This window comes from Mus caroli, unplaced genomic scaffold (genome assembly GCF_978045245.1).
Source record: "Mus caroli unplaced genomic scaffold, Mus_caroli_1 scaffold_1, whole genome shotgun sequence".
In the NCBI taxonomy this organism is placed as follows: Eukaryota; Metazoa; Chordata; class Mammalia; order Rodentia; family Muridae; genus Mus; species Mus caroli.
Genome location: NW_028227256.1, coordinates 55,765,290 through 56,036,040, shown reverse-complemented (window position 1 = coordinate 56,036,040; position 270,751 = coordinate 55,765,290). Strand labels below are relative to the sequence as shown.

The window sequence follows — 270,751 nt, the reverse complement described above, 5'->3', positions numbered from 1 at the left end:
TCTCCCTATTGGTGGGTGAATAACAGTAGTTTGCTGTGTCTGCGCTGGGACCCCAACCCAGAGCTTCCCGACTTTCCGCTACTCTTTCCCACTGCCTATGCCCTGCAGATGAGTTCTGCATTAGGCTTTGGAAAGCTGAAGTTAAAAAAAGTAAAAGCCTCTGGTGGGTGTAGTGGCACACCTTTGTAGTCTGAGCCCTTGCGGGTGGAGGAAGTTCAGTTATCCTTGGTTATACACACAGTTTGAGGCCACCGGGGCTACGTAAGACTCTGTTTCAAAAACAAAACAAAAAACTAAAAGTAGGAAAGAAGATTTGAAGGGGGGCGGTTGGTGTTTGTTATCTGGAAACAGTCAACAGAAATATTAAGGGCTTGTATGGGAGTGTAGTACTCATGTGAGAGAAAGCTCACTGTGGTGGAGGATAATGTAAATGAGATGTTCCCTTGCAGGGACAGCTAGGGCTGCTGGGAGGCTTAGAAGAGGTCCAGGGTTAGCCTGCAAGGGCAGGATTACGCCAAAGAGGATGCACAGAGCTTTTCTCTAGAGCATCAGGTAGCAGTCGGCTGGTGTTTCCTGCTTGCTTCTCTCTTGCCAGGAGCAACGCTGTGTTTTCATCCTTACAGGTAAGAGTCTGCTCGCAAATCCCGCATTTCCAGAAGGCACCTGCAGCAGCTTTACAGATAATCGTGGATAGTCTGTTTTAAAGTGGTTGACTGTCATACAGTACCATCTCTTAAGTGTGGCACAGTGCGTTGTCAAAGAGTTCAAGTGAAACTGTCCCATCTTCTCTGAGGGCCTTGGATGCAGAGGAAGCCAGCAGGCCATTTCTCAGGGAGGGTTGCATGTGGGCTTTTTCAAGATTTCCATATTGAAAAATACTTTAGAAAACAAACCTAGTGGGTAAGAGGTCAGGACTTTGAATAGCAATTGTTTTAAAGCAGAAGGAAATGCTTTAAATGTTTTAATTATAATGTTTAATTACAATTTAATTGTGTGTGTGTGTGTGTGTGTGTGTGTGTGTACACACGCTTGTGTGTGAGTGTGCGCGCATGCGTTTGTGGAAGCCCTGGTGCCACAGAGTACAGAGTGCTTGTGGAGGTCAGAGAACAACTAAAAACTGCTCCCTCCTACCATGTGGGTTCAAGGTCATCAGACTTGGCAGCGAATGCATTTCCTGCTGAGCTACTGCAAAGACCCAAAGCTGAATTCTAAGGTAATGCTGCGTACATTCCAGGTATTCACGGTGACCACTTGCTTTCTAACAGAGCTTTTAATTGCCTTTTCCTATTCCCTGCCTCAGTACCCTATAAATCACCTGTCTAGAATCCTTCATTCTGGGGCAGTTCAAACCAAAGCACTTAAACACATAAGGTTATTATTTAAATCCACATAATGCCCTACCAGTAATAAAAAGGATAAGGTAAAGAAAGATACACCTTAGCTGGTAGAATGCTTGTGTGGCATATGTGAAGTCCAGGGTTCAGTTCCCAGCACCACATAAACCATTTGTGGTCACACATGCCTGTAACCCCAGTCCTTGGGAGGTGGAGACCGGAGGATGAGAGCATCTGGTGATCCTTGACTAGAGAGCAGGTCTGAGGCCAGCATGGGCTACATGGGACTCTGTCACCAAACAAACAGGAAACCAACCAAAACCAAGATAGCTGATCGTAAGATACTGTGTATTTAAGTGTGGATAGCACAGAAGCACACATGTGAACCTACACAAAACCCTGAAAGGATGTAGCAACTTTGAATGCAGGAGTAGATAGAATCCAGGAGTGCTGTTGTAGTGGTTTCCTGAGTCACAAGCAGGATTAGCGCTGATAGAATGATTTTCTGATTTGGTAGACTACTTGGTAAGGTTTAATGTGCAATGCCTTAAATTAATTCTTTAATTATGGTGGTAACATTTCTTCAAATTTATTGGTTTCTTGCAAACTATTTTGTGTTTGTAAGAAGAAACTTTTTTTTGTTTTGTTTGTTTTTGTGTTTTTTAAGACAGGGTTTCTCTGTGTAGCCCCAGCTGTCCTGTAACTCGCTCTGTAGACTAGTCTGGTCTTAAACTCACAGAATCACCTGCCCCTGCTTCCTGAGTGCTGGAATTAAAGGCGTGTGCCACCACTGCTTGAAAAGTTGAGTTCTACGTTCAGGTCATTCTGGGGTTGGTTTATGTTTGTTTCTTCAGTGACGTGAAGTTAGACACTTGCACTTCTGCAGGGACAGTGATTATCTCTCACATAGAACAAGTTCCAAGCCTTTCCCTGAGACCCCTACCTTCCCTTTGCCCTTGCCTCCTTCACCCTGTCCTCATCCTGCTGGCTGAGGTGTAAACATGACCGCTGGAAATGCACCATCTTGGAGCAGATAGGTGAGTGCTATGTGCGCCCCAGGGCTGGGCCAGGGTGCTGGTGGGCCCTTCACATGAGGCTGACCCAAGTCTGGATTGTCTCTGCCTCAACACTGTCAAACAGGCAATGCAGAAACTTCTATTCCACCAGGCCACTCATTTTGGATTTCATTTTGTGAGAGTAAATAAATCTAGAGCATTTTATTTTTTTTTTAAATTAAATAGTTTAAATTGTTTGCTATAGATGAGTATTGAAATTGATAGGGTAAGATACAATGAGCTACCATATGTTTCAATCTATGCAAAATGTCCGAGGGACTGTCATCTAGGATTTAGACAGGTTGTAAGGTGGAGCAGAAAGGCTGTGTGGGGAAAAATAGCCAGATCACCGTTACATTGTCTCCAGGTTAGAAGACTATGCCAGGACAGTAAACTGTCACAGAGTTCATCCAGGACAGTAACCTGTGTCACAGAGTTCCATACAGTCGCCTAACAGGAATTGTGCAACTGATCAGCAAGCTCCATGAAGAACCACAAAGTGCGACATGCAGAATGGAGCATCAGTGTGTGTTCAGGCCAGGGAGGCCCTCTGAGCCCTCACCAGTGTGTAATTCACCCAGGCAAACAGATGGAAAGCGGGTAGATAAAACAGGACCTGCCCGTTACTATAAGAGATGGATGGCCTGCTGAGATGGCTCTGTGTAAAGGCACTTGCCCACAAGGCTGACAGCCTGAGACTGGTCCCTATGACCCACATGGTGGAGGGAGAGAACTGATTCCTGAAACCTATCCTCTGACCTCTAAGCTAAACTGAATTATACACATGTGAGTGTATGTATGACTGTGTATGTAAACAATTTAAAATAATGTATTAAAGACGAAAGGTGGGGTAGGGGAGTGTTTGTGGGAGAATAGTTTTCTCTTTTACACAGCTAGCAGCAGCTGATTTGGATAGGAATATCATAGGACAAGGCTGTTTTACCTGATGCACATCCTAGTGTTTGTGCCCTAGTGCTAGGCTTGCAGAATATTGTTGAAAATATGCTCCAGAGTGCTGAGCACCGGCTGCTGTGGCCAAGTGACAATACGCCATCTGTCGATTTGCGTCTTATTCCTGACTTCCTTTCCAAGCTCCAGCAGGGAGGATGAGACAGTCTGACAGAGATGCAGAGCTGACCGACGAGGACAGGGCTCTTTCCACGCCACCTAATCCTGAGAATGGTATGTGTCTCCAGAGTTCCTTCCTAGGCCAGAAGAGATGGTTGGTAATATCTGAGTACGTGATCAAGCACACAGGGTGACTTGCCTTCATCCGCACAGGAAGCTTCTTCTGTGCCTTTGTCCACTAGAGCCAGTGTTGATAGTTCTGCAAGCCATTGTCAGTGCAAGGAAGACGTTGCCACCAAAGGGTCTGAGCCCCACCAGGCCACACTGGTTTATAGAAAACTCAGAACTGCACAACTTGTTCGCATCCAAAGTAACAGTTAAAAAGAGATTTTTTTTTTTATAAAGAAAAAGTCAATGATTTACTCTACATGTAGTTCCTTTACTTGGTAGATGATTGATAGTTATATCAGGAAATTTAATGAAGGAACGGCAAAAGGTTCAGTGAGTGAGGATGCTAGTGACCTGAGTCAGAAGGCGAGAATCAACTCCCTCAAACTGTCCTCTGACCTCCACACGCTAGCTAAGTAAGTAAAATCTAATGGGAGGGCGGCCAGATGGCTCACTGGGCAAAGACTATTGCTGCCAAGACTTACAACATGAGCTTTCTCTCCCTGGGATCCACAGGGCCAAAGGTGAGATCTAACTCCTACAAGTTGTCCTCTGACCTTTACCCAATTGCTGTGGCATGTGTGCCCCTTGTCCCACACAAATAAATAATGCAATGTAACTCTAAATTTTTAAAGTCTAATGGGAGAGGTTTTCAGTAACACTTTCAATAAATGATTTTAGAAAGAATGAACAAAACCAACTGTGTTTGACTTGGAGAAGGAAGGCCCTGGAAACACCCGCATGGTTTAGGGACAAGTTCCTGCCTGGTAAGGTGGAAGTGGAGAACATTGTGTTAGTCTCAGTGTCTCATGTTAGGCACAGTTCCAAGAGGGTGCTAGCTTATGTGCAGTTTACAAAAGAAAAATTTTCACAGTTTGTTACATAAATGATAGGACAGGGCATGGAGCCTTAAGCCCTGCGTTGTCCCCTTGTACGGAGTACCTGGCAAACTCAGCAGTCACAGAAGCCCCGGTCACAACATCTTCCTTGCTGCCCTTACCCGCCAGCTGCCCTCTGACCTTTTCTAGGTCTCTCTGGAATCCTGAGGCTCCTACTGCAGGAACTGAGCCTTTTCTACAGCCGAGATGTGAATGGTCTGTGTCTCTTATATGACCTCCTCCATTCACCATGGCTGCAGGCTCTGCTCAAGGTGAGTGCTTAAAGCCTTTCTTTGCTCTGGATAGCAAAAGCCCGTGTATTAGACCATTCAGGTTGCTGTAAAGCTATGCTAAAAAGTGTTGGTTTATTTTATTTGCTTTTTAAAATAAAACTGCTTCTTTATTTTTGCATACTTTTAATTTGAGAAAAAACTTCCATAAAACCCCAATTCAACACATCTAACCTTACTGTCAGGTAGAGGAGGATTTCCTGTCTTACTATAAAAGAACAGGGAAGAAGAAAACAGAAGTAGAGAGCCAAGTGGATCAAGGCCAGTCATGGCTGCTTGAGGATCCATAGGAAAAACTGTGCATAGGTCACAGGGTTTCCAGGGGGAACTCTAAACTGCTTGCACGTGAGATGCATTCTCAGCATCATCAGGAACAGGAATGGCTGGACTCCTCCACTATCACCCATCATCATCAGTACCCAGGCCCACTGTGATCATGGGTGGGTGGATCTCAGGTTCCTCAGGAGATAGCCAGGAAGGAAGAGTGCAGCTTTAACACATTGCCTCCACGTCCTTGACAACCTTGCTTCTGCCAGTCCCAGCCATTTGCTGTAGGGTCTCCATAACTGGGTGGTCAGGGTTGATTTCCAAGTGCTGTTTGACCATGACATAGCCCCCGATAGAGTTGTCTCATAGTGCCTGGGCCTCTGTGAACTGCTCTGTGTTTGCTGTCTAGCTACTGTGCTCATCACAGGGTAGCAGGGTGAGGATACATGCCTATTGGAGATTGTCACCTTCTCCATCTTCTCCTTCATGATCTTTCAGAGATTCTCAAAACTTGAGTCACTGCCCTCCATTTTTCTTACTGGTGGCTCCAGAACACCTTTGGATGTTTAAGAGTCCAGGCTCTTCCCATCAACAACTTGAGCTGCCAAACTTGTCAAGAGGCTCAAAGACCTCTTCCCCACATCCTCAGTGAAGGTGGAGTTGGCCTCTCATTCTTTGCTCTCACCAGTGATGTAGTAGGCAGACTGCTGTGTTTCCTTGTAGCACACACACACACACACTGTCTCTTCTCCAGGCTAAGAGGGTATGGCAGCACAGTAGCTCAGAGAAGCATAGCTGGTGGGTGGAACTTTCATGGACTCCAAGCTTTAGATTCTTAGAGAATACCCATAAAACTTCTTGTAGTTTTCTTCCAGCTTCAAGACCTGGATGACTTTGAAGAGTTTGCTCTGCTGGAGCAGTTTTTGGAGATGTTAAAGGGTGGGGCTTCAGAATCAACCATGCCACGGGTGAACTGAGATACTTGGGTATCACCTCATCACGGCTGTCGCACCATGAACACACAAGGGCATAGTTTGATGTCATTCCTTTTGTTCTCAAAGAGGTCAAAGGGAGCAAGCCAATGGATAAATAACAATGCCCTGGATTCCAACTAGCCTTCTACACAAAAGCGCTTGGCTGCTAAGTGTCTTCTCAGTCAGTGTTGAGGCTCTTAAAGACTCTTCATATTCCTCCTGAGTGACATCATCACTGTTTCTGGTCTAAGCAGACTTGGCTTTGTTCAGTTCTTCTGATCAATGTATTTGTCCTTAGTCTTCTTTTTATCTTTGCCAGTGACACCCTCGTCACCTGATCCAGAATCTTCAAGCTTAGGTCTTTTCTCATCGTCCTTACCTTTCTCTCCTTTCTCTTTCTCAGCCTCATCATCACTGATCCCCTTCTCCAGAGAGTAATGGGGTGGCCCAACACTGCACATGCTCCTTCACCAGTGCTTGACTCTTCTCTGTTCTGTCTGGGATCACTTTTGGTGGTACAGCAAGTTCTGTAAAGTGCCTGCCTGACATGCACAGAGCCCTGGGATAGACCCCATCACTGTAAAACAGGGGTGCTAGTTATTGTTCTCTTGCTGTGAAGAGACACCGTGATAAAGGCAACTCTTCCAAAGCAGCAAACGGGGCGCTTGCTTATGGTTTTAGAGGGTGAGTCCAGGATTTTCACGATGGGACACAATAGCTATGCCACTGAGGCAGGAACTGAGAGTTTTATATCCTGATCTTAAGGCAGATGGCAGAGAGGGGCATACCATGGGATTTTGAAACCTCAAAGCCCACCCCTGTAACACATCTCCTCCAACAAGGCCACACCCACTCCAACAAAGTTATATTTTCTAACCCTTCCCAAACAATACCACTCCCTAGTGAGTAAATTTTAAACATATGAACCTATGAAAGTCATTCTCATTCAAACCGCTTACACCAGTGAGATGGTACATACCTTTAATCCCAGCAATTAGGAGAGAGAGGCAAGATAATCAGAAGTTCAAAGTCATTTATGACTACAAGGTCAATTTGAAGACAGCCTGGATGTCTTCAATGAGACCCTGTCTCCAAAAAGGGGGAAGAAAAGATACACAAACATACACACACAAGAGGGGGGAGACAGACACACATACACACAGAGACAGACAGGCACACATACATCCAGAGAGACAGACAGACATAGACATGCCCCTGTTTGCTTTGGAAGCATTTAGGAATGAAAAACTATGTCTGCTCTTTTCTTTACTGTCTCCAACTTCTTTTGGAAGTCCCTGTGATCACAAATCAGTTATCACAATGGCCACCATATCCACAATGGCCCCACAATCCTTTGTCCTTAAGGCCAACAACGCTGGACAAATAAGAACGCTTTTATAAAAAGCCACTCCTGGCTAGGGATGGTGAATATCCCTTTAATCCCAGCACGTGGGAGGCAGAGGCAGGTGCATCTCTGTAAGTCAGCCTTGTCTGCACAGTCAGTTTCAGGCAAGTCAGGGATAGTGAAACTGTGTCTCAAGAAAGACAAAACAAAAAATATTATAACAAAACATCATTCCTCTTTTGTTAAAATCAAGAAGTAAAACATCCACATTTTTGGAACTCATAACATTTTCTTACCTTGATAGAATCCTTTTAATTTGATTAAAAATCTGTGCACCGCCGGGCAGTGGTGGCGCACGCCTTTAGTCCCAGCACTTGGGAGGCAGAGGCAGGTGGATTTCTGAGTTCGAGGCCAGCCTGGTCTACAAAGTGAGTTCCAGAACAGTCAGGGCTATACAGAGAAACCCTGTCTCGAAAACCAAAACCAAACAAACATCTGTGCATCATATAAAGTAGATTTTCTGAACAAGTGTTCTTAAGAAAAATCCTTTTGGAGTTATTTTTGGAAATGTGAGCGTTTCTTCTAATTAAGCCTGAAATATGGTCAGCCTTATGATGTATGCTAATATTCTATAGAATTGAAGTGGTAACATCTTCTGCATGACCAAGGACACAATTGTTTTATAGCTTTTGATCCAGAGTCTCATGTTTAGCCCTGGCTGGCCTGGAACTCAGGGTGTAGATTGTGCCTAGCCTGACCTTGACACCTACACCCCACCCCCTTCTAGCACCTTCCAGGACCGGGGAGTTTTACTCTCATTATAAATGATCAACAGGTTCTTTTGCTTAGTGTTCCCTACAGCTGTCAATCAGCATAGATCACTTCCACATACCTGAGTACCAGCCCTACAGAAGAGCAGAAAGCTCACTCATCACAGATATAATAGGAAAGGGTAAACTGCCTCTTGGACCTCCTTTCTCCACCTGTAAGAGAAATCTGACTCCCCAGATAAGATGAGGGACAGCACTGTGAAGCCCAGCAAGCATTGCTTACTTAGCCTGACCTCATCCTATACAGAAATGCCATGGACCACCCCAGTGGTCCCTGGGGGTCCCTGGGATGAGGTTCCTCGAAAGTTAGGTGGGTAAAAAATTCGGCAGTGACAAACAGAAACAAACACAGAGGCAGTTTGAATTTGAGTATATTTTGCAACTCCCAAGCATGGGTTTTTATGCATTAAAAAAACCCAAATATTACAACTCTTAGAAGATGTGTTCAATGAAGCAATTACAACTACCATCATTATCATTTGGCACAGTAAAGCACAAAAATCAAGCAAACATTACAACTTTGAAAAGACGTATTCAGTGAATCACAAACAGAACAGGTACTATCATGATTAATAGAAATCCTCCAAGTGTTACAACTCTGAAAAGATATAATCAGTGGGGCAGTCATCCAAGGCTAGGGGCATATTTCCAAGAGCAGGTTAATAAATCTTTATGGTCAATTATTGTTTAACATTTAATGCCTGATTTTTTAAATAAATCTTCAACACATACATTTAAACTATTTTAATTCTTTTTTTTTTTTTAAGGCTTTCTTTACCACATACCAAAGCCCACCTCTGATGACACACGCGTAGCCATATGAAAGTGTGTTGCTGGGAAAGTTTTTATCTATCATATTACTATTATATAATTTGGTAAATGATTTATAAAGTAAAGCATTGGTTTTCCCAGAGATAAAGTCATGTTAGTGACCCCATCTCAAGGGATGGCTTCTTACCCATTATTCTCGCTTAAGATCTTGGCCTAGGCTTACCAGGAACGTGTAAATAAGAAAAGGAATAAGAGAAAATAGGACAGATAAATTGCCATGAGAACTACGGCTCAATAATTTGCTCTGGCCAAGAGTTCCATAACTGGTTCCAGGAGGCCTCCTTCTTTTGAAGTTTTTGCCTCAGTCTGTGAAACTTGTCACACAGATTCTACTGGGGTTGGTGTGGCACAGAAAAGATTCCCCAGGGATCAGGGGGGATGAAGCTGGAATTTGCACAAGTGAATTCCCTCTGGAGAATTGCCTGAGGAAGGAGAACTAAGCAACTTCAAAGAGCAGAGCACAGTGGATGAGTGCCTTTTGAATATCTGGCTTCTTATTCAGGATCCTTGGTGGGTCATGAGCCACACAGTTCATTCCCTGCACGGTTGTCCAGCACAGAGGTCCTAAGGGGTCTCGACTCCATAGACCCTCCCTTGAGAAGCCTCATATACACTGTGTATAGATCCCTGCTGAGGTCAGTCCCAGAAATCTTTCCTTTATTTCCCTCACTGTAAAAAGAGGAAAATTTGCATACTTTTCATTAATGAGATTGTTCTAGGACTGTCCATTTCCTGGTAGCAGCCAGAAGTGACACTTCTGAAGCCCTGGGCCCTCCAGTGGGGGGCATTTCACTCAGCCTAGAGTCACATAGTGTCACTTGTTTGGCTGTCAGCATGGCTGCCTTAGGCTGTTTCTTCCTTTGAGAGCTTTTACTTTAAAATGTTCCTGGCCACATCCTCCATATCATTTGCCCTTTTTACCCTCCTGCAGGTCTACGACTGCCTCCAGAGGTTTAAAGAGAAGAAGCTAGTTCCTGCTACAACTCATGCACAGATCTTAGCCTGTGAGGTAAGGAGGTTCTATCCAGAAGAGCCAGAGAGCCCTTGCTGATATCCTCTGACCTGTAAGGTTTGTGTAAATGAATGGAAGTTTCTGTTGGGGAAACTTGGTCACTGAGTATGCCTTCTAATAAAAGCTATCTCTTTTTAAAAACATTTGTTTACTTATTTTATGTATATGAGTACACTGTAGCTGTTTCAGACACACCAGAAGAGGGCATCAGATCTCATTACGGATGGTTATGAGCTACAATGTGGTTACTGGGATTTGAACTCAGGAAGAGTAGTCAAGTGTTCTGAACTGCTGAGCCATCTCTCCAGCCCTTAATAAGAGTTCTTCATTGAACTTAATGTAAAGAAACTTGTCTTCCAAAATTAACACACACACACACTTTCACCACATGGCCGTCTCTCCCTTTGCATTTAACTGACCTTAGGTAAACATGGTGAGTCTACGGTAATGATTCTCCAGTTCTAACGTAGATTCTGTTTGGATTCCAGTCTCTGCTAGCCAACTGCCTTCTCTTCCTCATCCTCCTCAAATTTGGATGGGCACCCCAAGCAAAACATGCCCTCAACATGCCCCCTTAACTCACTCCTCTCTTAGCCTTTCCTGTCTCAGTTAATGACAGGTCAGGGCCCTTGTTACAAAGACTGTTAAGGTCTACATCTACCTACCAGGCCCTGTGTCTGGAGACAGAAAAAGAAGCTACATCACGTTAGAACATCTACTCTTCAACCTGTGTGGCACTGACTATGGGAGGCCAGCTGGATTTACATAGCAGGCAGCTGTGAGCCACATAAGTGGGACTAGGAACAGGATGTGGGTCCTCTAAAAGAGCAGCAGGTACTCATAAGCCTGAGCCATCTCCCCAGCCCCAGAAGATGAAATTTTTACATATTTTATTTCACTTTGTTTTTTTTGGAAACAGGGTCTCCCCTGCAGGCCAGGGTGGTCTGTAACTCGCCTTGTAGCTAAGCTAGCCTCAAACTTGTTGATCCCCACAGGTCAGCCTCTCAAGAGCTAGCATTAGAGGCATGAGCCACATGGCTTAAAAATATTGTATGCTGTATATTTTTCCATCATGCATCAGGTCTTGGAGCTGTTACCCAAAGCTTCCAGTTCCCCTGAGATCCAAGAGCTAAGACAAGTCCTCCAGGCTCCTCACTGCAAGGTAAGCACTTGCTAAAATAGACAGAGTTTTATCAGAGACAGAGCTAGGAAGAATAAATAAAAGTGATAGAAAACATTGACTCTGGATATAAACTCTGTTTCTATACACGAACAGCCAGCAGATGTTACTTGCAGATGTGGGGCTCCCCTGTCATTGACTGATCACTGAGCAGATGCTACCATATGTACATGGAGGCACCCAGAACTTCCCAGGGAGTCTTATTCTCTTAAAAAGATACCATCCCGCTAGAATTCTGGGTAGCATCTGGTTTCAGATAAATAATCTCTATACTTTCTCTCACGTAGGGAAGGTTTTGAACTTTGAACACAGTGTATGAAATAACTTGGGATATCCATTCATTTGTATATCTGTGTATGTGCCCACTTGTGTACAGATGTCTGCAGAGGTCAGAGGAAGGCATTGGATCCCCTGGAACTGGACTCATAGGGAACTCTAAGCCGTTTGATGCGGGTGCTAGGAACAGAATTCAGGGCCGCTGGATGCTGAGTAGCCAGATTTTTTATAATCTCTTAAGCTCTGAGCCATCTCTCCAGCCCCTAAAAGAGATTGCTGTACACTTTTTAGTCTCTATATTCCACCTATATGTTAACCTCTATGTTTCTTTGTCTATAAAAAGAAGGGGGGGGGATGACAATCCCTATCTCTTAAAGTGACTGTTACTGAATTTGCTTAGAGCTGTGCCTGACCTGTGTTTGTGGTTATGTGTCTTATACAGTTTCGAGCCACCATCTTTGAGATGCACATGTGCCGCACACGACATTTGCTTACCTTCCCTCTTCTGTCCCTAGGCCTTGCTGAGTGCCCATGACACAGTGGCTCAGAAAGACTTTGAACCCCTTCTCCCCCCACTGCCAGACAATATCCCCGACAGTGAAGAAGCAATGAGGATCGTTTGTCTGGTGAAAAACCAACAGCCCCTGGTGAGGAAATCCTTCCATCTTTTGTTTACGGTTATGCCGGGGGTTCGTTGGGATGTAAGTTAGAGCTAATGGGTACTTGAATGGCAATTTCGTCTCAGTCACACAGAGAGTGGGATGGCGGCATGACAGCCGGTGTAACTTTGCCTATGGTTCAAATTCACTCAGCTCATCATGTTCTCACGATGCAAAGGCTTCTATTGAGTGTCTTTCTTTTCTGAGAAAACAAGATATAAACTCTTTTTTGGTGAAAATGCGACTATCTATCTATCTATCTATCTATCTATCTATCTATCTATCTATATTACATATGTTAGTTGTCCTTTATGTATTTTACTCAATTCTGATACACTGGCCTACATTCTTCTCTTCCACTAATAGAAGGCTGGTAAGAATTCATTGGTGCTCTATTGTATTCTCTCTCCAGGGAGCAACCATCAAGCGTCACGAGATAACAGGGGATATCCTGGTGGCCAGGGTCATCCATGGCGGGCTGGTGGAGAGGAGCGGTGAGCTGGGGTAGCAAGGTGTACGCGAGACAGGAAACACAGAGTCTACAGCTTTTCTTCCAGGAGCCTGTGGCGTCCCTCACTGCCAATCCCCCACGCCTTCTTTCCTCTTTGTGTCTTTGTCTCTTCCCTGATGGGTCATACTCCTCCTCGATTTTTCCCCACATGTTCATCCTGCTGTTGTCTCAGGTCTCTGAACCCTCCCATCTCTCCTGTATTTCTCAAGGCTTTTTAACACATCAACACACGGTAATCACGCACACTAACCAGCTTCAGTGTGAAGAGACAATTCATGTCTACAACATGTAGTGATAGATCAAGATATTTGCTCTCCTTTCTTTTTTAATATTACAATATTTTTCCCATGCACTGTATTCTCATCACAGTCCCTCCCCACCGTCTCCTCCCAGATCCTCCCCACCTCTGCACCCATCCAGCACCATGCCTTTTTTATCTCTTTCTTTAGGAAACAAACAGGCACATAAAGAAATTAAACCAGAATAAATTTAGAAAAAAGAAAGAAAAGGAAAAGCATGAGAAACATAAACAAAACTCATAAAACACAAGACTGGAGTGTAGTGGTGAGTTTGGCTCTTGATTTGTGCTCCTGGCGGATCCTGCTTCCAGCCACCCACCCAGGGAATCTTTGGATCTGCGAGTGAAAGACACACACACCTTCACTTATTTTAGAAATGCCTTGGCTACCTCAAAGGCTGGGCACTCCTAAACCTTCCCCTGCTACCCCAGGCCCAATCTGGGACATGGCCAGTAGCCACCCACCCTCATTCTTATGTGGCTTGTTGGCACTCTCTCCTGCAGCTCTAAATCTCTTCTGTCTCCCACCGCATCCTGATGATCCTCTGTCTCCTCCCCCTGCATCCTAGCCTTCATAACCTGAGTGTCCCGTCCTGTCTCCCTTTGCCCAGTCATTGGCCACTGGCATCTTTATTGATCAATCAAAAACCAATTGGGGACAAGGACCTTTAGAGTCTGGACACACAGGCTCCCAATTGAATCAAAGCTTTTGAACCAATCTCCAACATCTCACCTTTTCTATCCAAATTAAAACAAAACAAAACAAAACAACACAACCACAACAAAACCTTTTCTCACAGACATAAGTTGAGTACAACCACAACAATTATGTAAATCACAGAGTATAACATACATTTAACATCTAGTCTATCCTATTTGATAAAGGTTAGATAAAATACTCTACTATCATTCCTAACTTAGAGAGTTTATGATTCTATATCTGAATTATGTTTGATTTTAGCCTGTAATACCATCTGAAAACCATGCTTTCAACTCTATACAGTATCTTTCAATGCTAAACAGCTTAAGTTTGCTTATGAGACTACCCTTACTCTTCAATCCCGTCAAAAATCTGAGAATGAATTAAATATTACTTGACTATACATAAAACACCAAACAGCTCCTAAAATTTATAACAACTGTAGCGACAGCTGACTACCTGGCTAGCCTCTATTCCTTCTAACACTGGAGCATCTGTCCTCAGCCTTCTGTCCCAGACATCTTTAGAGTTCTTCTTGCCAGTATTTTGGTTCCATTTTACAACATCAGAGTAGCAAAACAAACAAACAAATCACTCTTGGTGTTGGCAAAGAGGTAGAAAATACAGTGCTCACAGACAGTTATGGTGGTATAAGTTGGGGCAAACAGGTGTTTTTTTTTTTTTTTTAATTTAAAATTTTCACACATGCTTGGGGTCATGAGCTAGTGGTCACTGGAACAGTGGCTTCTGTGTTCTTTCTTTGGACCCTTCCTCTGGCTGTGTTCTTGTTCCATAGGGTTGCTGTATGCTGGAGACAAACTGGTGGAAGTGAATGGAGTTTCAGTAGAGGGCCTGGACCCTGAGCAAGTGATCCATATTTTGGTAACTGTCTTACGCCTGCCTTTTGTTAGTGATTAGGTGGCATGCCGTGCCCCGTGGGATGTGTGCTGTCACGTGATGGTGTTCAAGGTCCCCCCCTCCCCACCTCCAGCAGCTTTTCATCTCCAGCCCCAGACTTTGTTTGCTGCCATGGAACCGAGGAGTTCTGGTCCAGGCAGGGAAACACTCCTTCCCACACATCTCCTTGAGGATCATCAATTCCCCCTGCACATACACACGCACTCGCACACATGCACACACACACACATGCACACACACACACACGCACACGTCCCTCATCACCTGTGCTCCATGGAAAACCGAGCTTGCCACCCTTCCTCTTTGTCGTCCTTTAGGCTATGTCTTGTGGTACGATCATGTTCAAGGTGATTCCGGTCTCAGCCCCGCCCGTGAGCAGCCAGAAGATGGTAAGAACACACAGCAATAGTATGGTGTATAACAATCCTAGCCGCTCTTCTGTTTTAGACAAGGGTTCAGTATTCGGGCTGTTTCTCAGTGCTGATGATCTGAAATGGAGAGTGGGTAAAGGAACACAACAGAGGGAGTGGGACCACCATGCAATTAAGATGCTGCGTCAAGAATAGTGAGCATCTGCACAAAAATATTTCTAAACTAAATGGTTCTGTTCTACAACACATTGTAAAATGCTGTGATATGGGGTTTCATTATGACATTTTCATACACACATATGTATAATGTACTTTGATCATATTCAATCCATCTCATTATTCTCTCATGTACCTTTAATCTTCTTTATCTTTCCAACTATCCCCATTTCTGCTTTCACACGTGTGTTTATGCATGCACACATGTGCATGACTGTGGGTGTGTATGTTCATGTGTGTGTGTGCATTAGAGTGCATGTGTGTGTGCGTGTGTGTGCATGTGAGTGTATGTGTGTATGTGTGTGCATGTAAGTGTATGTGTGTATGTTGTACGTGTGTGCATGTGTCTATACGAATGGGATTCATCAGTGTTATTAACAGGAACACTGAGGCAAATGCCTCAATCTTCCCATCAACCACTGACTGTTTTTAAATCCTGAGCGGGGAGGAATGAGGCCTCCATGAGCCCTCACAGGGTGCTGACCTGCACAGTCATGTAGGTGATCATGGTGGCTGTGAGTCAAGTGCAACTGTTACATCATGCCTATAAGTCAGGGTCTACACTACCCCTTCTTCTTCTGCTTGCTCCTACATTACCTGTGCCTCTTCCTCGGCAGTGTTCTCTGAGCGTTGCAGAGGCTAACACAGGTGTCCCATTTATGGCTAGCCATTCAGTAATCACCTCTTCTCGAACTCTGACTACATAAGAGTCTCTGCAGTAACTGCTGGCCAGCGCAAAAAGAAACTCCTAAGGCCAGAGCTGACAGCATCACTAGTCCATGGGGATTGGGAAAGCGATTTGACAGACACATCATATCCATTTAGCAAAACGTCCTCAGTAGCTTCCCACGAGGGCCTCTGACCTCTTCAGCCACAGGCCTTTCCACTGTGTCTGCAGTATTGAATGTGAACTCTCTCTTTATGGAGTGAGCATCACATCCGACTGGATGGTGGTTGGTTACGGCCATAACGGACTTGCCACTGTTGCTCCCACTTTGCTTGCTTGGTAGGTATTACTACACGTAAGTAAAGCTGTTAATGACAAGTCTTCCCCAGCAGCCTTCTTAGCACCTTCTAGTGCTAGCCAGTAGGGAGGAAGCTTCCAGACTAGCTCCAGCCTGATTTCTCTAAGCCCTGTGACAGAGATGCCAACAGCAACCATCCCCCTCCAGCATTTAGTTTAGAAGAACAACTCTTTTCTGGTAAGGGTAGAGAACAAAGATGAGAGCAACAGGCAGAGGAGTGAGGGCAATGGTTTTAAGTTGTGGTGGTTCTGGACAAGCGTTCTTCTGAGAGCGCCAATGTGAACTCGCTGTCAGGTTTATGTTCGCGCCATGATTGATTACTGGCCCCAAGAAGATCCTGACATCCCCTGCATGGATGCTGGACTGCCTTTCCTGAAAGGGGACATTCTACAGATTGTGGACCAGAATGATGCCCTCTGGTGGCAGGCCCGGAAAATCTCAGACCTCGCCATCTGTGCTGGGCTAATCCCTTCTAACCACCTTCTGAAGAGGTAAGGCAGGCCACTTTTGGCGACAGGGTGATCACTAGGCAATGCTTGGGACATCACATTTCTGAGTATGTGATAAAGACACAAGCAGATGGAAGAACATAAACACCCTGGTCTATAAACCAAAGTGTCAACTTACTGATAGACTTTCAGCTTCTTAAACACTAAGGGACCAGGATAGTTATATCAGCTAGGTAGAAAAGTGCTTATGAGGCTAAATTAAACTTAAATATTTCTATGGTCTGAATATGTTGACCCAGTCCCCCCAGTGAAATGTAACCCCCAGAGCAATAGTATTAAAAGGCCTTTAGGAGTTGATGAGGTCGTGATGGATTACAGCATCAGCAGATTATTGGTATTGTGAAGAGGGAGGTATTGGCAGAAAACGGAGAAGTAAGACATTGAAATCCTAGAAAGACTGCAGCAGTTGGCAGTGTGCATGGCCCTGGATGTGGCAGTGGGATGGGTGGCAGAGGAAGGATGAATCAAAGTCTGCTGGATAAGAGATAGAAGTGTTAGAAGGGACATTTGCCTGTGCTTAATAAAGCCATCCAGAATTACAGCCAGGGTTGCTTAGAGCATGGGAACTGCCATGAAAAATGGGAATCAACATCCCAAGTGTGTGTGGGGGGGCTCTTAAAGGAAAGGAAGGGTATCCTGGAAATACTGGGGTGGGGGACTCAGGACAGTCACTGCCCCAGGCTCAGTGGATAGAGCCACCCGTGGTGTGCTGGAGCCAAATGACAAAGTCCCATCTTTGAGTCTCTTATCAAATGCACTCCGTCAGTGCCACAACCCCGAGAGAGTCCACACTGTAAGCATCAGCCAATGTTTGCTTTCTTTCTGCCTAGGAAGCAGCGGGAATTCTGGTGGTCTCAACCGTACCAACCTCACACCTGCCTCAAATCCACCCGAGGTGAATGGTCGTATGTGAATGTGTGCAGAGACCACGAACTCAGCATGCACCTCCGAGAATGGTGCTTCCATCTCCCAGGCTAGCATCCTGCCCGAGAAAGGACTAGCATTTCTACTGCTGTGATAAACATGGTGACCAAAAGCAACTCTGCAAGGAGAGGGCTGGTTTTGCTTATACTTCCACATCACGGTCTGTCATGGATGGAAGTCAGACAGGAACCTGGGGGCAGGTGGGGAAGCATAGGAGGAAGGCTGTGTGCTGGTTGGCACCTTATGGCTTGTTCAGTGTGCTTTCTTATACACTCCAGGAGCACCAGTCTAGGGATGGTACTACCCCCAGTGAGCCGGGCCCTCCTACATCAGTCCTCAATCATGCCAATCTGATGGAGGCATTTTCTCAAGCAAACGCTCCTCTTTTCAGATATATTTAGGTTTGTGTCAAGTTGACAGGAACCAACCAGCACAAAAGTTAAACTTGTCCTTGGGTTTAAGACTGCTTAAGTCATTACCCTCCCAAATTCAAGTCCTCCAAGACATCCCCCACCCTCCCCAGAAGCTCTTGTGTGTCATACCTGGACAGATGTCTGTGGCTGTACAGTTGCATAATCTTCATTTGTGTCCTTTCTTTTTTAATGTTAAGATTTGTTTGTTTGTTTGTTTTTGATATTTTGTGTATTTTGGGGAGGCGGATTTTGCCTGCATGTCTGTGCACTATATGCTTGCAGTACCCCAGGAGGCCAGAAGAGGGCGTAAGAACCCCTGGGACAGTAGATAAAGTGCCAGAAGAGCAGCCAGTGCGGTAGTTACCAGAGCCATCTCTCCAGCCACTACTTGTTTTCTCTTTCTTTTTCTTTTTCTTTTTCTTTTTCTTTTTCTTTTTCTTTTTCTTTTTCTTTTTCTTTTTCTTTTTCTTTTTCTTTTTCTCTCCTCTCCTTCCCCCCCCCCCTCTCTCTCTCTCTGTCTCTCTCTCTCTCTTGGAGATTGAGCCAAGAGCTTGGTGCATGCTAAGAAAGCACTCTCCTACTGGGCTTTATCCTTAGATTCAGTCCTGGGCTTTTTTTGACTAAATATGAGACTGCTATCATTTAAAGAATCATTATACAGTGTTCTTCAAACAGTAGGAAAGGAGTGGTCGGGAAGGGATCCATGGCCTTTGGTGCTCGTGAGCTACTTAAGGCTTAATAAAGCTGCTGACACTGGCAGATAGCAGCCAAAGGAGAATGGCAGACAACAGAAGCAAGCTGGAGCCTGCTGAGTGGTCCCTTCAGAAATGACCCCCGTCAGGCCCTGTAGGGGCTAAGGCAGGGGAGAGGGGACATATGGAGACAGACAGGACACAGAGGAGACTCAGTGTAGACCACAGACAGCAACACCAGCATTACAGATCTGCAAATGGCACATGCTCCTGTTTCCATTTTTTCCAAGCCAAAGATTGCTTTCCTTAATGACCACAAATAGTTTTTGTTGCTGTTGTTTGTTTGTTCTTTGTTTTTGGCAGTGTCTCATATAGGGCAAGCTGGTCTGGCAGCTGAAGGTGACTTTACCTCCTGACCCCCTGCCTCCACCTCCCGAGTGTTGGGTTATACCACTACTCCCAGCTCACAGAGACATTGTCAAAAGAGAACATCCATACAGCACCCTCTCCCTGACACTGTGTTTCTCTCAGTACAGACACACGTCTGCCTGGTTCCAGCCATGGTTATAATACCACCTTTTTCTCTCTTAACTTTTCTTCAGAGGAATTTTTGCATCATAATCTTCCTAGTAATATTTAATTTGAAAAAAAAATTAACCAATACAGATGGAAAGAATCCTTTAGTTCACTTTGCTATTTCATTTATCAAAGGTTCTTGGAGATGCTATTGGTCTAAAGTGACCAGAGGATATGACATCTGCCCGTGTGCTTAAGTACGATTTATGTTAGGTGTTTTTGAGAGTCCACATGGAGAGTTGTTCGCCTGGCCCTGTTAGTATTGGCAGACAGCCCTGCAGCTGGGACCGGAGTCTGAGCTGTTGACTCAGAGGACCCCCTCTCTCAGGAAACGCTTCTGATGAGCAGCACCATGCCCCAACACTTAGATACTGTCTTTATCTGTCGTGCGCGATGCTGTGGTAATGCTATTTTGTTTCTTTGTGCTGCTTAAATCTTACTGTGTAGAAATACAGGATATGGCAGGCTACTAGGGCAGAGGATACGCCATTTAATTAATCAGAATCCCCGTGCTGAGTTGGATTATGTGTGCTTAGCAGAGTTGTTTACTGTGATGCATTTATTGTCATCCCTGTTTTGTACCCTCCTCCCCATCACCTCTCCTCCCCCTCCTCCCTTCCCTCCTAGATTTGAGTTCCTAAGACATACTGCCCTAACTCAGACTTGAGAAGAGCACGACTTCTACAGAGCGTGTTGATAAGGCAGGTGGTGCATTTGCCATAAGCCAGTAGTTCTGCATTTCCAGCCATTCTGGAACATACATTCATTTCTGAAGGGTGGTTACTAGGTGTCTCCATGAATTCCCAGGACACTAGTTGCAATTTGGTGCTTAGTTCTTCTTGTTCCAAGTTAATCTGAAAGACACAGAATGTGAACTTCTGTTCCTTTCTCTCCCTGTTGCCAGCACTGTCTATGGAGGAAGGTAAGGAATGGGATTCAGGAAGACACCCTTATCTCCAAATACTCCTAGGAATTTCCTCTAATTCTCACATTCATTTCTGCTCCACTCAGCTATGTGAAGCTATTTCTGTGTATCTGGTAGTGTGTAGCACAAGAAGGGCATTTATTCTGATCTAAGAGATCAAGGAGGGGGATGTAACGTTTATTCACAGCTCTGACAGAGCACAGGCTAAGACCTCAGTGGAGTTATGTTCATCAGGGCTTTGTATCAAGTGTTTATACTAATTTCATGACATTGTAAGGAGATTATTATTATTCTCATCTTGTGTATAAAAAATTGAGGTCCCAGAAAAGGAATGATTGCCTAAAATTAAAAACAGGTAGTCTAGAGATTCAAGCTTGCTCCTGGAGGGCCCTATGTTGGAAGTTAAGTGGGACCTTCAGGGATTGACTTTCTGTATGTTTATGTTTAGCCATGTGCACGTTAATGCTGTGTATCTGTCAGTCAGTCAGTCTGTCTATCTGTCTATCTCTCTCTCTCTCCTCAGCCACAATGAGGGAAGAGCTTTTGCCTTTGACCAAGGATGAGTCTCTGTATTAAGTGTTTTCCACTGCAAGAGGTTCCTCTAGCCCAGAAGGACAGCTGTACTAGCCTTAGGGTATAAACATAAATATTTAGAAGGCAGTTTGGCCATCTATCGATAGTAAATTATGTCCTAGGACCTATGACATCCAAGCCATCGGGTTTGGTCCAGGTTGTCAATATCAGTTTTGCATTTCTTTCCATGACTCTGAAAAGTAATTGGCTAACACCAAACAGTTGTGCTCCTGCTGCACCAGTGGGGCCCCCTTGCCATCTTGTCAGTGTGGTGGTGCCTGGATCCACTCTGGGCAACACTGCTGATGCACTTTCAGCAGGCTGCACACTTCATCAGGCGCTGTGGGCACTAGTCAGTGCTGCATACGCAGTAGCATTTTATGTTCCACTGTTCACAACACGCATGCTTCTCCGATGCAGTAGAATTTGTCTTCTCTCTCCAAGTGAGCAATAATTCTAAGAGAGATACTGAAAGGTAGTCTGAGTTTTGTCAACAGGGTTTTGCGTGGAATGTGGGCAGATTTTAAGCCCCCTGTCTATGTTCTTTTGTAGAAGACAGCATGAAGATTGATGAGAAGTGCGTGGAAGCAGGTAACAGTTCCTCCTGACTGATTCACCACTCGAAACATGAAGCATCTCACCCTGGATGATCGGAAGCAGAGGTGTCCTGCCGGAAGCCCTTCCTCTGCAGGGCGTGTAAAATAACCCCAGCCGGTGTGCCTTCACTGTGACTCCACACTGGGAAGGGAGAAGCAAAACTGGGGTGTCTCCAGCCTTCCCTCTCAGAGATTGTCTCAGGACAGAGATAAGCAGTGTCTCAGGCAGTGGAACAGCCGGAAATGCCCATGCTCTTTGTGGAATAACGAAGAGTGTGATACCAAATACTTAAAATGCAAAGTCTATTTTTGCTATTACATGTAATGATTCTAGTGTAGGCAGATGGTAATGGGTTCTGAACCTTGGAGAAATAAATAAGACAGTTTATATTTTTATATCTAATGGGTTTTGTGAATTCTAAAAAGATTTTTCTCAAATTTAGCAGTGGTACTAGGCCTGGCTCTCGAACCACTAGGTTTTATGAGGAAGCCAGTTGCAGAGCATTGGTCGGATAGGTGGATTTGTCTTTCTCCTGAGACAAGCTCTTCCTCTGTATCCCAGGCTGGCCCGGTACTCACTACATAGTCTAGGCTGGTTTCTTTTCTTTTCTTTTTTTTTTAAGATTTATTTATTAGTATGCATAAGTACACTGTAGCTGACTTCAGACGCACCAGAAGAGGGTGTCAGATCTCATTATGGGTGGTTTTTTTTGAGCCACCATGTGGTTGCTGGGAATTGAACTCAGGACCTCTGGAAGAGCAGCCAGTGCTCTTAACCGCTGAGCCATCTCTCCAGTCCCCTAGGCTGGTTTCTAATGCCCAGCAATCCTCACGACTCAGTCTCCTGAGTGCAGGGATTGTAAGAAGGAGCCACCATGCCCAACTCTGCCAAGTAACTTTGTCATGACCTTGTGGGCTAATGCAGTGTTTGGATATGAAAGATTCATCTATATATTTCTCAGACTAGTTGCAGAATCACGTGGACACTTGTTTAAAAACCAGGTTCCACGGTCTGTTCTTTAAAAATTAGTATGATTTATTTTCTTTCTACATTTTAAATTAAAGTTCCATTAATGCATACATTGGCAGAGTTCAAACCCCACAAAAGCGTATTCAGATAGAGGTTCCTCTTCCTGCGTTTCCCTCTCCAATTTCCCTTCTTAAAAATGATGCTTATGATGATGTAGTTTGTGTTTGTATGTATGTGTGCATGTGCACACACACACATGTGCTTACATGCATGCACACACATTATGTATAGGGGGTCACACATGCCACCGTGAGTGTGTGGAGCAGAGGACAACTTTTAGAGTTACTTTTCTCCTTTCAGTGTTAGCTGGGTTCCAGGGTTCAAACTGAGGTAGCTATGCTTGGGCAAGCAAGTTCTTCCACCTGCTGAGCCATCTCACGGTCTCAGTTACCAGTGTCTGTAGTATCCTCCAAACATACTCTTTGAAAATGGGAACAATGGTATGCGTTCTTCTCCCTGCCCCACCCTGTCCTTTCACCCAAACATAAATGCACATCCTTAGACGGTGCATCTGGTGCAGCTCTTCTGTGCGTGGCCTTCTGCCTCTGTGTATGTTGAAGATGATTCTGTCTTGTGTAAAGAACATCTCTGTGGTTTTGTTTTTGTTTTTGTTTTTTTTTTAACAGCTTATTGGGTTTCCATTATAAGCACTGTTACAATGACTAGCTTTATAAATATGTATCCCAGGTATGTGATTGCCCTTAGCAGGGCCTGTGCCTGATCTAAGGATGACTGATGGGTCACACAACTGTGTGTTACACATGTTCTTCCACACAGACAGACGATAGTTTCTTAATTCCATTTCCCAAAGATAACAAGAGGGGCAGACAAGGTGGCTCAACTGGTAGAGTTGCTTGCTGCATGTTCTCTGACCTCCACGTATGTCATGGCATGTGCGTGCCTGCATATTCTCTCTCTCCCTTCTCCCTCCTCCCTCCTCCCTCCTCCCTCCCTCCTCCTCCCTCTCCTTTGTCCTCTCACATATAGTACTAAATACATGTTCTAAGTTTTTTTGAATAACAAAAGTTGTTTTAACTACTGAGGGAGTTGATTTATCCTATCTCTCTCAGTCATTTGAACAAGCCAGCCATTCATGAATCCATCCTCCTTGCGGCTGGCTGGGAGACCCTGACTTGACAGGGAGCTTGCACCACTGGTGACCTTTGGAGCAGTCCCCTGTGCCACACCTGATGGTCTGGAGGAGTTTCTTGTGGTGTTCCACTTTTTATTTTTAAAAGATTTATTTATTTTATGTATATGCGTTTACTGTCACTGTCTTCAGACACACCAGAAGAGGGCATCGGATCCCATTACAGATGGTTGTGAACCACCATGTGGTTGCTGGGTATTGAACTCAGGACCTCTGAGTCATCTTGCCAGCCTATGTTCTACTTTTTTAATATATTCTCTCCTTTCCTGTTATCTATTTATTTAATACACTGCTGCATCCTTCTTAGAAATCACAGCCCATCTATCAAATGCTATTCATCTCATTTAAAACGTATGTATGCCATAGAGCTAACACTGACTCCATCTTGATCCAGTGTAAACGTTTTAAAGGCAGTGTACGGAGAGAAGCATGGACTAGGCTTGCACTGCTAAAATATAGACTTGGTGTAGACAGTCATGTAATGATAATTTTGCTTTTCACCTCCACTGAAAACCACAGATGAAGAAACTTTTGAATCTGGTAAGTTAAAAAAAATCATATCTAGTACCAATTTTTAAATGTATCTTCCTTGTTTTGGTATAATTTAAACATATTTAGAAATATAACAAATATCTTTAAACGAGACAGTAAAACAATAAGACTCTAAGCCATGTGGGATAACAGGTTCATTTGCTTCACTGCAGTAGATTTCACTCCCTATGCATATTCCCAAATACGCCGCATACTTCAGATATGGACCAACACTGATTTATTTTTGAGGTACTATAAATTTCATTTAACCAGTTACTTCTCTTAGGACCAGGGCTGTCCGGGGGTGGGGTGGACGTTTGGATTTCTGTGGGGGCATTATTTAAGAGTAGGAGTATTCTTTAACTGGCAGGTTTAGGAATGTCAGAGTCCTGAAGCGTATACAACCAGCTTGCCCTAGCAGTTTTCAATCTGTGGGCTGTGACCCCTTTGGAGGTTTTATATCAGATAACCTGCATATCAGATATTTGCATTATGAGTCATAAGAGTAGCAAAATTACAGCTATGAAGTAGCAATGAAATAGTTTTATGGTTGGGGTCAGCACAACATGAAGAACTGTATTGAAGGGTCCCAGGATTGGGAAGGCTGAGAACCACGACTCCAGAATCACATATGTTCCTCCTGGGTAATGATAATTGAAGATTAAATAGGTAGCTCTTTAATACATGATAGTGATGTACACTTTATAAACCACATGTGTAGAAGGCTGGGGAGATGGCTCTGTGGATAAAGTATGTGCCATATAAGTGTGAGGACCTAGGTTTGAATCCCTAGAGCCCGTGTCCAGCCAGGTGTGCACAGTGGTGTGCATCTGTAATAAAGTGTTCCTATGCTGAGGCACAGACAAGAGAACCACTGGAAGTTTGTGTGCCAGCTAGCCTGACACACAGCGGAGAACTGCCGCAGACCCTCTGGGCCCCTTTGTCTGCGTGGAACAGGTCTCTAGTCGCGGGTGGGCAAAGCGTAGGGTGAATTGACAGACATGCACACAGGAGAGGTTGTGTAGAATCTGAATGTAATGTAATGTGTCAAAATGAGCATCAAACTTTTTATACAGAAGACAATAAGGAAGTTGGGTGACATACCCGCAAGGTACAAATGAGGTTACCGGATGCTTAGTGACTCTTACACAAAACAGAGGAATGAAAACAGACTGGAAGGAGCTGGGCAATAAAAATAACTGAGACAAAGTCAGCCCTATCTAAGGTCAGCTATAGTCTTAGAAGCCAGGTGTGAGGTCTTTACTCTCCTAGGGCAAGGGCTTTCACATCCAAATCATGGTTCTAACTAGGGAGTTCCGTTCTAGCCAACCATCTCATGAATAATGTAATATTCTAAAACCACAGCTCAATCTACTTCCTAAACCATTGTAAATTCCTGTATAGGGCAGTGACTTAGCTTTTATTCAAAGTGATAGTGTAGTACCAGAGGCAATTCTGAATGTCACTGAATAGCAACATTCTTACTGAATTTCCAAGCCCATGGTCTTGCTCAAGGACTTTCTAGGACTGTTGAAACACTGGCAAAGGCTTTAGGTATGTCAGAATTCAATCTTAAAAGGCACTTATAATAGGATAATACTAAAAGAGAGCACATGGATCCATACACTAGATTAACGAGGGAATGGAAAATTAATGTATGGGTTAGAGAGAACGCCAGACTCCAGGAGTGAGTTTCCATGAAACTCTTCTGCCTCATGAGTAGCTTCCAAGCCTCAGCCTGTCAAGCTTACTCGACCGGAGTGTGTGGCAGAGAATTATGAAAAGTGAGTTGTACTCAGACATTCACACATGGCTGCAAGACACACGCGCGCGCGCGCACACACACACACACACACACACACACACACACACACACACACATACACACACACAGTCATTCTGCTGGAAGAACGGTTTTCTCATGCACCGGGCTGTAGAAAGTTTTAATCTTAATCTGGGGTTCTACCCTGCCTTGATCATTCAGTTTCCGGGTAAAAGACACTTTTATTATTTACAATAAGCCTTAATCAGCACAAGAGCTGGGCAGATATCTCTCCTCTATGCCATTAGAATCTACTTTCCTATCAACAATCCTGAGTTATTACTTACCATGTTTTATCTGGCGGCTTCTCCTCCATTTACCTCCTCTCTCGTGGTTCTCCTCTGACCCCTCCAAGCCTGGAAACTTTAAACCTCACTTATGTTTCCTCTGCCCAGCTATTAGCTGTCGGCATCTTTATTCACCAATCAGAAATAACTTGGGGGGCAAGATAGCATAGGTCTACATGCAGACTCTCTTGTCTCTGGGGCAACCAGGTCTTGAGGAACCAGTATTAGCATTAGAATACAAACAGCATCAGGCCGACCAACTACAACCGGCATGCGCATGGTGCACATGCATACATGCAGGCAAGCAATCATATGCATAAATAAGTAAATAATTTAAAATAGAGATGTCAGTATAAGTACTTATCATTAAATGATAGCATGGGAACTACTCAACTTATGTATTTACCACCTACTTCTTTTTCTATATGGCCATTTTCCCTGAGATTGTTACCCATTTGGGATAATTTAATTTTCTATACTTGGCTCAGAGCTTATGATCAACTTCTTCTTTAGCATCTTTAAATTATATTTATCTTTCTTTGTTCTGTTCATCTCATCATCTTATTTTTCTGGAAAATGCTCTGCACTCCAAAGTAATACCCGAGCCCCAGAGATACTCACAGTGTCTGTGAAAGGAGATGCAGTGAGTGTGTGAAGTGGGCACACAGGGTTCGAGTGTGACTGTGGGCTCCGTAGCCTTTCACCGACCATCAGGCCCCAGACCTCTAAGATAAGCAATGCCCTGCATACGTAAGGTGTCCAGATCAGAACATACAGTAGGCACTGTACATAATAAGGTGTTCAGAGCTGAGCTGAGCATTCAGTAAGCACCTTACATACAGAAGGTGTTCAGAACAGAGTTGAGCATACAGTAAGCTCCATATGAGTGTTGGCTGATGATATGGTTATGAAATCATTCATAGGGGGTGGCCAGCTGCTGGCTCTCTAGATCAGCTTTACTGGGGAAAGTATGCAGCCGACCCAAAGCTCTCAAGAACGCTTTCCATTTGACTCTCATAAGAGCTCCATTAAGGACCAGTTAGTGTCCAGCTGGCATGTTTTCTGAGTAGATAAGCCTTGGCAGTAGTTCATGACACTTAACTCCTGTTACTTGGACCACTTAGTGAATAGTTAGGGCTCTTCAGTTTCGGTCTCTGCCTCTGAGTGAAATATAATGTGACCTTCTTGAATTTCTCCAGAGTCAGTGATACAGTGTATTTAACTAAAACAACTGTTACAACATTAGCAGAAAACCCAGCCACTTGAATATGTCTAGATAACAACAAGCAAAAATACCCAACCAACCACCAACCCCTACCCCACTACCCCAGCCTTCACAGGACCAGTAGAGAAGAAATCATATATGTTAGGCCATCTGGGGGCAAGAAAGGAAGGTGTCAGACTGCTAGAGAGTGTGCCCCTTGCCTATCTTCCTTCCCAGGAATGTGGTGGTAGGGCTGTAGGAGACAAGAAGGAAGGCTTAGCCATTTTCTTCCTATATTTTCTTTCAAGTACAGTTTTGTGCCCATCAGTAGTCTTCATCGGTAAATGACAACTTCAGGGACAGTCTTGACACACAACTTGCAGGACAAATCACTGTCCCCCAGCAGTAGAGTCAGATCAAACAAGTTTCTGAGTCCCGACACTGTGCCTTCCATTGGCCATGTCAAGTTACCAGCCTTGCTAAAATGGCGGCATGACTTCCCTGCTATCTGTTTCACGTTCCTTAAATGGTTAACTTGATCTTTGCCAAGATTAATTCTTCACATCTCTTTCTTCACTTGCTCAAATATCCAGAGGAACTCGCAGAAGGTAAGCGTTCATTTTTATCCCCTGCATATACCACTTGATGCGATGCTCAGGGTCTCTCACTGCCACAAGGCAGCAGCACAGCTTCCTACAAGAGGTGACTTTTTAAAGCCCAGATCAGGAACTAGTCAGTTCCATAGAAAACAAAGGTAATTAAGCTTTATATCTATACGTTAGTGAATATTTCCTTGTGAATGTATTTACATAACATAGAAAAATGTGATTAACTAATAGATGATGCTGGCATTTTTTCAGAATTATTTTAATTTTTTTACTTATGTGTACATGCTTGAATGAATGTATGCCATTTATATACTGAGTACTTGCAGAGGCCAGAGAAGGGCATTCACTCTCTTGGAGCTGTAGTTACAGGTAGTTATTGGTCATGAACATGGATGCTGGAAACCAAACTCAGGTCCTTTGGAATAGCAGTAAGCTCCCCTAACCGCTGAGCCATCTCTCCAGACCCTGGTGTTTTCTTTGCATTTTCAAATGCATTAGTAAAGCCAGCTACAGTAGCCTATGTAGTCAGCACTTGAGAAGTGGCGGCGGGGGGAGCATGAGTTCAGGGTCACCCGCAGCTATATAGCAAATTTGATGCCAGCCAGGACTACATGAGACCATGTCATAACAGACAAAATAACTCTTAAAAATAAGGTTAGAGAAAGAAAATTAAATATGTGAGTTAATCCTGTAAACAGATGTTTGTGATTCATTATATCAACAATCAGAAAAGACCTGTTTAAATTACAAGGGATTTCATAATTGTGTTTCTGAGTTGCAGTAGAAGCAGAACCTAGCAACTGTGGGGCTGGGTGTCATCCCCTCCTTTGTCTCTGGTGTTCCTGGCCGCCACAGAGCAAGTTCTGATTTTTTTTTTAAACGGAAATAATCAAGCTGACTTTGGCTTTGACTTGAAGATAGTGGTCTTGCAGACCCTGTAGTAATGCTGTGATGGACAGTCTTAATTTCATTTATTTAGGAAATAGAAATCTAGTAAAGCCTTTGTCCTCATTTCATTACCCGTTTCTATGAGAAAATATCTTGTCAGAAGCAACTTACAGGAGAAAGGATCTGTTTAGCTTACAGTTCTAGGTCGCAGTCCACCATTGTGGGAAAGTTAAGGCAGAAACTGAAGGTAGCTACTCACATCCCCAGTCAGGACAGAGAGACTCCATGGATATGCGTTTGCAGTGTTCAGCTTACTTTCTCCATTCTTACATAGGCTGGGACCCAAACCCAAGGAGTAGTGTTGCCCCAAATGGGTGTGTTTCCTCACCTCAGTTAATGTAATGAAGATTGTTCCCCCAGATGTGCCCATAGGCCAGATGCTCCTCCCAGGTGACTAGATTGTCTCACACTGAAACTGTCCATGACAGCATTTACTGCAGAGTCTGCAAGACCAGTCTTCAAGTGAAAGCCAAAATTAGCTTGTTTCATATTTTTGTAACATCAGCGTTTAAAGGATGTATTTGAAAATGCATATTCAGTTTCTTTTACAGTGACTATACATACACACACATATATATGTATATATATATATGTGTATATAGACAAGTTCTCAATATATAGCTCAACCTGGGCATAAAATTGTGGTCTTCCTGTTTTAGCTTCCTGAGTGTTGGGATTCCGGGTTGTCCCATGCCCAGCTTCTTTCTTACAACTTTAATCAAGCATGAAATAGGTTTCTATTCTCAGTCTTTCTAGACAAATCCTGTGTATGATGTGATGCTAAAGAGATTGCATAGGAGCAACAGGATGGGAAGTGCAGAGAACAGGCCTAGTAGGCTGCCAAGGGTACCGTGGGCTGGCCTGCCACCATGGAGAACATCACTTGAAACAGAAGATGATGCTGTACATTTGCTTGTTGTGTTCCTGTCTTGGTCCTCACATAATCTCCCATTCTCTATGTTCCAGCTAAGGACGAATTTGTCGGCGATGGGCAGAAGTTCTTTATCGGTAGGTGGCAGTTGATAAGAGTTGTGCATTTTTTGCTTTTTAGTGCCATTCATACTACCTGGGTGCCTTGCTGAAAGCTGCCTTTGCTGACGAATCTCTCCAACTTGTTTCTTGTTCTGACTTTTCTCTGCCTGGGTTTTTTCCCATCAATAATCTGACCTATCGATTACTCATTGTTATTTATCTAATTTAACTTGGATATCTTTTAATTATTCGGTCAAACATAAATCTGTTCATTTCATCCCCAGACCATTCTATAACATATCTGCCTTACTCTAAAGACATGAGTTTCATGGCTGTTCAAAACCATCTTTTATGTCCACATTCTCTAATGTGTCACCCGAGGAGAGCTCTCTAAAGGAGCAGACCTCCCTGATAAAGTCACCCTGGACCCCTTTCACAAGACAGAAGAGTGGCACGGAGCTTCAGGCTAAAACCTAGAATGTCACCTCCAAGTCTAGCTGTACTTTGGGATCACTGGAGGAGAGCTAAGACACAAGGGGCTGCCTTTGTGCCTCACTTCCAGAATTATTGACCCCAAAGCCATTGAGTCAGACTGGGCAGGGTAAGCAGCTGCACACAGGTGAGGAGTAGGGAGTCCAGGCAGGGCCAGAGGGGAGGCTGTGCACAGTGGTAGCCTGGTGCTGTGGTCAAGGCCAGAGGAGACAAAACAGCAGCTGATGGTCAGCCTCTGATACCCAACAGCCTCCATCAAGGTGCGCCCTAGCCCTGGGACTGTTGCTGGTTACAAGTGAGCATTTGAGGACAGTAAGAGCTGAGGAGTGAGCTGCACATGAGGAGAAGGGAAGTTTACAGCGAATCCAGTACTCTAGCATTATATTGTAAGTGCTAGTCCATGGTTTCTCAATATAGATAGATTCGAATATAACTGCGTCTGTGTGCTTATAGATACACATAGAGTTTCTGACTCTACCTTCAGAGAGGACCTGCAAATGGCTGTACAGATACCAAAAAGGCTTTTGATGCTGTGGCAGGAAAAGGATTCTAAGAATTCAGCCAGGGATAATGACTGACTAAGGGGTCCTAACTTTACAGATGATGTGATCACCTAAGCTGTCTGTGACAGTATAGCCATCTGAACAATGAGAGCCATAAGACTACCCAGTGTTCCCACGCTAGCCACAGAACTCCTACAGAAGGCCCCAACTGCTCTCCCCGAGGCCCTGATTCCTCTCTACAGCTACCAAAGGAATCTTTCAGAAACAAGCCAGGCCATGGACTTGCTGTTCGAAGGCCTCTTCACACAGCGCTCACACCTGACTCAGCACTGCCCCGCTCCCGAGGTGATCTGGCTGTGGCTCCTTCCTCAGCACTGATTCTCACCACCTTCCCATTGTTCACCACCTTCAAACCAGTCGCTGTATCTTGGCATTCGTTCCACTCTGCAGACAGCTCCTTAGCTGGCCCCTTCTGCACTCTGGCAACTTCTCATTGCCAGCCTTTCTGATCCTGTTACTGAACTGCCCATCCTAATAAGCCACCGCCACTCTCTGACCTCTCACCTCCTCCATGAATTGTGCATTTCCTGAGATGACCTGGATTTTTTGATCACTGTATGTAGCATAATCCCTGGCATACAGCGGATGCTCAATACCACTTACATATACCTTATGGGACATCACTAGCTGCTGCTTGTTTTGTTTGCTATTTCAAGACCAGGTCTCACTATATGTGCGTCCTGGAACTCACTCTGTCTTCTGACCAGGCTGACTCTGAACTCACAGAGATCCTCCTGCCTCAGCATCTGATTAAAGATGTATGTGCCACCACATCCAGGTCCCTATCTGTTTCTGTCCTCCCTCTTCAGCTGGGTTCCGCCGCAGCATGCGCCTCTGTCGCAGGAAGTCTCACTTCAGCCAGCTGCATGCCAGCATGTGCTGCAGCTGCAGCTGCTACAGTGCCGTGGGCGCTCCTTACGAGGAGGTGGTGAGGTACCAGCGGCAGCCGACGGACAAACACCGCCTCATAGTGCTTGTGGGTATGTCATGCTCTGCTCAGCTCTTCGAGTCATCCTTGATTTAATGTTTTGTGTTGGTAGTAACAATAAAGTAGGGGTCTTTACACACCGTCATCTAGAAATGGTTTAAAGGCCTGCTTGCATGTGTTTCTAAGAAAGCTCTCAAAAGGCAAGCTTCCTTTGCCTTCTCTGCCTCTTCTCCTTTGACCTACACTTGAACATGGTGTGCTATGACGTGTAAGAACCTGGGTATTAACAATCTCTAATATGATGAGGTTATACCTGATCTATACTTTTATCTGTTTAGAATTTGGTCTAGAAACATGCATGGTCTACCCCAGTTTGCATCACTAGTCTGTATTAAGAAAACAGCTTAGAGAAATTCCATCTCTCTAAGAAACATTTAGCCATGTTCTTTGTAAAGTGTCTAAATCTTCTAGATCTACCTTGAACGATAAAGGACTTGGGTGATCTGGTTTTTGTGACTAAGATCTCTGCAAACTTGGCTCCCCGAGATAGTGACAGCTCGCATCCCACCTCCAGCAGGGCCTGACAGTGCTAACTCAGCCACCTGTTGGAAATGTTACAGCATCCGTGGGTGACAGAGTTGCATTCCGATTGAGACTTTTCAAAAAAAGGACCATGTCTCAGATTATCTGATGCAAGCCCAGAGAAGTCTCAGAGCACCAACAGTAGTGGAGGTGACAGATCCTGTGATTCCACACTTATTTGAGTGTTGGCGCAGTGTTTGTTATTTCATGAGTCCCTGGAAGAATGATGTTTTCTGCGTTTGTCCTAAGAAGGAGGGACCCTAAAAGCACATTTGCTGTCAAGTCCCTGCAGCAGCACGACTGCAGGGCCAGCTGTGGCATGTGATCCTGTGCATCCACATCTAACTGTTTCTGCTGTGACCTTCCGTCTTCAGGACCTTCTGGCGTTGGAGTCAATGAACTTAGAAGACAGCTCATTGGATGTAACCCCAGCTGTTTTCAAAGTGCTGTACCACGTACGTTCATTTGTCTTTCTTGGTGGCTCAGGTTTTGGTAAAACTTTGTCTCTGGGTGTGCTGGGGTCACATCATCTTTTATTGTCACATCTTTACTAAAAATGTAAGGACCAGTCCTTGAGTAGTTCTCCCTACATTTGCTTTGATAACTATAATAGCATAGTGTGCTAGGCTAGGCTTTTAAAAGATAATTCTCATATCTTTTCCTTTTGAAGTGGTAGGCAGCTGACAACGTGTGGGAGTCAGTTCTCTCCTCCTACCTTGTTGGCTTCTGAGAATCAAACCCAGGTCAGCAGACCTGGAGGCAAGCATCTATGCCCATTTAGCCACCCCCTGGATCTTTAACTTTTCTTAGTCATATATATTGTAGGGAGTGATTCTGAGGCTTGGATCTGCATGTGAACGCTGTAGGTCCTGTTCTCCAGTTGGTTCTTGATTGATCAATAAAGATGCTAGCGGCCAGGGGAGGAAGAGGTGGGATTTTCAGGTTCCCCCAGGAGAGAGAGAGAGAGAGAGAGAGAGAGAGAGAGAGACAGAGACAGAGACAGAGACAGAGACAGAGACAGAGGGGGGAGGGGAGTCACTAGCCATGTGAGGTCTCTGGTGGAGTGGCCATTGGCCACTTCCCCAGGCAGGAGATTAGAAATGTAAATGCAGGGTGTTGAGCAAGGAGAAGGTAAGGAGGCAACTAAGCTGAGGGCAGTGTTGAATAAAGAGTAAAGGAAAAGGCACACTAGCTGTAGGAGCCTTAGGAGAGCCCAGCTGCTTAGCCATAAGGTAGGTTAAAAGTGTGAGCTCTGTGTGTGTGTGTGTGTGTGTCCACAGATCCAAGGGAACCATGGAGGTGGCTAGTAGCCCCTGGCCCACCGGGAGCTTAAAGCAGGGTAGAAACTACACACTACAATATATGACTATTAAGGATATAAAGTATTTTTATAATAATGGCCAACATAGTATTTATCATCTTTCTCACACTATTTCTGGCACTTTCAAGTTATTTTTTTTAATCTAAAACTTTAAATATCTCCATATATAATTTTATTTAAATTTCTGAATGTTATTATTACATACCTTTGGCTTTTTAAAACCACATTTTCTTATTTCCTTTTACTTGTTTTTTCTACTAAGTTCCCAGTTTGCCATTACTCTAACTTCTAAGAAATAGTCTTCCAGATATTGCTCAATTGCCCATGGGAGCTATGTATATGTCTCTAAGCTTTAAGACCTTGGGAAACTTCAAGTTTAATATGTTACTATGTATTTTAAAATGATTTATTTGTTTTTATTTTATGTACATAAATGTTTTGATGGCATACATGTCTATCTGAGGGTGTTAGATCTCCTAGAACTGGAGTTACAGACAGTTGTGAGCTGCCATGTTGGTACTGGAAATTGAACCCAGGTCCTCTGGAAGAGCAACCAGTGCTCTTAACTGCTGAGCCATCTCTCCACTCCCATAATTGTATATTTCTACTAGGGTTTAACTTTCAATAAATAATTTTTAAAAACCACACAATAATACTTACTTTATTATAAAAGAGAAGATCTGGCTTAAGATCCCTAATTTTCAGCAAATGGAAGGTCTATAATGATGCGTAGTATGTGGGATGAAGGAGGTTAGCGTTTTGTCTGAGATACTAGGATGAAATTTTTTAAAAAGATTTATTTATTTTATGTATGAGAGTATACTATTGCTCTCCTCAGACACACCAGGAGAGGGCATCAGATCCCATTACAGATGGTTGTGAGCCATCACGTGGTTGCTGGGATTTGAACTGAGGACCTCTGGAAGAACAGTCAGTGCTCTTAACTGCTGAGCCATCTCTCCAGCCCCCTGAGATGAAAATTTTTAAAAGAGGAATGTGAAAAAACTGTCAAGTACCAAGACATATCAATATATGAAAGGCTTGGGGAAAGAACCTAAGAGGGGTATTTGTAGAGGCTTGTTTTTTAGTCAGAAAAAGTCACTTTGTAGGATGTTTTCCAATGAGTGTGAGTGCTTCAAGGAAGATGGGGACACTCAGGAGACTATAAAACGTCTTATGTGTTCTCTGCATACTGGGGAAGCAAAAGACTGCTGTCAGAATTATAACTGAAGTGGTGGTCCAACGGGGCATTGGTGGAGGCATCCCACGCACATTATATAATTCACTACCCCTTGGGAGCCTTAAGTTTTGCTGGCTTTTCTTGTCCTCAGTAGGAAACTGCAGGAGAAATTGCATAGTTACAGAAGTCTAAGGACAGACGTGAAGAGGGGTTTGAATAAAGAAAAAACAAAAGTGACCACAAGGTGATATCTTCCTCCTGAGCCTCTTGGAGATTGATCACTGAGGGCCTGTTGCAAGCTTCTTACATGTCATTTTCATTGATCTATTTTATCCTTAAACCTTGTCAAGCGGAAGAACAGATTATTTTTATTAATAGGGGGAATTTGTTGTAAAAGAGAATAAGAACAAGCATTGCAGCATGTAGGACATAGAGTTAGAGTGGAGTACTGTGGGAAAGCTCCACTAAGGAAGGTCAGAGTCCACCACTGACCAGCTAGCCTCTGGGCTCAGGGTGTAATGCAAGACTCCCTGATTACCAGGGCTTCTCCTTCTCTGACCTTGTCTGGGGAATTCAAAACCCCCACGTACACCTCTATCCGGAGAATGTTAGAGAACTCATTCAGCTAGTACCTGATTCCTCAAATGCTTCCCCATGCTAATGAGGCATTTTGGTACCCTAAGCCCTCAGCCCATGACTTTTGTCCATCCTGGATGTTTCTACCCACCATCTCCCGAAACTTTATAAGCCTTGAGTCACCAGCTGGTCCAGCTGTGTGTTATTCTCTGTAAGTTCTCACAGGGCCCCCGACCCCCAAGCCCCACCCTTTCCCCTCTCTGTTCCCTTTGCCCTGGTGGACCTTATTGGCTGACAATCCATGAGGGTGGGGAGAGCACCAGTGTATTATTAAGTTCTAGAACCCAAACTAATACCTGGGATATAGTAGATACACATATGTTCATTGTTATTGTTAATAGACAGTCAACAAATCACTTTTAGATATTTGGGGGAACTTGTGTTTTCTATACCAGATGCCTTTGAAGTATAACATTGAGGAGTCTATATCTAAACTAGTGGTTCTCAGCCTGTGGTTCCAACCCCTTTGAGGGCCGAACAATCCCTCCATAGGTCTCACCTAAGACCGTCAGAAAACACAGGTATTTAAATTGTGATTCATAACAGTAGCAAAATTATAGTTATGAAATAACAATGAAAATAAATTTATGGTAGGGGGGTCACCACAAAATGAGAAACTGTATTAAAGGGTCGCAGCATTAGGAAGGTTGAGAACATCTGGGCTAAATTAAAGAGGCCACATCAAAGAATCAAATTGAACACAGATTTGTCAAGTTTTCCCCTTTCTTTATCTCCAAAACTTCTACTTTGCCAACGCTGCAGAATGCCATGGGCTTCCTCTCTCTCAAATCTGAGGCAATCTCTTGTAATAAAAATCAGTTTAGGAGGAAGCATTCATCTTACAATGTGAGCAACTTTCTTACTCTCCAAAAGCTGCATCCACTTATTAGTAAAAGAACGACACATCTGGCGATCAGTGAGAGAGGTACAATGAGGTCATCAGAAGTACATCATCCAAACCAAAGCCATGGCTGCTGCTAGGAGGGGCAGACATGCACTTCGAGCTTCACATGTAGCTCAGTATTACCTAAATAACAGCAGGTGTTCTCCTGTCTGATACGATGATTCGTTCTTTCCCACACCATGAGCAATCCATAAAGGTTTGTGATGGGTGGAATGTGACATGGGAGTGCTCACTTTTTTACAGCAGTTCAAAGTTCCTCTCTTGGTTCCAGCATCTTATCTGTTTAGGTGTTCATTTGTTTGTTTTAGTTGGCAATCTCTATCCAAGTATGTATTTCTGAAAGTTTCCATTATCTTCCTTGGTAGATACCACCCGTTCCCCAAAGAGTTATGAACTGGATGGACGTGAGTATCACTACGTGTCAAGGGAAACATTTGAAAGCCTCATGTACGGACACAGGTAGGGTTCAGAAGTCAATTCTTACGTCTGGTTATTTGACAGTAGTCTGTTTTTATGCATTAGCCAAAGCTCTCAGCAATAAGTCCTCATTTCTGAAGAGCTGAGAAAGCCACATATGTTGATTTTCCTAGAGCCAGAGCTTCAAGCTTCAGAGAAATTAAGTCCTTAGTTTTCTAATTTTTTTTCTCATTCATTTTGTTTTGGCAAGATCTACATATCCCTCCCTATTGCAGTTCACAGCTGTATCCTAGTTTGCTATCTACTGCCATGAAAAACACCATGACCAAAAGCAGCTCGGGGAGGAAAGGGTTTATTTGGCATGCACTTCCATGTCACAGGTAACCACTGAGGAAAGTCTGGACAGGAACTCAAGGCCTGAACTTGGAGGCAGAAGCTAAAGGAGAAGCCATGGAGGAGTGTTGCTTACTGGTTTGCTCCTTCTGGCTTGTTCAGCCACCTTTCTTACCCAGGACAACCTGTTCAGAGGTGACACTGCCCACAGTGGGCTGGGCCCTCCAATATCAATCATTGATTTAGAAAACACCCTCACAGACTTGTCTCCAGGTAGTCTGATGGAGGCCATCTCTTAGCTGAAAGTCCCATTCTAGGTAACTCTAGCTTATGTCAAGTTGATAAAAAGCTAATCAGCACAATTCATATAACTGCTGCTGCTGTTTTACTTGTGAAGGTTGTTTCCTTTTCTAGGATGCTGGAGTATGGTGAGTACAAGGGCCACCTGTACGGAACCAGTGTGAACGCTGTACACGCCGTCCTTGATGAAGGCAAGATCTGCGTCATGGATCTAGAGCCTCAGGTGGGTCTGTGGTAACACATTTCCCATCATGCTAAGTCAGAAGTGCATGTAACATTAGCTGTGCTGTGCACATGCCTAAGGCTATAATCGAGACATCTTATTCAGCTATACCTTTAAGACTAAGACCACCTCTCATATCTCAGGACTGGGCCAGGCCATTCCTTGAAGTATAAATGGGCAACATTTTGTTTTAGTTGGAGAGAAAGTCTTACTTTTTATATTCAGAGCCAGAACTTGAGTGTATAGCCATAAAAGAAAGTGTCCCAGTCTTTCCTGCTTTGAATACAGAGTACAAACTTGTCCAGGTAACTTCTTGTGGCAGAAGGTACTGCTGAATGCTCTGTGCTGGCCGAATTGTACTACGTGCTTGAACAATGTGAGGAGAGCAGGGGTGATTCATCCTATTCATGTAGACCCAGTTTGTCCATCCTTGCACTTTCTTCTTTCACTTAAGAATATACTTTGTGTGCTAAAGAAAAGTAGGGGAAAAGCAATTTGCTCTTCCCTGGGTCAGAGCTAGTGGTAAGATGGAAGCAGTGTCCAGGGTGGCATGCTGGCCAGAGGAAAGGGAAGAGAGGGCAAGGTGGACCTTTGTCATATTTAAGACTTATTTCAATATATCAATAGCTACTGAAACCTAGAAAGAGGAAGGGCCAGGATTCTAACTTAATTTTGATTCTAGAACCATAATAATTATTAAAATGTTTGGATTTTACGATTTAGAACTTGGGGGCACATGAGACTATAATCACACTGACTATAGAAAGCTAGGACTAATATTTTTAATTTTTAAGGAATGTATAATGTGTATGTGAATTTGCTGGTGTTGAAGCCAGGGGACGACTTTCAGGAGTCAGTTCTCTTCTACGGTGGGCTTCAGGAGTCGGACTGCCTCATCAGGTCTGCCTGATAACTGCTTCTATAGCTGAGCCATCTTCCTGGCCCACTTCTGTCTTTTAATTGTGCATTTAATTTTTCTATGTAGGATATTCAATTGGCTCGAACCCGTGACCTGAAGCCCTACATTATATTCATTAAGCCACCGAACATGAGCACCATGAGACACTCTCGGAAAGATGCTAAGATCACCACTGACTACTATGTGGACATGAAGTTCAAGGTAAATCATGCCAGAATCATCCTGGTATTGCTTTCAGTTATGGGGAGGTGGAGAGCCATCGGGCAGCTGGGCCGAAGGCCTTTCCCTGTTTTACTCTTTATTTGACCCTCTTCTCAGGAGCACTTCAAGAAAATGGTTTTAAAAAGTAAAAACCACTGTTGTTTCCACAGAATCCTTTGGAAGTTTTAATGATTAGTCTTTATAATTTATCCGTTTTAGCTAGGCATTGGTGGTGCACACCTTCAATCCCAGCACTCTGTAGGCAGAGTCAGGCAGATCAAGACCAGCCTGGTCTACATAGTGAGTCTCAGGTCAGCCAGGGCTACACAGAGAAACTCTGACTTGGAAAACAAACAAAACAAATAAAAAACAAAAACAACCCCCTCCCAAATTATCTTTTTAATTAGATGTCATTTATAGTTATTAAGGTTTAATAAATGCTATTTTTTCTGAGCTTAGCAAATGATCCATAAGCCACAATCTGCAAAGCCAAACAAATATATGCATAAGCCTATTTCTATTTTTGAATTGTTTTTACTTAAATATTTTATAAAATGTTGTACTGAGTATACCTGATCTATAAAATATTTCACAAAAATGTTTATTAATAATGATACAAAAGGAGCAGTCAGCAGTCAGGTGAACTCATTCTAGATGAGGTTTTCCATTTATGAATGGACATGTGTATTTAAATACATTAAATCCACTTTAGAAATAAGCCATAGCATAGGACTCACTAAAGTGTAGAAATCCTAAGTGCATACAGCTTGGCGAATTTTATATGTATGCACCCAAATAATCATCCAGACATTACAGCTGTCTCATGTGTGTGTGTGTGTGTGTGTGTGCGTGCGTGTGTGTGTGTGTGTGTGTGTGCGTGCGTGCGTGTGTGTGAAAAACAAGATCTTCTGTCTGGGCCAGTGAGATGGCTCACTGGTTAAAGGTGTCTGTCACCAAGCCTGATGACATTTGATCCTTAGGACCCACCGAGCAGAGTCCTACAAGTTGTCCTTTGCTTTTTACACACACACACACACACACACACACACACACACACACACACACAGAGTAAACAGATATATACATTTTAAAAATGAGCTACTATAGTAAGTATATAGTTTATTAGTACTGTCAATACTATTATATTGCTGTGAAAAAAAAGTATGACAGCTTCACAAACCTGCATGTCCTTTTGTTTGTTTGTTTGGAGACAGGGTTTCTCTGTATAGCCCTGGCTGTCCTGGAACTCACTCTGTAGACCAGGCTGGTCTCAAACTTAGAAATCTGCCTGCCTCTGCCTCCCAAGTGCTGGGATTAAAGGCCTATGCCACTACTGCCTGGCTAAACTTGCAGTCCTAATCTCCATACTGTTCCAATTTTAGGATGTCCTGTCAAAGCAAGACAAAAATATTTTTATATTACCCCTAAGAGTTTTTCTCTATATATTTTTCAATTACTATGAAACTATGGTTTTCCCGTTTGACCTTTTGACAACTGTGGACATGGACAGTCTATTTCCTAAGTCTTTGGGGCTTTTAAATTTGTGTCCTTGCTAGGCATGGTGGTGCACAACTGAAACCTCAGCACTTGGGAGGGTGAGGCAGAAGGATCACAAATATAAAGCCAGCCTGGTTTATACAGGACTCTGCCTCAGAAATCCAGAATAAGGAGGGAGAACACAGAATATAGAGGATGTGTAATTGACATAATTGTTTTTATAAATACCCTCATGAGTTTGCCAGCAGAACACCTGGTCTTATTGCCTGTGCCATTCATACATATTTTTCAATCACTCCTGAAAGGATGAAGACCTACAAGAGATGGAGGAGTTAGCCCAGAAAATGGAGAGTCAGTTTGGCCAGTTTTTTGATCACGTGATTGTGAATGACAACTTGCAAGATGCATGTGGCCAGCTGTTGTCCGCCATACAGAAGGCTCAGGAAGAACTGCAGTGGGTGCCAGAGGCATGGGTTTCCCCTGACACTGAATCTTAATCTAGTGTCCTGCTTAAAGCTGGAAGCTTCATAGTGTGCCCTAAAGATCCAGAATAACGGCTGCCTCTGAAAACAGTAGTGTTTGACCCATTAGAACTGCGACTATGAAGTGCTTATTGTATGGCTATAAATAGCATCCTATACATATACAGAGCTAAACATATACATCCTATACATATACAATGTATATGTATATGAACATATACATTTGGCTCTCAGGCATTTTCCTGATGTTCCCCATATGAGCTAATGGCAGGGATGTGAACAATGTTGTCACTGAATGTGAGCATTTTATAGATCTCATATGGTGTTTTGTAAGATGTAACTTTCAAAAGCCTCTTCTAAATAAACCAGTCTACTTAATGACAAACTGTATTTTACTTTGTAAAATATTTTCTTATTTCTGTTTTTTACAAAAGTGCATAGTTGACCAACTAAGCTAAGAGCGATTAACAAGCACACATCTATCTAATAAGGAAACCTATGACACTGTTATTTCCAAATCAGCAAAGGGCAGTGGACTAGTCCTGGAGCCTGTATATGAGCTCCAAAACGAGGATGTTGATACACAGTCTTGGTCTGTCTCCCTAGATCCGAAGCTCTCCTGCACCCATGTCTGTTCATCTTCTTTATATCCACACTTCCCTCCATTCTACCTATTTTTAACTGTAACTGTTCCCACTGAAGGAACTATCAGAACTGAACATTCAGATTATACTCCTAGGCCTGCAGGGAATCTAGGAAACTGGGCAGGCCAGTGAAAGCGATCCTCCCTGTTTCAGTCACACAGATCTCCCTCCAGGCAGCACCCTGGCAGGCGGAAACCAGGCGGGGGGCGCCGGCTTCTCCAGGCTCCGCAAAGCCTCCTCCTCCCACAGGTCCCCGGAGGCCGGGCGTCGCGGGAAGCCGGCCTCGGGCTTCGGCGGTTGCGCCTAGGGAGGCCCGCGGGAAAGCATCATGAGGGACGACTCGGGGCCTCCGCTGGAGGAGGACCAAGCGGTGAGCGACGAGGGGCGCCTGGCCCGGAGTGTGGCGAAGTGGAGGTGTCCTAACTAGCAGTGACCACCGCCGAGCCGGGAATCGGAAGACAGCACTGCCCGAGGGGTGCGGCGGGGCCGGATCGGGGCTGTACATCAGGGCGGGCCCCGCAACAGGCGATCAGGCCCACCCAACATCCGGGCGCCCTAGTCAGCGTTGCCATGGCGACGCCTCCGGCCCGCTCTCGGTCAGAGAGGAGGATGTTCCGGTGGGGAGTTTGAATCCGGGCCTGGTCCCGCCGTGCCCACACCCACGCAAACCACGATGACCTCCCTGGAAACTGTGGGTGAACCCCCTCCGCTCCTGGGGATGCCGGCCGACGCTGAGGTTTTCCTAGTTCGAAGGGGTCAGACTGGGTTCGGCTCCGGTAGCCCCAATACCTCCCGCGGGACGGGTGGGGACGCTCCGGGCCCAGCAGCCATGAGGCGCAGCCCGATGACGCTCTGTGCCTGCGCGCCTGGGCAGGAGGGGCGGGGCGGGCCGGACCGGGGCGGGGCGGGCGGCTGCGGTGCCCTGTGCTCGCCGCGGTCCCTGGAGACGTGATGGGGAAGAAGCAGGTGGTTAGCGAGCCTCAGGTACTTTTGAGCTGTTGGGAATTTAGTCTCCTTCTGTTCAGCGGTTCTGCTTTTGAGGGGCTTAGAGTTGCGGTTTCTAGATGGGTGAGATGGTTCATTTTTGCGGGACTTTTGAAATATCAAGAGGACTGGGTCCCACTTTCATAGCATCTTGAGAATAGTAGTGCTTTTGTAGGGCCACCATTCTATTCCAGTTGTCATTTTGACTGCTGGATACCATTAGGACATCGTCAGTGTCCTAATTTTGTAGCATTTTCACGAATTTGTTTGAATGAATACAACCATGGATTGCGAAATGGGACAAGCAAGAGTATCTAAAATGTGAGCCTTTGGAATCAGTGCCTTCTATAAGCAGCATGAAATACCCGAGCTAATAAATTGACGTCTAGGCACTGCTCTTAGTGCTCAATTCTTTTAAAGATGTATTTGTAGCCGGACAGTGGTGGCCCACGCCTTTAATACCAGTACTTGGAAGGCAGAGGCAGGTGGATTATTCGAGGCCAGCCTGGCCTATAGAGTGAGTTCCAGGAAAGCCAGGGCTATACAGAGAAACCCTGTCTCGAAAAACCAAAAAAAATAAAGAAAAGAAAAAAAGAAAGAAAAAAGATGTATTTGTTTTACGAGTGTTTTGCCAATATATGAACCACTTTGTGTGCCTGTTGCTCACAGAAACCAGAAGAGGCTGTCCGTTTTCCTGGAGCTGGAATTACTGGTGCTTTGTGGGTGCTGGGAACTAAACCCAGGTCTGCTGCATGAGCAGTAACTGCTCTTAATGGCTATGCCATATATTTTGAAAAATTTCAGAATGCTTAACTAATGCTTCCTGAGCTCGCAAGCAGGACTTTTCTTACTCAAGTAAGAACAGGGCAAACTACACCAGCCCCAAACACTTCCTGTTCTAAAATATGTTACCTATTTCTATTTAAAGTAACTTTTAAAAAAGCATGCTACTCTGTGGCATAAAACCTTCGTTGGCTTCCTAGTTAATAGAACTAAATCGGTATTCCTTCTGCTAGTCTGCGAGGTCATAGTTAATCTGTCTTCTGTCCTGTGTCACTCACTGTGCTCCAGCCTGGCTTCTGCCTTCTGTCCTGTGTCACTGAGCTCCAGCCTGGCTTCTGCCTTCTGTCCTGTGTCATTGTGCTCCAGCCTGGCTTCTGCCTTCTGTCCTGTGTCACTGGCTTCTGCCTCTGTCCTGTGTCACTGTGCTCCAGCCTGGCTTCTGCCTTCTGTCCTGTGTCACTGTGCTCCAGCCTGGCTTCTGCCTTCTGTCCTGTGTCACTGGCTTCTGCCTGGCTGCTCTTTACCTGGAGCCCTTCATGCCCAGTCTTTCTTGAAAGCCTTAACATGTGCTCCTCATTGCCTGTAAATTTGGCTCCTTTGTCAGGAAGGGCTCAGCTCAGATAACATCAAAGAGGCTTTCCCTAAGTAAAGCGTCACTCTTCATTCCTTATATCTGGTTATTTATTGTATGCAAACACACATGCACATGCATGCATACACATGCATGCACAGACACACACACGAGCATGCATGCATACACATTTATATGGCATGGTCTAGTTTTATCTGAGCATGCAACATTATCTTCCAATACTTAACCACTAATGGAAGGTCTGTAAAGGGAGGTGAGCTCTGTTTGATCCTAATATGAATGCTCACAATAGGCCAGACTGGTTGAAATGGAAGAAGAAAAGAATTTTACATGGGGTGTAGGAATGGCAGAACAGATCCAAACCCAACAGTCCAGGTTACATCACTGCCTCCCAGGTTTCACTGATAATCTTCCAAAGATTTGAAGATAATTGTTGATCCATTTTGTTTGATAACATCTGGACAGTGGGCTTTTAAAGGCGAAGCTTTATGGTGCTTGAGATAAATGAAGATGAGGTTAATCCAGCTTTTATTGATGAGATGTTTGCCTCTCCCCTCCCCTATAGCATCCTCCACGAGCACTCCCACCTGTGCCAAGGTAAAAACAGTTTACAGTCATTTAATTATTGAACTTTAAAAATGTAAAGTAAGTAGAAAAAAATCGAATATAGTATGGTTGAAAACCTACAATACTTCATTAAAAAAAAAAATCCTTCCTGGAATTTTAAAAAGTTTTCCTAAGAAGTGAGTGGCAAAAGTTAAATTCAAATCACGAGACTAATTGTTATGAATAATTATATTATAGAAAGCCGTCAATCTAGCACGATGGAGGAATGGGTCTCTCCTGAGTGTGCTGCTGTCCCGTTTACCAGGATTCTCTGAGGCCCTCCTGTTTGTGGAATATTCCATCAGAGCTTAAGCCGATTATAGCCTGTGACAAAGAAGAGCTCTTAAGCTGCTTAGTCCCTCTAATTAATAGACAGCAGGGAATGTGTATTTGTGCTTTCAAAATATTTTTTAGCAGTGCTATTAAACAATATACTATTTACAAATAATAAGCTAGTTTATAAACTGGCTATCAGTATGTGAAAGCTAGTTTTATTTTTAAAGTTGTAATGATGTAAGTCAATTTTTAGCCAAACAATAAAATAGATATCCAATTAATAGTTTCTTTTCTCTTTTCTTTCTCTCTCTCTTTCCCCTCTTCCCCCCACCCCCTTTCTGATTAAATTTGGCCGGGGTCACGTGAAGTGCTATCCAAGGTGAGTTAGTTTACTGTGGTGTAAACAGTCCTAAATGCATTTGGTGTTCTGAAGTAAGAGTGAAGATGAGTACACTGGCTCTTACGAGCCTACCTGGACTGCCTAGGTCTCAAGGTAGGGACAGTGGCACACACCTGTAGTCCCAGGCCCTTGCAGGCTGAGGGAGGAGAGCTGCTTAAGCCCAGGAGTTGATGGCCAGTGTGGGTAACAGTCAGCCCTTGCCTCAAAATGATGATGATGATGATGATTTTCACAATCTCCCGTGACTGCCATTTGAAAGTTATGTGTGATATACAGTAATGGGTTGCTCTCTGCAGTTGCCTTGACTTGCTAGTAGCTCTGTGACAGACAGTACTTTTTCTCTTCTCCTTCAGTCAGGATAGGCAAGGTTGTGCTACACTAACAACTCCAAATGTTTTATTCACTTAGTATGTTCCTAGTCTGTTGAAAATAATTCAGGGATGGACCAGCAGGATGACTTAGTAGGTGAAGGTACCTGATGCCAAGTGGAAAACCAGAGTTAGAGTCTCAGAACCCACAAGGTAGAAGGAAAGAACTGACTTGGGCAAGTTGTCCTCTGACATCTACATACAAAATGCAGTGTGCACATATCCATGCACACACACCTATACCGACCTCTCTCCCTCCCTCTCCCTCTCTCTCCCTCTCCCTCACTCTCCCTCCCCACCCCCATGCACACTCAAATGTGAGAGCACACACACACACATGCGCTTATGTGCGCACATGCATACGTATATACATAACATAAATGCTAAGTTTTGTTTTCTGAAGAAAAAGCCCAAGTAGGTTAATTGTAAAGTCCCTGTCCCTTGGGCCTCAGTCCAGAGCAGTTGCCTTTTTAATGATGTAGTGAGATTCAGGCTGCTTTGTCATGTGGTTCTGTCATCCTAATAGGAAGTTTCTTCCCTTGACGTGCAGCTGGGGCGTGTGTGACACATATCACTTCTCCAGTCCAAGCACCGGCCGCACTTCACCCTGCTTATAGCTTCTTATGTCAACAAGATAGGGCCCTTCAGTGCTGCAGACAGACACATGCCACATCTATTCAGCCGCCTGGCCGAAACCAATCTAGACCGTAGTACCTCAGTGCCAGGGACTGGAGACTGTGTGGGACCAGGTGGGCATCTCTTGAGTCCACTTTCTAAGTGACAGTTGTAAACACCACTGGGCAGCAGTGTATACTGGCACCACACCGTGGCTGTCTTTGGCCTTGTCAGCCTCTTACCTTTCTTCCCCTCATATGTAAATGTTGGTTGACTCCAGAGAAGAGAGGGAAAAGTCTTCCTTACCAGAAGTTCTGCTCCAGCTGAGTCTCTGCCTTTCTTCTTGTTGCTCTTTGTTTTATAGACGATATTCCACTTAGCCATCCTAAGAAAAAGAAGTCCAGAACAAAAAGCACGCTAGGTAAGATGTCTGCATTATGGGAGATCACAAGTTTTCCCGGGACCTTAAGCATGATCAGCATTACAGATTACAGAGAGACAAGCTTCCAGGGCCACCAAAGCATCGATAAGTCGGGATCAGTGGGGCGAGACCGTGGGTAACCTGAGATTAGCTAGATGCGTCCGTAGAATAAAGTACTGTGCTACCTATGCTTAAATTTACAATATTGTTGGGTTCTTTAGGTCTTTGTCTCTAGATGGCACAAGTGGCTTGAAGCTCTACTTGGTTTTAGACCCTTGAATACAATAATAGCTTTAGAAACCTGAGATTCTTAACTCTCCCATTTTATGTAAGAGCAAGACCCTGAAGACAGAGTTACATCATCCATGTCTTCAAGCTTTAATGGCAAGCAAGCCTGTGAAGCCCTTCTGCCATCCTGATGGCATCCTGGATGGTCTAGTAATAACTCAGACTCAACACCTCTAGAATGCGTAGCCTTCAATAGTCAGGTTTTGTTTGGTTGGGTTTTTTTTTTTAATTTAATTTTTGTTTTTTTTTTATTTTCCTCTTGGGCTTGAGACCTCAGAGTAACCTTCAGTTGATTTCCTAACTTCATTCTACTTAACATCTCTCCCCAGCCTAAGCGGTCTGTGTAGTGGTGATGCTTTGATTTTTGTTGCTGATGTTGTTTTGGTTTTTCTTATACAAAGGAATCATGTTCTATAGGTACTGTCGTGGCTCTTTATAGAGCATTGTAGGTATCTCTAAGTGGCGATTACGTATTATTTAATCTTTAACTTAATATTATTTAATTTACGAAAAGATCTCATTCTAAAGGTGTGCTGCAGTTCTACATACAGTTGTGGGTGGTGTGGCAAAGGTAGAGAGTAGATTGCCAGCAGTGGGAGGGTTTGGACTGTTGGTAATACAGGGCCTGCTAACCTGCCTTCAAGGATGTTTCTCTTATCTTCTGCCTTCATGAAGCATGGGAGTGTCACCTTCTCTAAGTCCCTAACAAAATGGGACAATGTCAGTCACTAATTCAGTGAATGAAAAGAAGTTTATCTTCCGTTTGCATTTCTCAGCCATTTTTTTCCCAGTACTAGGATAACCCCGGCCCCGACATGCTGTGCCAATGATCTTCCACTAACCTCCATCTCCAGCCCAGAGTTGGCCTTCGGAATACCCCTTGTTTTTCAGCATAGTTTTCTTTTTCTTTTTCAAGGAATAGTAGTAGGCAAGAGAAGGTAGTCAAGAATGATTCAGATTTCCTGAAGAGTGTTGAAATTTGGTTAAAAGGTTTCATTAGGGGAGAAGTTGAAACTCCTAAATGACCTGTCACCTCCAGTTAATAATTCATGATGACTTAATCCTGTGCTAACCTACAAGGCTGGTATACTTCTTAGGGCCGGAGGCAAGAGCGCTGTCTGTGATGTCAGTTTTAATTTCTCTGCACCCTTTGAATGCTCTGAATCAATTTCTCCTCCTGTGCATTAAGAGGGTCTTCTTTTTAGCCCCCCCTTTCCTCGGCTTGCCTGTTGCCATGTTTATTTCATTTTCAGCATAGAGCCCGAAGTGAGAGGAGAGGAGCCATCAAGTCAATGTAGAGGCACAACGCAGAACAGAGGGTGCTGATGTACAGAAACCATCGTAGGGATCCTTGACCCATCTCTCTAACTCAGTGGTCGCTGCTCAAGCTGACACGGTTTTCTCCTGTCCTCCGGTAGCTACCACTTCTTCGGAAGGCCATGCTGAGCCCGTTGTTAACAGGAGGGCTGAAGGCAGTGAGCCACCAGCTGCAGAACTCAAGGAGCACCCAGAAGCTCCTGTTCCAAGGAGACAGAAGAAGACAAGACCACCTCCTGGTACGTGAGGAAACAGGGTTTGCCTGTGACAGAGGTACATTTTGAACCTTGTTCCCATAAGTGGGTTCTTGCTTTCATCCTTAAAATACCTACCATTTCAAAGAGACCCTTTTTCAGGTCTCTTTAGTCATGATTTTGTAGTCTGTGAGAGAAGTAAATGGGAGGGGGCGGGGCGCAGGGTTTTGATCATTTGGTCAGGATACGAATTTGAAAATTGAGATGATACCAATTCCTAGATTGTGAAGAATAGCTGTATAAAAATGGCCTAGCCATTTTCAGAACATTCTGGACCCAGCTGAGGGCCATGCATGCCTGGAGTCTCACCACTTTTGAAGCTGAGGTAGAAAGTCCATAAGTTCCATGTCAGTGTGGGCAAAGTACTGAGATGCTGTCTCAGAAAGGCAGAAGACAAAAGAAACGAAACACCAAACCAACAAAAAGCCCAAACCAAAAAAAAAAAAAAAAAAAAAAAACAAGCCTGAAAAGAATCAGACCAAAGGAAGTTTGGGCTCTGGGGAACCTGCTATAGCATTCTAAATGCATACAGCCCTGCCTGGCCCATTTCTCCCTTCTCTTCTGAAGCAGGGTCTTGTGTAACCCACACTCGCCTTGATGTGTCACTGAGGATTGAACGTCTGATCCTCTTCCTTCCCAGCTGCTGCGATTATGGTCACCACACCTTTTTCTTAGCAGTGCTGGGGACTGAACCTTGTGCATGCTAGGCCAGCGCTCTACTAGCTGAGCGACGTCTGTAGCTCTAACTTTCTGGGATTGTAAAGCTCTGGTTCCTGTTTTGTTTTACCCAGAGTGGCTGTTGTGCACTGTTCTGCCTATGTTGTCTTTCTAGGCTGGGCTGCATTTTAGTAATATAGTTTGAAGGGTTGAGGCTGTCTCGGGGAGCTAGTACTTTCAGGTGGGGAGAGTGGCTAATGGTTGGGGGCTCTGTGGACTTGTTTGAACTTAATGGCTACCCTGGGTACAGAAGGGTGAAGGTCATGAGCTGAGATTCCTGCACTCTCAGAAAGCCTGCCTGTCTGATTGCTCTGTGGCTTTGGACAGCGTGGATGACGAACAGTTCCTGTACTCACACAAACCTTTACTGACCTATAAGGGCAGCTCACTGTGCCTTTGCACAAGTGCTCTGACTGGTGACGAACGCCTTCTTCCCTTCTGGGACTCTGTAAGTCTGTGTGACGGATGATGGGTCTCCGACGAGCTTCCCTGTAAGGTCTGCATCTCCTGTGCTGTCATAACTTGCTGCTGGCATACGAGGCACCATTTGACTGTTCTGATGGAGGACTGTTGGGAACTTCGCCTGTTCCACCTGGGTCTGCTCTACTTTTCCTGATTTTGCTTTTGTTCTTTCCCTGTAATAAACTAACTGCACGTGTAATAACACCTGAGTCCCGTCGGTCCTGCCAACATATTGGCAAACCTGGAGGTATTCCAAACCTGGGGATTAGTGTTTGGTTTTGTTTGTTTGAGACAGGGTCTTACTGTGTGGCCCTTGCCGGCCTGGAGTTTATCTATGTAGTTCAGGCTTGTCTCAAATTTACAGAGGTCTGCCTGTCTCTGCCTTCTGAGTACTAATATTAAAAACATGCACCATTGCACCAGCCAACTTTTTCAGCTAAAAAAAATTTACATTTCTATATTTTAAATATATAATTTCAAGTTTTAATGTCAACCACTATAGAAAAAAAATTAAGAAATCTTATCGTAGTGGGCATGTTGGCCCACGCCTTTAGCAGTCAGTTCTCTGAGTTTAAGGTTAACCTGGTCTACATAGCAAGTTCCAGGGAGGCCAAGACTGCACAGTGAGACTCTGTCTCAAACAACAACACTGCCCTTGACAGAAAATAATTGGTCCAATCAAAAGTCTGAAAGTTCTCTCATCTCACAGAAGTTGTGTATTGTTTTTATTTCTGCCTTGTAATCATGTGACACATCTTATTTTCAGAGTTGGAGACTTCCCTCACTGAAAGGCCATCGAGTCCATCTCTACTACGGAACGAAAACGGCATTGATGCGGAGCCTCGTGAGGAGGCAGTGATTCCAAAACCGCGAAGGAAGGCAAAGTAACGGCCCCTTCATCCTCTGAGCTAAGTCCTTGGAGCCAGCGCTGGTGTCCAATCCCAAGTAGTTGCTCCTCACTGGGTCTCAGAGACCACCATGTCTGTGTGTGTCAGGATAGGCAGGGTTACAGAAATGAACCAATGCTAGGAGGGGTTTGAGAAGAATAGAACACTGAAAAGAGGAGAGAAAAGAAAAGAATAGTGTATGGAAATAGCCCAAGGACTCATCTCTAAGAAAGTGTTAGCAAGGAGAATATTTTCATATAAGTTGCAAAACCTGAGATGTTTAAAGATAAGCTACTGTGATTTGTTTCTTTATGTTAATGGATTTGAAATATTTTGAAATAACTTTAACCATTGTGTTTTAATATAGGAAAATAACTATATTATGTAGTTATATACATTATATATGTAATGTAAATAATAACATATATCATATAAATACAACAGCATACTTAAAAATATGCTGGAAGTTACATAGCAGTAATGTTTGTACCTAAAAATGACTACAAAGAATAACCAGTTACATTTAGTAGAATTTTATAACTGGAAGTCAGGAGAAATCCAGCCCAGTCAGTGTCCCTTCTCTCAGTGAGGAAACTGCGGTGCTGTAGTTGCTCCTCACTGGGTCTCAGAGACCACCATGTCTGTGTGTGTCAGGATAGGCAGGGTTACAGAAATGAACCAATGTTAGGAGGGGTTTCAGAAGAATAGAACACTGAAAAGAGAAGGAGAGAAAAGAAAAGAATAGTGTATGGAAATAGCCCAATGACTGCAGGCGCGTGTGCAGCTAATAACAAATCTAACTGAGTAAACAGCATATTTCTTTCACTCCAAGTTCAGGACTCTTTCCGTTATATTCATGGGTAATTTCTTATGTGGCTCTTTAGAAATTCAAGAATGATCTATTGTTTCAACAATTTCCCCTGATTTCAGGAAAACCCAGCCAGCTGAGCCACAGTATGCTAGCGAGCTAGGGGTGGAAGATGAAGACATACTCACAGATGAGCAGGGCACTCTAGAACATCACGCTAGGTACACGGCACCCACCGGAGTTAGCCAGCCTGTTGGCAAAGTGTTTGTGGAAAAAAGCCGTAAGTAATGCCTTGTTTTGGAATACAATTGCCCTAAATACTGTACAGGGATCTCTTTAGCCTGCCAATGATAGTTCTGGTGACCTGAGGGAAGGAAATAAGAAAGTAACATAGAGGGGAATTGACACAAAACTAGTCATTATGCTATTGGTTTTTTCCGAACTGGATTTTATTTGTTTTAAAATAAATTTTTAAATAAATAAGTCCCATTAGTGACTGTGTTCTCTGTGCTCTGTGCTCCCAGGGAGGTTTCAGGCGGCGGACCGTTCCGAGTTGATAAAGACCACAGAAAACATAGATGTGTCAATGGACATGAAGCCATCTTGGACTACCCGAGATGTGGCACTTTCTGTGCACCGAGCTTTCAGGTGGCTGCCTTTTGTTGGTGTTCATTAAGCAGATGTTAATTGTATATCATCATTTAAAACCAAAGAAAAAAGTCTTGGCTGTTCTGTACTTTGTAAACGGTTTGACAATTTAAAATGGTATGTAGATTTAGTTTTGTAGACATTCCACTTGTGCTTCTCATAATATGTTAAATTGTATTATATTTGAGGAGATTTTAAAAAATACCTTAGCCTTTTATTTTAGTGGCTAATATATAATTAAACTTTTTTTCCTTCTTATCTTTGAGTACTTTTCATAATTTATTTATTTACTTTACATACCAATCACAGCACCCCTTCCTCCTGCCTGCCTAGTCCCGCCCATCCGTCCCTCTCCTGACCACCTGCTCCCTCTCTCTCAGAGAAGAAGTTCCCACCCCCATTTCCCACCCCACCCTGGGACATGGAGTCCCAGAAAGACTAAGCACCTCCATTCCCCCAGTAATTAAACTCTTCTGTGCAGGATGGTCGGTCTGTTCTCTCATGGCTTCTTGGCTGGCTGTGCTGTGTGGAATACTGTTGTGATCTACGTTCTGGCAGGAGATCAGCTGTCTAACGTCTCCAACCTTCTGCAGCAGTACAAGCCCTTGGCTTATCCCTTCCAGAGCCTTCTTTACTTGCTTTTGGCTCTAAGTACAGTTTCAGCATTTGACAGGTAAGGCTGTTGTGAATGTGGGGCCTTCTAACCTTCCTTTAGGAAGAAATAGTGAGCAATATATGTCACTATGACTTTTCAAGGGAGAATGATTGTTTTTTAACCAGTCTTTGGATTAGCATGGCCTTATCTTCATTTCAATGTATCCATAGAGATCTCATTTCCAAATAAAGTCACCTTCATAAGGACTAAGGTTAGACCATCACCACTTATTTTGGGAAACACATAGGTCAACCCATTTTAAAAAATATCGGCAGGACTGGAGAGATGGGTAAAGATGCCTGCTCTCATGCCTGCTGTCCTCAGTTTGCTACTACCTAGGACCCATATTGTGGTAGGAGACAACCAACTCCTACCTCCACATGTGCACCAAAGCTCATAGCTCAAGGTGTGTGTGTGTGTGTGTGTGTGTGTGTGTGTGTGTGTGTGTGTGTGTGTGTGTTTGGTGGTAGGTAGACTAGAGAAGGGAACACCACCGAAGTACATTGTGTTACAGCTGCACAGTGACAAAGCTTTCATCTCATTCTAGGACTGACTTTGCTAAAATATCAGTAGCAATCCGGAACTTTTTGGCCCTGGAACCAACAGCTTTAGCTTCTTTTTGTGAGTAATAGTTATTGTGATAACTATGTTATAATTGAGGAGCAATTCTGTCACTTTGAATCAAGAAAAATATAGTATAGAAGGTTTATATTATTTCTTCATATAAACCATTAGATCAGTGAGTTTGTAATTTAAATTGTGGTAGGAGTAATTTTTTTAGAACTATTCTTTTGGTTTTGTTTTTGAGGTAGGACCTGTTACGTAGCTCAGGCTGGCCTTGAACTGCGTGTGGTTGAGAATAGCCTTGAACTTCTCATTCTGTTTGCTCGCCTTTAAATGCTGGGATTTGTAATCACCCACTGCCGTGCCTGGCTTGCAAGTGTTTCTTATTTGAAGATCATCCAAATGACTTCCAGAAGTTGAATGTGTGTGTGAGATCCTGGGTTTAATGTCCTGCACCAAAAGTAATGAGTAAAGTTAAATTTGCTGGCCTTCATTACTTATTTAGCTTCTGTGTTTTCCACTTGGTAGACACAGCTGGCGTGGCGTTTTAGTAATGAATACCATTTTATATATTTCTGGCATTCTACAGTACATTTTTTGTAGGTTACAAGATTCTATTGAAGCGAGTTTGAGGACCTTGAACAAGTAATTTAAATTCTTAAAATCCTTTAAGGCTCTTTCTTGCCAGTTCCAGTGATAAAATTGTGCACCATATCCACGCCTACATAACAAAAAGCTGTGCTAGTGGCGTTAAATGAATTTCTTTTGTATAATCACTCACCAAAGTGTGGCTTATTTTGGTCTTAAAATTCAATATAAACAGCAGTCAAATTTATTAGTAATTTCACTTCTTCCCCCTCAGTGTATTTTACTGCTCTAATACTCTCTCTGAGTCAGCAAATGACAAGTGACAGAATCCACCTTTACGAACCTTCTGTCAATGGAAGCCTCTGGTAAGAATCCACAGTAATATGCTAACAGCAGCAATGGGGCAGGAGGGCAATGATACCTTCCCACATTTTCATCTGTAGATCATAACAAGGCTATGTTTCTGTTTATAATAAACCACGAGAAGAAAACACCTGTTCTGTTGGTTAATGGATAATGACCTTTTTATATTTTTACTTTTGTTTTTCTTGACATGTAGTTTCAAGTAGCCAAACCTCCTTATGTAGGTGAGGCTGGCTTTGAACTCCTGATCATACTGCCTGTCCCACCTAAGTGCTGTGATTACAGGCATGAGCACTATACCCAACTTATACCTGGATTGTTAAACAACTATCTTCTTTTTAAAAATATGCCAGTGGATTGGAGGGGCTCTGTGCCTTTACCCCATGCAGAGAGCTTAATACCACAGAATGATGGTGGAGAGGGTGGCTGGAATGCAGCCCAAGAACTGAGCAAGTGGTGCTAGGAAGACAGTGTGGGAGAAGCAGCATTCACAGATGAGTAGCCAACTGATGGGTTGACCAGATGGCTGAAAGTCCAGTTTAACTGTATGACAGTCTCTTTGGAGAGAGTGAATAGGTGTGGGCTAAGAGAGAAAGGAGATTGTCAGTTGAACAGTGCCATGATATTGTAAGGGAAATTGTTGGGACTCTTGAGGGGAACATTTAACTTGCATTACACTGCTGTACAGAGATCTTTTTAGAGCTTACGTGGGCTTTGAACTCTGCAGATGTGTGCTTGGTTTCTTCTGTTGCTTGTTTTAGGAAGATCACACTTTATCACACTTGGTATTTCTCTAGGAGAGGACTACTTTTTAAAAGTAGATAAAATAGTTGCATTTGGACTTGGGGGCAAAAATGAAGGCATTTCTAGTGAGCATTTCTCATCTCCAGGGCAGCAGAAGCTGAGGAACCGATTCTCGTGCCATGGATCATAGTGAATCTGGTGGTGGCTCTCCTGGTTGGATTATCCTGGCTCTTTTTGTCTTACAGACCAGACATGGATCTTAGTGAAGGTATTAAACTAAAAAAGATAGAAGTATTGTGCAATTTCTCTCATGATCAGTCTTACAATAATACCTCAATAAATACATTTAAAATAAACTACTAGAAGTTCAATGAAAATAAGGTCTCAGAAGAAATAGGGAGGACTTAAGAGAGTCAGAGCCTGGAAACATTTCCTGAAGGTCCTTAGGCTTCCGGAAGGCATACCTTCCAGGAACGTTGAGGGTTTGCTAAAACCCTGCACTCATCATGCTAGGTCTTCACTATGTGTGTGTATGTATATATCATATATATAAGAGTAAACAATTTAATCAAACTATGTAAAGTTAATCTTGACAGATATACTACAAAACAAATAATTCACTGTAATAATAAATGTTCTCAACACATTACTTGGTGATAAGGAGCTAGGAATTTCCCTGCATCCCAAACCACTGAGGCTGTGGAGAATTGCCGCCTAATAATACTCACGTTCCTATTTTAAGCCTGAGGTATTATTGCTAATTTTCCACGGAACAACCTCGATGTCTAACTGCTTTACTGAATGTTCCCTCAAGTGCTGGGCTTAATTTGCTCCATTTACTTCACGCAACATTAAATAACTACTGTCAACTACATTTTAAGATGCAGGATGAGAGCACTTTGCATACTGGCCTTATTCATCTTATCTACATGCAAGTGGTGGAGAGACACCCAGGTATATGCTGTGTCCTCTGAATGTTCGTATTATAGCCGAGGAAAGTCAGAAGCAGGAAACATCAGTCTTCAAAGTGGCGCTGACTTCACATAAGGAAAAAAAGCCTTTGCTTCGGAGGCTGAAGTTTTATTAACGTGGACAGCAAAACAAAAGTGTAATCTGTGGCTAGTCAGAAGATACACTTTCAAGTCCACTCATATTCAGGACATCTCTGAAGCTCATTTTGACCAGATCTTTTACTTTATGTGCTAATAAGATACAAAGAGACCTGAAGATCTAGAGTGGCTTGCCTTCCAACAACAGAGGAGAGGTAGCTAGGTTTAGATGAACATCAGAAAGGCAATTGAATAGAAAACACTAGCATCCAATTATTTAAAACGTCATCAGCATAGCCTCTGTCACACTCAGAGAAGCAAGCGAGTCTCATCTAACACTGACACAGACTCTTACAGTGTTTTCTTATTTTACCTTTAATGTGCCCAGTGCCCAGTGAGTCTCTAGTCCCTAGACACAGGGTCCTTTTAGAACACTCCTGTTAGCAGACCAGCTAGCTCATCTGCAGATGCTCCAGGGACACTTGGTATTTTGCTGTACACTGTACTTCCGTGATAGGGCTTCCACGCTGTCACCTGTTCACTTGTGAGCGCTGTGGTTACACCATCTCCACCCTCCCTCTCTCCTTCTAACTCCTCCACATCCTGTCTTCCAAATTCATGGCCTTTTCTCCTATAATTTTTGTTCCATTTATAGATGTATATATGTGGGTATGTACATAAACATACAGCCTACTGAGCCCATTTGGTGCTCTCCATAGGTACATGTGTACCGTATTATACCAAACCAGAATGCCATTTCTTTGTGTATTTCGTTCAGGATTGTACTTTTTTCAGTGCAAGTCTCATGTTGTTCCACTCAGTATCCTGTGCTTTCGTCAGTTTGCTGTATTGTGGACTTTGGGCCTGGGTAGCTGGTCAGCTGGGAAAGTACTTGTTATGCAAACACTAGGAGCTGAGTTTAGATCCCCAATGGCTGTGTAAAAGCCAGGCACCATGTTGTACACCTGCAGTCTCAGCACAGGGAAGGAAGAGACTAGAATCCCCAAGCTCATGGCCAGCTAGCCTGGCCAAGTTGACGAGCTCCAGGCTCAGTGAGAGACCCCCCCATCTCAAAAATAATGTGGAAGGTGATAGATGGCTGACATCAATCTCTAGCATCTATGTGTGTGCACACATTCATATGAGCATGTATATTCGACATACCTACTCACACACAAAAATGTCACACATTGTGTGTTTTGCTGTTTTTTTCTCTTGAGGTATGGTTTTTGGACATTCAAAGAATTTTTTAATCTAATGGTTTATATCAGAGGACTTTTATTGTTTGTATTCTCAAGGTTTAATTTTTTATATTTATTAGCATTTTAATAATACATTGTATTTCTATGTGAAATAATAGTTTAATTATGAAAATGTCAACCTACAGCACTCTGTGTTGTTGCTGGGACTGACACTATTCCTGGCTGGCGTGTGGAGGGTTCTGGTTCAACTGCAATGCGCATGATACATAGTAAAAATTCCAGAAAACTGATGTCTTTTAAGGTTGGTCATTTTAAAAGTGAAGACAAAATGGGGATAAGCCCTAGCTTATTGGGCCTTTTGGGGATGAAATGGGGTAGCAGAGTGGAGGGCACTGGGAGGCACTGGTGTTGGTTCTGAATCCTTCCCTCTCCCCTGCGTCTTGAATCACCTGATCACCATAGAATTAAATCTCTTGGCTCTTTTAATGATCCTAGGTGACTTAATTTTCTTGGTAAGATATGTTAATGTTGTCTTTATTTTGTGTATTTTATTTTTAAGAGGTTTATAATAAATTTAATGCTTGAAATTTTAAAATTATGAAGCATGTCCACTTGCTACTAGCTTAGCTTTTAGGTTAAAAACTCCCTGAATAATTCATACTTGTATATGAGTTCTATGCCTAAATGCTTTCCAGCAGCTGCAAAGTTATTCTGAGGACCTGAGAATATTCTAAGTATGATATGTTTATTCTCTTCTCCAGAGTTAATGTTCTTTTCTGATGTGGACCAGTACCCTGAGAAAGGAACCAAGGCATCTCCATAGCACCTGCTCCTTCCCGGCAGTGACTGACGTCTGCGCTCCCCACTCCTGCTTTTAAGTGTATTTTTATAAGATACGTGTATTTACAATTGAGCTTTTGTTACATAATGCTGAAATGCTACTGGAGATTATGAAAAATGTTTAAATTATATCTGGTCTTTATACCAAACTAACATCTTTATTATTATCACCTTAGTGATACAGGAGATAATGAGCTAAAAAAATAAAAATAAAATAAGAAAAGCAGGTGATATGTTTGTTTCCTGTTCTCTCAAATTTGCTAAATTTATAATTATTATCTAAAAAGCACCAATGTAGAAAAGCCTTAACTTCAGTGTTATAAAATATACATCAAGTTTAAATGTAAATTTAGAAAATGGGGAAGATGGGAAAATGTTTTCATTTTATATTTTTGATGTCTTATTGAACATACTGAAGTATATAATTTGTGTTTTCTGTATCTTGCTAGTGTTGTGTATCATGTAATAATTATGTCGTCATTTGAATTGAAAGATGCTTTATAGCTAATAAAACAGAAATACATCTCTTTGACAAGCTTTATTAACTGAAGATTTTTTCCTTTTTAAAATCTGCGCCAGTTATTTTCCTCTCTGGTCCTATAGGAACCTCATCAGAGTCCTATAGGGAGCGTTAGGAGAATGTGTCACAGCTCCTATAATCTAGGATGTGGAAGGCGGAAGTAGGGGATCAGGAACTCAGTGCCACCCTCAGCAAGTTTGAGTCCAACCTGAGCGACTTGAGGGCCCATTTCAGAAACCAAAAGCAGCAGCCATAAACTCAGACATAGCCAAAGAAAGCCGGACCATGAGCCTGCTCAGACTTGATTTTGGACTCATCTCTGGAGAGTCTCTGTGCTGACTTTTACAGTTGATATGATAGATTTCAAACCTGGGGTTTTAGTCTAGAAGGCAAGGGCTCTTCCACTGAGCCACCTCCTTAGTCCTTCTGATTCTGCTAGTTTGCTGAGGAAGGGGGTTGGGCTGTAGTCCAGACTGGCTTTAAACTCCTGATCCTCCTTCCTCCGCCTCGTGAAGGCTGAGATTGAGGGGTTCTTCTCGTGAGTCACAGGAAACGTGAGTGGACGGTCACCTTTATTTGCACACTCTCTGTCAGATAACTCTAGGTTTCTGGGAAATTCCACTCTTGGGCTGGGTTCTGCATGGACAAAAGCTGTCTTAACACATTTCAAATGGTTCTTCAGCTGGTGTCTGTGAGCCCCAACAGCTTAAGTCAGTGAGAAGACCTGCTAGAAGAGAAGGTGACTCAAAGGCTGTTGGACACATCCCTGAAACTACTGGGCCTCCCCGATTAGCACACAACTGAATGATGTATAGAAAGATTGACCATTTGGTAATTGAGGTGGCTGTTCTTGAGGATTGGTCTATGCCAGCAGCATGCTAGACATATCCTTTACGATCTGTCAAGCCAGCGTCGCTGAATGGGTATTCACTTGTGTTGTAGAATTGTAACTACATGCACTTCTGGTGTTCCTGCCAGTGTGAGTCCTTACTGATTAGCAGTGATCCCCATGTCGGCAGCAGCTGGGAGTGTACTTCATCGTCTGCTTTGCAGCAACTGCAGAGATGTTGAGCTGAGGTCTGTCATATCTGAATATGTCATCAAGGAGAAGTAGGGAAAGGTGCTGTCAGGGTGGGGGTGTTGCTGGCTGAGTCATGGCCCCTCTCATTCCTGGAGTCCATGAGCATAGGACTTTTCACAGCAAAAGTGGCTTTGCAGATGTGAGTAGGGATACGAGCCTTGAAATGGGGAGAGTATCCTTCATTGCACGTGGCTCAGCATAGCCAGGTGATGTTTTCTAAAGGACTAAACCCTTTTCAGTTCTACCAAAGAGCTGTTGGTCAGTTGTGATATTTCTGCTTATAAAGGTGGAGGGACCTTTAGTGACCTGAAAGGCTGGGAACAGACTCTTACACAACAGACATAGAATTCAGGAATTCTATCAAGGATGAACAAGGAAGCAGTCTTCCAGAAAGCAGTACTGTCTCGGTGGTACTTTGATTTGGACTCAGTTATATCTGTACCAGACTTGAAATACAGATGAGTAAGGTAGCAGCGTTGTATTAGCTAAGTGTCTAGGTTTGCTCCTAACAGCCTAGAGAATGCAGCCTTACATTGCAGCTGGAGAAAGCTGTCTATGTTAATAATGTAATAACTGACACTGGAAGAATGGCCTTTGAATTCAGGTCTGAGAGTATGACTTAGATTTCACATTCCTTGATGTACTCCAGCAAGGACCCGATCCCTGAACCTGCAAATCCTTCACCTGCAACAACCCAACAGTGCATGTCAAAAATTCTTTTGACCATGATGTTTAGGAAAGTTCATTGCAAAAGCCTCATTGATTAATTCAAGGCAAATTGCTAAGACTGTAGATGACAATATCAGACCGGTCATATTGGAATCTTTGAGGATGAAGCGTGAGTTTATGGGAGCAGGGAAAAGGGAGGATGAGGCTCCTAATCTACTTAGATCTGGGAATGGAAGGATCTCGGAAAGGTTTGTAGGTAAAGTCAGATGTGAGCATTGTAAAATGGATGATTTCCTTCTAGAGATGAGTACCAAAAAAAGCAGAAAGGCAAGTAAGCTTAGCACTGTTAAAAAAAAAAATTCATCATAGTCTTCATCATCGTTGTCATTGTCATCGTCGTCATCATCATCATCAGTGTGTATAAATGATGAGGAAGGGGTTTTGTGCTGTACACTAAATGTGGAGGTCAAAGGACAACTTGGTGTAGTTGGCTCCCTCCTTCCTCATTTATATGGGTTCTGGGTAGGCGTGTGCAAGGACGTTTACCTGCTAAGCCAGCTCACCAGCTCAGCTCAGCATTTAAAAACTAAAAGAAGTTTTATTTTTATTGATATGAGTGTCCATGCCACATGTGGGTGCAGGCTAGAAGTGTCAGATTCAGCTACAAGCAGTTGTAAACTGTGCAGAGTGGGTACTAAGTATGGAGCTCAGGTCCTCTGTGTGCAGAGTGGGTACTAAGTACGGAGCTCAGGTCCTCTGTGTGCAGAGTGGGTACTAAGTACTGAGCTCAGGTCCTCTGTGTGCAGAGTAGGTACTAAGTACGGAGCTCAGGTCCTCTGTGTGCAGAGTGGGTACTAAGTACTGAGATCAGGTCCTCTGTGTGCAGAGTGGGTACTAAGTACTGAGCTCAGGTCCTCTGTGTGCAGAGTGGGTACTAAGTACTGAGCTCAGGTCCTCTGTGTGCAGAGTGGGTACTAAGTACTGAGCTCAGGTCCTCTGTGTGCAGAGTGGGTACTAAGTACGGAGCTCAGGTCCTCTGTGTGCAGAGTGGGTACTAAGTACTGAGCTCAGGTCCTCTGTGTGCAGAGTGGGTACTAAGTACGGAGCTCAGGTTGTCTGAGAGAGCTGCAGGTTCTCTTCACTGCTGAGCCGTTTTCCCCACGCTCATCACTGTAGCAGTTTTTTTTTTTTGAGATTTTAAAACAGCGCTGTGAGATATTAGGCTAGGTTTAATGTTAAACTTTGACCTCATTTGATTTTTCTTTGTATGCCCCCCTCTTTTTCTTTCAAAATCTTTTGAAGGGAAATTTATTCTAAAAATTGAGGGCATCTGTCTATGAGTGCACAGTATCATTAAAGCTATCAGAAAACATAATTCCATAATATTTAATATCCAGTTCATTTAGTTGTCCCTCATGAAATTGAGAGGCCAAACTTACTCCATCTTGGGACTGGCTTCCATCTTAAAAAAAAAAAAAAAAAAAGGCTGAGAACTTGGCCTGCAACAGAACCCAAGCTGCACCCATGTACTAGGAAGGGCCCCACAGCTTGTCCTTGGCCAGAGTTACTCCCTAGCTACTTCCTAGCAACAGCCAATCAAAGATTAGTCTGATTGTTGCAGATGTACTTTCAGACCCTTTGTGATTGTATACTGTCTTGCTTCAGAGCACCCACCTGTCGGCTTATAGCCATTCTATGAGATGCTTGCCAGACCAGACACCCCTCCCCCACCCCTCACTTGCTCCTATTTTCCTATAAAACCTTGTCCCACTGAGGGTTCGAGGCTGCTCTGCCTTCCCTTCCTGTCCTGCTATGTCAGGGTTGGGTTGGAGGAGAGCCCAAGCCCGAGCTTGTAATAAAGAGACCCTAATGCTATTACATCAGAACGGCTCCTCGGTGGTCTTCTGGGGTCCAGGAATGCTTCCTGGCACAACAAAATCATATTTCATTTGGTTCTTATCTTTCAGTGTAAAATTACATATTTATATTTTAAATTTAAGTTTCTTTAACATCTATTTCTTTTTCATGTCCATCTGTGGAAGATCAGAAGAAACTGTGGGGGTCAGTTTTTACACCATGTGGGTTTAGGGGGCACTCTGCCACATTCTGAACATCTCGTCCTGACAGAATCTCAGCCCCAGGCAGGTGAAATTCTTGTAGGACCCGCAGAAGGACTTGGCCAGTTCTGCACTTGTGCCCTCTGTCACATGAGCACAGTGTTCAGGAAGACTCTGCAGGGCACCACTGAGAAAGCACAGACTGGACCCTCAGCAGACAGCAGTCCTCCTGGCATTTGGATCTTGAACTTGCCAGCCTTCAGCTCTGTGAGAAACCCATTTCTGTTCTTTTCAAATTGTGTATCACTAATGGACTGAAATACTTAGAGATGTGAATCTGTTCACAAGACTATATTTCTGTCCCACCCAAAGACCATTTGCTAGTGCCACCATCAATTAAGTTCAAATGAATTTTCAGACTTGGTAACAATTCAGAAGAAGCAGGTTTTGGTGGACCCTGAAGTGCTATATCTTTCCTTTATACTTCATATATTTCACTGTAGAACAATAATGCCATTGTTTTCCAGCAGATGCCTCCAGAAACAAATGCACAGAGTACGATTTTGAATAGTGATAAACTTGCCACCCACTGCTCAGGCCCTGGCCAGAAAATGTTAAGTGTTCTGGAAAATGCCTGGAGCTAACTACTAAACTGTCCTGCAGACCTGGACTCTCCTTAGGGAGCCAGTAAATCGAGCATGGGAATAGTTTTTTTTGTTTTGTTTTGTTTTCTTGGTTTTTCAAGGAAGGGTTTCTCTGTGTAGACCAGGTTGGCCCCAAACTCACAGAGATCTGCCTGCCTCTGCCTCCCAAACACTGTGTTTAAAAGCACGCACCACCATGACCACTTAGTGGGAATAGTTTTACAGTACAAATAAAATCATCTCTCATTGTTTAACAAAACAAAACCCAAGATTATCTGTAATGAACCCGTGGAAGTCAGAATGATTGGTAAGATAAGTCTCCCTAGGTATGCACACGGATAACACAAGGGAATCAAGGGGATTGGGATTTTATGCCAAGTAGCCAGAAGTGCAAAGGCAAGGACCGTGTGCTTGTTTCTAAAGAATTCTGTCTAGAGCAGCTGCTACTGTGACCCAGTGTGAGGGGTACGCCAAGCAGTAGGGTGGAGACAGCAGTCAACTGTGTCTGGGGCATATGAGAGAGTACTTGGTGAACGGTCTGCTTTCCAGAGGCTCTTAATCCACTTAGAGAGGTGGGAGTGGAGAATCTAGGAAAGGTCTGCAGGTGAGGCTGGATGTGAGCAGGAACTGTGTGCAGTGGAAGTTCTCTAGTGCTAGAGGTCAACTAAAGACCAACTAAATTGACTTTTGAGCAGACTCTTGCCTAAAAGAAGACGACATTTCAAATATTATAGCAGTGAATAATAGCTCTGAGGTAAGAAAATAAATTTAAAATGTCTTATATTTTTAAAAGTCGAATGTGCTATCCACCTTGCCTTAGAGTCGCCTTTGAAAAAATATTTTTAAATGTTAAATGGTCAATTAAGTTTCTGGGTCTGCTTTGTGTATAATGGTAAAATTGTTCTAGTACTGAGAGAGCAGGAGTTGATGAGGCAAGCTGGAAGGGCATAGGTCAATCACGTTTTTCTACATGACAGATATCCCAGAACAGGGATGGTAAGGAGAATGGGTTCTTCATATCAAGGTATAATTTTTTTAAGTGTCATAATTTTGCCAATGTGAAATTACTGCATCAAATGAATTTGGAACATATTAGAGGCTCAGGAGGTAAGATAAATATATAAATGTGTCTTTTGTTTGTGGAACAGTCAAAGTTGTTCAAGTAGGTTGCTGGAAATATCCGTTTGGCACACAGGAAGTGATGTCTGATACTCTAAAACTAGAAAGATACGGTGTGCAGAGAAGACAGCTCCTGAGACTTGGGTAGTATTTCCCATCATGTGGAGGAGGGTGCCCACCAGCGAGCTCTGGCTTCCAGGGGAAACGGAAACTGCCTGACAAGGAACCACACCCGATGGTCCGGCTTGGGCGACTGAAGCGCAGCTCATGCGTTCTGCACGTGGCCCAGGAAAGCGCGGGAAAGGCAGCGGGTGCGTGCGCAGCAAGCAGCGGTTAGTGGCAGATAGGGCCCTGAAGAGAATGCAGCAATGGAGTTGCCTCCTCCGGGAAACCGGAGGGTTTCCATCAATAACCCTCAAGAGACATCTGGCAGGGTTCCTACCACCTCAGCCGGGTTTCCCACCCAGTCATCTAAGATCTCCTTGAAGCGCTCCACCTACGCCTACAGGCCTTCCATGTTGAGCAACCGCAGCTCCGGAGGCCAGTCCCTGCTGCCGAGCTCCATTCTCCAGAAGACCTCCCTCAACCCTCCAGGTTCTCTGCAGAGCAAACCATCCAATGTCTCTTCAGTCCACTATGCTGATGAAGAAGGCAAGCCACTCACGGACAAGAACAAGGACAAAGACAAGGGCAGGGGCAAGGGTAAAGGCACAGGAACTCGGCTGCTGACCGTGAGTGGCCATGGTGGAGGGTGGGCTGAGCATGGGAGGCCGGGAGTCGGGAGGGGCGGGGTGCCCTGGGGACTAAAAAGGTCAGCGCTGTCAATCCTGAGACCTCCCTCATCTGATAGGTGGTGACACTAGAGACCTTAGGCAGTTACTTTCACTTCCTGCAGCCTCATTTTATCAACTAGCATATGAAAGACTGGTGAAGAAGGAGATGATAGTGTAATTGCTGTTTTACCAAGGCAAAGAACAGTCCCTGCCTGCTCACAACAGTCAATACCATCGCTGAGATGTAGTTTATCAGGATAGGTGCTAAACCCCAGACACTGTATTTTTATTAGTTGATTATTTTCTTATGGAGGGGCTTTAGTTTGCTTTATTTTGCCTTAATACTTAATATTTTGCCCTGGCTGACCTGTGTAGCCCAGATTGGTCTCAAACTCTTGGCAATCCCCCTGCCTCTTCATCAGGTCTCCAGTGTTTAAGAGTACCGAGGGGATGGAGATAGAGATAGTAAGGTAGAACCAAATTGTAATTCCTTTTCATATACATGTTACAAGAAGATTACTAGGACATGTCACCTCTGCTGTTGGCCTTACATTACTAAGAAAATAGTGCAGTTAAATTATGCAGAAACAAAGGCAGTGGAGGCACCTGCCTTTACCCAGGAGGTGGAGTCAGGTGAATCTCTGAGTTCAAGGCCAGCCTGGACTGTAGAGCAAGTTTCAGAATAGGCAGGGCTGCTCTGAGAGACTGTGTCTCAAAAACAAAACAAAAAAAGCAAAAAGCCCTCAGAAACAAATGACACATACAAAACATTGAGCTCCATCTCTATAAAATGAATTACTTGATGTCCAAGATTTTCCTAATTCCAAAACCTTAGCACGCGTTTAAAGCATTGTAATGATAAAGTGAGAGCATATTAAAGCACACTAAAGGATAAGTTTTTAATAATATTAAATTAAAAGTCACAAAGATTTGTAATCCATGGGCTAAGTTTATTGTGCATGACCATAAGGAATTTGGGCTTTCTCAGAATTTGTATATGTCATGTTTTAATATGGTTTTGAACATGGTGATTCCTTGTCAATGCACAATTTTCCTTAGCATAAAAATAACTTCTTTATTATTCTCTCTAGGTTGGGTTTTCTGTTTGTTTGTTTGTTTTAGTTTTTGTTCGTCTACATCCAAAGTTTGGTCTTCTGAGGCGCTTCTTCAAATGTTAATTGGGAAATACTGGAGAGACGGCTGAGTCAGGAGCCTGTGCTGCTCTTGTAGAGGAGCCTGAGTTCACTTCCATACTCAGGCAGCTTGCAACCACCTGTAACTCCAACTCCAGGAGATCTGGCCTCTGAGCACACTTTCACTCATGTGCACACACACACATGCATACACATACCTACATACACACACACATATACACACACAGACACACACACATGCATATACACACATACAGACACACACACACATGCATACACCCACATACAGACACACACATATACACACACACATGCATATACACACACCCACATGCATACACCCACATACAGACACACACATATACACATACACAGACACACACATGCAAACATACACACACACATGCATATACACACACCCACATGCATACACCCCCCCACATACAAACACACACAGACTCATGCATACACCCACACCCTCCCACATGCATACATACACACCCACATACAGACACACACACACAGACACACACCCACATACAGATACATACACAGACACACACACACATGCATACAGATACACACACACACAGACAGACACACACATGCATATACACACACCAACATATATACACACACACACACACACACACAAATCTCTAAAATGTAGATTTTTGAGCCTCCTCCATAGTCCTCTTGAGTGAGAAGGGTAAATGCAGGAATGTGATCAAATTTAAAACTATTTTAACTAGTTCCTAGATGTGCGCTTGGGAATCACGTCAGAGGAAAAAGAAGCATTGAAATGGTGACTGTAGGTTGGAGGTGCAGCCAGAGGAATGCAGTTGGAACCACCTGTAACCTCGTGTATTTCCACCCACACTCCAGCTCCCGAAATGACAACTCTGAGACTTAATTACATTTACAGACACCTAGCCATATAGCTAGGCACGGTCTCTGGCTAGCTCATATCTTAATTATCACATTTATTCTATTCTATGAGTGCCACATGGTTGGTTACCCAGTCCTCAGTTTCATGTCTCCTCTGTCTGTCTCCAGGACAAATATCTCCATGCCTCTGTATTCCCCAAATCCTCTATCCCTTTTGGAACTCCAGCCTCCTCTTTCCTGCCTTTTGCTAATAGGCCATAGACTTTTTATTTGCAGGTGAAGCTTGCACACAGTGCACAAGAGATTCCCCCTAGAGAGTAGCTGGATAAACCGTGGGGATGTAGCTTAGTTTGTAGAGTATTTGTCTAACATGCACACACCCTGAGTTCAATCCTCAACACTTCAGAAACAGTGGCAGTGGCAGATTACAAGACTGTAATCTGAATATCAGGAGAAAAAAGCATCAGAAATTTAAGGCCATCTTTGCATACATAGTAACTTTAAAAATGGATAAATTGAGTAAAAGCAGATGGAGGAATAAGTGACTGGAAGGCTCAAATACTTTTTTAATTTATAATTTTATTTATTATAGTGGTTATTGTGGTTCTTTTCCCCTTTGTCAACTTGACATGAATTAGAGTCACCTTAGTTGAGTAATTCCTTCCACTGGATTGGCTTGTACCTATGATTCTTGGCTGGTGGTTGATGTGAAAGGGCTCATCCCACTGTGGGCCATGCCACTCCGAGGCTAGTGGTCCTTGACTGTACAAGCAAGCAGGTGGAGCAAGCTGTGCAGAGCAACTGGTAAGCAGCATTCTTCCATGGTCTCTGCTTCAGTTCTTGCCCTGTAATGTGAAACAGATCCTTTCCTTCCCAAGTTGCCTGGGGTCATATTGTCTTAACTACTTCTCCGTTTCTGTGAAGAGACACTACGATCAAGTCAATTATGAAAGAAAGCTCACAGTTTCAGGAGATTAGACCATGACCATCATGAGAGGAAACATAGCAACAGGCAGGCAAGAAAGCATGCCTCTAGAGCAGTAGCCTGAGAGCTTACATCTGATTCACGAGCATGGGAGGGAGAGGGGAGAGGGAGAGGGAGAAAAGGGAAAAGGAATGCACTAACTGGAAATGGTGTGGGCTTTTGAAAACCTTCAAGCTACCCCCAGTGACGCACCTCCTCTAACAAAGCCACACCTCCCAATTCTTCCTAAACAGTACCACTTACTGGGAACCAAGCAATCAAACATATGAGCATATGAAGGCCATTCTCTTTCAAACAACCACTATAGTAGTTTCTGACAGCAATAGAAAGCAAACTAGGATAGCTATTACAGGGGGTTGTCGCAATGTCCATGTGGCGATAAGAGGGTAATTTTTTTGAGTTATGTGTATTCTGGGGGATCAACTGAGCTCATCAGGCTTAGGCAGCAAACACTTTTACTTGTGTTTTGCCCACACTTAAAGAAATTTTTTTTTCCCAAAAAGTTTTATTAAGATATAGATTACTGAGAAAATTGGAAAGATTGGTTAGACAGAGTTCTTAGATTAAGATATATTGTAGCTTATGACTTCAATACAAATGTATATTGCTACCAGGGTTTGATGGCGCACACCTGTTGTTCCTGCATTCAGAGGCTATGATATCAGGAGTGGGACCTCAGGGTTAGTCTGGGCATCACAGTGAAAATCTGTCTCAAAGACTAAATGAAACCCAATGTGAAGAGCTACCCCATGTCTCACTGCTCTTTGGACCCCTTTGATTCCTTTCAGCAGATCACTGGAATTCTTTTTTTTTTTTTTTTTTTTTGGTTTTTCGAGACAGGGTTTCTCTGTATAGCCCTGGCTGTCCTGGAACTCACTTTGTAGACCAGGCTGGCCTCGAACTCAGAAATCCGCCTGCCTCTGCCTCCAGAGTGCTGGGATTAAAGGCGTGCGCCACCACGCCCGGCATTTTTTTTTTCTTTTTTTTTTTTTTTTTTGATCACTGGAATTCTTAATGCTGGACCTTGTCTTCCTTACGATAGCTTCACTGCTCACATGCTAGAGTCCAGTGCCCTATTTCCTAAACTGCCATTGATTTCCATTTATTATGTCTGCTATTTGAAATACATGCCAGATTCTGGCTTAGATGTGGATGGCACAGTGATGGGCAAGCCAGTCCCCTTTGGGGAGGGCCGTGAGAGGAGGCTAGAGCACATCTCTTTGTTTATTTAAGTCTCTGCTAAAATATTCTAAGAAAGAATTGAAGGATCAAATTATTTTTTTCCTATCAGATTTTTGTCTTTTTCTCTTCAGTTTTCCCCAAAGTTCCTTAATTATTTTCCAAACTTCTTTAATATATACTGTATATTGCTTCTCTAATATATACTCCTCTGATAAATATACATATTAAAATAGTTGAGCTGGAAAGGTGGCTCTGCAGGAAGGAGCACTGGCTGTGTTTCCAGGGGACCTGGATTCGATTCCTAGCTCCCATGTAGCAGCTCACAGCCATCTGTAACTCCAGTCTCCAGGGAATCTAACACCCTCTCTGGCCTCTTTGGGCACCAGGCATACATGCAATGCAAAGACATATATGCACACAAAACACCCATCTACATAGGACAAATAAATACAAATTTTGAATAAAAATAGTCTTCTGTCTGCTTGTGGTACGTTTTGGCTCTGTGACTCTTTGTTTTGTTATCAGTACAATTGCTTTCCTGAACTCTATCTACTATCTTTACCACTTGTTTCTTTCTTTCTGTTATTTGAGCTTTCCTTTTTACTTTTACTTCCTGAGTTGTAACATTAGCTTAAGTGAGAGCTTTCTTTTTGGGGGGGATAGGCCTCTGCTGTCATTGTCATTAACTTTCCCTGTAGAACTTCATTTGCAGCGTTTCATAAGTTTTGGATGTTGTAGAACCATTTTTTGTTTGTTAAAGAATTTTTAAATTTCTCCTTTCATTTCTTTTACCTGTTGGTTTCCCAGGATCCTGTTGTTTTTGTGTAATTTCCATATGCTTGTGAGTTCCCAGTTTCTTCTTTTTACTGATTCCTAATTTCTTACTGTTGTGGTCAGAAAAGCTAACACATTTGTGGAAATAGTCTATCCTGAAGAATGCACCATGTGCCCTAGAGAAGATCCTGTGCTCTGCTGCTGTTGGGTGAAATCGTCTCTGTGTTATGAGGGCTCTCTTGGTCTAAAGTGTAGTTTTGAATCTAACATTTCCTTATGGCTTTATGCCTGAAGATCTGTTCATTGTTAGCAGTTGAGTACTTGTGGGGATAGCTATGGCAGTGTACTTGTATGTTGTATTGTACTGACACAAGCTAGAGTCATCAGAGAGAAGAAAACTCATTTGGGAAAATGCCTCTAAGATTTGGCTGTAGGCAAGCCTTTAGGGCATTCTCTTAATTAGTGATTGATGGGGAAGGGTCCAGCCCATTGTGGGTGGTGCCATCCCTGGACTGGTAATCTTGGGTCCTATAACAAAGCAGGCTGAGCAAGCCATGGGGAGCAAGTCAGTAAGCAGCACCCATCCATGGCCTGTGCATCAGCTCCTGCCTTCAGGCTCCTGCCCTGTTTGAGTTTCTATTGTGACTTTCTTCAATGATGAACAGTGATGTGGAAGTATAAGCCAAAAAAGGCTTTTTCTCCCCAACTTGCTTTTGTTCACAGTGTTTCATTACAGCAATATTAACACTAGCGGCTACCATATACAAAGCTCCGCATTAAAAAAGAAATGAAAAAGAGTAGAGTATTGAATCCCAGTTGTACTGCTATGTGTCTTTTCAGGTATATTAATATTTTTATGTACTCTGACATTAGATGAATATAATATATATTAGATGAATTACTACAATTATCATAATATTCTTGATACCTTGACCCATTAACTATTAAACAATGACCTCATTTTTCTTTCTTACTGTGTTGCACAGGCCAGTATTCCTGTCTCAGCCTCCTAAGTGCTGAGATTACAGGGGTCTGCAATTGTGCCTACCTTGTTTTGTTTTAATCATTTTAGTATTCTCCATCTTTTGACTGGAGAATTAATCTACTTACCAATAAAGTAATTACTTATAAGTACCTATGTTGCCATATTGCTTGACATCCTGTCATACTTTAGATACGTTAGTTCTTTTTTTGTTTGTTTGGGTTTTTTTGTTTTGTTTTTTTGAGACAGGGTTTCTCTGTATAGCCCTGGCTGTCCTGGAACTCACTTTGTAGACCAGGCTGTTCTCGAACTCAGAAATCCACCTGCCTCTGCCTCCCAAGTGCTGGGATTAAAGGCGTGTGCCACCACGCCCAGCTTAATATGTTAGTTCTTTATCCATGTCTTCTGATTTGACAGTTTTCTATGAGGCCAATGTCTTCATTCCTTTCTCCTTCTTTTTTTTTTGTGTATTTACTGTATTTCTTGTGTTTGTGTTTCCTATAAAGCTTACATAAAACACCTATAGCTATAATCAAAGTTTATAACAATTTAACTTTGATCATATGTAAAAACCACTTTTTTACACCTTCCACTCATTTTGTCTTGATGTTGTATGTTCAATGACAAATTATCATAACAATATTTTGATAATTTTGTCTAATTTTATGTCATGTAAGTGATTTATATGCTACTGTTACAATATTAGGATCTTATGACTTTTCTGTAAATTTACCCTTACTAGTAAAGAAATTATGTAACTAACTAGATAGTTCATTTTCTGGGGACTCTTCTCCTTGATCAAGTCCACTGTCGATACTCTTTGTCTTAGAGTTTTACTGCTGTGATGAGACAACATGAACAAGGCAACTCTTATAAGGAAAAACATAATTGGGACTGGTTTACAGTTTCAGAAGTTTAGTCCATTATCATCATAGCAGGAAGCATGGCAGCATGCAGGCAGACATGATGCTGGAGGTGTAGAGAGTTCTACATCTTGATCAGATTTCTAGGCAGCAAGAGACTGTGACACACTTGGCATAGCTTGAGCATAGGAGACCTCAAACCCTACCCCCACAGTGACATACTTCTTCCAACAAGGCTATGCCTACTCCAACAAGGCACACCTCCTAATAGTATCACTCTGGGCCAAGCATTCAAACACACGAGTCTATGAGGGCTATACCTATTCAAACAATCACTCTTTCTATTACACTTTTTTATTGATCTTATCAATCAGCTATAGAATGTTTAGCTGTTTTAATCTGTGTTAAACTCCAAGCCTTTGTGTCTTGCTGTTCTGATTTTTGTTGAATTGCTTTCTTTGGTTCCCTGGGCATCCTTAAAACAGTCATTTAGAATGCCCTTCACAGAAATGTATAGTTTTCCATTTCTTTGGGGTTGCTTATTAGGAAATTGTTCTTTGGTGATGTCATCTTTCCTTGATTTGTGTGTGCTTGTTATAGACCCATGCTGATGGCTGTGCATGTGAGGGAACAGATCCTTTGTAGACTTGGAGACTAATTTTAGTAGACTGCATTGGTATGGGTGTGCTGGCTGGGTAGGCTGTGGTGATTCTTGCATAACCTCCATGTAGCTATATCAGCAGAGACCATTTGTGTGTTTTGAAGGATTCTTCTAGTTCATCAGAAGTGTTTCTGTTGGAAGAATGCTGTGCATAGCTGTAGAAATTACCTTATGCAGCATAATAACGTTTGCAGATGTGAAGGAGTTTAGGAGCTCGAGGTGGGGAGATTATCCTGATAATAAGAGTGGACCTAGAAACCATCACAAATGTCTTCACAGGAGAGACTTCGAGAGAGATCTGGGCATGCTCAGAAGAGTAAAAGATGGTGTTAATGCAATAATAGAGATAGGAGTGATTCAGCCAAGGATTCTAACGCGACCAGAACAGGTTTTCCCTTACAGCCGCTTGAGGGAGGATAGACCCAATAACGCCTAGCATAAAGTATTGATTCAGATTTATGGCACATGCATGGGATGTGCATTATGTCTCCAGAGAGGCCAATTTAGGAAAGCAAAATAATAATAGTAATAATTACAAGTATCTAATGTGTCACAATAGGGGTATTTCTAAATTTCTCTGATTGCACCTTTATCAGTAGAAAATACATTAGCACCTGCAACCAATGTTTGTTATGTATGTGTGTGGCAACGTCTAAATTCTAAAACCCCCAGTTTTTAAAATGATAAATAGACTTGGTGGCATAGGCCTATAATCCCAGCTACTCTGGAAACAGAGGGAGGAAGTTCACATATTCAAGGCATGTCTGGTTACAGAGTATATTCAAGGCCACTCTGGGCAACCTGGGGAACCTGGTCTCAAAATAAAAAGTGAAACTATAGCAGGGTTCAGTGACAGCCTCCTCTCCTAGTAGCTATTAGGCCATAGGTGAAGAAAGACAGGAATGAATGAATAAACAAAAGAACCAAGGGAGGGAAGAAGGAGGGTTTCTGATTGATTTTAGATATATTTCATTTATTAATACAAAACCAAACCATTAACATATTTGAAAAGCATGTTTTGAAAGTCCAGTTGTAATGTGTTTATTTCATTTAAATTTTTGTGTATATGTTTATCTGTGAATGATGTATGAATACATATATGTGCATACACATTCAGAGGTCAGAGAAGGACACTGAGTTTACTGCTTTGTCTGCTCGATTCCCTTCCTCCTTAAGAAAGAGCCTCTCACTGAACTTAGAGTTAGGCTGACAGCCAGCAAGAACCAGATATCTTCCTGTCTCTCTACCCTTCCATCTGCAAAACAAACGAACAAGCAAACAACCCCCCAAACAAGCAAACAAACAAAACAAAAAACAGAATTTATTATAGTTCTCCACATATACCCTCTTAAATTTTTTCCATGAAAAAAAATTTTAAATCTTTAAAAAAATTTTTTTTATTATGTATGCAATGGTCTGCCTGTATGTAAGCCTGCATGCCAGAAGAGGGTACCAGATCTTATTTTAGATTGTTATTAGCCACCATGTGGCTGTTGGGAATTGAACTCAGAACCTCTGGAAGAGCAGTCAGTGCTCTTAACTTTTGAGCCATCTCTCCAGCCTGAATTTTTTTTTTGATCATTCCTTACCCATCTGTAAAATTAGCCTAGATACTCTATTAGATAAGGCCATACAAGTGATTGACCGACTCTAGCTGGCAAATGCCATTCTCTGGAGTTAATTGCAAGCAGGAAGTATTGCTGTGCCTGCGGTTGCTTAGCACTTTCTAGGGATGTCCCTCTACTCCCCAGATTCAGTTATTCATTCTCACAGATGGTAAATCCTTACACTTTCTACTGCAACTCTAGGGGTAATACCTGTTTTGTTTTTTTTTGTTGTTTGTTTTGTTTTTTTTTTTTGTTGTTTTTTTTTTTTTGTGGTGGTCCTTGTTTCATAGTGACAAAGAACCCAAGAAGGTAAACTTGTTCTTAAACTTGGCAGGGAAAAATAATGCTAAAAAGAATACACTTTGAGTGACCAATTCTTTACACAATGAAGACTTGACTAATGAGATCAGTGAGTCTTCCTCTAATGTAGAAGAGTTGGGCTGGACAGATGACGACAAAGGCTTCCCTTTGTATAACTGTTTTGTATAATGATGAAACTGTAGTTGTTATTATTGTTATATTATTATTATTATTTTACTTATCTGTTTTCAACCACTTGAGGTCAAGAATACTTGAAGCTAGAATCAGGCTGGTGCCAGACATGCAGCTGTGTTACCATGTGGGTAATCGCTAACTAATTAAGGATAATGGGCTCAGTGAGGGCTAGGAAGTAAACAAATTCTCAGAAAAGGTAACTGTGTGGGCTCACAGGCTTTTGGAAAGATCCGTGGAATGGAAGAGAGTGGGTAAGAGGAGTCTCAGACTTGAGAATAGGGTGTAGATGGTGTGAGGGTGACATAGGCTTTCCAGTAAAAGTGTCACTGGGAGTTTCTCATAGTGGGACTGAATCCATGAGACGAAAACCTTGGTGGAATTATCTGAAATCAATCTCTTCCCAGGCTCAGCAGAAATTCTAGGTCGTATCAGAATCTTTATGAGATGTTGTTAGAACCTTTGCCAAGATTCTGATAAGAATTCAGCAAATATGTCTTTTGCTGGTGTTACTGCTGTTCAAGAGAGCTGTACTCAGCTGAGGAAGGAAAACCCAAAGGTAACAGAGTAAGGGAGGCAGCACCCTTGTCAGATGCATGAGTAACCTGTAACACAGGTTTCTTAAAGGAGCCACTTATATCTGTTGATGTACACATTCAAAATTGCCTTCCCAGTCAGGCATGGAGCTCCTGCCAGTACCTGCAGCATTTAGAAGACCCGGGCAGGAACATTCCTCTGGTTTTGACATCTGCTTAAGCTGTATACTGAACTCCACATTAGCCTGGCTACAAAGTGAGACCTTAACAAAGCAGACTTCCAAAATAAAGAATAAAAATGTTACAATAAACATGGTCCATGTAAATACATGTGGAATATATCATAGCTTGACATATTTTATGATATGGTCATTGGGAGTAGTTACTTTAAACTACAGCTGAGCCACAGATATGGTGTGTTTGTGTGTGTTGCAACAATAACAAAATGATTGCAGATATATTGAATAATTCAATTATTGAATAATTGAATCAATTGTTTATTGATAACTATTATTGATTTTTTATGAAAAATGGATTTCTGGGTCCCACGCATACCAGGCACTTTGAAATATGCAATACATTATTATTAACTATATTCACCATTCTGTCAATAGATCACTGAAACTTACTCAGCTCATCTAACTGAAACTATATATACACTTCAGCCACCGTCTCTCTACCTGTCTACCTGCCCTCCCTGCGGCTCTACACTCTAGGCTTTCCTTGCAAGAGTTTTCAGACACCAGATATAAATGAGATCATGGCAGTCTTGCCTTTCTGTGTCTATCTAGTTCACCTAGAGTAATATTCTCTAGATTAACCCATGTTAGGCAAAGGGTAGAATCAAAATCAATCTCTCTCTCTCTCTCTCTCTCTCTCTCCCTCTCCCTCTCCCTCTCCCTCTCCCTCTCTCTTTGTCTCTCTCTCTCCCCCCTCTCCCCCTCCCCCTCTCCTTCTCTCCCTCTCCCCCTTCGCCTCCCCCTCCCCTCCCTCTCCCTCTATCTCTCCCTCTCTCTCTCTTCCTCTTCCTCTCCCTCTATCTCTCCATCTCCCTCTCCCTCTCTCTCTCCATCTCCCTGTCCCTCTCTCTCTATCTCTCCCTCTCTCTCAAGGCTGAAGTATATTTCATTCTGAGTGTAGACGTGATTGTCTCCCATCAGCCATGCTCAGCCACTGAAGTTGCTTCTTTCTCAGTGACTAAGGACAGTCCCACCATGAACGTGAGAACACAGTAAGTCTTCAGCATGCCGTGCCGTGTGTGAAAGGCCACGGTGTACTTCACACTCAGATGTGCAGAGCAGGGAACTTTCTAAGCTGCATGCTCTTAGCATTTGTATTTAAGGCCGTGCTGGCAACCCTAGCTGCCGCAATTAAACCAGAAACCAGAAATAAAAACCCAAATATGAAGGAAAGGAGTGGAGTTTTCTGTCTGCTTTACACATTTAAAAAACTTAATTATGATACCAGAAACCTGTTAGAACCGATAATGTAGGATATAAAAATCAATGTGGAAAAATTACTGTAATTGTTAAATGCTTTCAGTGTATGACAGGGCATCATAGTCCATAGCCCAGGCTGGCTTTGAGCTTGCTCTGTAGCTAAGGCTAGCCTTACTTACACTCTTAGTCCTTTTGCATCTGCCTCCCAAATGCTCTGATTGCATGTGCGTGCCACCATGCCCAGTTTTTAAGCACTTTAATTTAAAAAACTGTCAACTAAGAATTTGTTGTATATTTTAAGGGCTGAACAAGTAATTCTTGAAAAATATTTAACACTAACTCGGGAAGTTAATGCTTAAAAGCCATGCTGATGACAGTTCAGCAGCAGAGGGTGCAAAGGCAGCGGTTTCTTTAGGTTAGGACTCCAGTAGGAGCTTTTTCCTGGTCTCCTTCGGCATTTCTTCTTCAGAGGCACCTTACCTTCTTCTGGCATGAGCTATTTAGAAATATGTTGTTTAGTTCCCACGTGTTTACAGATTTCTGTTACTAGTTCATCGCAGTAGGAAAACAGCCTGCATCAGAGGTTGCCTTGTACTGCTGGGCGCTGGGGAAAGTGCTTACATTTCAATAGGTCTCCTTGGATATCACCCCAGTAGGGAGATGAATAGTACCTTAGGATTACTGAGTGTGAATGGAAGTCCTGCTGTGGTTGGTTTACACTGATGCTTTGAAGGTACAGGAAGGTGGTTCTGTCTTGTTATATCAGTAGGGATGAAAGTTCTGGCTTCACACGTGGCTCTTTTACTGCCTCCTGAGAAAGAGTATGGGAGCATTGTGAGTTTTAATGTATTATATTATGTTATAATATAACATGTGAACACAGAAAGGCCATATATAACAAAACCACAGCAAATCCACTGAATGAGGACAAAATAGAAAGGTTTTCTTAGATATAGAATGAGGTAAAGATGTCCTTCTGTTCAACACAATATTGAAAGCCCTGGCCTAAGCGATTATGAGAGAAAAAAGGCATCCAAGCTGGAAAGGGAGAGGTCAAAGTGTCACTGTTTGTAGATAACATGATACTATTAAAGAGAAAACTTTGCCACAAAACTGTCAGAAGTAACTGAAAGAGTTCTGTAAATTTGGGAGTTACAAAAGGAACATGCAAAAATTGTTAGTGTTTCTGTACACTTACAGAAAATGACTTGAAAAAAATCAAGAAAACATTTGCATTTGTAATAGTTATAAAAAATATAGCACTTAGGAATAAATTTAACCAAAGAGGCAAACTGTTTCTACACTGAAAACTATGAAACATTGATGAATCGAAGAGAATACAAATAAAGGAAAAGAATTAATATTGTTAAAATGTCCACACTTCTAAAAGTGATCCACAGATATGCTATTTTACAGACACACTTTGGAAGTTAAATTCGCAAGGCACACTCTAGGATATTCACTCATTCCTTCACGCGGTTCTCTTAGCCCATCAAGTCCCCACCACCCCGCCACCCCACCCACCGTACTACTGATGCATTGGCCTTTATGGTACTCATTTATGATAAAATAGTGAGAATTAAGCTAGCAATTTAGTAACTTTAATCTGTATAGGGTGTCTTCATAGAGTCTAGGTTATCTTGGGAGTAGCTATATCATTGTGATTCAGTTATTTCTCTTCTTGCTTAAAAACATTTCTTGGAGATTTTTTTATTTAATATTGGCTATTTTCCTGGTGTTTTATGTTTGCTTTTCTCTTCAATTATGTCATTTTTACTTCTCTTCCAGTTCAGGCTCTAACCTCGGTACTGAGTCTCTGTCTCGTTTTCACTCTCATCATATGATTCCTGTCTCCTCCTTTGCCCTTATTAAATTTCACTGGAACTCATGCTATCTTGGGCACTTTGGAATTCTAACCCATTTCTGAGATTGTTATCTTTTCAAAAAATTACTTCTTGAATCGATAAACACTTCATTTTTTTTCACTGTGAATTACTGTGGAATTTACTGTTGTAAATTCATCCCGTTGAGTTCATTTTGTGTTGCTCCTGTGTCCATGTGTTCAGGCCTAACCATCTGGGATTGGGCAATCTTTGTTGGCCATCCCTTAAGAAAATGGACTCTGTCCTCAGTATTCATTGGCTTTCTGTGGCGCTTCAGCTAGAGGCGGACTTTGTGCAATCTCCCCATTCACACTGGCACGTCAGCTGGTGTTCTCATTCTGCAGGTCTTCTCAGGCCATCGTATTAAGATTTAATTGGTGCAACCCCCTGTCGTGTCTACATGATGGTAGACCCTATGTGGCTTGGGTCCTGGAACCCTGAAAATCTGACTGGGGGCAGTGAAGAAATGAAGAACAGACAGATACACATACAGAAAAGCTTGGGTGGTGTGGGCTAGTTGTGCTCTGATGGAGCTGTACCCACTACAGCAAGCCAGAACCCTAGTGCATTAGTTACATACAGCACAGGGACAAGAGTTAGCCTTGGTAAGAGGTCTCTGTAGGTGAGCAGTCTCAAGCTGTAACATCCAGGAGGAGGAAGCTGCAGTTGCTGGTTTTTACACACACTGCCCACATTCACACTCAGACATCTCTCTCAGCCTGACCTAGGCTGTAGCTTTGCCAAATTCCCATAGGTCTGAGGCGTTGGTCTTTGACATGGGCATGCCTATGTCAGCAATACAAATTCACCCAGGGATTCTTCTGTTCTTTACTCATTCACTCAAAGCTTCCTCAGCCACTCACGAGGCTTCCTGCTCCTCTGGCTCTTCTCAATTCCCTGCCCCTTGCATGATTTTCCCTTGGATGTGTGGGTAGCATTGCAGATGTATCAGTTAGGATTGGGCACCCTATTTTGTCCAGCTTTGAATCTCTATAATAGCCTCTGTCTATTGCAAAAAGAAACTTCTTTGATGGGGCAAGAGGTACATTTATCTGTAGGTATAAGGATAAGTATTTAGGCTATAGCTAGAAATTATATTAGTTTAGGAAAATAGTAGCTGTAAGTTCTCCTTTCGTTTCTGTAACTTCTGGAGTCACAGGTAGTTGGCCAGGTTTACAGTGCTGGCCATGAAGTCCCTCCCATTAAGCTAGTCTTGGGTTCAACTAGACAACTGTTGATGACCTGCAAGATAAAGATGTCACTGGTGTTCCACTGGGGCAGTCTTGCTGGGCTGGTGACTATTGTGGTTCACAGCTAGGTAGGACTTGGGATTGCTTTTCTCCCTTGGCAGCTTGCATAACACCTCCACATGTTCTGAGAGCCAGACCTCAGGGAGGACTTTCAATAGGAGAAAAATGGACATCAATAAAAGTCTCTTCCAATTCTCTTCCTATAATAAGTTTTAATGCAGTTGATTTGGTTTTTCTTACCCCTAGTCACCTTTTGCGCATGCAAGTGCATTATGCTTTTAAAAAGCACGTGGAAGTGCACTTTATATGGATAAGCTAAGTCGTGGGAGGTGAAAGGGTAACATAAATGCTGTTCTGATAGCCTTAATTTCCCCCACAACACCTTTGTTTTTCTGTCCTGTCATGCATTCAGGGAACCCAGGCTTTCTCCTCTTCCTGGAGAAGCGCTACTTTTCTAAGGAGCCGCAGCTGGGTCTGCCCCTTGTCTTCAGGGCTCCTGCTTGACCAGTGCGCTGCCACCTGGAGTCAGGATTTTTGCAGTGTTGGATCTTCTTGATTTCTTTCTTCTTTTGCCTCTCCTATTTTCCACATTCACGTATGGATTTTCGTGTCTCGATCTCTGTCCCCACAGATTTGTACTGGAATTTTTATCTTAAGTCTCTCCCTATAGGAATTCTGGAAGTTGTGACGCCCCTCCTGACAGCGCCCTGTGTCTCATCTGTTCCTCATTTTGATATAGTTATATTTGAATAGAAGTTCTGCTTCAGGTGATTGCCATGCTGGTGGCAACTGGATGGAGTGATCTCACAAATGTTTCAGGATACCTTGCTCTCTGTGCAATTCCTTAACAAGCCAAATGTCCATAGTTTATTCACATGTGTCATTTTCTTTTCTGGTTTCCTCGATAATTCCATATTTAATTATGTATATTTTTCCTTGTTCACCTATTTGTAAACTTATTGAAGATAGAAATGAGTCTCCATCTATTGCATCCATTCATAGTTACATCCATTGCCACTGCCTAGAGCACCAGATACTTAATAGATAGCTGGGGAACATTAATTTGGAGTAATGCTTTATCTAGTTATGTTCTGTCCTTTCTTCTAAATTGTTTTTTGTTTTTGTTTTTTTCCAGAGCTGAGGACTGATCCCAGGGCCTTGCACTTGTTAGGCAAGCGCTGTACCACTGAGCCAAATCCCCAACCCCTCTTCTAAATTGTTAAATTTGTTTATTTTCACTATAGATGCTAAGGAAAACTCTTCAAGGGTCTCAGAGTGATGAAATGGCAATAGCAAATCAGACACAGAGCTTGATACCATTTGGAGATGTGGTATGTATGAGCTTAAATAAGCATGAACAAATTATTTCTAATTTGTTGTGAAACAGTTGATATTTATTATGTTAGCTAAAAAGCATGTAAAAAATAGTCCTCTATGATATCATGACCAGGAATTTTTTGAGTCATAAACCATTAAGTACTCATCAAAATTATAGAAACCATTCTAATTCACAGAAATAATGTTCCGTATAATAAAGATTCCCGGTTGTCCCACCTGACAACTATAAGGTGCTGATTTAGGGCTCCACCTAAGATCTGCTAACATCCTGTGAACCAATGTTTTTGTTGAGCTCAGTAAGTGGGTATACTTATTTCCAGATTGACTTATGGTTTGACAATTGACCCTTCATCGCTCCTCCATACTCCAACCCCCACCAAGCCTCAGGAGTAATAGGTTTCCATGTGGCTTTTTTTCCTGCATGCTTAGAGGAGACATTGTTTAGGCTGGTGAGATGATCCAGTGGGTAAAGGCACTTGCCACTTCTAAGCCTGAGGACCTGTTTCCACCCCAGGACCTGCATGGTAGAATTAAGAAACCAACTTCTACAAGCTGTTCTCTGATGACCACATGCATGCCACACGTGCACACACACACACGTACACACACATACACACACACTTTTAAACAGTACTTTTTTTCAATTTTATTTGTGTGTTTCAGTACTTACAAGTATGTAAGTGCACTATGTGTGTGCCCGGTATCCATGAGACTAGAAGAAGGCATCGGCTCCCTGGGAACTGTCCATGTGATGTGGGGGCTGGGAATTGAACTTGAGTTCTCTATGGAGTAGAATGTGCTCTTAATCACTGAGCCATCTTTCCAGCCCCAAGAAATCATACTTCTAATAAGAACAAACAACAAAGTGTTTCTAGTGGGAAAAACCAACACAACTGTGTTTTAAATTTTTAAATACAGTCTCTGTGAGCCCCCACGGACACAGGTTTGAATGAGGGAGGGATGGACAGATGGTACTGGGGGGAGAAGACGGAAGGGGGGCTTTGATTATGTAAAGTAAATAAATAAATAATGAAAAAGAATTAAATACAGTAAAGTGTCAGAGAGTATAAGAGACGCGCTTGACTTTTGTGTTTTTGCTTTGGTTGTTGTAGGTGGGCTGTCTGGCGATTCACATAAAGAGCTGTAGACAGTTTTCTCAGAGGTGTATCCTTTTGGTTTGTAGATGCCAGCATGGCAGCCTCTTGCTGTTTTCGGTACTCATTGCTGACTTGCTGACCACTAGGAAACATAGCAGCTTGAAACACTAATCATTTTTATAGTCAAACCCTCTGTTTACCTAGTAGGTGGTCCTTGTGCTTCAGAGCCCTCTTGGCTGCAGTTTGGCAGTTGAAAAGAACTAGCGTGTCTGGTGCTTCAGGGTGAAGCCAGCCAGGGTGTGCTGGACTGGGGGCTGGGTGGCAAGAATGCCTGTTCCTATCACATGTTCACTTGTATCCTGCACTCAAGTCAGATCAAAAACCTTATACACGTTAAACAAGATCCTGATCACTGCAGTTTTTCATGTTCCTTTAAATGCTACACTTTGATGAAAGTCTGTCTCATTCATCCCATCCAAATGCCAGTTTTAGTCACATTCATTGAATTTATGTTAAAGTGATCATAAATGCCTGCTCGGGTTCCAGGACAGCAAAAGTAAGTAAATTTAGTGTAGAAGTGAAAAAAGAAAAAATAAACTTTTTGGCCACCCGTGATTTACCTCAATCTCCATGTAAATTAAAGGAAAAATATGTTTTGTCTTTAGATACAATGCTACTTTTTTTTGTAAGCAGTAAGTCTACTTCCTTTTATCAAAGGAAGAATTTACTTTAAACTGGGGCCTTGTTTTTTTTTTTGTTTGTTTGTTTTTTGTTTTTTGTTTGGTTCTGTGAGACTAAGTCTTGCTCTATAGCTCAGGCTGACCTCTCAGTCCTCTTGTCCCAGCCTCCCAGGTGTTGAGATTAGAGGATTGAACTACCACACTCCTCCATTCATATTTTTAAGGCACTCTCAAGATGGCCTCCCTCCCTCCCTCCCTCCCTCCCTCCCTCCCTCTATTCCTTCCTTTCTCTTTTTGTATAATGGGAGTTTTTTCAGAATTTCTCTGTAGAGATGTTTTAAGATACTTAAATCTTGAAAACAGTTTTAAACTCATGCAGTACTCGGAAAGCAATTCAGTACATTGAAAACGGAGACTGTAGTGCATTAGAGTAGAACACTTGCCTGTACATTCTATCTAAGAATCAATTATTCTCAATTATATGCTTGCTTAAAAACTTTTATACATAATTATATCTAGAAAATTATGCCAGCTATGTATCATATATGCTTATTCACCTTAAAATTAGTATATATAATATATAGAAAATATATTAATATATAGAACGTTTACAAAGGGATTATGGTGATAATGTGAGAAGACAGATGTGGTCGGTCTGGAGAAAAGAGAAAACATCACTGCTGACATTATGCCGAACAGTGAGAGGAAAATATTATTTTGAATTTTTTTCTGTTGCTTAATTTACTCTGATATTACCTTCTCTATCCACTTGATTGATTTATATATTTTGGCCTGCATTGTTTAATAGATATTACAGTGTGTTCTTTGATCAATCACAATACGACTTGTTTCCTAAATATTCTATTTTTAGTCCTTGGCCAACAGCATTTTAATCTGTTCATGCGTGTCTCCATAAACAACATTGTGAAATGTACAAAAATTCGTCACTTAAAAGCTGTTAATAATGAAAAGAACCTTGTACTTAGGTTTGGCGAGATGAAGTACTTTTCTGTACAGGTAATGTGAAAATTTCCTTCTCAATATAATGATGTGTCTTTAAGATTTTATTTATTTACTATATATAAGTATACTGTAGCTGTCTTCAGACACACCAGAAGAGGGTGTCAGATCTCATTACAGATGGTTGTGAGCCACCATGTGGTTGCTGGAATTTGAACTCAGGACCTCTGGAAGAGCAGCCAGTGCTCTTAACTGCCGGGCCATCTCTCCAGCCCATGATGTGTCTTTATAGTTTCAAATATTCCAACTACTTATATCTTTTGGGGAAAAAAGGCAGACAAGAAGCAGAGGCAGGGCTATCTCATTTTCGCAGTGCTTTGCTGTTCTGGCGAGGCCTGTGGTATGTGTGAAGTGCTGTGCGGTGCCTGTCCTCAGCACACTCCTCCCTGCCATGTGGCTGTGTGAGTGGTCGGTCTAATCATGTGTCATGATAAGGTTTGCTCTCCTTGCTCTTCCTGTTTCCCCTGCTGTCCATCCTTTCTTTGTCCACTCTCCCCTTACTTTCTCTCCGCTTATATATTCCCCTCATATACATGCCTCTAATTGTTTTCAACAATCCCAAAGCTCTCTCTTCTTTCAATCCTCTCTGTTCCACAGACAGAGAGGCAGGCAGGCAGGCAGGCAGGCAGGCAGACAGTCTCTCTCTCTCTCTCTCTCTCTCTCTCTCACTCACTCACTCAAAAAATTATCTTTACAATGAAGAAACTGAGGCACCATGGGACTTTGTTGGGATCATAGGGATGGGATGTAGGGCAGCTGGGCTATATACACTCTGGCTTGAAGCCATATGCCATTAAATTGCCACTCAACCAGAACTTGGTATGCTTCTGTTTACAGGTAAGCTTCTTGAAAGCTTAAATATATTTCAAAGCTTCTTTAAAATAGTGACTGATAGTCCAGTGGTCAAGGCTACTTGCTGTTCTTGAAAACAGCTTGGGTTTGGCTCCCAACACCCTTATCAGGGTATAACTCCAGTTTTAGGGGACCTGATGTCCCCTTCTGGCCTCCATGAGTATCTGTATGCATGCAGTGTGCATATATACACTCAAGCACACACACACATTTACACATCAAATAAATGAATAAATCTTTTAAAAATTAGTAGTATACTCTGATGAGTTACAAGATTCATTAATTAGTCCAGTCATTTCTTTAAAACTTTATTATATTACGTTTTACTGAAATTCTAGAGCATTTCACCTGCGCTCTGTATGTCTTTGTGAAGTTTATTTTAATTGTTGAGTAAGAAAGATAATTTTTGGTTCTGAATCTCAGGAGGAGGGCTGAGTGAGTAAAGGCACTCACACCAAGCCTAATGACTTGACTTTGACTTCTGGCTCTCCCATGGCAGAAGGAGAGAACTGACTCCTCTGCCCTCCCTCTGCCCTCTACATATGCACTGTGGCACTGTACTCTCCCCATAGCACCTTGATGTAAATGAATGAATAAATAAATAAGTGAAATCATAACAACAAGCAAGGCATAGTTTGAAATTAACTAATTTATTTTATTCGGATATGTTAATTGTATAAAGCAATAGCCTTCCCTGAAATTCTTATCCATGCACAGAACATACCTTGATCACATCAGCCTCTCCGTACCCTCAGCTTCCCACCTCCTCTATCTTTCCTCCTTCTAAATCACTAATAGCTTCCCCTTTACTTTTATCTCCCCTCTCTCTTTTCCTAAATTCCAGTTATGAGAGAGCACTGGGCTTTGTAAGTCTTGCTTATTGTGTTTAACACAATGATCTCTAATCGCATATTTTTTTTCTGGAAATGGCATAGTTTTATTCTTCTATGACTGAACAAAACGCCACTGTATACATATGCTACACTTTGGATACCCATACAGTCCATTTCTGGGCACCTCAGCTGTGTGCTACTATCTGCATGAGTATAGAGGCTGATTCTACTGTATGCTGACTTGAATTCTTTTATATTGAAAGTGATGTAACTCGATCAAATGGTAGCTTTGGTTTTTTTTTTAAGTTTTTTTTAAAAGAACTTTTTCAATAATTTTTTTTTATTTACTTTACAGCCTGATAACAGCCCCCTCCTTCCCCTCTTACAAATCCCTTCCCCCATTGCTCCTCTTAGATACCACTCCACCCTAGGTCGTCTGGTCCCACCAGGACCAGGCATATCCTCTTCACTGAGTCCCAACCAGACGGTCCAGGTAGGGGGAAGGGGACCCAATGGTAGGGAACAGAGACAGAGACAGCCCCTGCTTCACTTGTTAGGGGACCCACATGAAGACCAAGCTGCACCTTTGCTACAAATGTGGAGCGTGGGCTAGGTCCAGCTCTAGCATGCTCCCTGGTCGGTAGCCCAGGCTCTGTGAGCCCCCACAGTCCCCGATATTTGACTCTGTGGGTCTTCTTGTGGTGTCTTTGACCCCTCCAGCTTGCTCCCTTCTGTCTCCCATTCTTCCACCAGATTCTCTGAGCTCCACATGATGTTTACTTGTGGGTCTCTGCATCTGCCTCCATCCACTGATGGATGAAGCCTCTCAGGAGACAGTTATGCTAGGTTCTTGTCTGCAACTGTAGCAGAGTATCATATATAGCATCAAAGGTTGGTTCTCTCACATGGGTTGGGTCGCAAGTTAGGGCCGACATTGGTTAGTCATTCCCTCAATCTCTGTTCCATCTTTTTCCCTGCACATCTTGTAGGCAAGACAAAAATTGGGTTGAAGGTTTTGTGGGTGGATTGATGTTCCCCTCCTTCCGTTGGAAGGTCCTGTCTGGCGACAGGAGGTGGCCATTTCAGTCTCTGTATCCACCTCTGGTAGGAATCTATGCTAGGGTCACCCCATAAACTCCTTGTATCTTCCCATGCTCACACCCTCCTGGCTGGTTCACCTGCACCACCACTTTCACGTCATTTCTATTGTGCTGCCCAGGTGAGGTGCAGAGCCTTGTCTTCCGAGTGCTACAACTAGTGATAGACAGGGCCCCGGGGCCAGGTCTCCTGCCTGCCAAAGGTGGTGAGGGGCAAGAGGGGAGGAGGCTAACTTTTCCTTGTCTACACCACCACAGGGAGATGAATAGTAGGGCCAGCTCTCCCATGCTTGCTTGCATGTTTGTGGCTGGCTAACCTGCAATTCCTGCATTGTGTGGGATCAGCTCTCCTGCTTTCAAGCCTTAGCCAGCTCTCCCAGGACGCCCAGGTGAGGGGTAGAGCCAGCTCTGCACAGTTCTCAGTAATCAACATGTCCCCAGAGGCAGCCCAGACCAGGGACATCCATCTGCCCTTGGTGGTAACAGACCCCTGCTGCTGCAGGGCCATGGAACCAGACATGGCCCCCAGTGTCAGCACAGACCAGGATCCCACCATAGTCCCAGGTAGTATCACTAGCTACTCATATCAGACTGTTAATACTGTCAAGTTTCCAGTTCTGCCTCCCTTCATTGTGCCCACATCCTTCTGTTTCTCTTTCTCTTCCATTTCTCCACCACTTACTTGCTCCTCTTCGTGGTGCCTGGGGTCTCTGAGTGTCTGGGTCATCTCAGGAGTGTTCTCGGGAGTGCTGTGCCCTGCTTGTGCATTATGGCGCAGGCAGGAGTCACTTAAGGCATGGTCTGCCCCCACCTCCCAGACACAGAGGACGCCAGACTGGTGTTCATCTCAGACTAGCTCCCTACCTGCTCATCCCAATGGCCATCTATCTTTGACTCACTCCTGACTGGGGCCTCTGGTCCCAGGCAGAGTTCTTCTAGTCTCTAGTTTGCTCCCTGTCCTGGGAACCTGTCCAGGCCTGCCTGGCACCAGAGTGGTGGTCGTCTCAGGCTTGCTTTTTTTCAGGGAGTGTTAGCCTGCTAATCATTCAGAGTACATAGTCAGAACGCTGAGTGTAGACATAGCCTCTCTCCTCTCTGCCACCTACTGACACACATGTGACACAGCAGTCACACCTGCGAGGCCTCTAGGGGCAGGTTTTCAGGTTCTTCTCCATTCCCACCAGTAATGTAAAAGCCCTGCCCTGCACCCTCCAGAGCCCCTGCTGTCTGTTTTCTGGATAATCCTTCCTGATTAGGACGAGACTGAGTCTATGTTGTTTTGATTTGTATTTCGCCCACGCCTCAAACAGTTGAGCATTTCTTCATGCACATTTTGGCTAGTTGTACTTACTCATTTGAAATGCAGCTCATCTGCCATCTGTTGATTGGGTTATTGACTTGTTCAGTGTTTAGTCTTCTGAGTCCTCTACGTACTCTGGATTTTAATCTCCTGTTAGATGAACAGCTGGCACAGACATTCCCCCCTTGCCATGCAGGAGCTTTTGAACTGAGCCATTCCTATTTGTTGCTGTTCCGAGTTGTTAGAGCTCTGTTCAGAAAGTCATTGCCCATGATGTGTCTCAGAGTGTTTTCTCTAGGCCTTTGAAAGATTCAGGTCTTATTCGGACCTCTTCCATTCAGTCTGAATTTGTGTTTATACAAGGCGAGTGGTGGGGAATCTCGAGCACTCTTCTACATATGGGTATTGGGTTTTTTCCTAGCCCTGCTTGGTAAGCTGTCTTTTCTCCAATGTGTACTTTTTGTGCCTGTGGGAAATCAAGTGGGTGCAGCTGTGTGGGCTTATGTCTGATCTTTTGGTCCCGTTGATCTGTGCCTGCCTTGTTCCTGTGCCTTGCTGTTTTTATTTTTTATTTTTATTTATTTTTTTACTGTGGCTCTGTTAGGATAATTTGAAACCAAGTATAATGGTACCTCCAGCATTGTTCTTTCTGCTTAAGATTCCTGAATTACTTCTTTTTGACATGGAGTTTCAGTAGCGTGCTAAGAGCAACTCTTTATGTATAGTTAAAAAGACAGTGTATATAATAGATGATTCAAAAGATCATAATTAACATTAGACATAAGCAGGTGTTGATTTTGTTGATATTAGAATATGTGGAATGATGAGCTTGAAAAGTCACAAAGGTAATATAAAAGCTAATAATTAGTGATGCCCATGATATTGTATAGCTTACGGAGGTATTTATTTGGATATTATGTCTGAAATTCAGACTTAAAATTTAATACTACTTATATTCTGCTATTGAGGTTCCCAGACGTCAAGATGATGAACGGAATTTTATTTACTTGGAGCTAATGCAAGATGGAGGAGATCCAGAAAGCCCTCCTATTTCCTTAGGCGGTGCAGAATCACATCTTTATGAAGTAATACAGGTATATATAAAAATATCAGTTACATAAGGACCCATACCTTTAATCCCAGAACTTGGGGGTACAGACAAAACAAGGTTCAAGCTTACCCTTGGCCACATAGTGATTTCAGGGCTCCATGAGACAGTCTCAAAAAGAAAAAAGTAAAACAGAAACCATTTTTCTTAGTCCCACCTTGTTGGTATTTGTCATCATGACTCCTGATATCTGATGGGTTGGGTTTATCACATGCATGAGAAACAAAGTTCATCCTAACATATTTAAAAGTATTAGAATTGTCAGACGGCATGAGGCTTCAAAAAGAGAATTCTGCATCTCCAGTCAAGACCATGTAATTTGGAACAATCAGGGGTAATGTGGCTGAGTCCGCATTGCTTTCTGAACAAGGTTGGTGTGTTGGGCTCTGGAGAAGCCCCTTTGCCTCTGGGTTCCATAAGAGACACACTGCATGGTGGTGGTGAAACTGAAAAGAAAGCTCAGTGAAGCACTCAGCATGTAGCGTGAAGGTTCCTAAGGGAGTAGTAAAAATGCTCTCGGGGGGCTGGTGAGATGATGGCTCAGTGGGTAAGAGCACCCGACTGCTCTTCCGAAGGTCCAGAGTTCAAATCCCAGCAACCACATGGTGGCTCACAACCATCCGCAACGAGATCTGGTGCCCTCTTCTGGAGTGTCTGAAGACAGCTACAATACAGTGTACTTACATATAATAAATAAATAAATCTTTAAAAAAAAATGCTCTCGGAAAAGAGTTAACCACGGGTGTTGTCTGGGTGAGATAACTCATAGGACAGCAGAGATGACCGCAGATGCGGACAAAGGGTGAGGTTTCAGATCCTATCCATGCCCTTGTGATGTGAGAAGTCTTCCACCTACCCAGGAACTTGTCATTAGAGATTTACATATAATCCTCAAAACCAGAATGGGAGTTGATTTCCAGAAAGGGAAGTCAAGCCAGCATAAACATTTCTGCCTCTGTCAATGCTAACATCTACATTCATATCTGTCATTTGCAATGGAACTTTTCTTCTACTGAACATTGATTTCTAATTTACTTAAAATTATATTGCACTTGTATTTTAGCTATTGAATTCATGTATAGTTTGAAAATTACTGCCTGATTTTGTATTAAAGCATGCTTTAGATAAATTACAGATACATACATGAATAATTCTACATTTAAGTTTTTTTTTTTTCTAGAAAGGCTGCTTTACTGAAGTAATGCACTTGATGCATAAAAACTCCGTAAGAGCTTTACAAACCTTCCTAATATTTATGCATGTGTGATGTTTTAACACTATATAGAACGTATTCTGATAGTTTATAGCCTAAACTTTAAAATTTTTCATTACCCTAACCTTAGCTGTCTGAATTAGTAAAAGTATGTGTTTGCTCATAAATTCTTTACTTATTTTATAAAAAAAAATTGGTATCATTTTCCAGACTCAATTTAACTTTTTATATGTTTTGTTCTTTATAAAAAAATTTTAAATTACAATATAATATTATTCCCCCTCCTATGCTCCCCCCTTGTTCTCTCTCAAATTCATGGCCTCTTTTTCTTATTGTTACATATATACATATTTGTAACACTTTGACCTTCTTAGTAAATTGTGTAAGAGGATCAGAAATCACTGGATGAGAGAGACAGTGTAACATCTCCGCTGCTTTGGATGCTTTCACCAGCTTTGCTGGAGAGTGTCTGAATTCTGAATGTGCTTAAAGTTAGCAATTTGATTAATTGAGCAATCCAAGACACTCCTGCCCTCTCCTGGCCAGCCAGGAGGGATGGAGGAATCATCAGGTCCCTGCGTGTGGGGCTCTCTTTCCCTTCACACGTGGCCAGCCTGGGGTTGAGAGGTGAGATTGCTTATCTCAAAATTTGATTAATGTTAAGATGAGAGGCTTTTAACTTTCTGGGAACTGAACAAAATCTTCTTTTGGGGTTCTTTGTGTAATCAAAGCTTTGGTTTATTTTTTAGTTTTTTTTTTTAACTAGAAGATTAATTCTGTGCTTTTCTAAACATATGGATTTATGACATTATTAGTTTCTGTCACTTCTCTAACAACATCATTCTAAACAAATTGTACAATGATTTCCTCACGTTTAGAGTGTCTGCAGGGTGGAAGTGGAATTTATGTTCTCCTATGGAAACTTTGGTTATGGATTTTCACATCAGGTTAGTTCCTTTCTTTAAAAAAAATTGTTTTCTGTTTTAACTCATCAATAAAAATCATCCTCTTTTGAGCCTCTATTTTTTTTTCCAGCTGGGCAACATTTGTAAAAACGTTTAGGGCTGGCGCATGGCTCTGTGGGTAAAGGCTCTTTCTACTGAGCCTGATGGCATGGTTCAGACCCAGGAACCCACACAGTGGAAAGATTTTCCAAAAGTTGTCTGCTGACCTCTGCTTGTATGCTATGGCTCATGCATCCCCCTTAAAAAAATAAATAAGTGCTTAAAAAGTGATCACTTAAAAAATAAATGCTGCTTTGTATTCTGATCTTGAGATATAAGGACTTTTCTTCAGAAAAAATAAAATAATACTTTATCATCTTTTGCTTATACATTCTAAATGATAATATTTTGTTCAAAATGTCTTTATTTTAAGACTTCTTTCTTAATTGTTTCTCTACATTTGTATTATTAAAGCAGTGTTCGGTGTTTCATTGAGTGTGGAATTTTACATCTAGAAATATTAATAAAAAGGAGTCATTGATCACAGATACATGCCTGTGATCTCAGCATTCAGACTGAAAAAAGAATTATTCTAGAAAAATCATACCAATATATCGAAACACTGTCACCCAGTGTTTGAAAGAACTCTTGCTATCCCTGGATCGTTAGAGCCAAGCGTTAGCCTGATTCCATTGTGCTGCTGCTGCTGTATAAGGAAATGACCTCCCATTTCAGGGTTTTCCTTAGTAGTCTTTGGGTGAGTTTTGATTACTAATTGAGAATAAGAGTGATCTTACTAAACAAGTCTACTGCTATGTTAATTAAAACCCCTGAAATATATTTACATTTTCCACACTATATCATGATTGTTAATATATTTTTAAATGGAAGCTTATGAGTATTTTTAGAGGTAGGTCTGTGTTCAGATATAAGCATAACCTGTAAGAGTAACTATTCTTAAAGGGAGGGGTCATTTTCAGATTGGTAATCCCAGCACTGGAGAGGTAGAAACAGGAAGCTCCCTGGCGCTTGCTGGCCAGCCAGTGTAGCCTACTTGATGAGCTCCGTGCCAGTGAGAAAGCTTGAGTACTGGCACCTGAACGACACATGTGAACACACACACATGTGAACACACATGCGCATAACATCTTCAGATAAAAATGAGCACATTCATGTGCACGCGTGGAGAACGTGATAGCTTATTTTCAGATAAAACAAGGCAAGTATTGTTTCATGTAGGTAGACCTTACTGAAAACACAGAACAAAGGGATTGTATGGGAAAGAACTGGCTGTCCAACAAAAGCGCAATGCAACCCCGGAGGCTTTCAGTGATATGCCTCCTGCTCACCTGCTGTGATGATGTGAAAAGATCTCCATCCAAGAACCAGAAAAGCTACACTCATGTTCTATGTCCTACACTCAGGCACACCATTTTGTAACTTTGAGTGAATCACTGATCTTCAGTGTAATCTATAAAATATACACACTTAGTTCATAGTTTTGTCAAAAGCATTTGAGAAAGTTAAAGATATACAATGCTTGGCAGATATTTAGTACCCAACAAATTAAGTTGTTGTCTTCACTCCTCTTCTCCTTAGATTTGTCACTTAAGGACCCTATAGGCCTTTGGGAGCTGGGGTGGGGATGGGGGTGTTAGTTCTATTACTGTTATTATTATATAACAGTTATATTATTATAACTAACTGTACTTACATTTTTGTTCAGTTAAAACCTCTTCAGAAAGCCATTGAGCCATCTATGTTTATGAATATTGCACCTCCTCCAGAGAGAACAGACCCTGTCACGTAAGTTTCATTACTGTACTAAGATCAAGTGGCACTTTAAAGGTATGACGGAGCATATTCGTTATTTTAAGAAACTCTGAGAACATGGCCAAGATGGGCTAGGCCTTAAGATAAAGGGAACACTGAATTCCTTTGCTTAATACCTGACAGAAAGAGCCAGAGCTCATGTCTGTAACCTCAACGCTTGCGAGAAAGAGGCAGGAAGATGGGGAGTTTGGGGGAGGGGCAGTTATATGAGACCCTGTGAAAAACAAGCAAACAAACAAAAAGATGGGAGTGATACTGAGTTTCTAGGTGTCACCCTGGGAAAAAGAGCTGAGGTCTAGAGAGGAGGGGGGTACCTTCTTTGTGAATGAAGAGGTGGCTTAATGAGGACATTAGCCAGCAGGATCCTTCTTATTGAATAAAAAGGAGGGTTTCTAAGATCCATGTGTTTAGTGGTTGCCAGTTTCTGCTCTGTAGTACAGCAGTGTTAGCCTACCCACTACCACCCATCCAATTCTTATTCCCAAATTGACTGTAAAAACAAAGCAAAACTATGTTTACAGATACTACTAGTGGGGCTGGGGGATGCTCTGCAAGCTGCATTCAGATCTCCAGCATCCATACACAAAGCCAGTCATGGCTGCAGGTGTATATATCCCCAGCTTTGGGGACAGAGGTAGGCAGATTCCAGGAGTTTGCTGGCCAGGCCAGCTGAAATGGTGAATTTCAGGCTCTGTGAAAGCCCCTGTTCCAAGGGACTAAGGCAGAGAGTTATAGAATAAGACACCCCAGTCTTTTGATTTCCTCATGCATGTACATGCATGTACATGCACCGTTACATTTATGTGCACGCGTCCCCCACACACTCCATACCACCCAACACAAAAAAATATTTTAAGTTATTAACAAATGAGCTGTAGTTTAAAATATAATATTCCAAGTTCCCTGCATCCTGAAGCAACTGGCTCAACCAAGCAGTTCAGTGGCCTTTTCTGTACGTCAGTCACTCACCATCAACACCTGCAGGCTTGGCACATGGATCTCTGGGTGGTTTTATGTGTTCTGAATCACCAATATCTGTTACCAGTACCTGGTGCATCTTCTCCTGTAGCCAGCATTCAGTAGTCCATGAATCAAGGTACAGAAGTGAACACTGTGCTGCTTACCATTGCTCCTGACAATTCCTGAACAAAACATTCTCTCCTGGTCTTATAACCTTATCTTGTGCTGGCCTAGAGCTATTTCCAAAAAGGTAAATGCTTCCATTGAAAAACTGCATTATAGAACTAGAAGTCAAGGCTGCTGTACAGCTTCTGGGCTCCTTATGACCCAGAATCAACAGGTAAAGGAGGGAGTCACTGTACTGGTAAATACTGGATCCCAACTGCAGAAGAAAACACAAAGGACTGTCTCACAGTGGGCAAAAGGAAGGGTGTGCTGAAATACACGAGACTCTGTAGTTTAAATCACACTCTGTGATTTAGGGTTTTTTTGCATTAAAAAATTATTTGTGGGCCTAGAAAAATACCTCAGTGGTTAAGAGCACTGACTGCTTTTCAAGTGAACCAGTGTTTAGTTCTCAGCACCCACATGGTGGCTCACAAGCATCTGTAACTCCAGTTCCAGTGGCTCTGACACTGTCTTTTGGCTTTGATGGACACTGCATGCACACGGTACACAGATACCTATGCATGCAAAAGACAAAATACAAACGAAACTTTTAAAAAATGAAAGAAAAAAATTATTTGGGGTAGAAGCATACAGTGGCATCCTGTGGAAACTGATGACAGCTTGTGGAAACTGGTCCTGTCCTTCCTCCACTTGATGCTGGGATGGATCTTGAGTTCAGTTTTGGCAGCAAGTACCTTTACCTGCTGAGCCATCTCACTAGGCCAGAATACAAATTTAATAGAAAAGTGCACCTTAATCGGCACAGAACTATTAGTGGCCTAGAAAGATGGAAGTTTTAATCACACCACTAGGTAAGGCATCAGCTACTCAGCTTGCTAATGCAGAGGAAGGGCAGAATGGACAGTGGAAGAATAAAGAGGTAGAGGCTGTGACATATGGCGAGTTACAGAAGCAAGGGGATGCTTGTTATGAATATTTCCTCCCAGGTTGGTTATGAATGTGTTTGCATGAATCTATCTATACATGGATGTAAGCAGCTTTGTTTCCACCCGTATCCCTATATCATACAATATCACACTAGTGAGGTGCTGAGGTGCTGAGGAGAGGGGTAGACATCACCCGACCTTTCCTTCCTCTCCTGCTCTGTCAGGAGAGCAGAGGGCAGCTGTGTCAGGTCAGGTGGGACGGTGATCACGTGACCCTCTTCATTTGGAGGCTCAGGATGACTGAAGTGATGAATACAGATGCTAGCTTGACAGCAAGTGGATTATTAGTAATTCATGCGTCAACTTGACTGACCACAAAGTGACAGGATTTTGCTCATCATTCAGGGAGAAGTTTTGATGAGATTAGTATTTAAATAGGTATTACAAGTAAAGCAGATCTCAGTGTGGGTAGCCTCAGCTCACCTGCTGAACACAGCAAGAAGACGACTAGCCTCTCCCTGAGAAGGAAAGTGTCCCTTCAATCTGAAATACCAGCTTATAGCGATCCACCCCTTGTTCTTGAGCCTGTTTGAACAGGAACTGTGCTGTTGCCTCAGTTATACCATTGCCAGCCTGGGTCACCAGCCAGCAGACTCACCCTGCAGAGCTCAAGCTTCTACAAGTTCATGGGGCCAACATAATGTGACAACCTATTAATATGTACTTGCACCCCACTGAATCACTAGCCGTCCGTGACTGATTCAGTGGGACAGATGACTGCATTCATTTGTGAAATGTTTAGGATGTTTAATCATAGTTCTTGAGGTTTTGGGAATGATAGGTCAGAGATGGACGGTGACAGAGAAAAGAGAAGTGGCAGTGGTAGTTGACATGTATGACCACTGGGTGCCTATGTGGTGCTTCTACCTCCCGAGCCAGGGGACATGGCGAAGAACATATTCAGGGAATGGGGAAGTCATGCATTCTATTTTGGAAATATTTTAAACTTAAGGTGTTCATTACTGTATATAGCGAAGACTAGCCAAAAAGGCACTTGCTAGCTGTTAGGTGTGTAAGGGACCTCTTTACTAATGGCTCTCTTGTATGTCAGGTGGATTTAATAAATCACCCCCCTTCTAAAATGATTATTCTTTCTGAGCATAGTTTCCCTCTCTCCTCCTCTCCCAAGCCCTCATCTACTTCTTCTCTGGTTCCCTTCAGAAAAGGATTCCATAATTCTTCTGTGGGTTTGCTGTGAAGATGGAATGAAACAATCTATATGGACAGACATATTAATATGGTGTGACACAGGATTCAATCTATAGAACTAGTTGTTTGAAAGAATGAGGGACTCTGAAGGCAGATTTGGCTATAAATGGTTTCTAAAAGGCCTGGGCTCCAATTCTTTTTCTCCTTGCTTTGGGTCACCCACCACCTCTTCTGTCCCTACCACCCACAGTCTTGACAGGATGAGTAACCAAGAAAGCGCTTCTCTCAGGATTCTGATTCTTCTTCCTTAGCCTGTCTTGGTGGCCCGTGGTGGTGGGTGAGCTGACGCGAGTGGAGGAAAGATCCGGACAATGGCTACCACACTGATTACAGGGGTGCACTTTTACATCATGTCGGCATTTAACTCTATTACCATTTTTCAGAAATGTTATTACTCCGCAACGAATAGAATACCCGGCATTCTTATCCCCAGAATTTAATGTTAGCATCGGGGTTCCTGAAGCCAGCCACGCCACTGTGGTGCAACTTGAGAAACTCCGTGAGAAGCCCCGGGAAAGGTAAAGAGCACACATTTCATTTATTTATATGTGGTCTATAGTGTTCCACATTCCCTCTGTTGAACCACGGGCCTAGAATACGCATTGTGACTCTGCTTTATGTTCATACTTCTCAGCAAATTGGGTACTTTATTTTGGCAAGAAAAGAGGTAAAGACCCATTCCTAAGACAGCTGCTCCTCCACCTGTCTGTTCTGTGGTCTCTTGTGCTATCTTTCCTTGTCGTGTCTTCTCTGTTAGTCTGCGTATTTCCTTCTCCACCTCACTGACTCTTTCTTTCTTTTAAATCTGCTATGAACTAATTCAAATTTGAATTTTAGTTATTTTCTTTCTCGGTTATGGAATTCTCATTTATTTGTATAGCTCCTTCCGTTCTGCAACAGATACTCAGCTGAGGTTTCCAATGCCTTTATCACACCAATCTTAGTGTTAAGTGGTCCAGACCTCTGTAAAACAACATAGGCAATGGGGCTTAATCCAGAGACACTTAGGTCTCCTAATTCTGGAGGCTATGATGTCCAGCATTATGATACTGGCTGAAGGCATTACATGATTTATAGTTTGGTATATATTTCTTTACACCTTTTAGTCTTTAACTATAAGATTCTTAAGTTCTTTGAGACAACTTTCTGTATTTGGTACTTAGTGCCCGACTTATGGTAGATATTCAAAGAGTCTTTGATAAATAGACAGAGTGTCAGGTTAGAGGGCAGAGTCGTGTTCTTTGGTCATCCACTCATGTTCATGAACTTAGCATGGTGGAAAACTAACATGTGCACACATTCGCATGTGCACACATTCACTTCTACATACGTTCTTCTAAGTTATTTCAGACCATCTCATTGTACAACAGCAACAAAGTCTGAATGAAGTCTGAAGTATGTTTTGAAATTTTGTTTGAAAGGACTATTATAAAAGCAGTGAATATTTGCTGATCCTAGATCCCATGAAATACAGAGAGACCCAGGGCTGTTGAGTCCATTGTTCTGTGCCATATTTTCAAGGGACTTGGTGGTAGCCAAGATAGTAAGAAGTTGAGCAGAGCTAAGATAGCTACGCAGTCCTGAAGAAACAAAAGCCAGAGTTCAATGGTGTATCCCAAGGATGATGGGCTTCATAAACACCCAGACTTCTACCTGGGTCAACAATGAACTATGACAGACTAACTCTGTCTTTAAATGCCCATGCCCTAGCTGCCTGCTGCCTACCACTGGTCCTCATTCTGGCATTAGAAGTAAGAGCTGCTGCCAGAGGTAAACACATGCCTTTTCTAGAGGATAATATACACAAGAGCCTCAAATTATTTCTGCAAGACTTTAAATACAGTGTCTTGCACCAAGTAAAACAACTATAAGCAAGAGGATGTAGTCTCTCTCTCTCTGTCTCTCTCTCTGTCACACACACACACACACACACACACACACACACAAGCGAAAAGTGAAAAAAAAATAGAGCAGACACAGACTTCCAGGGTCCCGGCTTGCCCAGTTATCAGACCTAGGCTCTGAGTAGCGCTGGGGCTGCAGATGAGATGGGTAAGCTCCTCACACTCACATCGTATGTTGAAGCCATCACCCTTACATGATGATGTTTGGGGGCAGGACCTTGCATTTTGTTGCCTATAACTTTAGAGGACTGGCAGGTGGATGAGCAAACTCTTAGAGTTAGTATATTCTGCCATATGCATGTATCCAGAGTGGACACACAATGCATGAATTGGTTCAAATAGACAAGGTGTCTTTGGCAAGACTGATACTGAGTTCTGGGGCATAAGATATTTGCCTTGGCAGTTTTTTTAAGTTATTTTTTTTAAAGCATCCATACTATATTTCTGGGAATACATTATCAAATTGTTATTCTAATTCTTCCATTTGTTTTTTATTAAGTGGAAGAATGATTTTTATAAATCTCCTTCCTGGTTGCCCAGTGTTACACTCCTTGTAGGAGGAGAGCAGTGAAAGATTGTCTCTCCCTCGTTACCTGGTTTTCAAGGTTAGGTTCTGAGTATCCTTCACATGCAGTGCTACTAGTTGTCTATTGCCATATTAAAAACCACACTAAGTGTAGGTATATCGCATATTTCTATCAGCTACCTTCTTTCTTTTTGCTTATTGGCTGGGCTCAGCTGTACAGTCAGATGAACCACGAGATGTCTTTGCTCATCTGTCTGCCACTTGATGGCATCTATGAGCTGGGACCTGAGTTTTCCACATGCCCTCTGGTAGGCTGCCCTGGCTTCATTAACAGAATGGCATTCTGAAGGCAGCATTGAAGGAGGGCACACACCACTGTGCAGAGTGCTCCTCATACTTATCCTAATGTCACAGTAATGGTGGCCCATTGGCCAAGGCAAGCCTCATGGCCATCATTGGGAACAAATATATGAGGAATTCTAGACTCAGATTTTTGAGGAGAAAATTAGCTAAGAAATTTGTGAGCAATAAGGGTCTGTTGTTTAATCTACCCAATATATAGTATTCCGTTATTGCAGCCCAGACTAATCAAAATAAGCACTTTAAAACACCAAGAATAATGCATAATTGAATAATTTCTGAAATGTGTTCATAAAGTGTAAATAATGATAATAAAGTGACTAGCTGATAAGAAATGCATCATCATCATAACTAATGTCGGAGTATATTTGTGTCTTTATAAGGTGTATCTCTGTCCCTGATCGCTTCCCATAACCATGACCCTTACTTTTGTTGAAATCCTTGTTTTAACTGCATCCTTAGATAATATGTTGTTGGTGAGTTGCTTTTGGACCTTTGTGTAAAATGGATCGTACTGTGTTATTTTTCTGTGACTTTTATCACACTCTCCTGTCACTGGCTTTGTTTCATCTCTTGCTGATTTCTTTGTTTAGGTTGGAAAGAATGAAAGAGGAGTATAAAAATATGAGTACATGGATAGAAAAAGCTGATTATTTAAGAAACCTTATTAATCCAAAAATGATAAAAAGGGATCATAAGGTAATTAACAAAATGTATTCTTTTATATGTAGTATGCAAATACATGTTTAGTAGAAATATGAATTGATAATTAACAATGTTTGATCAGATAATTGCTTATTAACTTTATATAAAATGCTACTCATACTTCATAATCTTTTCTATATTAACAATGTGTCATTCCATAAGTGTTTATTCATGATATCTAAGGTTCAGTTAACGGGCCAGTTTAAAGCCTGCGCTTCAGTGGCATCTAGTCTGTCCACCAAGCTGTGTAACCGTCACCACAGTCAATTGTAGACATTCTTCGTTATTTAAACAGAGGTGGCCTCACACCATGAGTGAGAATTTCCTCAGTTCCCTCACTGCCGCCCAGCCCTCTGCAAACAGCCCGTCTGTGTTACTCTTCTGTATATGCTTGCCTATCCCAGACAGTTCCTAAAGGTGGCACTGCATATAGCACATGGTCCTTTGCAGCTTACTTTTTCCCTTACCATGTTTTCCATTTGTAGTATATAGCAACACTGCATTTGTTTCTAGATTCATCTCTGTTGTATGGATAAACTACATTTGTCTCTGTGTTCATCTGCTGATGAACTTTGAGGCTCTTTATACTAATGAGCTACGGTGAAGGGCCCGCAGTGAGCATTCATGAGCAGACTTCTGTTGTTTTTCTTGAGATGGGGGTCTCACTATGTAGGCTAGTCTTAAACTTGCTGACAATCTCAAAATCCTCCTGCCTCAGCCTCGCCAGTGCTGAGATGACTGATGTGGATCAGTGTGCTTGGCTTTCTTGTGTCCTTTTTTGCGTGAACAAATGTTTTTAGATTTCCCGCATGAATGTCCAGGAACAGCTGCTAGGCCACATGGTAATTCCCAGTTTAAAGTTTTGAAAAAAAATTCCAAACTATTTGTATGAGCAACCTTGTCATCTTAAATTGCAATAAGAAAGTATGGTGGTTTAGAATCTTGACCTCTTGTTGGTTTCCGTGTTGTGATAGCTGGTCCCAATGTTCCCGACAATCTTGGGAATTCAAAGTGCTGGCTCATTGCATTTTTTATTTTCATTTCTCTAACGATGGATGGTGTGAACATTTTTTCATACATTCACTATTCATGTATCTTCTTTGGATAAATATTTATTTAAACCTTTGGACAGTTTTTAAATGGTACTTTTTGTCTTGTTGAGCTGCAGTGGTTTTTAAATGCATTTTGATATTAATACTTCATTTGAAATTTAGATATATAATCTAATGTATACATTTTGATCAAGAAATAAAGGATTTCTATCTCAGATAAAACATTTACTAAGATCACAACCCTGAAATGCTAGTCAAACTGCGTTGATATTTTTATGTTTTACAATTTCTCTGTAATAGTTGGGCAGTAGTTTACTGCTACAAGTTAAATTAATTATTATTTACTAGTAGAAGAGTTAATATTTTAGGAGAAACTTAGACTAGTCATTAGAGAGCTTGTAGATTTGTGCTCTTATTAGTAAAGGTACTTTATAAAAAGGTTCAATGTCATTGTACATTGCAAATTTCCTTGGAGTTTTGTAAAGATATACATAATTTTAAAGACATAGGCCATCACATATTCCAATACAGATACGTTTCTTGCTCTCCTCGTTGCTTGCAGTTGTATAGCTAACACCACGCTTCGCATCCCTGGGCTCCCTTCTGTCATCTCTGTGATGCTAGTCCTCGAGCTTGGGCTGCTGCTTCCTGGAGTAGCAACTTCTGTTGAAATCATGCTCCTTGGATTAATTTTCTCACCAACTCCGCGTCCTCTGTAAAATAAATATGAAAGCAGAAAAAATATTTTAGTTCTTTAAGTATTCTACCCAACACGTTTTCTTTTTTTTTTTCTTTTTTTCTTTCTTTGTGTGTCTAGGGAAGTAGTGTACCCAGTGAATCAAACTCTAGTGCATTAGAAGAGCTTGAAAGGACAACATACGGTAAAGTCAAGTCAATTTTATGTTTATTATTAAGATAACTAAAGCAAGGTGGGATAGCATAAAAGTTACTTACTCTAAATGAGTTTCACTTTTGTCATAGATCATACATACATCTTATTATTGTACCAATTATATTTGTATTTTGTAGTAATCTCTAAGAAAAGTCTTGGCCCCTATCAAGAGGTTTTCTTTTAACTTTTAAAATTGCTACGTATTTTCTGTGTATGGGTGTTTTATTTGTGTATCATCTGTGTTCCTGATACTCCCAGAGGCCCTCAGAGATTGTCACTTTCTCTAGGAAGAGAGTGACAGGTGGCTGAGAGCCACCATGTATATGCTGGGCCTCTGCAAGAGTAGCCAGTGCTCTTACTGCTGAGTCATCTCTCTCACCTCAAGAGTTTAAAAAACATTTTTTTAATGGTTCTTTGCTTCATAAAAGATAGAGAAATTTAAATCCTAGCTGTGACATTTATAAAGATATTTTTATTAAGCATTTGATCTATAGAACTATTGAGGTAGGGGTGTGTGTGTGTGTGTGTGTGCAAGAGTGAATCAGACAGAACAAGACAGGCAGAAAGAGAAATTATTAAGCAGAGGAAATTCAATTAGTATCTAATTTGAGAACTTACCCTAAGTTATCAGTAAGAGATTTAATTAATGAAAAATAGTGTTCACATGGTCTCCTAAACATCTCTTTCAAATTTATTTAGAAAGCAAGTTAAAGCATATATACTACTGTACTTTAAATACATGGATTTATATCTTTAATATCTCTAAGTATGTGATATAATTTATTATTGCAAGGTTTTGATGTAACTTAATCATCTTTCCATGCTATTTCCATTGCCCCAGCTGTATCAGCCATTTGCATATACGCGTGTGAGCTCATAGTTCTGTCTTCTGTACTAACTTAGTACAGTGGAGCTATTGTTTCTTCAGTCTCTACTCTACATGAAATATACCAGCTGCTTTTGGTGCTATTTGTACTGTTTGGTTGCTAAAGATCAAACCTAGCACCTCACACATGCTAGGCAAGTGCTCCACTGAGGACCTCTAGAGCCCAACACTCAGACTCCCTCTTCAGTCTCACGCACTGGGAAGAAGTAACAGCTAGCTCATGCTCTTTCTCGTTCTCTCTCTCTCTCTTATTCTCTCTCTCTCATACACACACACACCTTTTTGTACTATGATTTTTGTTTCTCTAGAGGTTTTATTTTTAATTCTTTTTTTTTTTTTTAACATTTCCAGTGAGCCATCTAATGACTTGCTTCTTTTTGGTATTTCTGAGGCCTCTAGCATTCCAGTACATACAAGTGTTCTGGGCACTTTCCTATCCACGTTTTTATAAACAAGTAAACTGAGAATTAAGCAGATTAAATAACCAGCAGATTAGAATCCACATAGTCACTGGCTGGTAAGAGCTGACTTTGACCCTGGAGCTTAAGTATTAACCACACTGCTGTTTCCATCTTACATTGGCTTTGTTTTTCTTCCGAGCTGAGACAGAACCCAGGGCCTTATGCTTGCTAGGCAAGCGCTCTACCGCTGAGCCAAAGCCCCACCTCGCTATTTACTTCTTATGCACCACATCCATAAGATAATCTATTATTATTTATTTTATAAGTAATACACACCACAGCTGTAAAAAGTGAGTTGAGGGAAGAATGTCACCAAAACATGAGCCCTGAGACCTTTCTGGCCCTCTGCAGACACTCCAACTCCAACAGTGTATATATATATATATATATATATATATATATATATATATATATATAAAACAATTCCTTTTTATAAGAAAGCCAGAAACCAACTGACAGGCTCCCAAATTCTGAGTGAGCACAAAACAACCTGCTCTTTTTTAGCTGCTAGGAATACTTTAGGCACCTACTGTGGAGGTCAGAAAATAAGATCATAAGCTAATATTTTGATTTTTCTGAGGACATCCTAAGACATGGGCTCTGTCTTGCCTGTATCGGAACACCATTAAGACCTAGCATACTCTAGATGCTTGAGACACATTAAGAATCAAAAAATATACCATGCATGGTTGTGTATGCCTGTAATATAGTCACTTGAGTGGATAGAGGAATCAGGAGTTTGAAGCCAACATTCTGATTCTTACCGCAGACAGGCTGAGGCACTGGCTCTTGTCTTGCTTGTCTAGGTGCATTGGTGATCTAATACCTAGGGTCTTTGAGAACAAAGATAATTTGAACTTGAAAGAAAGTTTTAAGAGGCAGCAGAATCTCTAGCAGGCAGTTTGGTGAAGGTTTACTGTACAATGCTAGCACTTAACAACAGAAAGAAATGACTGTTTTCTCTTATATGGAAATATCAACACAAAGTAACAAGGAAATCGGGCCCATCAAGATGGGTCTCCAAGTAAAGGTGCTTGCCTTTTTGCCTGAGAATATGAGTCCAAATCCATGCAAGTGGTAGCCAAAAGAGACTCGGGGGGGGGGGCGTTGCTTGTATCATAAAAATACTAGTCAGAACTTTAAAGGAGACTGATAAGTTCATAATATGATGACAAAGGGGTCAGTGCATTAAGAAGAAATAATTGTAAATATATGTAACCAGTGTCAGAGAACTTAATGATATGCAAAAGAGGATAAAGGAGAAACAGGTAACAACACAAAAATAACAGGAAACTGGACTTTCTATCATAATAGTACAGCAAGACAAAATTAACAAAAGAGAATTTCGTAGCACTGCAGAACAAACTGACTTAACTATAGCCCAAATGGATGTGTGTAGAAGATTCTAGAAAACAGCGTAGACTATCCTCAGGAGTTCATAGAATATTCTTCAAAGGAGAGGTCACTAAACAAGCCACAGTGGTTTACGTTACACCTTTGGTTTATATCATACCAAATACCTTTCCAATTACAGTGGACTGAAGTTAGAACTGTCAGCAGAAGAAAACGAAAATTCTCACTATGTAGGCATTTAAAATTTTACTTTTAATAGTTAACCAGTAAAACACAGAATCAATGTAAAGAAAAATTAGAGACACCCCTAAATACATTCACTGAAGCAAAAGCAATGCCAAAAAGGGTGTTTATAGTAAGAGGTCAGTTTTGTTTTATTTTTATGGCAATAAAGGCTTCCACAGAAAGAAGTTTTGTGGCTTGCTCTATGGCTCAGAGTGCCTGATACTCTTGCAGAGTTTGGTGTCAGGCAGCTCAGCGCTGCCTATAACTCCAGCTCTGGGAGGTCTAGCACCCCTGGTCTCCATAGGCACCAGAATACATGTGTGTACACACACACACACACATATGCAGAATTAAAAGTAAAAAATGTAGTTTTTGAAAAGACCTAAAATTAAACAACTTCACTTCAAACCACTAAGAACTAGAGCAGGAGCTAATTTCAAAGTTAGAGGAAATAAAGATCATAGCAGTTTTTTTTTAATTAGAGAATTGAAAAAAATCAATAAAACTAAGTTTTAAAAAATGTAAATAAAATTGACAACTTAAGCTAGACTAGGAAAACATAAAGTGTGGCTGGAGAGACTGTGTAGAGGTTTAAGAGTTTTTGTTGCTCGTGCAGAGGGCCCAGGTACAGTTCCCAGCACCCACATGGTGGCTCACAACCATCTGAGACTCCAGCTCTAGGGAATCCAACACCCTCTTCTGACCTCCCCATGCACCAGGCACACACACCATGGACAGACATGCATGCAGGAAGGCACTTATCCACATAAAATAAAAATCAATCTAAAGGAGAGAGAAACCCCACTCTGTTGACCAGGCTAGATGGCCTTATACTCAAAGCAATCCACCAGCCTCTGCCTCCCATGTGCCACTATGCCTGACCTCTCTCCCAATTTTTTAATGTATAGTTTTTCCTCTGAACTTGGAACAAGGCGAGGGTTTTCTTCCCTGATTCTTGTATTGAGTATAATACTAGAAGTCCTAATAGAGCAACTAGTCAAGAGAAAGAGATAACTGCCATCCAGCTCAGAAAGGGAGATGACACCATTTTATTTTTACACGACATGACCTGGCATTTTTGGATCTCTTTATCTTTTGATTATTTCATTCTCCATGTATATGTTCATCATATACATTATAATCTTGTTATTTGTGTTGATATTTTCACATGTATATGGTGTATCTTGGTTTTATATCCAACCTAAGTGCCCCCTTTCTCTCTCTGGATGCCCAACACTTTCCTTCCCAACTTCATGTCATTGTTTCTTTCTTAATAACCCATGAGCCCCATGGTTGCTGCCTGTGTGCATGTGTGCACAGCACTGCCCCTTCTCGAGCAGCTGTCAATCGCAGCAGCTCCCCAGCTAGGAGTACAACCTCATGAGACTCCCTTACTCATGCTAGTGAGTTGACTGGCTTGATTCTGTACAGGTCGTGTGTAGATAGCCACTGTGATTTCATGGGTGCAATGGACACACCCTATCCAGAATATGCATCCTCCTCCTCCTCTTCTGAAAGTCTTTCTACTCGGTGCCCCACACTCTTCCCTGAGGGTGTGATGTGCATGTCCTGCTGCTTAGGGCTGAGCACGCAGCAGTCACTTATTCTGAGTGCTGTCAGTGAGTGACCAGTTGTGAGTTTCTGCCCTGCCTGCTGCCTGCAGCCACAAAGAAGCGTCTCCTTCCAAGGCTGAGAGTAGCAGTAATCGTGGGGACAGATGCAGCCATGCAGAAGGCAGGGTGACAGCACAGGGGTATGCTCTTATATGTACAGCACCCTAAAGACTCTACAAGAAAAACACGTTAGAACAGATAAATAAATCGGACAAAGCTGCACAATGCAAAATCATGTGAAAACCCGCCTCATTCTCCTCATGAACTAGCTTTAAAAAAGAAAGTGAATTAAAGAGAATTAAAAATGTAAACCCTGAGGCTTGAAACTGTAAGTTTTGCGGGTGATATATGGGAAAAGTTCAATGATGTTGGCGTAGGTGATAGTTCCTTTAATGTGACAGTGAAAGCACAAGTCCACACAAAAACAGCTGGCTTATATCGAGCAGGAGAGCCCCTGACAGCAGACCGTGAGAAAAGGCAAGTACCGAATGGGCCAGAAGGTCTGCAAAGCACACATCTGGTTAGTGGCTCATACCCGAACGACATAAAGAGTCGTTCAACTCACTAACAACAACAACAAGTCAGTATAAATAACCTGATTAAAAATGGCTCAGGAACTTGCATGACAGTCTCTACAGAGAGAAAGACAAGTGGTCAACACCACTGATCTCTAGTCCAGTGTAAATCAAAACCACAATAAAATCGCATCTTATATATCTGGCTAGATGGCTGTTACCAAAAAGTCAAAAGATAGCAAGTGTTGGCCAGGCTGTGGAGAAACCTTGTACATTGTTGGTGGGATGTAAGATGGCCCAGGGACTTAGGGAACAATACAAAGGCTACACAGCAATTCATATGTGATCCATTCTTATTTCTATACTCCTTCTTATTTTTCATCGGCCCCCCCCCCATCTTCCCGGAGGCTTGTCACCATGTTTTCACTAAGGTAGTGTTCATGTTTGAATAGCTGCTTTAAGTTATCATTTATTTGAAGGGAGAAAAATTATAGTTCAGCAGTGTACATACATGTAAGTAATGAATGTTGTTTAAGTAAAACAGAGACCTCATTTTTTTTAAAGCAGATATTCATCACAGAAAATCTGAAGCTATTTCAAACGAGGTAAGAGAATTTCTTCTTCTTTTATGTTCTCTTGTGTTTTGCCTGCATAGGTCAGGCATGCATATTCATGACTGGTTCCCACAGAGGTAAAATAAGACACTAGATCTTTCTGAGAACTAGTTGTAGATGGTTATGGCTACCATGTGGGTGCTGGGAATCGAACCTGGGTTCTCTACAAAGGCAGCCAGTGCTGCCTTTAGCTACTCTGAGCTATCTTTCCAGCCATAAGAGAATTTCTAATAGTCACTATTCTATGAAGAGATGGAATATAAGCGGAAGAACAGTTACAGGTAAAGCTTTAAAAGCATCCCTAAAGTTATTCAACAACAATATCTATACTATTAAATAGTTTCAAATTAAATTGCTCCATGGAAATAGACTTGAGCACAAAATAGTAATAGTTTAGAGTGTACAGCAAGGAGAAGGACTTAATGATGTTGAGGAAGAAAAGGGGAAAGCCCGTGAAATTTTACTTAAGGTCTGAGGAGTAGATGACCTACGCACCAGAACTGCTCATCACAATGTGAACCTAACAATATATATTTAATAATGGAAATCAGAAAAAGTGGAATTATCTCAATATCATTTTTCATTCTACTAAGGAATAAATCCCCATGTAGATCAGTAAAGACTAAAAGCTTTGTTTCTGTCTCGAATGCTACTCAGTTGTTTTCACACTGGTTCTGTGACTGCCAGATGTCAGCTGAAGAATCAGCTTGTACTGTTTTCCCAAGGGAAAGAAATGAGTCCCGGAAGCAATGGAGACTTTTGTATAAGATTGTACAACATTGAGTTAGCATTTAGTTCAAGAAGCTAGTCTTCCTTTTCCTTTTCTTTGTATTATTTTACTATTACATTTCCTTTATTTTATGATGTGATTGTGATATTTTGGTTCTAAAGTTTCCCTTGTTTCATGATGATAACGTAACAGTAAGACATCAGCCTCCAGATGTCCTTAACACGTTGCCAATTTATGCAATCCAGACATATGCAAGCCATTGCTTCATGAACAACTGCTTTATCACATTTCAGATAATGATCTATGCTCAGGTCAACTGTAAGATTTCTCAGTGTCTTCTTGAGGGATGTGATGACTTACAAATATCAATGGCAGTATGTAAAGGACAGACATAATTGGTTTATTGATTTTTAAAAACTCACTAGTGAATAATGATTAAATTTATTAAGTTTATTCTTTTTTTTTTTTTTGGTGCAGTATGGTGATAAGGAAGGCCGGGTCATACCAGTTTTAAAGCTGTTGGACCAAAATTATTCAGAGTTATCTTTACCTAAAAGCAGTGACTCCACCCCGCTGGAGGACGTGCTGCTGCCCCCCATTCACAGCCTACAGATAGTAGAAGAGAATGAAATGCCACACTTACCGAAGACCTCGGAGCCAGAAGACCGGCCACACGAAGAGAGGAAGAGTGTAGTATTTTCATCGGATGAAGAACTAATGCCCAAACATCCAAGCATTTTAAAAATAAGCTCATCTCAACAAGAGGTAAAGTTGAGACATTTACCCATAAATCCTGAGAGAATAAGGAGGAGGAATTTAGGTTTCTCTCCAACAGAATGAGGTACCAACTGAAAGCAAGAGGGCTAGTTTGGGCTCCTGAGAGTTGAAATGAAAAGGTGGCTTTCAAAGGGAAGATCCAACAGAAGTTCAACTAAGTGAGTCTCCCCCAGCAAAGCTTCAGACAGGAAAACCCAAAAGAATTATTTTTAAAGTCTACAAAATACCAATAAATTCAAAGTTATTCAAATGCCTCTAAGTAGAAACGTGTCTAAATATATTAATTGTTCTTACTCCGTGTGTACTGATCAGTTAAGGGGGAACTCCTTTGAAAGAAAAGCAAACGGTCAGTATACAAACTAATACCTTGCATTAGTGTGTGATTCTGCTGAAAATGTACTAACAATTACAAATATAAACTCCAAAGACGTGTAAAAGCCTGAGAAATTATTTTAGTAGAATTTTAAAAAAATATTGTCTTACAAAACATAGCACATATGTCCCCTTGTTTCAGACTCTGAGTGTAAATGGAAGGTACATTAGAAAGCCTTTGTCAGCATCCTCCTTCCTTTACTGCAGCCAGTGCATCCCTTTCCCCCTACCTGCACTGCCTGGTTGGGCCTCAGTGGGAAAGGATGTGCCTAGACACGATGGGACAAAGATGCCCCAGGCTAGGTGGTACCCAAGGAGGGTGGATTCCCTTTCTCTGAGGAGAAGAGGTATGAGAAATAGGGGGAGGGATTTGTAACAGTGGGACTGGACAGAGAGGAGGGGTAATCTGGATGTAAAGTGAATAAAGAAACAACAACAAAAAAAGAGGCAGCTGGGAGGAGTTAGAGGCCTCAGCAAAGTTCTCTCTCTTCATCCTTTTATGGATTCAAAACCATAGCCAAATTCCCTCTGAAATTTCAAAAGGTATCATTACATTAAATAACTGTAGCTGGGGACGTCTTCTTTTTAAAAAAGATTTATTTATTTTATGTGTATGAGTACACTGTTGCTGTCTTCAGATACACCAGAAGAGGGCATCAGATCCCATTACAGATGCTTGTGAGCCACCATGTGGTTGGGGGAATTGAACTCAGGACCTCTGGAAGAGCAGTCAGTGCTCTTAACTACTGAACCATCTCTCCATCCCTGGGAACTTATTCTTAATTAATCAATAGCTTAAAGCAATATAATTTGAATAATGTTATTTACTTGCTGTAAAGGTAATACATGCTCATAAAAAGGTTTGGAAAATGCAAAACATAAAAGACAAGCTGAACTCGGCAATGATGGCACACACCTTTAGACTCAGCACTCAGGACGTAGAGGCAGCTTCATCTCTGTATGTTCAAGATCAGCTTGGTCTTTTTGAGTGAGTTCCAGGACAGCCAGAGCTATACAGAGAAACCCTGTCTTAAAGAACAACAACAACAACAACAACAAACCCAAACAAAAGACAAGCTAAATACAAGTAGTTATAAATCCTTTACCACTCTAACAATTTTAGTTCTCTCAATCTTTGTTATGCATATATATTTATGTATATGTATATATATTCCTTATTTTTCATACTTGAATCAAATTCATTTTTTATTTGAATTAGTTCTTTGAAATGTTTCTATAATGAATTTGATCATATTTACCCCTCCCCAATTCCTCCCATGTCTACACCCTTCCCCTACTCACCGAATGCTATGTACTCTTTTTTTTATTTTGTTAAATTCATCAAGTATCATTTGCACTGCTAGTGTACTCTTCAATGTGAGGGTTCCTACTGGAACATGGTCAACCTACAAGGGCCTTAAGGAAAACTGACTCTCCCTCTCTCCGCTGCTATCCATTTCCAATTGTTCCTTAGCTAGGGTAGGAGTTCATGCTTATCTGTCTTCTAGGATGGAATTGTGGTCTGATTTGAACTGGCATAAGTTTTTTGTATGATGTTGTAACCTCTTGTGTGTTCATATGTGCTGAGAGGCCAAACCTACTTTATCTTGGGACCTGCCTCCATTTTAAAAGAAAAAGAGTCTGAGAACTTGACTAGCAGTCGGACCCAAGCTGCATCCAAGTACCAGGAAGGACCCCATGGCTTGTCCTAGAGTTACTCCCTAGCTGCTCCCTAGCAACAGCCAATCAAGATTAGTCTGATAGTTCCAGACATACTTTCAGACCATTTGTGATTGCTCATGGTTTTGTTTCAGAGCACCCACATTTAGGCTCACAACAGTCATTCAATTAGATGCTGCCATGCTGGAAACCCCCTCACTTAACTCTGCATTTCCTATACAACCTTGTTCTGCTGAGGGCTCTGGGCTGCGCTCTCTGTCCTGCTGTGTCACAGTTGGTGGGGGCCGCCCTAGTGTGACTGCATAGGAATTGGTTCCTTGGTGGTCTTTTGGGGTTTGCAATTCTAAACGCGGACCACAGTAAAACTTCTCTGTTGTGTCCTAAAAACAGCATTTCTTTGTATGCATCCACACAGACTCTTAATCTTTCCATCTTCTCTTGCATAATGATCCTTGAGCCTTGGGAGGAGGGGGAAGTGATAGTGATATCCCATTTAGGACTGAACATTCTAGTTTCCTTTTCTATGTACATTGACCAGTTTTAAGTCTCTGTGTTAATCACCATACACTACAAAAAGAACCTTCTTCAATGAAGGCTGAAATATGTAGTAATTTGTAAGTATAACAATAAGTCACTAGGCGTTGGTTTAATACCATATCCACATAGAGTAGGATAGGATCTCTCTAGGTGTTCTTGGTACCAATATCTGCATCAGGTGTGAGTTTCAATTTATAGATCAAAATTTTTTAAATCATAAAGTGGGTGATTCCTCTTATACCATGCCATTGTTTTTCCAGTGGGCATGTCTGTGTAGGGTGGCTGTTACTGTGGCTTACAGAGTTCACCGCTGGGCCATACATTGGTGACAACTTTACTCCTCCAGTCACGTTCTTAGTACCTTCCTTCCTTCTAACACCAAAGAAGAGCACACACATATACACAAGCACACACTCACAATGTCTTTTATGACTTAATACTTTAAACATTATACTTGAATTTAATCTCAGAAATTTTTATGATGTAGAATATTCTTTGATGATATTTTATATTTTCATTAAAAGCATTTAAATATTAACGGTCCTTTAATGAAAAATTTAGTGCTTAGTAGTCAGTTTTGTTTTCCTCCTGTAAATACATTTCTCTTTTGAAGAGTTAGAGGTTTTTCTTAAATTTCAAAATGAGTCCATTTTAACTTAGGAATATTAATCATTTAGAAATCTGAAGTTTTGCTGGGTGGCATTGGTGATGTATGCCTTTAGTCCTAGCCCTGGGAGGCAGAGGTGGAGGTGGAGGCAGAGGCGGAGGCGGGGAGAGAGAGGGAAGGGGAAGGGGGAGGGGAGAGAGGGGGAGAGGGGGGAGGGGGAGGGGGGAAGGGGAGAGGGGGAGAGGGAGAGAGAGACACACACACAGACAGAGAGACAGAGAGAGACAGAGAGAGGCAGAGAGGCAGAGAGGCAGAGAGGCAGAGAGGCAGAGAGGCAGAGAGGCAGAGAGGCAGAGAGGCAGAGAGGCAGAGAGGCAGAGGCAGGCAGATCTCTATAAATTTGAAGCCAGCCTGGTCTACAGAGCAGTTCCAAGACAGCTAAGACTACATAGAGAGACCTTGTCTAAAGGGGGGGGGGGAAGCCTGTAGTTTGCCATGGACAAACACACATAGTTTGCTCTTTATGTAGCATATTCAGTCTTACTGCTAAAGTATTCAGTTTGTGTGTGGTAAGTCATTTATTGCTGTATAACCAGTCACTCCAAACATCAGGGGCTGAAAACAACCCGTTCCTCATCTCTCAGTATTCAGTGGAGTTAATTTGCTTAGTTGGACAGTTCTGCTTCCTGAGATCTTGGACTTAAAATCACTTCCACACTTGACTGGGCTGGAACTCATGACAACTCACTTACGTGACTGACAGTCATGGGACATGCTTAGGCTACATAGTCCTTGACTATGATAGTTTTACCCTTCCTCACTTGCTCTGCTCGTCTGTGCCTCCTTCTGTAATGTCAGGCAGTATCTATCCCTCACACTCTGCCTGGCTGTCTTTATAAGGCCTCTTCACGTACTCTTTCAACAAGGCATCTGAACTTATGCGGCGGCAACCCAGGCATTCTAACACACAAGAGCAGAAGCCATAGGAGTTTATAAGACTTAGGTTTAAACTTAGTCTAGATTCACTTCCACTGCATCCCAGACTGATTGAACTTTGGGAAGCATTGTCGTTGGGGGACCGTGTTAGAATATAAGGTACCATAGATTAACTTCCCAGCATCCCCTTTACATGTATAATATCCCCCCTTCCTTCCCAGATCCTCGGTCTCACACTGATACTTTTAAGAGACTCAGGCTTGAAATTTAACATTTAAGTCGGGGACAAGTGACAGGCCCCTTAAGTATGACTGCTCTCAATTATCTGTCCACCACACAGTAGTGACTCAGGAACAGAATTTGTATGTTCTGCAAGCTGGAAAACCCCCAGTGTCTCAAAAGCAGAGTGAAATGTGATTATCTCACATTGGTGATGGTGTCCTCGGGACTTGGCTGTATGCTTTTTATTTTTTTTAAATAAGAAATGACTTTATATATTTCAGTATCTGTGTTCTGTGTCTTTTTGTGGAGGAAATTGTGGATTTGAGTTGCTCTACTCACTTTAAGATATTTCAATGTGAGATACTATTGTTCATTTAAAGTGTGGATTTCTTATGTAACTTTTTTTTCCCCTCCGAGACAGTGTTTCTCTGTATAGCCCTGGCTGTCCTGGAACTCACTTTGTAGACCAGGCTGGCCTTGAACTCAGAAATCCACCTGCCTCTGCCTCCTGAGTGCTGGGATTAAAGGCATGCGCTACCAAGCCCGGCTATATAACTATATTTAACAGTTAACTATCACACTCCCATATGTTTTAAGACAGGCCTGCATTTCCTTGGGCATTTCCTTTAGTACTTGTGGCAAAATAGCCTGAAGTGTTGAAGAGTTTGTCTATAAGACAGAGCATAAATTGCCACCTAAGATTCAAATAATATATGTAGGCATCTAATGACATTCTTTTTTTTTTTTTTTTGGTTTTAAATAATGTTAAAGCCTTTGTTATCTTTGTTTCTGCCTTGAGAACATTTCTTACTTTGAGACTCATTGATTAGAAGTACACCAGCAAAGTGTGGTTCAGGGTTTATTTTGTGGATGTTGTTTCTAGAAAAACAGCCCCTCTTCTAGTTCACTTTATATACTTTCAGCATGAAACCTAGAATTCTTAGCCAGATACTCCAGTTCTGTCTACCATGAGACTAGTAAGAAGGCTGCCAGGCTTTGTCACCATGATCATGTTTAGTTTCCAGTAAAAATCACCTTCCCATCTTTCTCGTATCATCTGTTTTCTTGCGGATCTTCCTTTTTTTTTTTTTTTTTTTAACCCAAGAGGTAGCTCCCAAACAAATTCCACATTTTAGGGGTTTTGTTATATCAGCAATTTATCTCTTGGTACCCATTTCTAAATAGTTACATAGCAACTATCCCGAAACTTAATATATCTGGAAACATTTTTATTTCACAGTCTATACTTCTCTGGGAAGTTCTGTTTCACACAATATCAACTGAAGAAATGCCATCCTGGAGTTTGTCATCCCAATATGGCTACACTAATTGTCTGGTGCCTTTTTTGGAAATGGCTGAAGACTGGTACCACTTAAGATCCTGGAATGGCTGAGCCCTGAACTCTCTGTTGTCTCAGAGTGTCTCCCTCTCCACAAGTTTATAATAGGAAAGGAAACAGTTCTCTTATAATAGCTTAGAATCTTTATTAGGATAGCACATATCTAGTATGCAAATATTAATCATCTTTCCATATGTGTATGTCACAGTGCGTATCCAGCCAACTGCACGTTAAAATTGTTTTACAAAATGTGTCTTATGCAGTGTATGTTTCCCCTATGCAAATGAATATAACAATATTTTTATAGCTTACTATTTTGAGTGTTATATGTATGTAGCAAGATATGCATGGGTTATATGCAAACACCATCCTATTCTGTGTAAGGAACTTGGCTATTTGAGGATTCTAGTATCCTGTGAAGGTCCTGGAACCAATCTCCAATAGATACTAAGGGGCAACTATTTGAATTTAAATATGCTGTAGTAAACTGACTAGTGGTCCCTAAAGATAACAAGTCCTGATCTCTGTAAATGTTAATCTTATCTGGCAAAGGCTTTGCAGATGTGATTAAGGATGCTAAGGTGGGAAATAATGGTGGGCTACCAAGGTGGACCTAAATGCCATCATAATATCCTTGTAAGAGAGACTCAGGTGGGCACAGACACTCAAAGAGCAGGTGATGTGAAGATGGAGCACTGGGATTTGGAGTCAAGGAGCACCTCTTTCACCAGAAGCTGGTTGATGCAAGAGTGGATGTCCCCTGCCCGTCCTCCACAGCTTCCAGAGGAAGCATGACCCTCCTTATCTTGATTTCAACCTAGTAAAACTGATTTTGGACTTCTGACATTCAGAAGTGTGAGAAAATAAATTTGATCGTTTCAAGTCACCAAATATGTGGTAATTTGTTATAGCAAGCACACGAAGCAAGTACAGTGTGTGTTAGTCATGTTTTTCATTGCTGTGACAAAGTACCTGAAAAAAATAAAAGAGAAAGTATGTACTGGGCTTATAGTCCTAGAGGTCCAGAGTTGCCTGTTGCTTTAGGTCTGAATCTCACGTCGTTTATGACACTGCTTACCTCCTGTCAGCCAGGAGGCCAAGACAAGTGAGTTCGGAGATGAGCTCCACCCTTGAAAAGCATGCCCCAGCAAATGTCCTCACTCAGGCCCCATTCCCACGGTTTCCATCACCTCAAAATACTCCATTCGGGTGTGAATGGATACAGGGATCAATTCACTGATGAGTTTTCATGACATAAGTACCTCTCAGTGATTGGAGCTGCTAGCTGAAGACTGATCATGCCTTGAACATGCAAACATTTTGGGAAACAGTTCATATCCAACATGTAACAGTGTTATAGAAAAATATTTTTTAGCAATATGTGCTAGAATTGATCCTTTCCTCCCTCTCTTTTCTTCATTTCCTTCTTACACATAGAGTGTTTAGTCTGTGTGTATTCTTTAGGCTCATAGGCCACATCTTGGTTGCGTGGCAGATTGCAACAACAATGGGTCTACCGGGTACCAATTTCTTTCAGTGTAAAACAATCTGATTTTAAAAGAGTGCTCCAAAAAAAAAAAAAAAAAAAAGAAAGAAAAAAAAAGAAAAAGCCGGGCGTGGTGGCGCACGCCTTTAATCCCAGCACTCGGGAGGCAGAGGCAGGCGGATTTCTGAGTTCGAGGCCAGCCTGGTCTACAAAGTGAGTTCCAGGACAGCCAGGGCTATACAGAGAAACCCTGTCTCGAAAAATAAAATAAAATAAAAATAAAAATAAAGAGCACTCTTTTATTTTTTTTATTTTTTTATTTTTTTTTTGGTTTTTTGAGACAGGGTTTCTCTGTATAGCCCTGGCTGTCCTGGAACTCACTTTGTAGACCAGGCTGGCCTCGAACTCAGAAATCCGCCTGCCTCTGCCTCCCGAGTGCTGGGATTAAAGGCGTGCGCCACCACGCCCGGCGAGAGTGCTCTTTCTTGATACTAAAGATTTTTTTAAAAAATATACTTGATGACCCCACAGGATGTTAGAATTTGCTGAACTTGAAGACTGGGCTACCCAGATAATTAACCAGGATAAATGCTGCTCTTTATCTTGTCAATTGTACCTTTGGTGCTGATGAACTCTAAATTTATACATATTCATAATGTCCTCTCTTGAGCTTCCCCATGGTGAAGCTAACAGCGAAGAAACACTTGAGTGTCTATTCAATACTCTTCTAGACATTGCTGCTTGGAGTTTCTGTAAGCTAGAACATTCTATCTGCTGTTTATTGGTTGTGTCTTATCTTATTTTTTAGAAAAAATTTTTCCTGTAAAATTTTTTTTACTTTTTGAGATTATAATTGCATCATTTCCCCTTTCTCTCTCTCTCATAGGACACCCCTTCTTTCTCTCTTTAAAATTGCTGGTCTATTTTCATCAATTGTCAGTATATACAGATATGCATATTGATATATTTATTTTTAATTTTTTATTAGGTATTTTCCTTGTTTACATTTCCAATGCTATCCCAAAAGTCCCCCATACCCACTCCCCTACTCCCCTACCCACCCACTCCCCCCTCTTGGCCCTGGTGTTCCCCTGTACTGGGGCATATAAAGTTTGCAAGTCCAATGGGCCTCTCTTTCCAGTGATGGCCGACTAGGCCATCTTTTGATACATATGCAGCTAGAGACAAGAGCTCCGGGGTACTGGTTAGTTCATAATGTTGTTCCCCCTATAGGGTTGCAGACCCCTTTAGCTCCTTGTGTACTTTCTCTAGCTCCTCCATTGGGGGCCCTGTGATCCATCCAATAGCTGACTGTGAGCATCCACTTCTGTGTTTGCTAGGCCCCGGCATCGTCTCGATATATATTCCTAAATATAAACTCAGTCAGTATGGTGTCACTTAGATATATGTTTTCAGGGTTGACTCGTTGGTATTCAACTACTAATCTGTATGCTCTTCCCTGGGTATGTCTGCTCTTCCACTCAACATTCCTTAGTCAGCCTTGGTAGAAAAACTTGTTAAGCCACCTAAGCTACCCTTGGGGTCATGGTCGCTTCACTTGTGGAATGCTTGAGTAGGTATTTATGTGAGGTTAGCGTTCATTATGGAGCCTTCAGATCCATTCCCATTTCCTGTTTATACATCTTTTACTATGTGGTCTTCAGTTTTAGTATGACTTTGCTCATAAGCCTAAATTTCTTTTCTGTCTTGATTTTGAGCAAACAAGAATGAGAAAGCCCCATTTTGGCTTTTTTTTTTAATCTCATTATTACAAAACTCTATAATGTCTTTGTTACCATAATTCCTCCCTTTTAAACTGTGCTTTCAAATGATTCAGAAAATCAGATCCACTTCTGACTTATGAACTCAAAGTCCTGTGAATGTTTTTGGGTTTGGCTGGTTGGCATGGTCGATACAACGTCCCAGGCCACCTTTAGACTTCACTGAATGTTAGTTTCTCTAGAGCCTTCAGATAAAGTTTCTCTGTAACAGTCATGGGGAGAGTGTCTCAAATTCCGGTTTTGTACCCATGTAATTTTTTTTATTACTACCTGTGTGCTTCAACTCTAGTCAGCCGAAAGCTCCAGTAAACCCAAGAGATGCCATTTCTTAAACTGTGTTTTATCTACAGTGCTGGATGCACTGAAATGCAGCTGGCCTTCACATTTAGGGAAGAAATGTGAACCTGATTTGGGGGTGGGATTTTGTTGCCATTGTTTTAAATCTAAGACTATGGATTTCTCACAATGTTTTTTGTTTGTTTATTTGTTTGTTTATGTATATGAGTACCCTGTTGCTCTCTTCAGACACACCAGAAGAGGGCATTGGATCCCATTACAGATGGTGTGAGCCACCATGTGATTGCTGGGATTTGAACTTAGGGCCTCTGGAAAAGCAGTCAGTGCTCTTACCCGCTGAGCCATCTCTTCAGTTTTGCTAGATACTTCATTTTTGGTTGGCAGTGTTGTTTCTGGAGCTGTTCCACCCCCTAGCCCTTTGGCTGCCCTCTATTGTAGTGAGCCATCAGTGTTAAGTGTGCTTGATTCCTCAGACACTGAGTGATTTTTTTTTTCTCACCAAAAGTCTCTCCTTTCTGTCATTTGATTGTTTTCCAGCCTCATTAAGGTTTGGGTGACAAAAATGTTTATGTGCTTATAGCATATAAGGTTTTTTAATATGTATAATAATTAAACTAAGCTAATTAACATGGGTGCCATTACTTTACATGTAGTTTTTCATCATACATGTTTACAGTATATAACATAATGTTATGGGACACATATAGAAAGTAAAAAGGTTACTATGTGAAGCACTTAAATACACTTATATAATTACCTTTTTGTGGTAAGAGTAGCTAAAATCTACTCAGCATGGATCTCATATGCAGTATCATTTTATTTTTAAAGGCATCCAGGTTTTTTCTATTTTTTCTTTATGTATATAAATGTTTTGCTTGTGTGTGTGTGTTTCATGCCTTGTGCCTGTTGAGTTCAGAAGAGGGTGTCACATCCCCTGGAACAGGGGTTAGGACAGTTGTAAACCATCTTGTGGATTCTGGGTGTGGTGGTTTGAATATGCTTGGCCCATAGGAAATGGTACTCTTAGGAGGTGTGGCCTTGTTTGAGGAAGTATGTCACTGTAGGTTTTGGAGGTCTCCTCCTATGCTCAGAAGGAGCTACCCATAGTGGAAGAGAGCTTCCTCCTACTTGCCTGAGAATGCCAGTCTTCCTTCCTTTCCATTGCCTTTGAATCAAAAAGCAAAACTCTGAACTCCTCCAGCATCATGTCTGCCTGCATGCTGCCATGCTTCCTTCTATGATGATAATGTACTAAACCTCTGAAACTGTAAGTGAGCTCCAATTAAATGTTTGCCTTTATAAAAGTTGTCTTGATCATGGTGCTTTTTCACGGCAATGGAAATCCTAAGACAGAAGTTGGTACCAGGGACCAATGTATTGCTATGATAGGCCTGATCATGTTTTTGTTTGGAGGAAGGTGGATTTAGGGACTTTGGATTTGGAAAGCCATGGAATGCTTTAAGTGGAATTTAAAGAGCCATCCGAGTAGGAGTATGGAAGACATTGGTGCTTTAATTGACTTGAACTCTGGAAATTGTTCTTATAATGTTTTGGTGAAGAATGTTGTTTTTTATCCTTTTCCAAAGAGTTTGCCTGAGCTAATAAGGTAAAGAGATTTATATTAATTGCATTAACAAAGGAAATCTTGAAGCCTAGAAGACTTTGTCTTCTGGTTTACTTTCATGAAGAGTGATTTGATCAAGCACAGCAAGCTTAGAAAGGAAAAATACAAAAATGTATGGCACCAAGAATAAAGGGGCACCAGGAAGTAGAATGAAGCTAAATCCTATGTTTAAGGATATAAATGGAATTAAGTGAGTGGTGACCTCAGGGCAAGATCCCACCCAGCTAAATGTAAGCATATGCAGTTGTATGAGGGAGAGTTTTATCACGTTAGGCATTATTATGACCGGTTATTGTTTTTATTTGGTCATAAGGAGATAGGACCCTGTGTCCAATTGACAAGGGATTGATTGTGATGTCTATTCTCAGTTTTCAACTTAAGATCTATAATGAAAAGCTTAGGTCCAGGCATGATGGCACATGTCTTTAATCCCAGGAGACAGAGGCAAGCAGATCTCTGAGTTCAAGGTCAGCCCATAACAGAGCAGTATTCAGGTAAAGAAAAACTTAAGTCCAGGCATGGTGGTACATGCCTTTGATCCCAGCATTCAGGAGACAGAGCCATGCAGATCTCTTGAGTTCAAGGTCAATCTACAGAGCAAGTTCCAGAACAGACAAACTTAAGCAGTGAAGGAGTTAGAAAACAGAAAGCTGATGATAATGTCATAGAACAAGGGGCCAAGTTCCAGCTCCAGCAAGAAGCAGAATTCAGCAGCTTAAGGCATTGGCTCTGGCTTTAGAGACAACAATAAAAGGGACTACTGGAACAATTGGTGCTGGTTAGATGGAGCTAAGAAATTAGTGGTGATTAGGAAGAGACCAGTATCACTGAGGTGAAATCTTCTGGGAATTATTTTCTGAGAGCACAAAGCAGCTGTGTTCCAGAGATAGCCAAGGTTGTACCTTGTGCTGCACCTGGACTTGGAAATGTGTAAGAGTCACCCAGGCGGTACTGGTTTCGAAGGCATGAAGGGGTCAAGGAGAGCAGCTGAGAATTGGCACTGCGAGAGGCCAGGGAAGGCCTTTGGCGAAGGTGCAGCTTCATTTACAGTTCATGGCCCAGGAATGAAGGGGTCATGCAAAGGGATTGAGGTTTGGCACCATGAAGAGAGCCTATGAGAGGCTATTGGTGACACCTAGTTGCAGCAGAAGACTGTCAGATAATTGGAGATTCCAATACCATGGGATGATCACCAAGAACAGTAGCAGCATTGGAGTTGAGTCAACCAGATCCTAGAGTACTACAGAGGGCAGAGTTGGAGAAATGACCCCAAACCGTTTGGAGGAGCCCAAAAGATCATATGTGGATCCCCAGACATTGGAACAAGAAGCTGTAACATTGAAGTTGCTTTGGATACGCCAAGATGTCAGAGCCATTCGATGCCTGCAGAGGAAAGCTACTAACAGGGAGTGGAACCAGCCCAAGAGAACGAAGTCTGTTGCTGCTGAATGCTAGATCTGCCAACAAGAGTTAACCAGTATGAAAAGAGTTGGAGATCTGAAGAGCACTTTGAAATTGGACATGGAGACACAGAGTTTGGAGTTTGACCTGCTAGTTTTAGGTCTTGATTTGGTCCATTATTTCCTTACTATGATGTTTTGGAACTGTAATATGTATCTTGTGCCTTGATATGTTGGAAGTATGTGATCTGCATTTTGATTTTTATATGGAATTACAGTTAAGAGATTTTATGAATCTCAGAAGACTTTGAACTTTGGACTTTAAGCATTGGTGAGACTGTAATAGACTAAGGGGACTTTTTGAAGTTGAACTAAATGTATTTTGCATTATGCTATAGTTAGGTATGGCCCTCCATTGACTCATGTGTTTGAATAAGTCTATGGGAACCCGGGGGTGGAATGTGGTGGTTTGAATATGCTCGGCCCATAGGGAGTAGTGCTGTTAGGAGGTGTGTTCTTGTTGGCGGAAATGTGTCACTTTGGGGGTGAGCGTTGGAGGTCTCCTCCTATGCTCAGGAGGACCATGCCTTCCTTCCTTCACTCAGGAGGAGCTACATGCTCTAACCCACTGAGTCATCTGTATTTGTATTTATTTCGTATGTTGTACTTTAGATTTCTACCATGTCAATTGTTCATATCTACTACTTTAAATCCTCTCCCTGCATGTGCATGTTCCATCCCCATAAACTCTGTTTTATTCTCTATTTATGTATAATTAGAATTTTTAATTTTTAGATTTCACATCAAGTGAAATCATATGAAACCTTTCTTTGTGTCTAGATTAGACACATTTAAAACAATGTATTTTAGGCTATTTCATGTTGTGGCAAATGGAAAAAAATCTCATTCTTTTCACAGGGATAGAAAGAAAGAGAAAAAAAATTGTTTGTTTGACAGAGCCTTGGAAATTGTATTTTCTAGGCAAAATATGTCATACTTGACTGCCCAAAAATTTATGAAAGTTTACATATTTGGCACAACATTATGCCTCTTTAAATTTTTGTGTATAAATACTCGTGCACATGTGTGTGGAGGATTGTGTACAAAAGCTTATGTATGCTTGTGTGCATGCATGTGTAGGAGTCAGATGATAGCTTCGGATGTCACTTAGGAACAACATCCACCTCCTTTGAGACAAAGCCTCTCATTTTCCTAGAACTCATCAAGTAGGCTGGGCTGGCTGGTGAACAGGCCCAAAGGACCCATCTGTTGCTGCCTTCCCAATGCTAGGGTTACAAGTGCACACCATTATGTCCAGAATTTTTATTGGGGTCTGAGGACTGAATTAAGACTCTCGTGCTTGTGAGGCAAGCATTTTACTACCGAGTTGCCATCCCAGCGCCACAAAGAACTCTTCAGTCTTCTATATGGGCACTTTTCCCACTATGCCTGGGTGTGCTGATGGCAGTAATCATGGGGCTGTGGGGTTCTTGAGTCTTTCTATATGATAAAGTCCTAAAAGAACATAATATATTATTTCAATTTCTCTATTCTTGTGAGCCTTTTAAAAATAAAAATAAATAAAATTACATAACATTCAAGTTTCCTTTATCTCCAGTGTCTTGATTTCATTTACTATTCTTGACTCAGTGGCAAATACTATTATGAATTTAGTGAGGTTCCACTATATAGAAACCTGTGAGTAGTGACAAATATCCTGGCCAGCCAATTAGGAAGTCTTGGAGAAAAAAATATTAGAAGTCAAAAGTCAAGAGTCTGGAAGTAGAGACATACAGATGGGACACAGTGGAATGGGCATAAAGTCTGAGGGTAATGGATTTAGCAACTGTCTACCATGGGAGAGCTATTGAGTAGCCAGCTACACAAAAGATAGCCAGCCAATGCCACCTACCTTCTGTCACCAGATTCTGCAAGAATGGCACGATAGATGAAGTAATGAAGTAGCAAGTGTGTCTGCAACAGAGATTTGCAGGTGCTCAGCAGTCCCAATTCTTATTTACCAATGTTGATTTAGCTGCTAACACTGTCTGATGTCTGATCTGCCAGCAGCAATGAGCAATGCTGAACCCCTCAAGACCATATTGTCTCTTGAAGGATACAGCTGGTCACCGGACATGGGTTGATTATTTGAGAACCTTTCCCCCCTTGAAAGTATTGATAATTTATTTTTAACACATACAAATAATATTTTAAGAATGGATTTTTCCCTTAATTCCTATTGGACTCATCATCATTGATATCACTTGCAGGGGGTGATCTAGTATCTCATGATATCCTATAACATTTAATCAGACCCAATTGATGGTAAAGAAGGTACCGTAGAGGGCACCATGTCTGTAACCTCGGCACTCACTGAAGCCTGAAGCAGGAAGATAAAAAGTTCAAGGTCATACTCAACTACAAAGCACTTTAGAGGTGACCGTGAGCTACATGAGATCCTATCTTTAAAAACATAGTGAGTGATGAGTTGTGAAATGACCTGTCCAGACTGTACAGCGACAATTCAGAGACTCTACCTTGCCAGGTACACTGTTCTGTATATACATGTGTAATTCCCATCAGTAGAGTACATGAGTCTCAGAAAGAAAACAAAAGTAGCCACTTAGGATCATATTAGAATATAGAAATAAGAAATCTGGCTGTGCTTCAGATGAACAATTTGTCTCCTCCAATATTTGGGACATACTTTTAATATATTGTTTATCTGAAAGTCAGTTTAATTGAACTTCCTGTATTTCATCTGGTAACCCATCATCTGGATAATTTTTACTATCCCAGGACTCTAGATTCTATAGGTTTGAAGTTCTTAGTCCCCAAATGGAGGACACTCTCATCAGGAGATGAAAAAAGAGATCCATTAAACTATAAATTATGACCACTGCTTAGGCAATTCTACTATGACAAATACCAGCAGGCATGGGAATTAGTAGCCATTTTAGATGTCAGCGCAAAGAGATTGAGCATTCTGGGCAGTTGTGCTTGAAGGGAAATGTGAGACATAGAAGAGATATACTTTGGTGCCCAGGAATCCATGCTCAAATTTTGATAACAGACCAGCTACTTACCTTGTCCCAGAAGGAATTAGGCATGAAGATGAGATGGTGTGAGATGAAGGCTAGTGAAATTAAAACAGCTAGCAACGGAGAGTGTTGACTGCTGACTTGAAAGCAGCTGCACTTGTGGGAGCTCTAGTTACTTCACTAATGTTCTAGATCTCACCTAGGAAGAGAGACCCCTGGGAATCCCGGAGGATCTGTTTTCAGTACACACACAGGAAATGGGTTTCCAAAGCACAAGAGATAGACTTTTGTGGGTGTCTACCTTTAGGAATGAAGGACTTCATCCCGATCTGGTGGCATGCTTCTAGAAGAAAGCCCCCATCCCTCAGCCCTCTGTGGGAATTATTTCAGTTAAGAAAACAGCTTTATCTATGTATTTGCTCATCTCCAAGGCCCTGAAAATTACCAATCTGTGTTGTTTCTACGGATCTATCCTTTCTGAATACTTAATATAAACAAAGCTATTTGGATATATAGTATTTTGTTTCTGGCTTTTACTTAGCATTTTTTATACGCAGATGATTTTTAATCTAGGTTCTGTGTATGAGAGAAAACATGTCTTCCTGAGTCTGTCTTATTGGATCCAGCAGAAACAATTTCCAGTTCCAACCATTTTCCTGCAAATGCCATGGGTTCATTTTAGCTTGTGAGTGAACAAGGTTCCATTGTATATGTACCACACTTTCTTTACGTACTTGGGCATCTTGACCAGTTCCATTTCCTAACTACTGTAATAGGATAGCTGCAATGGTATGCACAGTGATGCAAGTTTTTGTGGAATGCTGATAGAGCCCTGAGGTGAGCACCCAAGAGGTACTGCTGAGTGTTACCCTTGCCAACATGAGCTGTCATTTGTTTTATTAATCTTGGTCAAAATGACTGGTGCAAGATAAAACTCATAGTGATTTTGATTTGCATTTCCCTGATAATTAAGAACATTGAACGACTCTTTACGTATTACTTAGATATTTGTATTTCATCTTTTGAGAATTCTCATATCTGTACCACATTTTTAATTGTGTTGATTTCTTGATGTCCAGGGTTTTAAAAAAATTCTTGATATATTTTAGATATCACCTTTCTATCAGATGTGTAATTGGCAAAACTTCTTTCTAATCCAATAGCCTGCTGCTTTGCCTGAGTGGCCCCTTTGCCATAAGGAAGCATTTCCGTTTCAGAAGGTCCCACTGTATGATTGCTGTGCCTGTGCTACAGTGTCTTGTTCCAAAACTCCTTTCCTGTGCCAATGAGTTCAAAACTACTCCCCACTTTTTAAAAAATCAGATTTAGCTTTTCTGGTTTTATGCTGAGGAAATGAAAAGTTTTTTAATTTCCTTAATTTCTGTCTTGACCCATTTTGCATTCAGTCCTGAGTTGTTCAGTTTCCATAAATGTATAAAGTTACTTTTGCTGATATTTGACTTTAATATATGGTGGCTGCAGGTGTTATTTCAGTATTATTCTATCTGTTGAGGCTTGCTTTGTGTCCAAATATGTCGTCACTTTTGAAGGAAGTTCCATGAGCCGCCGAGAGGGTAGGTCCATTTGATTGGTGACAATACTTAACTCCGGAATTTCTGTTTAGTTTTTGTCTGGATGGCCTACCTACCTGTCTTATGGTAGTATAGAGCATTCACTATCATTGTGAGAAGGTCAAGATGTGGTTTTAGATGAAGCAATGCTTCTTTTATAAACATAGATGCCCTTGTGTTTGGTCATGGATGTTTAGATGTGCAATATCTTCTTGGCAGGCTTTTCCCTTGATGAGAATGTAGTGCCCATCCCTATCCCTCCTGATAGTTTTGGTTTGAAGTCTATTTCTTTTTTTTTTTTATCCTTTTTTTTTTTGCATTTTATTTTATTTTATTTTTTTATTACATATTTTCCTCAATTACATTTCCAATGCTATCCCAAAAGTCCCCCATACCGCCCCCCACTTCCCTACCCTCCCATTCCCATTCTTTTGGCCCTGGCATTCCCCTATATTGGGGCATATAAAGTTTGCAAGTCCAATGGGCCTCTCTTTCCAGTGATGGCCGACTAGGCCATCTTTCGATACATATGCAGCTAGAGACAAGAGCTCCGGGGTACTGGTTAGTTCATCATGTTGTTCCAACTATAGGGTTGCAGATCCCTTTAGCTCCTTGGGTACTTTCTCTAGCTTCTCCATTGGGAGCCCTGTGATATATCCAATAGCTGACTGTGAGCATCCACTCCTGTGTTTGCTAGGCCCCTGCATAGTCTCACAAGAGACAGCTATCTTTGGGTCCTTTCAGCAAAATCTTGCTAGTGTATGCAATGGTGTCAGCGTTTAGAAGCTGATTATGGGATGGATCCCTGGATACTGCAGTCTCTAGATGGTCCATCCTTTCATCACAGCTCCAAACTTTGTCTCTGTAACTCCTTCCATGGGTGTTTTGTTCCCAATTCTAAGAAGGGGCACAGTGTCCACACTTTGGTCTTCATTCTTCTTGAGTTTCATGCGTTTAGCAAATTGTATCTTATATCTTGGGTATCCTAAGTTTTGGGCTAATATCCACTTATCAGTGAATACATATTGTGTGAGTTCCTTTGTGATTGTGTTACCTCACTCAAGATGATGCCCTCCAGGTCCATCCATTTGGCTAGGAATTTCATCAATTCATTCTTTTTAATAGCTGAGTAGTACTCCATTGTGTAAATGTACCATAATTTCTGTATCCATTCCTCTGTTGAGGGACATCTGGGTTCTTTCACTCAGACCTGATAGCTATTCTTAATGTTAACATGTGGCTCTTGGGTGTGGCAGAAGGATGCATCTTGTTTTTGTTTGTTTGTTTGTTTTTAATCCAATCTGTTAGTCTGTGTCTTTTTTCATTAGGGAATTGAGGCTGTTAATGTTAAGAGTTATCAATGAATCCTTTATATTGATCCCTTTTATTTCATTATTGTGGTGTGGATTTCCCCTCTTTCTTGAATGAAATTATTTATTCCTGTGTTTTCATGGGTGAGGTTACCTCTGCAGATTAAAGTTTTCCTTCTCCTGCCTTTTATAGAGCTGGATTTGTAGACAGATACTACTTAAATTGTTTTGTCATGTTTTTTTTCCATCTATTGTGATAGTTTTGGTGAGCATAGTGGCCTGAGCTGGCATCTGTGACCTCGTGGAGTTTATAGAACATATCCATACTGGCCCTTCTAGCTTTTAGAGTCTCCACTGAGAAGCCAAGTGTTATTCTAGTAGATCTGCCTTTATATGTTACTTGGACTTTTTCCTTTGCAGCTTTTAATATTCTTTGCTGTGTGCAGTCAGTGGTTTGATTATTGTATGCTGTGGGGAGCCGCTTTTCTGGTCCAGTCTATGTGGTGTGCTGCATGCTTCCTGGGCCTTGATCAGCACCTCCTTCTGTAGGTTAGGAAAGTTTTCTTCTGGTCTTGTTGAAAATATTTTCAGTGCCTTTGACCTGGGTTTCTCCTCCTCTCTCTAGTCTTATTCTTCATAAATTTGGCCTTTTCATAGTCTCTCCCATATTTCTGAGATGTTTTGTACCTGAATTTTGTTTTAACATTTTCTTTGACTGAGGTATCTACCTGGTCTTCAATGCCTGAGGTTCTCTCTTCACATCTGTATGTGAAGATTTACCTCTGAGTTTGTTTTTTTGTTGTTGTTGTTGTTTTTGTTGTTGTTGTTGTTTTTCTTGGTTTTACGAGACAGGGGTTCTCCGTATAGCCCTGGCTGTCCTGGAACTCACTTTGTAGACCAGGCTAGCTCAAACTCAGAAATTTGCCTGCCTCTGCCTCCCAAGTGCTAGGATTAAAGGCGTGCACCACCACGCCTGGCTCTACCTCTGAGGTTTTATTTGACTTCCCCACCTTTTCATCCAGTTTTTAATCTCAGTTTGGGCTTTTAGCAATTCTATTTCTGTTTTCATTTCTGGAACTCTTTTCATCATTCCATCCCATGGTTTGTGTTTTTACAGACTTAATCATGGGATTTATTCATATACTTTTAAAGTTCTTGAACATATTCATATTAGTTATCAGAGAGTCTGTGTCTTGTGTGTCAGCCGTGTTGAATGTCTCAAGGCCTGCTGTAGTGAGGTTGCTGTGTTCTGGTAAAGACATTGTTTTGACTGTTAATGGTTGTATTTTTGTGCTGGTGTCTAGGCATCTGGGTTTGGGATCATTGTGACTCTAGAGTCTTGAAATAGCTGATCATTGTCATTGAATGACAATGATCTTGTTCATTCTTTGGTGTCTGCTGCCCTCTCTAGATTTTAGGGAAGTGTAGAGGCTGTGGGTTGCCTGGTAGGGAGTGCTTCTGCAGGCCAATGGTGACAGGGTGGAATAAAGCTGGCTAGGGGAAAGGCTGAGAGAGGCTTCAGGAAAGACTTAAGGGGCTCTTGTTCATATCCAGAGGCAGGAGCCACAGGAAGTTGGAGGCACGGTGGTAAGAGGGGAAGTAAGTCATCATAAGGCAAACAATAATCTGGAGAGATGGGGATGAAAGGGCAACGGGGACCCTGGGTCTGAAACAAGAGTTGGAGTCTTCAGTGAATGAAGCTGAGGTGGGAGGAAGGGCACATGTAAGCAGGTTGTTTACTATGCTCAAAGTGAGAATGGAGAGACTGAAATGGAGGACAGGAAAAATAGTGCGATTCTCTTATTTGGATCTTTCCTGCATTGTGGCCAGTGGAAGTCTCTGGTAGAAAGTGTCTTTAGGTATGGGGTGGGGACTTATGCAAAGTAAAGGCGATGGACTAGAAGTGGATGCTGAGAGGGTCCACAGCAATGAGGAAAGGCGAGACTACCACAAGGTTAGGCAGAATCTCCAGGGAATGGAGGCAGAGAGAGAGAACAGACCCATGCAGGAGTGTGCTTGCTATAGGGCTGGGGACGAGAATTCAGGAATTGCAATGTTGGGCAGGAAGAAGAGTAAAGATGGCCTACCTGCTTCCCAGGCTGGTGTGGCAGCTGGGTTCCCAGGTGGGAAGTGTTAGCAGCTGACACAAAGGGATGGGAAAGAGGGAAGCTGGGTCCACAGCAAGGTTTGACTGAGTTCCCAGGGAATGGAGGTAGAGTGGGAAGACAGAGGCCCCTTGAAAGTTTTCTGCTGCAGGGCTGGGGATGGGACAAGGGAATGACACTGGAGGACAGGAGGGAGCCACTTCTATTACCTGGTTCCCAATCTCTGTCTTTACTGATGAGGTGTGTCCCTTGGAAACAGCTGATAGTTGAATCTAACTTTTTTACCTCAATCACCTAGCCCGAGACTCTGTATTGGTGACTTCAAGTTGTTCACACATATGGTCATAATTGAAGGCTGTTTCTTAGTGTCTCCTCTTGTTGGTGGTTGTTCTGCTTTGTCTTCTGGTTTGGATGGTTTGGTCTTTGCTTTCTCCTCAGTTTCCCAGGTTACTATGTTGAACATGATTCTTTGCTATTTCTACTTTATTTCTCTGATGAGTTTATTCTTTAGGCATTGATGGTTTCCCCTTCAGCTTGTAATATTATTTTCATGCTTCATGTAGTTTACATTTTCACTGTGTTGTAGGGAAGGTTCTTCTCAGTCATATCTAGTGACTCTAAATGGCTCCTGTGTTTGGATGCATATTTCTCCCTTAGATTTTTGAAATTTTCTGTTATGATGTCATTGAGCAGCTTCTCTGTCCTTGTTGTGGCTTTTTGTTTTTATCCTTATTTATTCTGTAGATTCTTGAGTTTGCTCTCTTAGTTGGATCCCAGGGTTGTTGGACATTTAGGTTGTGCTCACAGATTCCCCCCTTTTGATATCTGAATGTAGTATTTCACCAGTCTTGTCCTCTGTCCCCGACATTCTTCGGTTTGGTCTAGTGGGGATGCTTTCCACTGTATTTTAAATTTAAGTGAGTTTTTCATCTCCATCATTTTGTCCCCCACAGTTTCAGTTTCCTGGTCAAATTTTTCTTTCATGTTTTTGATTCTTTTCACACATAATCTGACTTTCTCACCCACTTTCTCTACTTTGCTCCTTTGCTCTCCAAGTGCTGTGTTGTATCATCTGTTTGCATGTGTCTGCTTTCAGAAAGATTGTTGATCGAATTTTACCAGCAAACTTTGAAATCTTAACTTGAAATTTGCATATTTAAGTATTTCTTTTAGTTCATTAGTTGCTGAGTTCTGACCTTTTGGAAGCATATATTGTCTTACTTTTTCATATTTTAATGTCTGTTTCTGTGTTACAATTTGTGTACCTGTTGGTTTAGATATCTTTTCTGGTTTTACTTAGGCATCTTTTTATTAAGCAGCCTTCTCATGAGTAGAGTTCTGAAGTTCAGCTGTACCCCAGGCAACCAGCACCTGTGTAACTGGCAATCAGCACTGCTGTAAGTTACTGTGGAGAAAATGGATGGATGTAACAGCAACAGTGTGAAACCATTCAAGATACAGAAATGCACTTAGCCTGAGATCAATCAAAGCTGCTCATACAGCACTTGTGACCACAGGACTGAAAATGGCAAACTACTATAGATGTCGATATCAGGTTCAAAACTATTTACAATAAGTATAGAAATAGTAAATAAATGAGATAAAAGGAGGAGATAGGGTAAGAGAGAAGAAGAGAAGGAAGATGAAAGAAAATGAGAAAGGTGGAGGATAATAATATGGAGGGGGACAGCAAAGGATTCAAAAAGAATTTAGAAAGAAAATGTTTTCCAATAAGTTCAAAAGCAAAATTAGGTAAATATAAGACAGGAATAAAATAATAAGATAAAATAAAAATACTATTAAATGTAGAGTGAGAGAGGAAACACTAGGCAAGAAACAAAAACTGAAAAAAAAAAAGAGCTACAAGTGAAATATGGCCAGAAATGCAGTAAAAGAAGAAAAGTGGGAGGGATCAAAGGAGTCAGAGAAAGGCCAGGAATGGTGGTGCAACCTTTAATGCTAGCACCTGGAGCAAAGGCAGACAGATCTCTCCCAAGTTCAAGGACAGCCTGAGCCTCACAGTGACTACCAGGCCAGCCAAAGCTACACAGTTAGACAAGTTTCAAAAAACAAATAAGCAACAACAATAACAACAAGAAGTCAGAGGAAAAAGGATGTGTATTAGAATAGTTTTCTGTGTTCTCAAAACTTGGAGATTGCCAATTCTACAGATGCTGGTTGGCTGGGTCTCAGCTGAACTTCTGGGCTCTATTCACGTCTTTTCTATAGTTTATGTTATTGTTGAATTTATACTGGACAAGTAGCTGCTGTCACCAGACACCAGATACTGTCTTCCCTTTGATAGATTTCCGTTGTATACCAGGGGCCTCTGCTCACACATTTAGTTCTGCTGTCTATGGGTTAGACAGGCTCTCTGATCCTCCCAAGACTCCCCAGATAATAATTCCTGAGATAACTAATGTTTTAAGTGGCAAGTGTCTCCCAAATGCACTGGGAATATGGGAAGCAACCACAGCAGGGTGATCAGTAAAGACAGAGGCTGTCTTCTTATATTCAAGACTCTCTAAATATCAATAACCGTGACTTACGATGCAACTGTGGGTATCAAGTACAACTGAAGTGGAACTTCAGATCTTGGGCTCATCCTCAGTGAATAACAGGTAAGTCGTTTCAGGGGCTATTCTACCACTGGTCTTGGGCTCCAAGCTGTCAAAACCAGGGCCATCTTCATCCTTGGGTGATAATATTTCATTCATCCGTTTAAATCTCTTTTGAAGTAATTGGTCATTTTTAAAAATTGATTTTTAAAAAAATTGCTTGTTCAGTGTTTCAACAGTGATCATTGGTTGCAGCTACTGGGATGCTATGCGCCTTCTTTTTGTGTGTTTTTCTACACTATAACTCATACATCTGCTGCAATGGATATGTCTGTCTGTTTTGTCCTATGCCTTTGTTGTTGTTGCTTTGTGTTGTATTTTCTTAGTGGAGGTCCTCTGTTGGACTGGTGCTTCCTGTTGCGTGTAGAAGAGAGAAGGCAGTCAGCAATAGTGAAACAATTAGTGAAAAAATAGTGAAACTGCAGTAAAAAAGCAACTGGGTACTCACACTCTCCCAAAGGGGTGGCTGTGAATGAATGCTAATAGGATAAACCAGGACTGTAAAGAGTATTAAAGTTAATGGTTTTTATAACTAAGAAATAAAAGAGAATGAAGAGCGGGAGAGATGGCCCAGTAGGTAAGAATACTTGATGTACCTCTAGAAGACCCAGGTTTAATTCCCAGCATCTAAACTAGCAGCTCAGAACCTTCTGTAACTCAAGTTTCAGGGATGCCTTCTTCTGGCCTCTGTGGGAAATGCCTGAACACGGGGCACAGATAAACATGTGGGCAAAACATGCATAAACTTAAAAATGTATATATATTTTTATTTTAAAGAGAATGAGGTGGGGTAAAGGAAAAGGCAAAGCCAGCTGCGAATGAGAGGAAAAGCCTATGTAATGAAGGCATAAGAAGTAGCAAGAGAGGACTCAATAAAACCAGAGTCAAGCTGGCACACAGACTAAAAATAGGAAAATAAGAATAAAGGTGGCATAATACTGTTCAGTCTTTGCTTCTTCTGAGATGACTATGGGTTCTTAGCCACCAGGTTTTCCTGGGAGGTGGTAGGTATCTCTACTCTGTCTTCTCGGAGTCTCCGGTTCTTTTTAGATTTCTGGGCATCTTTAGAAAAGTTTCTCTAAAACGCATGCCTACTAAGTTAAAAACCTGGCCTTCCTTGGAGGAGGAGGTTTCTGTTTTTTCTTGTAGGATATATTTTACATTTTTTGTAATTTATTATTTTATCTGTTTACTCGTTTTCTTTCTTGAGTGGGCCATTTTCCATACATACCTTGTAACTTTTTGTTAAAAATTGGATCATTTAAATATAACGTGTTAAACTATAGGAATCACTTCTCCCTCAAGGGTTGCTGCTGTTGTTAACTGTTGAAAGATGTTTACTGACTGATTGAAAGTAGTTTTGCAAAGGCTGTTCCTATTTTGAATTAGTTTTGTAGTCAATATGTTGTGAAATATCAAACTTGCCTTTAAAAACATTCCTCCCTCTCTCAGCAGTCCTTTGCTGCAAGGTTTGGGTTATAGTCTAGCATTCTAAAATACTTACTACATCAGGGTTTGACTGTTTCATTCTAGTGGAGGGACCAATTCTTTAAGCATCTTTCTGATATACACTTTTATTTTCTATTTAGTTTGTCTCTATTTATTCTTTAAATTTTTTTTGTTTCCTGAGACTTGGAAAAATAAAACTATGTAATAATATATGTAATATCATTTATTTTCTTTTAATACTAAGCTTTTGCTTCTTAGTAGCCTAATTACACAATGCTTTGGCCCTGCATGTGTGGTACAACCCTTAATTGCACTGGCTAAATTATGTTAATATAATATACAGCCAAATGTTAACAATTTCATGTATTACCATCAGTAATGCTGTTTTAAATATTTTATTGATATTTAATTGTTTTTCTATCCACTTTCTCCATTCATTTTTATTTTAGAATAGGCGTAAAATGGAAAAATCACCACATTTTTCAGGTAAGCTATTATTTATAAATTATTATATTTTTCAAATATTGAGCCATTGAAGTTCGGAACACTAATTCTCATAAAATAATGATTATCACAATTTCCTTCAAGATATAAATTATACTATTTTCCTCTTATTATAAAAACACAGCCTCCCAGTAGCAGATCAAAACAAAATATGAACGAGCTTAAAAGTGGGAGCGCAGATATTTTTCATTCAACATATGTTTGGATATAACTAGGGAATAGCATATTACATCTATTTGTTTCCAATGTGCTTGTCTGCTGGATCCATCGTCCCATGAACACAGTTCCCAACTTCAGGGAGCTTCTTTCCTCAGTGGTATCATAATAACAATATTATTTATCATAATAACAATATTTGTCAAGTAATCCAGCATAAACACAGAAAACTAAGAGCATAGGATACTGGCGAGTCAGAGTGACAGAGGCTCCCCGAGGAATTGTGTACCCAAGGAATCAAGATAGTCAACACAGTGTATGTCAGAGTGGTACCTGGACAGTCAGAGTTTGTGCAGTGACTATGTATTCCTTCAGAAGAGACAACAGGAATTAATAAAAATGAAGTTACAAATAACAAGATAACTGTAGAGTATGCTGCAGAGAGAAGATGAGCAAGTAACTATTTCTTTTATATGTTTGTAAGGGGCAAAGAATAGCCTTCATTGAAGGGCTTATGAAGAACAGAATCAAATCAAAAATGTGATCAACAAATTGTCAAGTTAGGGTTTCTATCGCTGTGATAAAACATCATGAACTATAAGAAACCTGGGAAGGAAAGGGTTTAATTCATTTTCTGGTTTGTACTTCATCATCCAAGGAAGTCAGGGCAGGAACTGTAGCAGATGCCACAGTGGAGTGCTGGTCACTGGCATGCTCCACATGGCTTGCTCACGCTGCTCCACATGGCTTGCTCACGCTGCCTTCTTATAGCACCTGGGACCACCAGCCCAGCTACAGCACAATTATAGTGTTGTTTAATTTAATAAGACTTCTTATTTTAGAAGCAGGTAACTTGTTTCCAGGCTTACAGCTGGAGGGAAATCTGCCACAGAATGAATTATATCTTAAGTCTCACCCAAGTCTGAATTAGACAAGACCTTGGACTTTAGACTTTTGGATTGCTGGCCAAAAGAAGTTAACACTCTGGGGGCACTGGATAGAATGTTTTCTTCTTCATGTGAAATGCCTCACACTTGAGGGCCAGAAGCAGGGCATTATGGGTTTAATGTGTTTCACAGAAAGCATGTGTTGGAAACATTATTAACAAGACAGAAGTGCCGGGAGATGGGCCCTAATGAGAGAGTATTCTGCCACGAGAATAGGGTGAATGATTTAATACTAGGCTTTATCCAGGAGTGGCTTGTTCTTGCAGGCGTGGCTGTGTTGTAATAGAGGGAGCTTGGCACCTTTTGAATCTCCAGTTCCTGTCTTGTCCTTCTGCTTTCTGCTGTGAAGTAATAAAAGAAGACCCTCGCCAGACCCTGGCTCTCTGATTTTGGAATTCTCAGCGTCTAAAACTGAGAAATACATTTCTGCTCCCTATAATTTTTCCCAGCCTTGGGCATTCTGTTTTAGTAGCACAAAACCGATGGATACCTCGAAACCCTCTATTTTGGATTCTCCTAATCATAGAAGAACTTTTGAGGCAAACTGGAGAAAACAGACTTCATATTCCATTATCTTTAACTATGTCAGAATGGGAAGTTATTCTTTTGTATAAAGCGAGGTTATAAACGAGGTTCTATCTCAGCTTTGCCACTGTGCCTGTGATCTTAAGTCACCATTTTGTAAAGTCTTCAAATTTCCCCGGATCTGGAGAGCAGACCCAGGGCTAAGCCAGTGCCCTATCACTGAGCTACATCCCTATCCCCTCAATTTTCCCATTTTTAAAGTGAAAGAGTGGGTTAAAGACAGAGACATAAGCCTATAATCCCAGTTTGGTGGCAGTTAAGAGAATTATGAGTCCAAGTTTAGTTACATAGTGAGTTTCAGGCTAGCTAGTGAAATTCTGCCTCAAATAAACAAAGCATGGAGCTATATGCTACAACTACTATTTTTTCTGTTGCTTTAAACTGACTTAGTCTGTCTCCAGAACTCTGTAAACACTTCACATATCTGTCTTATCCAATAAACCCTGTGAAGCTAACACTTGTATGTTACAGGTGAGGTCACTGAGGCTGGGGATGTAGTCAGTTAGTAGAAGGCTGACTGCACATGCAGGAAACCCTGAGTTCAGGCCTCCCCACAGCATAAAACAGGTGTAGTGTGAGCACACTTGTACTCACAGCACTTGGGAGGTAGAGAATCAAAAGGTCAGTTTTATTACATGGCAAGTTCGAGGCCCACCTGGACTACATTAAAAACTCATCTCCAAACAACAACAACAACAACAACACCCTACTTAAATAGGATTTCTAATTATGTACTAAAAGTGGTTTTAATAGCTGGGTGTGGTAAGGCAGGAAAATCAGTTTAAGATTGTCACTAGCTATGAAACCAATTGGAGGACAGTCTTGGCCTACATAAGAGCTTGTCTCAAAAAAAAATTAAAAATAAAAATAAAGTGGCTATTCCGGGCATAGTGGTACAGAGCTTTAATTCCAGTACTCAGGAGGCAGAGGCATGAAGATCTCTTTAATTTCTAGACCACTCTGGTCTACGTAGTGAGTTCCAAGCCAGCATGGTCTACATTGCAAGTTCCAGGACAGCCAAGGCTTCAGAGATAGAAAACCCTGTCTCAAAAACAACAAAAAAGTGGTTTTGCTATACCTTGCAATATAGGTATAGCAAATTATATTTCAATTCAATTTTTATACATACCATTCTTCTATAATTAGCATAATAAATTATATACTATACATGGCATATTTATAGTGTATTAAAGAGTTTATTTAGTAACATTCACAGGGTACCCCTGTCAATTTCCTTCAGTTATTATAATCAGTATATAAATTAGCATGGAGCTACACCAATTTTTTTTTTTTTTTTTTTGAGACAGGGTCTCTCAACATAGCCCTGGCAGTCCTGGTACTCATTATGCAAACAAGCTGACCTTGAACTCACAGAGTTCCGCCTGCCTCTGCCTCTTGTGCTGGGATTAAAGGAGTGCTCCACTATGCCAGGCTAGTTCGATTACTTTTGAGTACCTTTCACTGACAACGTCTGAGTCCTGGTATTTGTGCATAAACAGTCAGACAGCAGAATAATTCATTGAAATGCATGGTCATTATGCTCTCCACCTTATAATTTTCTTGGTTTCTGAAGAAGATGCTTCTCTAGTGTCACAAATTGAATTATTAAGAAAATATGTATTATTCATGATAGGTATCTAGAACATAAATTGTCTCCCTAGAATTGGGTATGGATTGCAAAGTAGCAATGGAAAATTACCCAAATGTTAGAGAAAGTGACACAGCTCCAAAGGTGTGTAAACGCTACCTATTGAGCAAGCCATGAAGCACAACTTTGAAATACACAGTATTTAGCAGCCCCTTCCCAACAGAAGGTAGGAGCATAACAATGATATGTTTAATTAAGTTTTAATTAATATTTTTGAACTGCCATCAAGAGCCAGAGTTAGAAGCAGAAATACTTAACATAAACATCTACGCTAACCTAAATTAATGTTTTATGTGCATGGAATGTACAGAGCGCACACACATTCCAACAGCAGTACTGAAAATCATAGAGTTACACAGTGTATCCAGGGATCAGGGTAAAGAGGGCACTAATGATGGTAAGGTATCAATAACAGTCACATTACTTTCATGCTTCTTATGCACCAGGCACAGTGTTCGATGTTTTAGACATTACATCACAAAACCTTCCTCCAGATAAGGTCTCAGTCCCTTGCCAGATCAGGAAAACAAGGCCAGAAGAGGCAAGTTACTTGCCCAGTTAAATGGACTTGTAAAGTCCAGGTCCTGAACTTTTAGCCACTCTGCTTTTACTCCTGGCCAAGAGATGTACTTATAAAGCCCACTTCCCTTCTCAAGTGTTACAAGTGCCAAACAATTGATATGACTTTTGGGTTTTTTTTTTTCATTCTTTTTCAGATGTGTTAATAATGCCTGATAAACCCTTTGAAGATTTAAACACAAATAAGAAAGGGAGACCCGTAAGTAGATGGATATATCCTTTAAAAACTATTGTCACTTCTATTATTTAGTTATTATTTATCACCATTCTACAATATGCATGAATGCATTTATTGTCAATTTTAGGGTTATACTTATACATTTATAGAGCAATATAAATGTCTCATTGACTTTTGCAAGCCCTACAGTTCAATTCATTTTTAATGCTATTTTAAAAAGTGAGCCACATAGCTAGTAAAACAAAGACTAGGAAGCTGAAGTATAGGCCAATCTCTTGTGATATGAGCATCTTTTTAAAAGGCCATTTCCAGAGCTTGAGAAATGGCTCAGAAATTAAAAACACTACCTGCTCTTGCAGAGGATCAGAGTTAGATTCCCAGCACCCACTTGGTGTCTTACAGCTATCTCTTATATCTCTAGTTTCAGGGGATAACATCTGATCTCTCTGAACATCAAGTAGGAATGTGGGGCATGTACATAATGTAGGCATAAATTAAATAAATAAATCTAAAAAAAATGTTAAAAGGCAATTTTCTGTAATAGTATGTTTTATTCTCCTGAATGATTGTCATCTTCAATGTCTTCCTGCCTCTGGCTACTAACCTAGGCAACATGTCCTGGAAGCATCTAGCCTTCATACAGTCCTATCTAGGCCTAGAATGTTTTCAGCCTCTGAGACTTACTGCTGAACAAGAACCTTTCTTGTTCTTCCTGAACTCTGGCTGGCTGGTCAACTCAGCTGTTCTGGCTCAAACTCCTCTTCAAGTTGACTGATTCAATCTGACTTCTCTTTCAGACTCTGAATTTTTGCTCTGCTTGACCTCAAACTAACTCTGACAATCTGTTCTAATCTTCTGGTCCTTCTCATTCTCTGGCTCCTTCTGTCTTCACCTGTGTCTGGCTTGTTTTCTCTCTTTGTACAACTGTCCAGGTAAGACTGCCCCACCCCACTGCTCTCTTGAGTAGCTTCCCTTTCCTTTCTCTTCTCGTGAGAGTTGGGCAGATCCTATTCTGTCAAGTCTTTCTCTGATTTGTCTCTTTGTCTGCCACTCAATTAGTCATCACTTTCAAATATGGCTGCTTCCTTTTCCAAACTAACTTTACCTTCATTGTTTGGGATTAAAAGTATGTACTAAGGGCTGAGCCATACCCAACTATAAACTTTTTTTTTAAGTAAACAATAGCACAATCTTAGGGTCTTCAATATGATCAAATATCCTGCAATAATTTTCTTATCCTAATTGCCCATTTATATTTCAAGTGCACTTTTTGTATTTCTCTTGTTTATACATATGTCAAGCTAACAGCAACAAGTATTTCAGAAATAGAATAGGAATTGTGTGGCTTGGAATAAGGATCAAGCAAGAAGTAACTATCTAGATGAAAGGCAATGAGAAAGAAAAGTTTTGCCTACCTCAGATTTTACATTCAGAAGGGAAGAACCATGCTCACAGAGGAAAACGTCCAAGCCCTAAGGAAATATCAGCACTTTTTCTTATAGCATTTAATGATTAACTAATACTGGATCCAGGGCACAGGCATTTCTCACTATTGTCTTTCATAGAGAGTAGGTTTGATGTGAGAATTTATTGGATCCCATGCAACAGAATGTAGCAATCACTGTAAAGTCTGCAGTCTTCAGTTCTCTAGGACATTGCTGACTCTAATGTTCCAACCAGTTGTTCCTGTAAGCCATTAAAAGATGTCCTAGAAATTTTAATGTTTGGTGTTTACATCTTCATACTAACTCTTGCATCTAAAATAGCACAGAAATTCCACCTGACTCTATAATCTGCCTGGAAGGGCATGGTTTCTATATAGCATCATGTTGTTACAGGAGCCCAAGATTCCAATGTGAAGATGTGGATTCAGGCACCAGTCTTCTCACTATTAGCTGTGATTAAGTTGATTCAGTTCATGATACACATATGGGAATACTTACTGTTCAGCAGGCCCCAGAAACTAGCACTTAATGAGATTATGCTATAATGGGCACCATTTTTAAGCTGTTAATGAGAACTATTTTATTTTGATGCTCACAAAGTCAGAATTTCTACTCTTTTTAATTGCAGGTGAGGATACTGAAGCTGACTTTAAATAAACTGCATAGGGATTTGGGGATTTGATCCTAGAGAGTATATGGTTACATCTGCCTGCTCACCTTGAGGAGTTAGATATTCAGTTACATCCCATTTAATGATGGATATACATTCTGGAAAATGCAGTTTTATTGTTAAAAAGACCCACAGAGTATACTTATAAAAACTATGGCATCATTAGGAAATATAATCTTAAGCCCACTGCCATGTACGTGGTTAGTTAGTGACCAAAAAGGTATGGTTAATAACTGTAGCAGTCAATGTCATAGCACAGAATGGGCACAAGCTCCCTCTCAGCCACATAAAGTAGACCACTGAATAGTCTTATGAGTACTAAAAAAACGTGTATCAACCGATTATAGGAATGAACTAATGCAGAAGGATGAATGGAGCAAAAAGCTTCTCAGAAATTTTAACACCTAGCCATTATATAAAACTCTGAACAAAGTTGTAATAAAAATTAACTTTCTAAAAAAGCTCATAAACTATATTATACCAAATAGTGAAAGACTGTTTAAAGATCAGAAATAAGGACACAAAAGTCACTCAGAACAGAAAGGAGGAAATAAATTGCATTTTCAGATGACACACTGTGTGTGTGTGTGTATAGTTTTTCAGTTGTGAAAAAATTAGTAGTAGTTCTATATGTTAACAATAAAAATCCCAAGAAATAACAATGTAACAATAACATAGAATAGTTATAAATGTAACAAAACATGTACAACATATAGTAAAAATGACGATTGATGGTGAAGAACACTGACACCTAAATAAATAGAGACCCACTGGACTCTTGGCTAGAAAGGTCAACACAGTCAAGTTGTTAGTTCTCTCCTAGCTGCTCCAAAGATTCAATGTAGATTCTGTCTAAACTGCAGATTTGTAAAGAAAATATCACTCCAAAAATATGTCGGTAGAAAGACACAGATTATTTAAAATAATCTTTACAAGAAACAACACAGGAGTCATTATTTTGAATAGAGGACTGAGTGTGATTTTGGAGGAACAACAGGTACATGGAGCAGTGGGAGGTAATAAACATACTCATGGGGCTGGCGAGATACCTTAGAGGTTAAGAGAACCTGTCAATCTTACAGAGGTCCTGAGTTCAATTCCCAGTACCCACATTGCAGTCTACTCCAGAAGGTTAGCAGAAGAAATCCCACACCTTCTTCTGACCTCTGTAAGCACCAATCACACACATGGTACACATAAAGCCTGAGAGCAAACTCTCAAAAAGTAAAATGAATATATAGAATAAATAAAATCTTCAGGACAAAACAAGCCAACAACAGCCCCACAGGTACGATGAAATGACTAATAATGATGCCTTTCCAACAACTGTGTTTGCAGCAACTGGACATTCACAGACAGAAATTAAAATGAATCATGGACCAAGTCTCATCTAAAGTTTAAAATAGAATGAAGTCACTCCTAAAACAGATTAATAGTTTCTTTTAAAAAAAAAAAAGTCGGAAACTCGATCTTTCCTGCCAGTAGTTGAATTCCTAGAGAAATTAAGATTTATATGTTATGAAGAAAAGCCTGAAAACTGTTCTCGGCAGCCTTATTTACCACTGGAAGTTGGAAACAATCAGATGTCACCAATTCATAAACAAACCATGGAACAATAATCAGGAAAAGGAATAAATTATTGACACATAAAGTTAAAATTTTTGATTATTTTTGAGAATTACACTAAGTAAAATAGACTACTATCAACTATTATAAGGTCTATGATTCCATTTTCATAACACTCTTCAGCATTTTTTAAGTAAAAGAAAACTTACCTTAAATGTCTTTCTTAAGGATGATAAATCTATACACACACATAAAACCAAGAGAAATGTAAAGAATAGCTTATAAGGCAGACTAGCTATGTCAGATTTAGAAGTTTGAAAGAATCTATCACCAGGGCAACAGCTTTATAACTTGAAGACATTTCAGAATTCTAGAACAAATTCCTAAACAGCTAAACTTCATAAGCAAGTTACAAAATCCTCAGAATTCTATGGGAAAATAAGCTTTGGAGTAATTTGAAGTTGAAAAAGGAGTTTTTTTATGAACCAAGGTGGACGGTGTGTTAAAAGAAATGTTCTATTTTGAGACCATCGCCTGGAGTACAAATCTGAACTGGGAAGGACTGACTGCACCCCTTTGCACGCCCAGCTCATCCAGGTGGCCATCTTTCAGTAGCACCTTCATGGTTTTTGAGCCCTTCATAAATTAAAATGTTGACAATATGGCTAACTAACTTCCATTTTAACACTGGCATTGACTGGTCCTAAAGCCTTCTCCAATAGTCAGGATGCATGAAAGGTTCGGAGAAATGGGAATTAATTTTGCTCAACAGAGTATTTGCTAATGACAAGAGAAATTGGTATTGTGTGGTGTAGTATAGTATATTATAAACAAAGCAACTTAGAATAAAAAATATTTATTAGCATATATTAAGTATACACAGAGATGGGATCCATTCTATTCCTAGTCATCTGTAAGGTGTTCTGATCATATCCACTGTCACCCCTTGTTCTCCTCCTGCTGACCCCTTGCTCTTCCTACTAGTCCCCCTTATATGCTCATGTCTGCAAATACTTTTTGGTGGCCTAGGAGTTTCATTGCAGTTCCTGTTACCTTTTTTTTTTTTTTTTTGTCTTTTTGTTATTTTGTCTTTTTTTTTTTTTTTCCAGAGCTGAGGACCTAACCCAGGGCCTTGTGCTTGCTAGGCAAGCGCTCTACCACAGAGCTAAATCCCCAACCCCTCATTGCAATTCCTTACAGGAACCTGTGAGAGGCTATTACAGGAGTATAGGTACCTTACCAGTCACTACACTGTTGAAGAAAATGTCTCTTCCCAGACAATTACCTGCCTGTCTCCTCTGGAGTGGGGCCTCATGGGTGTCTCCCCACATCCATAACAGATGTTGATAGGTCCAATATTTTTAAAGAGAGTTTTATATTCAGCATCTTCAAAATGAAGACATAGTGTATTTTACTTTCAAAGTAAAGAATGAATATTTAGGCATATGTTTAAATCCATAAAGTCTTAGACTGTCAAATGATTCATGCTGATTGTGTAATTCTCATATAATTCATATAAAGCAATATGAGGGGCTGGCATATACAATCATTACATAAAGTGTGTTCAGTATGAAAAGAAGAACTCTACAATTTTAAAAGTGAAGTCCTGGGAGTTCAAGTTACAAAATCCCGGGAGTTTCTCATCACTGAATATCTGTAACATACTCAAAAACAAACAAGTAACAACAAGAAGAAAGGCAGGAAAGTCACCAAGAAAATGATGGTCATGTGTCAGTCTTATTATTAGCCCTTTGGTCTTTCATCGTCTAGCTTAAATGGTCTTTAAATGGTGGTAGACTTACATTTTGATCACAAATGCAATCTAAGTATGAATAAATATGCACATATTGTCCTCTCCATTTCCCTTTTAAGTAGAAAAAAGTGCTAAATGTCTCTTCATGGCCTGCAGAGCCACAGTTGTCCCATGTATGGTTTAAATAGACTGTAACTTGATCTTCTGAAACCTTTCTTGAATGCAGCCCATCGAGTTAAGGAAATCTTGGGAAAGACATCCTACTGACGTTGCCTGTAGTCTCCGAAAGGTAAGGCTGGAAAGCAACTGGGAAGGGTCTTTAGGAAACCAAGGGTCGTGGGAAACTATGCAGGTACAACTCTTGTCAACAAGATAACAGCTCCTTCAAGTAAAGCTAGAGAATGCATTGCAGCTGACCCAGCCATGGCCCCAGTCCACTTCTGCGAGAAGTGTCTTATGCCTCCTGCTAAGGCACCACTAGAGATGGAATCCCACTGATTCTTTTTTCTCCGTGGAAAACAATTCTTTTCAGACTCTAAAACTACTCCATTAACTGTGGATCTCTGAGTTTTAGCTGTTTAACTCCTCTTAGTATACTATTTACATTTAAGAATTTTGAAAACCTCTGATAGCTTGAAAGAGATACAACTGCTCATGGCACCCATGGTAAAGGCCACACTACAGTCACTGACATGTCATCTGGGCAAGGTTCTCTTATGCATTCCTCTATCTTAGCTCTAGCCAGGAATGTCAATAGATCGAATCTTGTGAGGTCGAATCTTGTGCAGGTTTTGGTGCAAGTAACCACCAGGAGCTTGGCAGAAATACCTAGACTCATATCCATATTCTTCCATTTTCATGGTCATAAAACTTGGAGTAATTTATGCTGTGTGCCATCACTTATTTCAAGAAACGTCAACAGACTTGAAACATTACAGGCATTTTTTAATGTAAACACCCTTTTATTCCCTGTATGAGCAAGCTTTTCACACAAAAGAAAGAGTAGGAATAGTACATCAGAGACTATGAGTATATTTAATGTCAGTGGACACTGCAAGGTTACCATTTAAGCCAGATGTACTAACATGCATAGATAGTCAAATATCCATCCACCCATCGTCCACATTTTAGTTTTTCTTCATTTGATGAATAACAATGATATTGCACCAATACTTGCATTTCACTTTTGGTTATTAATGAGAGTGAACAGTTTTCACATGTGTGCTGCCCTTGTGTTGCTATTTATCTGACTGTTTACAACTGTCCATGTTTACAAATAAGGTTAAATACCTATTCACTTACATGGGAAAATATTTTTATATTCTAAAATATAATGCTTTGTTATTTATGCTGTTTGATTTTTAATTTAAATGTCAATGTGGTCAAATTTAGTAGCTTTTCTTCTGTGGTTATTAGATTATATCTAGCTTTAATATCTTGTTTAGAAGGTTTTTCTTCTCCCCAAGATGACATCAGTATTCCAGATTTTCTATTTTATTATTTTTTATCTTTACCTCTTTTTTCGTGTGTGTGTGTGTGGTGTTTGGGTTTGAACCTAGGTCTTCACACATGCTAAGAAAGTGCTCTACCAACATAGCTGTATAACCAGCTCATGTATATCTTTCAAACAATCTGTATTTTTCTATATAACAAAAGATTATCATTGTCCCAGTGTTATTTAATAAAACCATCCATGTAGTTAGCATACTACCACAACCCCAGTGGGTTGTGCATTCTAGTGATTAAGCAATCTGTGAGCCTTTCTTTATGTTGTCACCAGAAAAAACTGGTAGCATGTAATCTATATAAGCCTGTTTAAAGAACTGGAGAGATGGCTCAGCCATTAAAGGCTTGGCTCCCAACCAAAAAAAAAAAGAATGTTTAAAAGCCTTCTCCTTTCATATCAGTAGTTAGTGGTAGTTGTTTTCCTACCCAGTGAAGAGAGAATGCCTTTACATGAGAGCCAACATGGAGTCATGATTGCATGGAGTCCCTACAATGAGCTATGCCTAAACTTTAGAATTCATAGTTAATGGAAAATTTCTAATTTTTAATAAAGTATATCCTTTGAAAGCCAGCACCATAAAATCCACTGATGTCCTCAAAGCCAAATGAACATACTGCATGTTAAAGTTGGTTACTGCTTAAATGTTATCCCACGCTAGAACTTAGGGGAGGGGGCCTTGTTTACAGTAGTTGCTTAATGTTTGGAAATAACTAAGCTAATGAATGACAAAATAATAGGTTCTCAAAAATTTAATAAGAACTATTCTGAGGGAGCTAGGAAAATGGCTCAGTGGTCAGAGCACAGTGCAGTCCTGAGCACCAGTCTGACCTATTTAACAAGTCAGGCAAATGCCCACCACCTGAGCTTAAGAGTTAGCACAGACAGCTTACTAACAAATCTAAAGGTGTAAACTGTCTTAACTCTAATTAAAAGATGCAGAGTGGTTGACTGAAGGAGAAACAAGATCTCAGTGCTGCTGCTGTCTGCCAGAAAACTCACCACAGCTGCAAAGACATATGCAGATTGAGAGAGCAAAGGCTGAGATGGAAAGTGCCATTCCAAGCAAATGGAATGTAAAAGCAAATAGGAGTAGCTATATCTGACAAACAAACTTAAGCCACATAAAGAAGGTCACTGGATATTTGATAATCTCAAAAGCAATTTAAGTATGAGACAGAATTCTTACTTAGCTTTAAACAACTTCTATATCTTTACTACTGAGAGTAAAATGATCTTGGAAAACATTTTTGTATTACAAGTTATCTAAAATTAAAACTTCCTCTTTTACAAGGTGGCTTTTGCACAAAAAGACTACACCATACCAGTTTGCAAAGCAGAAACTACAGAATTCAAACCCAAACATCAGGTGAGTCCTGTTATCCTAGTCTGGTACCAAAATTATAATCAATTACTAGGTTTCTCCAGATAGATAGATAGATAGATAGATAGATAGATAGATAGATAGATAGATAGCATGAATTTCCCAGACCAGAACTATTCATTAGAAATATCTGGCTACCTTTAGATATATTTATTTCTAAACTCACTTGACCTAATAAATTTCAATGTGAAAATTAAATCTTGGAATATGTGTTTCTGAAAAATAAAAACAAAACAAACAAATGAAAACCCCAGGAGATTCTTAATATTTCACCTGAGTATCTATTAGCATTTGAAAAGCAATTGTAATAAATTATAACCACTAACTTGCATTTTGAAGTGAGTTGAAGTGAAATATTAGACTGATTATTTCAGATTTTGCATTTTTTCCAATCTGACAATGTAGAAGTTGCACAAAGATATGAAACAAGAGGCATCTAGAAAAAGATTTTAGGAGATGAAGCCTTTAACAGCTGAGCTATCGCTCCAGCTCAGTGGTGAAGAGTCCTTGCTGTTCTCTCAGAGGACCTGAGTGTGGTTCTGGGGACTCACATTTGCTGCTTCCCAACTACCTGGTTTGATCTAAGCCCTCTTCTGCCCTCTGCAGGCAACCACATACAAATAAAAAAGAAAACTAAATATTTTTTTTTAATATTTTTATTACATATTTTCCTCAATTACATTTCCAATACTATCCCAAAAGTCCCCCATAGCGCCCCCCACTTCCCTACCCACCCATTCCCATTCTTTTGGCCCTGGCATTCCCCTATATTGGGGCATATAAAGTTTGCAAGTCCAATGGGCCTCTCTTTCCATTGATGGCCGACTAGGCCATCTTTCGATACATATGCAGCTAGAGACAAGAGCTCCAGGGTTCTGTTTAGTACATCATGTTGTTCCAACAATAGGGTTGCAGATCCCTTTAGCTCCTTGGGTACTTTCTCTAGCTTCTCCATTGGGAGCCCTGTGATACATCCAATAGCTGACTGTGAACATCCACTCCTGTGTTTGCTAGGCCCCGGCATCGTCTCACAAGAGACAGCTATATTTGGGTCCTTTCAGCAAGATCTTGCTAGTGTATGCAATGGTGTCAGCGTTTAGAAGCTGATTATGGGACGGATCCCTGGATACAGCAGTCTCTAAATGGTCCATCCTTTCATCACAGCTACGAACTTTGTCTCTGTAACTCCTTCCCTGGGTGTTTTGTTCCCAATTCTAAGAAGGTGCACAGTGTCCACACTTTGGTCTTCATTCTTCTTGAGTTTCATGCGTTTATCAAATTGTATCTTATATCTTGGGTATCCTAAGTTTTGGGCTAATATCCACTTATCAATGAATACATATTGTGTGAGTTCTTTTGTGATTGTGTTACTTCACTCAAGATGATGCCCTCCAGGTCCATCCATTTGGTTAGGAATTTCATAAATTCATTCTTTTTAATAGCTGAGTAGTACTCCATTGTGTAAATGTACCATAATTTCTGTATCCATTCCTCTGTTGAGGGACATCTGGGTTCTTTCCAGCTTCTGGCTATTATAAATAGGGCTGCTATGAACATAGTGGAGCATGTGTCCTTTTTACCGGTTGGGACATCTTCTGGATATATGCCCAGGAGAGGTATTGCTGGATCCTCCGGTAGTACTATGTCCAATTTTCTGAGGAACCGCCAGACTGATTTCCAGAGTGGTTGTACAAGCTTGCAATCCCACCAACAATGGAGGAGTGTTCCTCTTTCTCCACATCCTCGCCAGCATCTGCTGTCACCTGAATTTTTGATCTTAGCCATTCTGACTGGTGTGAGGTGGAATCTCAGGGTTGTTTTGATTTGCATTTCCCTGATGATTAAGGATGTTGAACATTTTTTCAGGTGCTTCTCTGCCATTCGGTATTCCTCAGGTGAGAATTCTTTGTTCAGTTCTGAGCCCCATTTTTTAATGGGGTTATTTGACTTTCTGGAGTCCACCTTCTTGAGTTCTTTATATATATTGGATATTAGTCCCTTATCTGATTTAGGATAGGTGAAGATCCTTTCCCAATCTGTTGGTGGTTTTTTTGTCTTATTGATGGTGTCTTTAGCCTTGCAGAAGCTTTGTAGTTTCATGAGGTCCCACTTGTCAATTCTCGATCTTACAGCACAAGCCATTACTGTTCTATTCAGGAATTTTTCCCCTGTGCCCATATCTTCAAGGCTTTTCCCCACTTTCTCCTCTATAAGTTTCAGTGTCTCTGGTTTTATGTGAAGTTCCTTGATCCACTTAGACTTGACCTTAGTACAAGGAGATAGGAATGGATCGATTCGCATTCTTCTACATGTTAACAACCAGTTGTGCCAGCACCATTTGTTGAAAATGCTGTCTTTCTTCCACTGGATGTTTTTAGCTCCCTTGTCGAAGATCAAGTGACCATAGGTGTGTGGGTTCATTTCTGGGTCTTCAATTCTATTCCATTGGTCTATTTGTCTGTCACTATACCAGTACCATGCAGTTTTTATCACAATTGCTCTGTAGTAGAGCTTTAGGTCCGGCATGGTGATTCCACCAGAGGTTCTTTTATCCTTGAGAAGAGTTTTTGCTATCCTAGGTTTTTTGTTATTCCAGATGAATTTGCAGATTGCACTTTCTAATTCGTTGAAGAATTGATTTGGAATTTTGATGGGGATTGCATTGAATCTGTAGATTGCTTTTGGCAAGATAGCCATTTTTACAATGTTGATCCTGCCAATCCATGAGCATGGGAGATCTTTCCATCTTCTGAGATCTTCTATAATTTCTTTCTTCAGAGACTTGAAGTTTTTATTATACAGATCTTTCACTTCCTTAGTTAGAGTCACGCCAAGATATTTTATATTATTTGTGACTATTGAGAAGGGTGTTGTTTCCCTAATTTCTTTCTCAGCCTGTTTATTCTTTGTGTAGAGAAAGGCCATTGATTTGTTTGAGTTAATTTTATATCCAGCTACTTCACCGAAGCTGTTTATCAGGCTTAGGAGTTCTCTGGTGGAATTTTTAGGGTCACTTATATATACTATCATATCATCTGCAAAAAGTGATATTTTGACTTCATCTTTTCCAATTTGTATCCCTTTGATCTCCTTTTGTTGTCGAATTGCTCTGGCTAGGACTTCAAGTACAATGTTGAATAGGTATGGAGAAAGTGGACAGCCTTGTCTAGTCCCTGATTTTAGAGGGATTGCTTCAAGCTTCTGACCATTTACTTTGATGTTGGCTACTGGTTTGCTGTAGATTGCTTTTATCATGTTTAGGTATGGGCCTTGAATTCCTGATCTTTCCAAGACTTTTATCATGAATGGGTGTTGGATCTTGTCAAATGCTTTTTCCGCATCTAACGAGATGACCATGTGGTTTTTGTCTTTGAGTTTGTTTATATACTGGATTACGTTGATGGATTTCCGTAAAACATAGACAAAGATTTTAAAGATTGCTTCAATGACCGAATACGTAAGTCTCAGTTTAGTATGGCTATTTTACTGAAATTTCACTGTAAGCCAGAAATTTGTTAATTATTCTCTTAACCATATCTGAAGTCATAATACTGTATACTCACAAAGCAAGATTCTCCTGTGACATATTAAAGATTGCGTGGAGGCCTTCACTGTTGACACTTAGATGTCTCTGCGGTGGCCTTTACAGAATAACATCATGGACATTTACCACTTGCATGCACTTTTTTAAAATTCAGAAATTACTACTAAATGGTAAATATTTATGGTAGATGAGATTTTGACCTTGGCATTTACCACATACTATCTACACAGACACAACTAAATCTAGCAATTAAAGAAAAAAGTATTTATGAGTGGCTTTTAAGTATTTAAAGATGTCACTGTAGACAGAGTGACTAAGATAATAGGATCACTAGGACCTGGACATTCCAAGCCTACCTGGCAACACAAGGTTCCACCTTGAAAGTAAGTAGATAAATAAGTAAGCAAAAGAAATTTAATTTTAAAAGCTAGGAATGGCAGTGTCTCACCAGAAAAACTCCAACTAGAAAAACATAAACACAAAAAACCATATAGATATAAATAGTGTTAGAATTAAGAATTTAATTTTTTCACTAAAAATTCATTTTGATTCAAACTTTAAAAGTATTTTAAAATAAAGTTGGCTTTTCCCCTTTATAAACAAAGATGAGTCAATTGACAACTTGCTCTATGAAAACTAACTAGAAAAGTCACTATAATTTTAAACACTAAGGAATTTCTTTTCTTCTTTTATATTGTAGTTTCAGAAACTCAGCAAGAGTGGTCTTGATCCTTTTCTAAGAAACATAAACAGCAAAATGTCATTCAGAAAGAAGAAAGATCACGATGATGGATACAGAAATCTAAGCACGTCAAGTGTAGAGATTTTAGAGCATGAAGATCAAGATCCTCCTTACCCAGGACATTCAGGGTCTGCAGGATCTGATGCAACATGGGCTGAAAACCCTAGCCCTGTCACAGTCCAGATGGTAAACAGGGACAGCTTGCCTCCTGACCTGATAACAGCCACAATAGTGATTTCAGACAGGAAGAATAAGCTGTCGCTTGATAGTGTTTTCAACTCAGCAAACAGTTTAAATACAAAGAGTATCTTTGCAAGTGATAATCCTGTTGTCAGCCTAACAAAGCTCTCAGATTCTGATAATAAACTGATAACTGATTCTAGTTTTAATACAACAAAGCCTTCAAATAGGAGGCTGTCTAAGGACTCGAATTCCAGTACAACAAAGCCTTCAGATAGGAAGCTGTCTAGTGACCCTAGTTCCAGTACAACAAAGCCTTCAGATACTAAACTGTTTAGTGATCCTAGTAGCAATAAATTGTCCCAAGGTCCTAGTAGCAATGCAACACAGCTTTCAGGTTCTAATAGATTATCCCATAATCCTAGTATCAATGGAAATAAATCTTCATATACTTCAGATCTTAATAAGTTATCCCGTGATCCTAGTATCATTTCAACAAAGTCTTCAGATCCTAACAAGTTATCCCGTGATCCTAGTATCATTTCAGCAAGGTCTTCAGATCCTAACAAGTTATCCCGTGATCCTAGTATCATTTCAACAAGGTCTTCAGATCCTAACAAGTTATCCCGTGATCCTAGTATCATTTCAGCAAGGTCTTCAGATCCTAACAAGTTATCCCGTGATCCTAGTATCATTTCAACAAAGTCTTCAGATCCTAACAAGTTATCCCGTGATCCTAGCTTTGTTTTAGCAAAATCTTCAGATCCTAACAAGTTATCCCGTGATCCTAGTATCATCTCAACAAGGTCTTCAGATCCTAACAAGCTGTCCTATAATCCTAGTATCATCTCAACAAGGTCTTCAGATCCTAGCACGCTGACCTATGATTCTAGTATCATCTCAACAAGGTCTTCAGATCCTAACAAGTTATCCCATGATCCTAGTATCATTTCAGGAATGTCTTCAGATCCCAACAAGTTATCCCGTGATCCTAGCTTTGTTTTAGCAAAGTCTTCAGATCCTAACAAGCCTTCCTATGATCCCAGTACTATCTCAATAAGATCTTCAGATCCTAACAAGCCTTCCTATGATCCTAGTACTATCTCAATAAGGTCTTCAGATCCTAACAAGTTGTCCCATTATCCTAGTATCATTTCAGCAAGGTCTTCAGATCCTAACAAGTTATCCCGTGATCCTAGTATCATTTCAGCAAGGTCTTCAGATCCTAACAAGTTATCCCGTGATCCTAGTATCATTTCAACAAAGTCTTCAGATCCTAACAAGTTATCCCGTGATCCTAGCTTTGTTTTAGCAAAATCTTCAGATCCTAACAAGTTATCCCGTGATCCTAGTATCATCTCAACAAGGTCTTCAGATCCTAACAAGCTGTCCTATAATCCTAGTATCATCTCAACAAGGTCTTCAGATCCTAGCACGCTGACCTATGATTCTAGTATCATCTCAACAAGGTCTTCAGATCCTAACAAGTTATCCCATGATCCTAGTATCATTTCAGGAATGTCTTCAGATCCTAACAAGTTATCCCGTGATCCTAGCTTTGTTTTAGCAAAGTCTTCAGATCCTAACAAGCCTTCCTATGATCCCAGTACTATCTCAATAAGATCTTCAGATCCTAACAAGCCTTCCTATGATCCTAGTACTATCTCAATAAGGTCTTCAGATCCTAACAAGTTGTCCCATTATCCTAGTATCATTTCAGCAAGGTCTTCAGATCCTAACAAGTTATCCCGTGATCCTAGTATCATTTCAGCAAGGTCTTCAGATCCTAACAAGTTATCCCGTGATCCTAGTATCATTTCAACAAAGTCTTCAGATCCTAACAAGTTATCCCGTGATCCTAGCTTTGTTTTAGCAAAATCTTCAGATCCTAACAAGTTATCCCATGATCCTAGTATCATTTCAGCAAGGTCTTCAGATCCTAACAAGTTATCCCATGATCCTAGTATCATTTCAGCAAGGTCTTCAGATCCTAACAAGTTATCCCATGATCCTAGTATCATTTCAGCAAGGTCTTCAGATCCTAACAATTTATCCCATCATCCTAGTATCATTTCAGCAAGGTCTTCAGATCCTAACAAATTATCCCGTGGTCCTAGCTTCATTTCAGGAATGTCTTCAGATCCTGTCAAATTATCCCATGATCCTACTATCATTTCAGCAAAGTCTTCAGATCCTAACAAGTTATCCCGTGATCCTAGCATCATTTCAGGAATGTCTTCGGATCCTAAGTTATGCCGTGATCCTAGCTTCATTTCAGCAAAGTCTTCAGATCCTAACAAGTTATCCCGTGATCCTAGTATCATTTCAGCAAGGTCTTCAGATCCTAACAAGCTGTCCCATGATCCTACTATCATTTCAGCAAAGTCTTCAGATCCTAACAAGTTATCCCATGATCCTAGCATCATTTCAGGAATGTCTTCAAATCCTAATAAGTTATCCCATGATCCTAGCATCATTTCAATGAAGCTTTCAGATCTGAGTAAGTTGAGCCGTGAGTCTAGTATCAATGCAAGTAAGTCTTCAGATACTAATCAGTTGTCATATGATCCCAATATCATTTCAGCAAAGTCTTTAGATAGTAACAATAGTTCGGCAAGTAGCAGTCCTACTGTCAATTCAGATACTACCAGCAGCGCAGCGGAACCTCCAGATACTAAGAACATGATGGATCCTGCTGTCTCCACAACAGACTCCTCAGATAAACAGAGTAAGTTACACTGGCTCCCAAATGTCCAAGGAGCATCACCAGTGACTGAAAATGTAAACACACATCGCTCCTCAAACTCGGTAAATTTTACGTCTGATATTGAAATTTTAAAACAGTCAATAGTACTCAAATCAATTTTAAGTAAAAATCTGCAAGACCTTTCAGATGAGTTATTTTCTAAATCAGAATTCTACACAAATGATGAAGGCTATTCTCCACCTCCAAGTGTGCAGAGCAGGCCATCTGATAGCACAGATGACAGAGTATTTGGAAAAGTCCAAGATCTAAACAGCTGGCGTTCATCAAAAGACCTTCTAAATTCCCAGGTTCTTTTAAGTCCTGTAGTTAAAAATAGCCCTCAAGATTTACTCCCAGAAGGTGAACCAGGAAAATCTTCAGACATAGAAGATTATGTCTCTGAAAAATTCTTAGAGGCTGCTGGAAGAAATTTTCCAATGAACAGAAAGAGTAGTTTCAAGAAAAAACATTTAGTAAGTGAAGAATCTAGCTCTGAACATGTTTTAAGTGGTAGCATATATGAGTACGTTATCAAGCAAATATTCACTGCACCCATATTCTCACAACTGGGAATAGGAATAAAGAGCTCAAGTGAGGCCCAGATGGACTCACAAGATCAGTTGCTGACACCTTGGGAGAGAAGTGTATCTTCACACATTATCAACTATGAAGAAAAGGACAGTGACGTTAACTTGTTACAGTCCAAATCGATCATAAGCCAAATAATACAGTCCTTTCCTGTAAATACTCTGTTAGAATCTGGAATAATCAAAGTGATAGAACTTGATAAAGAACATCAGAGCTCTTTGTTGGACTCACAGACAACCTCTTCCACAGAGCAGTATTCTGATAGCAGAAGCCAGATAAAACTTCTTTCCAGGCAGAATACATCTAGCATCAACCCCCTAGACTCTCCTGTGAGTGGAGCTGAATATACAGAAGACTGTCAAAGTATATCCACACAAGAGTCAAAATATCCAGTACGAGATACAAAGTCAGACTCACCAACGGATACAGAGGAGATGGAGCTAGGTTCTAATTTAGAAAGTTCAAGTAGCTCACTAGATAAAGTTAAAGACACCGACACAGCAAAGTTAAAAAACATCCTAAAAAATATCTTCAGTATTTTCTTCAAATACAATCAGTCTGAAAGAAGACAACAACCAGAAAAAGACTCAGAAAGTCTAATTAAACATTCTTCATCAAGTGGTACAGAACACTTAGAAAAAATTCAAGAGACTTTTAACAAAGCAGACAAAAAAGTAGACAGGAAACCCATTTTGAATCCAAAGCTGCGTATGTTTCTAGAGAAACTCTCAGAGACAGAAGTAAAAAATTTGAAGTCTGAGTTAAGTAAACACATTCAGCATTACCTTGTTGAAAGACTTACAGAGTCAGGCCACATCACCAAGGAGGACTTACCGACAATCTATCACAAGCTCTATCTGATGAATGAGAAAGTCGAGTTAAAAGAGCAAAGTCCCTTTCAGGAGAAATACTCAGAAACTGTAAAAGAAATCATGTCTTTTGTAAACAATTTTAACCATCATTTCATAGATAAACATCTAGAAACAAAGCTTAGAGGTTTTCTAAGTGAAATTCTCCAAAATTATTTCCTGAAGAATCTTTCAGTGAGCAACTTATTCAATGAGACAGACGCTATGGCTCTCCATGCTGGCATGTCCCCTGTAAGAAGTAAGAGTGAGCTAGGACAAGACATTGCAGATGGGAATTTTGGTTCAAGCCTTAAAATAAACATGCAATACCCTGTAACCAAATCTCTACAAAATTATCTTCAGGATTTATCAGAAAATGAATTATTAAGTCTAAAAACTGATTTGAGCAAATACCTCCAGGTCCTCTTTATAGAAAAACTTTATAAGTCAGGACTGGTGTCAGAAAGGCAGCTAAAGGGGATCAGCCAGGAAATTATCTCACTCCATTCACCTTCCATACCATTAAAACACATAAAAACAAATTTACCTTTTAGAAATGAAAGTTACTTTATGAGGGAGGATTCAGAAGAGCAAATGAAATATTTAAAAAATGGTCAAAATGTGGCTTTACACATGCTGCTTAACGATAAATGCGGAGAAACAGAACTGTCCAGGAAGAAAGAAAGGGAATGCTCTTTCTCACAAATGTTAAAAGAAAACCTACCAGCAATATGGGAACAGAAAAATATTTATACCAGGGAAGAAGAAACACTGAATATAATACAAATGCAATCTTTCCTCAACAAAAATAACCAAGCAAACGCACTAACTAGGTCACCAGAAAGACCTTCAGACATGTCACTCAAGAAACAGAAGAAAGATCATGGTTTCATGCAGTTTACTCAAGTTGAAGGTTCTGTCTACAAAACAGAGATTCAAGATCCATATAGTTGGGATAGTAGATCAAAAACAATTCAATCCAAACCTTGCTTAGAAAAGACACTGAAAATGAAGCTACTTGACAAGAGGGAAAACCTTAACTTTTATAAATTGACTGCACAGGAAAAACCTGATGCAGAATTTTCACCTTATCTAAAGCTCCCTAACTGCAAAATACCAAAAGAAAACGAATCCATAAGCAGGCTCTCCTTCCCTACATGGAAGACTAACACCTTCATTCATGTCAAACCAGAGATCGGGGAGCAATCAAAATTAGACCACTATTATCAGAGACTGAAAGGAAATAATAATAACAATAAAAAACACTTGGTTACATTTGCACAATTCAAAAATGAAATGGAAACTCTTTATAGAAACCCATATGAAGCTTGCAATGAAAAACGTGCCAAGATCTCTGAATCACAGTCATTTAAATGTAAAGAAAGCGAGAAAAGCTCAAGGTCATTCTTCTTCCCAGAAGTATTGAAGAGAGAAAACATGAAATCCAAAAGAAAAGAAAGAGACCACGCCACCAAACCAAAGAAGTCATTTCACAAGATAGTCAGGTTACTACCAGCCACACTGCCCACGACAAGACCTCATCTCCGGAAGTCTGCACCACGGAATTTACTTCACTGGACTGCAAGGAGAACTATACATGTAATCATGCTTTTTCTAAGTATTCGCTTCTGTAGTTGTCAACAGTTTGTAAATAATGTGCCTTAGAATATTTATGCCTTCTGAATGCAGGTATGTGTGTGTGTGTGTAACTTTAGTAGTCCCATGGAATGCAGACCTCCACATTTAAAAAATCTTCTGAAATCCAAATATCTCAACTGATTCAAAATACAATTATAAAACCAGAGTGCTTTTTATGAGGTACGAAGAGGGCACCTTGACTTAGAAAAGGATGCTCTTTTCTCTAGGAAAGCCCTCTATGCTGACAGATCTGAAGCCCAGGCACCCAGCCCTGTATGTATTTGAAAGCCTGGCTGACTAACCACCCTGGCTGAAATTAGCCTAGGGTTCTATGCAGTCTAGCCTGCACAGCATGAGTAGTAGCTAGATACCACTGAAACATGAGATTTTCTTCTTCCAGAGAGAGAACTGTACACAGGGCTTTTTCAAATAGCTGGGTTTTTTTCTTTAAATAAATAAATATGAAGATTTTACTGATTCTGTTAGGAGTTAAGAATATATATAGCTTATACCTACCCTGTTGGATTATAAATTCAACATTTTAAATTTAAATATCTACTTTTTGGTCTTTTACCCTTTTTGGTATATCACATTCTGAGATCTTGAAAATTAAATTCTAGGTTGTTTTTAACTAGTACTTAGAAATTTTTATAGTGTTTTGATCTCTTCCCTCCCTTCCCTAACTTTTTCCAGATCCACCCTCCTTCCCTGCCTACCCACACTGTGTCTCCCCGCCCCCCAATCAAGTCCTATTTGTGCTGCCCATATACCTCTTAGATGTGTGCAGTGTGGACAACTTCCTAGGGGCTATATTCTTAAAGAAAAACGACTCTTCCCTCCTCTAGCAGCTATCAATTGCCAGTATCCTTGGGTAGGGGATCTTCCTTCTTCTGAGATTTTTGTCTGGTGTGACCTTACACACGCTAGCGATCACAACTACTGTGCTTTAAGTGGTGCCCCCTTAATGTCATGAGGACATTGTCTCCTTGTATTCATCTGTTGCCTCTGGCTCTTACAGCCTTGAGAAGAGAGAATGGGATACACAGGTCCCATTTAGAGTTGAGCATTCCACAGTTTCTTCTTCTCTGAACTGTGTCCATTACACACACACACACTTCTAAGGTAGCAGATAGGTTTTCATATGGATTTTTTTTTAATTTTTTTAAATTTTTAAATTTTTTTTTGAGTGTTAGATATCCCATGTTCCTCCTCTACCCCACCCCCAATCCCTCTCCAGTTTAACCCTTCCTGCTCCATGACTGCGATACTGAGCCTTATGTGCTCCCCCTCCTCCTCCTCCTTCTTCTTCTTTTTACCCATATTTTACTTTTTCTTATTAATTTCTTTTTAAAATGATTATTCTTTATCTTTTTTATTAGATATTTTTATTAGGTATTTTCCTCATTTACAATTCAAATGCTATCCCGAAAGTTCCCTATACCCTCCCCCCGCCCTGCTCCCCTACCCACCCCACTCCCACTTCTTGGCCCTGGCGTTCCCCTGTACTGGGGCATATAAAGTTTGAAAGAGCAATGGGCCTCTCTTCCCAATGATGGCCAACTAGGCCATCTTCTGCTACATATGCAGCTAGAGACACGAGCTCCGGGGTACTGATTAGTTCATATTGTTGTTCCACCTATAGGGTTGCAGACCCCTTCAGCTCTTGGGTACTTTCTCTAGCTCCTCTATTGGGAGCCCTGTGTTCCATCCAATAGATGACTGTGAGCATCCACTTCTGTATTTGCCAGGCACTGGCATAGCCTCACTCTAGATAGCTATATCAGGGTTCTTTCAGCAAAATCTTGCTGGCATATGCAATAGTGTCTGGGTTTGATGGCTGTTTATGGGATGGATCCCTGGGTGGGTCAGTCTCTGGGTGGTCCTTCCTTCTGTTTCAGCTCCAAATTTTGTCTCTGTAACTCCCTCCATGGGTATTTTGTTCCCCATTCTAAGGAGGAACCAAGTATCCACACTTTGGTCTTCCTTCTTCTTGAGTTTTATGTGTTTTGCAAATTCTATCCTAGATATTCTAAGTTTCTGGGCTAATATCCACTCATCAGTGAGTGCATATCCAATGACTTCTTTTGTGATTGGGTTACCTCACTCAGGATGATATCCTCCAGATACATCCATTTGCCTAAGAATTTCATAAATTTATTGTTTTAATAGCTGAGTAGTACTCTATTGTGTAAATGTACCACATTTTCTGTATCCATTCCTCTGTTGAGGGACATCTGGGTTCTTTCCAGCTTCTGGCTATTATAAATATGGCTGCTATGAACATAGTGGAGCATGTGTCCTTATTACAAGTTGGAACATCTTCTGGGTATATACCCAGGAGAGGTATTGCTGGATCCTTCGGTAGTACCATGTCCAATTTTCTGAGGAACCGCCAGACTGATTTCCAGAGTGGTTGTACCAACTTGCAATCCCACCAGCAATGGAGGAGTGTTCCTCTTTCTCCACATCCTCACCAGCATCTGCTGTCACCTGAATTTTGATCTTCGTCATTCTGACTGGTGTGAGGTGGAATCTCAGGGTTGTTTTGATTTGCATTTCCTTGATGATTAAGGATGCTGAACATTTTTTCAGGTGCTTCTCAGCCATTTGGTATTCCTCAGTTGAGAATTCTTTGTTTAGCTCTGTACCCCATTTTTTAATGGGTTATTTGATTTTCTGGAGTATGTGCACCTTCTAAAGCTAGGAAATGCAGAAACAAAAGGCTGTGTCTTTTGATACTTTGGATCATGGCTTTTCCCTGTTAATTTATATAATAGCCATGACTCATAATTTGGAAAACTATTCAGATCTAATATTTTGTGTAAATCTGCCTTTGAAAGGGAAAATAAATCTAATCTCTGAATAGTTACTTTAAGGTTGTTTCACACAGCAAACTAGTAACTTTATAGTGGTAGGGCAAACAGCTATATACCACATGTAAGTATTCTAACAGTTGTATAGTGGTAGAATAAGAATTTATATCGTTAATTTTAGATTTTTCTATCTAAATACAGTAATTTAGTATTGAGCTACTGTGCGTGTACGAGTGTATGTGTGTATGTGTATAGGTGCACATGCACATATTGTGGAGGTTAGAGGTCAACCCTGGCTGTTGCTCCTCCCTGCTATCCACATTTTTTATTTGTTTTGTTTTGCTTTGAGACAGGGTATCTCATTGGTCTGGAACTTGACAATTAGAGTTGCTGGCTGGTTAACAAGCTCCAGGAATCTTATATCCACATCCTGGACCTGGGAATCCAAATGCTTAGTTTTTGCTTCTTATTTGCCAAAAAATGCCCAGGTTTTTTGTTTGTTTGTTTTTGTCTTTTAATGTGGATCCTGGAGATTCAGTTCAGGTCCTACTGCTTGCATTTCCCAGCTGAAATTCTCCCCAGCATTCACAACCCTGTCCATGAGAGCAGGGAAGGGCAGTTTCATTATCTCCCTAATGAGGACTTCATGGCTTAAATCTTTATAGCCAGTGCACAACAGAATTGCATGACAGTAGAGTGTTTGCCAGATGATCGCAAAGATGGCCTTTTATTTTCTGAAATCGAAGAATTTCTAAAATGAATCAGTCAGAAGACAGGAAAGGCTGTGTTGTTGGACCTGACCCCAGAGACAGCCCCTTACGTTTGTTTGGCTTTCAACTTCATATTTCCCACTCCTTTTGAAGGAGCAAGTCCTTCTTTAAAATCTAGGAATAGAAGGCACTTCTTTTGAACCAGTGGTGAGGCTCTCCTGTCCTTCTACTGATGCCCCAGCTATCAGCTATGGAGCTAAATTTGTTAATAATTATTAACCCAGCAGAAACTCTCTTTAAAAATGAGATTGGGTTCGTTCCACCCACACTAGAGGGAAAAGAATCACTAGGCATGTACGTAAACCATGCACTCCAATGGCCAGATGATCTCAAGTTTTAGGCCAACCTACACTACACAGTGAGCTCCAAACCAGTGGGTTCCAGGATAGTGTGAACTAGAGTGTAAGATCCTGTCCACCCCTGCCTCCCAAAATGATAGAAGAGGATGGGTGTCCATCTCTCTGGTTGTTCAAATACTTACTAGTCCTATCCAACCTTTCTGACCTACAATTCAACTGGTCCACTCCTACCTTCTCTCTCATCAAAGTAGCCATTCTTGTGGGTGGCTGCCATATTCCAACCTCGCAGAGAGGATGAACCACTATGTGAATAAACTAGCTCACACCACTGTATAGCTAACAGCACCATAGCCTTTTAGGGGGTGCATGTAGGTCTTCATATTTTTATTTCAAAATGAGGCCATAAAATGTGTAAAGAGGAGAGCTGTTCCTTTTACCCGAACTCATGGCAATCCTCCTTCCTCTCCCCTCTGAGTGATGGGACTACACTTGGAAATAATAATAATGATATTGTTAAAAATTATAAAACCAAAATAATATATAAAACTATTATACACTACTTATATATTTATTTATATTTAATGTTACATATGGTCTAATATATATAAATTTTAATATATTTTGATATTATTTTGTTTTTTTGAGACAGGCTTTCTCTGTGTAGTCCTGGCCATCCTGGAACTCACTCTGTAGACCTACCCGCCTCTGCCTCCTGAGTGCTGGGATTATAGGCATATGCCACCACAGCCCAGGCTGCAAATTATTTTTAATGTAAACATAATAATCAAGATGTGTATGGTGAGATACACTTAGAAAACTAGCAATCAGGCAACTGAGACAGGAAGATTGAGTAAGAGGCCAGCTCGGACTATATACTGAGATTAAGTCCCATAGAAACAAATATTACAATCATATTCTTGACTGTTATGCTGTACCTATGCATATATATATATATATATATATATATATATATATATATGCTAACAAAGATGGTTATTAACTTGTATAGACTGATCAGTACAAGTTTAGATGTTATTACAGTAAAATATCAAAATTGATTATTTATATTTGAGGTCATGGGAAAGATATTTTGGACTAGAAGAACTATAGACTGGGCTGACCAGCTTTGCCTGAGTCTGACCCCAGAGGACAGGTCCTTAAGTATGTCTGAGTTTAAGTTTCCTATCTTTTACCCTTTTGAAGCATCAAGTCCTCTAAAAAGGTGAGGGTTTTTTTTTGTTTGTTTGTTTGGTTTATTTGTTTTTTAAACACGACTTGTAAGGGAGTATTTAGTGGCAAGGGCTGGGTACAGAGCATGCACTGGGACTGCCTATAAGACATCAGGGCATTCATTTCTTAACTGTTGCTATTACAAAGAGTTCTTATAATGAAACAATGTGTCTTTAAGAAGCCTAATTTACCAATTTGATATTTTGTTTCAATATTTAGGATTGTTTGGATAGATTCGACGATTTACACGCACCCTCAGTTAAATGTCCTAAAAAATCAAAATCAGGAGCAAGACTTTTAGGCAAGAGTCCAGATGATTCCCATAATCAGGCAAAACACTGTGCACGACCATACACTGCTCCAGAGCCTAACAAACGACGAGAAAGTGCCGCCTGGAAATTTGCAAGTCCTCGGATGGTTTCAGCGGGCTTAGTTCACTTATATGCCACCCCAGCGTATGAAATCCGTAAAGTGCGGTCCAAAAGAAAATTAAAAGAGGATATTGAAAAGCGTCCACTCATTAGTGAGATTATCCAGATGCTAGACAATGCAGAATGATATGAGAGGCCACCAGTCAGAATATAATTTCTCCATTAACAAAATGGTTTGGAGATCTATCCTTGTGTGATAGAAGTCAGCAACTAAATTTCATCTTGTTAGACCATTTTGTTATAATTAAAGTGAAAAATAAACAGTCTACGGAAACGTGTTTTTGTTTATAAGCCTTCCAGAACAAACTAAAAAATGTATATTCAGTTGGTGTTCATTAGCAAAGTTTTGTACCCCAGTGCTCCTCTTTTGGGGTGAAGTAGTCTTTAAGTTCCTTAGCATTTGTGGCACTTGGTTATTGCTACCCACCTAGTTTGCCAGTTCTCCATTTGCATCTGTCTGTGCTTAGCAATGGAACTTAACTTAGCGCTAGTTACATTTCTAGATTCAACAGTCTGTAGTTCTCTGAGCTGGTAGAACTTTTGTTCACTTTAATATCATGTACTGCTCTTCCAGGTAGAAAAAATGCAGGGACTAATTTTATTGAGTGATGGGTCCAGGCTAAGAAGCCAAAAGGAACAGTGAGAAAGGCCCAAAGCTAGTAAAAAAAAGAAGTGCTCCCAGCGCTCCAAAAGACTTCAGAAAAGGAAGAGGCAGCTGCCGCCAGGAAGAGCAGAGGTGAGGTCACTGTGAGGCCCAGCTCCCTAGCACCACTCAAAATAACAAAAGAGATTCTAGCTGTGCCAGAGGAACAAGGTAGGCACAAGAAATACAGTTGTAGTGAAGCAGAGGAGAGTGAAGAAAAGCACTGGGAGGTAGCAGGCCACTGGTCAATCGAAAGGAAGAAAACCACTGGTCAGGCTTTAGCAAAGGCATATTTCCCAGAAGGACATCTCAAATTCCTGTACCCCACTAAGATTTTATGACAACATTGTCACTTGCAAGCAGTATCTAAAACATTTCACCATTGATATCTCTGAAGTTTTCCCTGATCAATTACTATTATTATCCCTAATAACATTCCCCAAATAATACCCTCCTGCCTGCCTCTGAACATGGATTTAGCTTTTTATAGCCACTGTGCTCAACCTCAACACTACCCTGGCCTTGATAAAGCCTGATAGCGCTTGGGCTAGAACTTTACCACCAGCACTTGTTTATTAGCCCATCTGGCAGACCTTGAGGCTTGTCAGCCTCCATAATTTCACGAACCAAGTTGTAACATATCAACAGTAGGAGCTCTGACAGGCAACGTCCATGACACCCCTCCTACCTTTGGCATCTGGCACATGCAGGACTTTCTCAGATTGGGAGATGCTAAGGCATTGAGTGGGATGAAGTACAACTCCCTCTATGGCAGCCGCTCAGTGCTCCAGTGGACCTGTCGTCTCCTTCCTCTATGGTCCACTCTAATTTCTCTCACCTCCACTTCCCACCTCCGCGGGTCTTGGCGGCTGTGTCGATAGAGAAACTCTAATGTTCATACTTGAGGCAGAGGCATAGCCAACAAACATGAACAGAATTGCTTCTAACTGCCTATTTAGACTCAAGACCATCATTTTACAGTAACTTTCAACGTCATATAGTCACATAGATTAACTTCCAATCTATATAGTCATATAGATGAAGAAAACCAACTGACATAGACCCCAGTTTATTACAAGTTCAATTACAAACCACTTTTAAAACACTATGCTAGTCTGGATGACAAATGTGCGCTATGGTCTCATGCAGCTGAACACCTAGTTGGTGTTGGTGATCAGCTCTTCGGTGATGCTCTTCGCCCTACAGGAAGAAGTATGCTGCAGAGGGTGCTCTGAGAGCTTGTAGGCTTGGCCCAGTTCCAGTTCCCCGTCTCTGCTTCCTGTGATGTAGCTGAGATAGGACCTCTTAGCTCTCTGCTCCTGCTGCTTTGCCTTCTCTGTCAGTAAGGACAACTAGCCCTCTGCAACTCTTTTGATTGTGGGATTTTATCATAGCAACAAAAATGTAACTAAAACACAACATCTCCTGCTAGGGAGGCAGGGCCATTAACAACAGCATGGGCTTCAAGGTTTACCCCACTACAGAAACAAGCATATAAAAGGCCAACATGCCATTTGTCTCTAAGAGATTGCCTGAAGTTTATACCATGTTATGTAAATTATGTGTAAAAAAGAGATTCTCTCAGCAAACCAAATTAGAATCTGTGTTCTAGCTTTGTTAAGCCACACAAAATATATATAAAAGAGATGTTTAATTTAATACATTTTTATTGAGCTCCCACAGGGTGCATGAATTAATGATCTATAATTTACACAGGTAGAAAAGTGTTATGTTAGCCCCCTCCCCTTTAAAATGCAAATTGCATCTTCTCTTTATAGTTCAAGTGAATTATTTAATGTGAGCAAGGCTCAGTTTGATGTTGCCATATGTAAAAGGAATAGTACAAACATTTTCCCTTCTCCAAAAAAGGGCTTTGTACCAAAATAAACCAGCTTGTTCATCTAACAATAGCTGATCAAAAAGGCTAGTGAATCTGGAAGAAAAGATGCTCTGGAGGCACTGTCCTCTGAGGAAGGGTTCATTCCTCAGAGAACAATAAAATGTAGAAGAAAATTAACTAGCTCAAAAGTTACACTGAGATCCAGAAAGTACCAGTCACAGCTTAAAAAGTGGAAAAGCAGGGGGGGTGTGTGGAAGGGCGGGCAAGTGGACACTAGCTGAGCTGGGCAGAAACTGACGAGGAAGTCGTGCGGGTGCTCTGATCTGGGCAGAGAGGGTAAATCCACGCCCCAGGAACAGAGTGGTTTAACTGATCAATTCTCCAGTGCACCAACTGTATTTTCAAGTATAGATTTGTCATTTGTACCTAACAAGACAGAGGACAAGCAGCAAGGAGAGGCTGTCAAGTATAGAGGACATGAAATGATTTGGCAACCCTAGAATTCCCACACTGGGTCTTTATCATCAGGAAACTGGAATTCCAGCTCGCTCCATGGCGACACTGGTGGCAGTGACGCTGATGGCCTGTTATAAGCAGGTGGCAACAGGGGAAGTATGGAATCCTGGCTTTCTTCTTTCATCTGTTAAAGAAACTTAAAATAGTGACGTGGGCACAGAGACTCAACACAAATTTTATAAGCAATAAATAACTTTTAAAGACATTTTAAAACTTTAAAATTATTTTTAGGTCTTTTCCTTTTAAATGCTTCTAATTCTGACAATCAGAGAAAACCAAAGACTTAAAAGCTAAATAAACTAATTTTAAGCAGAATTATTCTGCCCTGTCATTATTTCTAGGTAAGACAGATACCAGTTTTAAGTTAATAAAAATATAGTGTGTGTAACATGTTATCTTTACTGCTTTGTTTTTGAAGAATAAAAATCTTTTAAATATTCTATATATAATTAAGGGCACTAGATGGCTCAGCAGGCAAAGGTGCCAAGGGTGTTTCACACCTATACTTGAAAAATCTAAGCTCTATCCTGGGGTCCACACAATGGAGTGAGAGAGTGACTTCCACAAGTGTCCTTATGACACATTCATGAACATACACCATGTACACACACACACACACACACACTAAAATGAGCCTAAAATTAACTACTAAAAATGTTCTTATTTTAATTCTATTTTATAGGGAAGTTATTATTAAATTTTTTGTAACCCAGGTGTCCTATGAAGCCAACTAATAAAGGCTTTTAAAAATAATATTTTAAAATATTTAAAACAATGGATAATAGGCCAGCTCACCTGCTTGAAGAATACATGGGACAACAAACTGCTTGCTGATGGCCTGAAATTTTTGAAAAAGTTATTAGAAAATAAAACCTAACATCAGAAAATGTGTGTATGTGTACATTATTGTGTTTGTGTGTGTGTGTGTGTGTGTGTGTATGTACACACACAAAACTGTTTTAACTTCTTAGGAGTTTCCAAAGGTGCCTTAGCAGACACACTAAGAACTGATTTGTACATGGCAGCTCAGCTGGGCGTGGCATGGCCAAGAAAGGAGCCCAACTGCTCTCCATACCTGCTCATCACCTGGACTTGTTCTTTGCACTGACCCTCTTCAGATTAAGTTTTCTGATCGAGATACATTAATTTTATGGGAAGAGTAATATCGTAAAACTACTATAAGATGTAAAGCACATATGTTTTATGCTACTTGGAGGTGACCAGGATTACCTTTTCTCAGGATCTTGCTGCAAACACAGCTGCACCAAGCTAAAAAAGGCAGGAGAGAACGTCTTTGTGGATGGCGTATGGAGCCGGTCACTATTGACTGTGTGAGTTCCAGTGGAGACAAGCACACTCTCTCCAATTCCAGAGTCTACTCCTGACTGGGAATTTCTCATTCTAGAGTCTGACTGAGGAAAAATACTGACATCCAGTGGGCTATACGGAGGACCTTTCAGTTTCTGTAATAGCATCTAGGAGAAAGGAAAACATCTATAGGTAAAACATGTACACAAAAGTGCTAATAAAGCTCTAGAGTCTACAACAAACATGGTGAATACAAGTTATCTGGACCTAAGAAAGCTGTCACAGCTAAGTTCCGGGGCATTACCTGAGTCCTGTGCATGTCCTGGAAAGGTACCTGCCCGCTGGCCAATTCACAGGCTGTGATGCCAACACTGTAAATATCTGACTTCACATTATAGCCATGTAAATCCTGTAAGCACAACAGGGAGCCTTAGTACAAACAGCAGAGTGGTATCCAGGCGTTCTCTTGATTAAGGATGGTGAGCCACGAAAAAGAGCCCCCAAAGCACAAAATCAAGATCCACCTGGTAAATGCTTTCACAATTTTAAATTCCTAACACACGTGTGAGAAGAGAAAAGGTCTTGTGGCAGCCATTCACCAAATAACCAAGGACACAGCTGTCCTTTAGTCAAACTCAAAGACATTTGAGACGCACAGACACAACAGCAATAGCCACAGCTGACCTGTCTCAGTAGTTCTGGACTCAGCCACGGCTGCACTGATGTGCTGAACTGTGGGAAATCAAACACAGCCCTATGCCTTTGTCCGTGCTTAAGCAAACTATGCAGGTGGGACAGGCCAGAGAGGGTCACCAGGCCATCACCAGAAATGAGGATATGGCTGGCTTTAAAACTCCTAGAACAAAAAGAAACAATCCTAAGAACTAGGGATCTGGCCCATGAGGAATGAATAAAAGTGTGCTGAGAACATACCCTCATCCTCCCTTGGAAAGTAAACACCCTTTATAACACAGCAGTGTACCATAGGAACTGAAAATACATGACACCTGCAAGGAGTCAAAGAACTCGTTAGGTACTTAACATAGCACCAGAACAGGGGGGCTATCAAAGAAATGAAATGAAAGGGTCAATTTTGCTACTTGAGGATGCACTCAAGTTTACAGTAGTTATTCAAGGTTCAATGAAATAACAATAAAGTCTCTGTGGGATACCATCACTTATAAAGATATGTCATGTTAAAGTTCTTCTAACTGTCCTATAGATGATGCAAGAGCCTTGTTTTCCCATCTAAAACACTACATTTGGACATTATCAGAGTGGGACAGCCAATAATCTGGTAAGGTGAAAAGAACCTCCATTTGAATACATCCAACTTGGAATCTTCAGTCAGAACGCTGCTGACAAACAAGGAACCCAGCAGCAAGCGTTAAGGAGACAAAACCAACAAGCAAATCTACTCAAAATTAATCTACAGTGAAACACAAGATTCTTGAGGAGCACAGGGAGAACTGGTATGTAGTATGGTGCTCTGCAGGTCTAAAGACCACTCAGAGGAAAGAACTGTATAACTCACACAAGATAGAAACACGACATAAGCTGGAAAGTAGCTAAAGATGCTCTTTATTTTCAAAAACAAAACAAAACAAAAAACCAAAACCCCACCACTAACAACAACAAAATCCCAGCTGATAATCTGGGCATGAGTTGCTCCCTACCCCCCCCCCAACCCCCAACTTCACTAAGCATGCTCTCTACTCTCCCGCCACACCAGTGTGCACACACCAGTGCCAACCCAGCATGCACACTGTGGCATGAACATTTCTGCTGAACAGACATGAATGGTAGGCACCACTGTTATCTACTGGTCAGATATCTATTGGTTATCTTCAATTTTCATTTATTAGTTTCTTATCCCTTCTTTTCTAACACTTATCTTTACAAAAGTTTCTCTGGATGACTTCTTTAAAATTCTTTCTCTTGTGTAGACTGTAAGTAAGCAAATACCTATGGATACAGCCATTTTGGTGCAGATAGTTCAACCCTTGTACTGCTCCAAAGAGAATGTTTCTTATTAAAGTCTCACTCATTCCATCAGGAAAGTAGGTCCTTAGGAGCTGACTTGCTGAACCTGAAAGAAAGCCCAGATGTATTCAGATGAACATTTAAAGTGATTTTACTTTCAACTATGCTTTAAGTACTCTTTTCAATCATAAGGAGACAAACATGTGCCTCTTACTTTTTGAGTATAGCCAATTTCCCACGCAGACACAACTTCCCTTCAAGAATCATTGCCATCATCATCACCATCATCACCATCATCATTATCATCATGACCATCATCACCAAAACAAACAGAACTGAGGCTTGAATCTAAGACCTCATACATGGTATTACTGTGCTTTGTCCCCAGATCTCTATCCATCTTTTTATTTTAACGTAGAATCTCATTTAAGTTGCTGAGGTTGGCCTTGACTTGTGATCCTCCTGTCTCAGCTTCCTAAGTAGCTTATAGTTTTGTGCCACCTGTGTCACCAGACCTGGCTAGAAATATTTAATCCTAATCCCTAATTCCTAGCCCCTTCTTTCTCCCTCCTTGCTATTTTCTTTTTTGGAGGAGGGGCTGGGAATATAACATATAATATATAGCATTTGCCTACCCTGCTCAAGGCCCTGTATTCAACCCCAGTCACACCACACACACACACACACACACACACACACACACTCCTTTTAGTGACTTTTAAAAATAGAATTTTTCAGTATTGAATAAAAATGTGTATATGTGATATTTTAAATTTAGAAGTAATTCACAAGAGCTGCTCTAAACCCCAAAGCTCTAGAATCCATTGCTATGAGTTCAGTACATTTACTGGAAAATGAGCTGTGCTAAGCACCAGGGCTGATAGAAACTGTGAGTGATTTCCTCCTGTAAGCAGCACAGGTAAGGAAGCCGGGCACTCCCCTGGGTCTACAGTTCACTGAGATCAGTTCATAGGACAGCAAAGCAGAGGCAGACACTGTGCTTACACCGGGAAACTATTTCTGCTTGCAAGACAGCCACTACTCTCTACCAAGAGAGGGAAGGAAGCTGAGGGAGGGCACTGTGTCCCAGGGCACAGCACTTTCAGAGAATCAGTGGTGGTTGGTGGATTACCATTCCCATTCTGCTCTAAAAAAGCAGCAGCAGAAATACAGTATGAAATCTAGAATTGGCCACTAAATCTATAAATTAAAAGTAGTGAATGATAGATACAAGACCCCACTCTATTTTTACAATGATACCATTCATGTTAAACAATTAGTTGTTTTACTTAAAACCATTTTCTTACCGTAGGCCATAAATGGAGAAATAACCCAAAGCCAGCTGCCAACAGTGAACACTGTCCAATAAGTTGTAATATTGGGATGTTGGAAAAAGTGAGACAGAATCACTGCTCTCTAGGATAAATATAAAAGAGAAAAGACGTTTAAAAGTCACCTTTTTCTTTTTAAATAGCAGTGATTGTGCCTAATACTCAAGGGAGCATGTTAGCTTTTGCTTCTAAATTTCATAGTTGTTCCAGAAAATACATGACACTGACTTGTGTTTTATAAGGCACTTTTAAAATGTCAGAAAACTTGTCCAGAAGCACACAGTGAAAAAGAAATGTGACTTAGTTTACCTCCAAAGGGAATACATTTAAATACTGTATAAGTTTTTGCTGTAGAAAATGAGGACAGGGGAAATCACTAACACATTATGGAGAGAACCACTGTAAATATTTTAGCAGAGTTTCTCCCAATCTTTTCCACCCCAAGCTACCTACCTACCTACTTACCTGCCGACCTGTTTTTAAAATGTTTTTACATTTATTTACTTATTTGCTGGGGAGGGACATGCACATGCCACAGTACCCACGTGGACACCAAAGACATAATGCAGGACTTGCTCGTCTTTTTCCATCACGTGGGCTCCTGAGGTCAAGCTCAGGCCATGAGGTTAGAAATAAGCACCTTTACTTGCTGAGACATCTCCTCACCCTCTTAGAAAGAGTTTAGAATTTGAGACAATACTAAAATAAATTTCCCCCTTTGCACAAAAAAAAATGATTAGAAACAACAAAGTAATTATATATACCTGAAATATAATCCCATTAAAATTTATCAATTCTGAGGTTAATTTTGCTTAAATGATAGAAAAACTTCTTTCCTGTTTGTCATTAGACTGACTGAGGGTGTTGTCAGTCAGTCTCCAGTGTAACACTGAAATATGCCACTCACTTGAAGAATTCGTAGTGTTTACCAACGTTTGAATATATTTGATCTATCAGCTAATACATCTGCTTTCATGTGTTCTTCCCAGTCTGGTAACTGCATGACTTAGTTAAATTTACTTTCTTTAACAGAACTATCAGTTGGGGACAGAAAATTTCACAATCCTCTCAAACAGACATCCCAGCTAACACTTCCTTCCTTTGTATCATTACCTGTAAAGCTTTCAGACGTTCTTCAGTGCAGCTTTCCAGGTTTGTAATTTTTACAGTTACCAGTGTTCCTGTAGGAGTGTGCCGTGCAAGATGAACAGAGGTCAAGTTGTCAAACCCTCTTCCTGCAGTCACACAGAAAACCCATGGTAACAGTCAAAGCAGGAGAAAAGTGGACACTATCCACTTCAGCAAAATTTGAAACTCCCTGCCGTTCCAAAACTACTAAGAAAATGAAAAGGTTCAGGTATCCTCAGCATCACAGTGATATCCATAACTCAAACTCCTCACTCCCCACACTTCAACCCAGGCCATTCCCAGCTACTCAAGAGAGAGGCCATTACTACCCAGTTAGGGTAGTCAACACTGCTGCTCAGGGAGGTGGGAGCTCCCTCATGTAGGAGATGTAGCCTGCCTACCAGCAGTTCTCAATGGTACCAAGCTCAGGTCTCCACTCACACGACTCAAATTGCCTGCTGGTATGTGATTCAGACATGACCCTTACTTCAACAGTGTGTCCCTCCTGGACTTCTTTTTATTAAAAGATACATCTTATTTTACATGTGTGTGGGGTTTGCGCACATGCATGTGTATGTATACCTCCTGCATGGTGCCATAGATCCCCTGGATCTGGAGTTATAGACAGTTGTGAAATGCCACGTGGGTGCTGGGAATTCAAACTCTATAGGAACAGCCAGTACTCATAACTGCTGAGCCATCTCTACAGCCCTTGATCTTTTTAAAATTTTCTTAATTTTTTGAAGTTTTCCTTAGTGCATCTTTGTCATATTTAGCCTTCCAACTCCTCCTCCACCCTCAAAAAGACATTAAGCGTTCTTTTCTTCATACCACCCTTACTTTCTTGTCCACTCAACTTTGAGTTTTCTCCATGACTTTCTAGCCATCCATTTTAAGGAAACATCTTTGGAAGAACCAAAAGACTTCTATATAACTTAATGGGCAGGTTTTGCACAAAGGGTCACATGCCATACATTTTCAGGTCTCACACTTTCCTTCTAGTGGCCTGGAGCTGCCCAGACTCACTGTTTCAAAGGTCATGTAACAGGCAATGGGAAAGGAAGGCAATCTCTGACTTTAGTGAAGACACCTGCACCGCAGCACAGACTAGAGTACAGGTCAGTACAGTGCGATGCCTCACACATCTGGATGGACGGTGTCTGTCAGACTGACAACTGTGTTTAGACTCTATTCACTTGTTCTGTGTACACTTTTATTTATCAGTGCACTTTCTTTTGTCATTAAGATTTTACTTAGGTACTAAAATGTTTTTTATCAGGAGTGTATATTTTATTTACCAATATACAAAAAAATAAAGGATAAGCCATTGACTGAAAACATTAAGAGTGTTTATATCTGATAAGATTTTCATTAAAAACTTATAAAGAACTCTTGGAATTTTATAAGACAGAAAGCAATTCAATAATAATAATAATAATAATAATAATAATAATAATAATAGACATATGAAAAGATGCTCAATCTAGAGAAAGGCATATTAAAACAACATCACACCACTGCATATTTACAGTAACTGCTAAAATTATGGCTTGATGAACAAACTGTCATATAGGCAAACAATGAAATGCTATTCAGCAATCCCAAGTCTCTCCTTACAAGCCCTGGCGACTACTGATCTGCCTGATGTATATCACAGAGGGTACCAAAAGAAAAAAGTTTGAGTCTTTTGTGCTTGGCTTCTTTCACTTAGCACAATGCTTCTGAGATTTACCTGTGCTCCAAGTATCTGACTTCCCGTGTTGCTGGAAAAATGCATTAAGTGGCTCCATCATAGGAGCCATTTATGTATTCCTAGGTGGTGGGCATTTGAGTTGAAGTTTCCCTGACTACCCCTACACAGGTCCGTAAGAAGACACATCTTCCTTTCTTTATGGTAAGTACCTGCACTTGAGATTTCCAAGGCATGTGGTCAATACAGGTTTGAATTTAAGAGCTGCCAAGCTCTTTCCTAATGTGGCTGAACTATTTTTGCATTCTTACAAACAATGCATGAGAGCTGAACGTGCTTGGCCCACTCACTCCCCAAAGCCTATAAGATACCATCCCACAAATCAGTCAATCCTTTCACAATGTATAAGCCACCATGTTCGAAAGCTCCACCTCTGTCTGATCACTGGACTCATTCCTGACTCGGCAAAGCCTAATGCCTGTGGCAGAGTACCCACGCGCGCAGCAATGCGCTGCCAAGGCTCTGACTCTGGTTGCCCAGCTTCATTTGGTTTCTTGCAAGTCTTTTCTTCTGGCCAACAATTCTGTGAGTTAGCAATATTATTCAAAACCTCCTCAGACAGCCAAGATTGCTCTCTGTAGTTTGTATTTAAACAACAACAAGCAGCCACAACTCCCCTTAAGAGGCATGCCGTTTTTGCCATTATTCTCCACTCCCAGAACTGCTGACTTGCTACTCAGTTTTCTCTGTTCTGCTACTGAGTGATGAACTAAAATTAGTTAACTGGTTCCCATCCACTACATTAGGTAATCTTTATACTCAAAGGCATACATACATTATAAATCAGTCTTCAAAGCTAGGGATAGACATCTTTAAGAGGTTCCTTTAACACATCTCTCCTCTAATGCCCTCTAATGTCTCACACGTACTCTTCTCCATGTTCGCATCCCAGAGAAGAGAAACCTCAAGTCAGAGCTTTTTTTTTATAGCCTCAAGCCAACAGTGTCACTGGTTTTTAGTGATTAATTAGTGTTCCTGAATGTTCAGAGCAAATGTTTCACAACATAAAGCTATAAACAGGAACTGATTTTGTTTTATACTTAAATGAGAATTTTTTTACAATAAAATTTGGATAAAATATAAATTAACGAGTAATTTGGATTAAGTGTCATGACTGAAAAAAAAATTGTATGACTTGATTTAAATTCCTACCCTGTAAAAATTAAACCCATAAAACTAAAAACCTCCTACAAAGATTCAAGTATTACTTAGGTTATCTAAACTTCTCTTTCTCTCTTTTCTTTTTTTCCTAAATGTACTTCAGTGGAAAAGTCATACTAGACAGAAATCTTAAAATATGAGTGATTATTTTTAAACAGACATAAAATGCTTTAGAGTCAGCTAACAGACCCAGCTAAAATCCAATTTTATGCTGTAGGTAACAAGGAAGAAAGGCATGCCTATAAAATAATCTGTGTGCCACAGTTTCCTCTGTAGCATGGAAGAGGCAAGGGAGACAAGCCCAGCATCATTACCTATTTCCACTTGCAGTTCATAGTGAGACACGTTAGTGGAGCATATAACTTCATTGGCTCTAGCAGACGGAGGGGGCCGGGAAATGGCTGACTCATCAACCTGCATTGTTTTTACATAATAAAAATAAAACAGAATAAACATATTAGTCCCCCAATTTGATCTCCCTATCCCGACAGAAAATATTGACAGCACTAGAAGGTGACTGAAAAGGATATTTTAAGATCTAGAAGGAATTTAGCACTTGCTAACCGATGTCAGGTTTCAGCCTGAAGAGAGAAGGGCAGAAAAAACAGATGGGCAAGAGCGAGACATACTTCCCATCTCGTTTTCAGTAAAACTTCTAGAAGGTTCTAAGAATAGATGATAATTGTTAAGTGTTTAAGGGAGGAACTGCAAGGACCTGTGAGGATATTCTAGGCTGTGTTCTTGCTTTGAGTCTGAGGTATATGCTTTGTTAACAGTAAAGACGTCTTTCATATGATAAAATGAAGAGAAGGTCAGATAGAAATATAACCCTAAGGAGACGGGAGGTCAGTGCTACAGGCCTGCCAGCTGAAGGTGCCCGTAGCAGTGTGAGGTCTCGTGGGGTGCTCTGGAGTCAGCGGCAGGTCTGTATCTAACTATAGCAGCAGTGAAATAGCACACAGGAAGGAGAAAGAGGAGGCCTGACCTACTAGCATAATATGATATCCATGAGGATGTCCTAAAGGACAGCAGGGCCCCAAAGGACACTAAGAAGCCTTTGCGGGAACCAGCAGGTGGCAAGGCTCTTGTTACTGCCTCTAAGGAGGTGAGAAGGAAGCGGGGGAACCAACAGTATGATGTGTGAGGAACTGTGCTAACTCCATTTATATCTAACTCTTTAATCAGGAGAAACAGGTTAAAGCCAGTAGATGGAGTTATATAGATGGTGACAAGTATGTTTCCAAAACTTGAGAACAGACTGGTAACCCTTTACTTATGGTGAAGCACAAATAAAAGGGCATAGAAGAGAATTCTATCATACAGTTGAAAGTAAGCCCAATTTGGGGTGGGATGATACCATAAGCTAATTTGGCTGTTTTAGAATAGGGAGCATTCAGCTAAACAGATGTAAAGAAAACATAAAATAAAAAGAAGAGTGTATAACAATGTCTTAAAATTTTAAAGTGTTATCAATCTGTAAGACTGTTAGAAATGCTAGACACATAAAGCACCAAGGTTTATTTTTATAACTTATAAAATGGCAGTTATAAAACTTATAACTTATAAGATGGCTCAGTGGTTCAGAGCACTGGCTGCTCTTCTAGAGGACACAGGTTCAATTCCCAACACCCACATGGCAGCTAACTATAACTGGGGTTATAAGTGTAACTCCAGTTCCAGGGAATCGAATGGTCTCTTCTAGACTCTGCAGGCACTTCATGTATGTGCTACACAGACATACGTGCAGGCTAAACACACATAAAATATGTGCATGATGATGGGCTGAAATCAGCTAACCACCCCACCTCTAATTCCCTCCATCTATTGCAGGAGGGAAATAGTCTTCTTAAAACTAGATGTTACAAGCAAATATTCAAAGGCTATGGGTCTTTTTTATTTGCTGAGGTTTTTAAATTTTGTCTGTTGTTTTTGAGACAGGGTCTAGCTCTTCAACCCAAAGTCTCCTCCTGTCCTAGTCTGTCTTGTTATGAACCCATAGTGAACTCCTAACTCACTCAAGAGCAACTGAATGTCTAACTCTTTTAGTGTTCTTCTTTCTCTAGTTTTCCTTTTCCTTCCTTCCTTCCTCCCTCCCTTCCTTCCTTCCTTCCTTCCTTCCTTCCTTCCTTCCTTCCTTCCTTCCTTCCTTAGGAAAGGTTTCCTAGCCCAGATACTGGCCTTGAATTTGTGGCAATCCTCCTGTCGCAATCTCTTAAGAGTTAGTAGTACAGACACAAGCCATTATACCTGGCAACAGACCAATTTTCAAAAAGTAGAATAAATAAAGCAGCAAGTCTGATGTTTCTTCCCAGAGAGGCTGAGATCAAACTGACAGTGAAAATATGAACCATGAAGAAAATGTCACCGTAATCACAGTAAGTCAGCATGGGCTGACAGAAACTCATCTCAAACTAACCTCACTTCTCTTATTAATTTTACTACTAGAGAACTACAAAGCGAAGTTATGGCTTGCTCCCTGTCCTAGTTTCATGTCTGCTTCTGTGATTAGATATCCAGACAAAAGCTAACTTAGGAAGAAAGGGTGTGCTTTAGCTTACAGTTCCAAAGGAATACAGTCTACCACAGCAAGAAAAGCAGCATTGGAGAAGCAAGAGGCCAGCTCATCACACAGCCTCAGAGGTGAGGGGCAGAGGCAGAGCAGGAAGGCAGATGAGGCTAAAGTGGAAACTTAGGGGTTTTGGGGAAAGTCTGTATCTGAAGGTGTTTTGCTGGGGCAGGCCTGTGAAGGAGTGTTTTCCTGAAGCAGACACAGATGAAAGAATGTCTAGTTAAAGCAAATACATGAAAGGACACACGGTGCCAAGAAGGATCCAACAGATGGTGGACGACGCTGGGTGGTATTGGTACATTTTGCTATACCTTAATCTTAATGGTCATTGTTGTTGTGACTTCATAAGAAAGAAATGTACCAAAAAACTTCTGGTGGTGTTCTGGCAGCTTCTTGCTGCTTCTGTGGACTCAGGCTGATTGGCAGAGTGATACAGACTCACGTAGAGTTTTGCTAAGACATACTCATGTGGTGAGGCAAGACCCTTGGGAGAACACATGATGTCTGGAGGGAATATAAATAGGAGTCAAAGGACAGTGATGAGGGCTTGCATAGCTAGCTTTGCAACACTTCGTTGGTCTCATGTCTTAATCTTCACTGATCTTCATTTTGTGGAGAGGCACAGAAGAGAACTTCTCCTGTTGTCCGTGCTGGTCATGGTCCCTGTGCTGACTTGTGCTGATTCGGTGGAGGCCTGGCTTTCTGCTGGGTCATGCCACTGCTGCTGATTTGTGTTTGCTACCCCGACATTATTGAACTGGGCTGCTGCTATACATTCTGACAAAGCAGATTGGATTTGCTCCAAAGAACTAGTTCTAAACACGTCCACTTCCCCCATATCCTAATACCCTTTCTTCTACTACCTTTGGCGGGCTAGGAAGGGTAAAGCATTTAAAAACCCATATTAAAAGTAGGATTTAAAAAAATTTTAAGCCAACACCAGGCCATAAAACCTCAAGGCTCCCTCCTAGGGCTCCCTTCTATCAAGGCTCCCTACTTCCTGTCGGTTCCATATCCTTCTCAAACAGCACCAACAGCTAAGGACCAAGTGCTCAAACACATAAGCTATGGGGATATTTTATATTCAAAATACAACTATCTTTATCCCAGTAGAATGTTTAATGACTTCCTGAAGATGCAAAAGGCCCAATTTAAGCAGAAAAATCTGGTAGATATCTCTAAAAACACTTCACGGAAGATGGTTTCACTGGTTTGGTTTTTAAACCATGCTTTGAAGTCTGTTCCTTAGTTATCTCAGAGTCAGAAACTGGATTTAGCCAGCAAACCTAGGGTATATTCTTGTTAACTGTTTTGTTTAGGCTAATATATCTTTAGCATCATCAGGCTTAAGTGAAGTCTCATGGGAAACAAAATCATAATTAGAAGTTTTATAGTTTATAATGGGAAACTAGTGTAAGATGTCAAAGTACTTAAATTGGTATCATTGTAACCTAACATTTAATCCAGTGTACAGTAAGTATCCCTCCTGACGAAAAGCTACAAGTTGTCAGTAGGAGACAACTGATACTGCTCTTATGCATCAGCCCAGGGAGCACTCAGGAGGCCTTGCTAAGCTCTAGGCACCAGTTTCCATCCCAGAACTTCTCCAGTTTGCTTTTCCTCATGGAACTTCAAGTCAGGCCTCTCTTTCCCTCACTGAAGATTTTTTTGGGTCCAACTTAAAATACAAAAGGGCTCCAAACCCAGAGGTTAAGAAGAATACTAGCATGGGAATTTCTAGAGTTTTGGGGCTCAATAACAGCACAGAGACAAGTCATGTGCCTGACTTACCTCAGTCTGAAGAAAGGGTTAGAGACCACCTCCTATTACACACAACGGAAGACGGAATTCTTGTGAATAAACATGACACTGGTTAAAGGAAGGCCTGTGTGAGGTTTTATCTTTTGCTGTCCATTGCAATGCTACATGCTGGCCACCAATATAGAAGCTCTGTGTGTGTGTGTTTCAAGAACTTAAATGGTTAGTGGCAGGAGGGAACACCACCAGTACTTATTAAAATATTCATACTATAGGCCTCAGATAAACTATAAGTAAAAATAACTGGAATTACTTTATGCTGTAACAAAATTTTCTAAGCAGGTTTCACTGCATAGCAAAATTTGTAGTATAAATTAAGAATTAAGAGGAGTAAAGACACTCGCAAGATTTTGCTGAAAGGACCCAGATATAGCTATCTCTTGTGAGGCTATACTGGGGCCTAGCAAGCACAGAAGTGGATGCTCACAGTCAGCTATTGGATGGATCACAGGGCCCCCAATGGAGGAGCTAGAGAAAGTACCCAAGGAGCTAAAGGGGTCTGCAACCCTATAGGTGGAACAACATGATGTACTAACCAGAACCCCCCCCCCCCCGGAGCTCGTGTTTCTAGCTGCATATGTATCAGAAGATGGCCTAGTCGGCCATCATTGGAAAGAGAGGCTCATTGGACTTGCAAACTATATGCCCCAGTACAGGGGAACGCCAGGGCCAAGAAGTGGGAGTGGGGGGAGGAGTGGGGGGGAGGGTATGGGGGGACTTTTGGGATAGAATTGGAAATGTAAATGAAGAAAATATCTAATTAAAAACAAAACAAAACAAAAAAAAAAAAAGAGGAGTAAAGATTTCAGAGACATATTACCAAACACAACCCTTTATATTGCTTAGTATGTCAGACAAAGATGAATAAGACTAGGGTGCCCCTTATATGGGGATCACATTATGCTGGAAGAGACACAGACCCCACTCACTGTAAGACAGTATGGTGACAAGTATCCCATGAGAATGTCCTGACAGTGACAGCACAATGAAATGAAAAGACCTGGGGAAGAGTTTACAGATACAAAATGGAATCAATTCTTTACAGATGAGGAGAAATTTCAGGGGAGGGCAGAAACAAGGGTATTTCAAGCAGAGAGAAGATATTCCCAATAAGAAAGGAAACTCAAATACTGGTCATACACAATACCATTGAGAGTCTTGCTCAGAGATTTGGACTTTACCCGTTGGCTTCAAAGTGGCATGAGTGGGCGTCTTGGAATAGAACTGAAGGCTGCAAGTGTGCACAGACTACAGGCCAGGTGGAGCCTGAGTGCCCCTGCTCCTCAAGGGAGTGGGGAGAAGGCCAGAGGCAGCGTAGGGAGAACGCCAGCATCCTAGCATGTAGAAGAAATAGTCGTGCTTTCATTAGCCAAAGGGAAAGGTACAGGGGATGGAAAGATTTGGATGAAGATTAAAGTTTCACTCACATCAGTAGAAATGCCCTGGGAAAACAATCTAATCAGACGTATTCTATAGATATCCCAGGACCCTGGGAAGAGTAAGTCTGGATATCAACCATGCTCCTCTCAGAACACCCGAGAAAGCTCCAGGACAACGTGAAAGAAACCTCAGCAACGGAAACCACAGGAATCTGTGACACTGCTCAGAAAGAGCAGGTTACGAAGAGGTCAGTTACAAACTCATGGAGAGCAGCAGGGAAAAGAAGAGTCAGTCAAGAGCATCACAGAAGGCAAAGGAGAAGCACTGTCTGGGGTCAACCATTTTCTTACCAAGTATTGATGGATACTGGTTTCAGACTGTTTTTCAGGTCTGAGTGATTCGACTCGTGTTCGTGAAGCACAGAAACAATCCTGGAAGTCAGAAATACTTGAGATAAGTGAAAAGCATGGCACACATACAGGCCTGGCTTGTGTATGCAAAAGATCCAGGATCAGGGCTGGAAGCAGAATCAAAAGCCAACCCGGTAGAGGTACTGATGGGGATGGGGCAGGGAAGCAGTCAGGCGCACAGATGGCAACGTCACTCCGTTAAGGTTGTGCTCAGTGCCATCTCTGTGCCTTGCCTTCACTTTTCTTGAGGTTATGAATCTATTTTAACTGTTGGTCTTCATTTATAAGTCTTTTAGCACCTCATACATCTGCCAAATTCCTAAATATTTGGCTAAAAATGATCATTTTCTGACTATTAAGCTAAAATCTATTTTGCTGTACCAACAGTTTTTATCTTTTTTTCAGATAGTTTTGAATATAAAGAAGCATGCTTTTCTACATTAAACCATTTGTTTAATTATGAACTTAATGAATATATTTGTAACCAATTTTTATTCTTAAGGTGACAAACATGTTCAACTCAAAGCAAATTAAGAGACTTGCTTCTATTAGCAAAATTTATATTTTCCTGAATATCAATTCATGGTTCTACTATCAGGAATTGCCCATAATGAAATGTAATATCTACATTATCTCTCCCATCATCAATTAGTGGAATGATACTGCTCTATTTAGGAAGGAAAAAGTTTAGGAGTATGTGAGAGGCGTTTACAGTAAACGATTCTCTAGTGCCTCATCCCCATCCCTGCCCCCAGCCTGTGTGAGCAGCAAACACTGCATCAGGTGATTCTCAGAGTGCACTCATGTCTATTCACACTACTGTCAGTTACAGGAGTAACCACGGCCTTTCTTTTACAATGCACCAAAACTGCTCAACAACTAGTGTTTTCCAGCCAGGCCAAAATATAATTATTTTAAAGTGAATTCAGAACTGGGAGTCTCGGAATTGTCACTCAGACTAGGGGACTAATGAAGGGTACTACACGTCTTTTCTCATTTGCGACATGATGTAAAACTAAGTCTTCACATTCCTTTAGGACAGGGATCAACAAACTCTGCTCTACCTCACATTCAGGTTTTAGCTGTTTTATTTTTCGTTTCCACACTGCTGACTGACGGCTGCTCTTGAGCTACTGGGGCAGAAGAGCAGCATGCTTTATCATCTTCTGGCTTTTACACAAAGTATTTGCTGACTCTGCTTTAAAGAATGAAGCATTTTAACACATTTTCCAGATACACACATTTAAAGCGCTGTGTTATATATTTCCCATAAAGAGCATCTGCAGTCTCCTGATGTCACAGTTCTATCTCTCAGCCTGCGTGGCTGTGAGAACACAATGTCAGGTGTGAGTTTCCACACTGCTTCTGACCATGAGCAAATTTAAATGAGGATGCTGTTTGTCCTGCCAAGGTCCCACAATTTAAAGAATAAGATCGATGACTTAATATTAACCCATCCCTTCCAAACACTATACTGTATACAACAGAAAGTCCCAAGCTACTTAATCTAAAGCAGATGCCATGTATCTAACAGACAAATATATTCCATCTGTAGCTCATATAATGTAATAATTCAATTTTTTTTTGTCTGATTAAGCCAAAGGTTAAATGCTATACGTTATCTTACCTGCCTTAGGACACATGAACATTTATAAAAGTATTTTTGAAGTTTTAAAAAAAATGCAGAGCTAACTAGATATGACTGGCATCTAAGCAAAATATATGAAAACAAATAGATTTGGGACAAAGAATTGGAATAGTGGGTATATTTAAAGACAGTGTAGGAGAAACTTATTTTGAAAAAGACAAAACTCACTGAGAGTTTAACATCATTCTTAAGACCACAGGTTATTCAGGTCAAAGCATCTCAGAGCTTAAATCTGAATGTCTTTTGTTCCAGATCAAACTACTCTGATGGTATAACATTTTAACAAAACTTACCAAAAGAGACATTGAATCGCTTTAGTTCACAGAAAGTGAAAAAAAATCCCATCTATTCCAAAGAAGATGTTTCCTTTATCTTCCCTTCAAGTTGCAGATATAGCCCACTATAAAAACAAAAGCAAAATTATTTAGATTTACATAAACTCCTTGAAGAACTAGATGTCATAATTTATCAGATACTTAGACAGCTGCTCATTGGCACAAAGGCCAGTGCCATTTCTGAGCATCAGGGGAGTATCCTTTCAGAGACAGTGGGGAGGATGAAATGGCTGGATTACAAATAAATAAAACAACAATAATAAAAAAAGACAGGAAAAAAGCATTGTTCTGACCCGGCTCCTGAAAGGAAGAACGCTAAAGAGAGTTTCTATTTCCAAAGTCGCAAGATACTGCCTCTCTCCTATCTTTTTCTGCCCTGAACAAACATGAAGGCAATACAGAGAAGCAGTTTTGGATCGTCTTTATATAAGTAGTGCCACTTGAAAATAAATCCTAAGAATTTCCAATGATTCCATTTACAAGTAGACTTTGAGAATCTCTGCAGATTTCTGACTAACCACCTACTAACTCATTTGAGGTCCAGGATCCACAAATTTGAAACAGGGTTTGTAATGGGCTAAGAAAAACACTTTGTAGTTTTAATGTAAAGATGACGTTCTCAACTGTTGACAGACTCAAAATTAAGCATTTTATTATGCAAGCAACTCTTGTCCATTTTCACTGATAGATTCAGAACTTCAGCACGGTAACTTCTTCAGCTTCACAGAGCTACAAACCGACCACCCAAATCTTCTGGGTCTTTTCCAGTAGAGAGGGGCAGTATTTGCTAGAGTTGGTTGGTCCTTTCTAAACATCACCTCTTGAAACTGGTTCCAGTACTTCATCTTAGTCAAAGCCCATATTTGATCAAGGCATCCACAAATAGCTAAACAAAATGAGGAAAGGAAGCGTTTACAGGCCATAGATATTATAAAGTATTATCCAATGTTATTGCTTAGGGAAGAAGTAGATTTTCTCAGGAGAACCTCTGTAAGCCAAAGGTAGAGGAAGGAAAAGAAGGACTGGAAAACACACTCTTGCCACCTGCCAAGAATTAATGCCAACTTAAGGCATGGGGGTCGGAGGCTGGGTATGAGATGAGGAGAGCGATGCCTGGGTTGCCTGTCCTCCAGGATGACTGAGAGCAAACGGATGTATGACATTTTGTATACACTCTAAGATATAAAAAAGACAGGCATGGCAGGGCAGTGCTGGCATGCACCTTTAAGCCCAGAACTCAAGGCTACCCTGGTCTACAGAGCTAATTCCAGGACAGCCAGGGAAACACAAGGGAACTGTCTCAACAAACAAACAAACAAACAAAGCAACAAAGACAAGTGCAACACTTTAAGACAAAATATTGAGGATCATAGGAAAAGCAAGCTGGGGACTTGTGAATAACAATGAAAATATTCACAGCGTGTGACCCAGTAAAAGCTCACTTTTATTAATCTATTCTAAGGTAACACCCAAATAAGGAAGGAAATCGCACAGAGAACGTCTGTATTAACACACTTAATGAACAGCCAGTGTGGGATGGGAGCTGGTGAGTCCGGAAGACACCCCCCCCACACACACACGCACACACACACACACACTCGCACGCACACACACACACGCACGCACGCACGCACACACACACGCGCACACACACACACACACACACACACACACGCACACACACACAATTAACACCAGGCCCTGACCTGCTGCTGACTTCACCTGAGGCGGAAAGGTCTGGTGATTAATTCTGTGGTTACCATGACTCTGTATCTGCTTTACAGCGCGCTGTGTTGTTATTGGGTTTGTTGTTTTAAACAACAAAACAATTTGAAAAGAGTCAGGCCACAGTCTTCTAGAACTGTTACTACCAGTGGGGTGGTTTAATCTCAGAAGTTTTACTTTCGGTATGCCACACTATTAACAGATCATTTTTCAAGACATTTTGAGGTCAGGGCAGCAGCTGCACCTGGCAAAGGAGTTGCACGAAAGATCTGCTGTTAGTGTTTGCTATTATGCTAAGATTATAAATTCTTCAAAGTAAATTAAAAAAAAATAAAGAAGCTTGCTGAGGCTTGGTGGAACATGCCTTTAATTCCAGCATTCAGGAGGCAGAGGCAGACGCAGGCTGATCTTTGTGAGTTCTAAGCCGTCTTGGGATACCAACATAGTGAGACCCCATCTTTAAAATATGTGTGTATGTATTTATTCATAAATGTGTGCATATATATATATATATATATATACTTAAGAAACCTGTATTCCTAAACATAATGAGTACTTCAGTGTAGTCCCTTGCAATTGTACCTAAAAAGCAAACCACAATAAAGCTTTATAAATAATCTAATTTGTTGCATAATATAGAAGTCATACCCAGGCCTTTCATTTGAAAGGTTAACACTTTAAATGGACACCAGAAGGGCTATGTATTTACAAGACTTGGGTTTTGCGTTAATCGAGGTCTTCAATGGTCTACTGTTACAGGAAATGCCGACAAAAACAAAAACAAAAAACCTACCAATACTCTTTGTTAGGCTTCAAAATTACAGTAATTCTCAAGGTGATCTTGAAATCTCATAAAACCTTAACAAAGATCATAGCGAAGCACACAGCTTAATCCAATTTTCCAAACTTAGTATCATGACTCATGGTTACAACAAATATTTACGGAGTGCCAAGCACTGTGCTATGTAGGTGCTGTCACAAATCATGATCAAGTTTGGAGAAAAGGTATTTGACATAACAAACCCACGAGGGGAAAACAAGACATCAAATGTAAACACTGAAGACAAAACGAAGCCTGGACATTTAATTTGGGAAAAGGTCCCTTCGACGTCTCTGAGCAGACAGGTCTGGGGCCAGAGTGTCTTCAACTTGGGAAGTCGCCAGGCCTGTGTGCGCCACCAAAGGTGAGAGCTGGGGGAGCGGGGCGGCGGTGGCTGGGTTCCTGCACCTGGCACCGCCGCTGGGCACCCGGGAGCCCCGGCCCCCGGTGCGCTGGCACAGAGAGCGGGAGCGGGCGTCCCGCAGACTCCAGCGGCTGCTCGGCCGGCCGTGTCAACTCCGGTAAGGAGCGGAGGCGAGGACTGGCCTTGTAGCCTTCCGCGGTGCACCTACCGAGCTGCGTTCCCTGTCGCTCCGCGGGTCCCCACACCATCCCCTGCCGGCCTGCCTCCCCTCATTACCTAGGCGGTGACCAAGGCCAGCGACTCTCCAGACAGCGGGCGCTGAGGGGAGGCGACACGCGCGAGCCCCGGGACCTGCCTCGCGGAGGGGCGAGGCGAAAACACTAGGCCGGCTTCCAGGGTGAGCCTCAAGGCACAGAAGTGCAGCACGGCCTCGAGAAGGCCGGTCGGCCTGGACCTCTGCCCTAGCCCGGGGCAACCGGCCGGGACGGGATTCGCCCCACCCCAGCGGGGTCGGGGCCCGCCGCTCCGCCCCACCGCGCCTCCAGCTTCTAGCTCAGGAGTGAGGAGGCGGGGCCCTCGAGCTGTAGGCGGGACGGAAAGCAAACTACAGTTCCCAGAAGGCTTTGCGCTAGGGCCGCAAAGGCTGTTGGGAGAGTGGGTCTCCTTTTAGTTTCCCTAGCTGGGTGGGGGCTGCCATTGAACCGGCGTCACTGCAGCTCCAAGGTCGCCCGGTGATGATGTGAGGGCGCCTGCCAGTTCCTGCCACGCCCGGGGGGGTTAGCTCGGTGGCGGCGGCGGCAGCTTCAGCTGCTGCTCTCAGGCTGCCGCGCGTTAGGGGCTTCTTCCTGAGCGAGTGTGGGCGGAAGAGCGAGGACGCCGGGCCATTCCCGTGAGTAAGCTCCCGCGTGCTATTCGAACTTGCCCTTGTCAACTTCTCTCGAAGGCAGAGAAGCCTTTCTGTCCCGTGTTCCTCTGGTCCCCAGAGGTCACTCACGGAAGGATCCCGCCCCGAGATGGGAAAGGGATGTTTCCCAAGTGTGGGTGCAAACTGATGGGAACTGGGCGCTAGCCTCCGGGATTCACCCTATCTGCACCTCTGAAGATTGGCAGCTTCCCATCCTTTGCCAGACAGCGTCCATCTGGAGCTCTGTCGTTTTAGGATGAGTGGCTTTAGTGTCTGAACATTAAACCTTAAGCTCTCGGTGGCCATCTGTGATGCAAATGGGAGGAAAGGACACTAGAAAGAGCTCTTTCTTTATTGGGCTTTTCTTTGTAATTGATTTGGAACCAGACGCCACATGTCTTAAAAGAAAAAAGGAAGACAGACAGACAGACAGATTTAGGTTGAAGCGAAAAGAATGAATATTGGCAGGTGTGTTTTCCAGTGCCAGCACTTTTGAGTCCCAAACACTTTTTTTTTTTTTAAATCACAATTATGGCAGTGAAGTCAATTGCCTGCTTATGCATCTTTCTCTGCATCAGGAAAGATGGTAATATTTCGCTGGAAATTCACCTAGCTTATATGGATCACTTAACAAAATGAGCTAGACTCAGAGTTCTTGTTCTACCTTAGTAAAAATGTTTGTGACCTTTCAAATCTTTGCTGTCCTATTAAAAGTCTGAGCTACAGTGAGCTCCAAATAGCATATTAATGGTGGTGACATGACACTTGAAAACGAATTGTGAAGGACATTTGGTGGTGGGAAAGGGCAAAATTAAAGGCACTTTATCATCTCAGCCACTATCCAGCTTTCTATTTTTAAAATTAGGTAGTATCTGGCAAGCCTCAGACGTTTAACCAGCACATACAGACCTATGTGAAAGACAGTGCTCTTAACCATACCCATTTTTACTGATGTGATGTACACGGCTCGCTTCACCACGTACATTGCTCACTAGTTGCTCTGGAGACTTTCTGTAACAAGTCGAGATTTACACCCATACCTGCTTTGCCTCAAAGTTATGAATCAGGTTAAAAGACGGTTAAGAAGAATGTTCATAATTTGCTAGTACTCGCTCCATAATTCCTTGACTATGAATGCATCTGAAACTCCCACTTTAGCCCTCTGAACAAATTGTACACTCTTGTCTGCTAGTCTCATCCCTCATAGAACTGCTCATTAAGACACTAAGAGCTCATTCCAAATCCACCTGGATGCCTTTATGTGTTTTAAAAAAAATAAATGATAGGATTGGACCTGTATCACAAAGGTGCTTTCCAGTTCACGGTTTTATGGTTCTATGGTTATTATTCTTCACTGCAGATGCTTAACATCCACAGTCACAAAGCATTGTTATTCTTCCCTATGAATGTTTAACATTCATAGACATAAAGACTATGGAAATTGGCTTTTTAATGTTTTTACATCACTGCTCAGACTATCTTAGAGCAGTGGAGCATCCCCAACATTGAGGGATGGTGGATGGTAGCACTGTAGTTCTTGCTCATTCTCGTCTACAGCTCATTTACATCATCTGTGTGGTTCCTTTTTTTGTTTTGGATTTGTTGTTTTTTCTTGTTTTACTCTTTTGAGACAATTTCACTATGTAGCTCTGGCTGACCTGGAGTTCGCAGAAATCCGCCTGCCTCTGCCTCTTGCGTGCTGAGATTAAAGTTGTGTGCTTCCATGACTGTATCGTTTTTAAAATTACATTTGTTTGTTTGTTTGTTGCTGTGTGTGTGTGCCTGGGAGCATGAATGCATGTGGAAACCAGAGGACCACTTGTAGGATTGGGTTTTCTCTTCCTACTATGTGTGTCCTGGGGATCAGACTCAGGGTGTCAGTCTTGGTGGCATGCACCTTTGTCTCTCAGCCACATTGCTGGCCCTGGACCAGCTTTTGAACCTCATTAAGTTATCCTACTTACTTGGAAAGAAACCTGAGTCATTGACGTGACAGTCACATGGAACAGCTAGTCACGTCTGTTCAGACCTGCAATGTTCTTATAATATCAATAATAGGAAGCATAGGAATAATACGGTGTGTTGCACACCCAGCTGAACATTTTACCTAGTTATCATGGCCATAATAGCACCCGAGGTGGTTGTTGTTGGTTTGTTTGTTTGGTTTCAACAGGTTGGCAACTAAAGCAGCAGATGAAATGTACTCAAAATGATTTAATTACTGAGTGATAGCAGTGGCTGTCAAACCAACCAGGATCCAACCTTTACTTCAACATCTAAGCACTTAACTTGGTAACAAAACCTGAGTAGTTTTATTCTAATTCAATTGTGCACTATTGCAACTCTTTATTTAGATGGAAACTCAACATTAAGTGACTTCCCTACCTCTTTGGGGAACAATAGAGCTGGGATTTAGATCTTTACTTTAAGGTCCATGTTCTTCCCTCTGCTTCTCATCAAATGTTTGTTAAGTATTTTCTGTAGGTTGCTGTCCTAGATGATAAGGATAATCTTCACTGTTAAGAAATGTGTCCTAGAGAAGAGAAGCCAGAGTTCCGTTAGTGTATTGAGCACTATGATAGCACTGTTCAGAGGCTAGGAACAGAGAAGGGGCTGGAGGGGAAGGCAGAGGCGTAAGAGCTGTAAAGGGCTGAATTATGTTTTCCAAATTCTTAGGTGGTAGCCCAACCTAACCCTCATTGCCTGAAAACGTATCTGTATTTGTGTCGGGCTTCTGAACACACACTACACCTGCATAGGAAGAGTCAAAATTATCACCAAGGCCAAGAAGACAGGCCTCAGGAGAAAACAGACCTTCCAGTACCTTCATTTTGGACTTCCAACTCCCTCAACTAGGAGAGAATGTTATTTAACCTGCCCAGGCTGTGGTACTTTGTCCTTGTAGCCCCAGTAAATAATAAACAGGTGTCACAGGCGAAGGGCACGATGTACAAAAAGCCTTTGAGATGTGACTTGGTGATTCAGGTTTCACTATGAGCTTTGAGGGCTGAAGCTGGAGCCGGAGCTGGAAAGATAAGGGCGGCTTTGTATGAGATCCAAGGAGCTTTAAACTGAAGGGATAAAATGGAGGATTTGGTGGCAGTGGGGAAACATTACATGTGCGTTTTAGAAAGGCTGCGGCAATGGGAGAAATACTGAAGAGGCAACACCAGTTCAGGTGGCTGCTCATTATAAGGAACTTAAATCTCAAAATACAAGGCCCAGCTACATGTGGGGGTAAAGGCACCTGCTGCTTTCATGGTCCCTGGATGTCTGTCCTCTGGCATCACCTGTGTGCCTTGTCATGGACAAGCACATACACACAGCAAATAAACAAATATAGCAGAAATTTGTTTTAAAAGTCATAGACCACCTTAGGCCAGCTGACTTAGAATTTGCATGTATCTATTTTGACTTAAACTTTGGCTTTATGATTAGTTTTTTTTTACCTTTGCCTGCATAGATTGTAAAGCTTTACACAACTATCACAACATATTCAGTAGTTTGCTACCCTATGAAGTGATTTTTGAAGGTATCTTTTATCTTTAGGACTCTTTTATGGTATTTATACTCTTATAATCCCTTCCTCTGGCTGCCTATGAAATATGTACTGTTAACCTCCATTCTGAACTCATAAATATATAGGAAGATAGGTTAAGTAGTTTTTCCAAGGGCATACAACTAATGAAGAGCCAAGTTGAAATTCAAAATCAACTATTTCTATCTTCGTTATCTGTCTTCTTAACTGTACACTCTGCTACTGCCATATACAAAAAAATTAAGATCTTCTACCAAGTGTGAGGGAAAGCAGGGAGAGATTGAAAAGAGTGTGCGTGCTGTAAGGAATGGACAGCTCATCTGAGGGGATGAGTAGTAACTGTCAAGGGGCCTTTAAAGGGTTTATTTTAAAAGCAGACAAACAGAATGACAGGAGGGAATGCTGACTTTGAGGCTCCTGGGAAGACTTAATGGAAAGGGGGCTTTTGACCTGGTTAGGGTTTGGATTTGAAGACTTGAGAGAGGACATGGGAATTTCAAAGAAACTGCATGACCTATTATAGGATTGAGGATTTCCTGGTGTTTTTAGAAAGCTAATAAATGCTGTCCTTTGTTTTGGCTGAATATGTTGTCTGGTTGGTGAAGGAAGGAGGAGGAGGAGTCAGCTTGTGGGGAGGGGATGACTTTCTTTCTTTTTTAATGTGTCTCTGCATTTTGCTCACACGCACATCTGTGCACCGTTCGCATGCCTAGTGTCCTTGGAAGTGTGATGAGGGCATTGGATCCCTTGTGGCTAGAATGATAGACAGTGTGAGCTGTCATGTGGATGCTGGGAATCAAACCTGGGTCCTCCACAAATACAAAAAGTTCTTGAGAGTCCATCTCTCCAGTCCCATTTTAAGCCTGAATGAATGAAGCATATGCGGGATGTCATTATCTTTTTTTATAAGAGGAAGAAAAATGCATCTAGTCTCAGTTCCCCAGTTAACTGATTCTGTTTATACTGTCACACGGGTCCCCACTGTGGCCATTCACCATCCTAGGCCTTTCTTACAATAATCTGTGTGAAATGTGCTAAAAATTCCCCAATTATCTTTCTGTCTCTGGTCTTCTCTTCCTGAAATTTATCCTGTATTCTGCCTCCAGATTGATTGCTCTTGAAAGCCACTCTGCTATGGGATCAAGTTGAGACTTCTTAACTTGAACTAGTTAGGTTTAAATCTCCAAACACATTATTTGCTGATAATTCCCCTCACACACATACACATTAATAGCTAAATGCTTTGGGACCTCTTCTCTAACCAACACCTTTCCTTTTTGTGGGGTTCTGATTTTGTTGTTTGCTTGTTTGATTGATTATTTTGTTCTATAGATGCCCTTGTTCTCAGCCAAATCTTTCATACTTAAGAAACTCACTAAAATCCTAAATCTAGTATGAACACAAACTTTTTTTTTCAAGCCTGAAGACAAACATTTTAGCTAGAAATGACCTCCCCTCCCCTACTATCTATCTATAGGATAGAAATGTTGTAATACCCATTCAGGACAGCCAAGGCTACACAGAGAAACCCTGTCTCGAAAAACCAAAAAAAAAAAAAAAAAAAATTTATTATCTTGTTTTCTTAGATTTCTGAGACCATTACATCTTAGCTCTAACCATCTAGATCACAAGATCATAGCCCTTTCCCTGTTAGAGTTCAGATTTCTTAGCTCTTTAATGTCCTTTTTGGTAGAGACTATTGTATACAATATTGTATCTATTTTTTAATACCTTTAGTTTAATTCAAGAAGCATTTATTGGAAGTTGTTAGGTATATCGCCTGTTGACTAATTCTTAATAGAGTTATTTTTGAAGTGATTTTAAAATTAACTTAATATGTAACTTGCATACTTCATTCCTAGCCATACTGCTGACACACAGAACCTTGAGGACATCCAGAATTGTAGCTTATTTGTGCTAGGAAACAAGCATACAGATCTGCCAGTGTTAAAGTGGAATTAATTTAAATAATTAAAAGTAAAGTAAAGGTCACTGAGGTCTTTGGAGCTTATCTGTGTTTGTCTGCTAGTATTTGCCAGATGTCGAGTTCTGTTTTTTTTACAAAGCTTTTTTTTTTTAAATCAGATAAAAAAGGAAAAAAAACTGTTTAATAATATTTTTAAAAGGACATAATTTAAGAATTGATAAATTAGCTGGGTGGTGATGGTGCACACCTTTCATCCCATCACTTGGGAAGGAGAGGCAGGTGGATCTCTGTGAGTTCCAAGACAGCCAGGGTTACACAGTAAAACCCTGTCTCAAAAGCCAAACCAAACCAAACAACAACAACAACAAAGCTGACATATTATGGAAGTCAGTGGGGAAAGAATTTACCAACAATTTATTTGCTTCTTCACCTCAGGCCTGGAGAAGAAGCTAGTGTAGGGTACTTGCAGGAATACCAGATTAGTCTCCCCCACACTGAAAAAAAAAAAACACTCTAATTTAAATATATATGTATAAATAATTGTTTGAGCTCCTAGCATTGAATTCCCATTCTGGTCATCAAACAAAGGACAGGACAAACAAAGGGTGAGGACTTGGAAGTGAATATAATATCCATGTGAATGTAACAGACCAGACACTGAGGCATCGGATGGGCTGAGGCCTGAGTGATAGTCAGCTATAGAGAGCAGGAAGGAAGAGTGTTCATTTAGCCAACCAGTGACTGAGGCTAAGAGAGGAGTGTGAGAGGGAGGTGCTAGGAAGCTGAAGATGAGTTTCTGTGGACGAGTGAAGCATGGAAGAGAGTGAGAGATGTGAAGGCAAGGGCCTGTTTTGGAGTTTTTGTTAATGAAATTTTTAAGTTGGTATACAAAGTAATGGACTCCCTTATGTCGTTTTCATGCTACATACCTGTGTATATACGTGTGTATATGCATGCACACCCTGTTCCATTGCTCTCCTCCTTGCTAGTTCCTTTCCCCAGTTAGTGGTTCTCCTGCCTTCATGTCACATGTACTCCACTACCTCCTTAAGATTTCTTCCTCACCTCTACCCTCCCTGGCACTCAACCAGTAACATACACTTAATCTAGATTCTGCATGTGAGAGAAAACACACAATACTTACCTTTTTTGAGTCAGGCTTATTTTTCTTAATATATCCTAATACTATATATTAAGTAAATAATATAATATATTAACACTATGTTAAGTAAATAACAATTTATTTAATAATGATCTCTATCTTTGAGATGTTGTAATTTCATTCTTGATGGCTGAGTAAATTTCTTTGTATATGTGTTCCATCTTTTGTTTATCCACCTATCTGTTGATGGATATTTAATTTGGTTCTGTTTCTTAGCTATTGTGAACAGTGTAGCAATGAACATAGATGTACAGGTATCTCTGTGATGTGTTGTTAGTCCTTTGAGTGTTTACTCGAGAGCTGTATAAACCCTAACAGCACGAGGAAATAACCCCAAGCATTAGCATTGGGCTTCCATGGAATGAAAAGGCTTCTGCATACCACGGGAAACCATCAGCAAAGAAAAGAGATAGACTTTAGGATGGAAGAAAATATTTGCCCTATAGATCTGACAGGGGATTAATAATAGAATACATAAAGAACTCCAAAATTAAATTTAAATTTTAGGATCAATAAATGTGTTAGTGAGCCAAATAGTTCTCAAAAGAAGAACTAAAAGTGGCTAAAAGTATCTTAAAAGTTATTCAATGTCCTTAGCCAGCAGGAAATACAAACTAAAACTGCTTTAAGAGTCCATTTAACTCTGATCAGAATGATTGTCATCAAGAAGGAAAAAAAAAGCCTATTTTTTAAAAGTAGTTTGGTTTTGCAAACATGAATCTTGCTGACTTTCAGAGGAGGAAGGGTGCAGAGATCATGCCTGGAGTCCTGCCCGGACCCCTGAAGGCTAACAGGTGATGGGATGGCTTGAAATAGGAAGGTATGGGGGCGGTGGGTCTGAGACACCCCGTGGCAAGAGACTTTCTAGGATTGCTCATGGATCAAATTTGGTGTGCTGAGGAAGGAAGAGTCCATGGATTCCCTTTAAGATGGAGGAAATAAGAATAGAACTCAGGAAGGGGCTGAGAGCCAGACATCTTCTGCAGTTAATGCTGAAGAGGTTGCTAATTGTGGTAATGGTGTGCTAATATACCAGGCAAATGAAGTCAAAAAAAAAAAAAGAAAAAGAAAAAGAAATAGCAACAAGAACAAAAACTGTTGCAGTCAAACTCCACAGGTATCAGATGTGCAGCTTCACAGGAGCTGGGGTCATCTCCACAGGTGCCAGATGTGCGGATCCACAGGAGCTGGGGTCATTGCATTAGTTTTTGTTGTTGTGGTTGTTGCTATGACCAAACAACTTAAAGAATTTATTTTGGCTTACAGTTCCAGAGACATAGAGGCTTCTGTGGCAGGGGAGGAGCCAGCAACACAGGAAGCTGAGATTGGGGTGGGGGAGGAGGAAGAGAAAAAGAAGGGACAGGAAGAGAGGGAAAGAAACAGGAAGTAGAATGGAGCTATAAAACCTCTTCCTAGTGACATATTCTCTCCAGTAAGGCCCTACAACGCCCCTCCCCAGAGGTTCCATAGCTTCCCAAACAGCAACTACCATCTGGGGGACAAGGGTTCAAGTGAGCCTGGGGGGACACTTTCCATTCAAAGTATCCAGGTAATTTATCGAGAAGTCTGAGAACAGCATGGGAAGAAGGTGGCTGAGGAAGGGTGTCATTGCTGAACTAGAAATGATGTAGTGCCTGAGTGTGATTTGGTTGGCTGGGGTAGGGGGTAGAAAAACAAGAGCTGTTTCTGGAGAGTTCAGGTGTGCCAGTACGGAGTTATGAATGAGGGATGAGGGACTAAAAAAATGAGAATAAATGCTTTCTAAGACTCTTGAATGCGCCTCTCCTGAGAGGGCAGTGGTTGTGAGCAGTCCCCAAGCCCCAGGGAAGGGCGTGTTTAATAATAGATTTTGACTGAGCATGAGAATCACACATTTGGGCTGGAGAGATGGCTCAGCCGTTAAAGGCTAGGCTCACAACCAAAAATATAAGAGAATCACACATTGGAGGCTAGCCTGAGCTACCTATGAAGTTCCAAGCAAAAGTGAGACCCTGACTACAAAAATCGTAAAGATGATTTTGAGCATGTTGGTAAGCTATAGAAGGTAGTGAAGTTAGTAGGCAGGGGTATCCAGTGGACCACAGTTCAGAGAAGGTAGGAGTGGGTGGTTAAGTGACTTGCTTACATGTAATAATTTGTAATAGTACATAGCAGAAAAGCTGAAATACACACACACACACACACACACACACACACACACACACATACATTATTTGTTGTTTAAGTCAGTTTGCCATATAGCCCAGGCTGGCATCAAACCTGGGGTCATCCTGCATTAGCTTCCCATGTTGGATTTTAGGGGTCCATGACTACTCCCTGCTCTAGCTCCTCTTTTCTGAGATTATGAGTTTTTACCCCAGTCAGGTGAAAGCTGTAGACCCTAGGCATGCATTGCTGTGAAGAGTGAGAGATGCTAAGAATTGGGGTGGGGTGGAGTGGGGAGTCAGAGATGGGTGGGAAAGAGCTGATGTAGAAGAGTCTCCAAAGAGAAGGGACAGTTAAGCAGGCCATGGAGGGCTTGCCCATGGCGTGATGTTCATACTTGCTGACTACGTTTGCAGTAACCCCATACCACAGTGTGGTTTTGTGATACTTTGGGGGAATTTAACTGTTTTGTATTTAAAATGTAGTCAATTTCAAAAAGTCATCTGTTCGAAGATTGATAACTTATTTAGAGTGAGTGGTGTTTGGGGTACAGCACCTAAGCCCTGCTCTCATGCCACGTAGAGGGCCAGTGCTATAAATCACAACAAAGGGAAGCTTGTTGGCTAAGAAAGAGCACTCTGTCTGGGAGAGGAGAGGAGGAGCCTAGAAGCCAGCAGCCATGTGTCTGAGATGGACTGCTGTTCCCAAAGCATAGAGTTAACAACTGGAAAACGACTAAAACCCTAACCAAGCAACCACAGCTTTTTGTCTTACTGAATTCGTTCTCTTTTAGTCACAAAACTGAAAGACTACAAGTGAGGCTTGTACTAGCAGCTGTGAAGTTTTTAAGCTATCTGATTCTTTTCTCCTGTGGGGCTTGTTTGAAATGCTTTGTCAGTCAGCTGCACGTCTTAGTGGAGAGCATACTAAGTCTAAGCGATGAGCCAACCCAGTCCTTCCCCCTTACTACAGGAAAAGTAGGTACTTAGGTAGTGTTATTGCTACACAACGATAGGCCATTCAACACTAAACCCTTTCATGTGAAGTTGGAGCTATTAATAAGTCTCACTGTGTAGCCCAGGTTAGTCTCCAACTTAGAGTCTTGTGGTCTCGCCTTCCCAGATCAGATCAACAGGCTTGAACCACTATGCCCATTGTAATTTTCCTAAGGCCAGTACAGCATTTCTTTAGAATTTCTTCAGAATTGTTACTAGACTGAAATTGTAATCAACTTTATTTGTTAAATTGCTTCTAATAGCTTACTTAGTTGTTTTGTTTTCTGAGACAGGGTCTCTCTGTGTAGTCCTGGCTGTCCTAGAACTCACTGTGTAGACTAGCTTGACCTCAAATTCACAGAGAGCTGCCTGCCTCTGCCTTCAGAGTGCTGGGAGCTCTGTGCCACCACATAGGGCTAGCCTGCTTACTTTTAATCAATGATCCAGTAGGCTTGCGATGCTATCTCTACGTGTTATTTGCTGTTAGGTTTGGGTTGTGCATAATAAGACATGTCAAAGAGCTCTGAGCACAGGGAGGAAAGACAACAGATGAGATCATTGTCTTCTGGGATAATTTAGTCTACAGAAGAGGGTTCTATAAACACTAGCAAAATCACAATTAGAAAATGCAAGGTTTCTCTGTTTATAATCCATTCCTGGTCTCTCTATGGATTAACACAAAACTGCTTAGAAAGGAAGAAAGGAGGACCTCCACTCTCCTTGGGAGGCAGTAGAGAAAGAGCAGAGTGTTCATAACCAGCCTAGGAAAGAGGACGCCAGATGAGAGAAGCGCTTGGCAGCAGTGCCAAAGGAAGAGAAGCTGCCAGCTAAATCCCTTGTGCTCAGAGGATAAGGAACAGGCACCTGAGAAAGTGCTTGGGGCAGGAAAACAAGTCCTGGGGTCAGTCTCAAACAGATACCTTGTGCTTTCTCTGATAGCCTGGCTATCTGGCTTCTCACCCCAACATCGAGCTAGAAAAGGGAGAGGCGTGCTGGCACCAGCATGTATGATGGTTGATAGCCTCACGAGGAACGAAGGAACAAGATTAAAAGTGAATTTCAACATCTAAAATAACTATCTAACTAACTAAAGAAAGCAATTTGTACACTGACTATAGAGAGAAAGAAGTCTTTGGGAGCCGACACTAGAGGCCTTCACATTACACCATTAGGTGTGTGCACATTGCTGCTCACAGTAGTCACCCAAGTCAGCAACAGGCCATTTCCCTCTCCTTTAGCCAGTTTTCGCCTTTCCTTACTATTATGTCTTAACTTTAAGTAAAAATTATCTTCTTATCTGTGCTTGTATTTATTATTATTATTGTTGAAATGTATGAGTAGGGGGAGGGCCTGTGTGGAGGTCAGAGGACAACTTTCAGGGGTTGTTCCCTCCTTCCGCCATGGGGGTTTCCAGGTATCAAACTCAAGTTGTCATGCTTGGCAACAAGCACTTTTACTCACTGAGCCGTCTCTGTGACCTCAGATAACGTGTGTGTGTGTGTGTGTGTGTGTGTGTGTGTGTATGTGTATATACAAATTGAGGATTTGTTTGCTTTTCTCTTCTTTAACCCAGAATCAATGTGTGTGTGTTTTTAAAGTGAGGAAATTGTTTTACAGTTATCTCTAAAGCCTTTCAAATGACATGCACTTCTTGTCCGTCCCAGTCATTTGTCAGACCTCGAAGGTTAGAGGTATCAACTGTAGAATAGGCTTGGGTTTCATCCCTGGCTCTCACTAGCTTCAGTATGATAATCAACTACTAAGCCTCAGTGGCCTTGTCTATAAAATGGTGACAATGATGTCCACATCCTGGGGCTGCTGTGAGGATTAAAGAGGATTATGGGTGGAAAGCTTTGAAGTCAGTGCCAAGGCGTAGAGTGTGTACAGCCTACGCTAGACGCTGTAGTAGGAAAGCCAGTTTGGAACAGAGATGTGAATATAGTTTTTCATTGAAACTCAGGAAGCTCTTACGACGATATTATGAATTGTTTACATTAGAAATGGATCTTAGAAACTTCTGAGTCTAGTTTCATTTGGCATACTCTTTAGGAAAGTCTGGAATTTCACTGGAATGTTTGGGGTCATGCCTTCAGGGTCAAAGAGCTAGTGTTGCTCTGAAGTCTCTTCCTCTCTCTAGCTGTGCAGAACTGTCTATTAAAGTCACCTCCTCTGTGTGCTCCGTTTCCAGGTCTGGAGGAAGTGTCACAACAAACAGAATGATGAACAAACTTGGGAAGTGAATTACAGATCTGTCTCCATACTTAGCACATTTCCCTTTATCGGAATATCTGCCTAAGAACCCAGAGTGCTTCAAGTGTAGAGATTGAGGGCGTTGACTACATAGGAGTAGGAAGCAAAGAGAACGAGTGGGCACAGAGCAGGCAAGTAGCCACCTATTGCAGCAGTTAGTGTGACTGAAGGCAGTGGCAGTGTCTTAGAGAGTAAATTCATAGGAACTAGAGACCAGATAGAGAGCAGAATAGAAGGGACGGTGACTGAGTTTTGGACTCTGAAGTGTGGGTGATCTTGAGGGATGCAGATAATTCTAGAGCCACATGTGCTTATAAGGAGATGCAGGTAAAAACGAGTAATAGAGGTGGCACATCCTTTAATCCCAGCACTCTGGAGGCAAAGGCTGATGAATCTTTGTGAGTTTGAGGCCAGCCTGGTCTACACAGTGAGTTTCAGGGCAGCCAGAGTTACACAGAGAAACCCTGTCTCAGGAAAAAAAAAAAAAAATTCCAATAGTGGCTGGAGAAATGGCTCGTCAGTTAAGAGCACTGGCTGTTCTTCCAGAGGACCCAGGTTCAATTCCTAGCAGCCACATGGCAGCTCACAGCTTTCTGTAGCTCTAATTCCAGAGGACGTGGTACCTTCACATACATACAGGCAAAATATATAAAATAAAAATAAGTCTTTTAAAAAGCTAATAATAGTCATAATAGAGCAAGTATGGTGGGAGATTGGGGAAAGTTGAGTTTAGGATGTGGAGGCTTTATGGTACCCATATAAATTGATACTGACATTTTTTTAATTTCATTTTTTAAATAGATATTTTCTTCATTTACATTTCAAATGCTATCCTGAAAGTCCCCTATACCCTCCCCCCCCCCCCTCCTGCTCCCCAACCCACCCACTCCCGCTTCCTGGCCCTGGCATTCCCCTGGGACATATGATCTTTGCAATACCAAGGCCTCTCCTCCCACTAATGACCGACTAGGCCATCCTCTGCTACATATGCAACTAGAGGCACAGTTCTGGGGAGTACTGGTTAGTTCATATTGTTGAATGCTACGGACATTTCTAATTTAAAGTTATGAAATGCCAGTTTGAGCTAAAGATTGAAACATGAGCTATGACTGCCATGGAGTGGGAAATGAAGGTCTTCAAAGTAATGTGACTCCTAGGGTGAGAAAGAGGAGGGCTCGTGAGAAAATCTTGAAATGTGGGATAGTGACTGTTAAAGGCAGGTAGAGAAAGACTCAGACACCCCAGTTAATTGCGTCCCTCAAGCTTGGAACCCAGTTGTTTCCCGAGTTAACAGCCACAGCTCAAACAGTTATCTATTCTTTGTTCTCTGAATTTTATTGTTAAACAAAAATTATCCATTACATATAAAATTTCACTCAAAAAGTAACATTAGGGACTAGAAAGATGACTCAGCAGTTAAGAGTTCCATTCCCAGCCCAGATGGTGGCTCAAGACAGTCTGTAACTCAAGCTCTAGGGCATCCGGTATCCTCTTCTGAGCTCCATGGGCACCAGGCATGCATGGGATGCACAAACCAGGCAAAACACTTACACACATAAAAATAAAATAAATCTAAAAAAAATCTTGTCTTAAAATTCTAAAGATCTTTGACAACTGGCTTTGCAAAACAAGGCTTAGGTTTATGACAAATATAATTGAAAATTCTTTTGTGTGGTAGAATTACATTAAAATACTTACGTGTCTTAGATATGCAGAGCTGCATGTGTTTATAAAGATGTTTATAGTAAACATGCCTGCATCCTGAGCGTCACCCAGCTCTCTTTAAATTGTACAGGCAGCAATGAACTCAGCCTGCTGTGTTTGAAGAGCATGGCACCTGACCCTGTGCTCTGGGCACCTGATGCAGGGGAGCTTCCGCTTCTAAAACCACCGAGTTCTGCAGTTTTTAAGTAACTGAAGGATTTGTGATGATTTTAATACCAAAACCAAATTATTTTTATTCTTAAAGGATATAGAGAATAGACAAGCATACATTTTCTTCTCACTCTTGTATTTAGCATTTTGATATTCCTTACTGCTGCACTGAAATTGCTGTTCTCAAGGGGTCTTAGCTGTTTGATTTCACAGGACAGTCTTAAGTCTGACAGCTGATTGCATCTGTTTAGTTAGTTGTTAGTATTCTGTGGCATTAGAAGCTCAGCTGCCAACCCCTTTTGTAATCTAGTATCTTAGTTTTGCCACTCAACATTGATAGTGCTTTCTGGCTTGCTGGGATGGGTTTGTTTTTTCCTAGAAGTACAGACCTTTTACAATACCTACAGAACCTGTCACATAAAATGCCTCCACTCGAGATGTTTTCTGGTTTTGGTTAAGGGACTCCACCAACATTTTATACTACTTACTCTGTGTTACCCATGTTTTAAAGACCTCTATCCATTTTTTACCATTTTATCCATTTTATCTGTTGCTGTAGTAAAAGATATACATTTTCCTTGTTTAAAAAGATTTTGAGGTAACTGATGATTTTATTAATATCCTGTGATGTAGATTTTGACAAAAGTACCCTATGAGCTAATATTTTAACGTGTCTGTGACTCACATGTCAGCAGACTGTCAAGAGCAGTGATTCTCAACCTTCTTAATGCTGCAACCCTTTAACACAGCTCCCCATCTTGTGGTGACCCCCATCCCAACCATGAGATTATTTTTGTTGCTACTTCATAACTAATTTTGCTACTGTTGGGAATTATAATGTAACTATCTGACATGCAGGATATCTGATATGCAGCCCCTAAAAAGAGTAATTTAACAGCCTCCACAAAGTGTCACGACCCACAGATTGAGGACTGCTGCTCTAGACCCGCCAAGACTAAATAGACAGCCAAAACCCTCCCTAAGCTCTCTGCAGTCTTGGTATTCCTGTGGCCTCTAAGCTGCTACCTGTGCTGATTTCTGTTCCCTCTGCTTAGGAAAAAGAAAGGCCAGTTGCTCTCCTAGTCTCATGCAGAGCAGCTTAGCCTCCTTTGACCTTCAACCCTGAATGACCTTTCCACATATTCCCTGGTGGTTGGGCTGGGCTGCAAGGCAGTCTTGGCCCAGGCACTTACTAAACATTTCCCAACTTCTTTCTCCTGAGCGAGGCTTTACTGTTTAGCAGTGGACAGTGTGGACTTAGTAAAATTTAATGATAAAAGTTGCTTTTAGTAACAACTTTTTCAGTTAAATAGTCTTACAGCTATTTAAATATTGCATACTAAACTTGTAAGAAATCTATCTTGAAAAACTTTGATTAAAATGTAACTTTTATACTATATGCCATATGTAACTCTTTTGCCAAGTGGCACAGAGAAGATAATGCCTATTTAACAGGATAGAATTTAAACATCAAATTGTTTTTCTTGAAAAAAATAATGCACCACTGTTTGCTGAATGCGACACTAGTTTGCTCATTTGAAGTCTATATTTAACATTGTTTTCCATCCCATTTCCTTTGAGTAAGCTATCATATGACTATCCCTAAATAACTTGACTACCAAAAGTCTGGATGGTCATCCATTTGCTAACCGTTCATGACAGTGAGACTGAGGAGATAGAGGTAAGAAAGGCATGAATCTAAAGATGTATAAATAGCAGGCAAGTCTGTTTTAGTATCTTCCTCCAGCCTCTCCCCCTCCTGTCACCTCTGTTTCCTGAGTGCTGGAATTACAGGCATGTGCCACCACATCTGGTTGTTTTAAGCATTTTAATATAACTCCTTGTCCTTGACTCTGTGCCATCAAGCGTCAAATGAAATTCCTGTTGAGAAGTGTAGTTTTCAAAGCATGGCTTCCTCAGTCTGCTTCCACGTGATGTGTAGGTGTAGTATCCTGGTGGCCTTCTAATCTGTGTGCAGACATACCATGGCTTTGGTTCTAGATCCGAAGGCAGCCAGGAAGAACTTGGGTCAGAGTTAGCTCATCTTAGAAATGAAGATTTAGGGGTTTTTGTCTGTTTGTTTTGCTTTGTTTGTTTTTTTTTAAAGAATTAGCAAAAGAGAACAGCAATCTCATACAACAAATGGTATATGGCTTTTCTAAAGCTTTCAGTACCTGACTCTTAACAGGAAATGTTTGCTGAGTCTTCTTACAGATTCTCGAGTTTTAAAGTGAATTAATAACCACTAATTGTTTGGAGATCATCAATGGAAATAATTGTTGATTATATAATTAAATATTCTAAATACTGGATACTCGTAAATACAATGTCTAGGTTAACATGGAAAAAAGATAAATATTTCTCTAGCAGCTAAACATTGTATCTTGTGAATGATGGTGAAACATCATGAATCATTTTCATTTGATTCTTTGTATGCTGCCTTAAATTTTTAGATGCAATTATTGTATTTATAGTGAGAAACAAAAATACGTACTTGAGTATGTACATGTTATTTTCTTTTGTGTTGGAAAGGTAAAATAACTGAACAGAAATGCACAGTGTCAGTTGGTAGCCAATTTTGGTAGATGAAATAGAGGAATACACTTTATTATGCTTCGTTCTTAAACCCTTAGCACGTTCGACCTAAACCTGGCAAACAGTGCATTAGAGCACTTCCTCGGCAGCCAGGCTGATAACTCCTGAGAGCATCCGCCCTGCGGCTTTGCACTGGCTTTGCCTCTTACGTTAGTTGACCTGACTGCTGAGGAGCAGTTAAGTCACATCAGGAAATGCGATGGCGTTTTGAGAAATGTGCCAGGAAGTGTGTCACAGAGTTCGCATTGCAGAACTGTGTGTGCATGTTGGTGTGTCCAGGAACAAGCTTAGCCTTTAAGAACGGAAGGGATGTAACAGTAATTATATGGCTCACTGATAAAAGAGCAGTGGGCTTTAAACAATTCATGGGTTTTTAATACTTCTTTCTTAAACTTATACCATCAAAGTTTCATTTTCCTCACATTAAAGGTAAACATTTCAATATATTTATACATACTAAGTGTGCAAATTAAATATGGAAAATATTTCACACATATAAGTGGAATTGATTGTTGCTTTATTCAGTTAGCATTTGATTCTGGTGCATGTTGCCCTACAGTGTGTCTCTACCCCATTGTACCTGCACTTTGAAGAGTAGACTTTGCCTTCCTGTCATGAACAGTGCTACAGGAAACAACCTCCAGCCATGTCTCTATGTAGGTGGCATCACAGTTCTTTGGAGTAGATAATAAACCTAGGGGCAGAAGCTCTTGGTGTAAAGATGCCAAGTCACTACTGATAGTCTTTGAATGGCTGCACCAGTCTAGATTCTGTGGTGAGCTTTTTATTGGAAAAGTTTTTGTATAAGAAACTCTTTTAGAGCCCTAGTTACAGAGCCATGTGGTTCTTCTTTGAGCCCTACATTATGGCTAGTGGCAGGTGCAGAGACTGCATAGCAGGCTACTGTAAAAGGGGTGTGCATTTGAGAAGGGCTCTTAGCAGGGTAGATGGAGAGGCGCTGCTCTGAGTTATGCATCTTCCTTGTCCAGACAGCCAGGTGCCAGGAATGGTTTGTCTCCACTTTATGTCTCTACCTCCTGAGTGCTTAAGTTTACACTATAGTTATTTAAAACCTAATGGGGCTAGGAGATGGCTTAGCTGGTAAAAGAGGGACTGTATTTAATGTTTCTTACTTTCGACTTTGAATATCAATATGTGCATGCATTAACATGTTTGGCTTTTATGGTATTAAGAGTTCATAGTATAAAAAATAAAATCCAAAGGTAGTAGTAATCTCTATTAAATGCAATATTTAGTGCTCAACACACCTGGAATTTGAATTTTCAAGATGGATAAAATATAATATTTAAATATCCAGTAGGGACCACACTGCCTTTTGGAGGAAAAGTTCATAATAGCCCTTTGCTTTGGGTTTTCCCCTCGTGGACATGAAAGTGACCATAGAGAGCTTGTTTTCTGTGAGTGAGCAGCTCATGTGCCTTGCCTGCAAAGCCTGCCTCATTGTTGCTTTTTAGACCTTTCAACTGTATTTAGGACAGAATCATGGAGTCATTCGAAGGTCTTGAATCACAGATACTTATCAGCAGTCTCCTATTTTCTTCCCATTTCATTTGTTGAACAAAACACAGAGAAACAGTATCCATTGCTACTTGGGTAGTTGAGCTGGACAACTTCAAAACTACAGATAATGCGCATATCTTTGTTTAGGAATTACCAGGCCAAACTTCTCCAAGTTTCTTAGGTGTGTGGCAAGCAGCAGCCCCTTACATGCTGCAGTGGGCAGGGCAGAAAGTCCTGTCCTGGCCTTGTAGATTAACTTTCTTACAAATCTCCTGAAGCGCAGACTCACCTTACAACCTGTAACTGGGTTTTGAGTGAAGTTGCATTGTAGAGTGCTTGATGGGCGTGTGTGAAGGAAGGCAGGGGGGCAACCCCAGCGCTGAGTGAATTAGCCAGGGTGGCATGAATCTGTCATCCCTTCGTTCAAGAGCTGGAAGCAGGAGGATCAGAAATCCAGGATCATCCTCAGCTATAGAGCAAGTTTAAAACCAGCCTGAGCTACACAAGACCATGTTTCAAAAAGTATACAAATATTACAAGTTTCCCTTTACCTTAAAAGCAGTGGCAATACGGATTCATGGATTCATGTAGGACTAGCATACAAAATTAAAATATCAGGTCACACACGTTGTACATAATAGAGATGGTAATGAAGGACAGTTCTGTGGCGATTGAAGATAGAGGCCTCTGCCATTAATGGTCAGCAGCCAGGGGTGAAGAAACAGAATGATCTGACGTGGTATGGGCAGAGGACCATACAAACAGCAGTTGCCTCCTCAGAGGGTACTTCAGGTCAAGCTTAGGATGTAAGCGCTTAAAGGCTAAGTGTACATAGGGGATGACAGAGAGCATCTGTGGGAACTTATCAAAACTGCAGACGGTGCCCTGGGCTCACGCCGTTCTTATCTCCAGATGACACTCTGGTGTGGACTCCTTCCTTGCCAGAGGTTACCTCCCTTCTGGTGATGGAGATTGTGGCAGGGAGGAGTTACCTACCTCAGCAGATGTTGATGTTAGCAGACAAATAAGCCCAAAATATATCCTGTAGGAAGCCTGAATCTTATTCATGGTTTGGGATGCTTAAGTCATGGATTCAACTGACTTTGGGGTCCAGTGTGTCTATAATCAGAAGCGGCTTCCATATATGTCATATTACAAAAACACTACTGGCCGTTAAATTGAAAGTAGGAAACAGGAACACGGACAGATAGCTGCTAGAACAGCTGTGCTGGGCGTAGCCCATTCGCTGCTACCTCACTGCTGGGTGCACTGTGCGTTCTCCACCTTCAAGATGTCTTCTGCTCATTGGTCCCCTTCGATTTGGGGTTGATACTCCCCATGCTTTTATAGCACTAAAGTCATGACAATCCTGGTGTGGTCCTATAATTCCTGTGAAGTTTTGGTAGATTTGCCCAAAGTATGGCCAGATACGGTATAACCAGTTAGTCTTGGTCAAAAGTTAATTATTTCATATAGAAGTAAGATAAATTTATTTCATTTTTAAAGCTTATCTGTGGTCCAGCTTGGTTTACCTCTGCCTGAGGAGCTGTTGCAGGTCAGTGATTGGCATTGTTCCCACTCTTACATACAACTTAGCAGCCAACATGAGTTTCTAATTAATCCCCAAAGTATTGTTTGTAAATACAAATTTGAGATATATTTTAATATGCTTTATTAAATCTGCATTTGCTGTAATTCCAGGCTCTGCCTTCTCATAAGGTGGATTTTCCTGAGCTTCTAGTCTTTTCCATGGGGCTGTTTTGTCCAAAGTATCCTGTTTTAAGGAAGTATCTACTTGTTTTTTTAGGCACAGTGCCTATATTTAGGCTCTCTCTGTCGGCCATTGAATTCTGTGGCTGAGCTAACTCAGTTCTTGGTCATAATGTGTTCTCCCAGCAGTGACAGTGACGGGTTAGGTGGTTCATTTTCAGTCCCGTTCTTCTTTAAACAATTTAGTTGGTGGTTTTACTTGATTTTCTCCTAAATGTGCGTGGTTTACAGAGGTCTGTTTCTTGTTAAATGTGTCATACTTGACTTGGTAGCTTGTAGGAAAAACACAGTTGTTTCTAAAAAGATTAAATAAAGAGCCACCAGACAAAGACAGTGCCACAGGGAGAACACAGAACTGCGCAGCTAAAGGAGGCGCTGTCAGTGTGTCCCAGAGTTCCTGTTCCCCAGAAATGAAAGAAAATGGCTGTCCCCAGACCGATTCACTGTCAAGAGGACAGCTAGGAAGCATGACTTCTTATGTTGAGAGAGATGCCATTGAGCCATGGATGGTAAGCCTTTCTGTTGTTCCATTGGTGGTGGTGGAAACAGTAATAGCATACCAACTGCAGCTGCTGTGTGACTGCCCCAATGACTCTCTGAGACTGCTGTTCTCATAACTCCCTTAATCCTCATCACAAAGCCAGGGAAGTCGATCCTGTTATTAAGCCCATTTCACAGATGAAGAAACATGGTAAAGTAGTTTGTGCAGAATTCCAGGGCTGCAAGATAGCTTAGCTGGAAAGAACACGTGTTCCCCTCCCCAAGCCTGTCATCTGAGTTCTACCCCTTGGGGATGCATGAGGGAAGAGAGGACAGGTCATACAACCAGTAAGTATTGGTTCTGGGATTTGTATTCTGAGCCAGTGTGGCCTCCTGAGTCACAGCCATCAAGATCTAAGTTCTTGGAACCTGTGAATGTTACCTGAGGCAGAGGGACTTTGCAGTCTCGATCTTGAGAAGTTTATCCTGCGTTATCCAGTTGGGCTTAAACATTGATTATAGGTTCCTTATAAGGAAAACAGCCAGTAGTGTGACAATAGAAGCAGAGGAGGAGGCTCAAGGATGCCATGCTGCTGGCCTTCAGGATAGTAGAAGAGGCCCAGAGCCAAGAGAAGCAGCTGCAGCAGCTAGAAAGCAAGGGACTAAGCCTTTCACTGGAGCACAGCCTCGGTGACACCTTGGTACCAAGCAGTGGAACTGGTTCCTGCCTCTGACCTCCATAACTGGAGGTCACAGGTTGATGGTGGTTAAGCATTAAGTTAGAGCATCAGGGAGCACTTATGCAGTTCGCTGGCATGCTATGGACTTGTGAGATTTGCCATTACTAACAAGCTTCCTGCAAGTCCATGGGGAGTGAACTCTAGTGATAAGCCCCAGTGGCCAGCCTTAGGTCATTTGTTGGGTCTGCTTGGTCCCTGCCTCTTTCAGATGTACCAGTTCTGTATGCAGACATGCAGGACCTTCAGAGAGAGACACTTTTCCTCAGGCTTACGGGATAGAGAAAAGCTAGAGACAGTGAGCATTTGAGTGTCTCAGTTGCCCAACTAGGAATTTTTATTTTATATTTAGTCTCAATATCTGATCCCACTTATTTGTAAATACCCCCATCTTGGCAAAAAAAAAAAAAATTAAAATAAGATTCAGAAATACTAAATAATGAGCACAAGGTCAGAATCACAGTAAATCAGAGTAAAATTCCAGCTCTAACATCAAGATACATAAACAGTACTGCAGTCATTCTGTCACTCTGAACTGCCCTTGCTAAGAAGTTAATCGGGGCGTGTTCTGCTGTGTTCCCAGGAAAACGCTGCATTGCTAAATCACCCCTGACCTGGTGTGCCCCGTGCAGGCTCCCGGATCGCCCTGGAGGGCTGCATTCTTTCTGCATGACTCTCACCATGGGCTTAGTTCTGTGTTTACTCCAGTTTTCTCTATTCTTTTATACAAGTGTTGAGAACAAATCACCCACAAACTCCAGAGTTAAACAGTAATCTCTACAGCACAGGTCTGCAACCCATGATGAAAACCTGTATATAAACTTTTGTATTCTTAAGTGATATGTATAAATATAAAAAAAGCAAAATGGCTCAGAGGTTAAGGGCATTGGCTGCTCTTCAAAGTACCTGGCTACAATCCCCAGCATGGAGGTTCACAGCTGTGAGGAACTTGAGTTTCAAGGGATCTGACGCCCTCTTTGACTTTGTCAGAGACCAGGCATGCACATAGTGCACAGACATGCACGCAGACAGAACACTCATTACATGCCTTTGTGTGTGTGTTGGGGGGGGAGGGGTATGCAAAAAGGAATAAAGAAAGAAATGGAAACAGTGTGGTAGCTCATACCTGTAATTCCAGGACATGGAATCAGAATGATGAAGAGTTCAGGGTCATCCTTACCCACAGTGTAGTGAGTTCAGAGTAAGCCAGGAACACTGGAAATAACATCTTCAGTAGAATTGGGGAGGCATAATGACAGCATGAGTGTAAGAATAAAGCAACTGCCATGTTACAGAGTGACAGCAGCCGGCTTCAGTTACAGTTAGAGTTTTCACAGTGATCTTGATCAAGTCATGATTTGAAGAAGAAAAAACATAGCTCTGTTAAAGGTTCCTGGACCAGTTAGAGATCCTTCATTTCTCCTCACTTCCCTTCCTCCTCACTACCCAGTGCCCTTCCTTCACAGGCAAGCTTGTAACTTACACTCTCAAAAAGTTCTTCCTAGAAATTGAAAGTAACTTTTAAATGCACTTAATAGATGAAGAGAGTAGAAGTCTGTTCCTTTAGTCTAATTACAAGTATATAAATGAGCCGGGCGTGGTGGCGCACGCCTTTAATCCCAGCACTTGGGAGGCAGAGGCAGGCGGATTTCTGAGTTCGAGGCCAGCCTGGTCTACAAAGTGAGTTCCAGGACAGCCAGGGCTACACAGAGAAACCCTGTCTCAAAAAAAAAAAAAACAAAAAAAAAAAAACAAGTATATAAATGTAAAAGGAAACCTAGGGGCCAGGCAGTGGTGGCACATGGGAGGCAAAGGCGGATTTCTGAGTTCGAGGCCAGCCTAGTCTACAGAGTGAGTTCCAGGAGTTCCAGTAGCCAAGGCTACACAGAGAAACCCTGTCTCGAAAAAAACCAAATAAATAGGTAGATAGATAGATACATAGATAGATAGATAGATAGATAGATAGATAGATAGATAGATAGATAGGTAGATAGATAGATAGATAGGTAGGTAGGTAGGTAGGTAGGTAGATAGATAGATAGATAGATAGATAGATAGATAGATAGATAGGTAGGTAGGTAGGTAGGTAGGTAGATAGATAGATAGATAGATAGATAGATAGATAGATAGATAGTAGGTAGGTAGGTAGGTAGGTAGGTAGATAGATAGATAGATAGATAGATAGATAGATAGATAGATAGGTAGATAGATAGATAGGTAGATAGATAGATAGGTAGATAGATAGATAGATAGATAGATAGATAGATAGATAGGTAGATAGATAATAGATAGATAATAGATAGATAGATAGATAATAGATAGATAGGTAGATAGATAGATAGATAATAGGTAGATAGATAGATAGATAGATAGATAGATAGATAGATAGATAGATTTTAAAAAAGGAAACCTAGCATGTAGCTTTCAGAAATTGATCTTGGAAAACTTAGTCTTACATAATAGTATTTTGATGACTGAATTATTTTAATATTGATCAAGGGTTAGGAACCTTTTTCTGTCAAGTATCACATTTGTGTGTGTGTGTGTGTGTGTGTGAGATAGCGTGATAGCCTAATATCTTGCTAACTGTGTATGTACAGCCAATGGCACAAATTACTACAGTTTCTAAGCTGTCAAGAAGTATGAATGCAATCGATGGACAGTATTCATTTATACACAGTGAAAATTAAATTGGCTTGTTTTTACATCATGTAGATTTTTTTTCTTCCAGTCATTTAAAAGTAAAAGCTATTCTTAGCTCACACGCTGTGCAAAAACAGGTGACAGACTGAATATGGATGTGGGTACTATTTTGCTGGTCACACACCAGATGAGCCTGCCTAATGACAAGGTCATTCTTACATCTGCACTGCCATTCTAGCTTTTAAAGTGCATCACTGGATTCTTTGTGTATATGTTGTGTTCACTGGTGCGCAGGTTCCTGTGCCTGGAGGGGGGCAGAGGGTGTTCCTCAGGAGCTGATCACCTTCTTTTTTGAGACAGTTTCTCACTGGCCTAGAACTCACCCTGTAGACTAGGCTAGCTGAGTGTGAAGCGCCAGGGATCCAGCTTTGTTTGCCTTCCTGACACTGGGATTATAAGCAAGTACCACTATGCCAGGCTTTCTGATGGGCCTCCTCCTCAGGCTTACATAGCAGGCTGTCACTGACTGAGTTACCTCCTGCGCCCCTAGATTCTAACTTTTATTTCAAGTCCAGGTTTGGGGTATTTTTAACTTTAGAAGAGATTAATTAAAATGTTTCTCTGACATGAACACAACATAGAAAAATCACAGATGTTGACAGAGTGTCATTAACATTTCATCTATGTTCCTAGATGTGTTATACCCAGAGAAGGCTTCTTTCTTCTTCCTTTCCAGTTCAGGATGTAAATCTTTATTGGTTTCATCCAAATACATTTCTGTTTCCTTTGTGGTGGTTGGTTTGGGAATCACAATTCTGAATAGCAAGATACTATGGGGAAACCCAAGTATATACAGTAGAGTGCCCTTAGAACTTGAAAATGATCTTCGATGACGAGAGTCATGGTACCTAACAAGTATTGTGAGCTTTGCTTAGTATTGTACTGGCTAATCCACATTACTGAATTGCAAACTTATTCCAGTAAAATAGTTGTACATGTAAAAGAAATGTTAAGTATTTATTAAAATTATCAGCATTCAATTATAGAAAAATTGAATTTTTGTTATGCAAGCAAGCTTTTTGCAGGAAAAGGACTGTTGCTTATTCTGGGTTTTGGTTTGGGTTTTTATAAAAAGTTTTAGGAAGTAATAAAAAGAATGAAGCTGGAGAGATGGCTCAGCAGTCAAGAGCACTGGCTGCTCTTCCAGAGGATCTGAGTTCAGTTCCCAGCACTTGCATGGCGGCTCGAAGTTGTTATAACTCCAGTTCCAGGGAGATCAGATGCCCTCTTCCACAGGCAAACACTTGCATTCATTAAATAAAAATAAAATCTCAAAAGGAAAGGAGGGTAATAGAAACCGTCAGAAATGGAAATCCTGTGCCAGTGGCCACAGAAGTTTTTAAAGTGTGCCAATTTGTGGAAATCTGAAAGTCTAGGTAATGGGAAATTCTGATCTGTATTCACTAAACGCCTCTCTTACTTGGTAATTTGTTTACCAGCCTGGTTTGAGGCCTAACTGTTGAATTACATTGTTTTCCAAAAGGTCACTTAATTCTTAAGCCTAATTTCCCCTTTGACTCCTCTAATTCTGTTGCTCACTTTGTCTCGGAGACTTGCATCCCTCGTGTTTCTAATTGTGTCTCTGTTCTTCACTGACTGTTTTTTTCTGTGATCTCTATTTAGACATAAGACACAACTTCATGAAGATGCACTAGCCCTAACAGAAGCAGCTATGACTGCTCAACAGATGTCTTTATGCAAAGCAAAGCATCTAGTTAGCACTGAACACCCCCTTCCTTCCACTCCCATCTCTCACAGGAGCCTTGAAGTCACGGTTCTCCTGCCTCTTCCCATTTAGTGTTGAGATTGCAGGTGTGCACTACCACACCCAGCTGAATAAGTTCCTGATCTGTTCTTTGTTTTAAGTAGGCATATATGTACATGTGTGTGTGTGTGTATATATATATATATATATATATATATATAAATGCATTGCATTGCAACCTTTGTTTATTTTGTTTTGATGTTTCTTTATGTCTTTATGACGTCTCACTATATAGTACTATCTGGCCTCAAATTCTTAGAGATCCGCCTGCCTCTGGCCTTCCAAGTGCTGGGATTAAAGGAGTGTGCCACCATGCCTGGCTCTTCGATCGTTTTGAAACTAGGTCATATTAAGTTGTGTAGGTTCACCTGAAACTTTTTCTGTAGCCTAAGCTGGCCTCCAACTCACTGTCGTTTGCCTCAGCCTCCTGAGTGCTGGATGACATGTTCCTGGCCTGGACTCTGACTCCTTTCATGCATATTACCAAACATTATGCATTACATGTATGCATTACTGAAACATATCATTATGGACATTCCACTTGCATGTGTGCTTCTGAAAAAAGTCAGTATTGTGTGGGTATTCTTGTCCCTATGTCTGGGCATGCTTTGTGAATATCTCCATTGTATGAATTCTGTTGGTAGAATTGTTGAGTTGCAGTTCCTGTGCATCGAAAGCTTGGTAGACATTGGGAAAGCCTTTCTAAAACCTTATAGCAATTTACACTTATCGGTAGAGCTTTGAATCAGCCTTTTCTCTAGGCCCTGTCTATCCAATAGTGAGTAAAGCTTAGCTAAGTTTCATGGTCCAGCAGATAAATATTTGAGTGATGCTGAATTTCTTTTTTATCAGTGGATCTCCACCAGGAGTAGTTTTGCCTGGTGTCTGGAGACATTTTGCCTGCTGCATCTAGGAGAAGGCCTAGAAAGGAGATTCTGCTAGCATCTAGTCAGGACAGGGCAAGTGTTGTTAAGGTTCATTCAGTGTGGGCCACACAAATGACCCAAGTGCCAGCAGTGGCCAGAGCCGAGCAACTTACTCCATTTCATCTCTTTTATTGGTTATTATCTACAGTTGTTAAGTTATTACATTATTTGCTTTTGGGTTGTCGTGTACATGGTTCCTCCGTCGCAGTTTGCCTTCAGGTAGCGTTTCACTGTTCTACATACAGCATAAAGGCCTGGCATGCCTGTGCCTCCATGTGCCTCCATGTGCCTCCAGGCCTGTGCGCTGCTGCACTGCATTGCAGTTCTCCATGATAGGGCACTGCAGTAAAGAGTTGATTTTTCTATAAAAATGTAGAGCCATTTTGAAATGTAACATGTGCTGACATCATGCTTCAGCTGTGGAATTGGATTACACTTGGCATCATTCATGCATGTTTGAAGCCATCACTCGGGCTACATGTGTCCTTCCCAAACTCTTCTCCTGTGCCCAAGTCCTTCCCTCACCCAGCCAGTTATCTGCTCTTTGGCACTGTAGATATATTGGTGGTGGCGGGGTTTTTTCCTAGAAGTCTTACAAAAATGCAATCATAAACCATGAGCTGATTTTCTTTTCTTTTCTTTCTTTTTTGACCCAACCTAATTGCATTGAGGTTTACTCATGTTGTTGTGTATATCTTAGAAAAACATTTTTAATGGCAGGTGATTAGAGTCCTGTTATTAGAGAGCATGCTGAATTCTGACCACCCTCTCTGTTCTTTGTTTTAGGCCATGACTGTCCAGGATTGGTAACCACATGAGAGCACTTACAGCTGCAGATGTCACCTGATTCATCGAAGAAAATCTGTTCTATAGAAAATATCCATATGACCACGCCCATTTCTTTACTAAATGGCTTAATGGATTTCCTTTACTGCGATTCCTATGAAAGCTGCCCCTTTCAACCAAAGCAGGAAAGGATTTTGCATGAGTCAATCCCAGAATGCCATTTTCAAATCACGAACAGGTGAAGCAAACCTCATGAGTAGCAATCATAGAGACTCGGAGAGCATCACTGGTGAGTTCACTTTGATAGTGTTGAAGTGCTATTTCCTACAGGACAAAGTGCAAATTCCTCAGTCTGATCTGCATGACCTGCTGTGATGAAACCCCAGCCTCCCTCCGCAGCCTGGTGACCCGAGACAGAGTGACTTAAATCAGTTCATCCTTGTCTCCTCTCACATTAGCAAAGTCTGCCTTCTGTGCAGTTCTTTGTGCCTGCCTCCCATATATCCACTGAACCCCTGTGAGCAGGACTTGTAAGCTAGCTCACTGACTTATGGATTTGGAAGACAAAGTTGTAGGCCCTTGATGTTATATCTGCAAGAATAAATAATTTTTAAAAAATAAATAAAAGAACATAAGAGAGCTTGCTGTGCTGCCATAAGGACCAGACTTCATTTTCCAAAGGAGCAGAGGGGTTCAGCCTTCTTGGAAAAGACTGACACTCAGCCAGCTCACTCTAGTTACCTTATTCAAACATTATACAAGGTTACTTGAGGCTGGGAAAGGTTCCAGCTACCAAAGTTATCTTGCCCTTGCTGTCCCTGAGAGCAGACAATGAGCACAGATCTCAGTCCTTGGCTACCCTTAAACAAAGTAAGAACCACAGGTTTGCCAGGAGTACCCTAGGACCAAGGTTAGTTCTAGCTGCACACTCTCACGTAGCACCAAGTACAGATTCTCTAGAGAGACAACATTTCTTCAAGGTTCAAACAGTCTCAAAACAGTTTCTCAGCCTCTACTGATTAACCCAAACATATCTACTGATTGACCCAAACATAGCTCGCTCTCTCTCTCTCTCTCCTTTCTTTGGTTTTTCCAGATAGTACTTCTCTTTGTACCCCTTGAACTCACAGAGACCTGCCTGACTCAGCTTCCTAATTGCTGGGATTAAAAGCATGTGTCGGCCAGGCAGTGGTGGCACACGCCTTTGATCCCTGCACTTGGGAGGCAGAGGCAGGCGGATTTCTGAGTTCAAGGCCAGCCTGGTCTACAGAGTGAGTTCCAGGACAGCCAGGGCTACACAGAGAAATCCTGTCTTGAAAAAAACAACAAAAAAGCATGTGTCACTATGCCCACAAGATTTTTTAATTTGTGCTTTTAAAATTATTATTTTTTTAACCTTCTTTGCTATTGTAACAGGAAAGCAGTCATAGATTAACCATGAAAGAATAAGTATGATCGTGTTCTGACTAAACTTGTCTTTAAGACCAGCAAAGGCTGTAGGTTCTGCCCTGCTGGCTGCTGCCTCACACCATGTTCACTTGGTAAGGTCAGTCCATTGCTTTGAACCATTTCTGTAATCTGCTTGATGACTAATGACACTGAGTGTGCTTTCATGCGCAGTTATTGCCCATTTACAAATTCATGCAGTCTATGTAAAAATCATATGAATTATGTGAAATCCTGTTGAATTATGTGATCTTGATATATTCTATATAAGGGATTTTCCGTAGTTTAATTTTGTGTTGAGAAATCATCTGGCGATAAGAATCTTATTCCAGGACTGTGTCTCATCTGCTTTACATGGGCTCATATTTTAGTATTCTTTATTCTAGAGTTAGCTTGATTGCCTCAGGTATTCAGTGAAGTAGAGCTGTGTGTGTGTGTGTGTGTGTTATTCTGGAGAGCCACAGGAGTACAGTGTAGAGGACGATTTGAGTGTGTTCAGGGTAGCCCGGTTCTGAAGTCGTATTTAAGAAAACCAAAGAGAGGCCCTGGACCTAAGTGGAGGCAGTGTACCTGGAAGGGAGTGAGTGGGAAGGACATCAGCAGTGATGGTTTGCTCCGGATCTCACTGCCATTGGGTCCTGCAGCACCCCGTCTGCGTGTGTTTGTAGTCAGTGTCTCTCTGGGAGGCCTAGAATGGCAGTCTGTAACGTGTGTGCAGCAAGCAGAATGGACATAATCACAACTGTGAATACGTTCTCAGGGCTCTCTGTAATAGTTTTGTGGGTTCCTTAAATTAAGGCTTAAATGGACCGCATCTCCTCTGTGGTTATGAAGCCAGTGCTTATCTTCTGGATGAATGGAGATGTGTGATAGTGCCAGCCTTTGTATTGCACTTTTTAAATTGTCCTTTGTAAGTTCAGGCCTACTAATAGAAATGTGATTTTTCAAGGTATGTGTTCTTAAATTGGTTCTTTGCCAGCTAGAGCATGTTTCTTTATACTACCCACAGAGCGCTGCCAGGTCTCCGGCTGTAGGAGGGTGGGTATGCCACCCTCTACTTCCTCTCTTTTAAGCCCTAGTATTTTAGTTGTGCTAAAAGAGATACCTCTTCTTTGTAAACACTAAATTTGGAAGGTGTTTAGTGCTTGGTAATATTGTAAACATGAAGCCGGGGCAGACACATAAGAAAGCCGCTACTATGTTCAGAGCCAGTGTGTAAGAGACTAGTGACATCAGCGGTATTCAGTGGGTATCTACTCTGTGGCAAGCACAGCCCCGGGTGTAATAGATGATGCTCTTCATTTTGCAAATGTGTGAGGAATAAGAGCTCAGGAGAGATGAGTCATGTATCTAAGATCCCATCAGGAATGCTTGGGGGAGTCAGATTTAGAAACTAAATTTGATGCCAAAGCCCATGTACTTTCAAATATTAAGTCTGACAAACAGGACAGTGGGCAGCACCTGGAGAACTTAGGCTCTGGATAGAAGTATGCATGGTATGTCAGAGACACTGTGTGAGAATCTGTGGGGGAGCCACTGCACAGGCACTTCCAGAGGCCTGTCTCCCAGGTGACTGTAGACTCTCCAAGTTGACGATTAACACTGGCCTCCACCACAAGGTCTAAAGACTCAGCAGTAAAACAGTAATAAAGAGCGCTAAGCCAGGGCAAGGGCTCAGTGGCAAAGCTCTTGTCACGCACCATGCAGGAGGAACTTCAAAGAGGAGGTGAGAGGTGAAGGAGACAGGAAATTCCCTTTTAGGTGGTGTCTCCACCAAAGCCAGGCATTATCTCACAATATAAGTATTTTTCATAGATTATCACTTTGTTCTCACAACCGCCATGGAGGTCAAGTACCTCCAGTCATCCTCTCAGTTTTACAGATGGAAGAATGGAGGCTAGAAGTCAGATGGCCTCCTCAGGGTCCCATGGGATGTACAGAGCTCACTCAGGAGACTCAAACAGGTGCTGACTTACAGGTCAGGGGGGCTTTCCCATGCATCACACCAAATGCAAGGGCTCCAATTTCATATTTCTTCTTACATACTTAGTACTTTACATATATCCGTCTTCAAGAGTAAAAATGATAAAATATGTATTCCACTTGCAGTGCTTAGTAAATGTTAATGATCCTCCTGTGTCTACATGCTGTGAAAATACACTAAGATGTAATGTTTCCAGATTTTGAAGAGTCCTCTCACAAAGTCCAGATTTTATTACGAAAGACAATATAGTTTCTATCCCTTATGAGTTGACTGTTTTCCTCTGGTTTTCTTGTTCCCTTTCCTAACCCCAAATGTATAAACTGAAATAGACTGAAATAGTTCTAAAAAGAAGTAAATAAAACATATTCTGATTCATTTTAAAATTCAAAAACATGCTTATATTCAATAAGCAATATATTTTAGGCAGCATTTAATTTAAATTATTAATATGATTTTTACTTTATAAGTTCTCTTTTCAGAGCAATCTAAAAAGCAAACTGAGATACTAGAATATATTAATACAAAAATCAGGGAAAAAATGAAATTGTCCAACATTTATCTGGTTGCCTACTTTCAAAGAACTATTTTCACTACAGCTTGATAAGTGGAACATACTAGATTCACTTATAGGGACTCTTCCTTCTTAGATGTCTGCTCCAACGAGGATCTCCCTGAAGTCGAGCTGGTGAACTTGCTAGAAGAACAGCTGCCACAGTATAAGCTAAGAGTAGATTCTCTCTTTCTCTATGAAAACCAAGACTGGGCACAGTCATCACACCAACAGCAGGATGCGTCTGAGACCCTCTCTCCAGTCCTTGCTGAAGAGACGTTCCGCTACATGAGTGAGTTTGTTTTGTTTGTTTGTTGTTTTCAGCCTGTCCAGAGTTTGTGCATGAAACTAAAGATGAGGGGTATTTAGCCTTTTAAAACAGCATTTAGAAGCCATTGTTCAGTGTTCACCTGCGTTTGCTCGGCCTGACCTGACAGGAGAGATTACAGCTGTTATGTTTGAGCGACCTGTTGCCATGCTTATGACTGAGAAAGATTATTGCAAACATTTTACTTGACAATTTCCTCAGGGTGAGGAGAGAGGAGAACTATTTAAAAAGTAGTGCAATTATCTATAATTGTATATTTGTATATTGTCTGCCAACATTTATTATCCTAGTATTTTGGTATCTTGAGTGTTAGCTTTTTTAGTTCCCATATTTCCTTATTGAACACAGTCCCAGGAATTATGCCATTCCTTAAAGAGCACAGTTCTTAGATACATAAGTACACTGCATTTTATCTTTTAAAGACAAGGTGTTAGGTAGCCTGGGCGGGCAGCCTTGAACATACTGTGTCTCTGGTATGAACTTCTGATTGGGCTGCCTCCACCACCTATGTGCTAGGGACTACAGGCAGGCTTCTGAATACTTCCCATCATGCCAAGGAGAAACACATGCGAGCTACATGGTAATCTTCAGTTTTACTCAGTAGCCCCCAGAGGACGAACGACTGAGCCAAGCTTGCCTCACATACAGAGCCCTATTTCCATGGAATTTTAGTTTGGCTTCCTTTTCGGATTGTTTAAAAATTTGTTTCACTACTTATTCAGTGTAAAAATGTACTGTACATAGTAGCTGTTAGAATATGTAGTCTCTGATCCCAGCACTGGTCTGTTTGTGAAACTCCTATCATTTCACTTACTTAGGAGATTACCTCAGGTCTTACACATTTCCCAGTGAGCACTTTAGCCTTTTTTTAAATTACATTTTATTTATTTATAGTAGGGAGGGGTGCCATCATTTATGTGTGGAGGAGGTCAGAGGCAACTTATGGGAATTGGTTTCCTCCTCTCACCAGGAGGGTTCCAGGGATCAGACTCAGGTCATCAGACTTGGCAACAAGGCCTTAGCCAACTCAGCCATCTTTTAATGACAGGTTATTGAAGAGTGATTGTTTCTTCTTCTCCTCTTTTTTTTTTTAATGGTTATTTTTAGTAATTATTAACCTGCTCTGAATGGCAATTTTCTAGAACCCAAGCAGTTTCTTAGACCTAACTAACTCTCTCTCTCTCCCTCTCTCTGTCTCTGTCCCTCTTCTGTCTCTCTCTGTTTCTCTCTCTGTGTGTGTGTGTGTGTGTGTGTGTGTGTGTGTGAGAGAGAGAGAGAGAGAGAGAGAGAAACAAACAAGAGAGTGAGTTTAAACTTGAATTGAAATATCAAGAAGGCCAAATAAGGTTGTATTTCTGCCCATAATAGTTAAAATAGCTGAAGTAAGTTAAATCAAGGCATTCAAGGTTATCTTTTCTATTTAAAATTTTTGAATGTTTTTATAGCTTTTCACACGAGTAATGATTTATGTTATTTCCATCCCTTGCTGTAACTCCCTCAACTCCTGGATCCCCTCTTATTCTATGAGTTCGTAACTTATTATTCTATAATTTTTGTTATATTTATTGCGTGTGTGTGTGTATACACCATACTGGGTCCATTTAGTGTTGCTCTTATTGTTGATGCTTTCTGGAAAATTTTCACAGGAAAACTATTTTGTATTACCATTTCGCTTTGTATCTTAAGTTTTAAATTTGTGAGGACTTTGTAATTGAATTCTGTGGTAGCAGCATAACCCATCAGTAACTTGAATTGGTTAGAGTATAAAGGAGGTGACTTAATCCCTCCCCTCCTCAGCTCCCACCTTCAGAGGTGAGTGAACCAGACCTACCTCCCGAGGGGCAGAAGTAGTCAGGTCTAGGAGGCCTGGGGACCACTGGTACTCTCTCAGTTTATTGTGTGTGTGCTTTGTTCAGAAAGGTGCTGTATCTAGGGTTATGTGCAACATGAACACTTGTTCTTTTTCTCTTTCCATGTGTATTTTCATTCTTCACAATGACTTCTATAAACCCTCTGTGGGTTTGTGGATATGTTGGACTTTTATGAGTGATTTAGATTTCTGATGTTTTTAAAGCTTATAGAGTTGTTTTTTGTTTTTTTGCCTTTTTTGTTTTTTAAGATTTCCAACAATTTTTTTCCTTAAATTTTTATTATTTAAATGCATTTTATACATCAAAGATATTAATAATATTGAGTATTTTGAGAATCAAGTAATACATAAAAGATTTGTTCAACTTCTATAATCATATCCTTTTATACCCTAAAAATATCATTAATGAAATTTAATACTATCCATAATTGAGGATCCTATATCTGATGTTGAATACTAAATTATTTCAAAACATACAAAATATTCTTTGGGAATTAAGCATAGTAAAAAACATAAAATATTAAAAATGAATCATTAAGACATTGTCTTAGTCAGGGTTTCTATTCCTGCACAAACATCATGACCAAGAAGTAAGTTGGGAAGGAAAGGGTTTATTTAGCTTACACTTCCATACTGCTGTTCATCACCAAGGAAGTCAGGATTGGAACTCAAGCAGGTCTGAAAGCAGGAGCTGATGCAGAGGCCATGGAGGCATGTTCCTTACTGGCTTGCTTCCCCTGGCTTGCTCAGCCTGCTCTCTTATAGAACCAAGACTACCAGCCCAGAGATGGCACCACCCACAAGGGGACCTCCCCCTTGATCACTAATTGAGAAAATGCCTTGCAGCTGGATCTCGTGGAGGCATTTCCCCAACTGAAACTCCTTTCTCTGTGATAACTCCAGCCTGTGTCAAGTTGACACACAACTAGCCAGTACAGAAATATATATATATATATATATATATATATATATATATATATATATATATATATATATCTGTGTACATCGTCTAACAATCAGTTTACTTAAAAAAGATTATTAGTGTTTCTAGGAGAGAAATTACTTTTTCAGTTAAGTATATTTTTAAAATTTCAAAATAGCAAAAATTCTTTGAAGTTAAACATTAAGAAAATGCTAATTTCAAGCACAGTGAGAAAAATTATCAATACTATCTCCATGATGTTTGTAGACCATAATTTTAATATTTTCAACTGTTAATATTCAGCAGACAGAGTAATTGTTTTAAGGTATATTTCATTGTTATATCTCCCTTTTCATTTCTGAGTTTATTAATTTGGATATTGTCTCTGTATCCTCTGGTTAGTCTGGCTAAGGGTTTATCTATCATGTTGATTTTCTCAAAGAACCAGCTCCTGGTTTGGTTTCTTTGTATAGTTCTTTTTGTTTCTACTTGGTTGATTTCAACCCTGAGTTTGATTATTTCTTGCTTTCTACTCCTCTTGGGTGTATTACTTCATTTTGTTCTAGAGCTTTTAGATGTGCTGTCAAGCTGCTAGTGTAAGCTCTCTCTAGCTTCTTTTTGGAGGCACTTAAGAGTTTTTCCTCTTATCATTGCTTTCATTGTGTCCCATAAGTTTTTTTTTATGATGTATCTTCATTTTCATTAAATTCTAAAAAGCTTTTAATGTCTTTTTTTATTTCTTCCGTGACCAAGTTTTCATTGAGTAGAGCATTGTTCAACTTCCATGTGTATGTGTGCTTTCTGGTTTTTGTTGTTGTTGTTGTTGTTGTTATTGAAGACAGCCATGGTGCATAGACTGCATGGGATTATTTCAGTCTTCTTGTATCTGTTGAGGCCTGTTCTGTGACCAATTATATGGTCAATTTTTGAGAAGGTACCATGAGGTGCTTGGAAGAATGTATATTCTTTTGTTTTAGGATGAAATGTTTTATAGATATCTGTCAAATCCATTTGGTCCATAGCTTCTGTTAGTTTCACTGTGTCTCTGTTTAGTTTCTGTTTCCATGATTTGTCCATTGCTGAGATGGGGTATTGAAGTCTCCCACCATTATTCTGTGAGGTGCAATGTGCTTTGAGCTTTAGTAAAGTTTCTTTTATAAATGTGGGTGCCCTTGCATTTGGAACATAGTTGTTCAGAATTGAGAGTTCTTCTTGGTAGATTTTTCCTTTGATGAGTATGAAGTGTCCTTCCTTTTCTTTTTTGATAACTTTTGGTTGAAAGTTGATTATATTCGATATTAGAATGGCTACTCTAGCTTGTTTCTTGGAACCATTTGCTTGGAAAATTGTTTTCCAACCTTTTACTCTGAGGTAGTGCCTGCCTTTGTCACTGAGGTGCATTTATGCAGCAAAATGCTGGGTCCTGTTTACATATCCAGTCTGTTAGTCTCTGTCTTTTTATTGGGGAATTGAGTCAGTCCATTGATGTTAAGAGATATTAAGGAAAAGTGATTGTTACTCCCTGTTATTTTTGTTATATGTATGTGATGGTTTGTATATCCTTGGACCAGGGAGTGGCACTATCTGAAGGTGTGGCCTTGTTGGAATAGGTGTGACCTGGTTGGAATGGGTGTGTCACTGTGGGTGTGGGTATAAGATCCTCACCCTAGTTGCCTGGAAGTCAGTCTTCCACTAGCAGCCTTTGGATGAAGACATAGAACTCTCAGCTCCTCCTGCGCCATGCCTGCCTGGATACTGCCATGCTCACACCTTGATGATAATGGACTGAACCTCTGAACCTGTAAGCCAGCCCCAATTAAATGTTGTTTTTTTTTTAATAAGACTTGCCTTGGTCATGGTGTCTGTTCACAGCAGTAAAACCCTAACTAAGACAGACGTTGGTACTGGGAGTGGGGTATTGCTGTGATAGGCCTGACCATGCTTTTATTTGAAAGAATGTGGATTTTTGGACTTTGGATTTGAAACTTAGTGGAATGCTTTAAATGGGGCTTACTGTGTCATCCTAGTAGGAATATGGAAGACTTTGTTGCTGGGAGTAATTTGAACTGTGTTGACCTGGCTCAAGAGATTTCAAAGGAGAAGAATTTCAGTCTGTGGCATAAAGACTGTTTTTGTGGTATTTTGGTGAAGAATGTGGCTACTTTTTGCCCTTGTCTGAAAAGTCTGTCTGAGGCTAAGGTGAAGAGAATTGGATTAATTGAATTAACTGCATTGACAAAGGAAGTTTCAAAAAAGCCCAGCAGAGACTCTGTTCTCTGGTTAAGTCTCACAAAGAGAAGTCTGAACAAGCATAGCAAGCTTAGAAAGGAAAAATATAAAATATATGGTTTGAGTATTAAAGGAGTACCAGGAAGTGAAATGGAGCAAAATCCTGTGTTCTAGGAGATAACAGATTAAGGGAGTGGGACCTTGGGGCAAGATCCTACCCAGCTAAATTAAATCCAGGCATGGTGGTACACACCTCTAATCCCATGAGACAGGCATGCTGATCTCTGCATTCAAGGTCAATCTACAGAGCAAGAACCAGGATAGCCAAGCTTAGGCAGTGAAGGATTTAGAAAACATAAAGCTAGTGATAATGTAATAGTACAAGGGGATCATGTTCTAATTCCTGTAAGCAGCAAAACTCGGCTGCTTCAGCCATGTGGCTCTAGCTCTAGAGTTAAGAATGGAAGGAACTACTGGGACAATTGATGCTGGTTAGCTGGAGCTAAGGAATTAGCAGTGATTAAGAAGAGACCAGCATCACTGAGGTGAAATCTTCTGGAAATTGTTTTCTGGGACACAAAGAAGCTGTTTCAGAAATACCCAAGGTTGTACCTCATGCTGCAGCTGGACTTGGCAATGTGTAAGAGTCACTCAGGTGGTACTGCTTGTGAAGGAATGAAGGGATCATGGAGAGAAGCTGAGGCTTAGCACTGTGAGAGGCCCAGGAAGGCCATTGGAGAAGGTGAAGCCTCAGTGTAGTTGATGGCCCAGGACTGAAGAGGTCATGTAAAGGATTTGAGGCTTGGCACCCTGAAGAGAGCCTATGAGAGGCTATTGGTGAAGCCTAGTTGGAGTGGAACACCCCAGTGTATTGGAGATGTCAGTACCATGGGATGATCACCAAGAACAGCAGCCGTAGTGGAGTGGATCAACCTGAGCTTAGAGTGCTACAGAGGGCAGAGCTGGAAAAGTGGTGAAAGCCCTTAGGAGGATTCCAAAAGATCAAGTGGAATTCCAGACACTGAAACAAGAAGCTGTAACATTGAAATTGCCTTGGAGACTCAAAGATGTTAACGATGCCAGAGCCATGGGATACATGCTGAGGAAAGCTGCTAACAGGGAGTGGAACCAGCCCAGGAGAAAAGCAGTTTGTTGCAGTCAACAAAGATGAAAAAGGAGTGGAAATCTGAAGACCGCTTTGACATCAGCCATAGAGATGCAGAGTTTGGAGTTTGCCCAGCTGGTTTCCTGCCTTGCTTTGGGGATTACAGTTAATTAAGTTGAATGAATCTCAGAAGAGACCTTGAACTTTGGACTTTTAACATTGTTGGGACTTCTATAGACTATGAGGACTTAGAAAGTTGGACTAAATGCATTTTGCATTATGCTATGTTTAAATATGGCCCCCATAGACTCATGTTTTTGAACAAGTCTATGGGGACCAGGGAGTGGAATGTGATGGTTTGTATATCCTTGGACCAGGGAGTGGCACCATCTGAAGGTGTGGCCTTGTTGGAATAGGTGTGACCTGGTTGGAATGGGTGTGTCACTGTGGGTGTGGGTATAAGATCCTCACCCTAGTTGCCTGGAAGTCAGTCTTCCACTAGCAGCCTTTGGATGAAGACATAGAACTCTCAGCTCCTCCTGCGCCATGCCTGCCTGGATACTGCCATGCTCACACCTTGATGATAATGGACTGAACCTCTGAACCTGTAAGCCAGCCCCAATTAAATGTTGTTTTTTTTATAAGACTTGCCTTGGTCATGGTGTCTGTTCACAGCAGTAAAACCCTAACTAAGACAATGTACATAGGCATTTTTTTTTCTTTAGTTTAGGGAAGTTTTTTTTTTTCTATAATTTTGTTGAAGATATTTACTGGCCCTTTAAGATGGCTCTCTTCTATCCCTATTATCCTTAGGTTTCATCTTCTCATTGTGTCCTGGATTTCCTGGATGTTTTGGGTCAGGATCTTTTTGCATTTTGTGTTTTCTTTCACTGTTGTGTCAATGTTTTCTATGGTGTCTTCTGCACCTGAGATTCTCTCTTCTACCTCTTGTATTCTGTTTGTGATGCTTGCATCTGTGACTCCTGATCTCTTTCCTAGGTTTTTTATCTCCAGGTCTGTCTCCCTTTGTGATTTCTTTATTGTCTCTATTTCCACTTTTAGATCCTGGGTGGTTTTGTTCATTTCCTTCACCTGTTTGATTGCGTTTTCCTGTAATTCTTTAAGGGATTTTTGTGTTTCCTCTTTTACCTGTTTACCTGTGCTCTCCTATGTTTCTCTAAGGGAAGTTATTTATGTCCTTCTTAATGCCCTCTGTCATCGTCATGAGAAGTGATTTTAGATCTGAATCTTACTTTTCAGGTGTTATTGGTGGATCCATGATTTGGTATGGTTGGAAAATTGGGTTCTGATGATGCCAAGTAACCTTGATTTTTGTTGCTTATGTTCTTATGCTTGCCTCCCGCCATCTGATTTATCTCTAGTGCTACCTGCCCTGGCTATATCTGAGTAGAACTGTCCTTCCTGTGATCTTGGTTGTGTCAAAACTCCTCAGAATCCAGCTGTCTCTGTGATCCTGGGACCCTGAGATTCTGGTGTGACCAAGCTCCTGGGATCCTGGGCGTAGTAGAGAGCCTGGGAATGGAGCTTCCTCTGGGTATTGTGGGACTGGCTGTGGAGTTTGAATCCAAGATCTGCTCAGGGCACCGGTCCAGACCTGAAGAAACTCGTGCCACTGGTTGGGTGGTGTTCCTGGGTGCCTGGGTTCCTCTGGTCCCAGTTACTTCCTAAAGTAACTTGTTTTTAACTGTCTTAGTTCTAGGCACAGACAGAGTGGAGCAGATGACCAAAACCTACAATGACATTGACATGGTCACACATCTCCTGGCAGAGGTAGGCATGTATCTTTTCTCTCTCTGGTATAAAACCTAAAGCTTGAGGGTCGTTTGGAATGTGTCGGGTTTGCAGAGATAAAACATGATGGTCAGCCTGTTCTCTAGACTGTTTTGCATTGATTGTTATAAGTGATATACTAGCTGGCATCCTGAGTAGAAGGGCCCCTGAAGCTCATGATTTTGATGTGGGTGGATTGGCATATATAGTGTCGTCTGACCTCCTTGTATTAGGATAAAGCAGTTGTTTAAAAAGCCTTTATTTTTAACTATGGGGAACGATGCTCTTGGGCACAGAAGGCTGTGAATCCTGGCAGCTGGAGTTTTTGTTTTTTGTTTTTTATTAGATATTTTCTTTATATACATTTCAAATGCTATCCCAAAAGTTCCTTATACCCTCCCCCGCCCTGCTCCCCTACCCACCCACTCCCACTTCTTGGCCCTGGCCTTCCTTCCCCTGTACTGGGGCATATAAAGTTTGCCATACCAAGGGGCCTCTCTTCCCAGTGATGGCCAACTAGGCCATCTTCTACATATGCAGCTAGAAGACACGAGCTCTGGGGGTACTGGTTAGTTCATATTGTTGTTCCACTTATAGGGTTGCAGACCCCTTCAGCTCCTTGGATGCTTTCTCTAGCTTCTCCATTGGGGGCCCTGTTTCCATCCTATAGATGACTGTGAGCATCCACTTCTGTATTTGCCAGGCACTGGCATAGCCTCATATGAGACAGCTGTACCAGGGTCCCTTCAGCAAAATCTTGCTGGCATATGCAATAGTGTCTGGGTTTGGTGGCTGGTTATGGGATAGATCCCCTGGTGGGGTAGTCTCTGGATAGTCCATCCTTTCGTCTTAGCTCCAAACTTTGTCTCTGTAACTCCTTCCATGGGTATTCTGTTCCCTATTCTAAGGAGGAATGAAGAATCTACCCGTTGGTCTTCCCTCTTCTTGATTTTCTTGTGTTTTGCAAATTGTATCTTGGGTGTTCTGTGCTTCTGGGTTAATATCCACTTATCAGTGAGTGCATATCTAATGACTTCTTTTGTGATTGGGTTACCTCACTCAGGATGATCTCCTCCAGATACATCCATTTGTTCAAGAATTTCATAAATTCATTGTTTTTAATAACTGAGAAGTACTCCATTGTGTAAATATACCACATTTTCTGTATCCATTCTTCTGTTGAGGGACATCTGGGTTCTTTCCAGCTTCTGGCTATTATAAATAGGGCTGCTATGAACATAGTGGAGCATGTGTCTTTTTTACCGGTAGGGACATCTTCTAGATATATGCCCAGGAGAGGTATTGCTGGATCCTCCGGTAGTACGATGTCCAGTTTTCTGAGGAACTGCCAGACTGATTTCCAGAGTGGTTGTACAAGCTTGCAATCCCACCAGCAATGGGGGAGTGTTCCTCTTTCTCCACATCCTCGCCAGCATCTGCTGTCACCTGAATTTTTGATCTTAGCCATTCTGACTGGTGTGAGGTGTCAGTTTTAAGTGGTTGTGGACTGCCTATATGAGTGTTTGGAACTGGGATGTGGATTTTCTGCAAGGGCAGTACAAACCCATAATCACTGAGTCATATTTCCAGCCCCCAGAAAGTTACTTTTAAGTTGTCCTGCTGGTAATCAGTCTAAGCTCAGCTGCCCATTGAGAAAGCTATATTTCCATCACCACCCACAGTCTGAAGCATCTCCTCTTTGTACTTCCAGCTCAGGCTGTTGTTATTTGAGCTTACATTTGCCTGTGGAAATTTTAAGGTTTTTTGGGTTTTAACATGTGTGTGTGGTTTTTTTTGTCTGGTTGTATGTGTGAAGTACCTGCACTGGTCAGGAGAGGGTGTCAGATCCTCTAGAACTGGAATTACAGATGGTTTGTAGCCACCAGGTGTATGCTGGGAACCAAACCTGGGTATTGGGCAAGAACAGCCAGATGCTCTTAACCACCAAGTGTTTCTCCAGCCCCATGTGGAAGTTTTACCATATATAGCATATCTTTTGCACTTGACATATTGTCTCCTATAGCTCAGTTTTAGTTGATCATATAGAAGACTTCCTCCCTGACACATATGCCTGTTCTCAGAATGCTTTCCATATATGCCAATTATAAGTTGCCCTGAAGTATGGGGATAACTGATTGATTTTCATGGATTAGACAGAGAAAGTTTAGAAGCTTAGTGTTATTCATCTAATATTAATGTAAAAAGAACTCATATTCATATAAAGGCAATTAAACGTGTATGAACAGTTTCCTATTCTACAAATGAGGCTTTCATTATCACCAGATGGGGATCCCCACATGCCCAGCTCATTAGCACCAGCTTTTTAGGCTCTCTTCTCCATGCTTGAAGTAGAGTCCTAAGACCTCATACTTCCCAGTCTATAATGCTATCATTCTTGCACTATTTGAAAACCAGGCTCTAGGCCATGCTACTGATTCTAAATGCGTATAGTCTACACTAAATGGAACTGTCCCAGTATACATAACTGATTCATATCCTAAATACCTAATCTGGGTCATTGCCATATTGATATACTCAACAAACGTTGGCTCAGCTTTTACTGGACAGGCTCTATCCACTTTAGTATTTTCCTTGGGTATGGGGGATGCACTGGAGATTGACCAAGAGCCCCAAGCATTAAAGGCAAACTCTTCTGATTGAGCCACACTCACAGCCCCACCCTCATCTCTAAAGCCTACATTGGTTTTCTAGCTTCTTAAGGTTTTATGTACAAAGTTGGATTGGTAGATCATAATGAATAGAATGTCAATGAATCTTGGGCGCACCCCGACTGGCCAGGAAGAACGATGCTGCAACAGGATCCTTCCGCACACGTTTATTGGAAGAGCTTGATTGCAGAGGCGAAGTGACCCCAAGCCCAGAACTGGTGCTGCTTATATAGGCCTAGGAGAGGTGTTCTCTCTCATCTGATTGGTTAACTTGTCTCTCATCTGATTGGTTAACTTGTCTCTCATCTGATTGGTTAACTTTAGTTAATTCTCAAAACCTCATCTTGGCAAAAGAACCTTTACTGCCTATGTATGTGTGGTGGCCAACAGTAGCCAACTGCCACTCTGCAACTGCCACTCTGCAACTGCCACTCTGTAACTGCCACTCTGCAATGGCTTCCCACAAATGAAACCTAATGTGATAGCAAGAGGTGACCTCTTACTTACATAACTTTACAGTCCCCCATTTGACTAGGATTTACTAAGCACTATCTGTGTTTCTGGCCCCTGTTCATTCATTTATTAGGGTTGTAAAATGAATCTCTATGCTTTATAGGAGACTTGTTCTTATCATTAGCAAAATTCACTACAGAACTTCTAATTTGCTCTTTTTTATATACTCAAAGAAAATGTGTATTTGTTACTTTCCAGAGGGACCGAGATCTAGAGCTAGCTGCCCGAATTGGGCAAGCTCTTTTAAAGCGAAACCATGTCTTATCTGAGCAGAATGAAGCTCTGGAGGAGCAGTTGGGACAAGCCTTTGATCAAGTAAGCCTTTGTATTTGCAATGGGAATAACAATAACTGGGCCTTATTTACTCAAGAAGTATATTTCCATGGATATTTCTGAAATGTTGACAATGGTTAATGGCACCAGTACCTATTGACTTTATGTATTTCCATATACTGCAAAATGCAGCTTTTCTGGTAAAATTATACTGCTAGGTAATTAGGAGTTAGTTTACTACTATGTCTGTTTAGCAGAATAATATTAGTACATTCTCCCCAACCCACCTGACCATGGGTTCTCGACCCTAAAACAGTGCAGTCATGCATGAGCTCCATCTTGTAGAACAAGTTTTAAATCTAATCAGAGAGAGGTTGGTTACTCCTGTGACATTTGTGCCACTACTGCAGCAGCAGGCGTGTCTCACTAGGCTGGTTGGTGGTGATGGTGGCAGGGTCCTCAGATATGTGCCCAAGCAGTGTGTAGCACCTGCCAGCACTGTGAAAACTAGACAGTAGGGAAGAAACCCCAGGTGAGTACCAACTCGATTGCTTCTTGTTGATGACTCCAGTATTCATTGTCAGCAAGGGATCTTACTATCAAGTTCTGGAGGGTGATCAAGAGTAGTGGCTGCAGCCTGTATCTGAGGGCTTCTGGGACTTCACTTACCAACTCCAAAAGAGGTAGTAGGCTTTTTATGTGATAGCCTATGGTGTCAAGATACCATGAATCTTACTCAGAAACCAAAACAAAAAGCTCTGTGTGTCTGTGTGTGTGTGTGTGTAAATGTAGTAAGTAACTTATTATTATGTTGAGTAATTAAATTTCAAGTTTTCTTTTCCTTTTTTCTTTATTTTTTTTTCCATGTAGCTCTAGGTGGCCTGGAACTGTGTGGATCAGGCTGGCCGTGAACTCACAGAGATTCACCTGCCTCTGCTTCCCCAGTGCTGGTATTAAACACATGTACAACTATGCCCAGCAGTAACTTGGTTTTTGTCTGATTTTTAATTTTATTTTATGAGTACGTTTGATCGTTTCTGTTGAAAATATCTATTTCTTAAAATCATGGTCATCCACACTGGGAAGATTTGCATAGTCAGAGACAGCTTAAAAATCTTAAGTCATCACCAAACTCAGTGGCACAAGCTTGAAGTCATACCCACTCTGGAGGCTGAGACAGGAGCACTGCAAGTTCAAGGCCAGCCTAGACAAGTTATAAGGAAACTGTATCTCAAAAATTAAAATATAAAATAAAATAAATTTTAAAAATAGAAGAAAAACCTATGGGCCTGTAGCTGTAACTCAGTGGTTGTGTTTAGCATCGGTAAGGTTTCCCATTCTCCCCAGTTAGCTGACCAAAAAGTACACGCTATGGGGGTGAGCTGTAAAGTGGGGTCTCTTATGAGGCTTTGAAGATACTTATATTTCTGCCTTATGGAGTATGGAAACAGTAATATATGGCTTTCTTCATACATGCTCTGGAAAAGGTGTATTTGCTGAGTTACTGGCCTAAATGGGTAGCTTAGGAAACAATATGCATGTAGTTTTGTTTCTCTCTTTACACACTTGTCTAGCATCTGATGAGAGACTTTCATGGTGAAAACCAATTGTTCCATGAATTAGGAGCTATACTGCATGAAACCTGTGTGTAATGTTCTAACCATACTCCGTGTGCAGGTTAATCAGCTGCAGCACGAGCTATCCAAGAAAGACGAGCTGCTCCGAATCGTCTCTATTGCCTCCGAGGAGAGTGAAACGGATTCTAGCTGCTCCATGCCCCTTCGGTTCAATGAGTCCTTCAGCCTATCTCAGGGACTGCTGCAGCTGGACATGCTGCATGAGAAGCTCAGAGAACTGGAAGAAGAGAACATGGCCCTACGATCCAAGGTGCAGTTCTCTTTCCTTTCCTTCAACACTATGTGGTCAGCTCTGGGTGATGCTGAGGTGAGACCCAGCATAGCATCACCTCCATGCTTCCGTTTCCTCCCAGGGCTTACTGAGTGTGTAGGAGAAGCTGGCAGATAAAATAGCAGCAGCAGAGGTGTGCATCTTGTGTAATTAACAGAACCCAACTTGGAGGAGAATTGTGTCAGAAAACTACACATTTCTTTGGGTTTGTAAAGTGATGGGAATCAAGCAGGTGGCATCTTAGCTGAGGCTAGAGGACCATCACACAGATGGAGATGCGTGAGCAGGCACGTGCGAAGGAAGGCCTGAGCAGAGTGAAGGCAGAGGTCCTTGTCTGTCGTACCTTCTCTAGTCCTCTATTTTATGAGAGATTAAACCTGATGGGATACCTTTGTTTCTTTTATAAGTAATGATCTTTATTCTTCAAGTGGCAAAGCTTTTTGTAACATTGACTTCAAAATCATTAAGAACCGTTGTCACGTGGGTTATCTTTTCTCCTGTTGAAGGCTTGTCATATCAAGACAGAAACATTCACCTATGAAGAGAAGGAACAACAGCTCGTCAATGACTGTGTTAAAGAACTTCGTAAGTAGCAACATACTCTGCTCTCGGGCAGTTTGGTAGGCTATCTCCGACTTGGGCCATTAGTTTCAATAGAACCAGTGTGAAATGGTTGCTGTCTTGGTCTGCTCTTGCGTCACTACAACAGAATAGCTGCTGCTGGGTTCCTTACAAACTAAAGCAGCCCTCTAGCTCGCAGTTCTGTGGCTGGAGGGTCCAGCAGCTCAGTGCGGCCCTCTAATTGTTCAGGCTTGATAGGGAAACAGACAGGGCACTGACGTTATGCAGAAGGTGCAAAACACGCAAGGCAGTCTTGTTTACAGCTGCTTGCTGTCAGGGAACTATCCCCCTGGAGAGACCAGAGTTGATTCTTTCTGAAGACAGTACCCAGTGACCAGAAGTCCTCTGCTAAGCTGTACTTTACAGCCTCCTGTCCCCTCGGCACCACCACACTGGGCACCAAGCTTCACCAGAGACCAAGTTTCCAACCAAACTTTGAGGATCAAAGTTTCAGTTACTGAAAATGAGAATATCACATTGTGTCCACAACCCTAATTAAGACACATAAGTGTTTTTAAGATATGTATCTAGTCTGTCTACCATTATCATTAAGGTAAAGACCTGAATTTCTATACATTAGCTATAGCATCTTAGAAAAAGAACTAAAGCTCTCGTTTTGTTTGCAGGAATAGACAAAGAAAGAGAGGATGCATTATGCTGAGGTCAGAAAGCTCGTAAGTGGTAGAGCCAGAGCTTAAAGATGGCCACAGCCTACCTGTGAGCACTAAGTACTGGCTGTGTTGTTAAGGGGTGTATTTCGTATTTAAGGAATGTGAACTAAAAACAATTTTTTAGATCATGGAAAGAGATTGTTGAATCACTCTGTAAATAATATGGCCTTTTATGCTGACAATAAATTCACATCAGTTCATTAGTGTAGGTCTCAAAATTACCTTGATCGACAGCATATTAGCGATCCAGAAGGAACTCGCCTAACTCCCTTCCACCTCATTACCCACCTTCTCCATTTTAACAGAGAATCGACTGTCCCAGGAGCTCTGCCATCCCTTCCATTCTTAGCTGCTACCCTCTGACAGCAGGAGGATGTCTATCAATTTAAAAAGTGAAAAGTAGTTTTTATGCTCACATCTGGATGTGAAATTTGCTATATGAAATAAAGATTTCCCCAAATCCAGTTCTAAGGGTTTTTGCTTTAGATATATACATGCGCTGGGCTGTTGTTAGTCTAGGGCCCTACTCGGCTTGGTGGCTGTCCCTGAATGTCTGTCCTACAGAAGCATTTCAGTAGCTTCCTCACGTTCTGCCCTAGACTTGGGCAGTTCCCTTCTAGGTTTCCTCTGTTAGACCTGCTAAAATTGATTTTCATTGCTTATGCGATTTTATTTATGTCCCTGAAGTGTTCTTAATGGCACACTTGCAAAGATACATGATGAAGCTAATAGCTTCAGCTTTTCATGATGGTTGTCACAAAAATCTTTTTCATGAGTAAAAAGCTTAAATCAGCTCCTTAGCATTTGCCTTTTTAAGTAATCTCTCTCATTAGCAACATTCTCTCTAATTCAGCATTAGTTTGTGGTGGCAAAACCCTTATTTTTCTATGTTGACTTAGAGCCCCCCAGTGCTTGTTGTAAATCAGCGTCTGCTTCTAATTCTACCTTTATGCTGGTTCTAAATGTCCCTTCTCTCCCCAGGTGAGACCAATGCACAGATGTCCAGAATGACTGAAGAGCTGTCGGGAAAGAGCGACGAGCTGCTCCGGTACCAAGAAGAGATCTCCTCCCTGCTGTCTCAGATTGTAGACCTTCAGCACAAACTGAAAGAGGTGGGTCATTCACTGTCAGCACAGGCTCTCTAAGCACGGTCCTGGGACACTGCATACTCACTGGGCAGAGTTCGTTCTCAGTGCTGCTACTCTGCTGGGATATCATAAACACCTAACAAGGCTGTATTTATTTTTGCAAATATATTAGATTTTCCTGAGAAGGTTGTGATGTCATTGCTGAATATATGGTCCATACCCTCTGAACACATGTACTTTTAATTATCACGCTTACTCGGCTTGTGATGTGTTCCCTGCTGTAGGCTAAGACTGTACCCCACAGAGACACTCGTGCTGTGTCTTTGAAGGGAGGAAGTACTTATGCTAACCCTTTGGGAAGGAGTGCCTCACATGTCCCTCTTGTATGTTGTCAGCATGTGATCGAGAAGGAAGAACTAAGACTTCACCTGCAGGCTTCCAAAGATGCCCAGCGACAGCTGACGATGGAGGTAACGAACACTTCCTTTTTGTTGGTAGTGCAGGAACGGAATAAGGAGTTCGTCCACTTATGTAAAAAGTAAAAGGACTGCCAGATTTGGAATACAGCAGCAACAACAAACAGTTGAGATGTATAAAGATCTAAGAAAACATTTGAAAAGGTTTGTTTCCAAAGCTAATCATGATAGCCTTCCTACTGAGTAACAGAAAGCCTTGACTTTCTTTAAAAGTATAGGACTTTAAAGATTTTAAAGTAAGAATATACCATATGTTAAGCATATTACCTCCTGTTCCCCCACTTTTGCCATCCCCTTTGCCCTCTACATCGGTTCACCCCTGCTTTTTTGTCACACACAGGCATCTTATGTAGCTATGTGTAAGAGAACAAGCACAAGTGAGAGAAACCAGACTTGTCGTTAAGACTGTTTGAATTCACTCACATGATTACCTCGAGTTGTATCCATTTTTCTGTAAAGGACATACCTTTGTTCTAACTTACTGCTGAGTTTCACCCTGTACACGCACGTGTTCTTTAACTGTGCCTGTTTTAGACACTTAGGTTGGTTCCATACTGTATCTGTTGTGCATAGTGTTGCAATATATTGGGAAGCAAGAATCTGATACGCTGGCTTGGCACGTGTTGGTAAATGCACAGGGTAGACAGCAGGGTCATATGGTAGGTCTGGTTTTGGTGATTCTGTATAGATGGACTGGCTTGCCTTTCCAGCCTCACTTTGCCCACCGCCTTAGCAGCCCTCGTCTGACTAGGGAAGGCAGCGTCTCAGTATTGTTTCAGCGTGCAGCTCTTCGGTAGCTCGTGAGACTGAATATCTCTCATGTGGCTATTGGTCATTTGGGTGTCATGTTTTGAGGACTGTTTGTTTCCTTAGCTTCTTGGATGATCAGCTTGCTTAGTTTCATGTCCAGGTTTTAGTTGTACATTGTAGACGTTAGCCCTGTGTCAGCTCCCGCTGGGCAAGGGCTTTCTCCCATCACATGACTGTCTGCTCGCTGATTAACTGCTTCCTCTGTTGCAGACGTCCTTTGCTCACACGAGGTCCCATCTGTGGATCTCCTGAGCAACTGGGGTCCCCTTCAAGAAGTCCTTGTCTGTGCCTCTATCTAGAAGTCTTTTCTTCACTTTCCCTTTAATAGTCTGAGTTTCAGGTCTTCTGTTCAGGTTGTTGGTCGTTTTGGAGATGATTTCTGTGCAGGGTGAGAGATAGGATCCTGTCTTGTCTTCCACTTGTGCACACCCAGCTTCCCAACACCGTTTTGTCAGAGAAGCTGTGATTTTTATGATTTTGTTGCTGTTTTTCTTAAATATGTGTTTTTTCTTAAATATGTATATTCATCTGTCAAAAATAAAGTGGCTATAATTATGTTGGTTTATATCTGGGTCTTCCATTCAATATAAGACTTTTTATCAACATATGTTAACCAGCCTAGTAAGATAATTTCTGAAAAGTATTTTTACAAGTATGTAAGCATAATAGCAAATATTTCTTACATTCTGTTTATTTACTTATATACTAGATTTAACTTTGCGACAGTTCAGCATTCACAATAATCACCAGGAACGACAAGTTTTAAATAGATTCCTAGATATCATTCTGAGTTTATACTGAGTTTATCAAGTGAGAACTACATGTACATTCTTACTTTAATTTATTTATCTTTTTAACTGTGAAACCAAGTTTTCTATGTAGCCTAAGGATAGCATGGAACTCTCTATGTAGCCCAGGCTACCCTCAGACTTGAGCTCATTGGCCTCCCCAGTCCTGTGTGTGCCTCCACCACCTCAGTTTAGAGCCTACATTTTGTTTTTAGAGGATTTGTTAGCATAGACCCTCCCTGTGTGTAGACAGACCCCAGCTCCTGAATCTCCTCAGCCCTTCTGCCTAAGCATTTAGCTCTCACCAAGACTGGCTGCTTTAAGAGTTTTCCCTCCTCTTGAGCTTTGTTGTAAGTTCCATTGCACCATGCTAATGCTAGAAGCAACTTCAGATTCTCAGGGGCAGCATTTGCCCATGTCTGCGTCTGTGCACTGAGTGCTGTCCACATTACCATGGTGACAGGTGGGTGACAGACGCTCCGGATCCTCGTTCAGCAGGAATGTCTCACATCAGCTTTTCCAAAGTCGCCTGCATAATGTTTGTGGAAGTCGATGGCGAGGTGAAGCATGTTAACGGGGTGTGTGTGTGTGTGTGTGTGTGTGTGTGTGTGTGTGTTTGTGCTTCTGGTGTTTCCAGATGCAGCATTGGGTGTGTGGGCCACACCTCCCATAAGTTTCAGGTCTTCCTTATTCAGGATGGCTTTGCAGCACATGGAAAAGAAAGGAAGCCTCTGCCGGTCTCTTAAAATGGGAGGAAGGGCAGTGCGCATTTTAGATAGGCTTCCCCAGCCCTGAAGATCTGAAGAACTGGACACATGTTACACGTGGAGAAATGTCTTCAGTTAAAACACACTCTGAGTTTTGTGATTTTGCTAGACTGTTATAAAAGGTTTTCAAATGGGATAGGGGTGGGGACTGTTTTGGTTGATGGAACACTCTCACATTAAATAAGTCACTTTCTAGACTCTTAATCTTGCCTCCTAAAGACCTCAGGGTGAGGCTCGTAAGAAACTGTACTATTATGCTAAAGCTGACTGGTTAGCGCTTTTATATTTCCTCCATGGGTGTTTGGGGCATGAGCCATCAGATACTGAATTGACAGTTTCAGTGGTCTGTGCCACATTTCAGGTTTGAGAAGTCACATCTTTATGTCTCAGGCCCTGGCAGCTCAGCGTGAAGATGCTCTTACTGACTTTGCTTCAGAGTCTCTTGTTGACATGATCTTCTATAGTCTGCTGGGCCTGGATAAAAGCAGTGCCCTTCAAAGTGCCTTTTCCCGGGTATTTGGGGTAGCCAGGGTTGACTGGAGAGGCAATAAAATGTCCCACTTTTTTCTTTGTCAGCTTCATGAGTTACAGGACAGAAACATGGAGTGCCTGGGAATGTTACATGAATCCCAAGAAGAAATAAAAGAGCTTCGTAGCAAATCCGGCCCTTCTGCTCATCTCTGCTTTTCCCAGTCTTACGGAGTTTTTACAGGGGTAAGAAATAATGAAGTACACCATGTTCGTAAAGGAAGAAAAGAAAAGTTTAGATTTTGTTTTCCAGAGTGTGATTTGTAAGATAGCTGGAAAAGGCAGAACGTGCTTTGCTCTTGTTTCTGGGACACAATATGGAGTCACAGTGTGATTTGCACACCCACATCTTCCTCAGCACTCTATTTCCTCAGGTGACATTCTCAAGATGCTGCGGTGTTGGAGATAAACTCTAAGGAAATTGGGTTTTGATCTGTGTACCGCAAATCACTCAAATGAGGTTGTCCTACCTTAGACCCACCGTCTACCACTTATGGAAGCCATACTTTTCAGTCTTTATAACTATTTGTTTTGTGTGTTTGAGATACATGAGCCATTGTGTAATTGTGGAGGTCAGAGAACAATTTATGGGAGTTGGGCCTTTCCTTCCACAATGATGTGGGACTAAACTCGGAGATTAAACTCAGGTTGTCAGACTTGGAAGCAAGCACTTTTGCCCCAAGAGCCATCTTCCTAGCCCCACCCCAAAATTTTTTTTTAAAGATTTTCCCCCCATTTGTTGTATATACATGTGCGTGTACCTGTTTATGTATCATGTGCACTGATGGAGATCAGAGGACAACATTTGCTGGCTAGTATTTTGCCGACTTATCACCAGCTAGGGTAACTTGGGAAGGGGACTCTCGACTGAGAAAATGCCTCCATAAGACAGGCCTGCGGGCAAGCCTGAAGGGTATTTTCCTTGTTAGTGATTGATGGATAGAGCAAACCACCATGGCGCTGCATTAGATCCTGCTTCACTACCTGCCCAAAGTTCCTGCCCTGACAGCCCTAGATGGTGGACTTCTAATATCTAAGGAGAAATTCCCCCTTCCTCCCAAGTTGCTCTTGATCATGGTGATTTCACAGCAACAGAAGCTCTCATTCAACTCTCAGAGTTGGTTCTCTGTCTGCAGTGTGCATTTCAGGAGTCTCATCAGCTTTACAGCATACTTTACACATCTAAGCCTTTCTCTGTAAAGCTCAAGTTTCTTGGTAGGTTTAACTCTACTTAGACTGTAAGTCTCTTGTGGGAATCTTGATTTTTTTTTAATTCATTAATAAATAGTATTTGGAGAATGGTAGAATGCAATTAAAAATTAGTCTATGCCAGAATTTGTTACATTGCTTCAAAGAGCTGTTATAACACCTGGTTCCCAGAGAGAGTATATGTAAGTCTGGCCTTTTGAGACTGTCAGTGTTCACTGCAGGCTGGCCTCCAGCTCTCTGGGTAGCACAGACTGGCCAGGCTATATTTTAGAGTGAGTGAGTGTGTGTGTCTGTCAGTCGGTCAGTCTGTCTGTCTGTCTGTGTCTGTTGATATCTGTTAACAACTGTTTTCTTTCTTTCATTTCCTAGTAACTTTCTGCTGACCTGTTCCTTATGCTTCTCTTCAGTAATGATCTTTTTCATGGCTCCCACTTTCTTTCCTGTCATAGTTGATTGGGATCAGAGGACAGTTGTCTAGGCTGTGCGCCTTTACCTTTACCCTAAACCACATTGTTTGGGGTTTTTGTTTTTTGTTTTTTTTTGTTTTGGTTCTTTTGGGTTTTTGTTTTTTTGCATTTGTTTTTTGTTTCTTTCTTTCTTTTTTTTTTTTTTTTGGTTTTTCGAGACAGGGTTTCTCTGTATAGCCCTGGCTGTCCTGGAACTCACTTTGTAGACCAAGCTGGCCTCCAACTGAGAAATCCACCTGCCTCTGCCTCCCGAGTGCTGGGATTAAAGGCGTGCACCACCACGCCCAGCTCTGTTAGGGTTTTTTTAAACACTATTTGTTTACCACAGTTTATAGCCTCAGCATTTTTTTCTTTAATTTTTAACTTTGAAATAATTTGAAACTTACAATAAAATTCCAAATAGTAATACCAAGAATGTTTATGTATTCCTCACATAGATTTCCTTTTTTTAAAACATGTTAATTAATATATCTCTATTTCCTCTCAGCGTTTTTGTTTGTTTGGTTGGTTGGCTGGTTGGTTGATTGTTTTTGTTTTCCTGAGCTGTTTTATAATAAACTCAGATATCCCTATTAGCCCTTAGTGCTTACTAAAGATAGACACAGTGTTCAGTACAGATAAGGACATGCACTACACCCACCTGTCATCATGAAGTTGACTCAGTACAACATTGTCATCTCGTCCGCAGAGCCCTCTCAGATTTCCCAAAAATGCCTTGTATTCTATTACTTGTAAACTATGGTGTGTGTTCATTTCCTCATTTATATATTCATTCATTCATTCATTTTGAAAGGTATCTTTCTACATTACCCAGGCTGACTCCAATTCCTAGGTTCAAGTGATCCCCTTGCCTTAGCCTCCTGCCTACTTGAGATTACATGTGCAGGCCACTGCACACTGCTCCAAAAATGTCCTTTGAAAGACGTGTTTGGGGGCCAACAAGATGGCTCAGTCAGTAAAAGGCCTTTGCCACACAAACCTGGAGACTTGAGTTCGATCCCCAGAACCCATGTCTTATTTAGGGTTTTACTGCTGTGAACAGACACCATGACCAAGACAGCTCTCATAAGGACAACAATAATTGGGGCTGGCTTTCAGGTTCAGAGGTTTGGTCCATTATCATCAAGGTGGGAGCATGGCAGCGTCCAGGCAGGCATTATGCAGGAGGAGCTAAGAGTTCTACATCTTTTTCCAAAGGCAAACAGGATATGACTGGCTTCAGGGAACTAGGATGACAGTCTTAAAGCCTATGCCCACAATGATGCACTTCTCCAACAAGGCCACACCTCCTAATAGTGTCACTCCCTGAGCCAACCATATTCAAACCATTATACCACATAGAACTGGAAGGGGAGCTAACTCCACAGGGTTGTCCCTGACCTCTGCACACACTTGCATACACAGAGAAATTAAAAATACATACCTTTGTATGTGCTTACTTCAGTGTGAAATAATGTTGTTATTTCACAAGGTACATTCATCCTATTGTCAGTGTTTACTGACTATGAATTTTTGGTTAAAGTGTTATCTGCCAATTTTTTACCCTTGAGGATTAATATTATTAATGAACTAAGTAAATTAGCACTACTAATTTACTATCTATGAATGAAAGCTAGCACAGGCTACATTAACCAGGTTATCAAGGGTAAATGTCTTCATCAAACTTTCAGCCATAGGTTTCAGGTCCACCCAGGGTTCTTTGGTAATTTCTGTGATGACTACTGTTCTAGTTGCTGGGATACAATTCTCTGACAAAAAGCAACTTGGGGGAGAGTTTGTTTTATCGCATAATTCTAGGTCTACAAGTCTGCTGTGGGAAGTCAAGGCAGGAACTTAAATCATCTGCTTGTATCATATCCACAGTCAGAAATGAAGGATGCACACTCTCTTGCTTGCTTGCGCTCAGCTAAGTTTCTCTACTTTTATACAGTTCAGACCCCTACTCCCTGCCTTGGGAATGGTGCTGCCCACAGTGTACTGGGGCTTCTTCAGTTAGCTTCATTGAAACAGTACCCTCACAGACACATCCGCAGGCCAACCCAGTGTAGAAAGTTGTTCACTGAGACTCTTTTCCAAGATGATTCTAGGAAAAAAGCTAATCAGCACAGTTTCCAAGTAGCGGTTTTCTAATTCCATCCTTTTTTTTTTTCAGTATCTACTAACGGCCTTTTACTAGAGCTTTTCTGACACATTTATTTGTTTAGTCAGTATGTAGCATAGGCTCTTATTTACTCAGTGGATTATAAACCATTTTTATTATTTGATTCTCAAGTTGTCCAAGATACAACCAATAGGATCTCCTTCATGCAAATTTTGTACTTCTTGTCCCAGCCCAGGAGTCAGCCGTTTCTCCAAGGCTTTGGTGACTTTGAGAAATGGCATTCTGAGTTCAAGACCTTGTGCCAAAAGTGCCAATTGCCACTCAAGTATCGTGGCCTCTAGACTCTCTCAGATGGTCAAGTCAGGACATGGATGTGTTTCACACACAGCCCTGTGTATATATCAGTTCCTCCACTGTGTATCTGTGGATGTCAGAACCAGCCATCCCCAGTCCAACCCCGCTGAGCCATGATGGTTGAGCCCTCATCTCTGAGTAGATCATCAAAACCACATGAGGATATGGAACAGTAGCCCAGAAACTACAGCAAAGCAAGAGGAACAGGACTTGGTCTGCAGCCTGTCAGGCCTTCTGTGTTTGTCTACACACATAGTAATCATGCTACTTGAACTCCTTTTCTTAGGAGTCGCTGGCAGCTGAGATTGAAGGGACCATGCGTAAAAAGCTGAGTTTGGATGAGGAATCTGTGTCTAAACAAAAGTAAGTACAGGTCACAGGGCTGTTGCTGCACCTCAGAGCAGACATGTAAAAGAAGCGTCAAGCCAGGCCCATGTGGTGGAGGCTTGCGTAGCAGTGTGATCCCTCGGCATGGAAGGAAGGAGCCACAGGACAGAGCAATGACTGCCAGTCAGGAGTGAATCTGCTGCTGTGCAGATTGTCTTCCTGCGAGGGAGCTCTCCTGTATCACTTTTCTCAATTTCCCTAAACGAGAGTCCTGGGGACAGATTTGTGTCTGGCTCCGTGTCTGTGTACAGCTCTCAGGAAGCGCTCCCCTGGGTGAGACTAACAGGAGTGGATGCTTCTTCCCTTCTGACAGGGCCCAGCAGAAACGGGTGTTTGATACTGTCAAGGTTGCCAATGACACTCGGGGCCGCTCTGTCACATTCCCAGTCCTGCTACCGATCCCAGGCTCCAACCGTTCAAGTGTCATCATGACAGCAAAGCCCTTTGAGTCTGGTGTCCAGCCAGCAGAGGACAAAACACTCCTGAGCCAAGGGAGCAGCACAGAGGTTCCAGGGTAAGGCGGGGAAAGGGAGGGGGGCTGGCAGTAGGTCTGCATTCCTTATCGTGTTGGTATGCTAGATTCGAGAACTCAGACCTGGCCAGCATCCCTCCACACTGTCCAGAAGGTGCTGCAGCCGGCAGTTTGCACTGCATTCTGATGCCTGCATCGTGCCACAGTGGTCTTAAGAGGCTGTGTGCATTCACTTGCCGTGTTCCTTCTACATCAGTTCTAAAATACCTTCCAATTTCAATGCTGCATCATAGGTGGAAGTGCTTCAAAGACCTATGAGAAGCAGTCTTTTGTAACTTAGAATCCTTGCTTTCTTTCAGATACACTGCATATTCAGAGACGTTTGTGGCTCCAAAATGAATGCTTTCACACCTTTCTCAGCTTTCTCAGCCTTGGTTGTCTGTCTGTCTGCCTGTCTGTCTGTCTGTCTGTCTCTCTCTCTCCCTCCCTCCGTCTTTTTTATTTTGTTGTTATTTGTTTGTTTTGAGGTAGGGTATTTTTTTGTACAACCCAGGCTGCCATCAAAATATGATTCTCCTGCCTCAGTCTCCTGAGTGCTGCAAATGTGCCACCATGCCCTACTCATCCTTTCTGTGATTAAAAGCATGTAGTAGTGTATAGCTAGCATTCACAGTTATATAAAGCAATGGTACCTCTTGCTCTCGGTAATAGAGTCTGTGAACTATGCTAATAGTAACTTTGGGAGTACCTGACCTGAACATAAAAGTAGACCACACCTGCAGTTCCATAGTGAAATGAGATGGAGAAGTTAGCAAGAATAACATATTTTACTTTCTGAAGGTAATTGGAAATGATGTGTGTCCTAGTCAGGTTTCTATTCCTACACAAAGCACCATGACCAAGAAGCAAGCTGGGAGGAAAGGGTTTATTCCACTTACTCTTCCCACATTGCTGTTCATCACCAAAGGAAGTCAGGACTGGAACTCAAGCAGGTCAGGAACCTGGAGGCTGTAGCTGATACAGAGGCCATGGAGGGATGCTGCTTACTGGATTGCTTGCTCAGCTTGCTTCCTTATTGAACCCAGGACTATCAGCCCAGGGATGGCACCACCCTCAATGAGCTGGGCCCTCCCTGCTGGAACACTAATTGAGAAAATGCCTTACAGCTGGATCTCATGGAGGCATTTCCTTAAGGGTGGCTCCTTTCTCTGATAACTCCAGCTTGTGTCAAGTTGACACACAAAACCAAGCCAGTACAATATGTTACAGTGATTGTTGTGATAACAGTATTGTTGATGATTTTGTTTGTTATTTCTGTATTTTAAATAGCTAAGAAAACAGCTCATTTTCAAGGTCAGTCCTTTTTAATGTCCAGCATATAGAAAGGAGAGGTCTAGATTGTTCTCACGATCTACAGTCTCATCATCGAATGTGATTTTCCCACAGAAACTCGCAGCCCACAAACCCCCCAGGATCCCCTGAAGATAGTGACCTGGCTACTGCATTGCATCGCCTCAGCCTGAGAAGACAGAACTACCTAAGTGAGAAGCAGTTCTTTGCTGAAGAATGGGAACGGAAGATCCAGATCTTGGCTGAGCAGGAGGAAGAAGTCAGCAGCTGTGACGCCCCCACGGAGAACCTTGCCTCAGTCTGCACTGACCAGTCGGAGACCACGGACCTCGGCAGTGCCGGCTGCCTTCGAGGCTTCATGCCAGAGAAGTTACAGATTGTCAAGCCCCTGGAAGGTAAGAAGTCAGTAACAGCTTTTAGAAGCCGTGTCTATGTTAGATGTCTCTCCTAGAATTGAGGCACCCTGTGCACAGGCAGGATGTCGGTCTGGGCTGTGCTGGGCTGTGCTGGGCTGGGCTGTGCTGTGCTGTGCTGTGCTGTGCTGTGCTGTGCTGTGCTGCCTGCCACATAGCAGACAGTGAGTAAGACCTGAGTCACCAAGTCTTCAGCTATTTGTTCCTTTCTGACATTTTAATATCAGTGCAGCAGGGAAGTGGGAAGATTCTTATCCTGACTTTTGCTACAGAATCCTGTCAATAGCAGTTGCATGGTAGGACCAACAGGCTGAGATGAATGGAGAGGAGCAATTAGAGTATCCCTGCCATCGAGGCACACAGTTACATCTGTACTCTTCTCCTTCCTAAAGCACAGCTTAAACTCAAAATCAATACCTGACTTATCAGATAGTATGGTCCACGAATGATTCTCTCATTCTCGGCTTAAAGGTTCCTTTTATAACAAAGGTTTAAAAAGGTACCCTGTAGACTCTTGCTTTGGTCCAAGTGTTGGTTAACGTTGCTGATTTCAGGATGAAATTACCACAGTGACACAATTAGATGTGACATCCTGTAAAAGGGCATGGGTTGCTCTTTCATCAGTTCACACGGGCTGGAACCAAAGGGACATGTTCTCCACTTTATCACCCGGGTCTCCCTTTCTTCCTGGCAGACCAAGAAAAGTAGGGTCATGAGCAAGCAGAGAAGTGCACAGGAAATTCAAGTTATTCCCCAACCTAAGCATCCAGGTTTTGCTTCCAAGTTCATCAACTGTGCTGGGTGAATATTGTTTTTGCCACCTGGGAAGGAGCAGCCTGTCCCTGAAGTGGGTGGCCTCCTTCCTTCCTGAGCAGCCTGGGTCTTGTTTAAAACCCTTACTGGGTTTTTTTTTCTCCTCTTCTTCAGATGTCCCTTTGCAGACTGTTTTTTGAAATAGAAAACTTATTGCTCAGCCGTTCCATGTCATGTCAATTTTCTACAGAGAGCTTAAATTTACAAATTTGAACAAAATGTCAAAACCAAATAAGTATCTGTATTGTTACTGTTGTTGCTCACACAATTCTAGCTTCTTCAAGATTGGGGATCTGTGGAAATGTAAAGCATGCCTGTCCTACTTTGCTTGTTCAGGATCACAGACTCTGCATCACTGGCAGCAGCTTGCTCAGCCGAACTTGGGAACCATTCTTGATCCACGCCCAGGCGTCATCACTAAAGGATTCACACAGGTGCCCAAGGATGTTGTCTACCACATCTCAGACTTAGAGGAGGATGAAGAAGAGGGCATCACTTTTCAGGTTCAGCAGCCTCTTCAACTGGAGCAAAAACCTGCACTGCCCACGCCAGTAACGGGGATCTTCCTGCCGCCCATGACCTCAGCGGGTGGACCAGGTACAGGTGAGAGGAAGTGCAGTTGAACATGGCCTCGTAGCCAGGGCACTACATTGTCTGGCTGGGGTTTTCTGGCTACCGGTGCACAGTCTCACTGGAGTTTACTCATTAGCGGAGATAAAATAATACAAACCCACAGCACTGCTGACATTTTGATTTGATTCCTCCCCTCTCTCCTAGCAGCCTGCAGAAGTAAGTTAGGCAGAGTGAGCGGTCAGGCGAGTCAGTGGTTTGCAAGCCTTTTGGTCTCAGGGTCCTTGATGCTATTGAAAAGTCCCTGAGAACCTCAGGTCTGTCTCTATAGGTTATGTCTACTAAGTTAAAATAAAAACTGAGAACTTAAAAAAAAATAACCCATTTAAAAATAAAAGTTCTCATGCAAATACTGGTTTCTGAAAAACAACTCTGTTGGATATAGTAAGAAAATGGTTTTGTTTTACAATTTTTACAAGTCTCTAATTTCTGACTTAAGTGAAGATTCTCATTATGAACTTCTGCATTTAGTCTGATGCAGTGTTTTATATGAAAAATGTGAAGAAAATACATTCTCAGAATAGTATGTAGCTAGAAGGGGGAAGGAATTGTGGATGTTGTTTGCAGTCAGATGAGAAGCAGGTAAGTGGTAGTAATAGTCACAGCAGTGTGGAAACCGTCAATGGGTTTTCATGGAAATGTGCTTGTCCTTCTCCTTGAACGTTTGCTCTGCATGGTTTGGTGCCCTGCCGCGGTTGTTGACAGTTACACAGATACCCAGATGTTGACACTGCCTTAGATGGTATATTGGTGTCACTAAGTCCATCAACGTGAAAGGCTGTCTGTTAGGATTTCCAAACTCTTAGAAGTGATTTAAGTTTCCTAAAATTGATTTTCACTTGAAGCTTATGTTTGTCGTTGACAGAAAATATTGACAGGTTTTTTTTCCCCCAAGAAAATGCCTGCCAGATTCCCAAGTCTGAATAATTATAACTTGTGTGTTAATTGTACTTTTGACTAAATAGTGTTCCCTGATACAGTTTCAGGATAGCTGCACCAGTGCTTTGCTGTAGACAGCCACTGTTATGTGGACTGCCTGTAGACAGCAGGGGCTCTCAGCAAGCACTTCCCACGCCCCTGTGCTGCAGAGTGAAAAGATTACAGTTTCATGATAACTTTACTCTTTTATCAAGCACCTTCTTTAATAAGTTTGGCTTTGAAAAAAAAATACTGAATGTGTAAGAATGAAGAATACAAGTATTATCTTGGTTGGTGCTAAGGAGACAGAATTTTTACCCACCACTGTTTTTGTGCCCACATGCAAATCTCAAATAGTATTATAATAATAATAATAATAATAATAATTAATAATAATAATAAAAGAGGCCTCATCCTTGCATTAATGTGACATGTTCTGGAGTCAGCATACAATACTCTAAGAATCAGGGGCTGTCCTGGATGCCTAGATAACTAGATCTTAGGTTTTTTAATGTCTTTTTCAGTGACTTTTTCTCTTATTTCTAAGCTTTTTTGCTCCTTTTATTTGTGTTTGTAAAGCACTTGAGAGTTCAGTTGTATCTAATCAGTTAATACTAGTGTATTTATATTGCATTTCCATATGTAGGAACTTTTCTACTTCAAAGGCAATTGATAAATGCTGTATTGCTAACAAAATAACAATGAGCCTTTTATGTTATTAACCCAGTCTTTCAATTCCATGTTTGCTTTCTAAACATCTCTTATTTCAGTTGCAACTTCGAACCCAGGAAAGTGTCTCTCATTCACCAACTCGACATTCACCTTCACCACCTGCAGGATCTTACATCCCTCTGACATCACTCAGGTCACCCCTAGGTAAGAGGGCCTGGGAAGTCAGGGGCTCACACACGTGTTCCCATCACTTAGTTAACACAGCTGGAGAAAATGACAGTTTAACTGTTTGTCAGTGAAACAAAGTTGGAAAGGCTGTCCTTAAGATGAGCTGGTTGGTCATCCTTGAAAGCTCCATGCGGGCAGGTGTTCCTGACTCCTAAGCACTTGCCCTCCTTTCTTCCAGCTCGGGTTTCCCATCACTGGCCTGTGGCAGTAGTGCGAGCAGCTCATCCAACACGGCTGTGAACTCTCCTGCTGCGTCCTATAGACTAAGCATTGGCGAATCCATCACAAACCGCAGGGACTCCACCATAACCTTCAGTAGCACCAGGAGCTTAGCCAAACTCCTGCAGGAGCGAGGCATCTCTGCTAAAGTGTACCACAGCCCGGCTTCAGAAAACCCCCTCCTGCAGCCTTGCCCCAAGGCCCTGGCTACCCCCTCCACACCACCAAATTCCCCGGCGCAGTCACCATGCTCCTCCCCCTTGCCCTTTGAACCCCGAGTGCATGTCTCCGAGAATTTCTTGGCTTCCCGACCAGCTGAAACATTCCTGCAAGAAATGTATGGCTTGAGACCTTCAAGGGCCCCTCCTGATGTTGGACAGCTGAAGATGAACTTGGTAGACAGGCTGAAGAGGCTGGGAATAGCCAGGGTGGTCAAGACCCCCGATTCCCAGGAGAACGGGAAAAGCCGAGAGGCAGAAATGGGTCTTCAAAAACCAGACTCTGCTGTTTATTTAAATTCAGGTGGCAGTTTATTGGGTGGACTGAGGAGGAATCAGAGTCTTCCGGTCATGATGGGTAGCTTTGGAGCCCCAGTTTGCACAACCTCACCCAAAATGGGTATCCTGAAGGAAGACTGAGGCTCACCATTAACTAAACCTCGTGTATAAATGAGCACATGAAGGAGAGAGATGCACTGAGAGTGGAGACCGGCCTAACTTGAGAGAAAAGGGATGTTGCAGAAGGACTGTGAATGTGGGAGAGGGCGCAGTGAAGGGATAGGACGTTTGTTTGCAAGAGGGTCTTTGAGGATGGAGTCTAGTAAACAGTGGGGACAAGTGACGACCAGTTGGAGACAAATGGAAGAAAGGGTTAGTTTGCTCCTTCAGCTACGTTTCCTTGCCTTGGAAGTAAAAAGTGAATAGAAAACTAAACCAAATTCTATTGAAATGTGACAGTAATGCTAAACTGCTAGCACCTTTGTCCCTAGAGAACACAAGCCAGAAGCGCCTGCCTAGGAAGGAAACCTGGAACAGCCGATCCCGGAGAGTTGGCGCATGCGCAGTTGTCTGTTACTGAGCCAGTGGGAGATCCCGTCCCTGCTGGTCCCTGGTCAAATGCATCCACCCAATGGTGCACTCTCAGCATTAGCAAAATAAGAAATGTTATCCTGTCCTTTCCATCAAAACTGGAGACTTTCTTATTTGGGGACTTTGAGGCTCTGAAAACCCAAACACCGCCCAGATAGATTCCTTGGTATTTATGATTACTAAATCTTCAGTTTTTTAAGCTTGTATTTTTGTACAATACAACAAAAAAATTTAAAATAACAATATGAGTGGACTTGGAGGGATTTAAGAGGAAAAAGGGGTAAATTCGAATCAAAAACGTTTTTTAGGATATTTCTTCTGAACAATACGGTGGCCCAGGAATGCAAACGTGATTGTGTGTTTCTCTGTTTTCCTTGGATGCCAGAAGGGTTTAAACCAGAAGTGCAATCAGTCAGTAGGCAGTAGATTATGTTGTATATTTATATATTTAAAATTTTAAAGAAAAGTTAGTTGTAACTAACTTTTTCCAAAGTGTGCTATGCATATTTTTAATGAAAGATGACATGTATTTGCACAAAAATTCTCAGGCACATTAAATTATAAACTGAAGTAAAACCCAGGTGCTTGCTTTGAAAGTGTGTATTTGTTAGATTTTATTGTTTTCCTTGTGTACATTAAAGCACCTGCCTGTCTCTTGGTATCTGCAGAAGTGGAGAAGGGTGTTTGTTTATGGGAGAGCCAAGACTTCTTTTCCTCTGATTTCTTTAACAAGCTGAAAAGCAAGTGAGGCCTGAGGCTGGGGGTTAGGCCTTCAGCCTGTGGTGCAGGCCTCACGCTGGGGGGCAGGGGGCAGATCTGTGCTCTGAGGTGGCAGGCCATGGTCTGCCTCTGCAGCTGACATAGCTTTGTCTCTGTGGGGTTGTTCAAGCACCTGGGGAGGAGATAAGGGGCAACTGTTGGTTTTGTTTGTCAAGGCAGAAAGTCCTTTATTTGGTCCTCTTGGTGCTTAACTTGCAAATATTTTGCTTCAGAGAAATTCTTTTCTGCCAGGGAGTTTTGTCTTTCTCTCTTGAGTCTCCTCAAGAGAGATGCTCTCAAAAGGGTTAGAAAAGCCAGCATCCACACAGTGGTAAGAGCATATGAGTTTTCTATATTTCTAGAATCTTTAATACAACTTTTCTAAATTTCTCAGAAACAAAGGGTGGAGAGAGATGTCCCTCCCTTCTCCACCTTCACCCCCTTCGCCCAGACTAGCTGCTGTCAACAGTTCATCGGACACACACACACACACACACATTTATGAAGGACTCTGGGTTAGTGAGTGATCCTGCCTGAAGCAGGCAAGCAGGCATTAACAAGAATTCTACTGTTTAAATTTCCTAAATATTCCAATTCCTGTTTTAAAAACAGCATTTGCGTTTCTAGTCTATAAATAACTGAGTACCTCCCTCAGCAGAACCTTAAAGCTTTGCCTTGGTTCCTGAAAAAAGGATTCTTCCTGCTACTTGGACATTTACAGCTTCTAAGGAAGGAACACACAGAGTAGGGAAGCCTGGGGCTGAGGGGGCAGTAAAATGTTAAATAGCCAGGTTTACACATAGGACAGAAACCACTCTACTGAGCTAGAAATTGTGGAGTTCTGTGGTGACAATAACTCTGTCCTTCTGTCATCGCCTAAGTGGCCACTGGAAGCAGAGTTTTGCCTTGGAAGCCAGATGAATACGGCCAATTAAAGAAAACCAAACATAGGTTTTTGAAAATTAAATTGATCCTGATGTTCTGTCAGAACAAATTGTACCTGCGCATGCTTGTCGCTGAAATGAATCCTGTCCTAAAGCTGGGCCTTGCTGACTTTCAGTTTCCACCTAAGATGATTTGGGTACATCCTGAGAATCTGTTACATGGGACTATCTGCAAAATACAACAAGAACTGGAACTTTCCAGTGAGTTCTTCCTCCACAGGACTCTTAACTGTTCTCGTTTTGTTTTTGTTTTCATTCAGAGTCAGCTGGTATGTACTTTCATGCTTGCCTGGGAAAACTCAACTGTTTTTTCCTTCAAGATTTTCTGTGATGATTTCTCAGGTACTTCCAAGTAGCCTGTTACCTATTCAGAGAGTCTCCTTGAGCTCAGAATTAAAACTGCCCTGAATTTTTGAAGATCCCAAATCTTATGTAAATAGCCATTGTTAGTCAAGTGGGTTTTATTTTTTAGTCTTGTGCTTGCCCTTGGTCTGACATAAATGATCCGACTGCCAGGGGAAGATGTTAGGGAAGCTCACAGAGCCTATCATCTGTTGAAGGCACATTTTACACAGTATTCCAAGCCCCTAGTGCATAATTAGTAGTGGGTGGTTCTCACATCAGCTTGACATCTGGAGCTAGGGCTGTCCGTCTGGGGCCTTGTCTGCTGTCAGGTGTGTACAGACCTGTGCTTGTACTGTACTGCAGGCATGCACACTAGTCCACTGCCAAGTGTGGCCCCAGGCATGGGATCCCAGGGGCTCCAGGAAAATGCTATCTGGAACACAACTTTGTCAAGTAGCTCTTTATGCACCTTCCTTTGCTTTATCAATTGTAAATCAGATAATAAATTGTAAATCAGATAATAAACACAAGGCTTCTTAAATTGTCCTGTGTCTCCTTGTGATTTTTGTTTCAGCCCTACACAATCCAGCAGAGTCTTTTTGTTGATTTTTATAAGGAAGCATACCAGATTTTGTTGAACTAATACCAAAAAAAGCATTGACAGTTGAGTAGTAAACAGATCTAATAATTTATAGATTTTTCTTTTAAGATTTTTATTAATACGGGGATGAAGTTGAGCATCAGAGACAATTTTCAGGAGTCAGTTCTTGACTTGAGCCACGTGACTTGTGGGTAAGGAGTTGAGGTGGTCAGGCTTGGCATCGCGTGCCTTTCCCCACTGAGCCCCTTGCCAGCCCTTCCTAGTCTTGCTAGAACTAGACTACACCATGACTATGTGGCACAGTAGCCCCATACCAGAACCACACCAGCCAACCATGAAGTCATTGCTAAGCAGATAGTAAATGTGCACACATTCAGAAGATGAAGCAATTCTTTCCAATCATTCACACTTTTCTGATTGCATGACTATTTAGAAATTGTTTCTAAGTATTAGAATCAATAGAAAAGATCTTTCAGTATCCTTGTATCTCCCTTATAAGTTTGTTTTTGTATTGTTTGTTCTGTTTGTGGTTCTGGGGTTGAATTGAGGGCCCCACTTGTATGTAGGCAAGTGCCCCACCATTGAGCTATATCTCAGCTCTCAGGAGGCAGAGGCAGGTGGATCTCTGAGTTCAAGATCAGCCTCATCTACAATTTCCACAACAGCTCAGCTTGTGTTTCCCTGCCCCCAGAAACCCACAAAAGCAAACAAACAATAAACAATATATCCCCTCCTGTATTTTTAAGATTCATATCCATACTGAATTATGGTCATTTTGAGAATGAAGTATTGTAGGATATTTGATCACACTGTGAACCCTGAGATTGTGTTATTTACAGGAAAAATCTCTTTCCTGTGCTGTGGCTCAGCCCTAGCACACACCTTTAATCCAAGAGCTTTCTGCTTGAATATTGTAAACAGCATTAAATAAAGCCAGCCAGAGGTCAAGAGGCAGAGCAAGCAACCAGTGACAGGACGTGAACATAGGATTATTAAGAAGAAAAAACAAACCACAGAGTAAGAGGGAGTCAGGAGAACGATAGAGATGCACAGGAAGTAGAAGGGAGGTATATTCAGTCTGAAGGGGGATTTTTTGGAGGTGGCCTAAAAAGTAAGGGTTTCTGCTAGGACATGGGCTGAGGAGGAAGGTCACCTGGGTGCTTTCTCTGCCTCTCTGAGCTAGCAGGCTCTCACCCCAGCATCTGGCTTCTGAGTCTTCATTGGCAAAATTGGACAATTGAGAGTTTGTTTAAAAAACAACAAAGTATGAAACTATATTTTGTGTGTGTGTGTGCGCGAGAGTGTGTGTTTTTTGAAATAGAGTTTCTGGCCTGACTGGCTTGAAACTTGTTTTGTAGACTATTGGCCTTGAACTCTCAGAGATCCACCTACTCCTGCCTCCTGAGGGCTGGAAATAAAGGCATGTACCTCCATGCTGGGCTAAAACTCAACTTTTTGACAAAAGATGTTGGTAACAGTCTCAGTATCTTTGTGTTTTCTTTAACAATTAAGTATGAGTCAACATTCCATGCATCCAACCCCCCCACCCCCCCAAAAAAAGATTGGAGGCTTTGAGCGTCGACTTGGCTTCTGTCTTCACTGTATTGTTTGACATCTGCTAGCATCCTCGCATCGTATTGTTTTCTCGTTGTTTTATATGAAGGACCGAATGCCACAACAGTTTCAAATTTAAAAAACCCTCAAAACAGGCTGGCAAGAGGTGTCACTAGCAATAGCTAAAAAAATTTTTTTCAGCACACAAAGTGTGCCAAAGAATGTGGTGTTAGTGCAAAATACATAAACTCAAATATTATTTCACAAAACTTAATTTTCTTATTTCACTGAAATCACTAAATTATTAAGGAAAAAAATAGTCACATCACGTGCAGACATTATTGATAATAGGCCACAAATTTTAGCAAGTGCAATTAGAAATTAAAGCATTAAAAGAAGAAAGAGCAGAAAGAGAAAAGTCGTGGGACACTTGCCTTTTGCACAGCTCCCCTTCCTCTGCCCTGCCAGTCCCTCCTGCGTGCTCTAGTGGACTCTTCACCGACCTGCCTGCTGCCAAACCCTCTAAGCATACAAACTCTGTCAGCCTTCCTCTTAAGAAGGGAAGTGCCAGTTGTGGTGATGCCTGTGAGCCCAACATTTGTGAGACCGACGTGGGACTGTCTGTCCAAAGCCTCCCTGTGCTGTGTCGGGAGTGAGGTGGAGAAGATGGAGGACTGAAATCCCAACTGTGGGCCCTCTGGCTGTGATCACAGGAGCACGCGCTTTCACACTGCTGCAGCTCCTTGGTTGGAACCTTTCAGGTGCAGCTGAATGAGTCCAAGAGGGTTAATTAGCACAGCATCCTAAAATCAGAACTCGAAAGTCAAAAAGCAGCCAGTGGCAGCTGAGTGCCCTGGAGATCTTTGCATGCCTCTGAAGAGAACACTGCCTTCCTCTTGGGTCCATTCATATAGTCAGCAAATAACAGTCACACTTTAAATGCAAAGCTCCTGGCTGCTCAAGGCTCATAGCATTTGCTACCTCAGGAGGGCAGCAACATCACACAAACCGAGACTGATAGCAAGGGCAGACCTACTAGAATGTTAAGCCCTTGTTCCCTCCATGCCTTGAGGAAAGACAGCATGAATACTACTTCCCTTTGAAAGCCTTCAATTCCTGCCCCTTCTGCTGTTTTGGAGCTGACAAAGGTGTAACTGTATTGAGGCTGGAGTGTATCAGGGTGTGGGGCTTTGGGGTGGAAGGTACCGACATCCCAATATGGCATTAGTGCTGGGCATGTAGCTCAGTGGGTGACAGAGTCTGCCTCTATCTGACCACCACAAGGAAACAACTGAAGTGATGCTAACAGATCGATTGGTGCTTGAGGTGAGTGAGGATCTGGAGTTTCCTTCACCCTCTATTGTCCTCGTGTTAATAGCATAAGAGAAGCCAGTTAGCAGGCCTGTGGCTGAGTCCTCTCACTCACTGACCACACTGCCTCCAGATTGTCTTACATGTCACACTCCCCTACATGTTCACCCACTCCCTCAATCAATCACTAAATCTGTTTTTAGAGTCTTCTTTGAACTTATGGGACTTTAATAAATTCTCCAGTAGACATCACCAGTCAGTTGTCCCCCTGGTGCCTCAGCATGTCCAAAACAGAATGCACAGTCTCTTCTCAAATCTGTTCATCCCCAACATACTCCAACCAGTGAGCTGCATTAACAGCAGTTCGGTCCCTGGATTGGAGACTCAGTTCAATGCCTCTCCTTCCCTCCCTCCCATGTCCCAGCCTGTGTTTTCTTCTGGTCATCCCCACTGCTGGCCCACATCTAAGGCTCATCAGGCCTCTAAGATATTTCTACATGGTTTCTCTGTCTCGTACCACGGCTCTTTCTCCTATTTCTTTGACTTGGTCGCCATGGTTTATCTTACATGTAAATCTAATCAGATTCCTTCTCTGGTTGAAGTTCTTGTTGATGCCAGAGAGCAGAAAGGCAATTGAATCAATCAATCTCTCAATCTCTCTCTCTCTCTCTCTCTCTCTCTCTCTCTCTCTCTCTCTCTCTCTCACTTTTTTGGTTTTTTGAGACAGGGTTTCTCTGTTTAGCCCTGGCTGTCCTGGAACTCACTCTGTAGACCAGGCTGGCCTTGAACTCAGAAATCTGCCTGCAATTGAGTCTCTTAACATTTATCAGCTGTTGTCTGTCCATTAGCCTTTCTTTCTGCTCCACTGAGCATAGGACTGAGGTCTTGCCCCGTGCCTAGCTGCACTGGCATTCAGAGGATACACGAGGCTTGTGAACTTCCAGCTCTTGTACACTTGTATGAAGTGTGAACCATCACAGGACCGGGAAGTCAATCTAATGAATTGCAATCAGTCTTGATTTATAAAAGAAAAACAGAATAGTAAACAATAGGGTATTGTTTGTGAACCTTCAGTATAAAATGTGTGTCTTTTAGTGAATTGTAGTAAAATTAAAATGAATAAGCCAGCACTTTTTTGGTTTGGTTGTTTTGTCTTTTTGTTTTGACTTGGCAAGATCAACTTTGCCTAAGGGAAAACTGAAACCACAGGTAGCTAAAAATTTACTGTTTCTGTGGATTGCCACACGTCTCAAAGTCTGAGCTTCAAAGAAGAAGAGTGCCCACTGCAGAGTTAGTTCTAGGTTTCTGAGAAATCCTGGGACTGTGGCCATGTAAGGTTAGTGGTCCTGAGGTAAGTCTATTGTTGTGGAAATTAAGCTTCTAGGGTCTCACATCTGATACTGAAACTCTTATATGTATTCCGCACTGTTGAGAATGGACACTGACTTGAGTGTGAAGATTTAACAGTTTAACTGGCTGCTTCCCCAACATTCTGTTGGGAAGAACAGAGAGCTTTGAACCAATGAGGTGCCGCCATTGTGTTTCCATAGTGATAAAAGAAACAAACCGTCTTGGGGCACAAGTCAGGCTCAAAGGACTAGCTAAAGGGTGAATTCCTCCTTAAGTGACTTTCAGGTAATAATAACTGGGGACAACTGAACTGTTTTCTAAGGGAAGCTCCTGGGATGGGTGCCCATGGAACCCTTCTAAACGCCACTGGCTGGGTTTGCAAGTCTTCAAGGCAGTCTGGAGATTCTGCCTTGGCATCTCAACCACTTGGAAATAAACACAGCAACCACGAGTTCTGAAACATCTTGATTGGGTGAGAAATGACCCCTGAGTGTCCCTAAAACATTATGGTTTCTTTAAGACTCAACCTGGGAAGGGACCACAAGGCTAATGAATCTTTGAAAGAATTAAGGTAAGATCTTGGGAAGAGTTTCCAGCCGCTTGTTGAAAACCCACCCTTTCTAAAGCTCTGCTCACTCAGGGCCAGCTTCCGGCTGTGAGTGAAACACCAGGGAGATAAGACAGGGAACGAAAAGAAGGGAACACACTCACACACACACACATACACACACACACGCGCACACACACACACATACACACACACACACACACACACACACACGTAAACCTATGCAAACTCACCAACCAGTAAACGGTCTTTATCAAAAGGCCCTAAAAGTGGTCCTTACCAGCTTCCTCGCCTCAGTTTCAACCCTGACACCCTCAGACCTACCTCAGGATTTGCTAATAGCCCAAGTCTGTTCTAAGGGCTCATTAGTTTTGCATTACTGATTTTAAATGCTTTGACTATGGTTCCCATAGATGCAAAGGTAACTTTTCTTTTTAAGAGTAAAATGTAATAAATATTAAGGTGGTTTTTTTAGAATGGAAAAAAAGGAAACAAACATTTATTAATACAAAACCGGTTAAAATATAAGTAAGTGAATTGATATAAATATAGAGTTGTGAGCCAAGAGAAATGGCTCAGGGATTAGGGTGTGTGCTGAGCTTCAAGAGAACCTAAGTTTTGTTGCCATAAACCACATCTAATGGCTCCCAACAGCCTGTAGATCCAGCTCCAGAGTGGCTAATGCTGGCGCTGGCTTCCATGGACTCCTGAATACTTACGGTCTACATGCACACAGTCAAAACACATACACAAAAATAAAAATAAATCATTTTTTTTTATATAGAATTGCGGCCCGGCAGTGGTGGCTCATGCTTTTAATCCCAGCACTTGGGAGGCAGAGGCAGGTAGATTTCTGAGTTCGAGGCCAGCCTGGTCTACAGAGTGAGTTCCATGACAGCCAGGGCTATACGGAGAAACCCTGTCTTGAAAAGACAAAAAAAAAAAAAAAAAATTTAGAATTGCAATGATACAGAAGAAACCTATCCCAGACTTACTTAAAAGGTTGTTTAAATTTTGCTTTAAGATAATACGATGCTGGAAGACTGACACCAGTGCAAGAGGGGTATAGACAAGCAAGATTAGTCACATTGACGTTGTTGAAACTAGGGGATAGGTGAGCTTACTTTACTCTTTCTCTACATTTGGAATATTTTTAAATTTCTTGATTGTAAAAAAAAAAAAAAAAAAAAAAAAAAACCTTACATTTAAAAATGATGACATATTTTACATAATAGGAACTCATGGTATTATTTTTAAAAATATATGCAGGATGTAAATATAGTTTGTTCCTGTTTATAGGAAATTATGTAAGTCTGTTCCTTTAGAATGCAGAAAATTCTGGAAGGCATACACTCAAGTATTCTCACTCGTCATCTGTGGATGGTGTATTTTTGATATTTTTCACTTAATCTTTTCTGTAATGACTGTCTCTGTAATGAGCTGATTTCAAGTTAATATACACATACATACAAATAAACCTATATTCTTTTAAAAAAGAAAGAGTATTTTCTATATGTAAAATGCCATTGTAGTTCATGGTATTCCTTTCCATGCACAGGGCTGAGAACATGGTTCTCAGTAAATGTTCACAGCAATGTAACCCAGCCTGGAGCAGCTCGAGCTATACTTTTAAAGAAGCTCATTTAAATTTAAATTTTAAATAAAACAAGTTTTTAATTTATAGGCCCAGAAAAACAGGCTTCCTACAGTCCCATGTCTAATGTGTAAAGTCAGGCCTACCTGATTTCAAAGAACCCCCAAATTTTTCATAACAGATGCTATGAGGGGAACAGTAAACATAATTTTAACATTCTAACCCTATTTTCAGCTTTTAGTATCTGAACTACACAGTCTCTTTCTCTATGTACAGGCGTGTGTGTGTGTGTCCTGAAAAGACAGGGACACTACTGATTGTACCATAGACTCCATGTACTGTCAAGTCTACGTATCTATCAGTGTCTTCAGGATTCAGATCTCTCCCTGTCTGGGCTCACCCGAGAGTAACTCTCATGCAGCAATCATGAGTGTTGTTTTTAGTTCCCTTCTGCAATTCAGACACATGACCCAAATTAAGAAACAGGGCCATTTGTGCTCCAGTTGGAGAAGGACAACAAATTTCCCGGAAAGTTCTGTGCAGGACCTGCTGTGAGGAATCTCTTCATGCAGAGCAAGCTATGTGAACTTGAGGAGGACTGAGGTCATAGGAACTGAGCAGATGCTCCCAACTCTGCAACGTGCTGCCTCTGTGACATCCCTGCGTGTCACCTGTAAGCCTAGCCAGCAATAGTTAGGCAAAGATTGTACACTTGGATCCCAGTCGTGACTCAGTTATTCAAGATGTGTATTTGCTTTCCTGTCAAGTAGCTGTCCCGAGCTATTGTTCTCGCCAGCAAGAACACACTCGGACAACCGGATTCTTCTGCAGCAAAAAGCTTTATTGCTTCTTCAGGAGGGAAGACCCAGACCCCGGAAAATGGCGTTGCTTATATAGCCCTCAGCCATGGCGTTTCAGCACCTGATGTGGCGTGTCAGCTCCTGATTTGTTGCTCGCCCTCACCCCATTACTACGCCCCGAGATGGGCAGTGACTAGGCATGAGTTCACAAGGCTTGTTTACTAGTTAGGCACAACAGAGGCTAGCGCCATCTTATAATGGCGATTGCTCGCAGCACGGCTCTCCACATCTCCCCCTTTTTATTTTATTAAAATGAGGCTGGACTAGGTCTGTGTAATTATGCCCATCCGCTGTGGCTCCTGTTTTAGGTCATTCCTCTAATGTCATAGCCTTTCCCGTCATAGAGTAACCCTATTGCCACTGGGCCCCGTGTCTTAGGTTGATCTGTGCATGAGGAAAGTTGCCCGTCCCTGGATACCGCAGTGCCATGTGACAGTAACTACTAAATGACCTAGGGCGAACTCTACAAAAGAGGCCAGCCACCAATGTCAACTAATTCTTGAACATAGATAACCAGATTTCGGGGGAGGCCCCTTGCTCAATGGCAGCAAGTGCTTGAGCTATCACAACCTTGTCATTTGTTTGTTGGGTTCTGAGCTTGCAAACCAACCAGAGCATGAACACAAGTCCACAGCAGGTGGCAACACCAAATAAACCTACCCCCACCCATTCCTTAAAATAAAAAAATGCAGATGAAATCCAGGAGGAGAGGCTCTCTGTCAATGACAGGTCCACTCGCGTTGAGTTGATCTTTAAAACTGCCACCCTCAGGGCCTCAGGAGTCTCATCGAATCCCTCAGACCAATTTCCTGCAAGAAACAAGGAAAACTGTCTAGACAGATTAGCTGCATGAGTAGAATTTTTATATTGGACACTGGTAATACACAGAGCGCCCAATTTTCTTTCACAACCCAACTGGGCCATCTGGTATAGGACGCCTATCTTCCTCTGCCAGGTCAAGGCGCTGATTCAAAATCATCAGCCCTCCCTTTAACTTGGTACTAGCAGAAGTTTGGACAGTGATGGCATCAGTCAGATCTGCTGAAAGCTGATTTAATTTTGTGCCTGATTGAACCATACTAGCCATAGCGTACCCTGCAGCTGTAGCAGCAGCTGCACTGGCTGAAATTGCTATGATTACAGCAGCAGTAATGCCAAAATCTCTTTTTTGTCGAAACAGGGATAAGGTGGAGGGTGTTTCCACCGGAACAGGGATCCAACGTGGGATCCATGCCACCATGGCACGGGTGTCCTTTGTTACATCCCAACATTGAGAAATCCAACAAGAATCATTGAAACAGACTTCAAATGAATCATTTGAAAGAATAAACAAGAAAGGAGGGTAAACACAGACTGGGGAAGGTGGATAATTAATCTGGTTTACCAAAGTTTTATTGAACCCTGTGATCTCTACACTGGTATTAGTATATCCATAAGAGTCCAGGGAGGCAGCATGTATTCCCCAATACTGAGCAAATCTTGAGATGCCAGTAAAAGAAGACTTTCCAACTGCTCCTCCCTGGATAAAGATCAAAGGATTGAGTTCTGTACAACTGCCATTGACTCCACAAAGCACCCACTTGTGAAAGGGATGCATTCTAAAGTCCTGTATGAAAAGTCCCTTTTTCATAACAAATTCCTTCTCTGGGTCAGCCATCATGTTGGGAGAAAAGGAAAAGGTTTTACTCTGATCTGCCCAATGAGTGATGGAGGATTGACAATCAGACCAAGGCAGGATCAGCCCTTCATCTTCCAAGCTACAATGAGGGGCTACTTTTGGTTGGTGGGGACGTTCTTTGTCTGAAAAGTTTGGTGGTAGAAATGTACCATTAACCCAAATTGCCTCCTGCCAGAAGGTTCGATTTGTAAAGGTTATATCTGCGTTGGAAGTATCTTGGGTTGTGCTCACCCAACCTCCTCGGTACTCATTAAACATCCCCAAAGCTCGAGCTGTGAGGTTAATACATTTTCCTGGTCCATTTATTTGAAAACATAAAGAACCCTGTTCTAATAAAGAGGGATTTTCTCCTAATGGTGCTCGGGTAGGATCATAGGGTAGATATGGTAAATCTAATGTTTTATTAGTAGTAAAGAATTTTGGAAAAACTATAGCATCATGGCGAACTGGCATTGGTTTAGGGAAAGTCGAGAGAATGGCCCATCTCTGTTCGCCCATCATACTAGGAACCTGAGACAAGTTCAGCATTGTCAGGATCAGGAGCAGTCCTCGGGAGGTCAGCATCTTCCACACCATCCTTGATTACTATCTTGCGGGTGAGTCGTTCCGGCAGCCAAAATGGGTTGTCTTCACTCTGTGAAAAAACACAAACAGCTCCCCTGGCTGTTATCAAAATAGGATCCGGGCCTTTCCACAGACCAGATAAGACATCCTTCCATTTCACCATTTCTTTTGGTCTATCAGGGTCTGAGCTATGTCGATCGGCTGCAGAGTGACCTTGCTCATCAAGATTCAAAAAATTAAGTGTAAAGAGTGTCATGGATACAGCTACTCTTGGCACTGAGGGCAGAGTCTCATCAACTCCCCCTTTTTGTTTTATAAAATAAGACTTGAGTGTACAGTGGGCACGTTCCACAATGTCTTGTCCTTGAGGATTATAAGGAAGGCCAGTCAGGTGAGTGACATCCATTTGATGACAAAATTGCTGAAATTTAGTAGAGGTATATTCTGGCCCATTATCAGTTTTAAGAATTGTGGGCTTGCCCCAAGCACTCCATGCTTCTAAACAGTGCTGTATAACATGAGAGACTTTCTCACCTGTTAAAGGTGTAGCAAACATAACACCAGAGCAGGTGTCAATGGAAACATGTAAATATTGATTTCTTCCAAAGGAGGAAATATGAGTGACATCCATTTGCCAGACCTGTAATGGCCTGATGCCTCGGGGGTTTACCCCTACATGAAGAGTAGGCAGAAATTGACAACAGTTTTGACATTGGGTGACAATATCATGAGCTTCCTTCCTGGCTAAAGTAAAACGGCAGCGTAATGTTTCAGCTGTCACGTGGAAGCATTTATGAAACTCCCTTGCAGCCTCTGCCTGCGAGGACAGAGCAGCAGCCATGATTCTAGTGGCTTTGTCTGCCAAGTCATTTCCATGAGACATGGGGCCAGGAAGGCCAGAATGAGCCCTAACATGAGTAATATACACAAGATGTCTTCTATGTAACAGGGATGACTGAATTTTCTGAAAAATGTGAGCAAGCTTGCTAGAGGGTCTAATTAAGCCAGCAACTTCAAGCGTATTAACTGCATTAACCACATATAAGGAATCAAATACAATATTGAGTGGTCCCGGAAAAGTTTCAAGGACCTCTAGAACTACCAAACACTCTACAACTTGGGGTGATGTCTCATTAAATTGTTGAGATGTTACTTGGCCATTTACTACATATGCACCTATACCAGATTTGGATCCATCTGTATATACTACTACCCCATCTGGAAGTGGGTGTTTGGCTGTTACTACTGGAAACACTATGGCTTGGCTTAAGGCAAACTGTAAAATTGGATGTTTTGGATAATGATTATCAATTTGTCCTGAATAGGAGGCAACCAAGACTGCCCAATCGTTAGTTGTTGTTGCCAGGGTTTGAACTTGAGCAGAAGTGTAAGGTACAATTAGCATATGAGGTTCCTTCCCAAAATGAGTAATGGCTGCTTTTATCCCCCGAAGTGCGAGTTGAGCAACTGCATTAGGATACCACTCAATGATTTTTGCAGGGGAAGCATTAGGATGAACCCACAATAAGGGTCCATTTTGCCACAAGACTGCTGTTGGTAACTGTGCAGTTTTTAATACGCATAATTCAAATGACTTTGACTCGTCAATGCGTTGTAATTGAGCATCTTGTAAGGCCTTTTCTATAGTTTGTAAAGCTTGACATGCAGCTTTCACTACAGTCTTCCAATCGCCGAGGGTCATTGCCAGAGTAGCAAGCCTTTCAACTTGCGCTATAGTAAAATTGGCATTGACTCCATAGTTATGGACTGACTCCGCAAGTTCTTTAATCTGTATATACCCCACCAGGGCATGAACGCATCCACCATCGGTGCCTTCAAAGACTGGGAACACTTGCTGCGCTTTTCTCTGTTCCTCTTTTGAAATGAATGAGTCTGAATGATACCTCTGCACATAGGGTGGAGGTGCACTAGGACCCAGAGGTCGAGGGCCCGGAGACCACGCAGCGATTTGACATTTGTCTCTAGCTGCTTTCATGTTATTCTGTAACTGACTAACTCGTCTTTCATCTGGCTGGTATCTTTCTCCCTCATAGCCTGCCACTTCTTCCTCTAAGTCTGTTTCCTCAGAGGAGCTAAGTTCCTTATCTGATTCTGAGCTACTGACAGTGCCTTGAACTCATCTAATGGCAAGTAGAGGCTCCTTTCCTTATGTGCCTCCCCAGCTCGATCTCTCTTCTCTCCCTTTCCATCCCTTTTTCTAAGCTCTCCCAGGGCATTTTTTCCCTTATATTTCATTTCCTCAGGCTCAAGGCCCATGGAAAGGCCTTTATTCTTCGGTGCACCTTGTTTCCTCTCAGCTCTTACTCTCTCTCCTCGCTCTGTCTCTGATAGACTGTCTTGAACCTCCTCCAGGATCCTCTGCCCTGCCTCAACCATTTGCTTACAATCCTCGTCTGTTAAGCACGATCTTACCAGTTTCCACAATGGCATGGTCCCTGCTTTAAGTTTGCCGTTCTGCTGTTCCCTAACTAGATCTCCTTTCAGTTTGTCCCATGAGGTGACAGTTAATGATCCTGAGCAAGCATACCGTGGTGCCACATGGTCTATCTCCCTGGCAAATCCCTCTATAGTCTTAGTGGCGATTTTCAGGCCACACTGCTTCAAGACCGACCGTAAGGCTGTTACTACAGAGTGGGAGATTCCCATACTGGTCGCTGTCCAGGCCTGACCACGACTGAGAACCAGTCAGCAATACCAGCGGTGGAAGCAAAACGAAACTGAAAGGGAAGGAACAATCGCCATGAAAACAATCAAAAGGGCATCTAAGTCTGGAGAAATTTCAAGACTGTACATACCTTACAGAGCCTTAATGTCCTGCAGTTTTGATTCCGCCCCCGCGAACGGGGGATCTCCCTTGCACTGGTGTGATGGTATAAAGTTCCCGGGTTCCTCGGCACCACTTGTCCCGAGCTATCATTCTCGCTGGCAAGAACACACTCGGACAACCGGATTCTTCTGCAGCATAAAGCTTTATTGCTTCTTCAGGAGGGAAGACCCAGACCCCAGAAAATGGCGTTGCTCATATAGCCCTCAGCCATGGCGTTTCAGCACCTGATGTGGCATGTCAGCTCCTGATTTGTTGCTTGCCCATCACCCCATTACTACGCCCTGAGATGGGCAGTGACTAGGCGTGAGTTCACTCTCGCACCTGCGTACAAGGCTTGTTTACTAGTTAGGCACAGCGAAGGCCAGCGCCATCTTATAATGGCGATTGCTCGCGGCACAGCTCTCCACAAGTAGCAACCATAAGGTGCCACTCTCCAGTGAGAGCCTGTGTCAGCTCAGCCTCTGCCCTTGTTATGGGTGCTGCCCTGTCTCTGTTGTCCCTGTCTCTGTTGTCTCTGTCTCTGTTTGCTTTGGTTTCTGAGTGGTTTAACTCTCTGTGGTTGTTTTTACATCTCAACAGGAGCCTAGCAAGACTGCCTTGTACCATGGACCCCAATCCTTTCATCTACTGCACCTACTGTGACTGCTTCCAATTGGGACCACCAAAGCTAATCAAGACCCCTTATCCACTTCCAACGACCCCCACTGGGAAGTTTAAGTAAGGATAGGCTGGGTTGGACTAGGTATGAAAGACTCCGAGAGAAGCCCCTGGCTCAGGCCTCGGGACAATAGTGGACACCCAAGAACTCCTGAGAGACCAAGCTTGATGCAAACCACATGAGGCTTTATTTAGGGAAAGCCAGAGCTCTGGGGACAACCTATATCCCACGCAGGGGTAGAGGAGTCAACCACGAGGGGAAAGAGGTCCCAGTTTTTATAGGCCCTCGGGGGAAAATGAGAAGGGGGGAAGTAGGGGATTTTCAGATCTAAACAATGTCTATTCTCAAGAAATGGGTATGGGAGGGGTACAAGGAAAGAGTCTGGTGCAAGTGTAGCAACTCTGGATTGGCCCAGCTGTGGTTGCTGGGGAGATTTTCCAACTCTTCCCGAGCAACCGATATCACAAACACCTGGCAAATGGGCTTCATCAGTGGGCACACACATGGGTTCAAGGAAGAGTCAAAACATTGGCAGACACATGGGTTCAAGGAGTGGCCAGAGCATTGTGCACCTCTATTTTTCTAAATCAGTGAAGCTAGTTCCGCTAGCAATGAAATCCAATTTGCCAATTTCAGGGCTTCTGTGACCTTTTACATTCTGTCAGGATCTTTCAGGTACTGGAGGTGAACCTTTCCTTTGTGGTCCTCTTTGCCTTACAAGACTTCCTAGTAGAGAGCTTGCCACCAATTACCAACAGAACAGGGTGCCCTGCATTCCTGCCTTCCCCTCCAGCTTGGGTATTGCCCTGATCTTGCAAACCTGTTTGACTCAATGGCATTTCAGTAAAGTCCCAACTTTGCAATTTTGTAGTACAATGTGTGTGTGTGTGTGTGTGTGTGTGTGTGTGTGTGTGTGTGTGTGTGTAAGTGTGTAAAACACCCAGAGAGCTTTGGTGCCAGCTGCCCCTCCCCAGGATGACCCGGAGTTAGTAGATAAAAACCCACACCTTGAACCTGAGGTCTTAAAGGCCTTGACTCTCCACAATCCCAATGATCACATTCCACTCTGGAGTCAGCATGGGCATGTCCTTATCTGGGAAGATTGAGATAGCTTTTTTTATTTCCAGTGTTCATTTTATTGTTTCCAGGCCAGTTTTACCTCTACCAATTTCAAAAGAATGCAACTTGCTCCTGTCCCAACCAGGAAAATATTCTATTTCCCCAAAGTAAGTACTTTTAACTCCATGAAGCATTGAATAAAATAATAACACTATAAAGAGATGAGTTTTCTCTGAAAGCAAAAGAGTACACCCCGGCTCCCATTCACTTTGGACTTCTTCACTGAGGCCCTGTACCAACAAATTACCCTAGGTGCCCAGGAGACGCACATGCACGCACGTGCACACACACACACACACACACACACAAGACCTCATGGCTGACTTGAACTAATTTGCTACCAAGGATGTCAGAAAACTGCCACAATCCATTGATTTGTCCCCTAAACCAAATCCATGGTGATTTCAGCTCAGAGAAGGCAAGGAAGCAGTGCCTGGCTGCAGAGAGGAGCCCACAGCCCTGGAGAGTGGGAAGATAGAACATGGCACAGACATGGAGGTGGTCAGGTGGCTGACCTAAGATGTAACTGTGTGGGGCCAATGCACTTATGAGAAAGAAAGTGTCAATCAGCAATAAGATGTGAACGCTGTGCAGACAAACACAGGGGACACGGGAAGGCTCTGAATGTTGCAAAGGCATGGAGTTAATTTGCCCTGAGAGCTCCAGACTGCACCCACATCCATTTGAACTGCTCCCTCAATGGGTTCCTATGCCAAAGTGACCCCAGCTCCACAGGGTGCTCCTCCAGAAGGGCAGAGCTGGTGACACCAGGGTGCAGCTCCCTGAGCTCCACCTGTTTGCTGCTCTGCTGCTTTCTGAGCACATTTCTCTCTTGCAGGGACAAGGCCCAGTCAGGAAAGGCAGAGAGTTTTTACACACTCACTCTGCCAAATCTTAACAGAGATCCTCAGAGAGATGCTTATATTATTAATGGTATGCATTTGAGGTGGCTGCTATGTGGCCAAACTTTAACTAACCTCAGCTATTCTCCTTGGCTACGGAGGTCCCGGGGGAAAACAGATGGTGGTAGGTTAGGGTACAACTCATGTGCCAATATAGGAAGCCCTCTGTGTACTGGAAGCCAGAGACCTTGAGGCAGCTGTCAGGGCACCTATGGCTGTCAAGGGCCAGGACACTGGCCTCACATCATGAGTCTTCACAGTTCTGACACAATTGTGAGATCAGGTGTGACTGCCCACAGCCACACGAACCGGTTCCTCCTGAAAGGCAGGCCGAGGCTAAAAGAGGATAAACAGCGAGAAAAGGACAAGGCCAAGACAAAATATTGATCAAAGCCCAAAGTTTGCTAAAAATCTGTGTTTATATAGGGGGAAAGCCCATCTCCCACAGATCCACTCTTGATGCCTGTCACCGGTCTATAAGCAATCTGTCTGACAGCACTGGTTTGGCAAGAAGCTGTCAATCACTGGGTTGCCTGATGTCTCTGGAATCTCTCAGGAATCTCTCAGCCTCTCAGCAGGTAGCAGTGTCTTGGGGAAGAACAGCAACAGTGACAGAACCATAGAGGCTCCACCTCAGGAGGTCTTATTGTCAGTGGCAGTGAAGTCTGAGCCAGCCTACTCAAGGCTGGGGGAGGCTACAATCAGGTTATACTTACATTTTAGAAAATGAAATTTCGACAGGCAATGGTGGTGCATGACCTTTAATCCTTCAATTCATCCTTCTCCTTCCTAAAACAAGAATCGTGCGGCCCTTTAAAGGACTTTAGTGGTTTGGAAAAAAATAAGCAAAGAAAACCACAATCACCCCATTGGGTGGAGAGGTTATGAACATTGGAGGCAAATGAGTGGAAGTGCAGACAGCTGGGACAGTGTCATCAGTTTTATGTTTTATAATGCAGTGACATGACATGGCGGGAAGGGGTGCTTTAGCTGGCCAATGCTGAGGCATCCCGGATCCTTTGAGGTACCAGCCATACGATGAGTCTAGCAGAAAATGAAGCTTATTTGGGGGAATGAGAAGGGGATGAAAAGGGATTAGAGGCAGAGAAAAGAATAGAGGATGAGGACAGAGAAGGACAGAAAGAGAGAGGAGAGAGAAAGAAGGGAACATGGGGTTGTGGGGGCGGGGAGGTCAAACAGTCCTTTTATAGCAAGCCAGGCTCCTAATTGGCTGTTGCTAGGTAACTGTTGGGAAGAGCCTAGAAGACATGCTAACGTTCAGAGTCAAAGCACAGGATGCTGTGCACTTGATCCAGGACTGAGCAAGATTTAAAGGAAGGTGATGCAGAGAAGCCACTTAGGAGACGCCACAATGGCCAGGATGTCTCCATACTGCTAAGTGTTCTGCACTTCTCTAGATGCTACAATTGTATCCAAGTTAGCCACTGACTCTGCCAGAGTTCTGCCATGTCATCTGATTGATACAGGAGGATTAACTCACTGAATGTTTGTGTCCTTGCTAATCATCTTCTTGAGAGTTACTTTGTTATTTTTCTCCCTTAAAAAAAGCCTTTGAAGTTATTTTCTGCATTTTTCTTTCTTTTCTTTTTTTTTCTTTTCTTTTTCTTTTTGCATTTTTTATTGGATACTCTCTTTATTTACATTTCAAATTTCCCAACCACCCCCCAACCCCTATTCCATTCCTCCCCTGCCCCGCTTCTATGAAGGTGTTCCCCCACCCACTCCAACTTACCCCCTCCATCTCATTCCCTATACTAGGGCATTGAGCCGTCACAGGACCAAGGGCCTCTTCTCCCACTGATGCCTGACAAAGCTGTCCTCTGCTACTATGTAGCTGGAGCCATGGGTCCCTCCATGTGTACTCTTTGGTTGGTGGTTTAGTCCCTGGGAGCTCCTCGGGGTCTGGTTGGTTGATATTGTTGTTCTTCTTATGGGGTTGCAAACCCCTTCAGCTTCTTTAGTCATTTCTCTAAGTCCTCCATTAAGGACCCCATGCTCAGTTCAATGGTTGGCTACAAAATCCCCCTCTTTATTTGTCAGGCTCTGTCAGAGCCTCTCAGGAGACAGCTATATCAGGCTCCTGTCAGCAATCACTTCTTCGCATCCATAATGTCTGGGTTTGGTGACTATACATGGGATGGATCCCCAGGTGGGCAGTCTCTGGATGGCCTTTCCTTCAGCCTCTGCTCCACACTTTGTCTCTGTGTTTGCTCCCGGAGTATTTTGTCTTCCTTCTAAGAAGGACCTAAGCACCCACACTTGGTCTTCCTTCTTCTTGAGTTTCATGTGGTCTGTGAATTATATCTTGGGTATTCAGAGCTTTTGGCTAATAACCACTTTTCAGTGAGTGTATACCATGTGTGTTCTTTTGTGATTGAGTTACCTCACTCAGGAAGATATTTTCTAGTTCCATTCTAGTTCCATTTGCCTAAGAATGTCATGAATTCATCGTTTTTAATAGGTAAATAGTACTCCATTGTGTAAATGTACCACATTTTCTGTATCCATTCCTCTATTGAAGGACATCTGGGTTGTTTCCAGCTTCTGGCTATTATAAATAAGGCTGCTATGAACATAGTAAAGCATGTGTCCTTGTTATCTGGGAGCATTTTTGGGTATGTGCCCAGGAGTAGTATAGTTGGGTCCTCAGGTAGTATTATGTCCAATTTTCTGAGGAATTGCCAGACCGATTTCCAGAGTGGTTGTACCAGTTTGCAATCCCACTAACAATGGAGGAGTGTTCCCCTTTCTCCACATTCTCGATAGCATCTGCTGTCACCTGAGTTTTTTATCTTAGCCATTCTGACTGGAATCTCAGGGTCATTTTGATTTGCATTTCCTTGATTACTAAGGATGTTGAACATTTATTTAGGTGCTTCTTGGCCATTAGAGTTTCCTCAGTTTAATTTGATTTTGTCATGGAATATCTTGTTTTCTCCATCTATGGTAATTGAGAATTTTGCTGGGTATAGTAGCCTGTGTTGGCATTTGTGTTCTCCTAGGGTCTTTATGACATCTGCCAGGATCTTCTAGCTTTCATTGTCTCTGGTGAGAAGTCTGGTATAATTCTGATAGGTCTGCCTTTATATGTTACTTGATCTTTTCTTTTCTGGTTCAATCTATTTGTAGTTCTGTAGGCTTCTTGTATGTTCATGAGCATCTCTTTCTTTAGGTTAGGGAAGTTTTCTTCTATAATTTTGTTGAAGATATCTACTGGCTCTTTAAGATGGCTCTCTTCTATCCCTATTATCCTTAGGTTTCATCTTCTCATTGTGTCCTGGATATCCTGAATGTTTTGGGTCAAGAGCTTTTTGCTCTTTGCGTTTTCTTTCACTGTTGTGTCAATGTTTTCTGTGTTATTTTCTGTACCTGAGATTCTCTCTTCTATCTCTTGAATTCTGTTGGTGATGCTTGCATCATCTATGACTCGTGATCTCTTTCCTAGGTTTTCTAACTCCAGGATTGTCTCCCTTTGTGATTTTTTTGTTTGTTTGTTTTTTTGTTTTTTTGAGACAGGGTTTCTCTGTTTAGCCCTGGCTGTCCTGGAACTCACTTTGTAGACCAGGCTGGCCTCGAACTCAGAAATCTGCCTGCCTCTGCCTCCCAAATGCTGGGATTAAAGTCCTGTGCCACCACGCCCAGCTACCCTTTGTGATTTCTTTATTGTTTCTATTTCCATTTTTATGTTTCTATTTTTATCCTGGATGATTTGTTCATTTCCTTCGCCTGCTTGATTGTCTTTTTCTGTAATTCTTTAAGGGATTTTTGTGTTTGCTCTTTAAGAGCTTCTACCTGTTTACCTGTGTTCTCCTGTATTTCCTTAAGGGAATTATTTATGTTCTTCTTAAAGTCCTCTATCATCATCATGAGAAGTGATTTTAGACCCGAATCTTGCTTTTCAGTTGTGATGGTATATCCAGGACTGTAGCCTCCCTCAGCCCTGAAGCAGGCTGATCCAGACTTTGACCTTGCTGCAACTGAGAAGGAGATTACCTAGGGTGGAGCCTTCTGGCCCAGATGGTGCTTTTGTTCTGTCACCTGCCACTGCTCTCTCCAAGACACTGCTACCTGCTGAGAAGCCCCTGAGACATTCTCGAGGAATATCCTATTCTGCAAGTCACCTACAGGCTGGCTCCAGACACCAAGAATGGACTGGTGTGGGGAATGGGCTTTCCCCCTTATAAGTAGACTCTCTTAGTAAACTGGAGGGCCTTGAACAGAATCATGTCTTGGTCATCATCAATCTCTCGACGTCTAAGTCTCTTTCAGCCCCAGCCTGCCTCCCAGGTATACCCGGTTCAAGTAGGCCGCGGGCAGGCATACAGCAGATTGGTGTCTGAGCCAGGGACCTTGGGAACGGTGGGAAAACACTGAGGGAATCACTGTCTTGTATGGAGCTCCAAGGGAAGGAAAGAATCAGAGATGGTATCAGGCACGGCGAGCAACAGGTATTTATGCTAGTGCTGGCTTTAAACTTCATTAAAAAAAAAAAAGTGTTGCTGGAGGCGCTGAAGGATACGGGCTAAGTTTGGAACAATGCTAACCTGGAGCTTTTTCCACTTAAGATTTGACAGCGAAATATGTGTTGGACTAGGAACTGTGAATCTGGTGGTTGTCCGCAGCTTTTAAAAGCTGTTTCAGGTGAGAGGAATAGGGTTTAACATAATGAAAAAGGCAGTTGTCCGCAGTTAAGAACTGCATCAGGCTAGAGGAATAGGGCTTAAAATGATGGAGTAAAATATATAGAGGAAAATAGATTTAGAAACTCTCCCAGAGTCAGAGAGAATTCGGGGGACGCCCTGTTTTATTCTCTCTGGCTCTACAGCAGAAGTTCTCTGCCCTCTTTGTGTTGTCTCATGTCTGGTGCACCGGTCTGTTTACATGTCGATTCATGTGTGTTTTGTTTTGTTGACTGAATGTTCTGTGCTTCATGTTGGAAAATAAAGATGGCTAAAACTTTATCTGCTGGTTTAGCAAGAGAGTGTCCACAGGCTTTAGCCAGGATCAAGCACAGCAGGAGGGCTCCTGCTGGAAAAACTGTTTTTTGAGAAAGGGAGTCTGCAGCCTCTTAGTTTTGGGGCAAAAAAGCTGCTAGATGGTTTTTTGCCTGGAGGGTTCTCTGCAATTGTGATTAATGTGTTTAGCAAATGACAAAGTGCTTTTTAATCTTATAATTATAGCTAGAAAAATTAAAATTCTTTGATTGGTCTAAATTTATAAGACTTGTGTAGCCGCTTCATTTGGTTTTTTACTGGTCTTAGAGGATCAATATGCTCTGCATGTCTTCATCGTTGAGTATTAAGTTATTGGGTATGATCAAAAAGGTGTAACACTGGTTACTAGAAAGTAAGTTTTAAGTTGGCAACTCAGGAGTCTTTCAAACATGTGGCCTAAAGCAGGCTAAAAAACTAGGCCTCTCAGGATACTTCTAGTTGAGATAATATTTAATGTGATTCTTATCCTAGAAAGTAGGATTAAGATAAGATTTAAAGCAATGTCTCTTTAATGAAGCATTAGAGCTTGCACTGTCATGCATTCATAGGTATAAATTGGCAGCCAAATCTCGCAATGTGGTAGTGAAGTTTTAATGTTGATTCTAAGGTGATAAATTGTTTTGAAATTGGGTTTTGCTTTCCCAAGGTTGTAGTTATAGTCTAATATTGCAAAGAAACTTAAAAGTTCTGAAATCTGTCCTC

At 41.7% G+C, this 270,751-nt stretch overlaps 5 protein-coding genes, 1 long non-coding RNA gene and 1 other non-coding gene across 13 annotated transcripts; 4 read left to right on the top strand and 3 right to left on the bottom strand.

Moving 5' to 3' along the window:
- Positions 1-3,134: 3,134 nt before the first annotated feature.
- On the top strand, positions 3,135-40,959 carry Mpp4 (MAGUK p55 scaffold protein 4). The gene is made up of 21 exons (XM_021164816.2): positions 3,135-3,571; positions 4,654-4,775; positions 9,972-10,049; positions 11,134-11,214; positions 12,024-12,155; positions 12,580-12,661; positions 14,473-14,558; positions 14,912-14,983; positions 16,501-16,697; positions 17,546-17,610; positions 20,225-20,242; positions 21,371-21,409; positions 24,114-24,134; positions 28,032-28,046; positions 29,961-30,002; positions 31,831-32,001; positions 32,906-32,986; positions 36,938-37,031; positions 37,737-37,845; positions 38,831-38,965; positions 40,768-40,959. The coding sequence occupies exons 1-21, from the start codon at positions 3,496-3,498 to the stop codon at positions 40,957-40,959; spliced, it is 1,908 nt and encodes a 635-aa protein (XP_021020475.1). The 5' UTR covers positions 3,135-3,495.
- Positions 40,960-41,825: 866 nt separating this feature from the next.
- On the top strand, positions 41,826-58,554 carry Tmem237 (transmembrane protein 237). Of its 4 annotated transcripts, none has more exons than XM_085837624.1 (13): positions 41,826-41,958; positions 44,513-44,544; positions 45,198-45,208; positions 46,577-46,633; positions 48,340-48,477; positions 50,438-50,555; positions 51,489-51,646; positions 51,891-52,014; positions 52,496-52,687; positions 53,217-53,290; positions 54,096-54,186; positions 55,075-55,196; positions 57,941-58,554. In XM_085837624.1, the coding sequence occupies exons 1-13, from the start codon at positions 41,917-41,919 to the stop codon at positions 58,000-58,002; spliced, it is 1,221 nt and encodes a 406-aa protein (XP_085693750.1). In that variant the 5' UTR covers positions 41,826-41,916; the 3' UTR covers positions 58,003-58,554. The 4 variants fall into 4 exon arrangements, with proteins under 4 accessions (XP_085693750.1, XP_085693753.1, XP_029338692.1 ...); XM_085837627.1 differs by lacking the exon at positions 41,826-41,958 and adding an exon at positions 42,168-42,279; XM_029482832.2 differs by lacking the exon at positions 41,826-41,958 and adding an exon at positions 42,180-42,324.
- Positions 58,555-64,419: 5,865 nt separating this feature from the next.
- Catspert (catsper channel auxiliary subunit tau) lies at positions 64,420-162,040 on the top strand. The gene is made up of 21 exons (XM_085837608.1): positions 64,420-64,840; positions 80,823-80,909; positions 82,029-82,080; positions 83,565-83,710; positions 88,764-88,889; positions 90,084-90,128; positions 90,995-91,063; positions 92,787-92,866; positions 96,561-96,695; positions 99,561-99,666; positions 101,542-101,605; positions 107,237-107,274; positions 108,491-108,778; positions 133,615-133,651; positions 137,722-137,783; positions 143,423-143,485; positions 145,995-146,069; positions 150,329-151,407; positions 151,663-152,784; positions 152,884-156,331; positions 161,702-162,040. Exons 1-21 carry the CDS (start codon positions 64,478-64,480, stop codon positions 162,038-162,040), a joined length of 7,824 nt encoding a protein of 2,607 aa, XP_085693734.1. The 5' UTR covers positions 64,420-64,477.
- On the bottom strand, positions 87,522-87,651 carry LOC115032458 (small nucleolar RNA SNORA17). The gene has a single exon (XR_003838134.1). It is a non-coding gene; the product is annotated as a small nucleolar RNA SNORA17 (small nucleolar RNA).
- LOC110292061 (uncharacterized) lies at positions 122,405-141,726 on the bottom strand. Of its 2 annotated transcripts, XR_002377642.2 has the most exons (4): positions 141,653-141,726; positions 131,648-132,070; positions 122,984-123,045; positions 122,405-122,586 (listed from the first exon to the last, which is right to left on the bottom strand). It is a non-coding gene; the product is annotated as an uncharacterized LOC110292061 (long non-coding RNA). The 2 variants fall into 2 exon arrangements; XR_002377641.2 differs by lacking the exon at positions 122,984-123,045.
- Positions 162,041-163,609: 1,569 nt separating the features above from the next.
- Stradb (STE20 related adaptor beta) lies at positions 163,610-185,201 on the bottom strand. Its single transcript, XM_021166319.3, has 12 exons — positions 184,919-185,201; positions 181,692-181,798; positions 179,691-179,771; positions 173,888-173,987; positions 170,648-170,769; positions 169,511-169,619; positions 168,186-168,309; positions 166,905-167,076; positions 166,525-166,629; positions 166,143-166,387; positions 165,708-165,750; positions 163,610-165,036 (listed from the first exon to the last, which is right to left on the bottom strand). The coding sequence occupies exons 2-12, from the start codon at positions 181,701-181,703 to the stop codon at positions 164,893-164,895; spliced, it is 1,257 nt and encodes a 418-aa protein (XP_021021978.1). The 5' UTR covers positions 181,704-181,798; positions 184,919-185,201; the 3' UTR covers positions 163,610-164,892.
- Positions 184,423-249,971, top strand: Trak2 (trafficking kinesin protein 2). 3 transcript variants are annotated; one of them, XM_029480070.2, is made up of 16 exons: positions 184,423-184,642; positions 212,722-213,010; positions 216,799-216,993; positions 224,870-224,946; positions 228,327-228,443; positions 230,079-230,288; positions 230,816-230,894; positions 232,583-232,713; positions 233,085-233,159; positions 236,107-236,244; positions 240,476-240,552; positions 240,890-241,090; positions 242,495-242,793; positions 243,961-244,227; positions 245,943-246,048; positions 246,251-249,971. In XM_029480070.2, exons 2-16 carry the CDS (start codon positions 212,878-212,880, stop codon positions 246,927-246,929), a joined length of 2,784 nt encoding a protein of 927 aa, XP_029335930.1. In that variant the 5' UTR covers positions 184,423-184,642; positions 212,722-212,877; the 3' UTR covers positions 246,930-249,971. The 3 variants fall into 3 exon arrangements, with proteins under 3 accessions (XP_029335930.1, XP_029335932.1, XP_021021905.1); XM_029480072.2 differs by lacking the exon at positions 184,423-184,642 and adding an exon at positions 185,289-185,531 and having other exon boundaries at positions 243,961-244,221; XM_021166246.3 differs by lacking the exon at positions 184,423-184,642 and adding an exon at positions 185,290-185,531.
- Positions 249,972-270,751: the final 20,780 nt, after the last annotated feature.

Excerpts from the sequence above, each read along its gene's own strand:
- Mpp4 (XM_021164816.2), top strand. The coding sequence starts at position 3,496 with ATGAGACAGTCTGACAGAGATGCAGAGCTGACCGACGAGGACAGGGCT. Across the intron at positions 11,215-12,023 it reads TCCAGGCTCCTCACTGCAAG|GCCTTGCTGAGTGCCCATGA; the intron begins GTAAGCACTTGC and ends TTCTGTCCCTAG. Across the intron at positions 12,662-14,472 it reads CGGGCTGGTGGAGAGGAGCG|GGTTGCTGTATGCTGGAGAC; the intron begins GTGAGCTGGGGT and ends CTTGTTCCATAG.
- Tmem237 (XM_029482832.2), top strand. The coding sequence starts at position 42,262 with ATGACCTCCCTGGAAACTGTGGGTGAACCCCCTCCGCTCCTGGGGATG. Across the intron at positions 46,634-48,339 it reads CAGAACAAAAAGCACGCTAG|CTACCACTTCTTCGGAAGGC; the intron begins GTAAGATGTCTG and ends GTCCTCCGGTAG. Across the intron at positions 54,187-55,074 it reads TCTGTCAATGGAAGCCTCTG|GGCAGCAGAAGCTGAGGAAC; the intron begins GTAAGAATCCAC and ends TCTCATCTCCAG.
- Catspert (XM_085837608.1), top strand. The coding sequence starts at position 64,478 with ATGGAGTTGCCTCCTCCGGGAAACCGGAGGGTTTCCATCAATAACCCT. Across the intron at positions 82,081-83,564 it reads TAGACAGTTTTCTCAGAGGT|TCCTTGGCCAACAGCATTTT; the intron begins GTATCCTTTTGG and ends TTCTATTTTTAG. Across the intron at positions 156,332-161,701 it reads CTGCAAGGAGAACTATACAT|GATTGTTTGGATAGATTCGA; the intron begins GTAATCATGCTT and ends TTCAATATTTAG.
- Stradb (XM_021166319.3), bottom strand. Across the intron at positions 166,630-166,904 it reads GTCCAGAACTACTGAGACAG|GATTTACATGGCTATAATGT; the intron begins GTCAGCTGTGGC and ends TTGTGCTTACAG. Across the intron at positions 166,388-166,524 it reads AGGACATGCACAGGACTCAG|ATGCTATTACAGAAACTGAA; the intron begins GTAATGCCCCGG and ends CCTTTCTCCTAG.
- Trak2 (XM_029480070.2), top strand. The coding sequence starts at position 212,878 with ATGAAAGCTGCCCCTTTCAACCAAAGCAGGAAAGGATTTTGCATGAGT. Across the intron at positions 213,011-216,798 it reads AGACTCGGAGAGCATCACTG|ATGTCTGCTCCAACGAGGAT; the intron begins GTGAGTTCACTT and ends CTTCCTTCTTAG. Across the intron at positions 228,444-230,078 it reads TGGGACAAGCCTTTGATCAA|GTTAATCAGCTGCAGCACGA; the intron begins GTAAGCCTTTGT and ends CTCCGTGTGCAG.